This window comes from Diceros bicornis, chromosome 1 (genome assembly GCF_020826845.1).
Source record: "Diceros bicornis minor isolate mBicDic1 chromosome 1, mDicBic1.mat.cur, whole genome shotgun sequence".
In the NCBI taxonomy this organism is placed as follows: Eukaryota; Metazoa; Chordata; class Mammalia; order Perissodactyla; family Rhinocerotidae; genus Diceros; species Diceros bicornis.
In genome coordinates this window covers 73240617-73528974 of record NC_080740.1, presented here as the reverse complement: position 1 = coordinate 73528974, position 288358 = coordinate 73240617, and the positions used below count along the sequence as shown (strand labels likewise).

The 288358-nt window shown below is 44.5% G+C and overlaps 5 protein-coding genes across 7 annotated transcripts in view; 3 read left to right on the top strand and 2 right to left on the bottom strand.

The window, feature by feature from the left end:
* Positions 1 to 4436, top strand: part of SOX30 (SRY-box transcription factor 30) — a 24248-nt gene extending 19812 nt beyond the window's left edge. Inside the window, exon 5 of one of the 2 annotated variants that reach the window (XM_058544856.1) lies at positions 4055 to 4436. In XM_058544856.1, coding sequence (XP_058400839.1) covers positions 4055 to 4436 — 382 coding nt within the window. The remainder of the gene's footprint in view (positions 1 to 4054) is intronic. The other variant, XM_058544864.1, reaches the window with a different exon arrangement.
* Positions 4437 to 38823: 34387 nt separating this feature from the next.
* Positions 38824 to 119350, top strand: ADAM19 (ADAM metallopeptidase domain 19). The gene is made up of 23 exons (XM_058544842.1): positions 38824 to 39191; positions 41893 to 41978; positions 46179 to 46249; positions 69751 to 69829; positions 75681 to 75757; positions 84776 to 84968; positions 85638 to 85703; positions 90180 to 90251; positions 93825 to 93991; positions 95915 to 95999; positions 96985 to 97124; positions 98797 to 98974; positions 101357 to 101446; positions 103950 to 104145; positions 105734 to 105842; positions 107185 to 107389; positions 108136 to 108213; positions 108329 to 108437; positions 109463 to 109607; positions 110452 to 110536; positions 110853 to 111077; positions 114759 to 114911; positions 115720 to 119350. The coding sequence occupies exons 1-23, from the start codon at positions 39125 to 39127 to the stop codon at positions 115771 to 115773; spliced, it is 2730 nt and encodes a 909-aa protein (XP_058400825.1). The 5' UTR covers positions 38824 to 39124; the 3' UTR covers positions 115774 to 119350.
* Positions 119351 to 121177: 1827 nt separating this feature from the next.
* On the bottom strand, positions 121178 to 135910 carry NIPAL4 (NIPA like domain containing 4). Its single transcript, XM_058551307.1, is given in 7 exon segments — positions 121178 to 123557; positions 124446 to 124606; positions 127131 to 127221; positions 128669 to 128725; positions 131973 to 132212; positions 135498 to 135579; positions 135581 to 135910. Coding segments are annotated over 7 exon segments (1590 nt in total). The 3' UTR covers positions 121178 to 122928.
* Positions 135911 to 157749: 21839 nt separating this feature from the next.
* Positions 157750 to 287370, bottom strand: CYFIP2 (cytoplasmic FMR1 interacting protein 2). 2 transcript variants are annotated; one of them, XM_058544828.1, is made up of 31 exons: positions 287290 to 287370; positions 270021 to 270160; positions 268359 to 268448; positions 264471 to 264548; positions 262818 to 262919; positions 259201 to 259382; positions 257323 to 257419; positions 255831 to 255959; positions 253283 to 253387; positions 251056 to 251147; positions 249109 to 249226; positions 246567 to 246686; positions 245908 to 246033; positions 238820 to 238986; positions 237916 to 238063; positions 234515 to 234668; positions 233342 to 233498; positions 232694 to 232790; positions 229165 to 229241; positions 226427 to 226535; positions 224211 to 224330; positions 218271 to 218470; positions 216183 to 216270; positions 201371 to 201514; positions 192931 to 193021; positions 191678 to 191808; positions 168751 to 168823; positions 168197 to 168291; positions 162361 to 162599; positions 160444 to 160591; positions 157750 to 158168 (listed from the first exon to the last, which is right to left on the bottom strand). In XM_058544828.1, exons 2-31 carry the CDS (start codon positions 270135 to 270137, stop codon positions 158001 to 158003), a joined length of 3762 nt encoding a protein of 1253 aa, XP_058400811.1. In that variant the 5' UTR covers positions 270138 to 270160; positions 287290 to 287370; the 3' UTR covers positions 157750 to 158000. The 2 variants fall into 2 exon arrangements, with proteins under 2 accessions (XP_058400811.1, XP_058400801.1); XM_058544818.1 differs by lacking the exon at positions 287290 to 287370 and adding an exon at positions 286870 to 287121.
* Positions 213477 to 214234, top strand: FNDC9 (fibronectin type III domain containing 9). Its single transcript, XM_058544875.1, has one exon. It carries the CDS (start codon positions 213477 to 213479, stop codon positions 214155 to 214157), a length of 681 nt encoding a protein of 226 aa, XP_058400858.1. The 3' UTR covers positions 214158 to 214234.
* Positions 287371 to 288358: the final 988 nt, after the last annotated feature.

Sequence of the window (288358 nt, the reverse complement as noted above, 5' to 3'; positions counted from 1 at the left end):
CAGTGTGCGCCCGGGATCCGAACCCAGGCCGCCAGCAGCGGAGTGCGCGCACTTTACCGCTAAGCCACGGGGCCGGCCCCAATTTTTTTTTCTTTGTTTGTTTGTTTCTTTCTTTTGTTTTTTGGCAATGATACCTGACAGGTGGTGCTGTATACCTCTATTGTATCGCATCAAGAGTACATAAGTCAGTTTTTCTCTATTAGTGATGTTAAGAATGGTCTGTAGCTTCAGGTATTATCAGTTTGATTATAAGCTTCCCCATCAACCTTTCACCTAAACCAGTGCTGCTTCTCAATTTTTGGCTGTATAGTAGCATCACTTGAAGAGCTCAGACCAAATAAATCAGAATCTTTAGGTGTAGGACCTGGGCAGCAGTATTCTTTAAAAGTTTCCCCAGGTGATTCAAAAGGTCAGCTAAGGTTGAGAAATACCAGCAAAATACCAGTAATGATTTTAGTAGCTATGGTGATTGTTGCCTACACCCATGGGATTGCAAAACGGTCATTTTCTGATTTGATATCCTTTTATTCATTAGCTGGAATTCTTTCATGAAGAAAAACTTTCCCTCATCAACTGTTTGGTTACTCTGAAATATAGGAAGGGCAGGGTAAACTCTTGATTCTTTCCCCATATCAATGAGTCTTGTTTTGTTTTGGGAATATCATTATGAAGAAGTGGATTTTTATATATTTGGTACGTTTCAATACATTGTAGTCACTATTTATCATACCACTTGATGCTCAAATTTTCCCTTTTTGTCCAGTTGGCTACACGTTGGCTCCTGTGTGCTTAATCTTTGATACAGCTTTTTTGCTCCCTGTCACAAGATGTCCCAGGCTCATCTTGTGCATTATCTATGCCAAGCCTGGAATCAGCCATTTTACCCAGAAGTGTAAGCTCCTTTTACATAAGGTGGTATTTAGAAATCACAATTTGGGCAAGAGGGGTGCTTATTGCTACCAAGTTAATAGAGTATCTAGGTCTTTTCAGTGGAAAATATGAGAAAATATGTATTTTTTTGAATGAGAAAAATAATTTGTGAGTTTATATTGATGTTTCCAAAATAAATGTAATATTATAGAGTTTCAAATGAAGTTCTTTGATTTTATGTGCTAGTATCTTTTCCTCCTAAAAATCTTGGTTCCTAATGATAATATCATAATTACATATTTGCTTTATCCTACTAAACATGTTTTTTTCTGATATATATATGGAGAGAGAGAGTATAGTTTTAAAACGATGATATCAATAGTTTCAAAACAGCAATATCACAAACAATAATATTACTGAATGCAGTTTAAGGTTTGTTTGTGATTCTTTTTTCTCTTTCAAGTATACCTTATCAGGAAGGTACATAAGTATCAGATTTAAATTATCTTGAAATAATTTTTCTCTGTGTAGTTAAAGCAACTACAACTTGATACAAACTTGGATTCATTTATTTTCATTTGGTTTCAATTTTTAGAGATTTTTTTTTTTTAATTAAATTTATTTTAAAGTTATGTAAAATATTTACATGGTTTCAAAGTCAAAACCATAAGATAAAGTACATTCTGAAAAATCTAAATTCTCTTTCTGTCTCTTCCTCTCTTCTTTCTCTCCTCCTATAGGTAACCATTTTAGATTTTTTTCTATCTTTGCATTCTTTGTTTTTAAAAATAAAAGCAAAATGTACATGTATGTATGTATTTATGAATACATTATTAAATGTAACTTCTTGTAGGACTAATCATACATTGAAAGTGTTTCTAGTTTCCAAAGTACTCGTACACATCCTCTCTGAAGTTCCTCATGACAGACCTTTTAAGTTGGCAGAACAGGCAGTATTATCCCTATTTATATAAGAAGGACCTAAGGCTCAGATAAATTAAGATTTACTTAAGGTTACCAGGTTTGTAAGTAGCACAGTTAGAACTAGTGCCCAGGTAGTGTGGCGTGGTAGTTAGGAGAACAAGTTCTAGAGTCAGATTGCCTGATTCTGTTTCACTACTTACTAATTATATGACTTTGAGCAAGTTACTTAATCTCTTTAAGTCTCTGTTCCCTTATCTGTAAGGTGAAGAAAATATAGTATCTATCTTATAAAGTTGTTCTAAGGAATAATTGAGATAACATATAAACTCCTTAGCCAATTCCTAGAACACATAGTAAATGCTTATTACGTGTTGGCTAATATTATTATTCTAATAGTACTAATTGATGCTTTTCCCACTACACCATGATGCTTCTATAATTGTTCATTTTCATCCATGTGACCTTCTAGGATTACCCTTGTCTTAATTGATCTTTTTGTTCTCTGGATATAACACTAACTTGTTTTTACCACACCCATACAGCCATGTGATGTTTGCATTATAGACTTTGGCATGTGCCTAGGGTATACCTAGATTTTAGATCTTTTTTTTTTTAATTCTTCACCAAGCCTTGCAGAGTATCTTGCCTACACTGAGTCCTGAAAAAGATAGTTATTGAGTGAATTGTTTCTAACTGAAGTGAAGGGGCTAGATTTGAGTGCCCCTGTGCAGGATCTGTGGAATTCAATGGATGGAGAGGCCTGAAGGTGGGAGAGCTGCAGGAGCAAGGTTGTAGCTGGAGGCACAATATATTCAGGACATACGTATGACATTAAAAATGCGTGAATGAGGATGTGACCTTAGGAATGGAAACCTGAAACAGTTTAGAAACTTTGCCTCATATTTGTGATAGTTAACGTCAGCAGGGTCCCTGGCACTTGGAGATTTGGGGGTGGGACACCAAACCACGAAGATATCCCATATTTTCAAAGAGTTTGAGCCGATAGTCTAGTATGTTGATCATACTTATACTTATGTTTTTAAAGAGAAGGAAATAAAGTTGACCTTTATTTTTTTCCCTCCTGTGGGAGCATGAAATGAAACACCCAACTTGTGATGGGTTTTGCTGATGAGTGTGGTCATTATGTTTATGTTTCTGTCACTAGATGGAGTCCATGAGCCCAGGGAACTCTTGGTTGTTGGACTTTTCTATATTCTTGTTCCTATGATTCCTGTTCTGCGCCTTTGAAAGAGAGAATAATACTTAAGAAAAATTAACAAGTGGGTTTGAAAGGCAGAATTTTTAGATTTGCCTTAAAAAAATCATCAGTTTGTAAAACAGCAAAATAATCTTTTCATTTCTTCACATTCCTGCCCTCCAAAATTTTTTTTGGAAAAGATGTTTTCAAACCACAGTTTAGAGGCTGGCCCTGTGGCCGAGTGGTTATAGTTCTGCACACTCCGCTTCGGTGACGCAGGTTCGTGGATTCAGATCCCAGGCGTGGGCCTACACTACTCATTGCCTTGCTATGGCAGCAACTCACATACAGAGGGAGATTGGCACAGATGTTAGGTCAGGGCTAATCTTCCTCAAGCAAAAAAGAAAAAAGAGGAAGATTGACAATGGATGTTAGCTCAGAACAGATCTTCCTTAGCAAAAAAACAAACAAAAAAACCCACCACAGTTTAATATCAGTTCTAAATCTTTCTGGTAGTTAGTGTGTTTTTAATTTACTTTGTTATTGAATGTCAATTAAAAACTTAGGTTATTATCTTCTGTTCCCGTGACCCCCGCCAGGAGATTTTGATTTCAACCCAATTATACGTTTTTCCCCCCAATAAACTTTGTTTCAAATACTAGTAAGAACAATTGTTGTACTGCTTACTAAGTGTCCATTTTTAGCTCAGGACAACACATGCCTGCATTTCCAAAACCTTGCATGGTGTAAGGCATGGTGAAAGAAAGACCCAGATAAGCAATTTTTCTTTATCAAGGCTGTCAAAAGGTAAGAAGCCTGAGGCTGAGGGTAAATAATAGTGCTGGTGAGTATTCCAGTTACAAGCTTACTTTGCCATTTATTTTCTCTTGGGACTAGGCAATAGTAAAAGAGCAGATGAATAAATGAAGTGGTTGTGGAAATTCATCTTGGGGACTTTCCAAGCCCCAAAGAGGATGCAGTTAAACTTGCTCAGTTAGTCTGTATGCAAGGCAACATGTGGGCGTGGTATGATCTAATTCCTTTGTTGTCTTTCTGTTGCAGCACGTGTCCTTACAGTCGGCCTCCTTTTGGCTATGGAAATTTTCCAAGTTCTATGCCAGAATGCCTTGGTTATTATGAAGACAGGTACCAAAAACATGAGGCTATGTTTTCAGCTTTAAACAGAGACTATCCTTTTAGAGACTACCCAGATGAACGCACACACGGCGAAGATTCTCGGAGTTGTGAGAGCGTGGATGGGACCTCTTACTATAACAGTCATAGCCACAGTGGGGAAGAGTACTTAAATCCCATGCCTCAGCTGGACATTGGAGCCTTGGAGAACGTCTTCACAGCCCCGACATCAACTCCCCCTAGCATCCAGCAAGTCAATGTCACTGACAGTGATGAGGAGGAAGAAGAAAAAGTGCTCAGGAATTTATAATTTTAAAACAAATATGCACAGAAAATAAACATTTCCTAAAATATATTCTGGGTCAGTTGGTGTGAGAAAAAAAGCCTAGAATGCTTTGCTGAGAGTTTTCAGCCATGATTTGAGGAGTCAAATCAAATGCAATTTATGCCTTCATAAAGTTTTGATTAGTGAAACTGGAGTCCTGATGTTTCATCATAGGAATGTTTAAGCTATGAAGTAGTTTATTTTTATGGCTGAAATTTGCATCAACATATATTATCATTACTTTACCTTGGAACGTGCAAAATACCAAATCCTCACAATTATATGTGAGGGGAAAGGGAGTATATATATCTGGCATGACAAGTGTGATTTGTATTTTACCTCAAGATACATTTATTTATTTTTCTTACATGATTTTTTGGTGTGGTATTTATATAATACTTACGGATGTTGTCAATTTTTATGTAAAATTTTGAAAATATTTTGATAACTTTTAGAAGTGAATTGGGACTCAGTTACTAAATTTAATTTATGCTAATAACCAATTATAAGTTGCAAATATGTTTTAATGGTACCGGATAATTCCTTCAGCTAAATTAGTCATTTCTGTTCCTAAACATTTTCATCATCTTTTTTGGATATCTTTTTCCATTTGGTATGCTTTGTTCTACTTTTGCTTTAATTAAATAACCGTAGATAAAATTGTTCTTGTTGGATGTTTTCTGTTTGGGGGATAGAAATAAGCAAAATGAATATTGTTCAAATGAGAATGGTTTTCATACCACATGCAGATAATAGTCTCCAGAACTGCACAGATCATATTAGCTTACATGAGACTTAAAATTATCAACAAAGATGTTGTGCACATATTCCGAGGCAATTTCCAAACTCTTTGCACATGTGTACATCTGACTTAAGCGCTCTCCAAAATGGAAAGCTTTTCCAGATTTGCTTCAAGCAGCTGTCATTAAACCATGGAGTTCATATAAGAGCACATGGAATTTGTTTAATTCACAATGAGCAAAAAAATCCTATTTGCAAAGTGACCTCTTGGTAAGTGCCCAGTTATGGCTGGAGAGAAACTTTTAGAACAGGATCAGGATCACCAGAGTTGGGATCATGGTAAAAGAGATCTACAAGGCACAAAGTAAACTGATGATTGTAAATAGCCACAAACCAATACACCTTTCCCTTAATGATCTGTATAATTTATGCAAATTGAGATTTTGTTACTTAAAACTGCTTGGAAATTGTGTATGGAAACCTGTTCTAAGCCTCCAACTTCTTCCTTTACTAAATCTACATTTATTCCTTAAGCAAAGGTTATTAATGTAATTTCATCAATCCTATACTTAATTGTACATAACATTTCCTCTTCCCAATAAAAATTTTATTTTCATATTTTATATTCTTTATTACTCTGTGCAATGTCATTTCAATGTGGTTATAGAGCAACACTTGAATTTCTTGGCAGAGAGCAAACATGTAACTTCACATCAGAGTTAAAGCAGCGTTGTCTTTGCATTTGATATCTACACCACGAAGGAAAAAAGTATGCAACAATTTGACCCATTTTACTCCATCTCATTTTAATAAGACCTTAGCGACTAAATTGGGTTTTGATCACAGACCTTTTCTTACAGACAATTTGGTTGGGGGATCCCTGTGTAAGGCAGTGGAATGATGTAGAGCATAGCTCACTGTTTCCTAACTACCTGTCTTCAGGCTAGCCTCGCACCACTGATTCCTTCCCTGTCTTCTTTTTAATGGCTTTTGAGGCTGGGCAACTCATTTAATCTTCCTCAGTGTTGGGATCAGAAGTCAGGAGGTTAGGTTGTTTACAGATACAGTATAATTTGGGCTGGGAAATACGGGTAGCCTTATGTAGAAAAGTACTTAATTGCAGATAAGCGTGCCTAGCTACAAATGCCCGTATCTGCTCACTTATAGCTCTTTAAACCACTATTGGCTTTGACTAGAGATCCGCAGACTAAACACAGCCCTGCCCATTGGCACTAAGTCATCTGTCTCTCCAAGTCATCAAAACGAGATTCTCTAAGCTCGAAGCCACAATCACTTTCTTATAGGTCTCATTGCCTTGTTTGTTCCTACTGTACCTTGGAAGTAATGATATTTGTAATAAGAATAGCCTCCTTTAAAAGTATGTTGAAATGTCAATATGTTTAGAACGTCAAACTGTTCTGTATTTTGGACAAAGCTGCTTTGGCTATTTGTAAATTAAAACTATTTTCATGCAAATAAACTGAAAATAGATTTAGTCCCAACTTTCAAGTAGCTAATATCAAATTTAGAAAGGCAAGAGCAGTATTTCTCTAAGTAGGTTAGTTGGAACCCAAGCCTTTTAGATATTCTGACAATATTTGGTCAAATAAGTTTGGGAAACACATGCCTTGCCCATTATTATTGTAAAAGTCTTGCAGTGAAGAAACATGTTGAACTCTGTTTATCGCAGTGCTTCCTAAACATATTTAATTTGAGACTCCCATTTTGTTTTAACAAAATGTCTACTAACATCTCACAGAATCCACTCTGGAAAATGCTAATACAATCCTAGCTGGTGGCTTTGGTTTTCAATTGTTGACCTCACATATAGTTTTCAGCATTGATCACCTTAAAGCCTTCACTGAGAAGGCAGTGGCTAAATAAACCGTTTTCTGCATTAAATATCTGATGGTCTTAAAAGAGTGAAGAACTGAAACTTATAGTTGTTGTAAATTGCCACTGTTTATGAAACTGGCCTTTAATGAAAGTTGATATTGCACCCAAGAATTCAAGCGGGCAAATGGACTAAATTCCCTTACAAGTATATTTTCCTCAGTATAAACCAGCTGTCAGTAGGATTATTCCTGAGCCAAAATTGTAAGCTACTTTTGAAAGTTGTAGTTTGGAACTGATATGGAAGTGAAATTCTGGGGATTCTATGAACTACTTTCAATATTTTAAAGAAGTATAATTTTGATGTGGGCAGAGTAATTCTGAAAAATTTCTGTCCTACGTTTTGGAACAGGCTGCCGAGGCACATCCTTTTTTAGCTTTCTGAATCATCTTAACATTTTAGGATTTTAGAGAAATTCCAAAGACTTCGCAATAAAACTACTTTTCTAAAAACAAGTGTAAAAGGAGTTACTTTCTAATTCTGGTTGATGAAAAATTCCATATCCTCTAGACAGATTTACCCTTCATCTCTACATTCTGCATTCTAACTGCCTGAGCAAACCTTATATGTCTCTTTTCTGACGTTAAAACACACACAAATCTTAGTAAACTTTTCACTAAGTGATGAATGCTTATAGGAAAAGGGGGAAATAGGGGAAGGGTTGTTTGCCACACCCTTATATCTCTGGCTCCTTCTCTGAAACCACTTCAGAGAAATGTTTTATTTTTAAAAATAATGAATAGCATCTTACATGTATTCTTTTTCAAAGATCTTCAAAAAGCTAAGTTTTTGCCTGTGTTCCCTGGGACAGTGTCTGTGGAGGCTGACAACACTTTCTGGAGAATGTCTTTTCTTTTAAGCTGTACATAATTACATAGGTCATAGGCAATGGAAAGGTGTAGGTGACCAACCGTCCTGGTTTGCCCAGTATTGAGAGGCAAGGTGTCTCATGGGACTTTCAGTGCTAAAACCGGAAAGCCCCTGGGCAAACCGAGACAAGCTGGTCACCCTAATGAATAAAACGAGTATAGAATCATCCAGAGGGCTGGCTTATGCAGATTGTGCTATCCAGATGTACAGTTTGAAATCCCCATTCTTCACTCACAAAGGCAGATTATAGCTGAACTTGTGTCAGGCCTATTAGAAGGACTTGGGGTAAGTTACAGACATGTGGGGACTGTAAGAGAACTGGAGATACATTAACTGTCAATACCTGGGATGCTTCAAGTTTACTAGGAAAACTAAAAGAAAAATGATCAAAGCTGTACCTTATAGTGATATTTCACTTTATAAACCAAAGAGAGATATCATTTTTGTTAATATAGCATCTTTGTTTTAAACTTTCTTACTGTTTCCCCAACAACGGTAGAGGAATATTGGCCATAGTCTTTAGCTCACAACAAAGCCGGGCTGCTTTGGCACAGATAATGTCCCAACTCTATCCTTTTTTAGGTGTCTCTGAAAACATTAGTGATGGTGGTGTTTTTCAAACATGGTCAGTGCACGACTTCCAACAAAATGACCTCGGGTGCTTGTTACAAATGCAATCATTCCCCAGACCTATAGAATTACAGTCTCTCTGACTACAGTCTGGAAATCTCCATTTTTAATAAGCTGCTTAGGTGATTCTTAAGTACACCTACCTTTGACAGTAAGTAAAGTTTGCAAAACCTATTACAAATTTTATTTGTTGTGAAAACAATATAACTACTGGTTTTCAGAGAAGAAAAACCTTTAATCCATCCAATAATTGTTTTTATTTTATGTTCTTTCCAATATTTGTCCATATACACACTTTTTTTCACATAATTATAATCACAACACTTGCACAATTTTGCACATACACAATTGTGCATATCCTCAATATTTTAATATGAGCTGTTTTTCATCCTCCACAACTTCATAACTGATCACCTTTCATGTTGGCATAATATTGCTTCCGACAGATGTGCCATAATTAATCATATGAAAGTGTTAGGATTCTAGTTTCTTCCAAATTGGTTTCAGTAATTTGTCCTAGTAAATTTCAGTGACGAGATTTCAGAGTGAGCTCTCTTACAGACCAGAAGGAAGGGGGTCTCTAAGCAGCCATGATTCCAGTGACATGATGGGTTTTGATGTCATTTTCGAGGTCATTTTAGATCTGAGTGCTGAATGGCTAGGGCAGGCAGGCTCATTCTAGGTGGACTTTGGGGAACAATATGAAGGATGATGAACAGAGCATTTAGAAAGAAAAGTGCTGCATGGTGTCCTTTCCTTCTGAAGGGGACACACCAGCCCCGCTTTCTGGATAGTCTTTGCTTTGTGACTTCCTCTGCCTAATTGCTACTCATTCTTCATATCTCACTTAGAGATCTGCCAGTTGTCTCCCAATGGCTATTTTCCTTTTCTTTTTTGATAATAGGACTGTATATTTTTAGCTACACTACACCTCTTGAAGCAAGGTGTGGCCAAGTACCTAAGTTCTAGATTATAAAATGTCAAAGGAAGCTTCATGTGCAACTTCCAGAAAGTACGCACACTTAAAAGGAGAGGTTATGCCCTTCCTTGCCCCTTGTCCTTTCTACTAATGGGAATATAGAAGTGATGGCTGGAATCTGAGCAACCGTCTTGGACCACATAGGCCTCATGCTGAGGATGGTAAAAAACAAGAGAGGAGTCTAAAGCACTATACCAGCACAAGATTACTTTCCTCAAGACTTTTATATGAGAGACTTTTATATTTCCATCTAGTTTAATCCATTATAATTTTGTGTTTTCTGTCACATGCAGCTGAACCAAATTCTAACTCATCCAGAATTCTTCCTTTCCAGAAAGTTTTCTCTAACCTTCAAAGTCTAAATTAGTTGTTCCTGTTTTATAATCCCACAGCACTTTCATTTATGTCTCCCACTAGATTCTAAACTTTTTGAGGGCCAACTGGGGCAAATATCTTAGGAACTGGAAAAATAAACATATGGTGGCCAGCAGAATAACAGACACAGCCTTGTATTCTCAGCCTCGGTGACTAATGGAATTTATAGGCTGGCTGACAAGTAGTGCTTCCCATGTCTGATTGCCCATAAGAATTACTAGGGAACTTAAAAAGGGCCTCCAGAATTTGAATATTTGAGGATGGGAACTTGGAGTCTGGATCTTTTAAAGGCTCCCCAGGCGATGCTGAAGCCCATCAGGCAATGATTCACAAAATGGCATTTGGATGTCCTATAGGATAGCGTCAGAATTTTCCTCCCACCAACATCTCATTTTCCTTTCCTCCCTCTTTCTTCTTCATTCCACTTTAAGAGCCATTAGTTCAACGCCTTTCCAAGCTCAAGCTTAATGTTATTGCTGAACACTCTTTGAGAATGGCTCCCAGCACATAGATAACAGGGTGGAGAGAGATTGACGAGGAGAGTATTTATACTAATAATAAGTATAAGCATAGAAATAATTTCATTTTTTCAAAGCACTTATCACTCTCTGTAATTATCTTGTTTGTTTCCTTATTTATTTTCTCCTCACCAACCCCCACTGCTGGAAGCTCCAAGAGAATAGGAATATCATCTTTCTTGCTTGGTGCATGGTCCTGAACACCTAGCACTGTGCCTGCATGTATTACATGCTCAATAAGTATTTGTTGGATTTATTAACAGATAGAAGCTACACTTTGTTTAGCAACTACTATATGCCACTGTATCTGGTATTTTATATGATTATCTCACTCAATCCTCATAACAAGCTTGTAAATAGGTGTTATCATCTTTGCTTAACCAATGAAAAAACTGAATACTTAAAGAAGTGAAGTAACTTATCCAAGGCTACCCAGCAAGTGAGCAGCAGAGTTGACAACTGACTCAAGTTTCTCTGCCTCCAAACTCAGCACTCTTTCTGCTTCACTGCTTTCTGTTGCCCTTGCTGACAGACAGTTCTAGGGTAAAATCCACCTCAATTGGAGCTCTCAGATTGATGGAACTTTCTTCCATCAGATATGGAAGGCTGAGCTAGCTTAGGATGGAAGAAAACATGAAAGGAAGCTGCAAGGTTAAAGGGGCCATCAACTCATCCCTGATTTTGTTGCCACCTTCCAGAGCACAATGGGGGCCCCCTACATTTTCCCTCTATTTGTGACCACCATGTTCCACCTGTTCCTTTGGAGATCCTTTGCAGCCATGTGGTTCTGGTGCGAGCGATCACAGCAGTGGCTCTGGACGCAGTGATGGTTCCAGGGTGGGGTGTGCTATTCAGCAGGCCAATCAGAGCCTTCACAAGGACTAATCTAAGGTGGACACAGTGGGGCAACTTTACTTTCCTTATAGAAAATGATTCTCTAAGAATGTGACTTTAGAGCTGCCCATGGCCATGTTCCCTCTGTTTTGGGCAAAGCCCATCTTTGGTAGGAGCAAATGATGCCAACACAGACGCAGAGACAGGAAGACAGAGAGAGAATCCAGACAACGAGTCTTTGGCTCCCTTCAGCACGGAGCTCAGCTTCACACCTGCACTGGTCCTTCAGCCAGTTAGCTAGTTCAAGTATTTTTTTTTTTGCTGTGGTAGTGGGTTTTTATTTCTTACAGGTTAGTCTGGGCAAACACAGGGACATATGAAAAGGTCCCTTCGTGTGGTGCAAGGAGCCAGCCAACATCTTAAAACCCAGTGAGGGGCCGGCCCCGTGGCTTAGCGGTTACGTGCGCGCGCTCAGCTGCTGGCTGCACTGACGCACCCCTTGTCCCGCCATGCTGGGGCCGCGTCCCACGTGCAGCAACTGGAAGGATGTGCAACTGTGACACGCAACTATCTACTGGGCCTTTGGGGGAAAAAGTAAATAAATAAAATTATAAAAAAAAAAAAACGCAGTGAATACTCTTCACATTGCACATTTTTCACTTCTAGTGATGCTGTACAGAATAGTGTTTAGGAATTTCTATCAGTTTTAGGATCAAGCATAACTGGGAAATAGTCCGGGCTCCATCACTTTGGAGCTGTGTGACATTGGCCAAGTAACTTCATCTCTCTGAACCTCAGTTTTCTTTTCTGAACAATAAGAATAATAATTGTGGGCCAGCCCCTTGGCTTAGCGGTTAAGTGCACGCACTCCACAGCTGGCGGCCCGGGGTTCGGATGCCCGGCACGCATGGACGTTCAGGTTGTCCGGCCATGCTGAGGCCGCGTCCCACATGCCGCAGCTGGAAGGGTGTGCAGCTATGACATACAACTATCTACTGGTGCTTTGGGGGAAAAAAATAAGTAAATAAAATTAAAAAAAAAAGCTTTAAAAAAAAAAGAATAATAATTGTACATACCTTACAGGATTGTTGTGGAGGATTAATGATTACACACAGTGTTGGGTGCACATTATGAGCCGCAGTTGTGTCCTGGTGTTTCCCTCTCGTGTTTTTAGCAACAGCACACAGCATCCCCACCCCACTCTATTTTACCATATCTCTGGGACACCCATTTTAAATTCTCAAGTTGCTAGAACAAGGCCAACCTTGAGAAATGACTAGGGGGAAAATAAGTTTGTACTTAAGTGTCCACCTGCCCCAGTGGTTAACTTCTCTCTCTCTCCTTAAGACGTGATGGTACAATGGTTAGGAGGAGACTAGCCACTGCCATCTCCTCACATTTGTATAAAGGCTTTCAGAACACTTTGCTTTCTCCTTTGAACCTCACAAAAAACATAAGTGAAAGGTGAGGAAACTGAGACCCAGAAAGGAGCAATTGACTTGTCCCAGATCCACAGCTCCTCCTTGTTAGAAGACTTGTCAGGTCTGCCAGGGAAGAGTTCAACTTTATACGGAGATAGAATGCATAAATTGGTGGTTATGAAGTATTCAAACATTTTCTTAAAATGACTTAAAGCCAAGTTTTCTTTGTTCTAAATTTCTTTTTACAAGAAATTGTACTCTTTGCAATGAATTAGGAAAACACAGAAAAGCCTGAAGTACTATCGCCCAGGAGCACTATCTTTCTATAACTTTTTCTGTGCAACTATGGTTATGCATATATTTTTTGTAACTGTAAATGCATTCCTTGTTATTTTCTGCTAAGAGTAATAACGATTATTATAAAAAATTCATAGTAGTGAACACCATAAAAAAAGTATAAATCACTATAATTCAGTTATTCATGGTTAATCATAGTTCACCAATCATCTTGGTTCATACATTTTTGTAGACTTTTTCACATATCTACCCACACAGTTACAAAAATGGGGTCACAATAGTACTTGAGATACAACCCCCTTGTAGACTCTCTCTCTTTCTTTTTATGTAATATGTCATAAACACTTTTCCATGACACTAGATTTTCCTCTACATTATCTTTTAAAACTTTTATTATGAAAAATTTCAAACTATATTCAAGTAGCAAGAATACTATAATAAACTTTCTGTACCTATGACCCACATTCAACAATTACCAATTCTATACTCCCTACTCCCCCACTCAATGGATTTTTTTAAAAGCAAATTGCAAACATTATATTATTTTATCCATAAACATTTCAGTATATATATCTGAAAGATTAGGACTCTTTTAAAAAAAATGACCAAAAATTATAATCATTCATTAACATCATTGAATATCCAGGGTTCAACTTTCCTGATTGTCTCATAAATGACCTTTTTGTTTACAATTGTATGTTTGAATCAGGATTCAAGCAAGGTCTACTCATTGCATTTGGTTCAGATGTATCCTAAGTCTCTTTTTCTTTACATGTTCCTCCTTGGTCTCTTTTTCCTGTATTTTTTTGTTGCTAAAGAAGAAACTAGTTTGTTTTGTGGAGTACTTACATTCTGAATTTTCCTGATTGCATCCTCTTGGTGTCATTTAACATGTTCCTCTGTCCCCTGAATTTCTTATAAATTGGTAGTTAGATCTAGAGGTTTGATCAAAACACTTCCTAGGTGGTGGGTTGTACTTCCACCAGGAATTACTAATCCAGAATTCAACTTTTAATGGTTCACTTGTATAGATATACTATAGTCTCTTTAACCAATCCCTTATTATTGGAATTTGAGTTGTTTCTGACATGTATTGTGATTACCAACATTGAGATGACAACATCCTTATAGCCAAAACAAATTCTTTTCTTTAGAATAGATTCCTGTAAGTAAATTCAGTGCCAGAGCTCAAAAGGTATGACCTTTTAAAAGATCCCAAGGAGTTAAACTTTCTAAGAGGTTCTCTTGGTTACTCTGAGTTAGGCCAGAGCACAAAGGCTGGTTGGGTCTGAAGATAAGTGAGAGGATATCTTGCTCTAGCGAGGTTGCTCTCACTTTGACTTCCTATTGCCTAAGCCCGCAAGCAGTGCAAAGGCTGCACATAGAATTGGGGATCCATGATGGTAGATGCAGCCACCCTCCACCCCCACCCCAGGCCTCCCTTCTTGGGGAGGCTGCCCACAACATCTCAGTCTTAGCTCCACATGGAGTCAAGAGTCTGCCAGGCAAGAGGAGCCCATATGGGCTTGTTCCCTTGGATCCTTTGTTAGGTTTATAATGACTGAATTCTGGGTTCATAGCTTCTTGTGACACCACAAATACTTAGCTTAGCTCCTCCCACATGATAACTTGTTTCCCATTGGGCCTAGTCAAGGCCGGCCTGAGTCTCCTCCACAACAGTGCAGCAGGCCAGCCTGAGTCTCCTCCACAACATTTATTGGGAACTAAGACTTCCAAATCATTCCAGAATCTCTAAAAGCTCAGTTCTTCACTAGAAGGGGAAGCAGCCCCTTCTCCCCTCTGGTTTGAAGGAGAAGGCAGGGGGTGAAACACTCCTTAGCTCTGGCCTGGGAGTGTTGAACTCTCCCATATAATGGTGCAAGCCCTTGACAGGCAGGTGGACAGCAGGTCAACTTCTGACTCATCTTGGCCTGAGAAGACAGTCCAGAGCTGATGAATCCAGAAGCACTTCGCACTTACAAAGTATCTTACTGAGAAGGCAACAAGACCAAGAAGGTGACTTTATGGAGCTGGGTAGAAGTGACTTGAGCACAGACCCTGTGCTCCTGCTACCCTAGTCTTGGGAATGACCACACCTTACAACAAATGGGTAGATGTCAGAGTAGACCCTGAAGTAGGTAAAGATGCTGAAGATAAATGAAGATGGTAATAGAGGCTACCAATTCAGGACACTGAATTCTGCTGCCCCAAGAGGAACTCTGGGGTCAGCCTTTGTAACAGTCTAGCCTTGTTTAGCTTATCAAACCTGGATGGAGCAAAAGCCCCAAGATGCACCCATTCCATCAGAAATAAGTCTGAACAAGCTGGGCACTGTCCATCAGACACTAAGGCATTTTGACAGTTCAGTTCTGACCACCAGCCAAATGTAAATCGAGAACTCTAAGTCATCCATCATGCTTTAGCCTCGTGTGAGGTTAATGCCCCGCCTTTTACAAGCACACAAAGGGCCATTTGAGTAGGAAAGTCCCACCAAATCCCCCTGAAACATGCAGCCCACGTTTGGATCATCTTTCTGAAACGCGTCTTGGTTTGGAAGGCACAGCTGTTGCTGAGATCCCTGAATACAGCCTGCTGTCCTTGGTGGAAGCTAGGATAGAATAACATGGTTAACTTGAGATGCAGTAAAGCCCTCCAGACTGCCCCTTACTCCAAATAGCCAAGCTGTTGGGAGCCAGATGCTGGTGTTTGCCGAGGTATCCGTGTCTGCTTGCCAGTGGTCAAAGCTGGGTGGTAGTTGAACTTATTGCATGACTTTAGGAATGTCAGCACCCCTCTCAGCGTCTTGGTTCCGTTGAATCAAGACATGAGACTGGAAAGTCTCCTCGGGAATGAGCACTCAGCAATTCTGCTTCCTGGGAGGGTGATGATTAGGAGAAGTGGCCTTTTCTAACTCAACCCCCAGAAGTGTGGCTTTTAGAGAATTCCCTGAAACATGAGACATGGACCAAGGACAAAGCTGGAATCAGGTTTATGCCTCTAACAGCTGTGGTTTTCAAATCGTTTCAGATTGAAGAAGTTGAAATAACAGCTGCAGATTTATTCCTTGTTCTTGAGATGGGAGGTGATGGGTGCAAATACAATGGAGGCACAACTGCCATGACTATTTTCTGCTTCGGTAAATCCCAAGTTATGTCTTGGGTTCTGTGAAATAAGGTGGAAAATGAGTGATCTGGTACAACCTAACCAAAATGAATACATAGAGTTAGGTATCCCCAACTCCTATGACTTTACAAATTCAGATTAATAGTTTTGCTTAAAGATGCCCCAGACTCATAGAGTTCTAAGAGACCTTAAAGTTATCTAGTTTACATGCACGAACTGCATGGTTGTCCTAGGTCATTCCTCATTCTTTTGTCCATGACAGACTTTGTTAGTCACAGAGCGCTTGCCTTCGTTCAGACATTCCTTCTCATCACACAGGTGGTCCCTGGCAATGACGTGAAGTTGACACTCAAGATAAAGTCATTTGCCACCCCTGACCTAGCCCAACTCATGCGTTTTACAGAAGGAAAACTGAAAGCAGAGAGGGGAAGAACCTGGCCACAGTGAGTCAGTGTATTTGTGGAAAGCTAAATAAATGGCACAGCATTCTTAGAAATATGAAGTAAAAGATAAGTCACTGCTTACTTACCTATTGTGCTGTGTTTGTTCTCTCCTTCTGTTTTCTAGATTGATGGAACTATTTATTTTTCTAATTTGGGGGGATTTTTTTTCTTTTATAAAAGCAATATATCTCCATAGAAACACAAATAAATGAAACAAAAAAACCAACTCAAATGCGCCACACACACATGAAACCATTATATTAAGCCCAAGTCAGAACTTTTCTCTACATATGTGTACAGATACGTATATATCTGTAGAATTCAACCTTCCTTTTTAGAGTTCCTGGTCATAAGAAATTCGTAATAAAAATGCTACTTCAGGTGATGCCTTCCAAATGGACTCCTGTTTTACTTATTGTTTTGTGACCTGCTTTGTGTAAATGTTCATCAATTGTAATATCTAAATATGCATTGAACCTAGATATTGCTAGATACCTAGATGTTGCTAGATGTTTAGACTGTTATCAAATTTTTGCTGCTCTAAGTAATATCCAGGCTAAATCTTTGCTCACAAGCATAATTATTTTCTTAAGGGCAAACATATTTTAAAGGCTTTTGGCGCACGTTGACAAACTGCTCTCCGATAAAGCTGGAAGCAGGGGGCCAGCAGTGTCTGAAAGACTAAAGTGCATGTTTTTTTGCAACCTCACCAACACAAGATCTCATTATTTCTGTTGATGTTTTATTCTCCTGTCTGTATGCTTTGTGTATCAAGATAGAGTGTAGAATTCCCCAAGGCAAAACCACACTTTGCAGTCCCCAGGCTGAGAGATATGACTGAACACATAATAATAATGAATTAACATTTACCAAAAATTTCCTAAGTGCCAGACATCAGGCATTAGCTCATAGGGTTCACAGCAACCCATTTTGTAGGGGAAGCTCAGAAGGGTTGAGCAACTTGCCAGATGACACACAGGGACCAGCCCCGGGTGAGTCCCTGACAAGAGCCTGCATACCAACCCCTTTGCCATGCTGCCTCCACATAGTCACTACAAATAAATATTTGTACATAGTTTGATTAACTGATTATTTCCCTCTGGTAGGACAGACCTGAGTAACTCAGAAGAGGGCAGCCATAAAAATGGGCTAAATATACAATCTTAGTTGTCCCAGTCAGTCCTGATTTGAATAATCCCTAAGGATTTCAGCAATGTTAAGCTGGGTTTGAGGGTATGATGTGAGGTAGTATTTTTGTAAAGGATTTCTTATGACCGGGAATTCTAAGAAGTAAGCTTGACTTATCCCATATAAAAATACAGACATCTAAGATTGTCAGTGGCATTTCCTTTTTATAGTGTTTGGTGCTAATAATAGCCCCAAACTCCTCAACCTAACTTTCCAGCTTTTTAAAAGAAAAGTACTTATGAGAATGTCTGAATGCTTGTGACTGGCGGGATTTATTCCATCCAGTGTTTCCTACGGCTTCCCTGATGGAGAAGGCGAAGGGCTCAGGAGGTGATGGCTATTACAGTCTCTGTGCTGCCCAGTGACCTGGTGAGGGGCCCCTGGCAGCTGAGTGAAAGCCAGAGAGACAGACTCCTCATGAGGGGAGGCGGGGACGTGAGGCAGGAGGAGAGAGGCCATGAAGGTTTTTATGGAGAACTAAGTCAGATTATCTTTCCTGGGTTCCAGGGAGCTGAGTAGGAAAAAAAGGCCTCTTTCTCCATATTGTTGTCCTGGAGGCAGCCCTGCTCCTTCCAGGCCAGCACTCCATGTCTGACATGGGCCCTGAGGAGGGATTGCAACCTCTAAGTGTGTGAAAGGTCAAAGTGGAGCGTGATTTTATAAACTAAATTGTTCCCTGAAGGTGTCCTGCCCTTGTCTACTTCCATGCCTTCCCCAGTATGTCTACCCGTGGAGGCCCTCTCTCTGCCCCAGTGCCTGTGGAAGAATTCACCACGTCTCAAGGCTCTTTTTTTATTTTAAATCATTTTTGGAGGTATGATTTACATATACTAATATGTACCCCTTTTAAGTACATATACAGCTCGGAAAATTTTGACAAATGTGTGCACCCATACAACCACCACCACAATCAAGACTTAGAACACTTCCATCACTGTAAAAAATTCTTACCTCCCCATTCCAGCCAATCCCCTCTCCCCACCCTGCCTCAAGCCACCACTAATCTACCTTCTGTCACTACAGCTTAGTTTTGCCTTTTCCGGAATTTCATATAAATTGAATCATAGAGTACGTAGTATTTTGTTCCTGACTTCCTTCACTCAGTGTAAAGTTTTTGAGATTCATTACTGTTGTTGCACATATTGTAGTTGTTTTTTACTGTTGAGTAGTGTTATCGTATGGATGTACCACAATATGTATAGACATTTGAGTTTACTAGTTTTTGATTATTATGAATGAAGTTGCTGTGCACATTCATGTAAAAATCTTTTTGTGGACATAGGCATTCATTTCTCTTGGGCAAATACCTAGGAGTGAAACTGCTGGGACACAGGATAAGTGTATGTTTAACTTAATAAGAAATTGCGAAACTGTTTTCTAAAGTGGAATATTTGAAAGTTTCAGTTGCTCCACATCCTCACCAATACTTGGTGTTGTCAGTTGTTTTAAGTTTCGTCATTCTCGGTGGTGTAAAGTGGTATCTCACCGTGGGTTTTAATTTACATTTCTCTGATAACTAACCATATTGAACATCTTTTCAGGTGCTTGTTGGCCATTCATGTATCATCTTTTCTGAAGGGTCTGTTCAAATCTTCTGTCCATTTTTTTAAACTGAGTCTTTTTATTGACTTTTCAGAGTTCTTCATATATTCTGGTTAAAAGTCCTTTATCTGATATTTGCATTGCAAATATTTATTCCAAGTTGTGGTTTGCTGTTTCAGTTTCTTAAAAGTGTCTTTTGAAGTGCAGAAGTTTTTTGGGTGTTTTTTTGGATAAAGTCTAATTTATCAGGTTTTTTTTCTCTTATGGTTTATGCTTTTGTGTCCTGTCCATGAAATCTTTTGCTACCTCAAGTTCATGAAGATTTTCTCCTATGATTTCTTCTAGAAGTTTGTAGCTTTAGTTTTTACTTTTAGCTCTAAGATTTATTTCAAGGTACTTTTTGTGTATGATGTGAAGTAAAGGGCAAAATTCCTTTTTTTATGAAGATATCCAGTTGTTTCATCAGTATTTATTGAAAAGATCATCTTTTTCCCATCAACTTAACTTAGTACTTCCCTCAAAAATCTGCTAAACATAAATGTGGGTTTATTTCTGGTTTTGCTACTAGCTTCATAACCTTGGACAAATACTTAGCCTCTCTGAGGCTCCATTTCTTTATCTGTAAAATGGGGTAATAGTACCTACTTCTAGGGTACTTTTTTTTTCCTTTGAAGAATAAATATGTATAAAAGATTTGCTACTTTGCTTGGTACAGTAGGTTCTCCATTATTGTGGACTATTATTATTTCTGGTCTGAATATTACCGTCAATTATATTTACAAAGCTATTTTCCATTTACAAAGCACTTTTGAATATATTATTTGATATAATCTTGTACTATTCATTCATCTCAGGCTTTAACACCTCTGAGAGAAAGAACTGCAAGATAGATCATCTTGCCCTTAATCTGTACTCAATGGAAGTTGTAGGTGAACTGTAATTTCCTAAAGGGCAGACGTTGTGTTCACTCTTCCTTGCATTCTCTCCCAGCACCTAGATGGTGTCTGGCCACAAAGACCAGTTGCTCAATGGTAGTGTGATTTCATTTAGTGGAACAAGAATTCATCTAAGTTATTCTTGAAATCAGTCATGTTTCCAGTCTTTTCTCTCATTTCTCTTTCCCTCCCTGGAGATCTCATGGTTTCTGAACCAGCTTCAATGATCAGCCGGTGACTCCCACATCCCACCCTCTGCCTGGCTTGCTTCCATCCCGCTTTGTGTTTCCAACACCCTCACACTCAATATGTTTAAAACCACATGCATTGGCGGTATCTGAATCAAAGCTTTTTTTTTTGGTTTGCAAGAAGCAGACGCTCACTCAGATTAGCTCAAGTAGACAGCAGTGTTTATCGAAAGGCTGCAGGGGGCCTTTCGAAGGGTGGGGGGCACAAGGGGTTTGCAGGAGAGCTTGCTTAACTTGAGTGACCAAGGAGAGCCCCATAGAATAACAGCATTTAAAACTAAGTCTGGCTGTATTTGAAAAGGTGAGCATGCTGTGAGAGGTCTTTTCCAGCAGATGGAACAGCTTGGATAAAGGCAAGAAGATAGGAACGTGCTTGTCATTCTCAAACACTGCTTAGCATTGTAGTTATCTGGGAATCCAACTCATCAACTGGATTCTGAATATGAACCTGATCTTATATTTCTTCATACTGCTTTAAAGCAAAATAATAATAAGGCTTATCACCACCACCATCATGATCATTATCCTCACCACCACTGCAACTATTTTTGATGTGCCAGGTACACCGCTAAATTCTTTTCCATATTTTTTTCTAATCCTAGCAATTTTATTTTGAAATTTTATAGCTAAGGAATTTGAGGCTCAGGGAGGTGTGTTCTTTAACATGACCAAAGTGATTACCTAAAAGGCACAGGGGAGAGACTGGAATCCAACCTACGTTTGCGTGTTCCCAAAGTCCCTTAACCTTGAACCCCCAGGACTCTTTAGAACAGGATCTTCATTCTCAGCTTGCTTGCTGAATGAAAAAAATCTCCGTGTGACTGGTATTGGAAATTCCCCCCACAGTCATCTGTAACTGTTAAACTGTTAGTGCAATCTTGAACTAAAGATCTTTAACGATGACTTCATTCATCATGATGGCTTCTGGCTCTTTGAAAAAGACAGAAAATCATTATTCCTTCCAACAAGCCCTTCTTCAAATGGGATCTGAATACGTAAACTTTGCAGGAATGTTGACACTGGGAGGAAGTCGTGGCTCAGCGTCAGTTAGCATTGCTAATCTTTGGGCAAACTGCTCCTTTTAAAGGTTTTTCCTTGGCTTGGCTTTTTACTTAGAGAACGTTGGTTACAGAGAACGCGTGGGAAGGGCTTTGCAACTGATACTGATCAATAAGCTTCAAGAGACAGGGAGGAAATGATGGGCTTAAGTGGTCCCTGGCGACCCTCCCTGAGCCAAATGCACTTTCAAGATACCTAGAGCAGCGCCTTTCTAAAACCTAGGTCTCTTTTCAGAAAAAAAGACTACCTTGTGCATTTGTTGCACTCTCTTTGAGATGGAACTTTGGGCCATCAAAGAAAATCCTCTCACCTCCAGTCTCTGAATCATGATTCCTGTATCCCACTGAAATTACTCATGATCTATAAAAGAGGAAGCGTGGCTGTGGAGAGGGACTCTGGCCCAGGAAGTAGGATGAATCACTCCAATGTGGTGTACCAGGCACCCACCCATCCACCTCTACTCTGCCTTCAGCATACCCTCCCACTGCCAGCTCTGGTGATTTGTTTCCAGTCTCATAAATATAGCTCTGAATTAGTTGCTAACAGCAATTGTTTGCATCTGTATAACTCTTCGTAGTTTGCAAGGCATTTTGAATCATCATCGATGATCCATCCATCTGTTCATTCATTCAGTAAATATGTACTCAGTAATAATAGTAATATTACGGGCCTATCATGGGACAAGCATCTATGCCAGACATAGAGGCTATAGCGATAATCAAGAGTTGTACAGTCTGGTCACTGCCATCATAGAATTGGTCTAGGGCAGTGTTTTGTTTTGTTTTGTTTTTTAACACAATTCAGTGAAATTCAGTTTGAATTGCGATGTAAAGGGTATTTCTTACTGAGGATCATGGTAAAAAACATCGAAACACACTGGTTTAGTGGAGCCTATTATAAAAGATTTCTCAAGCTATCCTCCTCACAGTCACTGGAGAGTTTGTGGAGTCTAGTCCAGGAGACAGAAAATATCATTACTATTCTTGCTTGTAATAGTATTCACCAGGCATTGTACCTTGGGGGGGAAGCAAAGGTGATCAAACACATCTGTCCTCGCCTTCAGTCCTTCTGGGGCTCCCCATTACCCTCAGGATGAAGGCTCAACACCTTAGCCTGATACAGAAGCCACTTCTGGATGATCTGGTCTCGATCTCTCTCTCTGGCTCCCTTCACCACTGTTCATACCACTCGCTCTCCTCTTCACATGCCCTCCTCACACCCTGGAAACACCTCCTCACCTTTGAATATCACTCTCTTCACGCCTTTGCCCTGCTCTTCCAGACAAAACTGACTGCTTCTTGTTTGGTCTTTCACTGTCACCTTTATCACCGCCCTTCTTCTTCCGGTCATGGCACCATCTTTCCTTTGGGGAGATCCTCCCACAACTCTCCATGTGGTGCTGATGACAGGCACGGCTCCTAGGGTGTGCTCACGATCCTGGCCTAGAACCCCATATTCTGGCTATCGCAATTGGTGCAAGGATGGTATACAACCCAAGCAAGGCCAATCACAACCCATGAGCCTTTTGTGTTAAGATGGTTCCAGTTGGGTCTCTAAATGGTCATGAACATACAATCTCTAACTCCATACTGCCCTTATTTGTCTACAGTCTGTCTCCTTCTACCACACTGTAAATTCCTTTGAGGCAGGGACCCTTCTTTGACTGAAAAAGTATGTGTATGAATTTGTGTGTGTATAAAAGTAAGCTGTTCTCTTTGTAGGAAATTTACAGTCAATATCTCTGTAGAAAAATTTAAAAATGCACAGAAAGGTTGTTAAATACCTGTAATCCTCCCTAGGGACTCCTGAAGACATTTCAACAGTCTTTTTGCAATGCAGATACACACAAAACTCACACTTGACACTATTATGATATAATTGAACATATGATTTTTGTAACTAATTTTTTCACTTAGTGATATATTGTGAAAACTTTCCCATGCAATTAGTTACTTTTCCACATGATTTTTATTGGCCATCTATTAATCTGTCAAGAGGATAAAATGTATCATGATCTATTCATCAAAACTCTGTTAGAAATTCAGGTGGTTTCTACTTCTCATTATATAAAAAATGCTGTATCGAATTTATGCCAAAGGTGACACAGCAAAGAATGGCCTTTTCATTAAATGATGCTGGTCAATGAGATATCCATATGGTGAGTGTGTTAGTTATCCATTGCTGTGTAACAACATTACTACAAACTTGCACTTTAACACAATGCACACTTATTATTATCTTAAAGTTTCTGTAGACAAGAGTTTGGGCATGGCTTAACAGGCCCTCTGCTTAAGGGTCTCACAAAGCTGCAATCAAGATGTTGCCTGGGGCTGCAGTCTCATCAGAGGTTCAACTAGAGAGGGATCTGCAATCTAACTCGTGTGATTATTGGCAGGATTCAATTCCTTTCAGGTTGCCAAACTGGGGGACTCAGTTTTGTCCTGACTGTTGGCCTGAGGCCATCTTCAGCTTCTTACTGCATGCCTCTCTCCATGGAGTAGCTCACAGCATGGCTGCTTGCTTCTTCAAAGCCAACAAGTGAGAGAGAGAGAGAGAGAAACTCCTCCCAAGTCGGATGTTACAATTTTAAGTAACATAATCACATACATCCTATCACCTTTGCCATATTCTATTGGTTAGAAGCAAGTCACACTCATAAGCCGGGGGGATCACACAAGAACACAGACACCAGGGTGGAATCTTGGGCACTGCCCTAGATTCTGCCTCAGTTAGGTTCCCAACCTTTCTTGATACATGGCACCTTTAATGTCTCAGTAATTTTTTCATAGCAACTCTAGGCCAAAAGAGACACCTGATACCTAATAATTCTGTTTATTATGTAATTAGATCCAAACAACTTAGTAAATTTTTATATCCTAACAACTTAGTAATCATTTGAAAAAATAATACACATAAATTGAAAGAACAAATTATAATTACATGAAGAAGTTTTCAGCCTCTCTAATCATCAGGGAAATGAAAACTGAAACCACAATTTGATACCAACACACCCACCAGATGGCTAAAGTTTTTAAAAAAAGGAAATTACCAAGTGTTATTAAGTATGTAAAGAAACTAGAATTCTTTTACAAAGCTGATGGGGGTATAAATTGGTGGAATCATTTTGTTAAACTGTTTAGCAATATCTGCTAAAGTGGATCATCTACCGTGACCCAGTGTTCTATGACCCAGCAGTGTCATTCCTAGATACATACCCCAAAGAAATGCAGATATATGTTAATTGAAAGACTGTCCACAACAGCACTGTTTATAATAGTCTCAGTCTGGAAACTACCCAAATGCCTATAAATAGCAGAATAGATAAATAACTTGTGGTACATTCCAATAGTGGAATACTATACAGAATAAGCAGTCTATCACTACATAAACAATATAGTGGAATCTCATAAACATAACATTAAGCAAAAGAAGCCAGGACATCCAGCTTTCCACCACCCTCTGCTGCAAACCACATACTGTGTGATTCCACTTATATAAAGTACAAAAGGAGGCAAAATTAATTATACTGTTAGCAGTCAGGCTAATATTAACCCTTGGTGGGAAGGGGATTTGTGACTAGAAGGGGGCAGAAGGGGACTTCTGGAGTGCAGGTCATATTCTCCTTCTTGATCTGGGTACCAATCATATGGGTGTGTTTAGGTTGTGAAAACAGTTGAGCTGTATACTTATGATATGTGCACTCCATACATGTATGTATGTTGTACTTCAATACAAAGTAGAAAAAATAAATAATGCTGCAGTGAACACCCTTGTAGCTATGTCTTTGCAGACATCCCTGTGTGCTTTTTTTTCTTTTGACTAAATTCCTAGAAGTGGAATTGTTAAATCAAATGGTTTGAACATTTTACGGCTTTCAATGTATCTTGCCCAATTGTCAGGGACTGTTTTTATTTATCTGTCTCCCTGCGCCTAGCACCATGCCACTGCCTAGTAGACGTTTGCTGAACAGACAAACAGATGAGTAAATGAGGGCCTTCTTTCAGTTCCTTGAATGAATCAGGCCCTTTCAAGCCTAAGAGCAGTTCCTGTTTGCTTTGCCCAGAACTCTCTTTGCCTGTTCTTCATACCACTGACTCTCAGCTTAAAAGACACTCAGCTGAGAGCTTTCCCCCACCATGCTGACTAAAGTAGTCCTCCTTTCTTATTCTCTTAGCTCCTTTTGTTTACAAATCCCAATGTGTAATGATTATATTTTATTTATTTGTGTAGTTTCTTGCTTATTGCCATCCTCCCACCGGACTCTAAGTACCACGAAGATAGGAATGACGTGTGTCTTGCCCACTATTGTAATACCAGCATCTCACAAAGTGCGTAGGGCGGAGAAGGCCTTTATGTTAGTGAGACATTTTCAGTCACAAGGGACAAACTCCTAACTTAGACAAGCTTAAGCAAAAAAGAAAATTTTGGGCTCATGTAATTGAGAAGTTTAAGGGGTAGACTCACTTTGGACATAGCTGGATCCATAGGTTTACATAATTTTATTAAGTCTCTGTCTCTTTCTATCTCTTGCCACTATTTGACTTCATTTTCAGACAGATTCTTTCCTGACATGGTGGCAAAAGGACCACCCACAGTCCCAAATTTACATTGCTCACCATCTCAGAAGAAAGGGAAGAAACTTTTTGATAGGGCTGTCAAGAGTCTTGGGGAAGATGCTCATTGCTCCAGCTTAGGGCTACATATCCATCACTGAGCCAAGCACAGTGGGAATGAAGATGGAGTTTTACAACCAGGCTTGTTTCCTTGACTGTGTATGAGGGGGTGGATGGGTGGGAGAGGAGGCTCCACCCCACCCAAACCACAAGCGCAGATGTGAACAGGTGCAAAGCCACGGTGGGGGGTGGGGGGTGGGGAGGCTGACTTATTTGCCTAACTCCTGGTGCAACCTACCACTCAACCAGCTGCAGGGACTGAGCTCTCTCACTGGGTGTACACAGCCATTAACCTAACACCAGGCAGCTGAAACCTATAAGTAATTGAGCTATTTGCCAGCTAAGTGGGGCTAGCTGAAATTAAGTGCTTCCTTGAACCTTGATTGCCATTTTTAATCAGGCAGTATATTGGCATTCCTTGATTGCCTTTGCCCTTTGCAATTTATTGGGGGTTTAGGTGGAGGTCTGACCCTTGTAACAAACATAGAGGTGGAGTTCATATGTAACGTTTGCCTCCTTCCCAATCTTTATCCTAAACTGGGTCTGTTTATACAAGTTTCTTGATCTGTTTAAAGATCACACCCCCGCCCTTCTGTTTTATCCACCTCCTTCTCCTGCTTCTATCAGATCAACCCGGAGTTGACGGGGCTATGTGCCAAAGGGGAATTTTCTCATTGGTATGCAGAGGTACATCAGATACATCAACTCACTGGCAGCCTTAGTATTCACTGCCTTGCAGACTCATCACTTCAGACTCCCAATTTGGCTTCTTTTTCAGAGTTTGACCATGACCTTGTGGAAGTCAATTTTTCTGTCTCTGGACCTTGGTGGCTCTAGCTATAAAATGAAATAATTACTTTGCCTGCTGACCAAGATGGTTTCTGAAGTACCCCCCAGATCTCTGATCCTAGAATTACCTTTCCCCACTCCTTAGCAATCTGGTGATGAGAAGGTTACCATTAAGTGTGGCGTGGCTGCAGGACCAGCCACATGATTTATGGGTCCCCATACAAAATGAAAATGTGGGTCCTCTTGTTCAAAAACTATTACGACTTTCAAGATAGCAACAGCAGAGCATTAGGCCAAGCATGGGGCCCTTCTGAGAGTGTGGTCCTATGCAACTGCCCAGGTCACACTTCTGTGAAGTCAGCCCGGAGTGCCTGAACTAATCAGATAGGATAAATCAGCTATGCTCATTCCCCTTCTCAAAATCCTGCATTATGTCTCCACCATCTTTCCAGTGATAGCAAAATCAAATGCCTTTACAATAAATGAGTGATGTGGGCTGGGGTGGTGGTGACTGTGACAAAATGGAGAACAAATGCTCTACCTAAAAGGAGCAGCTAATACTGGTCTCCAGCCAATTGTCACCATGCAAGAATTTAGGCTTACTATTGCCTGACCTTCTAATTTTTTGAGAGGAGCCAGGATCAGGATTAAAAATAAATAAATAAATCTCCTGATTTTTTTAATGTTGAGAAAAATTATCCAAAATTTGGAAATGAGGAAAAGGATGACTACAGTTCCTTTCAATGGCATCCAAAAGCAGTGGTTCTCAAAATGTGCTCACTAATCAACAGCATCAGCATCACCTGAGAACGAAGCTCAGCATGCACATATATATATATATATATATATATATATATATATATATATATATGCTTACATACGTTTATACGTAAGTGAAATGAATGAAAGCAATGATATAAGGGACAGGAGGGAGTAATTAGGATTATTTTGTTATTATAAGATACTCATACTACCTCTGAAGTGGTATAGTGTTATTTAAAAGTGGACTTGGATTAGCTGTAAATATATATTGCAAACTCTAGGGCAACCGCTAAAAAAAGTAAAAAAGAGAAGTATAACTGATATGCTAAGAAAAGAGAGAAAATGGAATCACATAAGATACTCAAATAAAACCACAAAAGGCAGAAAAAGAATGGAAGACAAAAATAGGAACAAAGAACAAGGGCAACAAATAGAAAATAGTAACAAATATTATAGATATTAATCCAACTATATCAATAATCACTTTGACTGTCAATGGTCTAAATGCACCAATTAAAAAAAAGAGATCAGAGCGGGTCAAAAAACAAGACCCAACTGTGTACAAGAAACCCACTTTAAGTATAAAGATGTATATAGATTAAAAGTAAATGGATGGAGAAAAATACATCATGCTAACACTATTCAAAAGATAGCAGGAGTAGCTATATTAATTTCAGACAGAGCAGACTTCAAAGCAAGGAAAGTTATCAGGGATAAAAAAGGATATTACATGATGATAAAGGGGTCAAAATTCCAAGAAGACATAACAATCCTTAATGTGTTTGTACCCCAACAACAGAGCATCAAACTATGTGAGGCAAAAACTAATAGAACTGCAAAAAGAAATAGATGAATCCACTAACAAAGTTGGAGACTTCAACACCCCTCTATCACAAATGGACAGATACAGCAGGCAGAAAATCAGTAAGGACATAGTTGAACTCAACAAAACTATCAATCAACTGGATGTAACTGACATCTATAGACTACTTCATCAAACAATAGCAGAATACACATCCTCCTCAAGATCGCATGGAACATTCACCACTATAGACCACATTCAGAGCCATAAAACACACCTTAACTAACTTATTTATTTAATTTTTAAATTATTTTTATTGAAGTCGTATTGGCTTACAACATTGTATAAATTTCAGGCATACGTTATTAAATATCAGTTTCCATGTAGACTGCATTGTGTTCACCATCAATACTCTACTTTTTATCTATCACCACACATACGTGCCCTTTTACCCTTTCGCCACCCCCCCACCCCTTTCCCCTCTGGTAACCACTAATCTGTTCTCCTTATCCATGTATTTGTTTATCTTCCACATATGAGTGAAATCATACCATGTTTGCCTTTCTCTGTCTACTTTATTTTGCTTACCATTATATCTTCAAGGTCCATCCATGTTGTTGCAAACAGCATGATTTTGTCTTTTTTATGGCTGAGTAGTATTCCACTGTGTATATATACCACATCTTCTTTGTCCATTCATCAGTTGATGGGCACTTGGGTTGCTTCCAAGTCTTGGCTATTGTGAATAATGCTGTGATGAACATAGAGATGCATAAATCTCTTTGAATTGTTGATTTCATCTTCTTTGGACAAATACTCAGTAGTAGGATAGCTGGATCATATGGTATTTCTATTTTTAATTTCTTGAGAAATCTTCATACTGTTTTCCATAGTGGCTGCACCAGTTTGCATTCCCACCAGTGTATGAGGGTTCCCTTTTCTCCACATCCTCTCCAACATTTGTTATTTCTTGTCTTGTTAATTATAGCCATTCTTACTGGTGTAAGGTGATATCTCATTGTAGTTTTGATATGCATTTCCCTAATAATTAGTGATGTTGAACATCTTTTCATGTGCCTGTTGGCCATCTGTATATCTTCTTTGCAAAAATGTCTGTTCACATCCTCTGCCCATCTTTTGATTGGTTGTTTGTTTCTTTGTTGTTCGGTTGTATGAGTTCTTTACATATTTTGGGAATTAACCCCTTGTCGGATAGATGGTTTGCAAATATTTTCTCCCAGTTGGCAAGTTGTCTTTTCATTTTGTTCATGGTTTCCTTTGCCTTGTAGAAGCTTTTTAATCTGATGTAGTCCCATTTGTTTATTTTTTATTTTGTTTCCCTTGCCTGAGTAGACATGGTATTCAAAAAGATACTTCTAAGATCGATGTCAAAGAGTGTACTGCCTATATTTTCTTCTAGGAGTTTTATGGTTTCGGGTCTTACATTCAAGTCTTTAATCCATTCTGCATTAATTTTTGTGTATGGTGAAAGATAGTGGTCTACTTTCATTCTTTTGCATGTGGCTGTCCAGTTTTCCCAGCACCATTTATTGAAGAGACTATCCTTTCTCCATTGCATGTTCTTGGCTCCCTTGTCAGAAATCAGCTGTCCATAGATGTGTGGGTTTATTTCTGGGCTTTCAATTCTGTTCCATTGATCTTACACCTGAACAAATTTAAAAGAATAGAAATCATACAATGTCAGCTTTCAACCACAGTGGAATTAAACTAGAAAGCAACAACAAAAAGATAACTGGAAAATTTCAAAATATATAGAGATTAAATAACACACTTATAAATAACACATGGGTCAAAGATGAAATCTCAGGAGAAATTAAAAAATATTTTGAACTAAATGAAAATGAAAACAACTTAAATTTCTGAGATACAGTGAAAGCAGTGCTCAGAGGGAAATTTATAGCATTGAATGCACATATTAGAAAAGAAGACAGATCTAAAATCAATAATCTAAGCTTCCACCTTAGGAAACTAGAAAAAGAAGAGCAAGTTAAATTCAAAGTAAGCAGAAGAAAATAAATAACAAAAATTAGAGCAGAAATCAATGAAATTGAAAATAAGAAATCAATAGAAAAAATCAATTAAACCAAAAGCTGCTTCTTTGAAAAGATTAATAAAATCAATAAGCCTCTAGCCAGGCTAACTAAGAAAAGAAGAGAAAAGACACAAATTACTAATATCAGAAATGAAAGAGGGGATATCACTACAGATCCCATGGACATTAAAAGGATAATAAAGGAATACTGTGAACAACTCTATGCCCACAATTTGATAACCTAGAAATGGACCAATTCCTTGAAAGACCCATTTTGCCCAAACTGACACAAGAAGAAATAGACAAGTGGAATAGGCCTATATCCATTAAAGAAATTGAACCAATAATCAATAATCTTCTAAAACAAAAACACCAAGCCCAGATGAGTTCACTAGTGAATTCTACTAAACGTTTAAGGAAGAAATTATACCAATTCTCTACAATCTGTTTCAGAGGATAGAAGCAGAAAGAACACTTCCTAACTCATTATATGATGCCAACAATATTCTAATGCTAAAGCCAGCAAAAGACATTACAAGACAAGAAAACTACAGACCAAAATCTCTCATGAACATAGATGCAAAAATTCTCAACAAAATATTAGCAAATTGAATCTAACTATGTATAAAAAGAATTATACATCATGACCAACTGGGGTTTGTCTCAGTGTGCAAGACTGGTTCAACATTAAAAAATCAAATAATCTAAAAAGAAAAATCAACATGATCATATCAACAGATGCAGAAAAAGCATTTGACAAAATCCAACATCCATTCACGATAAAAATGCTTGATAAACTAGGAACAGAGGGGAACTTCCTCAACTTGATAAAGACTATCTACAAAAACCCTACAGCTAACATTATACTTAATGGTGAGAAGCCCAAAGCTTTCTCACTAAGATCAGGTACAAGGCAAGGATGTCCCCTTGCACCACAACTTTTCAACATCATACTGGAAGTTTCTAGCAAATGCAATAAGACAAGAAAAAGGAATAAAAGATATACAGATTGGGGAAGAAGAAATAAAATTGTCTTTGTTCACAGATGACATGATCACCTATGTAAAAATTAGACAGAATTGACACTGTCTTGATTACTGTAGCTTTATAGTAAGTCTTGAAGTTGAGTAGTGTCAGTCTTCCACTTTTGTTCTCTTTCAATATTGTGTTGGCTATGCTGGGTCTTTTGTTTCCCCATATAAACTTTAGAATCCCTTTGTTGATATCCACAACATGACTTGCTGAGATTTTGATTGGGGTTGCACTGAATGTACAGATCAAGTTGGGAAGAACTGACATCTTGACAATAGTGAGTCTTTCTATCCATGAACATGGAATATTTCTCCATTTATTTAGTTCTTCTTTGATTTCATTCATCAGAGTTTGTAGTTTTCCTCATATAGATCTTGCACATACTTTGCTAGCTTTATATCTAAGTATTTCTTTTATGGGGATGCTAATGTAAATCGAATTGTGTTTTTAATTTCAAATTCCACTTGTTCATTGTTGGTATATAGGAAAGCAATTGACTTTTGTATATTAACCTTGTATCTTGCAACCTTGCTATAACTGCTTGTTAGTTCCAGGTTGAATCATATTACATTGCCAAAGTTTGACCCTTTCTGACCCACAAAATCAATAATTCCATATAGTTTGACCTAGTAACTCTCATGGGACTGTTATGGGCACTGTGTTTGGCAGCATTCAAGGTACTCAATACATGGTAATGATTATTATTATTATTATCCACAATCCTGGAGACAGTAGCTGATGTTGAGAAATCAAAAGATGCAAGTTACACATCAAGAAACTTGATCACCCTCTGTAAGTGGCCATCTAATTTGTCAGTTCCTACCCCCTTTTTTCTTTTCCCCCACCTCCCCCTAGCCTAATTGTTAGAGTGGAGATCATGTCTTACAAATCTCTGTATTTGTAGATTCTAGCAAATGCCAGGCAGATAAGAGGTGCTCAGTAAATGCTGTTGAATGAGTGATTCCAAGAACTTTACGGATCCCCCCCCGCCCAGGGGTTGGGGGATTTGGTTTTTGTGTGGATTTTGGGGGAGGAAAAAAACCAGAACTAAAGACTAAAATCTTGAACATAACCAAGAGACTTGAGTAAAAAACCCTCTGTAGGCTTTAATTCCTTCTATCAAAGTGGATCCAGTAATCCTAACCTGGCTCCCTCATGGAGTATTTGAAGAGCAAGAGAGTTGCTGGGAAACTACACATCTATTAGAATGGCTAAAATCAAAAAAACTGACAGTACCAGGTTCTGGTGAGGACGCAGAGCAACTGAATCCTCACACTGCTGGTGGGAATGCAAAATTGTACAGCCACTTTGGAAAATACTTTTTGCAGTTTCTTATGAAGTTAAACATATGTTTAACCACAAGACCTAGCAAGTCCACTCCTAATTATTTACCCTAGAAAAATGAAAACTTATGTTCCCATAAGACTTGAATATTTATAGTGACTTTATTCATAATCATAAAAAACTGGAAATACCCAAATTTCCTTCAACTGGTGAAAGGATAACTATGGTACATCCACACAATGGAATACTACTGAACCATAGAAAGGAAGGAACTATTGGCACACGTGACAATATAGATGAATCTTAAATGCATTATGCTGAATGAAAGAAGCCAGACTCATAAGGCTACATTCTGTGTGGTTCCATTTATATGACATTATGGAAAAGAAAACACTATAGGGACATAAAGCACGTCAGTGATTGCCAGGGTTGGGAATGACAAGAGACAGAAGGAAAGTTTTTGGGGTGATCTTGATTGTGACAGTGGTTATTCGATTGTATGTGTTTGTCACAACTCATAGCTGTGTATATGAAAAAATGGAGAATGTTAGTGTATATTAATTATACTCAAATAAACCAGACTTTTAAAAAAGAGCTAGTTGCTGGGACAATGGTTTACAGAGCAATGTTATCACAGGGTCAACGTTATTCCCATAGTAAGGGCCAATGAAGACAATTCTCCCACGAGCGACTTGGAAGTTTATGTTGAGCCAGAATGAAATAATTATTGTTAATTATTTAATTTATAATTTATTTAAACATTTATTGTGCCTTCCAAATGCTGGGAGGGTGAGAGAAGTACAAAGTCCAGCTCCTATTCATAAGGGGCTCACAATGTAGTAGGGGTGGGATAAGAAAAAGACAATTACAGTATAACATGATCATTATCTTTGATAATAAAGAATCAGTATTTAATTAAACTCTTTACTCATTACATAACTAAAAGCACAAGCTAAGCATTACGAACATGCTCCCCACTCCCGTGCTTATTAGCAATAGAACGAGGATAATAAAAGCTAGCATTTATTGACTGCTTACTATGTGAGAGGTGCAATTCTAAGCACCCATTTAAGCCTCACGAAACCCAACGAGCTACGAACTGTCATTATCAGCATCCTTTATAGATGAGGCAACAAAGTTACAGAAAAGTTTATTTGCCCATGGTCACACAGCTGGTAAATGACAGCAAAGGGATTTAAACCCTGGCAGGATGGCCACCTCTGAACCATGACAGTATATTGTAGCTAGAGAGGAACAGTGACCTGGGTCCCCTGGACTCCTGAAATTTGAAACTGGTTGCTCTAACTCTACCTCAGTTTCCCTAACATCAGAGGAGAGAGTAAAGCATGAGTAGAGAGGTCAACACTCTCTGCATAAGACACCAGGATAAACCATCATTCCTTTTGTGTTCGTTTCCTGTTTTTACCATATGCCCACCACGCCCCATTACTGAAATGATACATAAGTATTACAGAAAACGGAAGAGGCAAAAAAAGACAAAAACAAAAAACCTCTATCCCATCCATAGTCTGACCAGTCATCCAGGGGTAACCACTGCTAACATTTTGGCACATTTCCTTCTATTCTTTTTTTAAATGTCTTTTATTTACATAGCTGAGATCATATTTAAATGTAATTTTGGACCCTGCTTTTTTTATTTAATATCAGAGCATAAACTCTTTGTAAATGTTATTTTAAATGGCTGCATAATAATCCATCATATGGATATTCTATAATTTATTAACTGTTCCTTCACAGTTGGATATTTAGGTTGTTTCCAGTATTTTCACTATTATAAATAACACCACTATGAACATTCTAGTCCATAAATCTTTGTGTGCATTACAGATTATTGTTTTAGGATAGTTTCCCAGAAATGTAATCACTAGGTTAAATGTCATGAATATTTTAAAGATTGTGTGGAGATGTAGTATTCTTTATAAATAACAAATACATTCTTTCTGAATAAGTGGAAAGGCTTCTAGGGAATCAAAAGTGAGTATACGTTTATTCCTGTGAATACATTTGGAGGGGGTGGATGAGAGAAAGAACTGGGAACTTTCTCACTCCTTGGTTAGTGCAGTAACCACTGGACTTTTTCTCTTATGAGCTTGTGCCCAATTTTTAGGGGTACATGCTGATTAAATATTCATCAGCTGAGGGTTAGCAAATGGCAGCAAATCTCAGGCATGCAGTTTGTATGCCTTTTGTACGTAGATTGTGCATAGAATCAGTTAGACTTGGCACTTCAGCATTTTTCACGTGGCACAGCACACAGCACATTCACCACCATTATCTCAACAGCTTCTCACAGCTCCTGGGTGAGATGGATTGGAATAGCCATTATCATTCCCAGGTCATTGGTCAGAAACTCAGGCCCAGAGAGGAGAAGTGACTTTCCCAAAGTCACAAAGCTGGTTGGAGAGGGCTGGGACTAGAATTCTAGTGTCATGGCTCTAGGGTTAAAACTCCTATTATGGACTGAATAATGTCTCCTCTCAACCCAGCAATTCATATGTTGAAGCCCTAACCCCCAATGTGACTGTATTTGGAGATAAAGTTCATAAGGAGGTAATGAAGGTTAAATGAGGTCATAAGTGTAGGGCTCTGATCCAACAGAATTAGTGTCCTTATAAGAAGAGGAAGACCAGAGCTCTCTCTCTCTCTCTGTATGCTCACACAAAGAAGAGGCCAGGTGAGGACACAGTGAGAAGTCAGCAGTCTACAAGCCAGAAGAGAGGCCTCACCAGAAACCAACCCTGCCAACACCTTAATTTTGGACTTCCAGCCTTCAGAACTGTGACAAAATAAATTTCTGTGTTTAAGCCACCCAGTCTGTGGTATTCTGTTATGACAGCCCTAGCAGACTGTTACAGATTTTGGTACCAAGAAGTGGGGTGCTGCTGTAACAAATGCCTAAAAACGTAGAAGTGGCTTTGGAACTGGGTAAAGGAAGAGGCTGGATAAACTGTGAGGTGCATGCTAGAAAAAACCTAGATTGCCTTGAAGGGACTGTTGGTAAAAATATGATGTTAAAGGCGATTCTGGTGAGGGCTCAGGAAGAAAAGAGAAGAGCTGTAAAGAAAGCTCCTATCATTTTAGAGAAGACACGTATCATCGTGAACAGAATGTTGGTAGAACTATGAATGTTAAAGGTGATTCCAGTGAGGTCTCAGATGGAAATACAGAACATGTTATTGGAAACTGGAAGAAAGGTGATCCTTGTTATAAAGTGGCAGAGAACTTGGCTGAATTGTGTTCTAGTGTTTTGTGGAAAGTAGAAATTGCAAGTGACGAACTTGGATATTCAGCTGAGGAGATTTCTAAGCCAAGTGTTGAAGGTGTGGCCTGGTTTCTCTTTCCTGCTTATGGTAATATAAAAGGAGAGAGGTAAATTGAAGGAATTGCTAAGCAAAAAGGAACCAGAGCTTGAGGATTTGGGAAATTCCCAGCCCATACATATTGCAAAAAAATGCATGTTCTAGAGAGGACATCAAGGATGTGGCTGGACAATCACTCTATACGGAGAAGACCCATGCACTTAATCAGCCATCTCAGCAGAAACCAACAGAGACGCCATTACACCAGCAGAGACAGTGCCAGTTAGGACCAAAGGGAACGGAGACAGGATGAAATAAAGAAGGCTTTTGGAATTCTGGGATCCTGGGACAGGACAATAGAGCCATTTGGTTGTGAATATGCCTTAACCTTCAAGAAAAGGGAAGAATGGCCCTGAAGGTGATTCACAGGTCATCAGGGCTGCCATTCCCACTGTATGTCCAGAGCACACAGACCCAGAAAGCAAGGCTATTTCCTTCTTGGTTTCAGAGGATGGGGCCCCCTCTTGCTTTCAGGGAGCCAGGCTGCCCCTTCACAGTGCCTCAGGTGTAGCACTGCAGCAAAAAGCGACAGGGGTGGGGCTGCTGCCTAGAGCTGAGGGGGCAGGGCCACTGCCTAGGGCCGTGGGGATGACACTACTGCCCCAGTAGGCCACGAAGGCAGAGCATCCAGCCAGAGGATTATTCTAGAGCTTTAAAATTTAATGGAATTTGCCTTGCTAGGTTTTGGGCTTGCTTGGGACCCATCACTCCTTTCCTTTTTCCAATTTCTCCCTTTTGGAATGAGAATGTCTATCCTATACCTGTGTTTTGGAAGCACATACCTTGTCTGGTTTCACAGGTTCGCAGCTGGAGAGGAATTTTGCCTCAGGATAACTTGAGTCTCACCCACGTCTGATTTAGATGCTGTTTAGATGAGACTTTGGACTTGGGATTGATGCTGGAATGGGTTAAGACTTTTAGGGTTGTTGGGATGCAGTGAATGTATTTTGCATGCAAGGAGGACACGCATTTCAGGCGGCCAGAGGATAGAATGTTATGGACTGAACTGTGTCCCCCTCAAATTCATATGTTGAAGCCCTGATGCCCAAGTGGCTGTATTTGGAGATAGAGCCTATAAAGAGGTAATAAAGATTAAATGAGATCATAAGGGTGGGGCTCTGATCTGAGGGGATTAGCGTCCTTTCAAGACGAGGAAGACAGCAGAGCTTGCTCTCTCTACACAAGACAAGAGGCCATGTGAGGACAAAGCAAGAAGGTGGCCATCTACAAGCCAGGAAGAGAGGTCTTACCAGAAATCAACCGAGCCAGCACCTTGACCTCAGACTTCTAGCCTCCAGAACTGTGAAAAAATAAAATTCTGTTGTTTAAACCATCCAGTCTGTGGTGTTTTGTTATGGCAGCTTGAGCAGACTAATACAGCCTCTAAATACATCAATAGCAAGAACCATATCTTTTATTTATCCCATGGGTGCCCGTTGGTTTTGACAGACCTACCTACTAGTCATTTTCAGGAGTGCCTTGTCCTCTCCAGCCCACAGCATCTTGTTTACTTGTGCAAACCTGGGTTTGAAGAAAGGCTCAGTGAAAGGAACAGATGACAAGAGGTCTGAGGCTCAGTTTCTAGAACGAGGCTTTGCCAAAACTTGCTACGGGATCTTATGCAAGCCACTTCTCTCTGATTATCAGTTTATCCATCTATAAAATAAGGTGTGCTGCATCAGGCTCTGGAGTTGTACGGATGTGGGCTTCAATTCAGACTCTGACATTAGCTGTGTGACCTTGGGCAATTTACTTAGCTTCTCAGGTTTGGTTTTCTCATCTCTAAAACAGAATAATATTAGTACCTACCCCAGGGGATTATTGGGCTAATGAAAAGAGATGAGGTATGCAGAGTCCCTGGAACATATTAAAGGACAATAAAAAGTAGTTCTTTTCCTAGATTAATTAAGTTAATGTATGCAAACTGCTAAGGACAGTGTCTGGCCCTTAGTAAGGGTGTTATCAGTCTTAGTTATCATTATTTTCTTACTCTAGCAGATAGTAAGCCCTCAGTAAGTGACAGCAGTGGTCGTCATTTTCAGGTACCATCTCCCTCCATTTCCCTGCAAAGCCCTAAATTCTAACCATCCCAAATGCTGGTTTTCCCCCAGTACAGCCCATGGGCTTTCTCGCCCTAGCACGCTTGTCTAGGCCGTTTTCCCTGCCTAGTGCTCCCTTTCTCTTCCTCCCGAGCTCAGATGTCTTCTCCTCTGGGAATCCTCTCTTCACCACCCCCTTCCTCCCAGTCAGAAGGAATGGCTTGATTTGTGTCCTGCTAAGAAAACAACTCCACATAGCACTTAGTTCTTTGTGCCTGGTGGATCAGTTAACTCTTTCGGAGCCTGCCTCCAAGAGTGGTGGCTTCTGGGGGACGGCGCTGGGTGAGCAGCCTCCGGGTGTCACCCAAGGCGTCTAGCACAGTGCGAGACAGACTAAGCGTAGAGAGGGTCCAGTTTAACTCCTAGAAGCCGGAGCCTCTGACCCTGCCTAGGCCGCACCCGCTATGAATCCCTGCCTCTCATCGGGCTCGGACTCGCTCCTCTGCTCCCCATCACCTGAGCCGGCCTGGCTCTCCAGGGCTCCCCAGGGCTCCTCCCCTCCCGACCCCTCCTGCCGACGCGTCCCCTCCTCCACCCCATGGCTGAGCCCTGCGGGATGAGGGCGGAGCGTCGCAGCTGATGGCTGGGAGCCGGGATGGGAGGCTGGGCGAGCAGTGGGTTCCAGACGCGCCGCCGCCTGGCTGCGGGGCTGGCATGGCCGTGTGTTAGTGAGCGGGGAGCGCGCGAGGGGCCGCTGCCACCATGCCCAGGGGACTGGGCGCCGCCCGGCTATGCCTGCTGGCGCTCGCCCTGCCGGGATGGACCAGAAGTAAGTGGGCGGACGCTGGAGTATTGGGGAGGGATGAAGGCGGGTGGGTTGGGTGGCTGGGGACCTGAGGGTCGTCTCCCGCAACTCCGCGGGACTGCGCCCCCGCCGTCCCCCAGCCCAGGAGCCCCGGCTTTGTTCCCATTTTGTGCGCCCGGAGAGGTGGTGGATGTCCGGGAGACCCAGAACAGGCAGAAAACAGCCGGTCCCCTCCCTCGCTTGCCTCCCCCTCTCTCTTTTTCCTCTGTTTTTCTGCTTTTGGCTTCTCTTTCCGCTGCTTTCCTAGTCTCTTTTTCTTTGTGTGTGTGTTCCTATAAATATATACTGATAAAATTGGAACCATACCATATGTACAGTTTTGTGCCTTGCATTTTCCACTGCACATTATGAGCATTTCCCTCTGCACATTATGAGCATTTCCCACGTCGTTACATACTTCAAAAGCATGATTTTGATGACTGTAAATTCCGTCAAGGAATCGCAGAAGTCTCATTTTCAAAAAGTTAAAAACATGACTCTCGTACAAATACAGGATGAATGGATGGCAAAGATTTATTTAATTCATTAATGAGGCAGTGAATAGAATGGTAAAGCTGATTCAAAGCATTAGAAGACCTGGAGCGGTACAGGCATGGGAGAATATTGAAATCATATGCTGGGACAGATACAAAGTGGTCAGTGCCCCATGGGGCCAAACAACCATAATTCTTAGTTATCTTTCCACTATACTGAAGTCATTTGCATCTCTACCAGACAGAAATCTAGAGTTAACACATGACTTCAGAGTATAGTCTTTTAATTAATAGGAAATGTAAAAAGTCAAACAAAGGTACATTCCTCTGATTAATTCAATGATCTATGGGAGGGCCTGTTCAACAATGCTCCAATGTGATATTGAAAGACATCCTGCTTGCTCTTTGTCTTATTTCCAAGTTTTGAACAATTTTTCTTAAGATGTACTGTGTTCCTCTATGATTGAGCCTTTAGATTGCTTTCAGTATTTTTTGCAATCATAAAGATCATCTCATTCCTTTAAATATTCCATTAAATGTCATATAATTCCTTTTTGTTACAAAGAATCTAGACTTATTAGGGCCACTAGAACAGGGTCTATTCCTCTCTGGTTCCTCCTGAATATCAAGCACCTAGCATAGTACTTGGTACATAGTTAAGTACTTAGAAATCACGTAATAAATAAATGAATGCATCGCTTCTGGTTTTTACCAATGGGATGCAATTAATGCAAGTCTAATGAGGTTATTTTTTAGGATATATTTTGATTGAGAATACATTATATCAGTAATCTGAAAGGAAGGTTCATCACTCATAATCCCATCACTCTAACAGAACAACTATGGCCATCTTTTATATATCACTCATATTTTGTGGCTGGTTTAGAAAGAATAGATTTTGAAATCCTCACCCTCATCTCCAGGAGTCCTATGGATTTGGCCTATTCTTGTGGACACTAATTTACCTAGGTCTTGGGAAATTACCACTTTATTAGGATTGTCTGCAACCGGTGTTTGAGGCCTGAACTGCCTGGAACAAGTCTCTGCTCAAACAAGTTTCAATTCACCTTTCTTGCAAAATAGGAACCTTGCTACCTACCTCTCAGGGGTTGTCTTGAGGATGAAGGAGAATTGGGTGGTGAGAGTGGCTTGGAAAATGGGAAGTGATAGACAGATGCAAACTTGGCATTAGGGAGCTCAAGTTAGTGCAATGATGCTTTGTGGACTGGGAAGCAATTTCACAGTGACTCTCCCCAGTAATGCTGTGAGATGGGCAGGCGGGTATCATTGTCTGCATATTACAGATGAGAAAACTGAAGCTCAATGGGAATAATACCCGTGGGCTTGACTTCCAGAATATACCCGGAATCCAACCACTTCATTCCTCTCCACTGATGTCATTTGAGTCTGAGCCACCATCATCTCTCATCAGGGCTCCTGCAAGTCTTCAGCTTTGCCTTCCTGCTCCTACTCTCACTTCTCCCCTCCCCCACCCCACCCCTTTCTCCAGCCTGCAGGCAGAGTGATCGTTTTAAAACTGAATGCAGATCATATTGCTATGTCTAAACCCTCCAGTGCCTTCCAAGTCTATTTATAATAAAAGCCAGACACTTTCCATGGCCTCTGTGATATCAGACCCATGGCTGCCTTTCTGAGCACATCTCCTACCAACTTCCCCCGTCATTTACTAGACTCCAGCTACCTCTGCCTTCTGCTTGTTCTTTAAACAGACCAAGTCTGCTTCTGCTCAGGCAGGGCCATTGTAATTGTTGGTCCCATTACCTGGGCATTCTTCCCCCGGGTCTTTGCATGGCTGCCTTCTTCTTGTCCCTCAGGTCTCCATTAAATGCCATCTTTGCTGATCATCCTTTCTAAAATAGGCCCCCCCCTTCAGCATCTCTTTATTCCATGACCCTGTTGTACCGTTTGAGGATATCTGTGTACGATATTGTCTATCTCCCAGCTCTAGAAGGTAAACTTTGTGAGGAGTACAGAGACCTTCTTAGCCCTGTTTACCACTATATTGCCAACACCTAGCAGAGTGCTTGACCCATAGCAAGTACCAAGAGCCTGGAATGCAGCAGGTCGTCTAATGACCCAATATGGGGTTCTTCCCCGCTGGCAGTACATGCTTGACTCAGCTAGGCCACAGAGGTCTGGAATTCTAATGGCTGTGTATCCTGTATTGGCAGGAGGAAGTGGGGAAGGCAGCCCCCCGCTGCAGCATGAACTAATAATACCTCAGTGGAAGGCTCTAGAAAGCCCCGTGAGAGAAAAGGTAAGACTCAAGATATCTCATTTTCAGAGGCAGGAATGACAGCTCCATTCTGTCAGGCTTGGGGCAACCTATTCAGCTTTCCTGGAGGCCCAGGCATCACCATTAGTTCTGTTTGTGGCCCACTCTATCCTCTGTGTGTTGGTTTTGGAAATCCTAGATGGGACTTTCCTTCATTGTGTGACAAAGTTTTAGAACACTTCCGAATGCTATTAGTCGAGGAAATGAAAAGCCATGTTAATGCTGACACAAGCTAAGTGCAAATATGTGTTACAGAAGTCACTGACTCTAAATTGGAATTGATTAAATATTGTCATTATTATTTTTGCTCTGCATAATACTTCTTTTATTTTATTGATGAGATAACTTGGAGAGAAAGAATAATCCAAACTCTGTTTTTAATAAGAGGCAGAGTAGGGACCTAGTACTGGGGACTTATATCTAAAAATCCAGGATGGTCCTTGGGCCGTGAAATGCACAGGCTTTATCGAGGGGATTGGGAATAAGACAGAAAATATTATCCTGTTCTTACAGAGAGGACCTGTGCATCTAGGATATTCTTTGTGGTTCTGGTTTTCACAGCTAAAGTCAGACATGAAGCAGCTAGAAAGGATGATATGACTACTGTGTGCCAGTACCGGCTATGGGACCTTCCACTTTCTAAACTTCAGTTTCCTCATTTATAAGATAGGGCTTAGAGTGAATAAGAAGGAGGAGAGCCGGGGAGAGGGGGTAGTTAAAAAGATCCCTTTGGGTTTAAACAGTCAGTGGCTCATTGGGCAACATATAAGAGCAAGATTACAGTAGGAGAGAGGAGAGAGCTGTGTCAGGAAAAATTTCAGACTTTGTAACTCTTGAGTCTGGAAAGGTAAATGGAGAGGAGAAATGTCTGGAATCCTTGAAATTATGGCTAGAATAATACATACCTGTCCAAAAATGCTCCAATTTGGATTTAATAAGGGAACTTATAGCGAAAATATTAGGACAAATGAAAGAAAGTAACATTTTATCCCAAAGACAATAAATGCATGGAATTCATTTCATCAAAAAGTAGGAGAGGCTGAAAATAGCTTCAGGAAAAGTCTAGACAAATTAATGGATGGCCCTTCTGAGCAGGTTATTTTTAAAACTTAAGATCTTGGATAGTCCAACCTATCCGTTATTGCCTGAGGAATGGATCTGATACTTTTTGTAGAGGCCTCTCTCTTCCCTCCAGATGTGGGATGCCGGGCATCCTCAGGAAGGGCCTGAGAAACAAAGTGGAGCTCCAGATCCTGTCTTTGTTTCCAGCCATTGTGTGCCCAGAATCTGGGTCATTATATTTTATAGAAATAGTTAGCACAGTGCCTGGCACCATAACTATTTGTTGAGTGAACAAATAAATGAGTGTCAGAGAGACAGAGAGAGTAGAAGGAAGGTCCCACTCAGGCCTCTTATTCTCATCTATGTAATTCATTCATCACACATTAATTGATCACTCACTGTGCACTAAATATTGTACTAGATCTTAAGGGGGATGCAAATATAGGGGACAGATTTCCAGTACCATGTGGAGCTGAAGATCTCCACAGGAATTTTCACCTTTCCCTGGGGGAAGTATAAACAGGTCAGCTCCTTGCACTTCCTAGGAGCGATGATGTTGCTCCTTCCTGGCACAGAGTGGAGTTGCAAGAGAAAAGCTGAATAAAGCTGGACAAGGAAGCTGCATAGATCTTGCAATGCTGTTTCATTGTTTTGCTTGAAATGTGCCCTGGAAACAAGGAACATCTACTTTAAATATCAGTGTCCGAGCATTTTCCAGACCAGAGAGAAATATTTTTGGATTACCCACTTAAAAATAAATATTTGTATTCATGTTGCACCTTGTGTCTCTTTGGGGGAGAGGTGACAGTGCTTTGATTTGTGTCAACTTTCCTTTTTTGTGTGGGCTGTCACAGGGCCACCTACCTCTTGGATAAGGGAATTGCTACAGCTCTGTTGCCATGTGCTTTTCGTCAAATGCCCACTGGGGACTCTGTCCCTGATGCTTAATGTGATTGGGCAGAATTGCTCCAGAACTTTGCTCCAGAACTCCCCAGAGTAAGGTGGCAAAGAACCAGTACCCAGAATAGACGTTGGCAGAGCTGAATCAGGGCATCAGAAATAGAGAAGTGAACCCCTTAGTGAAAATTATTGGGCAAATATCCCCCTAGCTTCCTTCCCCCCATGGTTTTGAAATGTCCCTTCTTAAGAGAAGTCAACAGGATAAATTAGCAAAAAAATAGCGAAGGACAGGGTTGCCCAAGCGTCCTGGATCGGAACCTTCAGATCTCATCAGAGCCCTTGGTGGCCCCAAAGTCTCAGGGATGGGAAGTAGGGTTTGAGGCAAATAAGAAGAGGAATGTGCTTGGAAGAGGCAGGCCCCCAACCAGAGGTGGCAAAGCAGGTGACCTACTTTCTTAGACACGCCAAAACTAAGCTTTGAGGTCAACCTTCAAAGGGGAAGAAGCTCCACTCTAGCAAGAGCTTCTGTGAATTGAAAGAGACTGCAAGAGTTTACTGGTTCCTTGGTCTCAAAGTAGAGAGCACATATTTAAAACACTCCAAAGAATTAATCCTGTTTTAAATATGTAAAAATCCTGTTTTAAATAAATAATTTCTTCCTTTAAAAGAAAGTTCAACTGCCCTAAGTTGGATTGTTGAAGCATGGAAGTTTATTATGACTTGGATTTTTAATTTCTTTGAAATTTCCACACTAATAAGGTAAAAAGAGATAAAAAGCCCATTTTTAAAGATATAAAAGCAATCATAAAAACAAGGAAAGATGCACGAAATAAAACTAACCCATGATCCCACAGCTGAGAGGTAACTATGATAACCCTTTGGTTTATTTCTCTCTACTTTTTTCCCTTTACAAAGGTATATTTAAATACGATATTCAGTGTTGTGTTTTGAGCCTTTGTGCTTAATGACTATCATGTAGACTTTCCTGATAATTTAAAATTATTATAAAATTATTATTATTATTAAAATTATTTAAAGTCATCATTTTTAATGACTATCTAGTGTTTTGTCATATGAATGGATCATCTTTTATGTAACCATTCTCCTGTTTTTGGACATCTAGGTTATATTTCATTAGTTGTTATTATAAGTAATGAGCATCCTTGTGTATAAACCTTTGCCTGTGCTTCCATTTGTTCCCTTCAAACAGGGTCTTATATGACTGGGTCAGAGGGTCCAAACGTTTTAAAACTTTTGGTCCATGCTGTCAAATTATTTTCCAGTGAGTTGGTATCAATTTAAATTCTCACTGGCAGGGTGTGAGAGTGCCCATTTTACAGTATGCTTCACTGCATTGTAATTTATGGTTTTAAAAAATCTTTGTCACTTTGATTTTTTGAAAGGTATCTTTAAAAAAAAAAAAAAAGGAAGGGGGGCAGTTACCAGTGATGCTGAACATGTTTTTCACACTTATTGGCCATTTGTATGATATCTTAAATGATTTATGCTGGGTACCTAGCAACTTTGGCCATCAGCAAATTTTCTCTTATGTGTAAAATATATCTTCCTTTGCACCTATAAAACCTTAGTGTGAAGGTCTCCTAATTGTCTCCTCTGAGATGACTGGTGTATCCAAACCAAGAGCCAAAATAAAATAAAATAAGAACCCACCGTGAAGAAGCTTCCTTGGTATTTTAGATAACAGCCAACAAGTATGGGGGGCTTCCTGTGTTCCAGGCACTGTGATAAATTCTTTATATTCACTATGTTACTTAATCCTTACAAGATCTCCATAAAGTTGACTATTTTTGTCTCTGTTTTATAAATGAGGAGACTGAGCTGTAGGGAGGTTCGGTAACATGCCCGAGTTCACACAACTGCGCTGTCAGAGCCAGCACTTGAGCCCAGATCTGGCTCCACACAAAATTTGCTGTTGAAGATTGTGTTTTCCAGCATTGGCCTTTCCAGACCTGCGTGCACTTACACCACATTTCAGCTTGGAGTTTATTTCCTTTGTCTTTCAGGAGAAGGCAGATGGGGGAGGGGAACTGGGTCCTTCTGGGATTGAAGTTCTTTCATGTTTGGGCTGGAAATGCAATTGACCCTTTTCATTCACTTCCTGTGAATCAATGTCAGAACTCTGTGCTCCATCCTGGGCCCATTCCTGGGAGCCTTGTTCCCTGCTTTTAGGAACTGACATTCTTTTGTTGTTGCTTTTAGCATCCACTCAAAGCTGAGCTCAGGGTAATGGCTGAGGGGCGAGAACTGATCCTGGACCTGGAGAAGAATGAGTAAGTGGACTTCTCCTTTGTCTAAAATGAAACAACTCACTTCCATGTCAACGCCGGACGCAGGTACCGCTGTTTTGGAAGAAAGTAGTTAATACAGTGATCTAAGCTCTCAATCCTTGGTTCCTCCATGGGGAGTGTCTTGCAAAGACAGCATTTCTACAATTTCTTGAATTGCTGTGAAATTACTGAACTGTGTGACATCTCCTTAGATTGTATTTTCAGGGCTTCTTAGAGTTCACTGCAGGCACACAGGGGTGTGTGTGTGTGTGTGTGTGTGTGTGTGTGTGTGTGTGAGTGAGTTTGAGACGAGGGAGGGATGACTGGAGGACTTTGGCAGCTGTCTTACTAGCTCCAGCACAGCGCATGGCAGGAAGTGAAGGAGATTAGAGGAAAATAGCGGAGAGCAGAGAGGCAAGGTGGAGTGTTGTGGGATTTGGCGCCTCAAACCCTGGCTGCTCCGTCTGTTTTGGGTCAACTAAATCTGAGATTCTGCCAATAAGGGCATGGTCAGCAGTCTCCGGGCTTCATTGGGCAGTTCCTCCATCTTCTTAATCTCATTCATCTTGGGTGGCAGCCTGGCTCAAAAATATTTCCCCATTGATTTGCCATCAAGCGCAGTTGTATCTTGATTCAGGTTATTGAGCAGGTGAATAGACATAATGCATGACTGCGTCTGTTGCCAACTCTTTGGCCATTCTTAATCTGCTTGGCCAGTGGAGAGCTCTCCTTACTCGGCTGGGAGACCCTGAAGGCCTTTGGTGTTTCCTCACCAATAGTCCCTTTTCATTCTGCTGCACGGACCTTGCAGATAAGGCTACACGGCTCAGAGAACTGCCTGTCTCTTCTTGGCAGCCTCCAGAGTCTGCTGAGAGCAGATGAGCAATCAAATGCATCACTGCCAAGAAAGGGATGGATAGGGACCTTCCCATATCCAGAAGGATGGGAATGGCTGCTAAGTTTGAGTGGAAACTGAAAATATAAATTATTCCAAATTTGGACTTTTTGGACACTTGCAAAAGACGATGAGTGGAGTCAGAAGTTTCGTAAAAGTTCGACTTACATAGCATGCGCAGTAATGGGGCTTCATCCACGTCTTCCCTTTGCCTCTAGTATATGGCCTTCGGGAAGCCAGAAAGATGGGCTGCTCAGTCATTTTTTGCTGCTTTCCTCCTGAGACTAAAACCAGCCTAGGAATGTGTTCCTTTTATCCCATTTCCCTGGAACAAACCTGGCTGGCTGAGTCCCCAGAGCGTGCAGGCTCTGCCTACCTGGGATTTCTTCCTGCGTTTTCTTCCTTTTGTCCTGCAGGAAAAGGCCATTTCAGGGTCAGTTCTTGACAGTCTCTTTCGGGGGCCTGCTTTAGCTTCTCATGGCCGCAACCCTCTAGCTCTAGTCTATATGTCCCTATTGCCCCCTCAATCTAATCTGTCCTATTCTGCCCCCTGGTAGAGCGTTTGACCCTTCAGCTTCCTCTGGGTAGTCCAAGGGATGGAGGTGATGTCATGGGCAAATTCTTAGGAGTTGGACTGGCCTAGCAGAGGTCCCATCCTTCCCTCATATTTTGAAACCTTTGCAAGAAGTCATAGGAAGTTAGAGTGGGAAGAAGCCCTAGAAAATGCTGACTACAACAATCTTATGCATAGATGTAGAAACTTCGACACAGAGAGGCACAGGCACTTTTCTAAGGTCACACAGCATATAAATGAGAGAGATGAGACTAGGATCATTTGTGTTCTTGGCTTGGGTCTGGAGTCAGAGAAACCCAGATTCAACTTACTAGCTGTGTAACCTGGGGCAAATTGCTGCATCTTTTGGAACCTCAGTGTCCTCACCTATAAAATGAAGATAGTAATATCAACCTCATAGGGTGGTTGTGAGGACTGAATGAGGTGATGTGCACAGAGTACTTATAGAGCACCCGGTGAGTGGTCAACAGCTGTTGTGATTTTCATTGTCCCGCACTGAGGTTCCAGAGCAGAGCCCGAGGATGTGGTTCTATTGTCTGCTGCTCCCAGCAGCTCTGTGCTTTCCCAGTGAGCAGCGGGGGCCTGGATGTGGTTCCTGGCCTCCTTGAGTTGGCAGGAGGCAGGAGACTTGACAAAAATGGAAGCAACAGAGCCAAGCAGTATGACCTCACCAGGTATCCCTGGGGGACGGCTTCCTGCTATTTTCGTCTAAATTGGGCTTTTTGTTTTTGAACGTGTGTTAGCAAGCGGAACTCCGACTGCACAGGACTTCCTAGTGTGTTTATTTCCCAAAGCCTTCTCATTCATGGTGCGTGCGAGCCCGGATTCAAAACAGCTTTGGGGGAGACGATGCTTTTCTGAGTGTTCAAGTTGCTGTGTTAGTTTTTATAATCCTGTGCTATTTGAGGGGAAACTAGGCCCCGTGCTAAGTGACTCCTCCGGCTCTGGTTCTTACCGTCCTCAATGGATTCATTCATTTTTTTTTAATCTACTCTGTGTCTGTAGCATGCCAGGTACTAGTGTCAGTCCTGGGGATGTAGCTGTGAATACAACAGTTCTGCCCTTTGGAGCTTATAGTCTAGTGGCAGAAACAGTAAACAAATAAACAAGTGAACGTGGTGTATATCCGATGACAAGCGCTGTGGAGGAAGCAAAGGAACATAAGGGCTCGTGAGAGCAGGGGGTGGGGAGGGAAGAGCTATGTTAGAATGGTGATCAGAGAAGGCCTTGGTGGTGAATTGATATCTGAGTCGAGACCTGGAGGAGGTGAGGAAGTGAACCATGTGGACGGCTGGGAGATGACAGTTCTAAGGAGAAGAAACAGCCAAGTTCAAAGGCCCTAATAGATTTACGAAGGTTTCTACTCCCCCCCCCCCCATACTTGGATCCCCAGGCCTTCTAGGAGCTGTGGGCAAGGGCTTCTGGGGCTCTGAGGGGAGGCGGAAGACAGTTCTAATTTCTTTTTCATCATCCTAAGGTGTCTGGCCTTCTCCCATCATCAAATCAGAGCCCGCGTGCTAATGCATGGCCCAAAATAGCAGTGAGCAGGCTTTTAATGGAATTCACTCATGGAGCGATGGCTAAGAATGGTGAGGACGGAGGAGCACAGCGGATGGGCCAGGAGAAAGGGGGCGTAGCAAACAGGCCTTCAGCTCAGGCAGCAGACACCCCAAGATGCATTAGTTCAATAGCACAGCAGCCAGCAGCCTTTTTCTGCTGTGAAGCAACTCAGGATAAACGGATGACATTCCCATGGGAGACACACACCCTCCTCTGTGTTTACTGCAGCTGAAAAAGAGTGACATCTTACAGATAATCTGAATATGGCTTTCATATCGCACAGTTGAGTTCGGATCCTGGCTCTGCCACTTATTAGCTGTATGCCCTCTTTAAGCCTCAGTTTCCCTCTCTGGGGTATAATTATAGTCCCATGCTGTAGAGCCTTGGGGAGGATGAAATGAGATGCATATAAAGGGTCCAGCATAGTGCCTGGCTTGTATTCCACACTCAGTAAAATGGCAACTACTATTTCTTGCTCAGGGTTGTTTTTTTTTGCTGAGGAAGATTGGCCCCAAGCTAACATCTGTGCCCATCTTCCTCTGTTTTGTATGTGGGATGCCGCCACAGCATGGCTTGATAAGCAGTGCGTAGGTCTGCACCAGGGAGGTGAATCTGTGAACCCCGGGCCGCCTAAGCGGAGCTTGCAAACTTAACCACTACGCCACCAGGCCAGCCCCTTGCTCATGGTTTTTTAATTGCAAAAGCACTACATGCTCATTGTAAAACATGTAGCAATACCAAAGATAATAAGTAAAAGAATGAAAGTCTCCCACCCACAAGGAGAATTCACCGTTAACAGTTTGGTGGGCATACTCTGGACCTTTTCTATGGGTGTGAGAACACAATCGTACAGAAGCACACACATGGGCTGCTATTTTTGTTGGGGAGGGAGGAGCAGAAATGAGGTTATATTATGCGTATTGTTCCACACTTGTTTTTTTTGGCTCAACTGTGTGTCATGAAAGTAGTACTCTGCTCTAATAAAGTATATATTACATCGTTTTACATTTACTCACGCATATACACATAATTTGCAAATGTTGGTGTGTAGCTGTTGTTAGGAGAACCTTACTTGTGATTGGGGCAGTGTGGTACAGTGGGGAGAGTGCTGAGCTCAGAGACAGATGATGTGGAATTGGTCATCAAGCCAGTCGGCCCTCCTGGGCCTCAGCTTTCTCATCTGTAAAATGGGGATTTTGTCCCAGTTGGGCTCTGAGAGCTTTTCCTGCACTATCTATTTAAAGGACACTGTGTAAGTGGACGAATGGAAAAGAAGTCCCTGCCTCAGGGAGTTTGCTCTCCAGTTGTGGAGACATCCCTGGAAATAGGGGGCAGTGGGATAAAGGCAAATGGCCCCCAAAGCCATGGATGAACTAGCTCAGGACCCACTCTTTAGACAATATAAACATGAGAAGGGAAATTACAGGGAAGAAATTATAGGCTGCTATTTCCACAACCCACAGTTTTGAGGCATAAATCCATAGTATTTTTTCTCCATGTAATTTCCTCCGTGCTCTGAGGATTGCCTCATCAACCCAGAAACCATATTGGACAAAAACTTGTTTGCTAGAATCAAGTGGAATCTTTCTTAGCTGTGGGCATCTGGGGAGATGAATGCCTCCAGGGAGATGTCGGTCCTGGCTCTCTCCCGTCTCCTTTCTCTACTTTTTTTCAGGAGGAGAGCACGCTGAACTATTGAACCAGCTTGCAGGCGGCTCATTGGGCTGCGTTACCAGAGGGCAGGTCACTACGTTACAAGGTCACCTTCCAAAGCTAATGAGCAGCTCAGCTGTGGGCACTGCGCCCAGAGGACCGTTGGCGGCATACTTCTCTCTGCTAGTCTCTTAGGCACATTCTGGAACTCTCATCTCTTCACTATACTGTCCTTCCTTGAGTCCAAAGGTTGATAAGATTTAAATTTTGGCTTGGGAAAGGGAGAGATGTCCTTAGGTCTCTCCCCATGTATTATGTTCCAGCCCTAGCTAAAGAGATATCCTTTTTGTACAAGTCTAGCCGGTAAGAATGGATATTTGTTTTCTTTTGTGTGTTTATCTACCTCTAGACCTCATGGGGAACAGTGATTGTCAATGCAGAATTTGGGCATTTAGAGGTTTGCTGATTCTAGTCCCCACCATTACTTCTAATCTAATCTCTCTTAACGTCTCTAACTTCTTATCAATCCCTCAGAGATACCACAGGGAAGGAGAGTGCTTTTGTTATCCTGGAAATCAAGCTACAACCTGGAAAATTAACAGTCATTCACTCTGATGGAGTGATCCAACTCCCTAATTTTCTCCTTTTTCCCTCACCCCTACTGAGTTGTATAATACTGGAGGACCCCCAAAGGGGAGAATTAGCAGGCAGGAAAGGAGTTTTTCAGCAATAGACAGGATGGATTAGTTACCACCTCTTACTGCTGCTCTTCTCTTCCAAGGAGGCCTGGGAGAAATATGCAGCTGATCCGGAGCAAAACTCTGCTTACCACCCAGGCCGTGGAGCTCCCCCCACCCCCACCCTCCCAGCTCCCTCTGGGGTCAAGAGTAGACTTTAACATCTTATCTAGGATAAAGGACAGCTTTCTTCGACCCTCTCTTGTCAGGAGCTTCATTTGTTGTTGGCAATATTCAATTTCCTGGATCAAAGAGAAGCTTAAGAAAGGCTTAAGATGATATCCCAATGCTTTTGGTAAACCGTGCTTTACTGAGTTGCATTTAAATGAGTCACAGACATATGGATTACATTTCACTTAAAATACACATGGCTTAAGAAATTAGAGGATGTCACTCTTTAACCAAGTATTTGGCAGATCTAAAGTATTCAAAATGTTTTTCCAAACTCAGCACACAGCTGGGCTCCCTGCTCCCTGCAGCTGAGATTTTATAACCCAAGGAGACTGGTGCCGAGGAAATGGTTGGATGGCTGGGTGGAGACACCAGAATTTGATGAGAGCTGCTTGTGAGTGTCTGAAATTTTCTTCAAACATTTTTTTGAAGTATCAGGAACTGAATTAACCCTGCTGCACTGACTCTGAGGCAGTGAAGGCATAAGTGAATTTGAATTCCAAGCGCTGTGCTCGGTGCCTGGCCCCAGAGAGAGACCTCGTGGTCCTGTCTGAGATGTAGTTTCCAGTTGTAGCTTTGTAGACTGAGACTGATTTCATTTACAATTCTCATGTTTCCAGAACCCCTGGAGTTGCAGACCAGATGGATTGCCAGCCAATCTGATGTGATCTTTGTACAAATTCTCAACCCCACCCCTGCATAAGCAGGGTCTCCGTTACTTCTAAATCATTGGAAACATGACATTGCTTTCTTAGAGTCCATTGCGTAAAGTCAGCCTAGTAATTACGAGTGGTGATCTGAAGGGATGCAGCTAAATGGTTGCCTGAAGAGAGTATCAGGGAGCATCGGGAATTGAAATAACCTAGACATGTTGATTCTGAAGACTGTGAGTACATAGGCCCGAAACACCGTAATCCATACGGTAGGACAGGCTTGGGCTCTGGTGCCAGAGACCCAGGTTCAGTTACAGGTACTGACACTTCCTGGTTAGGTGGCCTTCGGCAAGTCACTTGCCTTCTGGATGTTATCTCTTCATCTATATTTACAATAGTACTCACCCCTTAGTGAGCATTTACTGAGAGCCAGTCACTGTGCAAAGGCACTTCACATACTGTCTTATTTAATCCTCATGGCAACCCTTTGAAGGAGATATTATTGTTATTTACATTTTATAAATGAGGAAACTCAACTGTGAGGAATTCAGGTAATTTACCCAATATCAGGCAGAGCCAGGAGTCAAACTCAGGTTTGCCTCCTACTATATTCTACTGCCTGCATGGAAAATAGACATTAATACCTTCATTGCAGGATAGGGTAGGCTGAAGAATGTGCCCACCCCGCCACCCAAGATATCCACATTCTAATATCTGGAATGTGAGACCATGCTACTTTATATGGCATGGCAAAAAAAGAATCTTTGTAAGTGTGACTAAGTTAAGGATCTTGAGAAGGGGAGATTATCCTGGATTATCTGGGTTGGCTCTAAATGCAATCACAAGTATATTTTCAAGAGGGAGGCAGAGGGAGATTTTCTCCTAGACAGAAGAGGAGAAGGCAATGTAATCACAGAGGGAGAGATTGCAGTGATGCACCCACAAGCCAAGGAATGCAGGCAGCCACTGGAAGCCGGAAGAGGCAAGGAATGGAATCTCGCAGAGGGAGTGCAGCCTTGCTGACACTTTGCTTTTGGCTCAGCAATGTCAATTTCCTTCTTCTGGCCTCCAGAACTGTGGGAAGATAACTTTCTGTTGTTTTAATAAACCAATTTGTGGTAATTTGTTACACAGCAGCCATAGGAGATGAATACACAGGGTTTGTGAGGTTTAGTGATAATGTATTATGATGTGGTTAGTACAATGCCTGGCACATAGCAAGCATGTTTTCAATACATGCTAACTTTCATTAGTGCAAAGTCAGGAACAAATGTTTTCTAAAGTGTCTTGGTGATGCAAAGAATTGCATGTGGCCCCTGTGACTGTCTTCAAGTATGAAAATGACAAGAGAAAAACATATTGAGAAATAGTTTGTGGTTATCAGCATTTCCTAAGTTCTGGGTCATGTTCTCTGATGCTCAGTCTGCCTTCAGGTAACTTCTAGCTGAGGAATGATGGTCAGATATTAACGATGTCAACAATCACGGTAGTAGGTACAATGTAGATGCCTATGTAGCAGGCTCTGTTTTGCAGTCTCTACATGCTTCATCTATTTGAATCATCACAACCACGCTATGAGATATAGGTACCTGTATTAGCTCTGTTTGGCAGATGGGAACCCCGAGGCATGGAGCAGTCTGACTTGCTCAAGGTCACCTAGGTGGGGAGGGCAGAGCCAGGACATGAAGCTAGATCTCTTTGACTCCCAAGCCCAGCCTCTTAGCTGTGGCCTTAAATTGCCTCTCAGATGCCCTGTCCCTGCTCAGGATGCTCTTCCTTGGTTAGCACTGGCATCACTTCTCCATTTTTCTGCACTCCTCCTTCCCTTCTCTTCTGCCTTCCTGGGCCCTGGTTCAAATTTGGATTCCCGTGTACTGTAGTGGTGTAATCCACGCAGGTTGGATTCAGAGCCTGGCTCCTTGCCCCGCTAGTGATGTAAGCTTTGGCAAATTGCTCCACCTTTGCAAGTCTCAGTTTCCTCATCCACATGATGAGCTAATAATAGTGGCCACCTTGTCGGATGTCACGTGAATTCGATCATGTAATGCTCTTAAAGAACTTACATGGTGCCTGGCGCACTGTGAGAGCCCAATAAATAGTTGCTATTATTTGTATTTTGCAGGGTCGGAAAAACATTTAAGAATGAAGTAAGAGGGAATTCCCCTGAGTTGGTTTCCAAATGTAATTAAGAAGACTTGGCCTTAAAACCCATTGCCCCTGGGAGGAAACTCACTTCTGCTCTCCAGCTGTGCCCAGTTTGACCTAACTGTATCTCAAGAACACAGCTTTGCAGGGTTCTCCAGTTGGCCAAACTGTACCTCTTTTCTGGGCCTGCAGAATCAGTGCCCAGCCCCTCCCTTGGCAAGGCCCCGAACTGTCCGATAAGGAGCTTGGAGGTTGTTCACCAGTTCCGGCTCTATCTCCTTCCAGGGACCCACAGCCAGGGCTGCCTGTGTAGCCAGGAAGGATGTCCACAGTTTTCTTTTGTCTCAGGCTTATTTCTCCTGGCGGCCCTTCAACAGGAGCATGGGGTAAAATGAATGGGAGGAAGCTGTCAGCTGCCCTGCTGGCCTCGGATCGACCCTTGTTGGAGTGAAGGGAAGCTGTGCACTTGGAGGAAGTTGGGGTTGATTCTTGAGTTTGAGGATGCCTTTACCAACAGGCTGTTTACCTTAAGATAACCATAGTTTGCATCCAGTGAGTGAGCATTTACCATGAACATACTATTTTACATAGATTTTTTTTTAACCGTACGTGTATACTGTATCCTCAGTTTATGACATTTTTTTTTCACTTGGAAATATAGCAGGCAATCCTCAAATCATTTAAAAAAATTTACACGAGAACTTTTAGGAACGTTTGAAAACTTTGATAATACAATGCTAGAAAAAAATTACACAAGTTATAGAGTTTTAAAGTAAATAAGATCATACTTTATATGCTATTCTACAATTTGCTTTTTCATTATTTATCTTCAGTATCTTTCCACATTAGCACATTTATAGACCTATTTCATTCTTTTTAATGGTGACATAGGATTCCATTGAATGGATGGACCAAAATTTATTAATTTCTCTATTAATGGACAGTTAGGTTTCCAATTTCTTGTTGTTACAAATAATGCTGCAGTAATAGGCTTATACATAATCTTTAAGCACATTTGCAAGTATTTCTGTAGGATTGATACCCAGAAGTAGAGTTGCAAGGTCACATAGCGTATATGTTTAAAATGTTTTAAATTTTGACAAATTATACCTCCCACTCCACAGATTCCTCTCCAAAGGCTGTACCCTTTTACATTCATACAGCAGACTATGAGAGTATGTTATAGATACATTTCCATGTAAATTTATTGGATCATTTTTAATGACTGTTAAAAGTTAAAAATTTTAACTTTTAAAATTTCTTCTAATGAAAAATTATCAAATGCATGCAGAGGTAGAGAGGATCATATCGTGAATCCCCATATACCTATCATCCAGATTCAGTAATAATCAAGATGCCTCGATTAATTTAATCACCCTATGTTGATGGGCATTCAAGCTCTTTCCGCTTTTTTTTTTTTTTTTTCATTTTTACAGACAGTGCTGTCATGAACACCCTTGTGTTCAAACACCTTCTTTGGAAGGTAATTCTAGAGGATCACCTTCTAGTTGTGAATCACTGGGTCAAAGAGGGTTTAGGTGGAACACATGGATAGATAAAGGCATGTTGCCTTTGGCTTCTCTGTAAGTTATATCCTGCCACCCTTGTTGAGAGAACTTGTTTTCACACTCTCTCACCAATGGGTTGATTGTTAAGCTTGGGTAGACGCTTTAAACCCAAACTCTCCTGCCTTCTTTTTTTTAACAGCTATATTGAGATATAATATACTTACATACCGTACAGTTCATCCATTTAAAGTATACACTTCAGTGTTTTTTAGTGTATTTACAAAGTTGTGCAACCCCACCATATTCTAATTTTTGAACATTTTCATCACCCCAGAAAGAAGCCATCAATAGTGTTATGGGTTGAATGTGTCCCCAGAATTCGTATGTTGAATTTCTAATCCCCAGTACCTGAGAGTGACCTTATTTGGACATAGAGTCATTGTGGATATAATTAGTTAAGGTGAGATCATGCTGGAGTAGGGTGGGCCCCTTCTCCAGTATGTCTGGTGTCCTTATAAAAAGGGGAAATTTGGACATAGACATGCACACAAGGAGAATGCCTTGTGAAGATTTGAGTTGTGCTGCCACAAGCCAAGGAAATACCAGAAGCTAGGAGAGAGGCCTGGAACAGAGCCTTCCCTAGTACCTTCAGAGGGAGCGTGGCCCTGCCAACACCTTGATTTTAGACTTCTAGCCTCCAGAACTATGAGATAATAAGTTTGTTTTCTAAACCACTCAGTTTGCGGTAGTTTGTTAAGACAGCCCTAGCAAACTAATATAAGCAGTCACCCCCCATTCTCTCCCACCCCCATCAGCTCTAGGCAATCACTAATCTGCTTTCTGTCTCTATAGTTTTGCCTATTCTGGATATTTCATCTAAAAGGGATTATATAATATGTGGTCTTTCGTGACTGGCTTCTTTCACTTAGCGTAACGTTTGTGAGTTTTTTCCATGTTGAATAGCATGTGTCAGTACTTCATTCCTTTTTATGGCTATATAGTGTTCCATTGTATGGATATACCACATTGTGTTTATCCATTCTTCAGTTGATGGATCTGCTACCTCTTAAGACAGAGCTAACTTGTCTCCATTCTACAAGGTTGATTTCAACAAATATTGATTGAGCACCTATGTGTAAAGTCCTATGCTAAGTGCTGTAGGGAGTAGATGCAAACACACTATCCTTGCCCTCTGGCAATTTACTCTCTATGAGAGAGACAACATGCAAACAGCATCATCCAAGGCAGATTGCAAATTTACATAAGAGAGTTGAACATAGGGGGCTGAGGAGGCAAGAGGGAAGAGAGAATTTCCGACTGGGAGATAGAGAAACTTCCCTAAGGAGGGTTACTTGGAGCTCTGTCTTGCAGGAGCAAGGAGGGGGAGCTTTGGATGAGGGAAAGAGGGGAGATGAGTGGAAGAATGAGAAAGGAATTCAAACTGAGAAATTAATATATAAATATTTGGTCTGGATCAAGGGGAACCAAAACTGTAAGGCTAATAATCTCTTAGGAATTCAGTATTGCAACTAGCCAAATCATTTGAATTCAGAAGAGTGGTATGTGGGGAATGGGAGCCGGCTTTCTTTTCCTTCCATGGCTCGGCTATCTGAGGATTTGAGTGGCTTAAAGCTGAATTTTTCGTTCTTCTATTTTTGACTTTGAGTTGAGCTCTCTCTTGCCTCAGGTAAAACCATGTGGTCTGGGAGGTAGGTGGGGTATTTCTAGGAAAGGTGCTTGAGGTGCACTTTAAAGCTAGGCTGTATTTGCGACACCTTGGATGAGAAGAAATTCTTCCCCCGCCCTTCCCCACTGAAGGGAAATTTGGGCTGAGCTGAGTGGCTGGAGGTGTGCCTGGTGGATGGAGCCATGGGCTGCAAGGGGCTGAGCACAAGGCAGAGATGGCTTCTTTACAACCTGGGAAGAGGGAGGAGTCTCCTGAGAAGCAGGGCATGGTGGGCAGGATGCAGATGGATTCATGAATATACATTTGGATTTGGGAGATGCGCTGGAAGTCCCACTTTCTGGACCTCTATTTTCTCCCTAGCTTCGAGGATGTGCTGAAGCTCTTCATCCAGACTCCCTAGAAGTTGGAGGATGTTTCTACTCTCCAACCTTTTTGCTTGGGCAATGGAGCATGACTATCCCAGGAAAAAAATCTATGGGAGGAGGAGGCCGATACTGGGGCCTCTGGACTGGCTCTGTCCTGGGAATGAAACTGCATTTACGTTTCACCTAGGAAATATTTTGATTTTAAGAAAGTAAGCTTACTCTTTTTCTGCTTAGAACTCAGTGGTATAATACTGACCTTTGGCTGACACCTTGAATACTAAATGAATAGGCTTTTGGGCACCCTGGAGCAAGTTGCAGGTCTTCCTCAAACTCAACTGGGGGTAGGTATTGGGTTAGAGAGTCCCTGGCTTTTCTGATGAGAGTCTCTAGTGTACTGGGCTTGAGCTCTGGACTACTCATTGGGAATTCTTAACTTCTTGTCTTTCTTTCCTTCTCTTCCTTTATTCAACAAATAATGTGAGTGCCAACTACGTGGCAGTTATTGGGCTAGGTCCTAGGTGTTCCCAGGAGAGCAATGGCAAGCTAAACATAGTCTCTGCCGTCATGGGGCTTAAAGCATGGTGGAGGAGACAGAACTAAAGTGTTACCGAACAATGTGGGGCATGCTGTGATAGGGGAAGTAGAGGATACCCTGGGAGCATGGGGAGGGGAACCTACCCTGGATTGGGGGTCAGGGAAGGCTTCTAGGATGAAGTGAAGTAAGGAAGAAGTAGGTCGTGGTAGACCAAATGGTAGAGTTGGTTTATACAAGGGGAGGTGGGTTCAAAGCAGCAGAAACAGCAGGAACAAAGGTCCCAAGGCAAGAGTAAAGTTTGAAGATAAAAAGAAGTTCTTTTTGGGTAGAGCAGAGAGTGAGAGGCAGGAAGTAAGTGGTGAGAGAAGAAGTTGGCCGGGCCGGTCCCGTGGCTTAGTGGTTAAGTGCTCACGCTCCACTGCTGGCGGCCCGGGTTCGGATCCCAGGCTCGCGCTGATGCACCACTTCTCCGGCCATGCTGAGGCCGCGTCCCACATACAGCAACTAGAAGGACGTGCATCTATGACATACAACTATCTACTGGGGCTTTGGGGGAAAAAAAAAAAAGAAATTTGAAAAAAAGAAGTTGGCCAGGTAGGCAGGGGTGAGTGCCTTTTAGGCTCTCTAAGGGGGTTGGGTGTTTATCTTCAGGGCAATGGGAAGCTGATGAAGAATATTTCAAAAGCCAAATAGCAACAGCATCCAAAATGCATTTGGGAAGGACTGCTTCAACTGAAGTGTAGAAGATGAATTGGAAGGGGCAAAGTAGCAATAGTAGTAAGACCCATTCAAAAGCTTTATTATAATCTGAGTAAGAAATTATTGTGATCTAATTTAGGGAAAAGGTAGCTGATATGGAGAGAAGGGGATGGATTACAGAGATATTTGTAGGGTGGAATCATGGAGACTGGGAGATGGGTTGAATATGGGCTGAGGGAGAAGAATGGATTCAAGGTCCGGTCTGAGATTCCTGCTTGAGTACGTAGTGGGGCAGTGGTGCCAGTTCCTGGGTTTGTCCTTAGCTTGTAATGGGACCTCGGACAAGCCACTTCTTTTTTCAGATCTTTAGTTTTCTCACGAGATGGAGATAATAATCCCCAGTCACCAACTTTGCAGGATCATGGTGGGGATCCACTGATAAAATATTTGTGAAAAGTAGTGTCCTGTACTCTTTCCATGACCCTAAAAGGCCTGGCAGAAGCAAAGTCTGTCCTTACCCTGGTTATCTCCGTAATTTGAGCTCTTACGTAGTCTTCCCTCCTTATCTACAATTCTAAGCACTTGATCTCCCAGGAACTGGTGAGACCTTTGCCTGTTCTAGCAGCTGAGGCCTCACTGGGGGCCTCTCTGGGGGTTCTCAAACCACTTTTGTTGTAAACAATGATATCATTGAGTGGGTGGTGCTGGGCCAGGCTTTCCTCAGCCAGTTCAGGAGAAATGGGATCTTTATGACTTCTGTACTTATGGCTCTTTTCCAGTCCCTTCCATAGCTCCCATGTGCCCCACTGCCCCCTTTTCCTCCTTTTTCCCCCGAGGTTACAGATTTGCAGAAAACTGGCAGCCTCCACATTTTCTCCTCTTGCATCAGTCTCCCTGGAGAGAGGTCCAGATGGGCCGAGGGGCTATAATGGCTGCATTATATCAGCATGGTTTCTTTTTCCAAGTCCTCCCCCACGCCCACTCCTTTCTGGGGAAAGGAAGGGCAGCTCAAGGAAAGGGATTCCTTTGGAGGGAGACTGGAGTGCTAGAGAAAGAGGTGATGTAAGCGTTGGGGGAGATGTCAGGCTCCTTGTATTCTAGAAGCTCTTTATCTCTTGACTTCTTGATGGTACATTTGGGACTTGGGGAAGAATGCAAAGGTTAAAATGGCCTTTCGGTTATGTGGTGATAGGAATATGGCTGTGGAAAAGGAGATCAGCAACGTTGAGTGAGGATCCTGAGTTCCTGATCCCTAGGCCGCCCTTGCTTTCTTGCCCTCAACACACACACACTCACACACACACACAAATGTGCGCACACACTTGTACACATGCACCCCTCCTCCATAGCTGTGTAGGCAGCTTGTTAGGGGAAATGGGAAGGTGGTTGCAACACTGGTTTGCAGCAATTCTCGGAAGGAAGGAAGGACGGTGGGCTACAAAACAGTGCCTTGGCTTCCAGGGGCAAGATAGTAAGACCTATCTTCTACGTGGCCTGTTGATGTTTGCAGAGCACTTTCACAAATAACCTTGTAGGGGAGGAAAAAATAATTTCCCCTCTATCTTTCTAAGTTCTCGACTGGGAACCCTGTAACAAAAGGTAGATTAACAAGAGAAAAACAAACAAACAGAATTTTATTAACATGTAGATGGGAGATACATGTATATATGGAAAAACATGTGTAACTCAGAATTCAGACTTCTATAGCATCTTCAACAAAGAACAGTAAATTTGTAGAGGAATGACAGGACAAAGGAAAGAAGTTTTAGGCTTCTAAAGGCGGTAAACTGTGGGCAGGTAAATATATGGGAAACAAATGGTAGATAAAGGCTAGTTAGTAAAGTTTGTTGCGTAGATTTCTCTGGTGCCTTCTCCAGGCTGATAGGGTCTAAAGTTGTCTCTGGTGATTAACTCTGTCCTTCCTGGTAGAGAGGGGAGGAGGGATGCCTTTGAAAACTTATGTCCTGCTTTTAGGCAAATAGGGGGAGGATAGGGAGCTTTTCTTGTGTCTGCTTCTTCTCACTTGCCTTCAGCTCCAGATGATCCTCATGCTGAAGTGACCTATTTGGGGTGGCATAATCTGCCACCCTTCAGCCGCCTCTAATCTTCGTGATGGTAGATGCCGGGTGGAGGGCAGGAAATGTGCTTGCCTTGTTCACATCCCCTAGCACGGTGCTTGGCACACGATTGGCCTCGATAAATATTTGTGGGATGAGTGAGTGGACCTGCAAATACAGAGCCTGAGGTACTGCAGCTTGGCCAAGGATCCAGAGCAAATACATGGTGAATTCAAGCCAGGAGGAACTTGGTCTTCCCGATACCATGTGCCCCGCAGTTTATACTGTATTATGCTGCTTAATAAGCAATTATTGATGAGATTGCACGAATATCCTTCCTCTCTGCTTCTGGGGGGTGTCTGGATGGCCTAACTCTTGGACTGTCTACCTCTGACATTTAGCTTACTCGAGTTTATTTAGACTGATGGGCTTAGAAACAACATATAACTGTGATGTTGGGTAAGTTGCTTTTGCTCTTTTTCAGATTCTTCATCTGTAAAAGTGGAGTGGGGGGAGGCACTGGACAGAGGGTGGTGTATAGAGATTCTTTTGTCGCAGTAGACTCTGCAATTTATACACTAACTCCCCTCCCCTCCAAAAAAACTTTATGGAAAGGATACGGGGCACCACATAGAAGGAGGGAAAAGCTGAAGAACTAGGGTTTGAAAAGGACAGGATCTAAGAATTCACAGAATCCCTTCAGGTGCCACCACTGGGGTGCCTCTGCTCCAGCCGTTTGCACCAGCTGTCACTCATCTTGAAATTCAGAGAAATGAGATCTGATTGTCCTGGCTTGTCGTGACTGACCCCAGGTGCCTCCGGTCAGCGTGCAGCGAGAGGGGAACATTTCTCTAAATGCACATTGGGGAACTGTTCTCCCAAGAAGGTGGTACGGATGCTGGAGCCTGGGACAACAGATGTCCATGACGATCTAGGTGGGCTTGCCGAGTTCCAACCTTCTTGACTTGTGCTTTAGGATGCTAACATTGGGCAAGGTTTATCAAAGTTGCTGGGATACTTATTCAGAGCCTAAAAGGGACCAAGCACCCACATTTTGGGCAGGTTGCTTTGTGGTCTTCATCCACCCGCTTTTTGTTTGCTTGTGTTATTTCATAGGGTGGTCCACCTAGTTCCCTGTTTCTAAGCATATTCTCAAAGATCCCGCGATCTTAAAGGTTCCTTTTCTTCATTTCCCCCCTGTCTTATCCACAAAGTTTATCTCTGCAATACGGTCATTATCTCTTGCATTAGTCCCTCCCTTTAGGTTAATCTGATAAACAAGCGCTGTGGTTATTGTGGTTATTTACCAAGAGCTCGTTGCTAGAGAGGCTGCTGTCAGGCAATGTTTTCACCTTTTTATTTTTCTCAGAAAGAGTAAACATAGTACCCCAGTTCCCTTAACTGTTCTTATCCAATTCCAGTAAATACCCATCATGGGCTATTTAGGACACTGTAAAATACACCCGTAAACTCTTCTTGGGTGAGCCATTTTGAGGGCCCCCCAGGTCCCTGCCAGTTAAGCTCCCTGATCCCAAGAAATTGGCCCTATTTGCACAGAGAGGTTACTTATCTTTGTGAAAGCAGCTAAGAGGGAGGCATGAAGAGGATTAAATAAAGACCTTGCTGGCCAGAGGAGTAAACAGTGCTCATCCAAACATCCTTTGGTATATTACCTAAAAGCAAAACACAGGACCAGGAGCTGGTCGGAAGAGTGCCAGGTCTGGTGGAGACTGGAAGAAGATGTAATGGGAAGCAGTTGTAAGAAGGAGTGTTGATTTAGTGCATTGTTTGGAAGCTTCCTTAATAGAAGGTTAAGGAAAACATGCGGAGTAGCTTTGGCTTTTTGCCAGGCACGTGGGTGGCACCATCTTGCTTCACAGTGTTGCTTCTGTAGCTGGTTCTCTGGCAGCGATGATGCTAGTACAAGTGAGTCCTTGAGGTAGGAGGGGATCCCTGCTCTTTACATTAGGAGCAACATTTAAAGTTCCTTCTTCCTTGGCTTTTCTGTTCCCTCAAAAAGGACGGCCTCTGCCTATGGGTCCCTGGACTTGGCAATCCCTTATTTGGCTTTAGGGCCATGCCTTTGGCATGTTGGTTTGTTTCCATTCCTTTCGAGTCAGAGGTGGAATGAGCACTGGTCTGGAAATCTTGGTTTGCAACAGCTCAAGCTGTCTCTTCTCCCCTTTTCTTTCTCTCTATTTGAAACAAAACAAAACAATACTTACTGAATTGGTTATTTTATCCCAAATATGGGTGAGCATTGGCCATTACATTAGATTTGCACTCTCTGCTTTTCAGAAACCCTACCCAGTGCGTGCCTGTCCTGGGCATCACTATTTCCATGTGATAGAAAGGGAAACTGAGGCTGAGTAGCTTGTGACTTACATAGTATCACCTAGCTAGTTAAAAAATATTAATATCAGAATTTCCAAACATATCCCAAAGGAGAGAGATTAGTATTATGAACCCTCAGAAAACCATTATCTCGGTTTAACAATTATCAAGATTTGCCACATGTGCACGTAGCTAGTCCTAGAGAAAATGATAACAATTGTATCTGTAGACACAAATACTTTATACTTTACAAAGAGTTCTTTCACATTTGTTCATTTTATTTGACAACTATTCATAGTCAGGCACCGTTCTAACATTTTACAGTAACCCTGTGAAGTAGATTCCATCATTCCCCCCATTTTATAGGTGAGAAAACTGAGGCACAGAGAGGTTAACCAGCTTGCCCAAGTTCACAGAACTTCTAAGTGTCAGAGCTGGTATTTGAATGTATTTTCTCATTTGATCGTCACAACGATGCTGTGAGATAGTAATTATTACTCTGTTCATTTGCAGTCTAGGAAATGGGAGGCTCAAGTGAAACAGATCTCGTATAAATTTATAGTGAACGTTGTCAAAGTTTTATTTATCTAATTAATGGGGGAACCAGCAAGATGATAAAACTGGTTTAAAAATTGGATAGGGGAAACATATATATATATATATATATATATATATATAGGTATTTTTTCAATAGTGAAAAAGGAATACTGAGATAAGATTGCTAAATCAGATACAAAACTGATTAATTGATATTCTAGTGGCAATAAAACCATAACCTTGGGCGTTATCTTTTCTTCTGGATGGAAATCATTTGCATCTCTATCGTATCTTACTAGGTTTTTACAAGTTAACATCTAATTTTACAGGGTTGTGCAGGAGCTGCCCTAGTTAATTGTACATAGTCTTTCAAAGCTGCGGGTCCCCCCATAGAGTCCAAAGAACCTTAGACAGGCCTCCTAGAGCCTACGATCTGACAGTGCTCCTGTATGACATTGAAAGGAACTGCTGTCATCTTTTGCCTCATTTCCAGGGTTTGCAAGGACAGTCATCTGGAGAGTAGTGCAGCTGGCACTCAAACCAGTGCTTTCGGAGCCCTGGACTTTCCCTCTGTGCCATGCTGGTATCGTCTTTAGATTTTGGGAGGGTGATTTAGGAGGCTAGAAATGGGAAAAAGAATTTAAAATGTTAAAATTGATCAAATTGACAACGAGAATTCTCAGAGCCTGAAAAAAATATCACCTGGAAAAACTATCAAAAATACAGATTTAGTCCTGCTGCTTCTCTCTCCCCAGAGGGAGTTTTAGAGATCCGAAGCTCAGAGAGGCGTTTGAAATTTGTCTGACAGGAAACGGTCCTTAAAGGGATGGTTCTGGGTTTAAAGGCTCTGAGCCTTAGGAAAGGTGGGTCAGGGCTCTTTCAGACAACATCGTGCTTTTGGGGTCTGGTTGAGTGTACAAACAAGTTCCAGACCGCCACAGGCAATTCTATTGTCCTTCCCTAGAAAGCGACCTTATGTTTTTTGTCCAGTATTTGGGAGGCAGCTTGTTTTCCCAGGTGGGGTTCAGAAGATGCAGGTTTTGCTTGAGGACTTTGGGGTCTGAGCGACCTAGTTTCACCCAAAGTGAGCATTCCAGTGCTGGCTGCTATTAGCAGACGTGAGGATCTTTGAGGATTTCTCCCTGCCTGTGGGCTTGTGAGCCTGGAGGGTGGGAGGCGCTTGACAGAAAGTGCTTTTCCTTCAAAGCCAGAAAAGGAGGGGGCGGGGTGGGAAATCTTGGACAGTCCTTCTCTCTTCCTGGACGTACATCACTCACAACTCGTTTCCTGAAAATCCTAATACACTCCAGTGGTGAGAGACAGCTTCCTGCCGATCTGCTGAGCCAGCCCCTTGTCAGGGAGGAGATGAGAACAAGATGTGGTCAGAGAAGGAGCGGGTAGGCCCAGCTGGGCTGCTCGGTGGCCCTGTGGCCCTCTCTCTGCGGGGATAGCAGTGTCTTTGGTCCCAAGAGCAGTGCCAAGGCAGCACCTGGGCATGTGGGCACAGATGGGCCTCGCATGGGGCACGGGGGAGCTTTTGAAAGCAGTTTTATCCATCGGTAAAATTGCCCAGATGGTGGTGATGAAACATCACCATCCCTTTTGCTTCTAGAAGGAAGGACCTTTCTGGCTAATATCTGCAGTCCCATTTGAGGAAAGGGTTGTTATTTCAAAAAAACTAGCCCTGAAATTCTTACATGTCCATCCTCTCTTTCCTGCCCTCTGCATTGCTTGCCCTTCTTGCTCTTCTCTGCATATATTCACATCTAAGAGCTAATGGTCTCCGTTTTATGACATCGCATATTTCCCCAATAACTCGGAGAGTTATTACTATAGATGGTTGGGCCTCAACTGCGGCCACTATCATCATCAAATTGTGGTTTGGACTACTGGTTCCTGGCAGTGCTTTAGTTTTATGTTTCTACCTTCCAAGAGAGACAGAGCAGAAAATGGCTTAAAAAGTATGGTCAGTACCAACAGACCAGGGTTTGAAACCTGCTCTGATACTGTGCCGTGAGATCTTGGACAAGTTACGTGCTCGAGTTCCCAGTGTCCTCAATTACAAAATGGGGAAAGGATTAGTACCTACCTCACAGGTGTGTTGTGACTTAACACTTAAATACATGTGAACCATTGTGATGGCGACTTTTCTGGGTTCCCAAGCACAGAATGTTCCAGGATGTGCTTTTGGGTAGCAAGACACTTTGATGTTTCTGCAGTTTACCTGCCTTAAAAGTATGTTGAGAACTTGTGGTCTAGGGCGGTGGTTCTGCATCAGAATCACTCGGAGAGTTATTACTATAGATGGTTGGGCCTCAACCCCGGAGTTTCTGTCTGCTTCAGAAGGTTTGGGGTGGGGCCCAACAATCTGCACTTTTAACTAGTTCTTAGGTGATGCTGATGCTGCTGGTCCTGAAAGGGTAGTTAGGTAGAAGAAGAAGTAGATTGTTCTGGGTAGATTCAGAAGACAGAATGAGGCCAATGGGTGCTGGTTACAGAAAGGTAGTTTTTGGTATAATGTAAGAACTTTCTCTAATTACTATATGTGGTCAGAAATGGAATGGGTGGTCTCAGGAGCTCCCTGTCACTGGAGATGTCCACTGCTGAATGGCCATCTGGCAGATTGCTACACAAAATAGAAGGTTCATTCGTTCATTCTTTTACTCATTCATCCACTTCTTTACAGAATAAACGTGTAATGCCTGACTGGTAGGTTCCGGGAGCTGGAGAGAAGCCTTGACTAAGGCAGCCGTGCCCCCTGCTCTTACAGACCCCACAGTCTAAACAGTTTGGCTAAATGATTTCTAAGGTCTCTTTCAACACTGAGGCTCTGAGAGTCCTACGATGATGGGGGCAGATGCTCAGAATAAGAAGCAGCAGAAAGATGCTCGCCCTTCTGAGGACATGTGGCCGAGAACTGGCAAGAATGTGGACACCTCTGAGGCTCAATCTGGATTGCTCTCTTTGCAGCGTCTTAATGTCACTGGATGAATGATTTTTGCCCCTAAGACTCAGAAGAGGCTGAGAGTGTATTTACCAGGAGTGCATTTCCTGAGGGGAAATTCACATCTCCCTGCTGGCACTGGGATGGACCATTAAACTCTGAACCCCTGACTACCCGTCCATTATGCAGTCTGTGAAAGCAGACCCAGGAAATGAACTGCAAGAATGAGCTAATTGCTTTTTCACCTCTCTCAAGTGATATACTGGAAAGTTAATGGCTGGACTGAGTTAGAGGGAAATAGGTAAATTCCATCAGTTTTTCTGGGTTCTTCCGTCATAATCCTTGGTATAAGCAGTAATGGTAGTAGCCAACTTTTGCTGAGCTTCACTGTGTGCCAGGCTCTGTGGCAAGCCGTTTTCATGCATTTTTTACTCTTACGACAGCCCTGTCGAGTAAGTGTATTATCCTTGTTTTTGCAGAAGAGGAAACAAAGGTTCAGAAAAGGCAGTTAGGTAGAAGAGGAAGTAGATTGTTCTGTTTAAGTAACTTGCTCATGGCCGTAGAGACAGTAAATGTCAGAGCTGGAATTGAGAGTTCAATCTCTCTGACTCCAGACCATGCTCTGAGCTTCTAGTATACTGAACAACTCATTTATTCACTCATTCATTCATTCAATAATTAGTTAAGTCATTCTTTTGTTGAATAAATATTCAGCACTGATATATACTGGTGAGCAAAACAGCTTGGACACTGTCCTCGGGCTTACAATGTATCTCCTTCAGACAAATGAGTGATGCCTTCCTTGGATCCTTGGCTGGTTAGATGCTAAGGAGAAAAATGGCTGGGAGACAGAATCTGGCAAGTTAGCAACTGACCCAAAGTTTCCATGTGAATGAGAGTTTCTCTACACAAGCTGGGTTTTGTCCTTTGCTTTATTTTTGCATTTCCCTATTGGGTTTCTTTTCTTCTTGTCCAAGGCTGGATGTTGAAGGGCTTGGCATAGTACAAGAGGCAGTTCTTATGGTATTTCCTTCTTATTGCTCTCTGAGGGTAGAGGGGAATCTGAGAGTCAGGAGTCCCAGAACTTAGAGCTGGAATTGACTCTTCAGTGACCCTAGAGATGCTTTTCAGTGACTCTCTCTTGCTGGGAAATGTCACCTCTTCCAAAACCAGGGTGGTCCCTGCAGATTCCTTTGGCTTTCTGAGCTGGCCTTGGCCTATATTTCTTCTTTTGTAAAGCAGTTTCAAATTAGGTTTTCAGTTTTCAAAATAAATACATGACAATTATTTTTAAAAATTAACCAATTTTCAGAAGTATGCAACTTTCATTGTGAACATCTGCAATCCCCTGAGATAACCCCCATTAACAATGGACATTTGCTTCTCCAGTAGTTTTCAATGCATGCACTACTGTGTACTCTTGTTACTTCTTTCATTAAAAGGGATTTTTAAAATACATACTTTCCTGAAATTTATTGTTTTTTCCATTTTAGGCCTCTTTTCATATGAGTACATATAGATGTATTTAATTCTTTTTTTAGACTCAATTTCTCTTCCATTGGAAACTTTTTGTCCCCTGACCTCGACTTTCTATAGATGCATTCTGCTTTTAATGTGGCTGAACTAGTTGAAGCATCCGTTTGGTTCTTTCATTTTTCTTTTAACTGTTAGAGCAATTCTAGGAACCTTGTTTGGTGTCGCCTTGCCTTTGGTGAGGGATTCTTAATCTGAGCTTCAAGGGGTCTGTGGCAAGTGAGAAACCAATGTCCAATTTTAGAAAAGCAAAAAAGAAAAGAAAAGAAAAGAAAAAAAAACAATTTGTTGGAGGGGTAACGCACAGAACACCCAGGTTTCGGGAAATCTGAACCGCTAGGTCTCAGAAAGGACAGGCAAAGGCAGCTCTGGGAATCCATGTAGGAACAAAGGACAGATGAATAGCTCCCCTCTGTTCAGTTGTTGCAACATTACTCCATTGGCCTCACTTGCATCGTGGGCCACCCTTGGCTAGGGCCAGGTGGGACACCTTGATTGACAATCTCACCAAAACATGCAACAGGGAAGAGATATTCCCTTAAAGAAAAATCGGTGTGCTAATACTAAAAGTTGGTGGATACCAACTGGAAAAAATCAATCAAGGTACACAATAGGGTCCATAGACCCTGGGAAATTTTGTGTGTGTGTTTGCGTGTGTGTTTTCCCAGGACCCGGAAAAAGTTAAGACCACTGCTTTAGTTGTATCTGTCGACTGCATCTGGTTGTGTCTGAACTAAATGATGATCCCTCCTCCTGGTTTTCTTTTTGTTCCTTAGGGCCTTCTGGCTACCCCATTTCTTCTGCATGGAGATGCTTGGGGTGGTTCTGCCTGCTTCATTTAGAATCACTGGCTGCTGTTCCCAGGAGGGTGGAGTCCATTAACTCCAGAGACGAATGTCTGTTTTTATTCTTTGCAGGCACCTTTTTGCTCCAGCCTACACAGAAACCCATTACACGCCAAGTGGGAACCCTCAAACCACCACGCTGAAATCTGAGGTAAGTTCAGGTCAGCAGATATCTATGAAGCAGCTGCCCTGTCCGGGTCCTACCCCCGGGAAGTGAGGAGATGTGTGATGAAGATGGTCCCGCCTCTGAAGGGATTGTTTCCCCTGACTGAAGACCAAGGGAGCGAGCAGGAGAAGCAGAATGGGAATTTGCTGTTTCATAAATGCACCCTCTCTTTGCTGGCTAAAATGGTCAGACAAACAGAATATTTTAGGGTAACTGCATCTGATTAAAACTGGTATAAATCATCGTGAAGCATACATTTTTGTTGCTTTATGTTAATTACTCACATACTAACAAAAGTGTAAGTAAAAGAAATGATTGACTGGTAATCCCGTCATCTCACCAAATCAGTATTTAATTGTTTCGTTTGCATATGGATGTGTAAGGTTTTGTAGTCTGCCTTTTTAATAAGATTTTAGGTTATGAAGATTTTTGTATTTTACTACTTTTTTAATATTGGATATTTTTTCCCCTCAAAGTTGTTTTTGAGTTTGGATGTTTGCACAAAGATATATCATATAAAAAATTATCTTTCAGATAGATACATTTTAGTTTGGTTCACCACACCCCACTGGTAGACATTTAAGGTAATGAATCGTACACTCTTCATGGTTTGCTAGCTTTTCCTACTGGGGGACCTGTTAGAATTTGTAAGATCATAGTAGTGGTTCTCAACCAAGAATGATTTTGTTTTAAATCTTTTTTTTTTTTTTGTGAGGAAGATTGGCCCTGGGCTAACATCCATGCCCACCTTCCTCCACTTTATATGGGACGCCGCCACAGCATGGCTTGCCAAGCGGTGCATCGGTGCGCGCCCGGTATCCGAACTGGTGAACCCCAGGCCGCCGCAGCAGAGCCCGCGCACTTAACCGCTTGCGCCACCGGACCGGCCCCTTTAAATCATTTCTTTTACTTAAACTTTTGTTAGTATGTGGGTAACTAACATAAAGCAAAGTAAATATGCTTCACAATGATTTATACCAATTTCAATCAGATGCAATTACCCTAAAATATTCCATTTGTTTGTTTGACCATTTTAGCCAGCAAAGGAGGGGACACTTGGAAATATCTGGAGACAGTTTTGATCTTAGTGACTGGCAGGTGGATGCTACTGGCATCTAGTGGGTAGAGGCCAGGGATGCTGCTAAATGTCCTACAATGCACAGGACAACCCCTCCACAATAGAGAATTATCTGGGCCCAAATGTCAATAGTGCCCAAGTTGAGAAACTCTGGATGAGAGTGATCCTTCTCAGACTCTGCGCTGGTGAGATGTGGTGAAGGGGAAGGGCAGATGGACTCCAGCAGGAGCAGCGGTGGCTTTCTGCCTTTGGGGCAGGCCATAATGGACTTCTGTGGCGTGCAGATGTGGAGGTGTGGTGTGTAGGACAGCAGGATGGGCCTCTCTGCCTCAGTGCTCTTCCAGCAGCTTCCTGTGGAACTTGAGATGCCCACATGGCCCATTCTTTAAAATATCTCTGCCAGAGTACAAATGTTTAGAAGACAATATCAGCCACTATCAGTCACTGACAGCTCAGATTAATTTATTGGATTCCCCTTGAATGGGGAAAGGCACACAGGACAGTTGAGTTTTGATAGATCTGAGAGGTCTAGAGCATAGTACCTAGGTAGCTGAGAGGCCGTGTTGGACTATTGAACATGAAGATCAATGTTGCCTTCTTCTCCAGGACCTTCCTGGATGGGGAAGGAGTTGGCAGTGTGGCCAGTGCCCACAGCAGGCAAGTTGTCGGTGTCTTCTCATCTCTGGGGAGGTTGTCCCATTGTGACTCCACACCTTCTTCAATGACCCTTGGTCGAAACTTCTCCTTTCTTCCTTGGTACCTCTGTTCTTTGCCTCTGAGAGAGGAGTAGGAGGGACAGGCCTGCCTCAAAGCCCCTAGCCATCATGCCCTCACAAAAGCACCCTCCTCTGAATGTGGATCCTGCACTTCTGTACCCACAGCTCAAGAATGGTTTCAGTGCACAAGTTTGCCATGAGCTCATGCTTCCTGCTATGAGAGCCCCCTCAGGCTGGCCCCATCCGCCGAGAAGCTGAGAAAGAATGCGATGACTTCATGACTCTTCATTTACTTGTTCTTTGTGCTCTTAGAATTAGGCAGAGATGTTGTTAGGGCCTTTCAGAAAGAGAGGAATGGGAGAGAACTTCCCCTCACTTTCAGAATGCCCCTCCTTCCTGAAGGTCTTGTGGACCAAAGCACGTCCTAGCTGAACTACGGGACAACTCGTTGTTTTCTTACATCCCCTGCTCCTAGACTCGTGAAAAGCTCCCACCCAGCCCCCTTAGGGTCCCAGTCAGCTTGCTTATTTGGGAGCTGAGGACTCAAAGAGAAATGGGAATGGAATAAACCATTTAGCTGTGCTTGACCCAAATGTTGAGGGCCATACTCTACTACCAAACTTGGCCTGGGGTAGTGGGAGTTCTGGGAACCTTATCAAACTCATCAGTCAGGCCTGTAGGCTACAGCCCTAATCTAGGTCAGGTCATTGGGGGAATGGGTCTGTGAATGTGTTCCAATAGAAAGAGTTACCGAGTTTGGGGTCTGAAGCCAGGGTGTTAGTCTTGGCTTTAACTAGCTGTGTGACCTTAAACAACCCTTTTGACTAGACTGGTGTTGAGTTTCCTCATCTGAAAATTGGATATGCTAAGATCTGACTCTCAGGGCTGTGGAAGGGTAAAATGAATCACTGATTTCATGGGAATTTATAAACATCTCTTCCATATTTTACAGATGAGGAAATGGAGAGGAGAAGAGAAAAAGTAACATGCTTAAGTTCAGATAACCAGTAAGTGGCAAGGTTTAGACTAGAACTTAAGTCTCTGCCGGTGCTAGAAGATTGTAGAGCTTTGACAAGGTAGGTCTTATGCACTTTGCTGAGACTGCTTTTGCTAGGAGAGGCAGAACATGGGGTCTAGAGTCAGGCTACAGGGGTTTGAATTTCCACTTTGCTGTGTGGCCTTGTGAATGACTTACAACCTCTCCAACCTTTAGTTTCCCTTTTCAAAAAATGGGAATAAAAATATCTACCTTATAAGACTGTGATCATATTAAAGGAAAAAAATCTATGTAAGTTGTTTATCCTTCAGTAAGAGCTGGATCCATGTTAGCTCTAATTGTTAACAACAGTAAATGACAGGTATTATTATCAAATGCGATGATGTGTGTGAGAGCCCTTTGTAAATCGAAAGGATGCTACAAAAGTCAGTCGTTATGCTATTTCAGAGAGCCCCCAGGCAGTGAACGCTGTTAGCATCAATCCAAAGATGGGAAGAGGTACAGGAATTCTTAACGTCCATCCCTGGATTTGAATTCTCTTTGTTTGAAGAAGTACCAGGATTTTTGAAACTATAGCTGACCCGCTTTTCTGAACTTCTTGACTCTCCATCATTCCAACAACTATGAGCCCCATTTACCCCATACAGGCCCAGCACCGCCTTCCACCCATGCATGATCCTGGCTTGTGGAGCTCAGGGTCCTGTTGTTGAGTTCTAAGGATCAGGGTCAGAACTTGAGCTCTTGATGGTGCACCTCCAGATCCCAGAGCCCAGGGGTAGGTGGAGACGCCATGTGACAGGCTGGCACTTGAAAGCAGATGGAATCTTGGCTGGAAGAAGGGTTGTGCCCCCCTCACCTTCTTTCCTAGGTCCTATGGGATGTCCCAGGCATGTTGGCTTTCCTTTGTGCTCTTCTGAAGCTCGGAATCCAACTTGTATAAAGTCCAGGAGAGTTTGATGCAAAGAGAGGGGCTGGTGCCTGTCGCTCCTCCTGACTTCGTGAGCTTGAATGGGTGGACGAGACACACTGCCAACCCTGAGTCGAGTGCCAGCCTGGCCTGTATCCTGTGATCTGGCTGCATGGCTCAGCTGGGTAGGATGTAGAATTGGTGCAGTTAAGGCTGAGGATTCAGCCGCTTGGTGGCCTTCCAGCTCCATCGGGGCCACATCTGCCTTTGACAAAGGAGAATTTAATGCTGATAATATGATCAGTAATGTTTATTGCTGCCTGCTCTGGGCCAGGTACCCTGCACCACTCCTTAATGGACGATATTCTCACAACCACCTCATGAGGTAGAGGCTGAAGACGCTGGAGGTCAGAGAGAGCTTGTAAACTGTTTACATAGCTGGTAGCTTGCATTTAAATCTGGCCTGGCTATGCCAAAATGTTTGGATTTAATTATTAGGCTATACTCTTGCCTAGAGCTGGGTGGGAGGTGGAGCCAGAGAATGTAGACGAGTGGGTTAGCTGTCTCCTGGGTCACATCCTTGCCTGCTGGGGACCAAGGAACCACTACAAGCGCGCATGCTCCCGGTGACAGATCACTTGGACTGTTATGTGAGTGAATGCCAGAGATTTCTGATTGGGGCTGCTCAGGCTCGGGGTACTGGGGGGGAAAAGAGAAAGCTTCTGTGTCAGCAACTACGTAGTTTATATGCTTCTTAAGACCTTTTAAGAGCCTGGCTCTGCCCTGGGGATCTTACCTCCTCTCTCCCCTGATCAGCTTATTTCTCTTGACCTATTTGGAAGAAGCTTGTAGGAGTGTGTCCCTTGTTATCACCCCCTGTGTGCTGGGGACAGTCCTGGTTTGTGCCCGTCTGTCTGGTTTAGCCCTCTCAGCAGTGTCCTGGTTTGCCTCAGAAATGCTCTGGTTACCCTACTTATAAACACTCTGCTGGCACCTCAAACTTTTATTTCAAGCCACTCTTCATGGTTTGTAATTATACCTTTGTGCGGCTTTTTAATTAAGATTGGCTCGCGCAAGACCATAAGTCCCATGAAGGCTGGAGCTGTGTGTGTGCTCACTGTTGTGTCTCAGGGGCCTCGCCTAGGGCCTGGCACACAGCGGTGCTCAACAGCTGTTTGCAGTCACGGAGGAATCCTTCCGTGTTGGAAAGACCAGATGGCTGAGAGACACGCTGACTAGAGACGCACTGCATCAGACCTCTGTGCGTCCACGGATGCAGGTGCCAAGTCAAGTCTGATCCAGACATACAAGGATTCAGGGGAGGTGGGGAAGGGAGGGGGATCGCTTAGTTTCCTAGGCCTGCTGTAACAGAGTACCATGAACTTGGAGGATTAAAACAACAGAAATGGATTCTCTCACAGTTCTGGAGGCTAGAAGTCAGAAAGCAAGGTGTCGGCAGTCCCTCCGCAGTCTCTAGGGAAGAATCCTTCCTCGCCTCTTCCTAGCTTCTGCTGGCTCCTGGCCATCCTTGGTGCTCCTTGGCTTGTAGTTTTATCACTTTAATCTCTGCCTCTGTCTTCAGATGGCCTTCTTCTCTGTGTGTGTCTCTCTGTGTCGTCTTTTCTTCTTATAAGGACGCCAGTCCAGTATGACTTCATCTTAATTTAGTTACATCTGCAAAGACCCTATTCCAAATGAGATCACATTCTGAGGTTCTGGGTAGACGTGAATTTTGGGGGGACACTATTCATCTCTACAGGGGGGGTCACAGAGGTGTCTCTAGTGGAGAGGCGGGCTCTTTAGAAGCCAGTGCCAACATCATGCCGTGGAAAGAGCTCTGAACTAGCTCTGAAAATCCTGGGTTCTCCCACTGTCAGGGAGACCTTCGGCAAGTCTCTTTGTTCCTCTGGGCCTCAGCTTCTTCATCTGTTCAGTGAGGATGGTGACAACTGCCTTGTTCCACCTCCCATGACTATTATGAGGATCAAATAAAATGGTGGCTTGGAAGGCTCTTTGAAGATGGTAAGGTTACAGTAGGTATATAATAAGCCATGGATCATCTGTGACCTTCGCGGGACATAAACTTTGCCATGCCCTTCAGAGTTCTTGGGCCTGACTTCCTCCTTTCTTCTTGCCAGGATCACTGCTTTTACCACGGGACGGTGAGGAAGGCAGAACAGTCCAGTGTCACGCTTAGCACCTGCCGGGGAATAAGGTAAGAGGCCCTGAAAGTGCGGGGGGGGTGGGGGGCGTACCTGGCACTTTCCTCAGGAATGGAATTTTCAGGACAAGCAGGGCTGGCCTTGGGCGGGGACCTTGAGAAGCTGTCCATTGAGAGTGTATGCAAGCCAGCTCTGAGAAGGGCTGAGCGTGGAGCGACCAGGGAAATCCTGGGGTTGAGTTTTCTCTTCCCTGAGGAACTTGAGGCTTTATTATTATTTAGGTATGGTGAAGCCAACAGAGCAGGAGATGACTGCCATCAAAAAGACAATTTGTTATACTCAAGATCCCAAGAGGAGGGGCCACGCCCTGCCAGGGGTGCCACACAGGGAAGCACAGGGGTCTTCAGGAGGCAGAGGGCGAGGGGGGTGGAAATGTGGGCAGAGCCCTTATTGTGGTTTCTGCAGGAAGGAGCAGGTGGGGAAGGGTAAGCAGGCTTAGGTTTGGCTAGTTTGAATAACTTCAGCAGGCTCTGGGGCACAGGGGCTGTCCCTGGTCTGGCACCTGGCCCTGGGGTGAACAGGGCCGGGGGATAGTGCGCAGGGGGGTAGTGGCCCGGGGGTGAGAGCCGCATTTGAAAGGCATGCTCACTGGTGAGTTGTTCACTATCTCTAGGAATTGGCTAACCCTCGAGCGGCAAGGCCCAGATGTCAAAGCATCAAAATATAGAAAATAAAAGACATGATTCATACTCTTGAGATTGATGAGTTTGAGCATTTATTCCCACTTCTCTTTGCTCTTCTCTGGTAGAAGTACTTGTAGGTGGTGAAAAAGCAAATGGGCAGCTGGTAGGAAGAGAAGGGAGAAGAAGCAAGGATAATTTTCAAGACAGAAAATTAACTGAAAAGTTCCAACTGGGTGGCATGTTAGAAAGAGAATGACTCTTCACTCTCTGAGTGAGACCACCTGGGTTTGAGCCAGTAGCAGTTTACCAGCTGGGCAGCCTTGGGCCTCGATGGTCTCATTTGTAAAACATGGATAAGAGGAATATATCCCTAGCACTGTGAGGAGTGAATGCCATAGATACCTAACGTTTAGAACTGGCTGGCACATTGGAGCACTCAGTAATCTCCTAGACCCTTGCTTGCTAGATGTGGCCTGCAGTGGGGCGGCATCAACATCACCTGGGGTCTTATTCAAAATGCAGCGTCTCAGGTCCCACCCAGACCTACTGGATCATAATCTGCATTTTATCAAGATCCCCAGGTGATTTGTATGCACCTTACAGTTTGTACCTGAGAATAATGTGTTCCTTGAGAATATGAATTTTATCTCAAATATGTTTCTCTCCTCCAGCCTGCCCTAGTGCTTTGCATATGGTAGGATCTACACGTGTATGTTGAAATAATAAATATCACTTATTTAGACTCTTCCCACTCTCCTCTCCTTTTGGGAAAGAGAAAATGATCTGAAAAACCTATATTCTAATTGCCTATACTAGTTGCCTGGGTTTCAATTGCCTGTACCTTGTGGTACCTATACCCAGTGTGTTGATAAACTGGTTCTGTGAAAAAGAAAAGGGGGAAAAAGCCCTGATTTGTAGCATCTGCCAATATGCTGGCAAAAATACTCCCACCATGACTAAAAATCTATCGCTGTGATGTTACTGAAGGCCGAACTGAGAAGGTATGTGTACAGTTGGCTCTCATGAGCCAGTAGGAGGTGTTTCCACTGTGTACCCTTCCTCTTTGTCAATTGATTCATTCAATGATTGTTTCTTTCCTTTAATGAATTAATACCGGGTGCCTACTCTGTGCCTATGCCCTACACAGGTGGAGGAAAGACAGCCATTAAAAAGTCATTTTCTGAGTCCTCAGTTTCCTCATTGTAAAATGGGCATCAATGATAGGTGTGGTAGAGAACGTTAAGTGCTATGTTAACCCTACAGCACTCTACAGATGTACAGGATTAATATCACCTTATAACACTGAAACCACGCTAAGACCCATCCAGGCTCACATGCAAATGCAGGGCTCCTCATGCTGCAGATGCCACGTGTTCGTTTGTAAATTGGGCCATGTTTCCTCTGTGAGTCTCTGTGGTGAGTCAGCCAGGGGGAATTAGGCAGGAAACAAGCTTTGGCTGGGAGGCCATAACAGTGGCCCCAAATCTCCCGCTCAAGTGACCTCGTTGAGCCAAGTCAACTGGCCTCCCAGTGGTGTTTACAAGCCCAGCCACCACCACCTGCAGTCTGCAAGTAAACAATGTCTGTCCCAAGAAGGAGGAAGGGGAACATGCAGGTGTGACTTGCTTCTCGCTGCCTCTTCCTCTGGCCCCTCGGTCTGGAGCAGTGGGAACTTGGCTTGGCCTCTTGTAAATCATTCCTGCAGCCGTGCTGACAGGGGGAAACCGGGTGAGCTGTCCATGTGTTTCTGTTTTGCACGCTTCCCTCTGGTGGGGTCCACCCACCTTACTTTCCCAGCCTTCTCATGGCACCTTAAGAAACCAAGGGTGTCTGTGGCCCAGCTGATTTAAGAGCTGGAGATGCATGCCAGATGGCTCAATTTGGACTCTGGAGAAGGAGCAGCTACAGCAGCAGCAGCCTTCAAACCCCTGTAACACTCAGGTCGCCCCCCCAAGACTCATAAAGCAATGCTGCAATGGAAAATCTCCATAGCAATTGCGCTTCTCTCCTGGAAACATGCTCCTTGTGATTGGAGAAAATAGGTAGGATTTATACCAAATGGGATCTTCAGGCTGATGATACAAATGCAGAGGAATTCAGCTGAGTTTTTAGATTGTTGTTAGGCCCCTCTTCTCTCCAAAGCGGTACTTTTAGGCTATTTTAATTGAAGAAGTAATACATGATCACAGTGAAAATAAATTCAAACAGTACAAAAAAGTGTACAGTGAAAGGTAGGTCTCTTTCTCCCTCCGGATTTCCAGATGCCCCCCTCCCCAGATGTGGCCGTTGTTACTGGTTTCCCATGTATCCTTTTAGAAATAGTCCTTGCAAAAAAAGAACAGAGATATGTAATATAGTGCTTTGTAATCTTATTTGGGCCACTGACCCCTTTGAGAATTGAGTGGCAGCCATGGATACCTATAAAATACACCAATAAAAAGATATGGCATTCCATTTCATTAGGGATGTTGAGCGTCCACGCCCTCCAAGCCTGTCTCCGATTAAGAACTCATCCTCTAAATGGCTATACGACTTCTTGCATGCACAGATGCTTTGCAAACTAACAGACAGTATAAATGTAAGGAGCGATGGTTATTTGTGAAGAAATCTAGATAGTACTGGGATGAAGTGTTCATGACTGAACCTGTGGGAGACACTGTGTTTGTGTGTGTGTGTGTGTGTGTGTCCCTAGCTCACTGTCTATCAGCAAGAGAGGTATTGATTGCAGTTAAATCCTTTTTTTTTACCTGATTGGTAAGTTGTTTATTTTTAAAGAAAATGCTTATTAAAATTACCATTACGTAACTAATTAGTGTGTTAAACATTCGAATAATATAGGAGTGTAAAACTAAAAGAAGTGAAGCTCTCCAGTGCTAATATTTCTCCTGTCTCACCCTTCCAACCAATCTTATTCTCCATCTGTAATCCCTATTGGGGTATACATAATTGTGTGTATGTGTATGTATATTTTATCCAAATGAGATTACCCTCTACATAACATTCTATAATTTTTTCCAACTTAACAGTATGTCTTAGGCACACGTAGATCTATCTTGTTCTTTAAATGGCTGCGTAGTATCTTACGTACTAATGTCTGGCAAGTTTAATTACATAAGAAGTCTTTCAAAGATATACAATAAATCATCTGTAGTGATCTATTCAATGTATCACTCTTATATTATAGCAGCTCTGTCCTCAAAACTCTGGGGCTGCACTCACTGTGGTTCCCTGGTCCCTGGACTCAGATTCTGTGAGAGAGAGGATATGAGACTGAGCATGAACGTAAGAGAGTGTGTGCATGATGGCCTGGAAGGGGCTCAACATTTAGAGTCAAGGGACCTGAGTTTGAGGTCTAGCTCCACATCTCCTGGCTGTGTGATCTCTGAGCTTTCCGCTTCTCATTTCAGTTTCTCCTTATCTTTGCCTTGGTGGGTCTGGTGCCTCCCACGGGCTTACTCAGTTCTATAGATGGTGCTCACAGTGCAGGAGGCTGCTGAGTCCTGTGAGTGGGGGATGGGGGATTGGGGCTGGCATCAGGGACCCACCCAGGAGTAATGAGCCCGGATATCAGCAGACTGGGATCTGCCCTTGGCTCTAACAGTAACTCACTGGGTGACGTTGGGTAAGTTCCTTTTCCTCTGGGTTCTGGTTCCTCTCAACTGAAAAATGAGGGTAGATCAGACCACAAAAAGGCCCCTTGAGCATCAGAAGTTCTGGGCTGCAGGGAGAGTGGGCAGAGTCTCAGGGAGGTGGGCACCTGGGGCAGGAGGAGGTAGCTCATATACATGCAGCCACTGCATATCTATCTGACCCTTTGCCAAGGAGTGGCATGGCCCTCTCGCCTTTGATGTGTGGGCTTCCTTCAGCAGAATAGATAATAAATGCTACCTCTGTGTCATGCACTGTGAAGAGTGAGCCCGCACAGGGCAGTACCGCTAAGTCATGACAAATGTAGAGTCTGATGTCAGACAATTCCTGGTTTAAAGCCTGGTAGATTATTACGGTTCTCTAGTGTCACTTTTCTCACCTGTAAAATGGGAAAAACAATAGTGACATCATTGGTGGATTTACATTAGGTGGTGAGTGCCAGCTCCTTGAGAACAGGGCTTTTTTTTTATCATTCTGCATCCCCATACCTAGAACATAGTTCCTGGCACATAGTAGGTTTTCAATACATATGTGTTGAATGGCTACTGAATAAAATGTTTGCGCCCTGCTTATTGTCTAATAACACTCAGTGACCGTTAGCTATTCTTTTAAAATATGGCTTTGATTGTTAGTAAACGTTGTCCATTACTTCAGTCGATTGTCATAGTGACCCTGTGCGATGGGAGTGTTATCGACTTACACAGTGCTAGTAGACACCAGAGCCAGAATTCAAATCCAGGTGTGTCTCACCTCTGAGCCCAAGCTCACCACTTGTGCCTTGCCACCCCATCCCAGAGGGAGCGCATCACCTCTGTGCCTTCTTTCCTCCCTTCTGTACCGCCTTTGAAGTTCTGTGTAACTCCGTCTCACTTGGGTGCAGACTAGGGGGAAGGAAAGGGTAGCAGGGTGGTTACCTCTTAGGGAAGCTCTGGATGTAGGGATGTGGGACATGTCCCCTTAGGTGTAGCTCTGAATGGACAAATTCCCAGGAAGTGGTTCTTGCCTAGTTCCTTAAAGGATGCACTTGGGCGAGTCCTGCAGTCAAACAGGGGTTAAACATGAATTGCCTGCTGCCTGCCTGACCTGCCCTGCCAGGGTTCCTCTGTACAGTTTCATTTGTATCAAGCTCTTAACAATGAGGAATAGGATGGAGAGCAGAGTGGAGAATAGCGTGTGAGGTCCTGGCTACGCATCCTCCTGGGCCCCTCTCCCGTGCCCCTGGCTGAGCTCTGCCGATGCTAATATTTAGCAAGTTAGATCAACGGAGGCTGCTAGAAGGATAAACGACTGGTGGGTGCTCAGGGGAGGGCAGCTAGCAGGACTTGGTGGGGGTGATGGGGGAGGGCCTGGGAACTAGATTCTCAGACTTTTCTCTGAGGTGCACTGTAAAGTGCTGTGGCCTGTGCCAGCTTCTCCTCCATCCTAGACAGTCTGGGAGGATTGCAACTGTGACACAGGGCCAGTTACCAGGGACCACAGTAGGGGGAGGGAGGGGAGCTGCCACAGAATCCTGTTACCAGAAGGATCTTCAGTGTCCTTCTGAGCCTGTGTTTCTCCAGTATAATCTGCCCACTCCCTGAAGCAGAATTGCGTGGGGCTTTGTGAAAAGGCGGGCTCCTGCTCAGAGCCTGGGCTCCAGGCCGAAGTTCCTGAGTGTGGCTGTTCAGGGAATTACTGTGGGACTTGTTAACAATGCAGATGCTCAGGCCTACAGAATCCATGTCTCCTACATCTGTATTTTTAATATTATCAGTAGAATATTCTAATAGCTCTGGGAGCTCTGATCCTAGAGATCTCTGACCCTTAGGTTTGGAACTCACTGATGGAGGCCAATAGCATAGAGGTTAAGGGCATGGGGTCAAGAGTCTGCCAGACGTTAAATCTTTGGCTCCAGATACCCATGGGAGCTTGTTATTTAATCTCTCTGGGGCTGTTTCCTCATCTATACAATGGGACTCATGATGGTGCCTTACAGCATTGATGTGGGAATGAAGTAAGAATGAGAATTCTAAGCACAGTGCCGGGCATATGGTTAACTCTCAAAAAGTGGTATCTAGGGGCCGGCCCCGTGGCTTAGTGGTTAAGTGCACGTGCTCCACTGCTGGCGGCCCGGGATCGGATCCCGAGTGCGCACCGACACACCACCTCTCCGGCCATGCTGAGGCTGCATCCTACATACAGCAACTAGAAGGATGTGCGGCTATGACATACAACTATCTACTGGGGCTTTGGGGAAAAAAATAAATAAATAAATAAAATTATAAAAAAAAAAAGTGGTATCTAAAAATGGAAGGTAGGCTGAATGCCTCCTTTGTCTTCTTATCTCCCAGCTGGTGTCTTACTTCAGAGGGCCTCTTGGGGAACGGCCAATCACACCTCAGAGGAGAGTTCCTGCTGCACATCACCCATAGCCCTCTGTAGATGGGGGGTATCTTTCTGACCCTCACTACAGGGCTATTGTGACCGAGGCAGTATGAAGTCATGGGACCTGGAACCACACTGCTTAGGTTCTTACTGCCTGTGTGACTTTGGGTCAGTTAATTAACCTCACTGAGCCTTAGTTTTCTTGTTTGTACAATGATGATAGTATTTGCAGGGATCATAGAAGTTGATGTGAATAATAAAATACTCAGCATAGTGCCTGGTCCATAGCAAAGGCTTGGTAATTTATAGCCACCATGGTTATTATTCACTGTGCACCAAACTTTTGTATGGTCTCTATTTGGCCCAGAGGCTTATTCAAGTGATGTCCAATCAACTACACTGGAACGTTCACTGATCCATTTGTGGAACTTTCCACTCACTGGGTGTTATCTCCACAACCACAGCCTGATGCAGACAAACCATCGGCTAGTTTGTGGTCAAGCCTTGTGTTTGCAACATTTGTAGCCATTGGGGAAACTAGGTGATGGGAGGGGCCTTGGTCAGCCAAGATGAGAAGATAGCTTGGGAACAGGATGCCCACAGCAGCTCTGCCCTCTACTCTTTCCTGTCTGGACTCGGGGGTGGATGTGACCCTTACTCTTTGACCCACTCCCACCCCCAGCTGTTCAGGGAGTACCTTGGGTGTCCCGCTGAGGGGCTGATCTGGGATTGCTGCGTCAGCCTGGGCGAGGCAGCCAGGAAGTTGTCAGGCTCCCTGGCACCGGAATGAGGTCAGCCAGGGGTGGATTCCAGGAACAGCTGCTGCTGATCAGAGGCTGGCACTGTCTCTCCTGAGAACATCACAGGCCCTTCCCAAAGGGCAAAACCTGGGGGGCGGTATCCCAAGGGGCGAGGGGCAGGAGTGGAAGCCGAGACAGCCAACGAGAGATATCTTGCTAATTTAGAGTGGCAAAGACTAGTTTGGAAATACTTTTGCTTTTGACCTCTCGGGATGGGTGAGGGCCTGAGGTTTTGGAGCACACGAAATGCTACTGGGGCCCCTGAGCTTCTTCCTCCCCCAGAGCCCTGAGGACATTCCCTTGCTATAGTATTCATCCCACTGTATCAAGGATGGCGGATACCTGCTACATGGGCCTCTATGCACCCTTCCATTGATTATTCATGATAGTGATTGATAGTAAGTCATGGCACTGTTTCTCACCGCGTCCAGGTAAAGCTCTCAGAAGCCTCATTGATGCAGCACTCCAGGCAGCTGCGTCCAATCCATCCGTGTTAGGGATGATAAGACCTTTTTGCTGTCTCTGTTATATACTCTAGTGATTTACTCCCATGTTCAGACTCTAAGCTCCCTGAGGGCAGGCACTTTGTCTGTCTTGTTCACTACATCCTTACAGGTATCCTCCACTAGCATGATGCCTGGCACATAGCAGGAGCTCAGGAAGTATTTGTGGAATGAAGGACTGTCTGTCCTCCAGTGGGCTCTGACTTACTCTAGGACAGGGATTATGTCCAGATGACATCTAGTATAGAGTAAGGGATCAGTGAGTGAAAGAATATAATGAATGAACATAACGTCTTTATTCTGAATTCAACGCTAGTATCTATAACCAAAAGAAAAGAGTGGTCACACATGCTTGATTGTGAATGTTCCTTCACTAAAAAGCTGCCTTGCTGACATGGGGTAGTTGGGGCTAGTAGGAAGGCCATCAGTGATGTCTCTAGCTTTGACATCAAAGCTTGTCTTTCCATTTAATTATGGAAAGCACAAAGACACTTGTCTTTCCATTTAATTATGTCCAGAATCCTGTTATTTTAGTAAATTAACATTTGTATTTACACATGGGGAAACTGAGGCTCAGAGTGATTTAAGAGGTTTGTTGAAGAGCATTTGACAATTTAATGTTGGCGCTAAGACCAGAACTTGGGTCTCTTCACCCCCAGGCCAGTGTGCTTTCTCTAATCACCATACCGTCTTTTTCTGAGTCCATAAAGTTTCCACCTGTGATTTGTCATATGCCGTGTTTGGATTTGGGAGGCTTTTTGTAGTCCTGATCCTACCGTCCTTTATAGAGGACATCCCTGGTCCAGCCTTTTTAGAACCTTTTGAGCTTCTCTGTGACAAGCTTTCAGTACCCTGAAATTGTGCACCACATTTCATATACGTGTGTTTTTCTCTGGAAGGGAAGTCTGAGTTTGCATCAGATTCTCACCAAAGGGTGCATGACCCCGTAATAAGGTCAAGAACCAATGATTAAAATCAACTGTATCATTTTGCATATGGGGAAACAGAACTGAGCAAGGGACTTTTCCAGAACCATGATCTTTGACCACAGGTTCTATTTCTCCTATCGACAGAGGACTGATTATGGTGAGCAGTAACCTCAGCTACATCATCGAGCCTCTCCCTGACAGCGAGGGCCACCACCTAATTTACAGATCTGAACATCTCAAGCTGCCCCCGGGGAACTGTGGGTTCGAGCACTCCAAGCCCACCGCCAGGGACTGGGCCCTTCAGTTTACAAACCAGACCAAGAAACGACCTCACAGGGTGAGTTTCTCAGTGCAGGAGTCAACCTGGGGACAGGCTTGTCTCCTCTGAGAACCTTTTGGATCCACGAGTATTTCTAAATCAAAGGGATATGGCCAAGAAAGAGGAAATCACTTTTTTCTTTTACTCTAAGTCACTATTGACTGTGAGATACCCTGTATTCAATAAAATAGCTGCTTTGGGGAAAAACACTACTACATTTAAAATACTCTGAGATGCTGATTTCAGAAACTTTAAAATGTGAGAAAAAAATATATGCCTCCCCTTTTGGAATAGCCACTTAACCATACACACAAAATGCTTGTATTTATTTGTACCAAAAATAGAGGTATGTGGTTTAAATGTTTTTTGGGAACTTGATTGTCAGCATGTTCCCTTCACAGTATGTTGGCCTCTGTTCTGCCTGTACTAGCCAGCCCAGCTCATTATGATTTAAGAATAAAGGATAGGACCTAGTGTCCCAGAGCAGCCTCCAGCGATAACCAAGATGGCGGGCATAGGGTGTATTGGGGGTGATGGCGACCACAGCTGGGCCTGTCTCTAGTGCCAAGTACAAAATTAGTAAGGAGGTCCACTGCTTATTAACTAGCACCATTTCTTAGCAGTTTTTTGAAATGAGGCCAAGTCCACCATTTCTACAGCTCTGATCTGCTTATATCTCTTTCTTAGATGAAAAGGGAAGATTTACACTCCATGAAGTATGTGGAGCTTTACCTCGTGGCTGATTATGCAGAGGTAAGGGGGAGGCAATGGGTTTTAGCAGAAAAACCGCTCTCTTGATAGCTTCCATTCCAGGCTTCGAACTGCTTTGGGGAAATGCTGAAGCAGTCATCTTTTTCCGGTTTGTCGTGTGATTTTGACCTTAAATCTGACCAAGGGCTCTTTTTGCTATTTTAAACATAGTTGGGAAAAAAACAAGGAAAAGTCTCTTCTAGCTTGATACATTAATCAGATAGAAAATCAAGACAATTAATGTTGTTTGGATTAACATTTCTTAGACTGGGTCTGAAGACCTTTAGATTTTGGTGCTTATTTTTAGGGAGTCTGTGAATTCTCTACAGAAATTTAAAAAATACTTTTTCATAGTACTAATAAGTATATTCTCAATCATCTGACTGAATGCAATTTTCTTGCCCGCATATGGGTCTATTTTTATAATCATGTTGGTGCCAAATGGGAACCTAAAGCCATGGTTCCCAAAATGTGGTCCCCAGACCAGCAGCATCTGGGAACCTGTGAAAATGCAGATTCTTGGGCCACACCTCAGACCTACTGAATCCTAAACTGTGCGGCAGGGGTCCACCAATCTACGTCTTAACAAGCCCTCTGGGGGATTCTGATACACAAGCAAGTTTGAGAACTACTGACCTAAGGGAATAGATATTTGGCCTTTAATTCCATATTCCTCAAATTAGACAGGTTCTCACAGGCCTTGGCTTCTAAGATTTGATGAACGCTCATCTCTCTCATTCTTTCATTTCGTTTATTCATCTATGATTTCTTGATTCTCTATTATGTGCCAAGCATAGACCCGCCCCTGGCATCACACAGTTTACCATAGCAGCACAAAAACTTAGTAGTTCCAGGTGTGATAACTGATAAGATGGTTTATTATAGATGATTAGAGTGCAGACAATGAGGGATCCAACATGGTTTTGGGAATGGGGGACAGCTTCTCCAAGGTGGTGATGTTGAAGCTGGCACCTGAAGAATGGGTTCAGGTCCCAGAGCCCATATTTGCCTAAACTAGCCGTATTTTACCTCCAATTCTCACTTCATGTAGTGACTCAACCACATAACTAAGCACATCTTCTGGGCATGGCAAGTCATGATGAGCTGAGCACCTGCCATGTTCTAACACTGCATGCTTGCCTGAGGCTCCCTTAGGACAAAATTTGTCACATTTCTGGGCTGTCTCATTATCCGCCCAGATGGTTTAGTTACCAGCTGCCAGAAAGGCCTCGTTCTGGGGCAGCTCTACCTAGTCCACAGTCCCAAAGTACAGATCCTGGAGGCAGTGCAGGGTAGTAGAAAGAACACTAGACTTCAGGCCAGAAGAGCTGACTTTGAGTCAGCTCTTAGTGGTGGGAGGAGGTGGCCCTTGAGCTGTCTTAGAGACAAGGAGTTGTTAACTGGGCAGAGAAGTGGAGGTGAAGGGCATTCCAGGCCAAAGGATCATCGTGTTCTGCTTTGAGAAGAGTTTTGCTTTTTAATTGGTGTTGATATTGGTTTTTCCAACAGCCTTCTCTTTTTCTTTTTTTTCTTTTGTTTTCTTTTCCAAAGACTGGTGTGTGTGTAGGATGGGGGAGTGGTGTGGGGAGCAAAATCTGAAGCTGATTTAAAAGCCGAGGCTCCATAGTCATGGGAGGTGGTAGCTGACGCTGGCCCTGCCCAACAGGACCGCCTGTAATGGGAGGGTTGCTGGAAGAAAGCTGAGCTCCTCCGACTCTAGGACATTTTTCCATTTAAGCTTTGCATCGAAGATCATCTAATACAGTGGTCTTGAGCCATTTTTTTTCCAGCCACAGAATCCTTTGTTCAGATGAAAGCTCCCGGGCCCCTGATAGTTAAGCGTATAGAAACACAGCTGCTCTAATGTAAAGATGGAGCGACCCTCCCCTTCCACCCTGCACTCTCCCCAGTGGAGTCTTGGTGCAGGGTTTGAAAACTCACTGGGTGTGAGTCTCTGGAAGCTGGAGAAGTGGGGGTGGGGTAGGGGTTGGACATCTTCAGTCTCCTGACCTCCAGGGTCACAGCAAACCCCCAAGAGAGGAGTGTCTGCCCAAGGTGTCTCTAGGACTGTGGTGTTGCCTAGAGCTGTCTTCTTGTTCCAGAGGACAGTGCCTTCAGCAACCCCTCACAGGCTTTCCCAGCAGGGAGTGATTCATGCAGCATGGTGGTTAGGGAATACGCTCATTTCTCAGGGTCCTGGACTTTGAATGATTCATTGGGGGGTGGGGTGGGGGGTATAATAGGCCAGGCTGGGTTCACAGGTTCACAAATCCCTGCCCCCTCAGCACCCTTCCCCCACTCCCTCTTCAAGTAGCCTCTCATCCTCTGCAGGCAGAAATGTATTCCCGACAATTAATTAATCTGAGAGGATGGGAAGACCGGGAAGGGGAAGGCTGCCTTATCTGTGATTTACAACCTGGTGCTGAGATGGGCCAGGCTCCTCCTGTGGGCTGTGAACTCAGCACAGGGAGCAGAGATGCCAATAGTGTTGCTGCCTAGAGAGAAAGTTGTCAGCAGTGAAAATGGCCAAGCAGCTGCTCACTCCCTGGGCCTAAGTAGGGATGCCTCAGGTGAAATGGGCAATCCAGGTGGGGGAAGAGCAAGGTTAGGTGTCGTAGGAGACAGGATAACTGTAAAAACAGGCATGCAAAGGGCTTTCATGATACACACAGAATGTGGGGTAGTTGGGAAAGGCCAGATGATGCGCCATGTTTTACTTCTTGTGTCACCGTAGAAAGTATAAGGTTGAAATGTTCCTTTCTTTAGATCAGGGGTTTGCAAACTACAGCCCATGGCCAAATCCAGCCCACCACATGTTTTTGTAAATAAAATTTTACTGGAGCACATCCATGCCTACTGCTGTATGTATTGTCCTTGGCTGCTTTTGAGCTACAATGGCAGAGTTGAGTAGTTGTGGTAGAGACAACATGGTTGCAAAGTCTAAAATATTTACAGTCTGGCCATTTACGGATAAAGTGTGTTGACTCCTACTTGAGACTCTTCTGGCCAACATGATACATTCCTTAAACTATGGTGGTATTATCAGGTAGTTGTTTGAAGATAGGATTCATGTATTTGAAAGACCGTGAAATCTGACTCTGATGTTCTAATAATATTCACTAAATGCTGCAACACTTTCTGTGCAGTGAGACCAGTTTAGAAATGAGATGACTCTATAATGAGAAGCTTCAGGATTAACACCTTGAAAAGGTCTAAGTCACAGGGCCTTACAGTGAATTTAACTCTGTAGAAAGCAACAGTAAAAGTGAGATAATTGACAGTTCTGATGAGTGGCAGTTCCGAGAAAGCCCAGGATAGTCCAAAAGCAGTGGGAGAATAGGAAACAGTGGGTTTCTCCCCTATGTCAGGGCTGGAACACACGCCCCTCTCAACAAATATCCCAGGGTGTTTTATTTGGCTGTTCTTTTTGTTTCTTGCTTGGATATTCTTGTGGGATGGGGTGGAGGAAGGGCATGAAAGTTTGGCATTGAAGTAACGTATATAGTGTGTACCCATGGTAAATCAGATAGCTAGCCAGATTCTATGTAACAATAGCATCATGCAGGACATGCCCATCGTTTGCAAATTTAGATTGCAATTGTAGCAAATTTTATCTTTACACTGTGAAACTTTCCTTCATCTTTGCAGCTGAAAGAGATCTATCCTTTTGAAGCAGGAATCATAAATGTGAGGCTACATACTGAATGTCCTCCTCTTGGTACCCATGACAGACATTTGTAATCGAGCCCAGCACTCTTTGCTGCTGAGCCTCATGCAATCTCAGAATTCTTCTCACTGTAGGAGGCACTGGCAATCCATCTGAGTTATTAATTGCAGTTATTTCTGTGCACGTTTTCTCAGCTCATTTCAATTGTATACTCCTTAAATACAGAATCTGCCATTGTTGTTATTTCTGGCCCTCTCTCTGTTTTAATTGAAGCTTCTCTGGGCTAGTGCCAGGATTTCACACTTTGTGTCTCACCTAGTGCCAAGCACAATGCCTTGCACTTAAGCAAACACTCAGCAACAATTTGAGCAATATTGATTGATCACGTGCAGGGAGGCCTCATGAGATCCCTGTGACAGTGGCTTCATGTTGGGGTGATGACCAAGGCAAGGATTGGATTGGTCCTTCTTCTAAGATCCAGTGGGAGTTTGCAGGAGGCCTTGTAATTTGGAGGACAGGTGAACAGGTTGACTTCAAGGGCTGGAGGAAGAGAATTCAATTCACTACACAACTATTGCTTGCCTATTCAATGCCCAGCACTGAGCTAGAGGTTGGGGATACCAAGATGGATGTGACCTAGGTTCTGCCCTCCCTGAGCTGACACTGTGTGTGTGGGGGAGACAGTTGTATAAAAATGATTGCTCATAGAAGATGGAAGAAAATAAAAGCCAATTCAAAGGCAAGTAATGGGGCACAGGAGGGGTCCTGCAAGGGATTTTGGAGTCTCACCTAGTTCTGCTTGCCCCATTTAGTTTCAGAAGAATCGACGAGACCAGGATGCCACCAAATACAAGCTCATGGAGATTGCCAATTACGTTGATAAGGTGAGACCAGGTGTGTACTTTGTGGGAAAGGTGCCAGTACCTTCCAGGGGCCACAGGATACAAGATCATGTGGCACCTGAGCTGCCTCTTGATGGATTGGCCGCCCCAGCCAGTTTCTGAGAGGCAGTAGCAATGCCTAGAGGCTCAGGGTGGTTATGACAAAGCCCTCAACCCTTGACCTTTGCCTTGACTTGAGCCAAGTAACTTATCTTCTTTGGGTTGCAGTTTTGTTTTGTATTGTTTTGTTAATTTACAAAATAGAGAGGTTGGCCTAAGTTAATGGCTTTCAATTATTTTTGTTTTTCTGGTGGAATCCTTTTTTTAACTGAAATCTTACTCCAGTGTCTAATATAAAAGTCAGATGAAAACAGATTGCTCTAAGCTGAAGCAGGGGTGAGGACCCAGAGTCCTGTCCTCTGACCCCTTCCTCTCATCCCTGCAGTGGCTCCTGGGGAACCTAGGACATGGAGGAACCCAGTTTAAGAATGCTTTAAGGTTCTTTAAGGTTCCTTCCAAGTATAAAGCCCAGGAATTCTCTGACTTAGGAGAGAATTGAGGTAGGTCAGCATGGGAAAGGTAGAGAGCCTTAAAAGTTGAGTGGGTTGTTTTGGGGAAATCTGAAAAGTCTCTGTCTGTAAAACAGTTCTAAAATTATTTCTTGTCTCTTAGAAAGACTATGCGGATGGTTAACTTTCCTAGGTCAGACCCTTTTAAACATGTTCTTAGGAAATACCCAAATTCTTGAATTTTACTAGAACAGGCTGGTCTGGGACTTGGAAATACTTTGTTTATATATTGTTTATATGAAAGAGGATATTTATAGTACAAAATGCAATAGAATGGGTAACCTAGAATGACAGTAGTAAATAGTTTTAAAAAGTAGATTTTAATATGTTTGGAGTCATAGGTGTCTTTGAGAATCTGGTAACATTTATTATACAATTTCAGGGCATGCACAGAACTTCTGAAGCTTAACTCTGGGCCTGCTAGGGATTCTCAGATTCCAGGTCTGAAGGGAAATCATTTTTTTCTAAATACTAGAAGACAAAGAAGAGAACTCAAATACTTTTTAGGGATTTACAAGCAAATTTGGTAGTGTTCTTAAGTCATCAGGTGGGGGAGTCTATGCCTTATGTTTCTTTTCTGCCCTAGATGGCTCTGGAAACGCCAGTCAGTGACAGGTGAAAGTCAAACACTGGCATTTCCTGGAAGGAAGGACTCCAGGGGCACAGTTCAGTACTCTCTCTGGCTCTCAACTCACTCAACAATAACATCTAAATGATCCCACATCGCAAACACTCAACATCTGGGAAAACAAGAAAAGCTTGTTTCCTTGGGGGGTCTATAGGAGGCAGACCCTCTTGTCACCCACGTGACGTCTATTGTTCTGGAGACCCAGCAGGTGGGAGACTTGGCTGGGTCTCCTCTTTGTGAACTGTCCAGCTGGTCTGAGTGATAGAACCAAGGGTGCTGATGAAAAGTGGAAGGAGAAGAGAGGATCAGTGAACCCCAGTCCTTACTAGAAGCCCCAGGCTTGCAGGCTAGTCTGTTCTGTTTAGCAGTCATGGTTCTCTCCTCAGTGGCTGATGTTAGTCCCTCCCGGCTGGGGTAGGGAAGGCAAACCCACTTCTCTGAGGAATGCTGACCCAGCTACTTGAACTGAATTGTTGTTGAACTAAAACTGGAATGAACTGCACTAATTTGCTGAATCCTGAATCCATTCCAAAATGTTTTTTCCTAACTGTGAAAAAGCCAAGTTTAAGTCCTTAAAAAGCTCCCTAGTGAAGCAAGTTCAAATTGGAATCCAAACCCTTTATTTTCTGTAATGATTGACCTGGCACAAAAGAGGAAAGTCAAAATTCCCATTGAAATCACCTGATATTTCGCTGCATCTGGAGCCCCTCTTACACCACAATTTCTTGGGGGCAAGTTGATTCTCTGGATGTATAAATATTGCCAGCACTTAACCAGTGTAGGATTGTGAGTAGGCCCTGAGATCTGATAATCTGAGCCTTAATCCTGGCTCCACCTTCTTCCTGCTGAGACTTTGGGCAAGTTAATGAACTTCTCTGAGCCTCAGTGCTTAATATATAGCATGTGCTTGGTAAACATTGGTGTTACCATTGTTATTTTTAGTTGGGGCAGTACCTCTCACTTATGGATTAGAATGGTATCTCCTGCTCACATGCCCTGGGTTTACATGCGACTTTTATTTTTTTTCAAGGTCACTGCCTCAGTAATCTCTAGGGTAGGCCACTCAAAGAATCTCTTGAACCTATACCTTCCAGTACTTAGCTTTTTAAAAAATCCTCTTCCTGCTTATTTGTGTATGAGATGAAAGATACCATGTCAGCAAAGTTAGGTGTAGTTCTAGCCTTGAGGAGCCCGAACGTCAGGTCTCATTTATAGAATTTCAGGATCTCTGGGTTGGACAGAATCCTGAAGGTTATTTGGACCTTGCAGTCTAATGCTTGCAACCTGTTTTTGGTATCCTTGACGAAGCCTGAATGCCTCCAGTGATGGAGAAGCAAACTTCTGAGAGTAGGCATATCTATCTACTTGTATATCATTTATACTCATCTACCTCCAAAATGAGCAGGAGACATCTTACAGTAATGTATCCATATACAATTTGGTCTATCCATACAATGGAATACTATTCAGCAATATAAAAAGGAATGACAAACTCATATAGGCTACAAGATGGATGAATCTCAAAAACATGCTAAGTGGAAGAAGCCAGACACAAAAGAACACATACTGTATAATTCTGTTTATAGAAAATGTCCAGAAAAGGTAAATCTATAGAGACAGAAAGTAGATTAGTGATTGCCAGGATCTGGGGATGAAAATGGGAAATGAGTATAAAGGGACATAAGGGATCTTACTGGTGTGATGAAAATATTCTAAAATTCGATTATGGTGATCTCTTTACAGCTTGGTAAGTTTACTAAAAAATATTGAGCTGTACACCTAAAATGGGTGAATTTTACAGTGTGTAAATTATACCTCAATAAAATTGTTTTTAAAAATTCATATGCAAGAGAACATTTTAGACGTGTATAAAGAAGATAAGGACCTCGTAAGGAACTGGGAGGGGTAATTGTGCCAGACAGCCAGGCCAAGGGTACTTATTACAGACGACAGCAAGGCTTAGCTCTGAGCTTCCTTACAACCGGCTTTATTTGAAAGCTTTTTCCTATTTTAAAATGAAATGTGTCTTTTGTCTGTTTTACTTATTGACTGAGCCTTACTTCAGGACCATGTGGAGCAATGCTGAGCCTTTTTCCCCGTAAGAGCCCTATACGTATTTGAAAGCAACTCTATGTCCTATCTCAGTCTTCTTTTCTCTAAGCTAAGTCACCCCAGCTCTGCCACCAGAATGCTGTGCATCTTTCTCAGGATCTCATTTCCCCTTTCTGAAAAAGGTGAATAATACCTGTTGTCTTTCCCCTTGGAGGCACATGCGACAGAGAAATCTGGTATTTGCTCTGAGCGCTTAGGCTAGGAAGGGGCTTGTAAATCTTAGGTGGTGTTGACAGATGACGCTGTGGCTCTTTTGTGTGCTTTCAGTTTTACCGATCCTTGAACATCCGGATTGCCCTTGTGGGCTTGGAAGTGTGGACTCATGGGAATATGTGTGAAGTTTCGGAGAACCCGTACTCTACGCTCTGGTCATTTCTTAGTTGGAGGCGCAAGCTACTCTCCCAGAAGAACCATGACAATGCACAGTTAATCACGTAAATAGCCTTTTCCATATGTGTTGCCTTGGCCTTGGCGGCAAAGCCCCTGCCCCCAGTGCCTGTGCTGTCTGCCCCTTCCTTTCCCCTCAGTGCCGAGTGTTGGTTGTACTAGGCCATCCTGACTCTCTGGTCCAGGTAATCAAGGAATTCTCAGACATGTGCTCTCTACCCAGCACACCCTGGAAAATATTAAAAAGCCTAAGAGCCTTAACAATCCCAAGAAGTGTTTACAATCTAGATGAGAAAATTAGACTTAGATGTATTCAGTTGAGCATCTGAAGCATTTGGGTGTGTGTTTGGGAAGTGACTGACTGTTGGTCATGGGTCTCTTTGAAACAGACTTTCTAAGGGGCTCATCGTGATCTTCTTGGCACTTTGTTCTAGTACATGAGCTAATCTCTCAAAGCAGGTGCAGGAGAGAGCTTCCTTGGATTGTCCTTCACTTCATTTCCAGGGCCTCAGGGATGAGAGCCTGAGACAGTCAAAGTGGCAGATAGTGCTGGAACCGTGTGTTTGGTGGAGGGAGACATTGGAGGCGGGAGGGGGTTGTGCTGAAGTTTCTTCAATCCCAGAGAGAAAAGAATAGACGCTGTTGGGGGTCATGGTGGCACGTGAAAGTCGCCTGGGGTGATTATCTGATATTTATTAGTGTTGACATCGAAAGATATTCTGAGGCAGTTACAGCAAAAGGCACGTACATAATAAGATCATTTTCCTTCTGTTCCCTAAATATCTCTCAAATCAACAATCATTTAAACCTTTGTTTACTCTTTCAAAGAAAGTGGGGAGGTAGCTATACCCAAAACCCGGGCTATCAGTGGTTACTTCTTAGTGGTACATTCACCTAGGATGAGTTTTTGGTTACTCAAACTTTGGGCCTGAACTTTGGAAGCCTGGTGTCCTGCTTTGGGTAGGACTTCCTCAGAGCCATGTCTAAGTTTATGAAATAACCTGTAGGGCTTCGTATAGATTTGCATATATTTTGCATATTCCTTTGCAGATTGTTTGCCTGAAGGAGTCTGCCTTGAATTCAGCAAACATTTATTAAGCACCTACTGTGTATCAGATTCTATGCTAAGTTCTGGTGACCCCAAATAAATAAGAGTGTCTCAGCTCTCAAAGATATTGTGGTCTAGATAAGAAGACAAACATGGGGTGATACGAAAGTACCATGTAATGAATTTCCACGTAGATCCTTTAAATAAATTACATGTTTGTGGTATGCATGAAAACACCGGTATTTTATTCTTTCCTTCTCCCCTGCCCTAGGTGTATACAGCTCAGAGAGGGATGTATTAAACTAGGGGAATATAGGTCTGGCTGTTGGCAGATTAAGCTCACAACTGCAAAACAGCTTGCCCTTGTATCCAGCTGCACTTTGTGAGGCTCCTGATGGGACACATCTGTTTCCTTGGCCCCCGAGTGATGTGGGAATGAAGCATCAGCCCCCACAGCTGCTGCCCAATCTCCCCATCCCACCCCAATACACATACCAGAGAGCCAGAGATATGGCATGGGAACCCAGCAGCTGGCGGAAGTGGGCATGATTCATTTCAGCATCAGAACCTGTGCCACCCTTCCCTCAACCCCTCCCTCTGACGTTTTCCTCTACAGCAGGAATGGGATGCAGCTTTGCAAGTCCTGCCCATTTCCTTCCAGGGAATGGGGCCATGGGTGTATTGTGGGAAAAAGTGACCTTTTGCTCTCTTTCTGTGTCTCTGGAGCAGTGAGAGAATAGGTGAGAGGAAGTGAGAGGTGTGGTGACTTAGAAGTTGTCCAGTTAGCCTAGAATACCAGGGCCTCTCTCCTTGGGAATGTCAGTGGGGCCAGGGAACACCATAATGGCCACCAGCTCCTGGGCACATTGGAACAGCCCTCTCAGCCCCCATCTGAATCACCCTCTCTCCTTCTCTCCTGCAGGGGCATGTCCTTCCATGGCACCACCATCGGTCTGGCCCCCCTCATGGCCATGTGCTCGGTGTACCAGTCTGGAGGAGTCAACATGGTGAGTCTTAGCCAGGATATTGATGCTACAGAAAGCAGAAAACTGCCTCACAAGACAGAAGATCATCTTGAAAAAATAATTTTATATTTATTATTGCAGGAAAAAAAAAAACCCTTGACATCAAGAAGGGCAATTGTTTAAAATGAAGTCATTAATTTCTAAAAGATGGAGGTACCCAGGGGCGAATTTTCATTTATTGTAATTTATCCCCAACTTTCAAGCTCAGGAGAACCCTGAAGCCATTACATTGATACATCACTAGATCTCTCATATATTCCAAACCAGGGCCTGGGGAGTAGTAAAATAATAGAGATAAATTTTTGGGGGAGGGCCGGCCTGGTGGCATAGTGCTTAAGTTCGTGTGTTCCGCTTCGGCAGCCTGGGGTTCACCAGTTTGGATCCTGGGCGCGGACCTAGTCACCGCTCATCAAAGCCATGCTGAGGCGGTGCCCCACATAGAAGAGCTACAGCTGTACAACTATGATACACAGCTATGTACTGGGGCTTTGGGGAGAAAAAAGAAAAAGAGGAAGATTGGCAACAGATGTTAGCTCAGGGCCAATCTTCCCCCCCCCCAAAAAAAAAGATAATCAATCTTTCTTAAAAAGAAAAATTTTTTTTATTCTAGGTCTTGTGTTGTTAGGTATATCATTATGAAACAAGAGCCTGTCTCAAAGTCACAGTTAGGAAATTACTGCCTTCTTTTGAAATTCTCTCTGACTTTGTGACAGTATTTTGACTATTCATTTCTAACCTATGAAGCAGATATCCAGGAGACCTGCTATGATCTATTTGTCCACCCCTCTATATCCATCCCATATATCAGCAGATGCAGCATGGTAGTTAAAAGCACAGGCTTTTATCACTGAGTCTATATGCACAGTCGTCGTGGAATCAGTGGAGAGCTGCAAGGCTCAGCGAAAGAAAGGGCAGGATTAGGGGTGGGGGGAGCTGTCTTCTTGACCTGAAGTTTCTCCCTGAGCAGGACCACTCTGAGAATGCCATTGGCGTGGCTGCCACCATGGCCCACGAGATGGGCCACAACTTCGGTATGAGCCATGATTCTGCGGATTGTTGCTCAGCCAGTGCAGCTGATGGTGGGTGCATCATGGCAGCCGCCACCGGGTGAGTCAGACAGGAAGGTGAGGACAGGGTGGAGGGCAGAGCATGTGAGGCTGGTGCAACCCAAGTGCTCCTCCCAGCCAGCCCCAAGGAGCCCCTGTTACATCTCTGGTGGGGGCCTTGGAGAGAAATGTGGTTTTGACAAGAAAGACGTTGGAAGGGGACCAAGAAAGCAAACGTGGAAGGAGCACTAGGTTTTTAGCAGGAGGTTAGTGCTGGTGGAACCCTAGATATACTTAGTTTCTGTCGTAGGGTCTTCAGCTGTAAAATTGGCCTGACCATGTATGTCTTTTTCTCTTCATGAATTTTTGATGAAGACCATTTTGATAACAGCCACAACCCTTAGTCCCTGCATTCTAAGAGAGCTTGATGAGTGCTGTTATGTCCCAGGCTTGATTGAAAGCACTGATGTAGCCTCCAGAACTAGGAAGAGAAAGGGGAACATCCACACACCCCAGAGTCACTCCTCAGGGAATTCACAGGCCGTGTTTACGAAGGCAGCTGCATCTCCCTGTAGTTTTGAGGGGTTTTTAAACCAGAGCCTTTGAAGAGAATTCTCGAGTTTATTCAGAGGACTAATATTTAGTGTCTGAACTCAGACAGCAGAGAGCATTGAGTTCTTCCAGCACCTGAGTCACTCTTTGGAAGGCATCATGATGGGAGCTTGTGTCTCCCACCCCAAACCATGAGGGCCTGCTTATGCTTCTTAGAGAATGGTGTCTCAGTGTCTCCAAGAGAAAATGCAGCTTTCTTGGAGCTCCAGTGTCCAGTGTTTTTCCATCACTTCTCGGCTGTAATACATAAAGGATGGTTCATGGGTCATGCTCAGATCCCCATGAGCTCACCGTTAAGTCCACCCCTTTCTCTCCCAATCTAGAAAGCATATTTGTAGACAAATAGTTGAGAGTTAATTACTACTCCAATTTGATTTTAAACTATTCACACATTTTAGTAGTTTAACAATTATTAGTAACAAATTCCTTGTGACATACCTCACAACTGAAGGAAACCCTCCGTTGCATAACCTTTAGTTGGTTTAGAGAATTGGGGTCAGGATAACTCTCCCTTTATGGACTCAAATGGTGATACTGACTTGCCACCAGGGAATGTATGACTTTTGTCCCAGTAGCAGGACCCAGGACCGTTCATACCCTTGTGATAAAGACCATGCATTTGTGAGTTGGCTGGTTGAATTTGGAGTGCTGTCTGCATCTTTAGAACAGAGATCAGATCACTGGCCCAATGAAGAAATTAAACCCATGATCTTGGCCTTTTTTGTCCTGGTCCTCTGTCCCAAGAAAATCGCCATCTAATATCAGCTTCAAGAAAAGTTTGGGTTGGCTGGTATTTTATTCAGCTATGAGGCTCAAGAGACCTATTGTAACACACTCATAACCCTTTATTTATTGCAACTTCTTCGTGCAAAGGGTGGAAACTGTTGCTTTTGATTTTCAAGTACTTCCTCTATGCAGAAGGAGGGAAAAAGAACATTATGGGGTGGTTAATAATTCTTAGAAAGAATTGTTAAGTTAGTGTTCTAAGGGAGCAGAATGTATGTGCATGGGACTATGGGGGTCTGATCCAGGTGGAATCAGCCATGGGCAACAGAATTGATGGCTGTTCTGGCTGCTTGATGCTCAGACTTTCCACTAACTCCAACCTTATTCTCTTCCAGGCATCCCTTCCCCAGAGTGTTCAATGGATGCAACAGGAAGGAGCTGGACAGGTATCTGCAGTCAGGCGGTGGGATGTGTCTCTCCAATATGCCAGACACCAGGACACTGTATGGAGGCCGGAGATGTGGGAACGGGTACCTGGAGGAAGGGGAAGAGTGTGACTGTGGGGAGGAAGAGGTAAGATGTCATAGTGATGCTGTTGGGAGAGGAAGAATGTGCACTGGTTTCAAATCTCAAGGTCGAAGAGAATGCAATTGAAAATTCCTTAGTCATAGGCATTTCCTACATACACAAAGATCCCATCATAAATAAGATGTGGAGAGTAAGCCTTAAATGTGGCCCATTTCTGCAGACTTTCCTAGTTTGAGGTTGGCACCGTTTGTGTCCAAGTCAGGGTGGAGTTCTCCTTATGAGTATCTGGTCTAACCAGAAACCACAATCTCTTCCCCAGTGGGGCTACAGTTGGCCCCCTTGGCCCTCCAGCTGCACCAAATTTATTCTGGAGGCCGCACAGCCGGATATATGAACTTGAACCTGCGCCTTAGGAGGATGCTTAAAATAACAAGTTCATGCTGTTTAGCCTGGAGAAGGGATGATTGAAAGGGGATGTAGGAAGTATTGTCAAGTCTGAAAAGGGCTGCGAGGAGGAAGAAGGAGCAGAACTGTTTGTGTACAAGCTCTTCCCTTCCTTCTGGTCTTCAGAATGAGTGTGGCCGGCACGCAACGGCGCGCCGTCATTTCTAACAGATGCGTGTTCTTCTGCAAAAAGCAGAACTGGATAGTTTCATCTCTGTTTTTTGAAGGATGAAAATATGTGGGTTAATATGCAAAACAATTTGGGGGAGAGTACATGAGTAACTGTAAACTATGTGGGGGAAATTGAGGGTCTGTATAAACGGGAAAAGACTATTTGATTTTATAACCTTCTCCATGGTTTGATTTTTTTTTAATGCCAGCATGGAACTTTCATAATAAAACAAGAACTGGTTAAAGACTCCACCATCTCCACCACCATGAGTTCAGAGAGATCAGCCCAGACCCTTCAGAAAGGAGGGAGTTGTATTATCATGGAAGGCCCAGTGGGGTTGAGGATCAGCCTATGAGTGGGCTCAGCCAGTTGGCTTATATTTGGAGCAGCTGCTTATTCAACACGTATTTATGGAGTAGGGGGTACTATGTTGCGTGCTAGGGATAGGATGGATAGCAAAAATAGATGTGGTCCCTGTCCTCGTGGAGCATATAGTCTAGTGGAGGAAACACGCGTTGACCAGATAATGGCAAAGTATATAAATACAACCTGTGACGTAGGGCTATAAGTATGTGTGATGTGAGTGGAGCCGCCCTACTTGGGTGAGAGTGTGATCTCTGACCCCATATCCAAAGGCAAAGTTAGGAGTTAGTGAGGAGCACAAGGAGAGAAGGCACATTTCAGGTGGAGGAGGAACTGTGCCTTGAGGTGGGAAGAAACATGGTATGTCAGAAGGGAAGGAACGTGGGTCTGCTTGGGGCCCAGGATGGTGGGAGATGAATGGAAGGAAAGTGTCCTTGTTCCTTCTGTTAGGGGAGATAGGTGGATGGATATCTGTAGTCGGGTGGTGGCATGTGTCTCTCCAACATGCTAGACCCATGGACACGATTATGGATATGATATGGTTAATAAGCATGGGGTGGGCTCCAGGCAAACATGGCGTGAATTCAGCTCCAACACTTGTCAGGTGTGTGCCTCGACCAGACACTGGACTTGTCTGAGCCTCGGTTTCCCCACCTGTGAATTGGAGATAATCCTGCCTCACCAGGATTGATATAAATCTCATATATGTCATCAAATCAGGACCTGTAGGGCAGGAAGGAAGAGAGGAGAGCATGGAACCCCTAGAGACCTTCTGTTCCAGAAAGGTCCAGGCCAGTGAGGGTTGAGGAAGAACAGCAAATGGCCAAAGCAGTCTGAGGAAGCAAGCCCCAGGAACTGACATAAACTGTGTTCAGAGGTGGTTCCAGCATACCCTTGCCCCTGATGGCCTCTTTTTATGGGGCAGTAAGGCCTGGGAATGTGGGGTCAGGGAGGAGAGTCGTAGAAGACAGGGTCTCTGGATGTTCTGTTGGGGATGAGAAAGACAACTCACGGAATTTCCATATAGTGTAATACAGTGCTCGAAATCATGTTTTAGAAGAATATACGCTTACAAGGAGAAATGTGCATATCATATTAAGTTAAAAAGCAGTGTGGATATTATGATTTTGTAAAATAAGTGTATGTCTATGTATGTGGAAAGGGAAATGCCTGGAAAAATATCTGCATTCAAATCGTAATTATGTCGAAGTTGTGGTCTTACTGATGCTTGTGCATTTGTCCATTTTCTGTGATAAATACACATTACCTTAGCGATGATGCTATGCAGTGATTTTTTTGGGAAAGGCTTCCAGGGCACTTGGGCTCCAGGGGCATGTGGGGCAGGAGTGGGGAAATACGAGAGACAGGGAAGGTCCTTGCTCCGCTCAGACCCCTGTCGCCCCGCCCTGCTCTCCCAGAGGCTCACGCCCCTCCCACTGCCTCTCCAGGATTGTAGTAACCCCTGCTGCAACGCTTCCAACTGCACCCTGAGAGAAGGGGCGGAGTGTGCCCATGGTTCCTGCTGTCACGGCTGTAAGGTAAGAGGCCCTCTTCGCCCTGCCCCGGGTCTGACCCGACAGCCCAGAGCTCTGCTGGGGGTGATGAGCGGGATGCAGGCTCCATCCTGGGGAAGTGACAGCATCAAAGTTGGAAAGGCCCTATGAACAAAGTTTACTGTTTCCTCTGCTGGGCCTCACTGAGTTCAAATCACCCCGGAGGGCTGCGCCTCCAAGAACGTGGGAGATTTTTTTTTTTAAAAAAACAAGTGTCCAGAGAGAGTAGGTTTGATTTATTTGGAGCTCATAATAATCATCATCATAAATTTGATCAACATTAGTGGACCTCTTATTAGGTGCTAAGCACTGTGCAGAGAATTTTATATATGTCATATCATTCAATCTTCACAAAAGTCCATGAGATATATATTATTATCCTCAATTTAAGATGAGGAAACTGGGGCTCAGAGGGGATAAGTGACTTTTCCAGGATCACACAGCCAGGAAGAGGCTAAACCAATTTTCCTTGACTCTGCAGCCCATACTCTTAATATTGATGTGGAAGATATTACTACTAATTTTACTATTAGCCTATAGTCTCTTATCCACAATTCTGAAACTTAGAAAGTTCTAAAAGCTGAAAAAAATTTTTTTCAACTGATTTGTTTACAAAATTTGACCTGAATTGACATGAAACTAATTATAGTCTTTTTTTTAAAATCACACTTAAAGTGAATATTTATATTTCTTTGCAGAAATATTCATGTGTTTGATTATAAAGTATAACCCTGGGCCTTGCTGGGGGGTTATGTAATATACATATACGTGTATGCAATCTGTATATATATATACATACATATGTATGTACGTATGCTGTCTGCTTTCTGAAATCTGTAAAGTCCGAAGCCCATCTGGCCCCAAAATTTTGGATAGAAATTGTGGATCTATGCTCCACCTACCACTTGCTGAGTGCTCATTACGTGCCAGATACTGTTCAAACTCATTCCTTCTAGCAACCCCATGAGAGAGTCATTATCCCATTTATGGGTGTGTGAACACAGAGAAGTTAAGTAGCTGCCCCAGGCCCCACTGCTGGTTAAGGAGCTGGGATTTGAACCCAAGCAGACTGACTCCAGGGTGGGTCCTCTTCCCCTCCATCCTGCTCCTGGGTGGAGAGAAGCATCCTTCGGCTTCCTCCTCCACGCACGGCCCATACCCACCCTTGCAACTGAGCCTCCACGCTTTCAGCAAGCTGTCAGCTGGCCCGTTCTCAGCCTCTCTCCTGGGAGGGTCTTGTGGGTGGTGTGGAGTCACTCAGAAGCAAGGGAGGGCGCTATTCTCAGACGTGGCTCTCTTTGCTTGGCTCAGGGCAACTCACACGCCATCTGGTTTGACTCTAGAGCAGACCCGGCGTCCTACCAGGGAGGCTGTGCTGGGTCGGGTCCTTTGAGTCTAGGACCAAGGCCTGAGAATAAGCATGGAGAGCAGAGAACCCGTCTCGTTCCATACCAGGATTTCAGTTTGAGTCTCAGAAAGGATTCCCTGGAGAGTAGTGTGTGGGGAAAGACGAGGCTTGGCATCTGAGGCCTTCAGTTCAAGCCCCTGCTTTGTGATTTGGGGCAGCCTAGGTTCTTTAACTGTAAAATGAGAAGAGTACTAATAACGCTGACCACCAGGGCGGCTGTAAGACTTGAGTGGAAACTCAAGTCTACCATTTGCCCAAGGTGTGCTGTTGACCAGGTTATTTCATCTGCAGAATGAGGCAAATAGCAATGTCTGTCTCATGGATATTGTGAGGATGGCACAAGACAAGTATGTGTAACATATTTAGCCTGGTGCTTGGCTCAATAATGGAGATGTATTATTGCTAAAGTGCTTTGTAAGTTTAAAGATGTTGTGTGAATGCTAGTTTAGTGTGTGTGTGTGTATACACACATGGGTAAATATGTAGATGTTTAGGGGCAAATATTTGTATTGTATTTGTAGATGTATATGTGTGAATGGGTCAATATATTTGCATATGTGAGTTTATATTTGCCTCTGTGTGTGTGTGTGTCTGTATCTGTGCGTATATATTAGCGGGCCTGGCTCTTCTGCTACTTACTAACCATGAGACTTTGGATACATTGCTTAACATCTTTGAGCCTCAGGTTTCATCATCTATAAAACAGGGATAATTACAATATGTAGGACTATCATGAAACTAAATGAAGTAATATTTGTACTGGGCACTTGAGTGGGAGCTCTGTAAAAGTAGCTGTTATTATTAAAGCACTTAGTAAACTGTAAATTGTTGCATAAATATTATTTCTTACCTACTTAAGAGGAAGTGAGTTAGCATTTGTGAAAACACCTTGAAAACTCTCACTCTATTCATATTAGAAGGTTGATGATGGTTTGAGCTGATGAGGTCATGTAAAAAGTGCTCTGAAATAAAGGTAATGGGAAATTCTGTTCCACAAGAGTGATGCTCATGAGCCCTTTGCTGATAGGATTGAGGGCAGGCAGGAGATTGACTATTTTTTCCTCTCGTTCCTCGGCTCAGCTGCTGGCCCCCGGCACCCTGTGCCGTGAGCAGGCGCGGCAGTGCGACCTCCCGGAGTTCTGCACGGGCGAGTCCCCCCATTGCCCCACCAACTTCTACCAGATGGACGGCACCCCCTGTGAGAATGGCCAGGCCTACTGCTACAACGGCATGTGCCTCACCTATCAGGAGCAATGCCAGCAGCTGTGGGGGCCTGGTAAGGGCTCTCCTCCCGCCCCACCACTGCCAAGCCAGCCTCCTCTTTCAGGCACTCGGGGTAGCTTAGAATCTTGGCTTCAAAACAGCATCTCTGGATACTACCCTCGACTCAGGGTAGACTTTCAGGGAGAGGCAGTGGACAGTGTTCTTCCCAGTTCCTTGATGCTTTAAGTTCTCAGAGTGGGTAAATGGATAAGAGTAATCCAAAAGAAGAATGGGCAGAGGAAGGAGTCAGAAAAGGAAATGCAAATGGCCCTTGAACTATGAAAAGATGTTTACCCTCGCTCATGTTAAGTGAAAGCAAATTATAACTACCATGAGATGGGATTTTTCGTATATCAGATTGGCAAAGACCGAAGAGTTAATATAATAATAATACTATAATTGCAACAACAAGAACAATAATGTAGTGGTTTGGAAAGTATGGGGAAAGCAATTTGGAGATATCAAAATTTTAAATGCTCTTAAATTGGACCCATCCATTCTACAACTTAGGAATATATCTTACACTATACTTGCACGTGGAGATTGATTTACAAGGATATTCATTGCAGTGTCGTTAGTTGTAGCAGTAACAACCTGTATATCCTTCAGTAGAGTCTGCTTAAATTAGTTCTGGTACATTCATACATGGAACACAATGCAGCTGAATAAAAGAAGGAGGCAGCTCCGTATGTACTGAATAAAATCATCTCCCACAATAAATTAAGTGAAAACTGCAAGATCCAGAACATTGAATAGGATATGCTGCCATTCTTTATTAGATTATCTCTACAAGATACATAAGAATTGTATCTAGAAAATATCTAGTCTCTCTAGAAGACACATTGTTAATTATGATTGCTTCTCCAGGGCGAAGAGAAGTAGGAACTGGAATGGCTAGTTGGAAAAATTCCCAAGACATATTTTATTTCTTTAAAATTATGTACATACATTACCTGTTTTTAAAAATCCTGAAATGGTACAGGACTTCTTCATTAGAGAGAAGGCTTGGCACACAAGCCTCTCACAGATATAAAACCTCAATAAGGTATAAAGAACTGATATAGGGGCCGGCCCCATGGCTTAGTGGTTAAGTGCACGCACTCCACTGCTGGTGGCCGGGGTGCAGATCTCCGGCGCACACCGATGCACCGCTTGTCCAGCCATGCTGAGGCGGCATCCCACATACAGCAACTAGAAGGTTGTGCAGCTATGACGTACAACTATTTACTGGGGCTTTGGGGAGTAAAGGGGAAAAAAAAGGAAGAGGATTGGCAATAGATGTTAGCTCAGGGCCGGTCTTCCTCAGCAAAAATTGGCATGGATGTTAGCTCAGGGCTGATCTTCCTCACAAAAACAAAAAACAAGCAAACAAACAAAAAGCCAAAAAAAAAGAACTGATATAAAACCTTTTTCTATGAGTAGGTCTTGAGAAGGTGGGGTGGAATAACCTGATAGGGGTACAGGAAGAAAAGGCTGAATATTCCCTCCCAAAAATCTTTCTTAACCTCATCATTTTACCTAGGGCTAGCTTTGCCCTTTGGGGGCTTCTGATTTCTACTAAAGTTGGCTAGTGTACTGATAAATGTTTCTTGCTCACCCAGGAGCCCGGCCTGCTCCTGATCTCTGCTTCGAGAAGGTGAATGTGGCAGGGGACACCTTTGGAAACTGTGGGAAGGACATGAATGGGGAACACAAGAAGTGCAACATGAGGTGATGACCATGGAACAGACCCCATGAGATGAGGGGTGACAGAGGAATTCTTGCTCTGTCCTCACTCCTGCCCAGTCCAGCAGCTTGGTTGTCCCCAGAGCTGGGCCTTTCAATAAATCGGTTGGAGTCAGTCATCTATTCCAGGCCCGTTGTTGGACAATGCACCATTCAGCCTTAAGGAAATCAGAGGGAGGGTGTGTATGGCAATGCTTCCTAGAAAGCTGGTCAGACTTCCTTTTGGGGCTTTCTTACAGTAAGACAGAGAATCAGCCCTCTTGGGTCATTTCTGCAGGGTGCTAATTATATCTTCATCTGATAGCCCATGATTGATTCACTCATCCACTCATTCATTCATTCATTTCAACCAGCCATCCACCCATCCATCCATCCATTCATCCAGCTGTCCACCCACCCACCCATCCACTATCTGTTGAGTGTTTACCACATGCCAGATACCATGCTGAGCACATGGAAGTTTTAATTAACAATGCAGTGTGATAATGGAGATGTGGAGAGAGCCACCCAACTCGATCTTAGTGAGTCGAGGTGGTTTCCCAAAGGATGTCATGCCTAAGCTGAGATCTGGAGAAATTATCTAGTTGAACAGGGTGGGGAATGGTGCTGGTACATAGGAGAGTGTCCCAGGCAGAAAGATCAGTAGAGAAAAACTGGTGGTCAGAAGAACTGATAACTATTTGATATAAAGTATAGTGTTAGGGAGCGATGCAGAGGGAGCTGCTGAAAAATGAGCCTGGATAGTTAAGCAGGGACCAGACCATGAAAAGTCTTGAATGCCTGGCTAGGGGAGTTTGGACTTTGGCTTGAGAGCATTTTGGAAATTAGATTCCAATGGGGCAAGACTGGAGGCAGGGAGATCAGTTTCCTGGCATCCAGGTGAGAGAGGATGGTAGGGTGAATTAGGGTACATATGTAGGAGGGAGGATTGACAGGGCTTGAAAATTACTTGAACTCAGGAGTGAGGGAGAATGGGGTGTTGAGGGTGACACCAGGCTTCTGGCTGGAGCACCTGGGTGCATGAGGGTGTAAGGATTATAAGGGGACAGGTTGCTCAGTTCGGGTCATTGTCCTTACAGTAAAGAGGACTTCTCAAGGCCAGCTCTCTGGCCTAGATCTGCTTGGGGACAAAGATCCTGTTTCCCTCCCTTGATCTAAGTCCACGTGAGGTCCCTCCTGGTGGGTCCCTAGAGGACACTCATTGCCCCTTTGCCCCTCCCCCGTCCAAGCCTGCTATCCTGGTCAAGAGAGGCTGAAGCTCTTCTGTGCCCCAGCTCTTCCCCTGCCTCTGATTCCACCTCCTCCCCTCCCTCTCTCGTGGGCCCAGAGATGCCAAGTGTGGGAAGATCCAGTGTCAGAGTAACGAGGCCAGACCCGTGGAGTCCAACGCGGTGCCCATTGAAACCACCATCACCATGAACGGGAGGCAGATCCGGTGCCGGGGCACCCACGTCTACCGAGGTCCTGAGGAGGAGGGTGACATGCTGGATCCAGGCCTGGTGATGACTGGGACCAAGTGTGGCTACAACCATGTGAGTCTTCCTCCAGCCTCACTCAGGGGCAGTGATTGGGAAGTGTGAGCTCTGGAGGGAGAATGTCTGGGCTTGAATCCCAGCTTCCCCAACCTCCCTGCGCCTCAGTGACTTCCTTTATAAAGTGTGTTAGTAATAGCAAGCACCCACCCCATAGAATTGTTATAGGATTAAATGAGATAATCCCGGTAAACTCTCTAGACGGGCTAGCTATTATCACTTTCGTCCTCATCATTAATTATCATATGAAGTAAGAAATGGACTCTTCTAGGAATCAGGAAAGCCTAGGGAAAATAATGGTACCTATCTCAGTGTTAACTGAGAATGAAATTATAAAAAACATATGAAGCACTTGGTGTAGTACCTGGCGCAGAGTAGACTGCTGTCATCATCATCATTATTTTTAAGTATAATATTAAAATTAGTGCATATTAATATACAATTAAACAATTAACATATAACCCACAGTAGTAATATAGAATGTAATAACACATATTTATTATATTATTAAATATAATGTTTGAACAATGTAATATTTGTTGTTTTCTCCCTAATCACAAAAATAATAGCAGAATTTAGTTAACTATTGTCCTGTCCTTGGCTTTTTAGGTTGTCACTATAATAAATATCCTGAAGTGGGCTGCCTTTTTGAGTCCCATATGTTCTAAGTGCAAAACCCCAGTCTCCTGATTGCCAACCAGTGTTCCTTCCATCATAATGACGGTTCGGTTTCCTTCCCACTACAGATTTGCTTCGAGGGGCAGTGCAGGAACACCTCCTTCTTTGAAACGGAAGGCTGCAGCAAGAAATGCAATGGCCACGGGGTACGCGTGCCCGGGGTTCTGGGGCTCCTCCTTGCTGGTGTCCATGGGGGCAGGCCCTGTGGGAGGCCAGAGCTCTCCAGGGTGCTGATGCCTCCGCCCTTGCCCTCCACTCCAGGTCTGCAACAACAACCAGAACTGCCACTGCCTCCGGGGCTGGGCCCCGCCCTTCTGCAACACACCGGGCCTGGGGGGCAGCGTCGACAGCGGGCCCATGCCCCCTGAGAGTGAGTGCTCTGCCTGCTCGGGGCCTCTGCTCACCTTTGTGAGGACGGTTGGGCGCTGTGGGGGCAGGTGGCATGTTGGAGAGAGAAAGTGAGTCGGCTCCATGATCCTGATTTTGTAGATGACAGAACAAGAAAAAGAGGGGCCAAGTGGAAGTAGCGGCTGAGGCTAGCAGCCTGGCATGGGGGCGCAGCTCAATTGCTCTTCCTCTGTCCTTTCTACTGAGAAGGATGAACCTGCTTAGAGAGAGAAAGATTAAGAGAGACTGTAGGTTACTGAATAATCCCATCCTTTTTTGGGGAGTGAGGTGGCGACTAGTCCTTCTCGGCCGCTTAAAAATGATCATGAACCTGGGGCAAATCAGATTCTCTTGGATGAACAAAGCTTAAAATGGGGAACAAGACACTCAAAAACTTCTACAGTTTTTAGTGGAAATCTCAGGGATTCTAGCCCTTTGGTTTCCAAGCTTTTTAAAAAAAATAGTAGCAAAGTATTTTTTTTTGAGCAAAAGCTCTCAAGGAAGAAACCCCGCTATATAAAAGTGTGTCACTGGAATATATACATTTTGTACATTAGATTTAAAATTTGTGACAATGTTGAGGCAGCTTTGATGAAACCAAATGTGAAATTCTGGATTATGCATGAGAGTTCTAGTCTTAGTCCAAGTCCCTCAGTGTTTTGTGTTGGTTTCTTTGTGTCTAGGAAAACCATGATTTAGGCTGAAAAGTAGTGGTAAACAATAATAGAGCTGGAACTCCTTGCCTTGAAAGGGACTCTCTTCAATTAAACAGAAGTGGCTGGAGAAGCTTTATTATGAGGCCTGTGCAAAGCAAATTGACCTGGCTATTTAAGCTAATGTTAGTGGTTTCCCAGTGGTAATATATGTTTTTATTATAATTTTTAAGTTAAAATACGTAATACAAATTAAATGCAAATCAAATATCTGCAGAAGAATTAAGAATACGTTGTTTGAAATCTACAGCCCAAACAGCTTCTAAATCTATTACTTGGGTTCTATTTCTGGAAGGTGTTGGTGCTGTGGTAGCTGGAGTGTTCACAGCCATCTTTGTGCTGCTGTTCCTTGTGCTGATGTACTACTGCTGTAGACAGAACAACAAACTGGGCCAACTCAAGCCTTTAGCCCTCCCTTCCAAGTTGAGGCAACCGTTCAGGTATGACGGGGTACCATGAAGAACTTGGGGTCCACTTACAGATTATAAAACTTTCTGTAAGCAATACGTGGTAAAAAAAAGTTGTTGTTGGTGGTGGGTCTAATTCAGGGAAGGCAAATGCAAGGCACATGCTGCCCTCCCCCCTTCTGCTATGCTCCACGACCATGGCAGACATTACTAGATGATTTTATTATAAATATGCTCTACTGAGCCTAGTCATCACTTTAGAATCCTTCTCACCCGAATGCTCCCAACCATTTAAGTTGGAATATGAAATGAAATTGATGTGCCATCCTTTATCTAATTGGTTTGTTCCCCATTTTAAAGGATAGGAAACTGAGGCAACAGAGAAGGACTGAGTAGCCCAAGTCAGTCACAGGGGTGGCTGGACATCAACTCAAGACCAAGACTAACTTTTTTTTATGCAATTCATTTCTTTGGATATTGAAGATGTGTCATCTCTGAGTCATCTATTAAATTACACATGTTCTGGAGGGGATTTGAAATCCCGAGTCTTTCTGGATCTATACCTGAGGGTGATTGGTTGATGGCTGGTGACATCCTTGTGTCTCCTTGGGGAGAAATTTCTTAAAAGGGCAAAGTGAAGGGACTGAGGAAGACTCTGCTTTGTAAAGGCCAACTGTTTCCTTGAGAGTTCTCCATTGGCCACACAATGTCTCCATATCTAGGGATCTGGGGTTCAGGAGCACCAATCCTGCTTCCTCCAGAGCAGAGCTGGGAAAGATTTAGCTGCTTGCTGGCCGTGCTTGGGTGAGAGGGAACTCAGACACTGACCCTCCATGAACAACCCCCTTCCTTCTCTTCCCCCATTCCTTGTTCCTAGTTGTCCCTTCATGGTGTCTCAGAACAGTGGAACTGGCCATGCCAACCCAACATTCAAGTTACAGACGCCTCAGGGCAAGCGAAAGGTAAGAGTTTGCACCATTGAACTTTGCTGCTTTTCCTTTATCCCTCGGGAGCCTTCTGGGTTTTCTTAAGAGCCTCTGTGGCCCTTGGGATTGGTAATAAAAGCCACTTTCTTGGCTTGAGAGACGTTCAGTTGGTTCTGACATTCCCTAATGACTTTAAAGGTTGCATCTGACCTCTGGGATCCTAGGGATTTAGCAGGCCAGCTTGTTCTCCTCTGCCTTCGGTCATCTCGGTGAGACACACAAGGGCCCCCCTGAGTTTTTAAGTGCATTGAGGGTTCCTATGTCTCAGTCATTCCTTGTCTTATGCATACAGGTGACCAACACCCCTGAAACCCTCCGGAAGCCCTCCCAACCTCCTCCCCGGCCCCCTCCGGACTATCTGCATGGGAGGTCCCTACCTACACCATTGCCAGCGCACCTCAGCGGGGCTGCTAGGAACGCTCCAGGGGCCGGGTCCCAAGTAGAGAGAAAGGAGTCATGCAGGAGGCCTCCTCCAAGCCGGCCAGTGCCCCCCGCACCAAATTGCATCCTCACCCAGGTAAGTGGACTCTGAGAAACCCTAGGTCAATGGCATTGCTTTTAAGGCCACTGACAATAGAGAATGACAGAAGCTAGGAAGATGGAACTTGCTGAGTCATGAGCTGACGGCCTTTCCTGCATTCTGGTAAATATGGGGGGCAGGCAGAGGGTGAGGGCGATGAACACGGGGAGATACACTCCCCAGGCAGCCCCTAAACCACAGAGGACTGCCTCCCTGGTTGACCTATTTTAGGACAAGCCACCACTCACCTTCTACCCCAAATTAACTGCTTTCAGTTCTTCATGCTCTTTTTCTTTTCTGAGTCTTTGCAAATGCTGTTTCTTCTGTCTGATACACTCTTCCCTTTGCATCCTTACATCTCCTCTTAGATGCCACTTCCCCCAAGAAGCCTTCTCTGACCGCTAAGCCTGAGTTTGGTGCCCGTGTACTTCCCTCATCATAGTACTTATCCCAGCAAATTGTGCCTATCAATGTCTTCAACTAGTCGGGAAGTCTTACTGAGGGTTGTACTGTGATGCCTTGGTCATTGGATGGGTAGGGGCCTCTGGGAGATGTGAGTGGGGTCTGGCTGTACACGCCCACCACTGGTGTTCGTTGGAAGCAGAGCTGCACTGCTCAACAGCCTGTTCACCTGGCGTGTCTGTACTCTGACAGCTCCAACTGTACCTTCTGGCGGAAGTTCCCACATCACAGACACAGACATTTCCAGAGTGGTGGCTGGGTGTGGTACCTTCCAGAGCTAGCCTGTGTATTTTGGGTGTGACCCTTCAAATGGGACAGGGGACTTGCTCATTTTCCTGCTGTGACTGCTTTTCTTGGGCATGGTCCAGAGGGCTCCACTGGGGCCCAGGCTGACCCTAAGACTGTGGGGTTGGCACCAGGTCTGGAAGGTCCCTGGGCGTGGAGCAGTGTCACAGTTTGGCAGAGCTGAAAGCATCAGGTTTGGTTTTCTGATGATGTGAAGCTGCCGCTCTCCCATTTTTCTCAACTAGGGCAGGAGTGAGATAGAAAAATCCATGCAGAAAGGGAAGGGAAAGACTGACAGGGAGGGAGAAAGGGAAAAGAGCAAGAGGAGTGGAGAGAAGAGAAGAGGAAATGGAGAGTGCATTAGGCTGCTCAGACGGCCATAGCAAAGTACAGATCTTGACTTATGTTGGAGTTATGTCCTGATAAACCCATCATGAATTGAAAATATCATAAATCGAAAATACATTTAAAACACCTAACCTACCGAACATCATAGCTTAGCCTAGCCTATCTTAAATGTGCTCAGAACACTTACATTAGCCCACAGTTGGGCAAAATCATCTCACACAAAGCCTATTTTATAATAAAGTGTTGACTATCTCATGTAATTTATTGAATACAGTACTGAAAGTGAAAAACAGAATGGTTGTATGGGTACAGAGTGGCTGTAAGTGTATTGGTTGTTTACCCTCGTGATCGCATGGCTGACTGGGAGCTGCAGCTCACTGCTGCTGCCCAGCATCACGAGAGAGATTCCTATTGCATGTCACCAGCCCAGGAAAAGATCAAAATTCAAAATTTGAAGTATGATTTCTAGTGAATGCGTATTGCATTACTGATTGGAGGGGGATGAGACTGGGTGCACGAGCATGCTAGTTAGAAGGTTTAAACGGTGTCCAGAGGAGAGCTGATGGTAGCTTGGAGCAGGGGGTGGCAGGGCTGATGGGGCGAAGCTGATGAAAGCTGTGCAGAAGAGAAAATAGACAGGACTTGGGGAACGGTCGTGGATGGGGATTGGCAGGGGATGACCCCCCACCCCCACCCCCTGGTGTCTGGTTTGTGCAGCCTGATTGATGAAGGTGCTGTCCCCTGAGGAAGGAGCAGTGGACCAGAGGGGTTCAGGGACTGTTTCTGCCTCCGGAAAACAGTGCTGGGTGAGGCCCCTGGTAGAGCGGAGCTGGGTCATAGCAGGCGTGGCCTGTGGCAGGACACTGCTCTGGGAGGCCCCGTGTTACCGTGCTGATAAGGCTCCTGTCCGGATGCACTGCCCCCTCCAGTAGCTCATTTTGCACAGCAAGCAGCCGAGGGAGTACATCTCCCAGCCGCAACCTGACATCTGCACCCAGCTGTTGCTTCCCCCAGAAGTCTCTGTCTGGCCTCCAGCAGCCACCACGATTTGGCCATTTGGCAGTTGGCTGGGCTGGAAGGGTGGGAGATCTCCATCCTTTGGGGAGGGGATGGAGCTGGAGAACGTGGCTTTTGGTCACAGGAATCTGCTGCTCTTCTGTTCTCTGAGCTTTAGTTTCTGCTGTCAGTTTTCTGAAGGCTGAGAAGCTTCTTGCGGAAAATCCCAGTTCTTTGATTTGCTCCCGCCGTCTCCGCATGCTTGCCTTTTGGTCGTTTTTGTGCTTGTTAGTGACCCCCTCAAGACGGGGAACAATCAAGGACAGCAGGCAGAGCGCCCACCTGTGGACCTGGCCGCTCTCACACCCCGCCAGCTTGGGCATCTGTGAGTGGTGGTGCAGTCCATTCTCTGCCCCTTAAATATTTTTTTCAATCACAGAAGAAATACATAGTTATTTAATAATTTTTGACTAACACAGAAATTTATTTATTCAACTAATTTGTGTTGAGTGCTTACTGTATACCAGGCACTGTTCTGGAAGCTTGAGCTGTATCAGTGAATCAAACAGACAAGGACGCCAGCCCCTGCGTCTGGTCTAGTGCGGGATGGAGAGGCAGAAAATAAAATAAGTATATTGTATAACGTGTGGGAAGGGGATAAGTGAGTTATTAAAAAAAGAAGTAGATTGGGATACAGGGATCTGGGAATGCTGAGTGCCAGGGTGGCGGGGTGTTGTAATTTTAAATACGGAGGTCAGGGAAGGTCTTATTGAGAAGATGACAAGACATAAAGGGAATATAAAAGCCCAAAGGAAAGAATCCCTATTGATTGTGCCGCCCATAGACGACCAATGTGAAAAAATGTGTTTTCTTCTTTTTTTAATGTGTTTTTATTTTTTTTAATGTTTTTTAATTTTATTTGCACAGATAATACACATATATACTCTTGTTAAAAAATTTGAATGTTCACCTGGGTGACCCCGCCTCCCATGCCCCATCTAACGTCTGTTATCAATTTGGTCTGTATCCTTCCCGACTTTCTTCTGTACCTTTATATTTACGTTGGAGGGGGTGGGGGGGCGTGGTGATTTAATTTACGTAAACAATCCTCTACAATTTGTACTTCAGCTCTCACTGAGGCTTGCTCATCTTTCCACATCAGCACATATCGACCTACTTCATTCTTTTTAAATGCTGCATCCTATTTCACTGCATGATTTTAGTAATTTTTCTATTGATGGAAATTTTGGTTATTTATAGTTTCTTTTGCTGTCACAAAGAGTGCTACAAGGAACATCCTCGCAATTTCATTTTTGTGCCCCTGTGCGAATAGTTCTCTAACATGGGTAATGGGAAGTGGAATTGTTAGATCAGAGAATGATTGTTTCTAGTTTTGATAGATACTGCCAATGCGCTCTCCAAAAAAGCTTTCTGTTGAGCATGTAAACACACACACAATTTCTTTTTAAATGGCACCCTATAGTCAATCTCTTTTCTCATCTGATTTTGACCTGTAATATATTGGGAATATTTTCTTTTGAACAGGCCCCTCTGGCCTTTGAGTGAGGCTTGTGGCTTTCTCCCCAGGATTTCTCCAGGCCTCGGCCACCCCAGAAGGCGCTCCCAGCTAACCCAGTGCCAGGTCGCAAGAGCCTCCCCAGGCCAGGCGGCACCTCCATACTGCGGCCCACTGCCACTGACCCTCAGCAGTCCCGGCCTCTGGTAGCACCTGTTCCAAAGGTGAGTCTGTGGAAGCCCTCGAGGTAAAAGTTGGGGCCAGAGAGCTCCAGGGGGTCAAGAATGTGGTTGAGAAAACAAACCAATTCAGGCTTCTCCTTCCAGCTAGGGCCAGACTTCCAGAACAAAAGCCAAGGACAAAAGCTTAGTGTTTCTTGGTTCCTGTCTGACTGTCTTAAATTGGTAATAGTGTTTTTGGTTTCATGTGAAAGGTGATGCTTAGGAGCCTGAGCTATGGTGGCTTTAAACCTGCATCTCCAACTGACCACAGCTGAGTGGCTCTGAGCAAGTCACTTTCTTGAGTCTCAGTTTCCTTATCTGTAAAGAAGCAATAAGAAGCAGCAATAGCCAGCCCCATCAGGTTGCTGTGAAGGTCAAGGCAATTTTATATAAACTGCTGGCCTGTGGTGGGCTACACCCAAATGGCCCCTCTTATTACCTCTTCGGTGGGGCTGACATATTCTCAGGCTGCCAGTCCTGGGAGTCGGGCCAGAGGGGAGGAGGTGAGGAAGCTTGGCTACTGCCCTGTGTTCCCACAAGGCCCTGGGAAGTCTGTAGACTAAGCTGCGGCTTTAGAGGGGTGAATGGGGGTGGCTCATCATCTCGGAGTAGGGGCACCGTCATGCCTCTCACTGTGGGGTTGATGATCTGGACAAGCAGACACGTTGACAGACTTCCATGGGAAACCGTTCTCAGCTGATGGTCTATCCTTCCAACCTGTCAAAAGCAAGAGGACAGCTCCCCATTGATCCTACTGATCAACATTTAGCTGATGTCTCTCTCTCTCTCTCCCTTCTCTTTCTTTCTATAGTTTCCTGAATACAGATCACAGAGGTCTGAGAGGATGACTAGCTCGAAAATCTAGACCTGTCTGAAGGGGCTTCTCCCTTTCCTTGAGGACGCTGAGTACCGCAGAAGACCCATGGCCACAGAATCTAGAAGCAGCATGTCTGGCCACCTCCGAGCTCCTCCTTCCCTCCTCCTGGAACCACTGCATCTCCAAAAATCTCCTTCTTGACTCAGTGCCCCCTCAGCCTCCTCAGAGGCCCAGGGGGACTGCTGTCCGATGGCATCTGAGTGTTGTTTTGTGCAATAGACAGCCCCAGGTAGGGAGGGGAGAGCATGGAGGAGGATGAATGGCTGCTTCTCCTCCAACCTCCCTTCAGCTGGCCCCTCCCTTCAGAGGTGCCAATGGAGATGGTCCAGGCTGTCTGAGCTGGCGAGACCAGCTAGGAAAAGTCCCTTTTAGCCTTTCAGGCCAGGACTTAGCTTGGAGAAGCCATCTATCCACATCCTATGGCAGAGGGTACGCATGAGAGCTTTCCATTGCTACTGTCATTCTCGAAGGTCCCAGGCTAGACAGAGGCTGGGCACTTACCCATCCCTTTTAGCTCTGAGATTGAGAGGGGTCAAACCAGCCACTGTTATGGCCCTGCCTGGGGCTTGGGTGAGGTGACAGCTCCTGGCTCTGTGGCTACACGTGAACAAATCAGGTCCCCTCCCCACCTCGCCAAACCCCTGCATCCCCTTATTCACACGGGTCACTCTGACTCAGACAGGTACTATTTGTAGGCAGTGTAGACAGCAGGGGGAGCACCAGGCTTGGGCCTCCTCTGAGCCGAAAGGCCAAAGGTGCCACTCTCCACTCCCATCATTCTCGGTTGCCTTCTGTCTTCTCTTCTGCACTTTCCAAGTGCCCTGCGCTTTTGAGTTCTCCTTCACCGCTCGGATCCACCTAATGTGTGATGCTCTGAGAGCGGACCTTCCCCTGATTTCCTGGGGACCTGGTGCTTGTGACCCACAAGTCAGAGTCCTGCCTCGAGGGTTGGCCACTGCATTTCCTGCTGTGGTTCTCAAGAGTGTTGACCGGAGTAGACTCGGGCTGTGGTTGTGTGGGGCGTAGCTTTATTTTCCATTGTGTTTGTGACATCAGCAGGGTGAGAGTTTTCTCCCCTCCTCCCTGACCTAAGTCTGAGTAAGGTCCCCAGGGACGGCCGCAGGTGCAGTGAAGGGAGCAGACGCCCCAGCCCGTCTCTAGGTCTGGTCAGTGACTTGAGGCAGGACCATTGCCCTCTGAGCAGAGAGCAGACCTGTCTCTAGAGATCTCTGGAGAGGCAGCAAGCCACAGCCCTGAAGAAATAGTCTGAGCTGGGGCCAACCAGGCTTTTTATCATCCGCTTCCTGAAGTCCTCTCCTCTGGCCACGGCCCTCCACTGACCCTCACTGAAAGAGAACTTGGAGCAGCCGGGGAACACCATCCCATGGGTCCTGTCCTCCCAGAGCAGGGAAGGAGCCTGTGTGGTGCTCTGCTAGATAGAACGATTTTCACCAAGTCACCGGAGATGTTCTCTGGGACTGTCTCCTGCTCCCAGAAGGGTGCTGGGCGGCTGGGCCCCCCTCCTGCATGAGCAGTGGTTTGCTCTTGAAACCTCAGCGCAAGGAAGAGGCTTGAGCTTTTCACTCCCCAGCCACCCCCCAGGACACCCTTACAGTTCTCTGCACGTAATAGGTGCTCAATAGATGTTCTGGGGTTTGTAGACAAGTGGGAGATTTGGGCTGTGCACCTGAGTACATACATGGGTGCATTTAGAAAGATCTCAGGAAAATGAGGTTCTCTTCCCTCAGGTAGTCGTGATATCCGTGCCCCTGTCTCCCTGACGCGGCCCCGGTTGCTCCCCATAGCCAATCTCCACCTTTGCCGCCTGATTAAGTCAGGGGCAGCATCCCATTTAAGCGTGCTACTCCAGATGCCCGAGGCCTCAAGGCCGGGTCCCAGAAAAGTAGAGGTGAAAATAACCCCATAAAAAAAAATCACCCTTAAACCCCACCCCTGCCTCACAGCGTTCCTGTGGCTTCTTCAGCTTTTCTCCCTCATGTCAGGAGGTGGAAGGCTCTGAAGTGAAAACGCCACAGCCGTTGTGGCTGCATGAGCCTCTTGAACCTGAAATTCCCCCTCCACGGAACCACAGAGAGACCTGGGTTGTTACTTGCTTGTTCTTCTGTCTTTGTTTTCGTTTTCCATTATTTTAATACCACCTCCATCCCATAAAATTGTACTGTGAACTGGAAGATGGTCGAATTTTAAAAATTTGATAGAGACTTTTCGCAGCCGGTTCTATTTGCTGTTTCACTCCTGCTTCTGTTCGGGAAGCCAGAAGTTGCCATTTTGGCAGGCCCAGGAGCAAGACCGGCCACGACAGGCCCTCTTCCCCTCCCGTGCCCATGTGCTGCTTTGAGGTGACAGATAAAAACAGAGACAGACTTAAGGAAGGAGGGACTTTATTTGAAAGGATTATTGCAAGACCAGGAAAGGGAATATTACAATAGGAGCAGGCGGGGGGGGGGGGCATTGCAATAGACAGAATGCTTAGGCGAGCTGCTGCAAGGTCTGTGAGCATCTCAAAGCTCAGAAAAAAGAGGCCTCTTCTTTTACAGGAAGGAGTGAAACGGCTAGAAGGAACCGCATTCAGGGAAGGGAATGTCTTTGTGCTCAGCCTTTCTGGGGAGGGGCTGTATGCTGGCTCAGGCCCCGATGGGTCCAAGTTCAGAGTCTGGTGGGGAGGAGAGAAGCTTATTAACTACAGCTTGGTGAGTTAACCAGCCCGTTGTTCAGCTAGAGATGTATGTCAATCTTTTTAAAACCTAACTTAGCCTCCTGCCAGTTTTACAACCCTGGAAATGTTTTTCTTAAGAGCCTCTGAGCCATCTCTGAAATGTAAACCTCAAAAGACCTCAAGGGAGATGGCGCCCCTGTCTCCCTGTCTCAGTGGGAGTTTTAGCCCAGGCACCTTCCCCAAGCGTGACTGCCTGCTTGCCGTAGGTTCTTTTTAGTCCTGTTTACTTCTCCCTATAAAGGAAAAGCCCTTCTGCCCCAGCTTTGAGATGCTTGCAGATCTTACCGTCTCTCATTACAGATCTTATGGTATTGCAATAGCCCTTTCCTTCATCTTTTGCAAGAATCCTTTTGAACAAAGTCTCCCCTTAGCTATGTCCAAATTTGTTTTTATTTGGCAGAGGGTATGGAAGACTTGCATATTTTAAATTGGGGACCAGTTCTGAAGTCAGTGATTGCGTTAAATGTGTGTATAACAGCTCTGCTAGACACCAAGAAAGCCACGAGAATGCCAACTGGAAAGGCGCCCCGTCCCTAGGGAAGCTCGCTAAGGAGAGGTTCCGCAGAATCCAAGCCAAGTGCCCCCAAAGTCACCCTTCCGCGCATCCTCTCATACCATCCACTGTATGTACGTATGTGTCTGGGATCCAGGGCAATGTGAATTTTCTTTTTATTTGGGAGATTGTTCATGGAAAACAGATCCTCTTCTCTCTCGTCCACCTATTAATTGTTTACAATATTTGTACATCTATGCAAGATACTTGAATGGGCCATGGTGCCTTTTTTCCTTGTTTGTATTTAATTAAAATAAATTGTCATTTGAAACGTTGCCTGGTTTGGCAATTCTTTTTTGTTTGTTTATTTTAATATCCCACTGCTCAGACTGGATAAGATCCATCACATGAAGATTCCTCAGAAGAGTTCCCACAGAGACCATCAGTCTAGCCTGTCAGGCCGTAATGGAAGACCCTGAACTATTAGAAAAGCCCTGGGTTTTCCCATGACCAGTGGAGAGAGCTCTTTGTCTGCACCTGGACACAGGCTGGTCTAGTTTAATTAGGTCTCCGGTCACTAAAGGCGTGAATGATCAGGGATTCTCTGATACGTTTCTTCTCATCCTACACTACCCGCGTTTAGGAGACAGCTGAGACCCTCTGGGGGCCTCTTCATCTTGTTGCTGGGGATCTTGTACTTCAAAGAGTGGAGAGACTTGCCCAAGGTCTGTTGGGCTGGATGGGCAGGTGCAGAGCCAAGGCTGGGGTTGGGTGTGCTTTTGGACTCCAGAGCGCCGTGTGACAACACAGCTCCCATCCTTTAGTGCTTCCCAGTCCGCAAAGGGATCCCACCCTCATTGTCTCATTTGATTCCCACCTCAATTTTGAGGTTCTGCAAGACAGATGGAATCATAATCGTGATAGGAGGTAACGTTTACTGAGTACTTAACACATGCCAGGCATTGCATGCTTCTTTATCTCATCTAATCTTCACAAAGCCCTGGGCGGGGGCCTTTGAGAGCTGCTGATACTTTCCTAACTTCTCGCTGTTCTAAGATTGCCTAAGGACATCAAAGGCATCGAAACACAAAGGCTTTGACTACTAAAATGCCTGCTCATGAAATTAGCCCCCACCCAAACACTCCTGCCTGCCTAACATCACCATCTAAACCAGCCACTGTACCCACTCTGTCGGCCAGTCTCTGGGTTGATAGTCATAGACTGGTCAGCAGCATAAGACACAGCCTGGCTGGACAGACCTGGGTTCAAATCCCGGCTCTGCTACTTACTAGATGTGTGAGAGTGGATAAATTCCAGAACTCTAAGTCTCTTCTTGGTATACAGTGGGAATAATACCTACCTCAAAAGTATCATGATCACCAGTGAAGTGCCCCATGTGAAAGCAGCCAACCATACCCGACACAGGCTGCGTGCTCAGAAACTGCTGACCACATCTGTTTTGGAGTTGCTCTGCTTTACATGCTGGGGTTCTGTTAAGAGTGCTCTGGGTTGGGAGCTGGCCCCCAAGAGTCTGGGCAAAGAAGGACTATTCGGAACGGTATTGTTCCTTCTTTCAATACATGTTTTTATGAGTGCCAACTATGTGCTAGGCACTGAGGATAAGCAGTAAATAAAGACCCTCTCTCATGGGGCTTACGTCCAGACAGGGGAGACAGCACAGATCACAAGAAGAAACAAACAGAGGAAGATCGGACTATGCAATGGGGGATGAATTTAGTCTTTTGGAGAGACACACTGCTCTTAAGACTATGGGCTCAGAGCCAGATATCAACTTCGACTCTTCCTGGTTGTGTGACCTTGAGCGATTACTTAACCTCTCTGAGACTTTTTTCATAGATACAATGGGGATAAAGATATATCTACCTTGGGGATTTGTGAGGACTCAAAAGACTTCACGTGAAGCTCTTGGCACTGTGCATGGCTCCTAGTCAGGGCTCAGGCGTTAATAAGGGAAGAGTGTCTTCAACTGACTTGATTCCCAAAACTGCCTTTCCCACTCTAGTGAGGGCGTGGCTGTGGAAGGCACTGCAGGGACTTCCTTGGCAGCCACAACCCTCCAGAGATCAGGGACTGGTCCCCCAGCGCTAGAGGAACCAGTTAATTGCTCCGTGTCCCAGGAAGGCCAAGACGCAAGTACCAAGTAAACACACTCAGAGGTCTTTATTCCTGACCCTGCAGACCACACTCTCAGGGACCTCAGATTACGGCCATTCTCAAGATCCACCGTGTTGCATTGATTTTAGTTACAGACAGAAATCCACATTCATTAAAAACTGGAGATTTGAGGCTGGAGGTGCAGAAAGCCAGTCTGTTGGTCAGCCGAGCCTTTGGAGCTCCAAGGCCAGCAAGAGTTTGGCCTGGGCTTGGCTGTTCTTAGGGCCTGGGACGTAAATTCAGGGCAGGGGTATGGAGTTAGACAGGGGAGGCTCTGTACCAGTTTGGAGACTGAGGATCGAGTCTTCCCTCTTCACAAATATACTGGCTCCCTTACTTCCATTTCAATGGTCCTTGTACCATCTCCCACACTCTTGCAGTTAGAAAAAAGACAGGAAGGGAAGGAATAGCAATTACGCCTCTCCAGCTGCTCTTGTTTTTTGAATGCCTCTGGCCAAATGTGAGGAGACCAAAGGCAGTCCCCAAAGCAAGTGGTGTTGGAGCAGTCATGACACGCTGCTTCCCAGTGTGGGCAGCTCATCAGTGGAGTGGGGGACTTGGTGGCAATCTGGTCCACAGCCAGAATGCACTCCACGGCAAGCCTCTATCCCTACTTGGTCACTGAAGTTCAAAGCTGATGCCACTGGCCAAGCCTCTAAGGCTGCAGCCAGAAACTACCCAGAGCCCTTTCCACCTGGGTTCTTGGTAGGGCACCAGAGTAAACACAAAAGTTAGCCCCTGGTTTCCAGAGAGCTTGTGGCTGCTTTCTGCCAAGTCCTGACTTTGCTCCTCACTCTTCTCCCCATGTCCCCAAATCATATTTTGGTTTACTCCTTGAGGAAAAGGAAAGTGCATTCTGCCAAATTCTAGCTCAACAGCCAAGCTACTTTTAAGAGCAGTGCAACTGCTGTTCTCTTTCCAGAAGGAGGCAAAATGAAACACTGAGGTTGGCCAACAGGGCTTGGCTGTAAAGCATCTTGTTTCGTCGTTTTGTTTTGAGTTCTAAGACAACTGCCTGAATGTCTCAGTGACTGCTCCTTAGGATGTATATAGAGAGGTAAGGGATGGGGAGGGAGTGGAGCTGATGGAAACAAAGATGCTGACCTCCAGGGTGCAGTGCTCAGGGAATGGGGCCAGTGGAAATGCTTCTCAGACAGCAGGTGGCTTTCACAGTAAGAAGGTCAGCTGAGGTCTTGCTTTTGTCTCCAAAGAGGAAGTGGTAAAAGCAGGAAGACATTTTGCAGTAGTTGTGTCTCTGTCAGCTCTGGATGAGGAGGCATGGCGAATTGCTCTCTGGGCCTCTGGGAGCCAGCTGCACTTCATCCCTGGGCTAAGGAATGGCGATTCAGTCTCAGGAGAACTAGTGCTAAGGATTTCCTGATGACCAGCATCTCAGGAAAGTTCTTGGCCTGGCTACATTCAACGGGTCAAATGCTATCTTCTTTCCAACAACGTAGAGACAGCACCGAGGAAACAAGTGAGAAGGGAGGTCCAGGGGACCTGCTGGCACCAAATAAAGTAGGGTATTTGGTTACTGAGGCTGTGTTTCCAGGAAGTTCTGCCACCACCCCTCACTGGGTAGAGATTTTTCTCCTGGAAACCGTGATGAGGTATAAATGAACATCTCAGAAAAGAGAGCCCATTGGTAACAGTTGTGCTGAAAATAACCAGGTGGCTCTGAAATTGAGAAGTCAGGCTGTACCATAGGGCTCATCCTCTCACTCATGTATTCCAAGCTTTAGGAATGGATTATAAATACTTTGGGCTTCTCTGCTGGTGATGGGGTACTGGCGAGCTCTATATTGTCCACAAGGACATTCTTGTCTTCTAGTCTAATGACAGTGGGCTCTGGGGCGGGAGGTGGGGTTGGGTTTTTGTGCATATGGGGCAAGCTGGTCTCGCTGATGTCCAGGTCTTTGAAAGCATGAAGCATGAACACACCCAGGATGATGGTGATAAAGCCAGAGAGGGTACCCACAATGTCCACGGCAGACATGCTGTACCACTCCTTAAAGAGGATGATGGAGGAGGTAACCACGGTCGTGGTGAAGAACACGTAGTAGATGGGGAACACCAGAGAGGTATTAAAAATGTCCAGCGCCCTGTTGAGGAAGTTGACCTGAGTGCTGAGTGAAAGTGCCAGGATGAGGGACAGGATGTAGGGGAGGGGGTGCCGCACAACTGGCAACCCCTGGAAGAAGTTCTTAATGGTGATGCCCAGACCCTTGACGGCAGACACAGAGAAGGCCCCGATCACAGAGCAGATGATGATGTAAACCAGGATATTCCTTTGTCCATAACGTGGGGCGATGACGAAGATGAGGATGAGGCAGAACACCAGCAGAAGCACAGCAAACACGATGTACCCTTCAGGAGGGGAGGGAGAGAGAGAACCTGAGCTGTAGAGGATGCAATTAGCATCTAGAGCACCGCCCCCCCCCCCCATGGCAATGGGATGTAGCGTGAAGGACTTGGGCTCTGGAGTCAGACAAACAGGAGTTCCAGTCTCAGCTGCACAACTTTTTAATAACTTGGGCAAGTTATTAATTAAACCCCCAAGACCTCGGTTTCCTCATTTGTAAAATAGGGCTAAGAACAGGACCTTCCTCATAGGGCTTTTGTTTGTGTGTGTGTGTGTGAGATTAAATGAGATAATGCATGCTATAGACTGAACGTGTCCTCCTCAAATTCATATGTTGAAATCTAATCCCTAATGTGATGGTATTAGGAGGTGGGGCCTTTGGGAAGTGATTAAGTCATGAGGGTAGAGCCCTCATGAAGGGATTAGTGCCCTTATAAAAGGGACCCCAGAGAGCTCCCTTGCCCCTTCCACCATGTAAGGACACAGTGAGAAGATAGCCATCTATGAACCAGCAAGCAGGCTCTTGCCAGACACTGAATCTGGCGGCACCTTGGTCATGGACTTTCCAGCCTCCAGAACTGTGAGAAATAAATTTCTGTTATTTATAAGCCACCCAGTCTATGGTATTCTGTTATAGCAGCCCCAACTGACAAAGACAATGCAGATAAAGCATTTAGAACAGTGCCTGGTACATAATAAACACTTAATAAATGGCATCAATATATATCAGGCCTAGAAGCCTGTAAGCTAACCTTATGATCAGCCCACCAACCTTCTTTCTTTAGCTTGCCTCCTCCTCCAGGCGGCAGCACCTGAGATGCTCAGAACACAGTCAGACCTTCCACAATTTCATCCCCCAGTGCCTTCCTGTTCACTGAGGGCTTGGAGCCTACCTGTGTCTTTCATCTTGGCAGCCATCTCAATGACAGTGGTGACCTTCTCTTCCTCAGGGGCATGTATCACCATCACTGTGCTGCCAGCCACGCAGATCACACAGCCCAGCTTTCCCAGCAGATTCAGACTCTCTCCCAGGAAATATGAGGAAAGGATGGCACTGCACATGGAAACAGGAGAAAGGGATTAGGCAGCCATGCCTGTCTCAGCATCCTGAAGAAAAATGGGGGCTCACGGAGAACAACAGATCAGGACACACTACTCTCTTAGGAAAGCTTTTCTAGACCCCCAAAAAGGTCTAAAATAGAAAGGAGGCTGAGAGTGTCCCAAAACAGAAGTGTTGGAAGAGCCCTTCAAAGCACTCTTGTCTAACTTCCTACCCACTGAGCACGTCTTTTTTTTGAGGAAGATTGGCCCTGAGCTAACATCTGTTGCCAATCTTCCTCTTTTTTTTTTTCCTTTTTCTCACCAAATCCCCCAGTACATAGTTGTATATCCTAGTTGTAGGTCCTTCTAGTTCTTCTATGTGGGGCCATCTCAGCATGGCTTGATGAGCAGTGAGTAGGTCTGTGCCCAGAATCCTAACCAGCAAACCCTGGGCCGCCAAAGCGGAACACGCAAACTTAACTGCTGCACCATGGGGCTGGCCCCAAGCACGTCTTCTTTTAACACTGCAAACAGGTGGCTTTCAGTCTTGGCTTGTATACATCTGGTGACAAGCGGCTCTCTCCTTCACAAGGCAAATGAATCCATTATAGGTTCATTCTAATTGTTGACCAAAAATATGGCAATTTCTACTCATTGTCTCATTTCTATTCCTTGAGCCATACAGAACAAATCTATTCCTTCTTCCATTTGTACAAGCCAATATAAACAACCACAATGACAATTATGGGCACTGTGTATTGGGCACGTCTTACGTACTAGGTATTATGTTAGAAACTTTCCATTTATTATCTCACCTACATCTCACAACTCTTTGAGAAGTAAAATACACTATCTCCATTTTTTAGTAGAACTCAGGAAAACTGAGTCTTACAGAAGTTAAAATGACTTGGCAAGGTCATGCGACTGCTAAGTAGCAAAGCCAGGATTTGAGCTCAAGTTCTGTCTAATTATAAAGCCTATGGTTTTTCCTCTACACTTCAGTGAAGAGAATTCTTGTGACTTTCCTGAGTCTTCTCTTTTCTTGGCAAAACACCTCTGATTCCTCGCTATTCCTTGGTGATGGGATTTTCATTCCCTTCATATCCTTTTGGTGAGCCAGAAGAGGTGAGGGGAGAGGGAGGGAAATTGGGCATGACAGGAATGATTGCAGGGGCATGCTTCTGTTTCTTTACAAAGGTGGCATGAGTTTAGGGGAAAAATCTGTTGGCTGACCTAGGACCCAATTAGCCTCAAAAGTCCTGGCTAAAGTATCAGGAGAGAGGGGGATTGATGTCCAAGCTCCTTTGAATGTCTCCCATCTCTCCTCTAAAACTACCAAAAACATTTCACCCAACATGCCCACTCAAGAGAGTCTGGTGGCATCACCACAGGCAGAGCTCACATTGGAGGATTCCCTGCCTCTCCCAGCTTCCTGGGGGTGGGAATTTGTAAACTAATCAGACACGCAATAGTGGTATTGCAGCTGCATCAGCCAATTGTGCAATGTGAGTCATGGTTCTATCTGTTTCTTGACTGCGTAAATGTTGCAAACGTGATCAAGACGGTAAAACAAAACAGAGGAAATTATGAGTACTGGGTGTGGTTGGCTGGGATATACCAGGGCTCCAAGGTTAAACCAACAATCAGAGCCAGCTGCAAATGGGGGTTCAGGCCCCTCAGAGAGGAACCGTGTTTGTAGTGCGGGAGGCATGGGGCAATGGGAAGCACACACATTTAGTATCAGTTATTTGTAAAACTATGAAACGTGTGCGAGGCAACATGACATCATGGTTAACACCTGGACTCTGAAATTAGACTGTCTGGGTGGGAGTCCTGGCCTAGACTCTTGGGACTGGGTGACCTTGGCCAAATTGCTTAACCTCTCTTGGCCTCAGGTCTCCTACTTTCTAATTAGTAGGGAAGCTATGAGGATTAAATGAGTTAATACATGGAAGACATTTAGAACAGTTAGCACACAGTAAGCCCTCAATGTATGTTAGCCGTGGTTATTCTTCAGTGCCAGTTCCGTACTATGCACTTTCTGTGCGTTATCCCATTTAGTCCTTGAAGCAATGCCTTCAGGTAGGTATTATTAGCATCCCCATTTAGCAGATGGGGAAATTGAGGCTCAGAGTGGTTAAGTGACTTGCCCATGGTAATGTAACTACTAAGTGGTAGAGCTAAAGTTAGAACTCAGGGAATGTTAATCTAGGGAGCTTGCCTTTAACTCGGGTGCTTCTCCTAGTAGGGCACCAAAACACTGACCTGAGACATTCAGCCTGGCAGCAGTGGAAGCCCTTCCAGCTGGTTTGGGCTTGGCCTGCCCCTCCATCGCCAAGTCTGTCGAGGGCGCTAGAGCAACTGACAACAAACAATCCAAGGGTCCAGGGTGCTAACCTGCACACTGCCTCTTTCTAGGAGCTGAGACCAACCCAGGCTCCTGACTGCAAGTGGCAGTTGACTTCACTTGGGAGTTCCAGACCTCAACAAATTCAAAATAGGAAGGAGCCAGAGACAGCAAGAGAGGTGACAATCACCTTATGAGGACACTCAGCGCTCCCAGAGGAGTGACGACTGTAGCAGGAGCAAATGCGTAGGCCCCGAAGTTGGCAACTTCTCCAGCAGCCACTAGGAAATTAAGGGAGAAAAGAGGATAGGGCGGCTTCGATGCACCGTCTCCAACCCAAATGAACTGGGTAGGAATGGCGCATTCAATATTCAACCATTCATAGAATCCCAGACAGCGTTCCTTAAAATCCTGATCCTCATGCTCTCTCCCTGGAGAATCTGGTCACAAGGTCAGGCCCAGACTATCCTGATCAAATCTTTCCATTTTAAAGATGAGGAAGCAGGCCCAGAGCCCAAGGTCACATGACACATTTGTAGGTGGATGCCTTCTTGTTCTTGAGGTCTCTCAGCTTCTATTCCAGGCACCATTAAGTGTATCTCAGGGACTGTCAATGTTTGGTCTGCATCTTTAAGGTAACTTCTAGAAAGTGTTAATTATAAAATAAAGAAACAATTACAGGGGTCGGCCCCGTGGCGTAGCGGTTAAGTGCACGCACTCCGCTGCTGGTGGCCCGGGTTCGGATCCCGGGCGAACACCGATGCACTGCTTGTCAGGCCATGCTGTGGCGGCGTCCCATATAAAGTGGAGGAAGATGGGCACAGATAGCCCAGTGCCAGTCTTCCTCAGCAAAAAGAGGAGGATTGGCATGGATGTGAGCTCAGGGCTAATCTTCCTCACAAAAAAAAAAAAGAAGAAGAAGAAGAAAAAAAAAAGAAATAATTACAGTTATTGATTCTTCAAGTACCAATTGGCCCATGGAGCCATTTTTCCCAGAGGACCTGTGGATAGTCTAGACTGACAGGCAGGTGGTTAGAAAGTCCGACTTTCCCAAATGGCCTAATTCTCCCCATTTGAGTTTTCAGTTTGCAGACTCCTGCAAGTGCCTTGTCTGTCTTTCTGCTGGTAGAGAATGACCTGGGTCTGCCCTTTGAAAGCAGATGATGAAGATGATAGCTGTAGCTAAGACTGGCATTAAAACCTGACTTAGGGGATTATAAATGGAAAGCTGGCTAATTTTCCATCCAAAAGAATCAGAGTTTGAAAGCCAGAGAGAGTGGGTGGAAAGCTGGGGAAATGTGTGAATGTGCAAATTTGGGCAAACCTTAAGTGGCAGACCAGCCATGTTCTAAGTGAGCTAACAAACTGCCTGTAGAATGGGGAAATCGGCTTAGAAGTCTCAGCCAAGAAGTCCAAGAGACTCCAACAGGCAGTGATATCTCCCTATGCTTCAAGGGAAGTTGAGAAAAATGCCTTTACCATTTACCAGCTCTGTACAAATCTCTCTGGGGATAGACGCCTCATGGATGCACGACTGACTTTGGGTTGAGAAAGTGATCTGAGAAATAGGTAAGATGTTCTACCCGCAAAGATTGTCAAGGTTTTCCTCTAGGAATCTGGGCCTTGGATTCATACTTTGCACGATAGAGACAGAAATGCCCCATCCACCCCTCCTTTCATCTCTGCCGTCAATAGGTCACTGTTACTAGGAGCAAAGAACCCACTTACTGGTGAGAAATCCAGCCCACCACATTGCATCCTTCAGGTAGCCATAGCCTCCGTCCACTGTAGAAAGGAAGGGACACAAAGTTAGAGCTTGGCCACACTTTCTCAGGAACCTTCACTCCCCAACCTCTAAGGGTTCAATATGTGTTAGCCATGGTTAGTCCTGGGAGCCTGCTTCTGGGCCCTCTCCTGGGTGAGTTCATCCATTCCCAAAGTTTTAAAGACCATCTATGTGCTGGTGTCTCTATTTCATATGTGTACTCGGATCATTTATTCCGAGCGTGTATGTATATCTATTTTGCTTACTTGATAACTCTTGGATCTCTCACAGGCATCTCAAACTCTGCCTTAAAAGGAATTCTTGATTTTTATAGGGTTCCCCACCAACCCACCAAATGAAACTCAGAGAATGGCACCTCCCTGCATCTAGTTGCTGAAGCCAGAAACCAGGAATCACACTTGACACCTCCCACTCCTCCACTTTCTGCATCCAGTCCTTCCTGCTGATTCTGTCTCCAAAAAGCATCTCACATGTGTCCACTCCACTGCCACCACCCTACTCCAAGGCATATCACCTCTGGCCTGGGTTAAGGGAACAGCCTCCTATGGTTCCCCCAGTTCTACTCTCATCCCTTTATAATCCATTCCTTTCTGAGCAGCCAGTGGTCTTTTAAGAATGTAAATCAGATTATGTCACTCTTCAGTTTACAGCTGGCCAATGGCTTCCAAACACTCTTAGGATAAAGACCAGAATCCTTAACAAGCCCATTCATAGTTTTGACCCTGCTCACCTCTCCAAAGGCATCTCCTGCCACTCTTCTTACTACAGTCCAGCTGCTCAGACTTCCATTTAGTTTTTCAAAAATGATGAACTCTTTGCAGCCTAAGGCCTTTGCACGTACTTCTCCGTGTCCGGAATAGAATAGCCTTCTTAATGAAATTTGCCTAAATCTACACCCACTCTATAGGTCTCTGCCTGAATGTTGCTTCTCCTAAGAAGCCCTCCCTGCCCCTCTGATCTCTATTATTTCCCTTTGGGATTCTCTTTCATCACACCCAGCTCTTCTCCTTCATGACACTTATCATTTATAATTTGAATTGATTTATTTATTTTCTGGCTTCTCCCTCTCTAAAATGGAAGCTCCATGAAGCAGGAACGTGTCTGCTTTGTTCATATGGTGGACTCAGAGCCTGGCACATAGTCAATACTCAATAATATTAGCTATGAGGATGAGGATGAGGATGATGATAATGGACGGGTTTTAGACAGTCCCGTGAAAATCCAAAAATTGTATGTCACTTTTTGTGAACCCCCTTTTTCTAAGAAGGCCTTCAGCTTTCATCAGGTTCCTAAAGGGGTCAGAATCTCCCATAGAAGTTAAGAGCTCTGAGAGCATTTTTGCTAGGGGTTGAAATCTCAGAAGATACTGAAACAGCAGATTGGAGGAAAACAATTGATTCCAGGGAAGTTGTCTTTCTGAATGGTCAATGATACTTCCCTTGCTCTCCCCTGAGGGCAAACAGCTATTTTTCTGGCACTTTGGGAGCCCTCTGGTCTTTCAAACACTTGTCCAGAAGTGAAGGATAGAGCAGCAATGACCACTGCTCCTGACTTCATCCCCGCACCTCACAGCTCTCCATGGCAGAGCACACCTAGCTGTAGACCTGGGTTTCCAACTGTCCACCAGGCCTCCCACTTAGATAACTGCAATACTAATACCAGTGCTTACTCAGTGCCAAGCATCTTTCTAAACACACTACAGAGCTTCACGACAGTCCTTGAGGCTGGAACTATTCTTATCCCCATTTTATAGATAAGGAAACTGAGGCACAGAAAAGATACTTTTCTTGCCGAGGATCACATGACCAGGAATTGAAGCTGGAATTGGAACCCCAATAGCTGGTTTCCAAAGCTCAATGTCCCACAGAAGATTAAACTGAACGTGTCCAATCTTGAACACAGCATCTTCCCATAAACCCGTTCCTCCTGCATTCTTTATCTCAGACAATAGCACCCTCAGCTCCCCAGTTGCTCAAGTCACAAAGCTGAGTCACCCTCGACTCTCTTTTTCTCCCTCCCCTTGGAGCCAGTCAACACCAAACCCAGTAAGTTCTACCTTCAAAAACTATCTCTGGACTCCACGACTTGTCTCCATTCCCACTGCTATTTGCAGGCCCAAGTTCTGTTGTCTCTCTCCCCTAATTGGTCTCCCAGCCTCCAGTCTTGTTCCCTAATCCATTCTCCACCCAGCAACCAGGGATCTTCTCACATCATAAGTCAGACTGTGTCACTCCCCTGCCTAAAGCCTTCCAGTCACTGACAATTGCACTCAAACTCAGGAGCCCAGTTTACAGGACCCTTCATGATCTGGCCCACACCCCATCTCTTACCCGCCCATGTGCAAGCCATCCCCAACTACTTTCAGTTTCTAGTGCCGCTCACACTATCTCCCCTCTGAGCCTTTGCACATGCTGTTCTTTCTGCCTGGACCACCTCTTCCTCTCTTGCCCTTCACCTTGCTATCTCCCCATTATTTAGTTCTTGGTGTCTAGATCACCTCTTACAGAAAACCTCCCCTACCCCCTAAGCCTGGGCTTTACATGCCCCTCCAAAACACTGCCATAGCATTCTGTATTTTCCCCATGATACCACTTAACACACTATAGAACAATTGTCTATTGACTTGCCTATCTCTCCCACTCGACTCAATGCCTTACAAGGGCACTGTGTCCCCATGTCTGGCATGACTCCTGGCACACAGCAGGTACTCAACGAATGATTAAATGAATGAATTCTTCTATACATGATTCCTCTTCTTAAGAATTGTTTCATGGATACACATCTTATTTTCCAAACAAGCAAATCTCTGTGGACAGAGACTCAGCAATTCTTTTGTAGCCTATAAGGGAGCTCAATTTGATGGTACATGAGGGCACACTAGTGTCTGACTTTGTTCTGGGCAGAGGTATTTATATTCCCATTTTGCAGGGAAGTTGTGACTTGCCTACGGCACAGCTGGTAAGAAATAAAACCAGGACCAGACTTGAGGTTTCTGATTCTTGGCCCTGAGACTTTCCCCTTTCTTCACCTCAATTAACTTATCCCGAAGTTTTCAGGAAACATTGGATTATAAGGAAGGTCTCCTGTTCGTAGATTGGATTCCCAACAGGGTTGACAATGAGCCTTTTGTGCCCATTTAGACCAGGCTCTCAAACTGCTACAGTGGCCCCTGTAGGGAGGTTCACAGGGCTGGCTGAGGTCTCAGCTGCCCACCACCCCATTCCCACCTGCCCCCCAGCAGCTTACCAGCCCGTGTGGCCCCCGAGGCCACGAGTCGCAGGAGGCCCTTCTTCTTGAGGATGACGCTGCTGCCAATGAGAAAGCTGGACAGGAAGGCCAGACCCAGGCCGACATAGAAGCTGTAGTTCTGCCTGAGCCTCTCCCGCCAGCTGCTAGAGGTGACATTCCTGGGCATCTCAGGGCTGAAGTCACCGACAATCCGGCATAGGACTTGTTGAGAAGAGCAGTATAGGCTGATCAGGGAACCTAGATGGGAAGACCATGGTGAGAGAGTCATGCTGGGGACATTTGCATGCTTTAAAAATTGGAATTGGCCACTGTTTCAGACCCCATTCCTCAGCTATTGCAGGTCTCCGTCCACATGCTGGGCCCCAACCTAAAAATAACAGTTAACATTCGCTGAGTGCTTACTCCAGGCTAGGGGTTTTATTTGCATGAACTCATCAAATTCTTACAACCACCTGTCAGATAAGTGCTGTCTTTAATTCCCATTTCATAGATATGGAAACGGAGGCCATGAGAGGTCAGGTGTCTTGCCTAAGAACACAGGCTGTCTGACTCCAGAATTCCAGCATGTAACCACTAAGCTATGCTGATGCCCTGCACACCAAGCAGGGTCCTCCAAGCCCTCAGGCATCATTGAATCCAACTTCCTGCCCTCCACAGGAATTCCTTCCTAACCTCTGGCATGCGGGCCTCCAACAGCTCAGTATCACACAAGGCTTCCCTCCTCCCAGAGGCCTCTTCACTTATGTATCCCTAACTCCAGCCACAGTGGAGACTCCTGACAGGTAACATGAGGGAGTGAAGGTAGAAAGTCCACAGACCATTCTAGGCCTGAAGATGAGTAAACAAGAGCGTCCTTTTTGTTAGAACTGACCATTCCCAGGTCTTACTTCTAAGACCTCTGGTGCTTGTGGTCTGCGGCTGGAGCCTCCTTGAGGTCTCAGAGGGATGGGTGTCCCTACCACCCCATGCAGAATCTGTCTTTAGTTTGCTTTCCAAGTCCAAGAGTCCCCAAGAGTCTGCATCAGGCCTCATGTCCCAGAGCCAGTCCACCCTTGCTTGCCATTCTGGCTCAAACACCAAGGACAACAGGACAAACCTGGGCATGAGGGGCAGACCCTCAGTCAGAACAACTAAGCTTCCCAAGTTCAATGAAACAATACAAAGCACAGCCAATAATCCTCCAGTGCCGGTATTCACGTGGCCTTCTGCTCTGGGGCTTCCCACAAGCACCCCTATCATGGGAAGGGCACAACAATCAGGTCCAGGGTTTTAGCTGAAGAAACTGGGGCCATGATAAGTTTGGTAACCTGCCTAAGGTTACATTGGCGGTAAGTGGTGAAGCCAGGATTGTTCCCCAAGCCTATCTGACGCCAAAGCCCACGCTCTTAACCATCACACACACCCCACAAAGTAGGCAGCAAGTGGGGTGGGGTTTCATTTGGCTTCTTGAGGGTAATTTTAAAATATGAGTTCATTACTAACATGTAGAAATCAGGATATTTCCCAGGAAAATTCAGCTTTTGAGCTGCCTTTGTTTATCTTGCTGGGCACACCTTTCCAGAGGCAACAATTGGCTGCAGCCGAGCAGCACTTGACCCCCTAGACAGGACACGATCTTTTCAGTTCCTTAGAGTCCGTACCAGCTCCCTTCAGTCATATTTGTTACGTGCTCAGCCCCTGTAGGCATTTGAGTTTGTGGCCTCTGGTGGTTGGAGGTGTTTTTCAAACTGTGTGTCACAAAGGCCCAGGCTTCTGTAGCAAGGATGTAAGCCTGGGCCGGGCACTTCTCCTTGGACCAGTTAGAACTCCAGGCCAGTGCTAGAAAGCCCCAATGTCCAAGGTCAGGCAGCTCTGGCGTTGGCATATCTGGAGCACAGAGTGGCATCTTGGTGGAACAAAGTAAGGGCAATGTTGACCTTTCTTCTTTGGCACAGAAGCACAGAACAACAGAGCTGGAAGAGCCCTTAGAAGGCAGGCTGTCTAACTCTCTTACTTTCATCTGGGGAAACTGAGGCCCTGAGAAGGGGAAGGACTTGCTTGAGTCTCACAAAAACTGGTAAAGCTAGGTCTGGAACCTACCGGGGGACATCCATATGTCTTTTGCAGTGGGAGAGCTCTCTTTTCGATACCTGGGTCACAATCAAGGGAAGATGAGACAAGAAGCCATCTCGGTCCCTAACCAAACTTGTTCTGATGGCTCACTCCTGTTCCTCAGCTCGCCCAAGAGTCAAGTCCAGGGAGTTCCCTGAGCTCAGGAAATGAGCCAGAGCCTGGGAGGATGTGGGCCAAGGAAGGCAACTCCCAAGAGGAAAGCCAAGCCCATTCCCACGCCCTTCACCTGCCCTCCTGAAGGTGCATCTCCAGCAGGTGGAGCCAAAGGGTGGACTTGGCTGTTGTGGGGCCGCCTGAAGCACCCAAGGGGCACAGCTCTCTCCACGGAGTTACATTCTCTCATGGGATAAAAAGAAAAAGAGAGGGCTGATGGCCAAGAGAAGTCCATTTCTGAGAAGGATGCTCATCTGACAAATGGGTGATGGGCCAGATGATTCCTGCCTCTCTTCCAGAATATGCTAGGACTGGAAAACATATTCTTCCCCAGGAGAAGGTGAGGCTGAAAATGGACTGCCTTGGTCAGGAAACCAAAGCCAGCCGACACCCAACAGGCCGGCTCTGAAAGCTTCCCTGAAGAGAAGTCAGAGAAACTGGGATGTGCTAGGTTGCAAATCCGAGAGGAGGTAGGAAAATGGAGCTATACCAAGAAAGGAGTTGAGCGTCCTAATATGAGCACAGGTTTTAAAATCCAAGAGCCCTAGTTTCATATTCCATTTCCCCACTATACTACCTTGAGCAATTATCAGACTTCTCAGAGCCTCAGTTTCTCCATCTCCAGAATGGAGACAGTAAGGAAATAATATCTACCTGCCTTCTAGAGTTGTGTTAAGGATTAATGAGATAATGCAGGTAAAGGGCCCACCTAGTCAACTATCTGGTTTATGGTAAGAACTCAACATAAAGCCAAGGGTCTTTCCATATCCTTTCTTGAGGTTCTTCTTTCTCTCCATTTTCTAAAAGGTGTGTGTGGGTTTGAAGGTGGTGAATCTCTGCACCCTTCTCCCCTGTCTTTGGTGTGCCCCAGGGAGACAGCCAGACCCGGGCAGGTACTAAAATCTGAAGCATCTACTTTGTATACGCTAAAAAAAACCTGGAAACCGCCCCCCCTCACCTCTCTGTCAACCTGGCCCCATCAATAATGCCCGCCTCCACCTCCTCCCTCCCCGATACGTCCCCTTTTCTCCCATTCTCCCTCTCAGCTACCCAGCTCCGAAGATGGGTGAAGTCTGCCAGAATCCTGCTCCTTCCCTAGACGGGCCTGAGAACTGGGTGGGGGACAACTCGTGCTGACCCCCGTCTCCCCAGTTTTGGGGCCCCTGGCAGGAGAGGACGCGAAAGAAAAGAGCGGCGGGGAAGGGAAGGCGCGAGGCGCGGAGCACCCCCGGTCCCCGCCGGCCCGCACGCACGCACCGTTCTCGCAGCTGGCGTTGCTGGCCGGCAGCTCCATGGGGCCCTGGGCGCAGGGACCGACGCGCGGGAGGACGGCGCCCCCAGCTCCCCGGCTCCGGAACAGGTGGCCGAGACTTGTCCCCGGCGTGGCCGGCGTGCGAGAAGCCGCCGGGGTCGGGACCCAGGGGTGGGGAGAATGACGCGCCCCAGAGAGGGAGGGTCCCCGGGGAGGAGTCACTCGGCGTCTTGGGCAACTCCATGGGCCAGGGGCCCCGCGACCGAGCTGCCTGCAGAGGGACGAACGCCCTCCCGGAGTGCGGAGGCTGCCCTGCTCCCGGCAAAGGAGTCACCGCCCCGCACCCCCGGCAGGATGCGACGGAGCGGGTCCCCAGGCGCCGCCCCTCCGCGACGCCGGGAGCGGCACCCAGTTCCATCCCCAGTGACAGTGGGGGTGGACTGATGGCCACCTTGATGGCCCCGGGATGGTGGGGGAGGGGGCAATTTTCTGGCCCAGATGGAAGTGGGAACGTGGGGGTTGGAAGGGGGCACTGCTTCCAGTTGGGGCCCTTTCTGGCCACGGTCTCCAGGACCCTGGGTTTTTTTCCTTCCTGCCTGCGGTCCTGTCTTCCTACCTCCCTGCCTTATTCATTCATTCGACATAGGTCCAATCTGTGCTGGGCACTAGTACACTACACAGCAGGCACATAGTCAGTGCCAATAAATGGTCGATACATGTATGTGGAATGAATAGGTGATAGAAGCTTGGTAAATTGAATGCGAGAAGGAAAAGAAGTGATTGGAGACCAAAATGAGGCAGACAAATTCCCTGTCCCCCAAGAACCTTATATAGTAATGGGAGAAACAAAATGGGGTCAACTATCTAGAGACGGGTGTTTTCCAAATCACCATTAAAAAAAATAGTGATGATGGAAAGAATAGTTGTTACTGTGGGTAATAGCAAAAAGAAGTTAGAGAAACACTGACCTGGACCATAAAAACACTGTGCAGTGCTTGCAATAGGCCAGGCACAATTGTTAGCGCTGAAAAATCCCGTTCATTTAATCCTCATGGCAACCGCAAGCAGTACATGCTTTTATGATCTACAGACAGAAAACTGAGGCACAGAGTGATCACATACCTTGCCCAGATCCCAGCTAGCAAGTGGAAGAACCACGATCAAATGCATGCTCCCAGCGGTCACACGAAGCTTCCTGGGATTTTAGACTGAAATAACGCCTGCTCTGGAGTAGAGACCGCGTGGGACTGCCAGGAAAGCAGTGGGCTGTTCTGACAGTGTTGGTCACTGGCCTCCTGCAGAAGGCAGTTTTTAAAAACAGTTATGTGGGGCCGGCCTCGTGGCCTAGTGGTTAAGTTCAATGTGCTCCGCTTGGGAAGCCCAGGGTTCGCAGGTTCGGATCCTAGGTGCAGATCTATACGCTGCTCATCAAGCCATGCTGTGGCCGTGTCCCACATATAAAGTAGAGGAAGATGGGCACGGGTGTTAGCTCAGGGTCAATCTTCCTCACCAAAAAGAAAAAGTTATGTATGGAGTCTTCACTATGGGACAGACACTGTACTAAAGCTTTTACAGGCATTATCTCATTTAAGCCTCCTATGAGGCAGGTACCATTATTATCTCCATGGTACAGATGAGGGAAAACTGTATTTAAAAAGTTTTGATTATAGGGGCCGGTCTGGTGGCATAGCAGTTAAGTTCGTGTGTTCCACTTTGGCGGCCGGGGGTTCACAGGTTCAGAGCCCAGGCACAGATCTAAGTACTGCTTATCAAGCCGTGCTGTGGCAGGCGTCCCACATATAAAGTAGAGGAAGATGGGCACAGGTGTTAGCTCAGGGCCAATCTTCCTCAGCAAAAAGAGGAGGATTGGCAACAGATGTTAGCTCAGGGCTACTCTTCCTCACACACATGAAAGTTTTGATTGTGAAATAACTTCAGATTTCCAGAAGAGTTGCAAAAATAGTACAGAGACTTCCCATATATCTGTCACCAGCTTCTCTTAATGTTAACATTTTGCATAGGAATAGAAAAAAACATACTGTAAATACTCTGAGAAACCTGCCCCCGGGGTCCCACAGCTCATAAGTGAGGGAACTGGAATAAACAGAGCTGCTCTGCCCTCAAGCCTGTCCTCCCAGCCACCACCCTCCACCCTCTACTCGTGGCCTTCTAGCTGGGTTCTCTCAGCTTGTGGCTTCCCCTAACTTGCTGGGTGACTTTAAACAAGTCACTTACTCTCCACAAGGATCAGTTTTCTCAGCTGTCAAATAAGACAGCCCTTCCTGCTCCTTTCTGTGTGTGTGTGTATGTGAGAGAGAGAGAGAGAGAGAGAACCACCACAGGGTTGGGGGCAGGTGGGTAGGACAGAGATTAGAAGGGAAAAGGAAGTCACAGGTGTTGCCAACTGGACACATCCAAGTTCACGGGTCTTTAAGTGCACCCAGGCCTGCCCCTGACTTTGGAGGGATGTGGTACCACAGTTCAGATGGAGGTGAGTACCTCCAAGACCAGCATGAATTAGAACACAGAGAAGCCAGAAACGGGATGATTAGCCCCACTAGGAAATGATACTTCATTATAGAAAAATTACCTGCATCCATGCTACTTGAGAGGGAGGATTAGGCAAGAGAATTTAATTTGTCTTTTCTCTTACCTAAGCATTTCTGCTGCTCAGATCCAACTTGTGCTACAAAATAGCATCTATCTCTGAGGCTGGCCAAGGTACAACCCTCAATCTCTCACTGCATTCAAACTCAATCGCTTTTGTTCCAAGGACGTAGGACAAGAGATGTGGAGTGTTTCCTTCTGGCCTGTGCTTTTTAAATCACAAGAGAGGATGTTTCGGTTATGGTTGCATTGGACCAGAACTGAGCACAGATCTAGAGAGACAGATGTGCACATGTGTTCTTTAATACATTTATTTTTGTATGTATTTATGATTTGCGGAGGCTGCTAAATTGCAGAGTATGGGACAGGGGCCTCTTGCCCTGAGTTAAAGGCAATACTGAGTTCACCCTGTGCTTCGAGACTGGGCTTTTCAGAGGGAGGTGAGTTTCACGTTTTAGGGCAGTGGGCTGAGGTGGAGGGAGCTGGGATCTACTGGAGGGCCTTCCACACCCTCTCTGGGCCTCAGGCTCCCCATTTGTTCTAGGAGGGGCAGGGCCTCACCAGGGCTGGCATGAGCATCACCAAGCAGCATCCCGGGAGCGCAGACATAAAGGGCCCCATTGAACTTCAGGCTCCTTGGCTGCTCTCCTGACAAAGCCCTTTTCTCCCTGAGCCACAATAGCCCTGTCAGGCAGGTAGCAGAGCCTGCAGCATTGTCTCCCCAGAAAAGAACAACGGGGTTCACTGTCTGTCCCAGGCTCAGTCTCCCAGGGAGGGCGGGTGGCTTTGGAAGAGTCTGACCAGCCAGGGACAGATGGGCTCTGTCCTTAGCCAGCCAGGCGCTGGTGAACCAGCCACATTTCGTTCGGCCAGTTATTCAGGGATGAGCAGGAAACAAATTTATCAAAACCCAAATTCCTAAAAACATGGCTTTTCTAAGTGCATGTCTAAATGTTTTATGTTATAGAGGTGTAATGTCCAATATGGTAGCCACCAGCCCCATGTGGTTATTGAGAACTTGGAAAATGGCTAGTCTGAACTGTGCTATACGTGTTAACAGGCACTGTTAACCTTTTGGACCAGATAATCCTTTCTTGTGGCTGGCTGTCCTGTGCACTGTAGGGTGTTTAGTGGCATCCCTGGTCTCTGCCCTCTATATGCCAGTAGCACACAGACATGTGTGCTATCCCACCCCCCTCCTCCCTGGTTGTGACCACCAAAAACATGCCAGAATCACTCCAGATTGAATATAAAAAGAAAAGTGTAAAATATCTCACTGATAATTGTTTTAATATTGATTACATGTTGAAATTACAATATCTTAATATATTGAGTTAAATAAAATATATTGTTAAAATTAATCTGTATTTCTTTTTACTTTTTATAAAGTGGCTACTAAACAATTTAAAATTACATGTGTGGCTCTCATATGTTATATTTCTATTGGGCAGTGTTGTTATAGAAGAAGAAACTGAGGGCCAGGGAGGGAAAATGACCAGCGGAAGGTCCCAGAGCAACAGAGAGGCAGTCAGGGCTCCAATCAGGTTTCCAGACAGGCACTCCAGACCAACTCTACTACTCTGCACAGCTTCACAGCTGAAAGAAATCCAAAAATCAATGTACTGGGTGTTACCAGTGTGGTTCAGCCAAAAAGCAATGGGGGAGGAATAGAGGGTAGAGACTGAGTAATATTAATGCTATTTATAGAGGCCTTGCTATGTATTACATGCATGCTCATTTAAACTTTGCAACGATCCTGGGAAGTAGGTTTTATTATTATCCCCATTTTCCAGATGACAAAACTGAAGTTCAGTGAGGACACTCAACCTGTAAGTTGAGAAACCAAGAATCAAACAGATACTCCTTTCAATGCTACACAGACTACTTGTAGTCCCAGGTCTAGTACCATGTCACGAGACTCCGTTGGGTCATTTCTCCTCCTGGCATCCTACCCCGGGCAAAAGGGCTGGGCAAGATGTAGCTTGCAGTTCTTTCCAGCCCTGCAGAGCTGGTCTTCTGTGCAGGGTGGGGAAGGACAGATGGTTGTCACCTCCATCAGGCTGACCTGGAATCATGGGAATCTGGACAGTCAACGTGCAGAGGCCAGCCCATCCTTCTTTTCCAGGTGGGTCCCCAGATGGCCACTGTCCTCATAAAGAGCTTTATCGTCATCAAATAATGCTTGGAATGGACACAGGTGCACTCAGACTGACTCTAAGAAGAGCACCATGCCCAGCAATGGGGTCCACATGCAACTGGCATCAATAATGGTTATTTAAACAACACACTATTACTGAGTTCTTTCTCTGTGTGCTAAGCACTTTGCAGGCATCGGTTCACATGGTCATTACAATCCTCGACTCTGGGTACCATTTTAAGTCCCATTTTACTAATGAAGAAACTGAGGCTCAGAGAGGTGAAGTGACTTTCTCAAGGTGACACACAGTGGTAGAGGCAGAATTTCAAGCTGGCCTGTGCATCCCCAGAGCAGCTCTCTTAATCAAGGTACTGGTTTGAAGAGGCCAGAGCCTTCTTCCTGGACCTCTTCCTGGTCCTCCTTTGTATGGGGCAGCTGAGAAGACTGGGGCTATCCAGAAACCACACAGGGTGGCCATACAGACTTCTCATCAGCCTTCCTTCAGAGTTAGAGCCGGAAGGGCTCAACTAATCCAACCCTCTTAGTTTGCAGATGGGGAAACTGAGGCACAGAGAGGGGCAAAGTCATGCCCAACATCACTCTACTAATTTGTGTCAGAATCAGTACTTCACTCAAAATCACTTGAATCCCAATTCAGCACTTTTATCTCCCTAGATGCTTTCTTTCTGGGCAGAAAGGGCTGACCTTAGGGCATGTAACGAGTTATTATTTTTTGGCCACTTTTTAAGGATGAGCCAGTGCACTAAGGATTTCCCACACATTATCCCCTTTCCTCCTCACAGTAAGCCTATGAGCTAGGTACTGTTATGATTCTTATTTTAGAGACAAGAAAACTGAGGCTCAGGATGGTTAAGTAATTTGTCTGCAATTAAGGAGTAGAGCTGAGATGAAACCCAGCAGATGGAGTCTAGAGCCAGTTTCTCCACCACTCTTCTCAGGCTGATGACACTGTGTTTATGGGATCTCCCATCAGAATATCTGCCTACAGGTGGAGGAAGTTTCCCGTTACTATGGAGGGCAGAGCTCACTGGAGGAATACATGCGGAAGGGCAGCATTGCCTGGCCTCGGTGTGGGTGTCCAGAGAGCCCAATGCACTTAATGTATGGAAAAGAACTTCAGATCTTACTGAAACCCAGCTATAGTTAAAATAATAATACTGAGATGAACAATTGTTGCATAACTTCTGTGTAGCAGGTTCTTTGCATGAATACTTACAGCCATCCCACGAGGCACAGGAAGTTATCCTAGTTCTACAGCTGATGACACTGAGACTCTGCAAGGCCTGGTGACTTGCTCAAGGTCGAACAGATAATAAGTGGCCAAGCCAGGTCGAGCGGGTCCTCAAAGCTCCTACTGCAGTCTTCTCCGTGTTCCCTGCCTTTCGCCTGTCTGAGTCCTTCTCAGGACAGCAACCTCAGAGTGGGAGATCCGGGGGGGACTGTGGTGACACTCATCCCCTGGGCCTGTTTGGACCTTCAACATCTGGACTGTGGGAAAAGGGAGGGTCGGGGCACAGTGAGCTTCGTGACCAGAGGGAAGACTCAGACCCTGAAGTGGGAAGAGTCAGCTTGAAAATGAAGGACGAACTTCAGCTGTTTACCCTTCTGGATTTCAAAAACAAACCCACCTTAGACTCTGAAGTATGAGAGGTTGGTGTAAAAAGAGTCGGGCGATGTGAGTTCTAGTCCCCCTTCTGCCCCAATCATGCTGGGACCTGTGGCAGTTCCCTCCCATCTGGGTCTCAGTTTCTGGAATATATGCAATGAAAATGAAGGTCTGGGTCAGTGGTCTTTAAAGCTTTTTTCCCCTTTTTTCTGGGGATGGGAGTAGGCAGTAAAACCTTTTTTCCGAAGAGAAAGTTACATGGAAGAACCACATACAAACCTCTTTCAAGAGGAGCTTCTTTTGTTGATTCAGGGTAGGAGCCTGGAACCTCGTCCCCTCAGCCTCCATGTTGTCTCCCTGCTTCCCCCTCCCCTGCAGCAGCAGCTAAGACATCCCCCACCTGGGCTAGGGACGATCCCAGGTTGATAGTGGGGCCTCCCAGGCATACAACGCTTGCATCGGCCATTCCTCCCATGGGATGCTCCCGTGGAGCTGCCTTAGGGTTCAGAAGAACGGCCAGAGACTTTACCGCCCGGGGAGGATCTTGAGGGGATGTTTATGTGCTCAAGAGCTTCTCAGTTCTCCAGGCCCATTTGTCAGGGCCCTCGGACACAGGTACGTTGTTGCCAAGTGGGTCTGAACACTCCTGCGTGGGTGGCACAGTCTGAGTGCCAGGGGGACATTGCCACCCACTCCTGAGTGGTACGCAGTGTGAACCATGTGCTGAGAGAGGTGTTCTGTTTGTAAGCCTGTCACTAGCTCAGCCTCCTTTGGGACTCCTGGGGAAGAAGGGAAGGTTTGGGGTTGTGTATGGGTCTCACTTTGGCCACACACAATAGCCGTGTGGCCTTAGGCAAATTACTTACCTTTCCAGGCCTCAGACCTCTTATCTATAAAACGGGGATAAGCAGGATAATAAGACAGTAATAAAGATACCTCTCATTGAATTTTGCTATGTGCAGATTCTATGTAAATACTTCTCGTGTATTATATTGGCAAACCCTCACAATAACCTCAAGAGGTAGGTGTCATATTATCCATTTTACAGATACAGAAACTGAGGCACAGAGAAGTTAGGTGGCTTGTACAAGTTCACACAGCCACAGAAACCAAATGGCAGAGCTAAGATGCAAACCCATGCTTATCTGACTCCAGAGCCAACATTTCCCCCTGCAGCATTATACCACCTTCTGAAACGAAACCTGCCTCCAAAGGGGGGCTGTTTTGAGAATCACAAAAGACAACCTAAGTCATAATCACAGACCTGGCACGTGATAGGTGCTCAGTAAATGGGTTCCTTTTCCTTGTCTCCATGCTTGGAGGAGGTCCCTAGGGGAGGACCTCCCACAGGTCGCCTACAGGACTGAAGGAGTTGACGAATGTCTACTGAAAGTACAGAAAGGGAAGAGAATTCCATCTGATCTTAAGAAAATTACCTGTTTCCTGCAAACAAGCTTCCTTAATGAAGTGTTTCTCAAACTGTGTTCCATGAAACACCACTCCACGTTGTTGTGTTCGATAAAGTTTGGGAAATGCTACGTCATCATCTCCTCTTAGAGATGATCATTGCATATTAGCATACTAAAGGCACTGAGTAGTCCTGCTGTAAAGAACCCTGCTTAATTTAGTTAAACCCAGATTGTTCCAAACCCCACTGATCATGGAATCTCTCCCCTCATCCTCCCCAACACACACACAATACTATTAACATCCTGTTCTAAAGAACACACTTGGGAGAGAAGCTGATTCTTGTGCATTTATGCAGATAATGCAACTAAGGGCCAGAGAGCTTACGTGGGTTGTCTAAGCTCATACAGCTACTCAGCAGTAGATTCTTTTGTAAATGGAGCCTTATTCTCAAACTCACTACTGAGCTGCAGGGTAGAGTAGTGGTTAAAGGCAGGAACCTGGAATTAGATGGCTGCGCTTATATCCTGCCTCTGCCATTCTCTAGCCATAAGCCCTTGAGCAGGTTACTTAACCTCCCTGGGCCTCGATTTTCTCAACAGTTGTATGGGGACAATATGGCGTATACCTCATCAGGCTAATTAGGGGGTTCTGTGAGTTAATACATGAAAAGTGTTTGGAACAGCACCTGGCATGAAGTAAGAAGTTAGTTAATTGTCACTGTCCCTGCTGGAGTTTGCGTGAATGAAGTTCACTGAGTGATGGCAGCACTGCAGTGAGGTCCACTTTAGAGTCCGAGGCTGGCCGGGCCTTGCTGGAGGGAGGCCAGGGATTGGCTGGTGGCCCTGGGGGGCCCCTTCTCCAGCCAAAGGTCCCAGGAGTAGGGTGCTCCTGCCCACCTCGCCCTGGGGCCAGGCCTCTAAGTGCTGCCAGACCAGACAGTCTCCACACGTCTGCCTCCTCGCCCTGTCTCTTCTCCGAGCTCAGAGAGTCCTTGCTGCAATGGTCAGTCTGTGAGGCTAGACAGGCCCGGGAGCTGGGGTAAGCAGTAAGTTTTGTAGAAGAGGCATTGGCTTTTGAGCCAGACGGTCCTGACATCAAATCCAGGCTCTGGTACTTCCTACTTGGGTGATTTCAGCCAAGTCAACTTCTCTGAGTCTCAGTTTCTGCATTTCTAACATGGGGATAATAATCGTACCTACTTTCTAAGTTTCCTGTCAGGTACCAAGTAATAATAACTAATGTTTAATAGGTGCTTACTACATGTCAAGCAGTGTTCTAGCAACCAGGCGTAGCTAATGTCATAATGGACAAGACCCTGCTCTCATGGAGCTTACATTCTAGAAGGGGTAGATATGCTACCAATAAGAAAATAAATAAAAAATAAGTCAGAGTATAATAATTGATATAAAGAAAATAAAATAGGGTAAGGGGCAGAGAATGACTGATAAAATGGTCTGGGAAGGTCTCACTAAGGTGGTGATATTTAAAATGAGATCTGATTGATAAGGAGTGAACCATGAGAAAATCCAGGGGAAGAGCCTTTCAGACAGAGGGAACAGCTAGTGCAAAGGCCCTGAGGTGTGAGCAAGCTTAGTTTGTTTGAGAGACAGAAGGAAGGCCCTTTTGATGAGGAGGGGAGATGGTACAAGATAAAATCATCCACTCCTAATATACATCCAAGAGAAGTAAAAACATACACCCACACAAAAACTTGTACACGAATGTTCATGGCAGCATTATTCACAATAGCCCAAAAGTGGAAATACTCTAAATGTCCAACAACTGGTCAATGGATAAATGAAGTGTGGTACATCCATTCAATGGAATATTATTTGGCCGTGAAGAGGAATGAGGTCCTGACACATGCATGAACCTTGAAAACATTACACTGAGTGAAAGAGGTCAGACGTAAAAGGCCACACATTATGTGGTTCCATTTATATGAAAGGTCCACGCTAGGTAAATTCATACAGACAGAAAGTAGATTAATGGCTTCCAGGGGCTGGGGGGAGGGGGGAATGGGGAGTGATTGCTAATGGGTATGGAGTTTCTTTTCTGGGTGATGAAAATGTTCTGGAATTAGTGGCGATTGTTGCACAACTTTGTGAATATACAAAAAAACCACTGAACTGTACATTTGAAAAGAATAAACTTTATGGTAAGTGGATTGTATCTCAATTTTTAAAAAATCAGGAAGCTAGGCAGGAGCAACTTAGAAGCTATGCTGAAGAGTTTAGAGTAGGTATTACCGTTATGCCCATTATTACAGAGGAGGGTCCTAGCACACAGAGAGAGTAAGCAACTGGCCCGAGGCCACACAGCTACAAAGTGGCTGAGCTGGGATTCACACCTAGGCTGTCCGGTTCAGAGCCCATTCTTTTATGTAAAGAATGCTATTTTCTATAGCACAGGGCCTGATATACATCCAACAAGCACTCAATATACACAAGTGATGAACATACTTTGGGGTTGAGGTTTCAGTTTCCGGATTCCTGCCCCATGGGGTTTTCAATCCCATTGCTGGCCTCCACTCTCTGAGCTGCCTCCCTCCCATGTGCCTCCTTCCAAGGAGAGACGGAAGGCCGGGTGCCTAGCCCCGCCCCCTTGGGCAAAGCCACTGCAGCTGGCGCCTTGGCCGCCTCAGCTGCTCATTAACTTTCTGCCAACACAGTCACACTGGAAATTCTGGTTTGCCAGCAGGGCCTGGATGAGGAGCCCCAAAGGAATCCAGAGCGTGGGTTAAGGTTTCTTCCCGGCTTGTCAGGTGGGGCAGGGGGCTAAGGAGGACCTCCGCCCCGATAGGGATGGGGACGCAGGGGAGGGGGCGCGGGCAGAGCTGCCTGCCTCGGGATTGGCTGCAGACCGAGGCCCTGGGCCAATAGAAAGACACACCTTTTTCAGTTGAGCTAAAGATCAACTGGTGATAATTATCTGCATTTTGCTCCCCAAAGAAAAATGTAGTTGTTTGTTTTGCAACCAGTCCGATAAATGTTTGTGCCTCTCCCTCTCGTGTGCTGTGTTTGCACAAAGCCTGGTCTGCACACAGCGCTCTGACCTTTAGTCAAACCCCAGGAGAACCACGAGTGAGTGGTCCTCATTTTAGGAAAGGGCCTCACTGATAATTTTTAACTTTTTAGAAGCCCCAAATCCTGTTAAGAATCTGACAAAAGTTGTGAACATTTGCCCCAGAAAGATGCACACACCTACCTACACACACCACTTTGCATTGAATTTCAGGAGGATTTGGGTTAGTAACCCTAGGTTTTTGGCCAAAGGGAAAAAAATCCTAAATTTTTGCATGTACGTTTCGTAAAGAATAGTGCACAAATCTTGAAATGTTAAGCGTGAAGATCAATGGATTTTTACATATGTATACAGCCTTGTAACTGCCATCCAGGTAAGAGAGAGAACATTTCCAGCCCTCACAATGACCCAAGGAAATTTTGCCAAGACTTTTTTGAAGCCTTCACAACATCTCTTCCTAACCAGGACAGAGATAATTGCTCTCCATATTAACACCACCCATACACACAAGACTGTTGTACTTATGACTTTGTGTGGGAGCTATTTATTTAGGTGACTACCTCTCCCACCACAGTGGGGAGGCTTGGAAGCCCAGTCTTGCTGTTTTAATCCTGGTGCCCCCAATGCTGATGACACGAGGCACCAAGACACTCAAGATGTGCACCTTGATCTAAAGTCCCTTCTCTGGAAGTCCCTTATTGCCTTCTCTGATTCAGTCGACCTTACTGATAATAACAACAACAAGTCATTGAGTGCTAAGCCCTGTGCTGGAGTACTACATCTAACTTGAACTCTCACATCTACCCTAGGAGGTAAGTGGTATTATCACCATTTCACATGGAGGTTTACTGAGGTTAAGGGTTTTGCCAGAGACCACAACGCTGGTCAGTGGTGGCGCTGAGATGTAAACTGAGGCTTGTGACACCAAAGCCACACAGTTGTATAGTCATTGTCTTCTTTTCTTAGCTGCTCTTGCAGTAGCGGGATGGGGGCGGGGGGTAATGGGGGCAGGAGGGGGCTGAGGCTGAAGTGACAGGGAGAGGAGATTGGTCCTCTCCCTCATGAATCCTGATCCTAGCTTTCTATAGATGACCTCAGACCTGTGACTACACTCCCACCCTTTTTTTGGTCCAACTGCTGAATTTCAGCTGGAAAAGATGTTCTTTAAATGGTAAAAGTCACACACACTTTCAGTTTAAAAAAATAAATTGCAGTTCAGAAGGGTATAAAATGACGGATAAGGGTCCCCCGGCTACCCTACAATCGAGAGACAGTCATCACCACTCACAAATTCTTTGGTCTCCATCCAAATATTGCAGGCGTTTACCCACAAAAGTGTATATTCTTTTAAAAAACGAGATCACATTATACAGATCGTATTTCAATCTGCTCTTTTCACTTTACAATGTATCTTGCAGACTTTTTCATATTAGTACATATAAATATACTTCATTATTTTTCAAATACTGCATCTTTTTAGAATATTCTAATGTATGAATATTCTATTACTTATTTAATTACATTTCCACTGATTATCAATAGAACAAGTTGTTTTCAGGTTTCAGTATTATAAACTCTGCTGTAATGGACATTCCTGAACATACATCTTTATACATGTGTACAGTTATACCTGTAGGAGAAATTCTGAAAGTGGATTTGCTGAGTTAAAGGGTATGATTATTTAAATGATTCCTCCCAAAGGGCTTGTGGTAGGCTGAATATTACCCCCCTGCCACATACACACACACAAATATCCACATACTGGAATCTGTGAATTTGTTACCTTATATCATAAAAGGGACTTTGTAGAGGTGATTAAGTTAAGAATCTTGAGGTGGGGGGATTATCCTGGATTACCCGAGTGGGTCCGATGTAATCACAAGTGTCCTTATAAGAGGGCACAGGAGGCCAGAGTCAGAGAAGAAGGCCTTCTGAGGATGGAAGCAGAGATTAAAGTGAAGGGGCCACAAGCTGTAGCCTCTAGAAGCTGCAAGAGGCCAGGAAGAGATTGTTCCCTGGAGCCTTGAGAAGGAACGAGCTCTGCTGACATCTCAATTCTTGATTTTGGCCTGTTGACTAAGTCTTCAGTGTTCTGATGTCCATAACTGTAAGATAATAAATTTATGTTGCTTTAAGCCATTAAATTGGTGGTAATTTGTTAAAGCAGCAACAGGAGACTAATATAGGGCTGCATCCTCTCTCGTTTGCATCAAGAGGAGGAGGGTGCTTGATTCCCCAAATCTTTTCAAATACTGGAAATATAGTCTAAACTTCGCAAGTTTAGAGCAGAACTTGTTTGGATCGCTTTGAGAATCTGAGGCAATCTATGAACCACTATCTCTAAAGAAGAAAAAAAATGCACTTATGTATGTCTCTACTGCTTCAGAGAGACCACGGACCCCTGAAGCTTGTCCCTGGACCTCTTAGGTTCAAGCTGTACTTGTAGGACCTCAGATTCCCCTTCCCTTGCCAGCTCCTCCAAGGCAGGCTGAGATTCTCATCCATGGTCTCAGTTTGGGAAATCTCAGACTGTCAGGGCAGGAAGAGTCCTTAGAGGTCACCTGGGATACCATGCTCATTCTAAAGATGGAGAAATTGAGGCCTGAGGTAGAAAAACTAGGACTACACCCAGGTCTCAGGACTCCCAGTCCTGTGTGTTCTTTGTCTGCACACCCTTTGCCTGCAGAGGAGGAGGGAGTATGGAGAAGCATTCCTGGGCCTAGCCGGGATGTTGGAAACACCTTAAGTTACAGCTAAGACTGGTTTTCTTAACCAATCAACCCCAGGCAGTAAAGGCCTCCCATAGTCTGGCCTTCTCCTCTGCTGGGGTGGGGAATGCACACAAAGACCCACCAGGGACCCCTGGCCTCAGGCCCCAGGTCCTGTGAATTATTTCTGGGATCCTCTTGGGAGCTAAAGAGCCTACCAAGGAGGGGCTGGGATGGGGAAATAGGCCTTACCTTCTCCCCTCTGGTATTTTCTCCCCTCTGGTTTTTAGGAACAACCCAATCTGACCTCCTCGCTCCCTGGGTTCTGTGACAGTCTCCTCCAACCGGTTTCTCCTTCCTCATCTAGACTTTTTGGTTCTTGAATCTGTTGGAAAATAGCTTTGAACGAATGGAAAGTGGGGGCGATGAGATCTTCCAATATATACTTTGACCTTCCCTGGGGAGTCCTGAGTGGAAACCCAGGTTAGAGAGAAGAAAATGGGGCACCTGGTTGTAGAGGGAAAAAATGAGGGACTCTGGCCGGCTGAACCCTCTTCTCTGAATCCGTCCCAGTTACTGAGCACTAACAACATGCCAGGCGCTGTGCTCAGGTGATTTTGTGCACACTCTCATTTGATCCTTGCAACAGCTGCACAAGTAGGTATTATCATTGTTACTATTCTTATCCATAAGAAACCTGATGTTCAGAGAAATTAAGAACTTGCTAGTTCCTGGCAGAGGAATGCTATCCCCCAAATCTCACGCCCATCCCTTACTCTGTTCTTTTATTGTGTTCGTCTCTGTCCCTCCTGCCTCTATCTCACCTCCACAGCCCTCCCTACCACCCTATATAGTACAACCGTAATGCTTGACGCCAGACAATTAGTCCTTTATTCTCTTCCCTTTTATGACAGCTGCTGCTGTAAGGCAGGCTAACTTGTTGACACTAATTACATGGCAAGCTTTTCTGAGGGGGCAGGGGATTGATTCATTCAGCAGTCATAAATGGAACACTTCTGACGTGTCACCTGCTGTGAATGGCACAGGTACCATGATGGTGAGCAAGACAGATGAATCCCTATACTCATGGACTGTCTTCATTCAATGGCCACACAAGGAACATTGAATTATAACTTTGATAAATGGCAAGAAGGTCAAGCACAGAATGCACGGAGAGTATTTAACAGAGCAACTGGGACCTAGGCTTCCGGGAGGAAGGGGCGTTTTAAGTGAGACTTGAAGGATGATGGAAGGCCTTAGTCTGTGATTACAGGGAGTTGAGGTGGGGGGGGGGGGCGAGTGTTTCTGGCAGGCAGGGGCAGGTGTGAGCACCTGGAGGGACACAGGGGAGCCCAGGGACCCAGGATGAACTGAAAAAGGCCAGTGGTGTGGTTATTTAACTTCTATTGTTTCTGAGTCTGGCTCCTCAAGTATAAAACGGGGATGCTGACAGCGGCCCGAGGAGTAAATTAAACGAGAATATGTGGTAGGCGTGCCTGGGCTGACCCCAGGCTGTCCTTCTGAGGGCCAGCCACTTGCCCACTGCAGCCCCAGATGAATCCAGTTAGCTTTCTGCAGCTCAGGGCCGGGCTCCTTGCCAAGAAATGTTTAAGAAAAGCCCCAATCAGGGGCTCTATGATTTCCCCTGTTCTTGTTGGTCTGAAACTCCAGAAAGCAGAAATCCCTGGGTTTTATTCTGACTAATGAAGGTGGAGCTTAGGGGCTGCATATTTTTAGCTCTGATAGCATCTCACAGCATATTTTCCCAGGGAAACCCTCCACTTTCCCCACTCTGCCGGAAGCTCCAGGCTAGCGAGACAGTGCAGCATCTGGGAACGGCGGGAATAGGCTGAGAAGGAGCAGACTGAGGAAATCAGAGTAAATCAAACCAGATGGGGAAGTGGGGGCTGGCTTTGGGGGCCGGTACTCTCCTCCTCGCCTAGAGGGAAGCAAATGTGTCTTTGTTCCTTTCCCACCTCCGAATGTATGCTCATTAGGGAAACTGAAGACAGGATCAGAGCCAGCCCTTCCCACCATCTGCAGGGTCTGGGGCAAAAGTACCACAACACCATATGTCTCTAAATAATTAAAAGTTCTAAATCATACTGTTAAACTGTTATAAAATGTGCTCTGTCTTCCTGACAACAAAATATGCCTTTATAACACAAAATAAGGTATATATAAAGTCATGGGTTTTATATGACTGAAAGTGGGCAAAAATATCAAAGATGACTCAGTTTAATTATCATTGCCTATTTCTGGGTGTTCTGTTGTCGGGCCAGCGATGTTCAGACTGGACAAAATAAAGACATGTAGTTCATAAGTTAGTATGTATTTATACTACAAATTTTATTTTCTGGCCTTCATTTTAGCAACATTATGCTTTATAATCAAGACCTCCCCTGGCTTTATTGAGATAAAATTGACAAATAAAAATTGTACATATTTAAGGTGTACAAAATGATGTTTTGATATACATATATACTGTGAAATGGTTGCCACAATCAAGTTAATTAGCACATCCATCAACTTACAGTTACCTTTTTTTTTTTGGTGTTGTGAGAACACTTAAGATTGGCTCTCTATGACCAAGACTTTTATATAATTTGTGTTCTATTTTCAGTAATGCCAAATTAGACAACCTTTCTTGAGTCATTGTAACTCGTAGCTTTTTTTATTAATTTCAATTTGAAGAAATTCTGCTCTGATAAGGGGTAGCATCTGAAATTATCAATAAGTTTTTTTTGGTGAGGAAGATTGGCCCTGAGCTAACATCTGTGCCCATCTTCCTCTGTTTTGCATGTGGGACGCCGCCACAGCATGGCTTGATGAGCAGTGTGCAAGTCCACGTCCGGAATCCAAACCTGCGAAACCCCAGGCTGCAGAAGCCAAGCGTGCGAACCCAACCGCTACGCCACCGGGACGGCTGACAATAAGATTTTTAAAGCAACACTTAGATTCAGAAATGAACCATGCATTTCACATATTATATTCAACTACTGTAATGGGGTCACATACAATTATTGTTATTACAGAAAATATTACAAATATTCATTTTATTATATAAATTGTTTATATAAATGTTCCATATATTATAATTTTCACTGTCTCTTAAAACAATATCTAGAGCATATGGTATTTCTTGAATTGTTCTTTCAAATTTTTCAATTCTAGGATTTATAAGGAAATTTGCTCCCTAAAAGCAATATGTGGCTTAATTTGTTCCAAACTCCTTCAATCAAGATTATACTTTGACCTCTAACGGCCAAAAAATAGTTTGTAAACATGTTAGTTTGGGATTATTTATATGTGAATCTTCTTCTTAGTCATGTAAAATATTTTTGTTTTTCTGTTTCAGTTTCTTTATATTTTATTGGAATGTCATTTTGTTGTATATTTCACATGCATTTTCATTTAGGAAAACCAGTTTCTCTAAAATTTGTAAAAATATGTAAAAATTTATAAAAATATATTTACTTTAATTATTCTTAAAATAAATTAGACAAACTCAAATGCCTTTAATTTTTTGGTAATGTTAATAATATTAAACACTAGTTCATACCAAATAACTATAGTTAATGTAAATTCAAAATTAATTTTATTTTTCCTCAAGATCACAACTCACTCTGTGAGGATCTTCTGTGATTTTATTTAACTCTTTTAGTGCATCTTTTACCTTGTCTAAATTGAATCTAATGACTTTAACAGCATTTTCTCAGCAATTCCACTGAGTGTCTGAAAGTGGTTATAATGTGAAATCTGATATGTGTTCCATCAAATGCTCTATGAACAGCTCCATAAAATATTGTACATAATCTTTTTTGTTCCAAAAAAGTGACAGCATTAGAGACACTGTTTAACTATGTCTCCTAGTAACAAATCCAAACTATGTGCTGTACACGCCACAAAAAATGCTCCTGGATTTTTGGCGAAAAGTGCCATTATCATAGGCTTGCCCTTTTTTCTCTTACCTACATGTTCCCAGCAGGGTTCATCCCAGGTATGAGTGGTAGCATCCACAACCCTTCATTGCCCTTGGATGCTCCATCTGTGAGACCTGTGCCTCAGTATCTTCATCTGTAAAATGGGGGTAAGCCTCACAAGTTGTTGTGAGGCTTAAGTGAATAAAGCATTTAAAATGCTTTTTCTGATGCCTGGCCTGGAGAAAGCTCATTAAATCCTAGTGATTATTAGACTCACCATCGTTTCCTTCACACTCTACTTCACTGTATGTGTTTTTTTATCCCTCCTATAACTCCATGAGTTCCTTTAGGTCTGTGGCCATGATAGATTTCTAATCTTATGCAGAATCTTGCAAATATGCAAATCTTGAGTATTCAAGAAGTATTTCTCAAAGCAATGGCACCCCAGGGTCCCCAGAGACAGCATCTTTCTCAAACCTATCTTTCCTCTTCCCCAGTGTTATGGGCTGAATTGTGTTCCCCCCATTCCCAAATTCATAAGTTAAAGTCCTGACCCCCAGTACCTCAGAATGAGACTGTATTTGGAGATAGAGCCTTTAACAAGGTAACTTAGGTTAAATGAGGTCATATGAATGGGTCCTAATCCAATATGACTGGTGTCTTTATAAGAAGAGGAGATTAGGACACAGACATACCAAGAGGAAAGACCACGTGAGACACAGGGAGAAGACAGCCATCTTTCAGACAAGGAGAGGGGCCTTAGAAGAAACCAACCCTGCTGACACCTTGATCTTGGACTTCTAGCCTCCAGAAGTGTGAGGAAATAAATTTCTGTTGTTTAAGCCTCCTAGTCTGTGGTACTTTATAATGGCAGCCCGAGCAAACGAATACACTCCCCTATTCTCTCCCATCATGCAAATGCTTCTCCTTTCCATCTGAAATCCTTCAATACTTTGCCAGGTCCCTGCTTCCCTATTTGTGCCCAGGTGTCATGACTGCCTGCACGTCAGTGGTCCTTTTGTGGGGGTTTTTAATATCTTAACATGGAACTTCCACGTCCTTGGCCCAGTGTTTTCCAAAGCATGTTCTATGAGAAGATCATTAGTGTCGCGGAGAAAGGGGTTTCTGAGGTCATGGCCACTAGGAGATGTGGTGTGAATCCAGGGGCTCCTCAGAGCACTGTGGATCTCCAAGAAGGGAAAGAGCATCATGTGTGCCCCAAATTTATTTGGCCATGAAATCCTCATTCCCTGAGCATCTCTCAGGACTAATAGTCCTCCAACTACACTAGGTCAAATATATGACCCCTAATGATGAGACTCTGGAGGTAGTGACACACAGCTGAGGAAGATTTTGAGTTTATCACGTAGTCAGGCTCCTCCAAGTACACCAGTGAGAAATTATCAGGATATAAGAGCTGGAAGGGAGCTTGGATTATTTTGTCCAACTTGAAGATGAGGAAGCCTAGGGCCTGACAGATGAGAGGGCTGCCCAGGCCACAGTGGTGGGGGAGTCACTAATGGCCCAGGACTCATCTCTGTGGACAGTCTCCAGGGAAGCTGATGCTGTGTGAGATATGAGGCTCCAAGCACTGGAGTTGGTTTTAAACACATCCTTCTGTGTTCTTCTAGCGTCATCCTTTCTGATGAGTGTGAGAGGTTCCTGGGTACCTTCAGCCCAGGAACTCCTCAGCCACCATGCTGGGCCCTCTCAGACACCAGGCTCCACTCAATCTTACTGACCCAAAGACGGGAAAAGTCTGGGGCCAAATCCCTAAGTCTAGTTTTGGAATCTGGCCTGGGTGATCAGTTCACTGTAGTTCGAAAGCAAAAGCCCAAGCTTTGGAACTGGGTTCAAATCCCAACTGTCACCTACTAACTGTGTGAAAACAAACACATGGTACAGCCTCTCTGTCAAAGGTGGGATATAACACATACAGTGAGGGCGGTTGATTCAAAGGAATGGATGAAGAGAATTTAGCATGATGTCTGCACACATCAGGCCTCATTACATATTAGTTCCCATTCTTCCTCTTAAACCTGGGGACCTAGGGTGTAGAGTGACATTCAGTGAGACAATGAAATCCCTAAGCGCAGGAACTATCTCCTGTGTCTTGCCCAGTGCACGTCAATTTGTAAAGAAGTAATTCTCTGAGTGAGAAAGTAAAACAAACCGTTCGTCTAGAGTGCACTGACCTGCTGTATCTTTATCTTCTCCCATTCTCTTTCAGATTCTTTCCTTAGTCATTACTTTAATGTGGTCCACAGATCAGCTAGGACTGGAATAGGACCCAGAATCAAGACCAAGATGCTGGTTTCACTAGTTTGGAAGCAGTTTTAATGGAGATGGAAACGTTTATCAACTCAACACAGGTACCCCAAAATACAAAGCAAAATATCATCTTCAGCTGCATAGCAAATATGATTTAAGAATTTAACATCATTATTTGATCACAAGCGTAAATATAAGTCACCATAAATAAATGTAAAGTCATTGTACAAAAATCCTCAACAACTCTTAATACAAATATGGTACATTTGACAGTTTCAGAAACAGATTTTTTTTTTAACTTTTTAAATCTAAGATTTTTTTTTCCTGGTTCTCAGACACACAAAAAAAAATCAAAAGAGGGGCAGTAATACCAGGAAGGAATATTAAACCTACTTCATGTTCATAAATAAATGCTGCTGGCGAGTTGGGGAAATGAAATGTCTCTCCTGAAGGTGAAGACCTCAATTTATTGGGATCAAGTCTCTTGAGGACAATGGGATTCTCCCCAGAGGGTCAAATTCGGGGTTATGAATGCAGGGCGGGAGGGGTGGGTTGCTGAAATAGCAATCTCATCAAATGGATGATCGAAATCTCCACAAAAGCAATGGTCAAGGATTTGGAACGAACTCTAAGACCCAATAGCTGGTCATCTATCTGAAAGAGCTATTGTTCACAGACAGGACTGAAGATTTGGCAGGCTCTGGAGCTTAGAGATTTTATGTGGGTTCTGAAGGCATGTTCCACTGTGTAGTTCTATCATGTGGTGTAACCTCTCCCTTTTGCCTTTGGCACACATCTATGGTCATCAAGAGAGAAAAAATAAGAAATCAGAATAGGAAGTGCCAGCTCCAGACAGGAGGATCTGCCAGCTTCCACCTTGAACCACGTTCCTTCCCCACAAATATTTTCTTTCATGGCTCAGAGGGAGCTCAAAGCCCAAGGTTAGCAGTGGAGAGAAATCTATGGCAGTGGTCCTCAGACTTCCTGCAACAGAACAACTCAGCTCGCAGAAAGCGCAGATTTCTTGACCCTAATCTCAGAGATGCACAATTAGTGGGTTTGAGGTGGGGCACAGGAATCTGCCTCAAATGTGCTAATCTCAGGAAGCCCTGATGTAGGAGGCCTTTGGACCACACTTGGTGATCCTACCCTGTCTCCTTCCTGGTGTACATGAGTATATCACACAAATCTCTTACTACGGACACTTCTTTGCTCTTTCCACGGGGCTAAAATGGGCGATCTGGTTAATAGTAACCATTTCCATTCATCTTCCCTGAGGGAGGGTTTCATTATTACTCTATTTTCTTTTCCTCCCTGGGTTGGGGAGAAATATCGAATGTCTCACTTTATATGTTCTTACAAGCTCAGGGTCACAGACTGCCTTTGAAGATGAGATGCTTTGTAATGAGACATTCACTTCCCAAAGCCTTCCATCCTTCTAAACAGTCCCCTATGCTTGGTGGGAGATTCTGCAAGGAATTTTGGTTCAGTCTGGGTAATGGAAGTAGATTGTCCCTGTGAGATATGCCCCATACTTCAAAATCTAAGTTAAGGAACATTAAGGAAATTGAGAGAAAAAGGTAAAATGTCCCAGAATCTTTCAGCTTCTAGGACAATGAAAGTCCTGATTCACTAAAACAAGACTCCTCTTTGGGGGTGTATCTTGGTATTAAGAGTTCATGGACAAGTATTATTTATACTCCTCGCCTCCCTGACCCCAACATGTTTCTGGCTTCTATTAAAATAACTCCTTAATATTTTCTTTCTCGTGGGAGTTTTCCTTGATGAGAGAGGCTGTGCAAAGAGGTGGTCCCTGATTTGGTCACCAGCTAATGCTGTGGGCAACGCATGCCTGACTTGTTCAATGCTGCATCCCCAGTGTCCATCGCCCCACGTGGGCGAGGGGTGTAAAGCACCAAGTGGTGCTCACTAAGTGTTTGCTTAATGAATAAAGGGCCACCACACCATCAAGCTGATGAGATGGTCTAACAGCTTTCTGTTTTGGGCCATGGAATTCCTGGCTGTGTTCAAAAATACTGCTTTAATAGCAGGCCTGACCGTCTTCATACAGTTGTGAATGCATTTCTGAGTTCTCTTTAGGAGTGCCCTGAGAGGATAGTTAGCATGTGGTTTTTGGGAATCTATGGAAGGCCAGAGCCAACACCATCTGCCATGGCACCAATACCAGGAACTTCACCCTCTGTACACTATGGCTCAGTACCTGGTCCAGGAGTACTCTTGGCAGTAGAATCCCTGGCACCCAGAGCAGGAGGAGATGCCACCTGGGGAACTGGAGGGAGGGAGCCAGAGGCGGCAAAGAAGCCAGTAAGTGGACACATGCCCATCAGGCCAGGGTGACATCTCAGGGCATGGCCACACTCTTTTCACCATCTCTGAGACTTCAGTCCTGGGGTCACATGTGGGCACTGGGCAGGAGGTTGCATCTTGGGAGGAGGTCTTGGGAAATAACCACAGATGTGGGGTGGGGCCATGAGATGAAGCAGGGGTGAAACTAGGGCTCTTAACACAGCTGAGGGAAAAAAAGAAGGAAAAAAGCACATACTGCCATTTCTTTTCTTTTTTTTTTTCATTTACACTATGGAAAAACCACCACGGAGATGTCATGGGAGAGCATGCAGAGGCCCAGCCCTTGGGAGGTGTAGATGTGTTTGGGGAGGTTCTTGTTTGCTTCCAGGTCCATCCCACACGCCGTCCAGTCGCATCCTGTTGCAGGCTCGCCGTAGCTTTCTCTCTCCGGCTTCTTCTCCTCCTCCAGGTTGAGGGTCTGCAGGACTTTCCGCCTAGCAGGTGGTGGCCAGGGACTGGTGGATGGGGGGCTGGAAGCAGCGCACATGCTCCACGGTGGAACTATCCGTCTCCACGGACTTCATGTACTTGTTCAGGATGGCAAAAACCTCATTGTTCAAGATCTGGTACTTCCTAATCCTGTCTGCCATCTTCTTCAGGGGCTGTAGCAGGACGGGGAGGTGCAGGTCAGGGGTGGGAGGAGGGGACAGAGAAATAAAGCAAGAGCAAGAGAAGAATTCAGTGAGGTTGGGGTCCAGGGTCCTGGGGCTTCAACGATCATGTCACTCTCCTGCTTAAAGGCCTTCTATGGGTTCCCAGAGCTTGGACAATCAAATGTTAACTTGGCCATAAAACCCTTTGAGTTTCCAAACTCACTACAAAGCTACAGTAATCAAAACTGTGTGCTAGTGGCATGAACACAGAGATACAGACCAATGGACTAGAGAGCCCAGAAATAAACCTTTCCATATATGGTTAAACGGTTTTTGACAAGGCTGCCAAGAACGTTCAATGGAGAAACCATGGTCTTTTCAACAAATGGTGCTGGGAAAACTGGATATCCACGTGCAAAAGAATGAAGTTAGATCCTTGCCTTACACCATATACAAAAAATTAGCTAAAAATAGTTTGGAGACCTAAATATAAAGCTAAAACTATAAAATTCTTAGAAGAAAACATAGAGGAAAAGGTTTATGATATTGAATTTGGCAATGACTTCTTGGATATGACACCAAAAGTACAAGTAATAAAAGAAAAAATAAATTGGACTACACCAAAATTAACAACTTGTCTGTGTCAAAGGACATCATCAATAGAGTGAAAGGACAAACTATGGCACAGGAGAAAATATTTGCAAGTCATACATCTGGTAAGAGATTAATATCCAGAATATACGAAGAACTCCTATAAGTCAACAACAAAAAACAAACAACCCAATTAAAAAGTGAGCAAAAGACTTGAATAGACATTTCTCCAAAGAAGATAAACAAACAATAAGCACACGAGAAGATGCTAACATCACTAATCATTAGGGAAATGCAAATCAAAACCACAATGAGATACCACTTCACACCCAGTAGGATGGCTATTACCAAAACACCCCACATTCTGGGGAGGATATGGAGAAACTGGAACTCTTGTGCATTGCTGGTGGGACTGTAAAATGGTGCAGCCACTATGGAAAATAGTATGGTGGTTCCTCAAAAATTAAAAATAAGAGTTACCATATGATCCAGCAATTCCACTTCTAGGTATATACCCAAAAGAAATGAAAGCAGGGACTTGAACAGATATTTGTACACCTGTGATTATAGTAGCATTATTCACAAGAGCCAAAAGGTGGAAGCAACTCAAGTGTTCACTGATGGATGAATGGATAAACAAAATGTAACATACATTTACAATGGAATATTATTCAGCCTTTAAAAGGAAGGAAATTCTGACACATGCTACAACATGGTGAACCTTGAACACATTATCCTAAGTGAAATAAGCTAGTCACAAAAGGACAAATATTATAAGATTCCACTTGTATGAGGCACCTAGAGTAGTCAAATTCATAGATACAGAAAGTAGAATGGTGGTTACTGAAGGCTGGGAGGAGGGAAGAATTGGGAGTGAGTGTTTAACAGGTACAGAGTTTCAGAAGGGGAAGATGGAAAAGTGCTGGAGATGGATGGTCGTGATGGTTGCACAACAATGTGAGTGTACCTAGTGCCACTGAACTGTACACTTATAAGTGGTTAAAATGGCAAATTTTATGTTATATATATTCTACCATAACGGAAAAAAAATCCTTTATGAAGTGGCTTCTGCCTCTTTCTCCTCTCAGCTGGTCCTGCAGACTCACCTTTTGTTCCAGCCATATATCTTCACGCCTCTGTGCCTTTGCTCTAGCTGTTCCTTTTGTCTGGAACATCCTCCCCACTCTGCACCTCATATTCTGCCCGGCTATTTCCTGCTGGTCATCCTGGACTTAGCCCAAGCATTGCCTCCATGAGAAGCCTTCTCTGGCCACGCTTCCCTGCCCCCTTGGCCAGGTTTAGATAGCCTTTCTTGACGCTCCCATAGAAGCCCTGCTTACCCCACGACAGCGCTTGTCCCATCCCGGTGGCTGCACAACTTTCGGATTCAGCGAAAGTCTGTGCAGATGAGGACCCAGCATCAGCAGAGGCTGACTGGCACCGGGAGGGTGTATTTCAGGTCTGGAGCCCAACCCTGCCCTGTGGGGTGACCTGATTCATCCCAGTGGGTTATGAGCAAGTGACTCACGGCTTCCTATAAGAAAGTCCCCCTATGAGAAGGCTGCTGAGTATCTTTGCACCTACTCTCGGTGTGGGGAGTTGGCCTCCAGAAGCAGCTCACCCTCCTTTTCAGATGAAAGCCTGCTTGTCAGGCCTGGCCCTATCTCCCAGGCCCCAGCCATGAGCTACTTACCACATTCTTAATGATTTCATCCTTCCCGTCCTGCCTCTGTACTTTCAGCAGGTGGTAACAGAAGTCGAACAAGTCAAAGCGACGCTGCTGGCCCAGCAGGACAATGATAGAGCAGCCGGCCCAGTTCAAGCCGTCGCCGAAACACTGCCTAGGAGGGGGGAGAAGAAGCAGCTGGAGTGAGAGGCAGGGGAGGGAGGAGGGAGGAGCCTGCATCTTAGACCAGGAGGACAGCTAGTTAGCTGGCCTCTCTCTGGGCCAATTCTCTTAATCTGTAAAATGGGTACAAGTGAAGCTATGAGTGTGGATTCATTTGTTCCAGGGACTGTGGTTATTTATAAGCCCTTCTAGGGCCAGACCCGTGGCTTAGCGGTTAAGTGCGTGCGCTCCGCTGCTGGCGGCCCGGGTTCGGATCCCGGGCACGCACCAACACGCCGCTTCTCCGGCCATGCTGAGGCTGCGTCCCACATACAGCAACTAGAAGGATGTGCAACTGTGACATACAACTATCTACTGGGGCTTTGGGGAAATAAATAAATAAAATTATATAAGCCCTTCTAATCACAAACAAGTGTCAGCTCATCACCCCAGTGACATAAGAAAAACTACCCTTGAAGAAGACAAACTTGCAACAAAAGAATCCAACCAGCCCTTCAGATTTATGTGGCTGATTATTTCAGGCAAGTCAAAGGAGAATCTGTCTTGGCTCCATAAAGGAGCCAGAGGAACACCTGTGAGGGGAAGGGCCATTTCAAACCAGGAGACTAACTGGCCAGTGTAGGCTGAGGGCATGGGGCTCGGTGGGTGCAGGAGCAGATGCTGCTGGTGTGAGGGGTCTGCGAGTCCTCTTGGGTCTGCTAAAGCTCCGCCTGCATGCCCCCAACTCTCCACAGCAATTTGGGCAATTTGGGAGGTTGTGGGGTCATCTCTCTGCTGTTTTTTTTCTCCTTAAGCAGCAGCCGCAGCCCAGACTGGGCAGGTTTCCCTGGTTCCCCATTACTGTCGCTGGAAGTGCAGCCCCAGCAGCTGCTCTGGAAATAGCCTCCCCCTCCCACTCCCAGCACCACAGCCTCCAAGAAGCCTTCTCTGGCCCTCACGCACTTTTTCTCTAGAGCTCTTGGCTCCTAGAGGGCAGGCCTTGTCTGCCGTCTTCACCTCTGTTCTTGATGAGGAGCTGGGTGAGTGAGGGAAGAACTGGGCTCTGCTTCCGTCCTCTCTCGGGACAGGACTGGGTTCCTCTTAAAGATCCCCTGTTTATCAGGAGTAGAGGCCTCACTCATGAGCCAGGCCACCACGAGCAAGTTAGGGCCCGATCTCTGCCAGGGAAGCCTTTCTTGTTCTGTGAACCCTGGAGTTTTGTGGTGAGTGGAATGGACAGTGAGGTTCTTAACGCCCAACCCTCACCAGGGCTCCTCCTGCCCATTCAATCTGCCCAGCTTCCAGCCTCAGACAGACAGGCCCCGATGCGCACACTCACAGGCACACGCTCCATCTCTGCCTCCAAGGCTTGTTGCTTTTCCCGGAATGTCCCCTTCTCCCCTCTAAGATTTGAATCCCAGGCAACGTTCAAGATCAGTTCTAGTCTGTGAATTAAATTCCTATAACTCACTAGTCTCTCTTCTTGGGCATCTGTAACCCTTCCTGCCATCCCTGCAAAGCAGCCTCATTTGATGCACCTTAGGTGTGTGTTTCTTGTCTCCTCTGGCCCCGTAAACTCCATGAAGCCAGGAAGCAACTCTTTTGCTCAGCATTGGTGCGTGTCCAGCACCCAGCGCAGTGACCAACACACAGCATATGCTCGATAAACAGTTGTTGGACAGCCACCCCTCTCCACCTCTCTGACTGAGCTCTGGTGGCCCGATGCCTCTTGGGGGGACAAGCAGGTTGGGGGGTGACCCTGCCTTCCCCGGGGGTACTCACTCAGCTGTGAACTCGTTGGTCCCCACGGGGATGCAGTAGACGAACTGCATGGCACTCCAGAGCCGGTGGAACTCCACACACTCATCGACATGCATGACGCCGTTGGTGGGCGGCGGGCCCCGCCAGATGGGGTCCTGCAGGTAGCTCCGGATGCGGGTCAGGATGACCTCGAACATGGACAGGCCGCAGCACAGCCGCTCCTTGGTCAGCAGGTCACCCTCCCGAGCGATGGCAATTTGCTGGGAACGGAAGAGCATGTAAACCTTCTATCCACATCTCAGACCCCGTCTCCCACTTCTCACCAGAGATTCCTGAGCCCTGGAGCTGGCTGCACCTGGAATCCGTTCACCAGGACTGATGTCTGCCCAGAGCAGGGCACTGACTCTATAAACCTGAGTGTAGTAGCAGGGAAGTCTTGTGGTAAGTAAAACCTAGGAGCCATTGATAGAGGAATAGTTTAAAAAAATTTCAATCTACCCATGTCATGAAATGCTAGGTAGCCACTGAAAAGACTGAGATGATACTACTGCCGGTATTATTGCTACTACTGTACTATTATTACTAGACTAGCTCATAGTCACTGAGTGTGTGTAATACACCAGGCCTGGTTCTAAGCACTTGATAAGTATTGACTCCATTTATTCCTCACATCAACCCCATGAAGTAGGTGCCATTATTATCCCCATTTTGCAGATGAAGACACTGAGGTTCAGAGAGGCAGCCAGTGAGTGGTAAAGCTGGGATTTGAATCCTGGTAGTCTAGATCTGTGGGTTAAATTCATAAGAGAATACAGTAAGTCGCAGAAAAGGATGTATACTACAACCCTATTAAAAGACATCAACAACAGAGGATCCCACAGACAGACACATAAAGCTATACGTGGGGTGTGTGTGTGTAAAACATTTTAGAAAGATTAAAACAGTTGTGCGAGCAACTGGAGCTTGGAGAAGCTGGTGGGATTTTCACCTTTTACTTAAGATATCTCTGTACAGTTGAATGTGCTACAATGAGCATATGTTACTCTTAAAATCTGCCGCTGATTTTACAGAATTATTTCCTCCAATCAGAAGTCTTCTGACCATTGTAAACTATCTCTATTAATAATTTAAACTGAAGGGCCAGCCCGGTGGCCTAGCGGTTAAGTTTGCACGTTCTGCTTTGGCGGCCCAGGGTTCACCGGTTCGGATCCCGGGCGTGGACATACTCAGCGCTCATCAAGCCATGCTGACGCAGCGTCCTACATAGAAGAACTAGAAGGACCTACAACTAGGATATACAACTATCTACTGGGGCTTTGGGGAGAAAAAAGAAAAAAGAGGAAGATTGGCAACAGATGTTAGCTCAGGGCCAATCTTCCTCAAAAAAAAAAAAATTAAACTGGCTTCTCAGCTGGCTTCTGGTTACTGCATCTCTAATAATCAGCTGGCCAGACAAGCACATCAGAAGATATTACTGTCTGCACTGTGAGGAAAAATGTCTAGGGGTAGAGGTCTCAAAAGCCATTTGCAAAGTAAGATAGAAAGATATTAACATCTAAGGTCAAAGTAAGGTCTCCAAATCTAGGGACAGAGCTAAAGAGGGCTGGCTTCCGAGATTGAGAGGTCTACAGGGCACTCGTGGAGTCAGCTCCCAGAGGGAGGTCTCCCCAGGGAGCTCATTTTACAGGGTGACTTCTCCCTGTCAGCTCCCTCCCTGGAGCCCCCCAGAAAGAGGGCAACCTTTCAATTAACCTATGGAGGGAAATGAACCAATGGAGAAAATGCCAACACCACATTCCAACCTGTTAGGAATGTGGGCCATGAGTGTAGTTGTCATGACAACTATAACTGAAAGAAACCTAGGACAAAAACATGAATTGGGGAAGAAGAGTTTGATGTGTCTCAAACCTGAAGGAGAGGGAACCCTGATTCTCGATGACTCATCTTGATTCTGGTGGCAGAGGAAGATAGCTCTTGAGCAGAAAAGGGACCACTCAAGTTGCCACAGTTAACCAGAAATATCTCTTTTAAAAAATCCTGAACCCAGTGCTTGATTCTGCTCTCACCAGGCAACCCGCTGCACTGGTATTTGGACCCTGAAAGAGCTCTCCACTTCACAAAGAGAGTGCCTGGTACAGGGAAGATGCTCAGTAAATAAATAAAGGACCCATATTTGTTCTCGAGTCATGAATATTCTCCTTCATAAATCAATACAGAGAATTCTGGTTTACTCATTAATCTCCCGCGCATTTAGTTAGTCTGAATCAATCCTTAGGGCCTGACAAAACGGGGGGATCTAAAAATTAGCAATGAGGTTTATCTGCAGACAGACTTGGAACTCTGGTGACCCCCCCACTACAGCCAACCAAAGGGTCTTGACTGAAATGGTTAGGGGCTTTGTCCCTTTCCTTGAAAAAGTGTTTACCCTTACAGTTTTTCCTGTAAACTATACAGGTAATACAAAGTCACTGGGTAAAATCTGGAAAAAAATTTTTTTGTGAGGAAGATTAGCCCTGAGCTAACATCTGTCGCCAATCCTCCTCTTTTTGCTGAGGAAGACCGGCCCTGGGCTCACATCAGTGCCCATCTTCCTCTACTTTATATGAGACCCTGCCACAGCATGGCTTAACAAGCGGTACGTCAGTGCACTCCCGGGATCCAAACCCTAGGCTGCCGCAGCAGAGAGCACGCACTTAACCGCTATGCCACTGGGCAGGCCCCCCGGAAAAAAATTTTTTTAATGTTACAAATAAGAAAATAAAAAGTCCCCATAAACTGATGTATGATTTGTTTGACGGTGTTTATGTATATGAGTGTGTATATGCATCTATATTTAACAAAATTTGGATCATACTATCCATACTGCTTCTTCCTCTTAGATACCAGTAATTTAAAAAACCATTTCCTTCAATATTTTCAGTAAATATTGATTTTTTAATGGCCACATAAAATGGCCATTGATATACACTCATTTATTTAGTCCTCTGCTCTTGTTGGTCATTTTAAATTGTTTATAAATTTTCACTCTTACAGACAATTCTTAAACAACCATCCTTATACATAACACTTTTTGAGCTTATTGTTGGTTATTTTCTTAGGATAAAGTCCTAGAAGCAGAACTACTCAGTCCAAGAGTATAAACATTGTAAAGGCTTTTGCTATGTAGCGGCAAACTAGCCTCAAGAAAAGCTGACCTACTGCATACCCATCTGTGTGAAGCCTGTGCCTTGTATCTTCACCGATACTCGGTGATCACTAAGAACAGTTCTTTGCCAACGTGAGAGATTAAAAGTTGTACCCTGTCTTTTTAATTTACATTTCACTGACTACTGGCCAATGAAATGTTCAGTTCAAAAAGGCTGAACACTTTTTCTTATGTTTGTTGGCATTTATATTTTTCATGTTGTGAGTTTTCTTTCATGCCCTTTTTTCTTTTGGTATGTCTGTCATTTTCTTTTCGCTCTGAAAAAGTGCTTTATAGATTATTTGCTGCAAATATCCCCAATTTGTAGCTTGGTATAATATATATACTATATCTGTGTGTGTTTAACATAACCTTTATTCATTTCTTTTCTATTCCACTCACTGGGGGATTTTTCTCCCTTTTTCTGTCATTCTTTTCTGAGTTAACAAGGGAATAGAAAAAGCATCTGTGAAAATAAACTTCTGCCTGGAGTACTTTGGTACATCAAGTACCCTTTGGAGAAAACTGATATCTCAATACTCTTTCTTTATGTAATTCTTTGTGCTTTTGAAAGTCTTTCACTTATTTGTTCATCTTAATGATCATGTAAGGCAGCTCAACTGCCTTAGCCCATTTTATAGATGGGAAAACCGAGATTGAGATATGAAATGTCTAACACTAGATTATGTGACAATTTGGGGGTGAAGCTGGAACAAGGACCCTTGTCTTTTGACCCCCTGCCAGAATGTTCTTTCCATGACAGCGCTGGGCAACAAAACAGGTCACCTCAATTTGTCTCAGAAACAAATGCAAACAACGCAATACTGTGAAAGCCTCGTGCCTTTCAATATGTAGCAGAATCACCCTGTCACTGACCGAGATGTTATGTGAGTTCCCTGAACCCCAGCTAGCTAAAAGTTAGTGTTTTGTTAGCTTTTCTTTGGTCTCCGGGACGTCTACATTTTGGACTATTCCTTGAAGGCCAGGAGATTTATAAAAGTGGCATTTCTTCTCCCGCAGAATGTCTGGGCTTTTGTTTGTTAAATACTTAGCACTTGATAAACTGAAATTTTTATCAGTTCCAAGGAAAAATGGTGTTCGCCAGAACAGGGAAAGAATTCAGTCTTCTAAGTGGAAACACATGCCAACCCCTGGGTGCGAGAGGCCAGATTCTTGCAGGATGACACCAACAGTGGAGCAGACACATTTATATGTTGCTGGCTTGGGGGATTTCTCCCTAAAAGGAGATCTTTTGAGGATTTCCTCTGCTCAGCCCCTGAAGGCCAAAAAAGAAAATGTGTGCACTCCACAGCATCTGAATTCTCTTTGCAGTGACTCAAAGAACCCGAACGCCACTGAACGTCTAGTCACCGTTTTCAGTAAGGGGTGGGTGGCACACGGTGGGTCTGCTAGCGTTGGTCATCCACGTGACACCTGGGCAGATTGGGCTCTGCAATGTGCTCCAAATACCTGCCACGTTTTTCGAGAGAAGAGGCTGCCTTCTGCCCTCTGCTGAGGACGTGAGTCTTCAGACTCATAAGCTTTTGTGGTAACAGGAGAGAGGATGGACGGAATGCAAGTCCACGAGTGGATTTGAATCTTAAACAGTCAGCTTTGGGGAACAAAACAAACCAGCCTGGCTTGTCTCACCACGGTGCCCTGTTTCTCTTCTCCCTGAATCTTTCCACCGGTGCCCCCAAAATGTCAGACTGCTTAAACCAACTTGAAGGAGATACCCATGCTCTTTGTTGTCTCTCTTTCTCCCCATTTCTCTTCGTTCCTGACTCCCTGCATACTCTGTGAGTTCTCTGAGGACAGGGGTCCTGTCTTACTCATCTCCATGTTCACGGCGACTGGTATAGGTTTGTAAAAACTAGTTTTAAATACAGAATTAACACATGAGTTCATTCACCTTTGAAAATATTAGAACATTACAGATAAAGCTGAAGTCTTCTTCGAGTCCCCACCATCTCTGTCTCTTCCATCTCTCCTCAGAGGCTGCCACAGTATGAACTAGGTGCGTATGGTTTTCTAGGAAAAGCTTTACTTATATGGTTTTGTTGTGTGTGTTTTAAAAAAATGCAAATGGCATCATCCTCTATGAATTGGAATGCACTTGCTTTATTCACCTCCCATGTGTTTATGATCTATCCAATTGATGCATCGAGATCTAATTTTTCCTTTTCATTTTTATATGGCAAGTATTCAGCATTTAGACGCCTTCATCACATTTTATTTAGTCAATCCTTTATGATTGACATTTAGGTTGTTTCCAGTTTTTACTTTAACAAACAATGCTACAGTAAACATCTTGTGTTCCTGTAAGTGTTTTTCTAGCAAAGATATCCAGAAGTGAACTGCTGGCTCATAGAAGGTGGAGTTTTAATCCTGAGAGATAACTTAGCAGAATTCTTGATACCTAACAGGGGCGTAATAGATACTTGTCTGACTTCTTTCATGGCAGGACACAGGGTATAGAAGAACGAACTCAGGCCTGAGAGTCAGCAAATCTCATTCCAGACCTGCCCCTGCCATGACAGGCTTTGTAGTGTTAGACATTCTCTATCTCTCCCTGGGCCTCAGTTTCCCCACCTGTAAAATGAGGGGGTTGGACCAAATGCTCTCCTTCTGAAGTTCTTTTGGTTCTCAGAGTCTGTGGTAGAAGGATCATACCTGAGGGGTCCCCAGCCGTTCTATTAGAGGGACCAGGTGAAGTGGGGCATACTTGGCTTCCAGGCGTTTCATCCGGACCTCCAGACGCTCTCCCTCTGCAAAAGGAGCAGTAGGCAGAAAATGAGATTCAGGGCACAAGGGGGACCTGGGGGAGGAAGAACTCTCAGAGGACCTGGTGACTTATTTGTATTCTAAAACTTGGACGGAGCGTGTAGAACTTTCTCCTCGGTTCTGGAAAGTGTGATGAGGACTCACTAAAAGGAAAAATGTTCTATTATCTCTGTCCAACAATGGAATCATCTACCTTGTAGGGTGGTAAGTTTCCCATTACTGGAAGGATTTAAACCAAGGCTAGATAGCAACATACTAAGGATGTTCTAGAAAGACCAAGGAACAAGGCCTGGAGTGTCATTTCCAATACTACCATTCTGTGACTATTCAATAGCTTCCCAAAACTTTAACCTTCTCCCTTTCTGACTGCAGTTTACTGGGATTAAGTGAGCATGACGTTCAAATTCAAGTTGGCTATTTAGCTGCTGTTAGCGATTTCTTACCTTTGATGTAGACTCTAGGCAAGATGTTTTGGAAGGGTGCAGCATGGAGCAAATCACAGACTTCTTCCTGAGACTGCAAGCAGAGATGGAGGGAAAGAAAGAGAAAACCATTTTCACTTTTAAACCAGGAAGAATTTTCATTCCTAAAAACTTGAGCACTGGAGTCAGCTAGACGTGGGTTCAAATCCTGACTCTTCTACTTACTAGCTGTGGGATCTTAGGCAATCTGCTTAACCTCTCTGAGCCTATTTATTCATCTGCAAAATGAGGATGAGGTATTTTAATGGGTTGTTGTGAGGATTAAGTGAGAGAATGCATAACCTCATAGCGTAGTCCCTGGCACATAATGAGTGTAATATATTTTCATTATCATCTTATAAGGAATTTGTTGAAGAATTTGGTTGAGTGACAGTGGGATCAGAGATGTGTTTATCTCGTTGACTGTGAGGTCTGTGGGTTCAAAGCCGGTGGCTGGGCCAATCCTCCAACCCACTAATCTGGGATGATTTCGTGAAAAGGCCTGTGTCTGGTTGGTTTTCTCCACACCAGACTCCAACTAGTAAAACCCAGGACAGACAGGTTTTGATGGTGATTTGTTATGCATAAAAGCAAGCTTAAAAGCAAACATATACTACAAAGGTTGGAGGGAAAAGTTTGGGGGAGGATAGGCCTGGAAGATATGGTCTAATGGGCTTACTGTTTCAGGACCAGCTCATGATCACTGCATTTCAGAATACAGGGTTAGGGAGAGGGTCCCAGAAAAGCCACCCTCCACTGGGTCTTGGTTTCTCTTCTTTAAATTGTGGGGATTTGTATTAGGTAAGATCCAGGCTTTATTCAGTTCTGACACTCTCGGATCCTAAACATCTGAGAAAATCAGGATTGTGAGTGTCCTTGGCTTTCTTTACCCAGGTATGGGGGGAACATCATCATCCTAGAAATGCAATAGGCCAGCTGCTCAAGAAGGGAACCTCCAAACTCCTTTTTTACTAGAGATCAGTCCTTGAAATGAGGATAGCAGAGGGAGGACAAGTAAACTCTTCAGAGAGACCTGCTTGATCTAACTGATTGTAACTCTCAGTTTCTTAGCCAGAGGAGAAATTTCCCCTTTCTTAATTAGGCTGTTTCTTTCATAACCAGTGAACCAAATAACCTGGTGTTCATTGCTTTGTCTAAGCTTAGATCCTAAGATTCATCATATAATCTGAAAATTTGACTTATTATTCATTCAGGCTACTCATTAATTTATTAATATGGTGAATTATATTGATTGATTTTTGAATGTTGAACCAGCCTTGCACTCTTGGGATAAACCTCACTTGGTTGTGATGCATTATCCTTTTTATGTACCACTGGATTTTGTTTGCTAATATTTTGTTGAGGATTTTTACTCTATGTTTATTAGCGACATTGATTTGCAGTTTTCTTTTCAAATGTCTTTGGTTTTGGTATTAGGGTAACGCTGACCTCATAAAATAAGCTGCAAAATGTTCCCGTCTTTTTTATTTTCTGGAAGAGACTGTGCAGAATTGGCATTATTTATTCCTTGAATGTTTGGTAGAATTCACAAGTGAAACCACCTGCACCTGGAGTTTTCTTTGTTGGAAGTTTTTTTTTTTTTTTTAACTAGGTATAAAATTTCTTTAGTAGATATAGGACCATTCAGGTTATTGATATTTTTCCTGAGTGAGTTTTGGGGGTTTGTGTGTCTCACGGACTTGGGCCCTTTCATCCAATTTATGGGCACAGAGTTGTCTGTAGCACACCTTTATTATTCTTTTGATGTCTGTGGGATCTATAGCGATGTCCCTATTTCATTCCTGATCCTGGTAATTTGTGTTTTCTCTTGTTTTTCTTGGTCAGTCTGGCTAGAGGTTTATCAACTTCATTGATTTTTTTCAAAGAACTAGCTTTTAGTTTCATTCATATTTCTCTATAGTTTTTCTGTTTTTAATGTTACTGATTTCTGTTCTTATCTTTATTATGTCCTTCCTTCTGCTTGCTTTGGGTTTAATTTGCTTTTCTTTCTCTAGTTTCTCATGGTAGAAGCCGAGATTACTGATTTAACACCTTATTCTTTTTTTAATATAACATTCAGGCTATTCTTTGATACCTTCAGTAATCAAGAGCCCAGTACTTCTGGAGGCAGCTCAATCCATTTTCGAACAACGCTAATGGTTAGAAAGTTTGATTTTTATTACGCCAAGGCTGCCTCCCAGTAGTTTCCATTCAAGATCTTTGTACTGCTCTAGAGTGTCACTGAATGTTTTTCTAGCCAGTATCTTCAGGCACTCTCCTCTCTCCTCCTTTCAGGGCCGAGCTCCTCACAAGGTTTTCTACATCTCTCTCCATTTCCCAGTCTTTACTTCCCTCCTCAGCAAACAGAAATATCATGCCAGCTATATCGCATCACGGCAATGGCTCTGGCCAAGATTACCAAGGACTGCTCTGTCACCAAGTTCAATGGACACCTTCCAGTCCTCATCTTAGGACATCTCTAATCTATTAGGCATGTCCTTCCTCAGCTACAATGACAATGAGTTCTGCTGGTTTCCACCATTTTGGTTTCTTCTTTCTAGATTCTTTAGGAGGTCTGACTTCTAACCATCCATTACATGTTGGTTTTCACCAAGGTCTCACTTTTCTTTTTTCTCCTGACTTTATTCTACCTGGTTTGTTTCACCTGCTCCCATGACTACAAGCATCACCTTTGATTCATCAACTTTGTATTTCAGCCAGACTTCTCTCTCAAGCTCCAGACTTGGATATCCAACTCCCTGCTGGATATCTCCACTTGGATATTCCACAGCTCAAGACTTCCTTTATTTTTTTTTTTGTGAGGAAGATCAGCCCTGAGCTAACATCTATGCTAATCCTCCTCTTTTTGCTGAGGAAGACTGGCTCTGAGCTAACATCTATTGCCAATCCTCCTCCTTTTTCTCCCCAAAGCCCCAGTAGATAGTTGTACGTCATAGTTGCACATCCTTCTAGTTGCTGTATGTGGGATGAGGCCTCAGCATGGCCGGAGAAGCGGTGCGTCGGTGCGTGCCCGGGATCCAAACCTGGGCCGCCAGCAGCGGAGCGCGCGCACTTAACTGCTAAGCCACGGGGCCAGCCCTCAACACTTCCAAAGCTGACCTTCTTCCTCCCTTCTCACCTGGGGTTCCTCTGCTCAAAGAATGGCACAATCACCTCTTCATCTGCCCAAGCCTAAAACTGGGGGCTCATCTTCTCTCTCTTCTTTACTTCCTACGATCAACTAGTCCTCATGTCTCGATTCTCTCCACATTGACCGCAATGCTATGATCTCTTTAAGGGTAGGGGTGCTGTCTCTATTCTTACCTCTCATTGGCAGGGCCTAAGACATAATAGTTTCTCAATAATTATTTATTAAATGAATATTTGTTATCCCACATGTTCCTTAGATGAATAAATGAATTTATTTATCCACATGACTATCCTCCAAGTACAAGAATGCTATTACATCCATTCGTCCAACAAATATTTATCGAGCACCAGTTACTGTTCTAGGCTTTGCAGAAATGATGTTGAACAAGTCAGACTAGATCTTTGCGCTCATGGAATTTACATTCTAATTGATAGAGACAAATAAAAACAAACAAATCAGAAAATTTCAGATCGTGATAAAACACAATAGACAAGCTAGAGAGTGACTGAGTGGGGAAGGTTCTACTTGAGAGGGGGTGGTTGGGGAAAATCTTTTTGAGGGGGAGATACTTGCATAGAGAATGGAATGAAGTGAGGGAGCCAGCCATGTAGACACGAGGTAAGAGCATCCCAGTGCACGAACCCGGGGCAGAGAGTAAACTGGAGTATAGTGATGCAGGGAGTCACAGCAAAGTCTGAAGCCCTAACGGCAGGGAGGGACCAGATCACGTGAGGCCTCACAGGCATGGCATGAAGTCTGGATTTTATTTTGAGTGCAGTGAGGAACTAGTGAAGTATTCCTAGCACATGATTGGTACACATAGCCCCACTGCCAAGTTTTCTTATCTTTCTTGTTTTCTTTTCTTCCAAAAATTTCAGTTGCTCCTAGAAATGTCTTATTACTAGAAAAGTTGTCCATTGTGTGAACTATCAATTTTCTATTTTGTTAATGTGGGTAAAATTGATCTTGGGAGCCACTTAGGGGATGGAGGAAGGGGAAGAAGGCTCTGGTCCTCTACAACAAGAGCAATGCTGCTGCTTTATTCATTTTACATGATGAGCTTCCCCTTCAGATTTCTCTGGGGGAGAAAAGAGTGGTCCATTTATCCCCCTCTGCACCACTCCCCCAACCCCCTTCCTGGAGTTTGCAAACTGCTGGACCAGAGGCTCTTCAGACGGAGGGGGTGCACTTCCTGCCTGCATGCTTCCTGTGTGTTCTCTACTTGGTAATGCCATTTTGTTAATGAAGGTGAGGATAGAGAGAAGAATGTGGTTTCCTAATAGAGGTGGGAAAGCATTTGCCTGGAAGGTCTCAGAGGATGACCTATCTGGCTATTTGTATAATGAGGTGGCTGCATACTCTGCAACACCTTTTGTGGAAGGTATTTGTTAGCTGAGACCATTGTGGCTGATAAAAATGTCCCGTTTGGAGCACACAAAAGCCTGTGTCGGGGATCCAAACAATCTTCCACCGTGGGTGCCTCTGCCAACGGCTGACCTACCTCTTATCTAATCTCTACCTTAAAGGAGCCACACTCAGCCTTCCACTCTGCCCAGGAACCCATCCAGCCTGTGAAGTGCACTGAGAGTGGGTTTCTCCCCCATTGCCCCCCTGGCTCTTTCTGCTTCAGCCAGGGCAGCTTTTTGTTACTTGAATGAACCATCTGGGCACCCATCACAGAATTTCTTCCTTCTCCTTGGAATGCTCCCGAACCTCTCTCTTTGCCCCACCCCATCTGCTTAGCAAATTCCCTCTTCTTTCAGATCTCAATTCAAGCATTATTCCTTCCAGGAAGACTTCCTCGTCCCCTCAATACCTCCCTGCCCGTGCAGGTTCCTTTGTTACGTGTCCCCAAAGACCCAAGTTCTTTTCCTTTTCAGCATTTGAACTCAATCTGTATTATACATGCCTACGTGTCACTATTTGATCAATTTCTACCTCCCCCCTACTGGAATATAACCTTCACAAAGGTAGGGACAGTGTCCATTTTTGACCACATTTTATTCCCAATAGTGAGCACAGTGCCTGACAGAGTGAATGCTCAATAAGTATGTGGAATAAAAGTCGAATGTCTGTGGTAAGTAAGGGAATTGAGACTTAGAACAGTCTCTTTCCTATTTTGGGTTTTCTTATATAAGCCTAGATGTTTCCCCATATCACTAAGGGAAGTATTTTCTCTTCAATGTTACTGATGACTCTGTATGAACTATGTGAAGCACTTTTAAGAAATGCTCCATGTAGTAAGATTTTCAGGTGTTTTTAATTTTCTATCCCTCTCTCTCTTCCTCTGTTTTTTCCCACTTGTATGTATTTACTCAATTTTCTACATTGAACACATATTCAAAAAATTAATTTGAAGAAACCTCTGAAAGTAACCAGTTCTTAACTCTAAAATAAGGAGCTTTTGGGGCCTTGATGCTGGAATCAGAGGGAAGGAAATGAAATCCCAGCATGCCACTTGGTCCAGCAAGGAAAAATATTTGCATAGGTTTAATAATGTAAATAATATTTGTTTCTTGTTTTGTTTTATTTTTTTAGGCTACACGTAAGGAGAAATCACAGATATAGAACAAAATATAAATGTTACAAAAAATACAGCTGTGATGATATAAAAGTAAAAGTGGGGCTGACAGGAGGCAGGAGGTGTAAGTGTTAGGAGCAGAAGTTAGGAGTGTTAATTTCCTCATCTTCCAGAGAAAGGAGTCAAGATACTAAATAATGTTACCAACAAAAGCAATAGAAGTCTAAGTGTATTATCTATGATTACAAAAGAAAACAACAAAAGTAAAAAGTAACATAATCAAATATTGAGAGGAAGAGAGGGGAGAGATGTAAATAAGCTAAAATCTCATCTTTCCAACTAGGGAGTCAATAAGTATTGTCTCAAGTTGCTAATTAAGAAATAGAGTTTAGCCTCCTATTATTAAGCATTATGGAGATAACAGCTGGGAGAACTAGAAACAGAAACGATTACAACAGGTTGCCTTGGGGATTGGGATACAGGTGGGGAGAGGTGCAGCGGAGCCAAGAATGACGTTTTTCATCATAAACTCATCTGATTATTTCATTTGTTATCATGTGCAATTAAGAACAATTTAAATGGAACAAAATGAAGAGGTTGGAATAAATGGTCTCTGAAGGTCCTTCCCTAGAACTGAGAGTCTTACAACACAATCACTCTGCTCTGCAGGGAAGGAGAGGCAATGAGTGTTTACTGAGCACTAACTATGTGTCAAGTGCTTTGTACCCATCGTCTGCTTTGTGCTTCAGAACACCCTGGGAGGTAGCTCTTACCATCCTGACCCTACTGGCGAGGTTGCTGAGACCCTCAGGGAGGTGAAGTTTCCTCACCAGGTCCACCCGGCAACAAGGAAGCAGTGGGCTGACATTGAGACCTACGGCCACTTCACTTCAACATCCCTGCATTTCCACGGCAGCCCATGCAGCCAGAGCCTCGGGAAGCTTGAAATATTTTCCCTCCTCATTATACATACACATTTACGAAAAAACCATAAAATTACCAAAAACAGAAACTTACTTAAAATCTCACCACCTGAGAAACTTTTTAGCCTCACTCATATCTGATAGAATCACACCATTTGTTGCTTTATTTACTGGGTTTTTGGTCATAGCTACTAACATTCTTTAAACGAAAAAATTGTGACATATATATGCAGTTTGAAGAAAAATGAAGAGTCTTGAGCCATCTTCTAGCTGAAGAAATCTGAAATCACTGAACCTGTTCCCCAACCACCAGGGGTAACCTCTATCCTGAATTTGTGTAAATAATTTCTTCGTAGGCAACAAATTTTTGAAGATCTGCTGGTGTGATTCCAAGGTAAATAACTGGACATCATGTGGTCACGTTATACCTATAAATTCCTTCTTTCCTGACCCTCCCAAACCAAAGTTCTCCATTCATCCTTATCCATCTCTTAAAGCCCCATTCAAGTTTCACCTTCTAGGATTCTTCCAAGCCCCTCCAGTCTACAGAGGTTTTCTTTTTAAAAATGGATCAGAGCCCTTATTCATTCAGGGCCCCCACCAAGCTACCTGCAGGTTGAGCTATCTAATCTAGCCCCAGCTCAGGGTCCTGAAATCTGTGCTGTTGATGGAGAATCAGAGCAGTGTTTCATATCCCATGCAAACACTGATTGAGAGAGAGTCTTCTTGGAGGGACCAGCCATACTCAGAACCTGCATTTAGTGATACGAGATGCTAACAAGAAGAATATAGAGAACCCAGGTATAATATTATCTAGAGATCAAACAAGGACATGACAAATTCTGAATACTTTCTTTTTGACTAGGATATAGCCTGAGCAGAAATTAAGTCATTCATTCATTCAACAAATAGTAAGCATCTATTACACACAAGTCTCCTGAAAGGTGCTGAGATACAACAGTAAGTGAGGCAGACCTAATGCATCATTGTTACCAAGATGATGAGGAAAACAAGTAAATGGGCAATTTTAGTCAGTACTGCAATTGGGGTACGCATGGAAGCTTTGGGAACACACAGGAGGGGCAACCAACCCAGACATCCAGGGAGGATGACGTGGAAGGCTTTCTGGAGAAGGAAATGATCAGCTGAGACCTGAACCAAGGGTGAGTGTTGGACAGGTGAGGGGAACAGCACCTGCAAAGGCCCCAAAGCAAGAGGGGCCATGGTGAGTGAGGGGCTGATAGCAGCTTTCAGTGCTGGGGGAAGGTAATATGAGATGAGGAAGGAGGGGTAAGCAGGAGACAGATCAGCAAGGATCCTGTAAGCCTAACTTAGGTGTTTGGATGCTATCTTGATGGTTTTCATCAGGGAAATGGCATGATCACACCTGCAGTTTCACCTTCTGGCAGCAAGTGAGAGAGAAAGGAAGGGGGGGGGGTGAGGTAGGGCATGAAAAAGGTGTTGGAATGGCCCCAGCAAGAGAAAGGAGGGCCTGGAGCAGTGGCAAAGGAGATGGAGAGGGGGGAGCAGAGGTCAAGACCCAATGACGGACTGGATGTGACGGCAGAGAGAGGGGAATGACATCCATGCCGAGCTGTTCACAGGCTCAGAGGACACAGCAGGTTTGCAGGCAGGAGGAAGCTGAGATCAGATCCGGGCAAGGTGAATTTCTGATGTCTGTGGACATCCAAGAGATGTTTAAAAGGTAACTAAATATAAGGTCTGGGGCCCCACAGAGTCTGAGGAGTGGACCTGAACTTGGGAATCATCAGCAGGAGGATGGAAACTGACTCCAGGGGAAGGAAATACACAAGTGTGAGGGCAGGTGTGGGTGGGTGTTCTCAAGGCCCTTACAGATATTTCAATTCCTCTGACTCTATGAGACCAAAGAAAGATAAGGTGCCAAGTTGCACTTGAGATCAAGGGGAGACTGATAAATTCTGGGCACTTCCATGTCTACCAACACACAACCTGAGGAGGGGTGCCGGGCCACCTTTCAAGCCAGATGTGGGGAGGAATGCTACTCCTGTGCATTTGGTGCTACCTCTTCCTTCCTTCCTCTAGTTCACCAAACATCCATTGAGTGCTTGCTCTGTGATCTGACAGACAATCCAAAGTCTCAGAGAGAAGGATGGTGTGCTCCACCTGCTGGAGGGGGGCCTGGATGCTGCAGGAAGCATGATGACAGGTAAGACAGGAAAAACTAGATTGTAATGAAGTTTATAACCTAGTGGGGGAAGAAAGCCAAGGACACCTGTGACTGGGAAATAAAAGAGAATCGCTAGGTGCAATAGAAGGGCTCTGGAGATTCGGAGTTGGGAGAAGCAACACCAAGTTCCTTGCAGAGAACAGGCATTTGATCAAGTGTGTGCTGAAAACCAGAACTGGGAGGAATGAGGTAAGGACGGCTTTGAGATAGCCTGAGAGGATGGGCAGGGTTTTGAACCGGCAGGAAAGGTGCAGTAGCAGACAGAGGGGAGATAAGATCAAAGACAAGGTCACTGTTGTGAAGAGAGCAGGAAATCATTTGCTCAGGCTTGTGAGGGAGGGGTGGCTGACAGGGCTGCAGGCAGGCAGGAGCCAGGCTCTCGGGTCTTAGGGGACTTGTAGGAAAGGCCGAGGCAAAGCCCCCTTGCTGTGGAAGAGGAGGGACGGGGACTCCTGGTAACTGAGGGCCTGCTTATTAAGCTCTGGGGACTTTATATTCATCACCTCATTTATGACAAAGACTCTAGTAAGTAGGTACTTAGCCCCAGCATTTTTTGGGTGTGCAAACTAAGGCTCAGAGGTTTCATCACTTTCCCAGAGTCTCATAGCTACTGAGTACAGAGGCAAGACTGGAATCTGGGATTTCTGAATCCAAAGATACGCCCTTTCCAGTAGAGTGCCTGGGAATCAACCTGAAATCAGGCCAAGAGAGCCCAGTGTAATCCACCCTTGCCTTCTCCTTTGCCTCTTGATGCCATTTTGGTCTTATTCTGTATAATGGTCTCTAGACTTAGTGACACAATTTCTTTAATTGTAAGGCACTGTGTATTCTTTGGATATAGGCAGAGTGTAAGTAAATATAGCAATACTTCTTATTAAATGAAGAAACGGGTGAAAAGCTGGAGCTGAGACCTCTCAGGATTCTCTTGCTGACCTAGGCATGGCCTGATCTGTAAGCGGCCACTGGGCCAACAGGACAATCATCTTTCCTAAAACCAACCTCACCCTGCTCTTTCATTCTGCTTCACTTTCTAAGTTTTATAGCACTGGATGGGACATAGATCTTTCTGAGAGGGACGAAGGCATGAGGATTCCCCTGTGCCTGCAGCAAGTCTCAAGTCGGGAATGCTGATTTTAAAACTGTAAGTGGCCAATTAGAACCTGCTGGGTGGTAAATATCCTTACCATCTGAGTTTCCCATACTCATTAGGCCCACTTCTGCCCTCCAGAATACATCTCCTTCAAAACCATTAGACTGTACACTCAAAATGCTGGGTGTTGGGAAGGAGAGGTTGGGCCTGCAATGGGGCCAATGCAATAGCAGAGGCCCCAGGGAATTACGTTCATTGCAAATCACTGGAATGTGAAATCAGCAAACTCATGGACAGGAAAAAAAAATGGAGTTAAGTCTGAGTTTTAATTAGAACAAAGACCCATGGTCTTCCCTCCATCACGCTGCCTTGAAATGGAAACAGTTGACTGGTTAATAACATCCAGTTAGTGTCCTATGCCTTGCTATATTGCCTTGTTAGGCTGGACTGTGCATCTGACCAAGAGAAAGTGGGTATTTCAGTTGCCTCCCAGATACCAAAGCAGGACAAACTCCAGTGCTAGAATGTCAGGACAACCGGGCAGTTTCCAGGGGTCTCAGACCACTTTGCTTTCACTGGGAGAGAAGGATACCATCTTGTCAGGGTTTGAGTTTATTTTGGGGGAGGGGGATTGATTTCCAGCAGAGATGACAAAAAAGTATCAACCAGGGCTGCAGTGAATAGTCTATGCAGATAGTGTACTGCCCAAAGGCATCCCATCGTAGGGGGTGCCAAACATATCTTAGATGTCAGAGATTGATTGTTTATACCATAATGATCTTCTAGCAGATGTATTTTGTTCTTTAAAAATCAATATATGACGATAATACTTCAAAAGAAGGAGGTGAAACATCTTGAGGAAGGATATCTTTTCATGATTTGTCAGAAGGCAACATATGTGCTAGGGGTGGCCCTGGGGTCATCGCATGTACCACCCATGACTGAGAGGCAGTGGTTGCTTTTGGAGAGGATTCTGACACTACATTTGGGCTCAGCAGGATCGATTATTAATGTCTGCCTCCACCTAGAAGGGGCAGTGGCACTCAAGCTACAAATTTGTTATCCTTGATTTCCAAGAACCATGAACAACAACAACATTTTAGTTACTTTATGTGTGTTACTTGACTTGACATGTGCCATTTTCTTCTGGAAATGCACCCAATGCTTCATTCAGCCTCTAGGCAAAGGCTGTCCTTTGATAAAACTATTAATTTAGTAGATGTGGGTTTTTTCCCCAGGTTTGATATATAATTGACATATAACATTGTGTAAGTTAAAAGTGTACAATGTAATGATTTGATACACATATATATCGTAAAATGATTACCACAATAAGGCAGGTTAATACATCCTTGCCCTCACACGATTACCATTTTTTTTGTTGTTGATGTCATTGTGATAAGAACATTTAACATCTACTCTCTTAGCAGCTTTTAGTATACAATACAGTCTTGTTAACTAGAGTTACCGTGCTGTACATTAGATTCCAGCAGATGTTTTTAAAATTGCCACTCTAGCCCCTTTCTTCTTGTTGGCTAACTATTTATGTTCATTTTTGAAAACACAGAAAATGCAGATACACTTTTTTAAAAAAAGAAAACATGTATAATCCCATCACCCAAGGGTCATCACTGATAACCTTTTGGGGTTTATCGTGCTGGCTTCTTCCATGCATGAAACATTTAAGCATATATTTTAAAATAAGGATGGGATATAATTTACCTACTCCTCTGTAATCTATTTTTATCACTTAGTGTATACTATCAACATTTCACCTTGTTTCTACTTTAATGTTTCTCTTTGGTTTGTTTTTGGTTGTTTTTGGCCTGGAGGAGTCTTTTACCTCCCTACACCCTTTCCTGAGTGACCATCCTATTCTACAAAATGATTTGATAAATCAGTACCCACTAAAGTACTGGCTCTCACAGCATTCTCTTTCTCCCAACCCGTCTCAGCAGCCTTTGCATTTAGTGGGGCTTTTAAAGATCAGATAACATTTCAAATCAATGAATTGAGTCTCTAATAGGATAACTTCAGACGCTGCGAGAGAAAGTGGCAAGGACGCATTTGTTTGCGGGGGTCTTCTTGGTGCCCTTTGAATTATAATACCAAGGAGGTAAATCTCAGCAAGCTTAGGGTAGAAGCCAAATACATCTTGGCCCTGCTGCAGATCTTCAGTGGTCCTCAGTTTCCTCACCTGTAATCTGACCTTCAGTCTGCTGTGTGGTTGGACTGCGCAGCCAGGGAGAGAGCAGTAAATAAGAGATGAGGCTGGAGGAGGAGGCATGACCGAATTCTCCAGGCCTCGTGGGTCAAAGCTGGGAGTTAGAATGTTAAGCACAATGAGAAGCCACCTGTCAGTTTTAAGCAGAGAGTAACATGATCTGACGTACAATTGTATGGAGATCCTTTTGCTGCTACGTGGAAAAATCAGCTCTGCCATTTTATCCCTAATGCTTTACCTACTAGAAAATTCCACCCTTAGCAAGAACGGAAAGGTGGTGACCCTCAAAGAAGCTGAGTTTGAGACATTTCTCTTAAATTGAGCACAGGGAGAAGGCATTCTTGCTTTCTTTTCTCTAGAAGACCCTGAAGCAGAGGTAAGTCTCCCCAGCCTGGCCCACGGGGAGAGGGCAGCTGACCATGGCGTGTGGGTGTTCTCTCAGGGCCTCTCACAAGCCCTTTGTGGCCTATTTCTGATTTGGACTGGCTAGCCTCCCTGGCTTCATCTGCCATCCCACAATCCTGAACTGCTCTTTCCCGCTGGTAAATCAAAGAGATGGGCAGCATGAGAGTCGAGGCTGAGTCTGGTGCTAGCAGATGCCTCTATAAATTTAAAAAATGAGGTCAAAACTAGCTCCTGGGCATATGTTACCAAGAATAAATTTCACCAACTAGCGGAAGTAGCTGGAAAAAACAAAAACCCTGATAACTTTTCTTCCTCCTTACGCATCGTGACCTTGTCTGCTTAGTGACCTCTTTTCTTCTTAACTTTCCAGATTCCATGATGAAGCTTCCTTTTCCCCCTTCAAATTTGTGTTACGAAAAATATTAAACATACAAAATATTCGAAAGAACAGTGAACGTCCTCACGCTCTCGATGCAGAGTCACAATGAACATTTGCCATATCTGCTTTATTGAATCATTTGCAAGTAAGATGAAGCCATTGTGTTACTTCAGCCTTAAATACCTCTGCCTGCAACTCCTAAGAACCAGGACATCCTCCTATGTAACCTCAGTATTGTGATTACCTATGTTAAAAATTTCTAATGTCACATAATATGCAGTCATTTTGAGAATGTTTGTTTTAGAACCTTTTTTTTTTTGGAACCAGGGTCCAACCATGATGAGTTTTCTAAAGTATGAATAAGAAGCAATTGCTGTACAAAAAAGTACTTCAGTGATTGCCTTGTTTGGAGAATGTTCACTGTTTCCCTTGTTTGATTCCCTTCTGTGGAGGGTCCTCCCTGGGAGGAACTAATGAGTGACAACTGTTATTTGGTAGCTTGTGCACTTACCAGATGCCACGCTAATGCTTATCATTCCTATTGCTTAGGAGAACCACCAATGTATTATGGTTCTGAGAGAAGTAATCATGGAGATGATTAATAAGAACCAAAAGCTACTGTAAAATTGCTCTTTGTCAACAGAGCAAGTAAAAATGAAGAGGTTTTTGGAGTCAGGATGCAAAAAAATTTCACTCTAGGGAACCCACATCAAAATTCTACCAGGGATGAGTTTTTTATTTTGGCATTGCCTTCAGTCTTAAAATGTCCCTTTTGTATTACACTTAATTTAAAACTGATGGACCATGAGGGATTTCCATCAAATACCACAAAACCTCAAGTGTTCCCAACTCACTTAGTCTATGAGGCTAACTGGGGACTTGATTTGTCTTGGCTAAAGGATGCCATCAAGACTCATAATACATGTTTAAAAAAAAATAGGGTCAATGTGATCCTACTCATGTCAGAGTCATGTAGAATAGCAGTAGACCACCTTTAGGTTCTGCTCTTGGATGAAAAACTATGCACCACTTTTAGCAGATTTCCTAAAATGAATCATCAAACCAATCTCAAAACAACATTTTCTTAAATAACATTTTGCACTGAGTTTTGAAACAATAAAATACAAATAACATTAATACTAATGCAATATCTCTGTCAAGTGAATACAGAGAAACGAGCTGGAAAACTGGAGGCTGAGCACCTACAGGAATCCCCACTCTGGTTTTCCGGCAGGAGGGGCATGGGGGGACAGCGCCTAACCAGAGAGCCCAGTGGTCCAAACATTCCCTTATATGGATGCACATAGACTGTTAGTCTAAGTGTTTCCTGCATACTGATGTCAAGCCCCAAGGATACAGGGCCTGTGAAGCAGGCATGAAATTAGGCTTCCCACATCCACTACGACCCTCCTGCGTACAGAAAGTATGAGCTGCAGCTTCCAGCCCCTCATCCGGGACTCTAGGTATAGTAGAAAGCTCCACTGAGATTTGCTCCATCTGCTCCAGCTCTGTGGGCCCCTCACTTCCAGGAGCTCTCCGTAGCCCTGGCTAAATAAATCAGTAATTTAATCTTATCTGATTCTATGTGTGTGGGGTCTTTCCCACCAATCTGTGCCTCACTTGAATAACGCTATCTATACATGACTATGTCTCACTTCCACCCCTTCTCCCACCTCCTGAATTGTTAAGCAGAAAAAGAATTATTAATCTGGATCAGAAGCATGTCTGGGCAACTGGGAAAGATCTACAGCCAAGAAACTGGCCTAGAAAGTAGCTTTCTCCTTCCCTCCAAATGCACGTCACTGTCTTCCAAGGTTGGCATTTCCCAAAGGGTGGGAACTGGGGGTACGGGGAAATGGTATTTAATAATAGTGAGTCACACTGTGAGAAAGTAGTTCCTTTTCAGTTGCCTATCAATCTTTCTGACAACTTTAATGAGAAAATCTCCATTTGGAACCAGCACATCTTAACACCTCTCTAACATTTGCTAATCTCCATTTTTAACAGAGTGAGGAAGCAGGCCTCAGGTGCAGAGGCCTGGGCAGGCAACAGCTGGAATTATACTACTTTGCTTTATTTTGATTGAATTTATTATTCTAGTTGCTTTCTAGTGGTAGTAGGAGATAATTTTTTAATGGAAGTGATATAAAGTTTCCCTTTAAAATAAGTTAAAAAAGTAAGCTAATTTAAATAAAAATATTTTGTAAATAATAGGACCAATGGTCTGCAGATATGGCAAGAATTGTGACAATGACACACCAATGACTAACCTTTGGAAATATTGGTTCAAGAAGACTCCTCGATCAGGGGTTCTCCACCCTGGCTGCACATCAGAATCAAGTGTGGAAGTCTTTAAATGCCTGGGCCCCACGCATAAAGATTTTGTTTTCCTTGGAGTGGGATGGCGCTCAGAAATCAGGGTATTTTAGGAGCTTTCTGTGTGATTTTAAAGAGCAGCTGCAGCGGAGACCACGACACTCCCTCCCAGGTGTTTGGAGATGTCCACCAGATAATAACGCTCAGTCGAGCAAACAAGGCATTCTACCCATTGGGGTTCCTCACACAAATGCCATCAATACAGAATCGAATAACCAAGGCTCTGATTTCTTGGCAGTTATTGGCAAGGCTAATGAAACAAGATTGGTACATTCCAAGGACTGAGGTGGCTCTGGACGAAGGTGATCGATCGCCTCTGTCTCAAACTTAATGGTGGTATCTTGAAGATTTTAGAGGATAAACAGGCATGCTTCTATTCGTTATCTATGACTGAGCTGAAACGCCCCTCCCCACATTCATTTAGGCCATAGTTAACCCTGTGTTAGGTGCAGAGGACACAAAAATGACCCTCACCCAGGAAATCTTTCCTATCATCCTCTCCTCTTTGTTTCCACAGATCAGTTCTTGTTTTAAGCCACTTTTCATTCTGTGGTTGTGGATCTAGGCTGGTGGTCTCTAAACTTTTTTGACCACATACTTTCATCAGTAAAATTCTGAGCAAACATCTCAGCCGACACGTATTTATTTTATCAGCTCTGAATAGCTGTCATTGTCAAAGAGTGTGTTAATATAAACAGGAAGGCTTAATTTCTTTCCTATCTTTTTTAGTAAGCAAATAGTTAAAAGCTCTGAGATCATCCTGCCCACCCCCTGGAGGGTAACCCTCCATGCTGAAGACTGTGGGTGCAGACGGTAAACAGTGCCATCAGGGAAGGGATCATGATCAATGACCTCTGAGCCCTGGAGGCTCACATACTGCCTGGCTCGTGGGGGCTCTCGGTCATGTCTGCAGAGGCAATGACTCCTACCTGTCAGACCATTTTTCCAGGTACCTGATATGCTGATGAGCCTAGCAAGCTTGTTTTCCAGATTAGGAGATGTCTGAAAGGATGTAAAAATACTTATAAACTGTAAAGCCACAGAAAGGAAAGGTATTATTGGGAGTCAAGATGCCTCCTTTCCATGAAGCCTGGCTTATTTCCTATCAAGACCACCACCGGCCTCTGGGTCTAGGCTGGAGGAAACACTCATACAGAAGAGTGGAGGGGCGCTGCTCGACGGTGCCTGGGCCTAGGGACAGAACGTACATCCTGGGTAGCTGGAGGAGTCTTTTCTCAGGGTGATGGGCAAAATAACCCTGGATCAAGGATAGGTGGGAACATGGAGGGAGGGTCTGAGATGGCGGTGGAGGCTGGGCTTTTGCTATTTACTGCCCGTGCATCAGGACTGTTTACATTTGTTAAGTGTGCGAGTACTTCCTCTTAAGGGAAAAAAAGCACTACACGTTTACTGCAATAAATTCAAACAACAATTTAGAATGTAGAGTAAAAAGTGGAAGATGCCTCTCCCCTATCCCTGCTCCTATCACACCCCATGGAGGTAACAGCTCTTCTCAGCTCGGGGAATATTACTTTTATAACTAAACAAAACAAAGTAAAAACATATATACATACAAGAAAAATTAATATTAATATTCTGGAACATAAAAACATCTGGAAGGATATCCTGTGGAATGTGAACACTGGTTATCTTAGCGTGGCAATGTGGTTTTTGTTTTCTTCTTTCTGCTTTTCTGGGTTTCTAGCAATGAATATATTTAAGTTATGCAATAAGAAAAGCAAAAATAAAGAACAGGGACATAAAAGAGGAAGCAGGACATAGAGGTGTCACATGTGGAGCTGGAACTAAAATAAAACCAAAACCCAACACGGCAATCTGCAAAGCTCAGCAGAGCAGCTTTCTGTCGCTGAGGACTGCTGACTGCAAGGGCCCTGGGTTCTCACCCCAACTCCCGCACTAGCTGTAACCCTGCGAAGGTCAGCTCTCTCCTGGGGCCTCAGTTTTCCATCTGTAAAGGATGGGATTGCACTAGATCAGCAGTTCTCAACAGGGGGCGGTTTTGTGCTCCAAAGGAATATTAGGCAGTATCTGGAGACATTTTTGGTTGTCACAACGTGGGAGGGTGCTACTAGCATCTAGTGGGTAGAGCCCAGAGATACTGCTCAGCATCCTACGATGCACAGGACAGGCCCCTACAACAAAGGGTTATCTGACCCCAAATGTCAGCACCCTGGATGGCCTCTGACAGCTTTCCCAGATCTGACTAACATTCGATTCTGTGAGTCAGGGCCCAGATTCTCCTCGCCTCCTGTAAGAAAAGTAATGCTCTCATAACTGACCAGAGTGTGACTGTGGCCCATTCAACTATAAGGAGGAGAGAAGAAATACACAACAGGGCCAAAGGCAGGGAACACTCTCAAGTCCTGGGCAGGAGGCCCTACAGTAAAAGGCAGACAGAAGGGCAGTGTCCTTCCCAGGGACTCAGGCCCTCGCTGCTCATGTGAATGAATAGGGCCCTCTTCTGGTGTGTGTTGGCATAACCAACAATGCGATGATGGCCTGAAAACCACACAAAATTTGAACAAAAACTTGGTGACTGTGGAATATTTCCCTAATGACCACCTTATGATTTCTCAGGGTAGGAGAGAGGGGAGGAAATACTAGTTGTTAATAACAGAATTCCTTTAAAAACATACCAGACTTATAAATAAATACTTAACAAATGCTGTTTCATTTCAGATTAGAGTCAACAAATATTTAAGAGCCTGCCATGACCAGACCCTTTGTGGATGCTTGATAAACGACAGCCCACTGCAGAGCGGGAGAAAGAGGTCTTTTCAATCAGTGGTGCTGGGACAACTCGGAAAAAAATGAAATTGAATTTCTACCTCCCACTAAACGCAAACAACAATTTCAGGAGAATAATAGACTGGAAGGTCTGTTAAGCTTGAAAGGCTAAACTCTAAAACTTTTAGAAGATAAAAATGTCTTCATGACTTTAGAGTAGGGAAGATTTTTTAAACAACTCACAAAAGCACCAACCATATAGAAAAAAAAAAGATAAATACACTAAGCCTTAGGAACTTCCGTTCATCAAAAGACAAGCCACAGAAATACATTTGCAATGCATGCATCCACAATATATCAATAACGCCTACAAAAACACAAGAAAAAGATAACTTGACTTAAAAATAGGCAAAACATTGAACAGTATTTCACAAAAGAGGCTGTCCAAATGACAACGCCATATGGAAAGAGGTCCAGCATCATCAGTCATCAGGGAAATCAAGCCATAAGGAGATATCACGACACATCCCCCAGAATGGCTATGACTGAAAAGACGGACAAATCCAAGTTTTCATGAGGATGTGAAGGGATTAACTCTCATATGTTGCTGAAGAGGAGAATAAATTGGTACAACCACTTTGCAAAACTGTTTGGTAGTATCTACTGAAGCTAAACACATGTCTACCCATTCCACGACGAGGTAAATTTACCTAATAAAAACGAGCGCATAGGGGCCGGCCCGATGGCATAGAGGTTAAGTGTGTGCGCTCTGCTTCAGCAGCCCGGGGTTCGGATCCCGGGCGCGCACCAACACACCGCTTGTCAAGCCATGCTGTGGCGGCGTCCCATATAAAGTGGAGGAAGATGGTAATGGATGTTAGCCCAGAGCCAGTCTTCCTCAGCAAAGAGGAGGACTGGCAACAGATGTTAGCTCAGGGCTAATCTTCCTCACACACAAAAAAATGAGCACATACATCCAACAAAAGAAATGTACAAGAATATTCATGACATCTTTATTCATAATAGTGTTACTCTGTAAACAACCCAAACGTCCATCCACGGTAAAATGGACAATTCAATTAGTCTATGCAGTGAGAATACCACATATTCCATATATTACTGTATGTATGCCAGACCTTCATTAAAAACACCAAGCAAACAAATAACCCACTGCTAGGTATGTGGGTTTCTGCACTAATACTGCACCCTGAATTTTGAAACATTTATAAGCACCTAACTTAAAGAAAAAAAATATACCCTTGTCCAAGTAATCAATCTTTTCAATTTATATTCCTTCTATCTGCAAATTAATGATACATTAATAATTTCTGTTAAAAACAAAAAGGCACGTCAGAGAATGAGAGAAGGTATTTGTAGCTATACCAATATGGAACACACAACCAGAAAGAACTCTGCAAACCTATTAGAAAAAGACAAGAAAAGGGAAAATGGGTAAAAGATTTCTCACTTTGTACCTTTTGGTATCCTTCCAGTTTTTCAAAAATTATTATATACTACTTCTATTTTCTAAATTGATTTTTAGTTCAACAGAACTATAATCATGCACTGCATAACGATATTTCGGTCAATGATGGACCGCATATGTGACGGTGGTCCCATAGGATTAGTATCATCTAGCCTAGGTACGTAGTAAGCCACACTCTCTGCGTTTGTAAAAGTACACAGCATGATGCTTGCACAACGATGAAATTGCCTAACAACACAGTTCTCCGAACGTAACCCCGTCGTTAAGCGACACATGACTGTATGTGAATATACTTTCCTTGTAAAATATCAGTCATTCCAGACAAAGTGAAAGTCCCTGTTGACCTCTAACCCTAGTTCCCTCCCTGATACCCAGACAAAACGACTGGACTATTTGGTATGCTTTTTTCTAGATTTTTTTCCAATGCAGTGTTATTTTGTGAGTTTTATTTTTTACTTGTTTATTTTACACGTATGGCAGCATAATGTGTGTCTTGTCCTGGGACTTGCTTTTTTTCACTTAACATTATGTCTTTCACCGTTTTCTATGTTGGTATGTACAAAGCACTTTAGTACCTTATTCTTTTTAACTGCTTCAGAGTTGTCCATAAGAATGGACGTTCCACAGTTTAAATAGTCCTTCCTCTGTGGATGGCCTTTAATGCTTCCTTCCTTCCTCCCTCCCTCCCTCTGCTCTCTTCCCTCCTTCCTTTCTCTTTTGGGCTACTAGTACTCCTCTTTAATGAGAACAATTGATATGTCATTTAAAGATTTATTTAATTTCAGCTTCGTAAACTAAAAGGCTCCAGAACGCTCATGCCTCATTCTAATCTCAGAAAGCGTCGTCTTAGCTTGGGGATTTCCCCACTTGCCTAAGTAGAAAGCAAAGTACAAAGCTTTGGGGAGCTCTGATCCTTGCTATGTGCCTCACTCCCTTCACCCTCTGCCCAGGGCTGGGATCAGTACTGGAAACCTACGCTTTCATTCTTCCACCTCTACTGCTGATGTGCTGTGTGACCTCAGGAGAATTGTTCCCCTCTCTGGTTCTCCATTTCCGCACTTATGAATAGAGGAAGTTGGAACCTATATACTGTTGGGGTCTCTCTCAGCTCTGAAGGTCTTTGATCCTGAGTATCCTGTTGTCCTCAGCGATATATGCAAGTGACCACCCAGGCAGGAATGCTGGAGAAAAATTTTTCCTTTCCTTGTAGCCCCATCAATAGTCTGCCTCTTGGGGTCTGTACTGGGGAAGCTGTCCCAGCTCCTCTGGAGAGGAGGTGCTAACAGGAGACACGTCAGCACTGAAGGCCTCAGGGACCGCCCGCCCCCATCTCCACTCTCCTGGTGCCCCTGAAGCAGAGCACTGTTTCCTCCTTATCCCTGTGACTTCCGAAGGCTCAGTTGCCATAGCAACCAAGGCCCACTGAACCGTGTTAAAAACCTGTTACCATAAAGCGGAACACTTAGCTGTCTTGAGAGACCATTTAAAGGGGAACAGAAAGGCAATTACTCCTTACAGAGGAAGAGCAAAACAGTGCGCATTTCAGAGACTCTCGGTGAGAAGGGTCTGAGAGAGCAGCTGGTACATGTCCCTCATTGCAGAGATGGGGACCCTGAGGTGTGGCGTGAACCGGCTCACTCCAGGTCACGGACAATGAGAGGCAAGAATCCTCTCAGGCTCTTATGCTGAGCTCTTGCTATTACCGCTTCCTTCTCATCACTCTCTACCTTTGTTCTGTCTCCTTCCTAATTCCTTCCTTTTCCCTCCCCTCTCCATGTGCCTCCTGCCTCCAAGATGATCCCTGGACTGGACAAGTGCACACAGCCTCGTCCTTCACTCACTTTCCAGCTGGTTCTCCTCCCAGTGATCAAAAGGGCCTGTAAAAAAAGTAAATCAGACAGACCTTCCCACGGTGGCTCACGAGGCCCCGGGACTGCGGCCGCCTGCCTTCTCTCTCCTCCTCAGTCCTACTTTGTCTCCTTTGCCTCTTCACTCCAGCTCACTCTGGGGATCTTTCCATTTCTAAGACGTCAAGCTCCATCCTCTCCAAAAACAGCACATCCCTCCCAACACCCATCACTCTCCATCCTATTTCCCCGTTTATTCCTTCACAGCACACACCACCATCTGAATTCACACTCTTTGGTTGTTTACTTCTTCAATCGTCTCCCTCTCCAGAATAAAAATGCTAATAATGTGTCTCTCTTATTCACAGCCATTTACCCACCTAGAACATCACCTGGCAATGAGCTGGCTCTCAATACGCTTCTGCTAAACGAGTGTGTGGAGAGATGAATGCAGGAACGGATGCCAAAAGATATTCCCCCTGCATCCTGAGGGTTATGCATCCCCAGAGCAACATCCCTCTCCATTTCCTGCCACTGCTCAGGCTGTACCAGCCACCCCACACCTGTAGGACTGGGCCCACCTGTGGACACCACACATGGAGAAGAGCAGAGACAAACTGAGACAAACGGTGTCAGGAATAATGCGCAGGATGCCGCCTCTGTGCATAGCATAAGCCATGAGGGCTGGAGATTACAGATGAACGGTCAGGTGGGAAAAAGAGTGCGCTGGTTCTGTGTGGGCCTGGGGAGTGGAAGTACAGGCAGGCATGCTTTTGCTCATTACAATAACTACGACCAACTATTTAGTTCTTACTGCATGCACTTTACATGTGTGATCTCCTTTTAGCCTTTAAAGTACCCTGAAGGGTAGAATCGCTGTCTCCCATCACAACAAATGAGGATAACACTACATACTCTTCCCTCAGCCTGGAACAGTTGTCCCGGTTCCTCATCAGGCGAGGTCATTCTCCTTTCCTCTCCTCACCTGGTCATTCTCCAGGCCGCCTCCTCAGGGAAATACTCCCTCACCCCCAAGACCATACCAGGTTCTCGGTTTTATGCTCCCACTGGACCCTGCATTCATCCCTCATAGCACTTGCTGTAATTGCAGACACATCATTTTTGTGTAAATACCTGTTCAGCGCAGGTCTCCCCCCTACTGCACAGGACATGAGGCAGGGACTGGCTACTGCTACATCCCCCAGCGCAGCGCCTGGCCTATGGCAGCCAAGGAGTTATTATTTGTTTAATGAGTGGATGGAAAACTAAGAATCTGACAGGTTACCAGGACCCTACAGCCAGTGAGGGTGGAGCTGGAATGGGAGCCCAGGTCTGTCTAACTCCAGGCTCTGCATTCCTCCCAGTGTTAAATGGTCGGAGCTGTCTGAAAATGGAACAGAGAAGTAGCGCGTGCCCCACACTGGAAGAGCATGAACCTACGCTGCAGGGCCTCAGGGGCAGGGTATGGTAGAGGGGCCTCAAGTATCTGGTCGGGGTGGGGGTCTCTTCCAGCCTGGAGACACTCCAATACCTCTGGGCTCAGGACTCACCAGAGCTTGCTCTATAAGCAGGCAGAACAGGATGGCATTGCCCACTTCCCTCAGGCTCTGGAACACGTCTGTTTTGAGCTCTGCGTACTCAATGATGTCCTTCAGCTGGTGGTGGAAAAACTCCAGGATCCCTGGGAGATGAAGGGGCACAGTCAGCGGGGAGTTGACACAGCTCCGCCAGGTTTATGGGACGTGCCGACTGAGCGGTAGCCCCAGACCTGACTCTGGGATTGCAAAAGCCAGCCGTGCATCCCTCATATGTGGACCCCCAGGTGGGACTTCTTTCAGGGCTCAGTGCTAGAGAAAGCTCAGGAGGCTGGCTCACATGTTTTTGGAACAAAACAAAACACACTCCATAAGAACAGCAGCCCTGGATCTTTCCCAATCCCTCTAAAAAGTTGCCTGAATTCCTAATAATAATAGGAATTAATATTTATTTATAGGTGTTAGATATTGTGTTAAGCACTTTAACTGCACTATCTCATTTAATACTCATAACAAGACCATGAACCAGCCACTATTACCCCTGTCTTCAGATGAGGCTGAGAGAGGGTAAGTGGCATACCCATAGTCACACAGCTAGTAAGTGGGGCAGCCAGGATCGAAAACTAGAGCTTTCAGCCCCAGCCCTTTCCTATTCTGAATCACACTGACCCAGCATCTGAAATCTTGGGTTTTAGAAAAAAACACCAGGTGCCAAACTCATAGTCTCCATCTTTCCCCATTCCCCAGGCTCCAAATTCAGTCCCTGCTCCATTCACTATTAGAGAAGGAAAGAATTCTTTCTCTGCCCACAGGCTGAGTGGCAAAAGCTCGTGTTTCCTGACTCATCTTAGAAATGTCACTTTGTACCACCACCTGGGCACCTGCCTCCTCCAAATGGGCAAATAAATGGAGGAAGAAATCCTAGAGATGCTGAGCTAATGAAGACTTTTACAAGTAAACCTTGCTATTCATTATTTAAATGCTGTCACATTTGCTGTCCTCCTCCAGCCTCCCAGCAGTCCTGTAAGGCAGGCCCAGCAGGTATCCTTTACCTTCACTGATGGAAGACTTGCCCAAAGGGATTAGAAATGGCTCAAGACTACGCAGCTGGTGGCAGAGGTAGGATGCAAACCCAGGGCTCTACCAGCTCACTGGCAAGTTAGAGAAGCAGACATTCCAAGGCAGATGGCCAGAGCCCCCTTCCCACCATGAGATGAGTTTGGATGATTTTCCTCTCACCACCCTGCCCCTGGTTCCCCATCACCAACCTGGGGAGCCATACTCGTGCCGGGGCAAGCGGCATATCTTGGGCATCACCTCGATCAGTGTTTTCACGTACTGGAGAATGGTGCCTTGGAGCTGACAAAACAGGAGTACAGGATGAGTGAAATAATCTACCACTGCTGCATTTGTGCACCTCTGGACTAAATGCTGGGCTACTACTGGGGTGTAGGGAGTTCTGTTGAGACCCACAGGTAAGTGCTATGGACTGAATGTTTGTGTCCCCCCAGATTCATATGTTGAAACCCTAATCCTCAATGTGATGGTATTAGGAGGTAGGGCCTTTGGGAGGTAATTAGGTCAGGAGGGTGGAGCCCTCTGATGGGATTAGTGCCTTTATAAAGGGGGGGAGGGGGGGAGGGGGGAGAGGGAGGGATCATCTTTCTCTTTCTTGTGAGGACACAGTGAGAAGGCAGCTATCTAAACTAGGAGGAGGAGGGGAGAAGTCAAGATGCTGGCGTAGGCAGACTCTGAACTCACCTCCTCCCACGGACACAGCCAATTTACAACTACTCGTGGAAAAATCACCCCTGAGACAGAACTAAAAACTGGATAAGAGGAACTCCTGCAACAAAGGACAATCCTAATTGAGGTGGAAGAGGCAGAAACTCCCTTCTGGAGAGAAAAAACGCCGCCTTCACAAGCCGCCAGCTTCACGGCCGCCAGGGAGCAGCCCAAAGGTACGCAGCCCTCCCTGGAGGAGCAGGGCCCTGAGCTGGGAGCGCCCCCGCTGTGGGCATTTTGTGGACCCAGCACAATCGAGATGAGTGGCATAATATCTGACTTTGCCTGCTACTAAAACATTGGGGAGAACCCCCAGAAAAGCTGGTTCACAAAGAAATTAAAACCGGCTCTTAAAGGGCCCATGCGCAAACTCAACCGTTTCAGACAGCATCCTAAAATCGCCAGAAAGAAAGGTGCAGAGTGCTTTGGTGAAAAGAGACTCACCTGATAGGCCCTGAGTGCATCTCGGTGAGAGGTGAGACCTCTCCAGGGACTGGGACATTGGCAGCCACCATTCTTGTGGCCTGGTGTGGGCATGCTGACACAGACGCCATTGGAGTTCTCCCTGGGGCCTGCTAGCTCAGGTCTGCCCCACCCACTAGAGTACCGATTTAATCCAGCTCAGCCAGGGCAGGCAGCCCACCCTAGAGACTGGCCCCACCCAACAACAAGCCCTCAGGCAACTTGTGGGCCTGCATAGATTGGTGACTGGATTCTCTGCAGCCTGGCAACTGAGCTGACTTCAGTGGAGCAGGGCATGCACAAGGAGCAGGTGGAGAGTGTGGGGCAGTGGTGGAGCGTGTGGGGCAGTGGTGGAGCGTGTGGGGCTCCCGCTGTGGAGAGACTGGGTCCACTTTGGGAGCTCGGGGCGCGCACACGGGGCAGGACTGTGTTGATTGTGTGTGTGGACCTGTGGGCGGCAGGGCTTGTCAGCTGCAGAAGACTTGTGCTTCTCAAAGACCCACATAGGGGGTTTGCCCCACCTTCCAAAGTCTGAAACAATTGGGTGCTCCTGTGCCTGAGGCCAGCCCCACCCAGCTGCAATCCTCAGAGAGCTGACAAGAGACCTAAAGGCTGGAGGCTTATAGCAATTGTAAGCCCCTGAGCCTAACAACCTGCCATGCTGGGGGCCTACTCACTTAAAAGAAATACTGTAACACAAATGTGGTATTAGAACTTGCAGCCAACTGTGCTGGGGCTCCCGGCACCTGATAAAGAGACTGAAGGGCCCACAACAACTACAAACAGCTGAGCATTACAACAGCTGACCAGGAGCATAACTCGGCCTCCCTGGGCGCCTACAGGGAGAGCAAACAGGCCACAACAGAAGGACACATGTAGCCAACATAGGGGTCACCCCTGGAACACTGAGAACTGAGGAAAGCACACTGCAGGCCTCCTAAGGCATTACTTGTATAAGCTCACCTATCCAAGCACAGGAGACGTAGCTGACCTACCTAATACGTAGACACAAGCACAGGGAAAGAGGCAAAATGAGGAGGGAAAGGACTACATTCCAAGTAAGGGAATAGGACAAAACCCCAGAAAAGGAACTAAGTGAAACAGAAATGAGCAACCTACCTGACAGAGAGTTCAAACAAAGAGTGTTAAGGATGCTGACTGATCCGGGGAGAAGAATAGATGAACTCAGTGAGAATGTAGACAAAGAAATGGAAGATATAAAGAAGAACCAATCAGAAATGAAGAATACAATACTGGAAATGAAAAATTCACTAGAGGGACTCAAAAGCAGAGTAGAGGATACAGAAGAACGGATCTGCGAGCTGGACGAAAGACTAGAAGAAATTACCCAAGCTGAACAGGTAAAAGAGAAAAGAATTAAAAAGAGTGAGGATAGTCTAAGGGACCTCTGGGACAACATCAAGCGCACTAACATCCGTGCTATAGGTGTCCCGGAAGGAGAAGAACGAGACAAAGGGGCAGAGAATCTATTTCAAGAAATAATAGATGAAAACTTCCCTAACCTAAGGAAGGAAGCCGACATCCAGGTACAGGAAGCACAGAGAGCAACAAATAAGATAAACCCAAAGAGGCCCACACCACGACACATCATAATCAAAATGTCTAGAATTAAAGATAAAGAGAGAATCCTAAAAACCGCCAGAGAAAGAGAAGTTACATACAAAGGAAACCCCATAAGGCTATCAGCTGACTTCTCAGCAGAAACCTTACAGGCTAGAAGAGAGTGGCACGATATATTTAAAGTGCTAAAAGGAAAAAGCTTACAGCCAAGAATACTCTACCCAGCAAGACTATCATTCAAAATGGAAGGAGAGATCAAAAATTTCCCAGACAAGCAAAAATTAAAGGAGTTTGTCACCAAGAAACCAGTGCTACAAGAAATGCTAAAGGGACTGATTTAAGGGGGAAAGAGAAGACAACAAATAGGAAAAATTATCTATTTCCATGATAAGAGGGAAATGGATACAAATGAACAAAAAAGAGGTTAGATATGATATCAAAAACATAAAATGAGGGAGGAGGGGAGTTAAAGAGTAGAGCTTTCAGACAGAGGTCATACTAAAGAGACCATCAATTCTGTATAGAAGGAGAAAGGAACAGAGAAGCACTACTAAAACACTGAGAAAAAAAGTTAAAAAATGGCAGTAAGTATATACTTATCAATAGCTACTTTAAACGTCAATGGACTAAATGCCACAATTAAAAGGCAGAGGGTGGCTGACTGGATAAAACAACAAGACCCATATATATGCTGCATACAAGAGACACACTTCAGACCTAAAGACACTCACAAACTGAAAGTGAAGGGATGGAAAAAGATACTCCACGCAAATGGCAATGAAAAGAAAGCTGGGGTAGCAGTACTCATATCAGACAAAATAGACTTTAAAACAAAAACTGTAAAAAGAGACAAAGAAGGGCATTACTTAATGATCAAGGGAACAATCCAACAAGCGGCTATAACACTTGTAATTATCTACACACCCAATGTAGGTGACCTAAATATATAAAGCAATTATTAACAGACATAAAAAGAGAAATAGACAGTAACACAATAATAGTAGGGGACTTTAACACTCCACTTACACCAACGGATAGATCATCCAAACAGAAGATCAATAAGGAAACATTGGCCTTAAACGACACACTAGAACAGATGGACCTAGTAGATATATAGAGCATTCCATCCAAAAACCAAAGAATACATGTTCTTTTCAAATGCACATGGAACATTCTCCAGGATTGATCACATATTAGGCCACAAAACAAGTCTTCATAAATTTAAGAAGACTGAAATAATACCAAGCATCTTTTCTGACCACAATGGTATGAAACTGGAAATCAACTACAGGAAGAAAATCAGAAAAGCCACAAATACGTGGAGATTAAACAAAATGCTACTGAACAACGACTGGGTCAATGAAGAAATCAAAGAAGAAATAAAAAAATACCTGGAGACAAATGAAAATGAAAATACGACATGCCAGAATTTATGGGATACAGCAAAAGCAGTTCTAAGAGGGAAGTTTATAGCAATACAGGCCTATCTCAACAAACAAGAAAAATCTCAAATAAACAATCTAACAATGCACCTAAAGGAACTGGAAAAAGAAGAACAAACAAAGCCCAAAATCAGTAGAAGAAGGGAAATAATAAAAATCAGAGCAGAAATAAATGAAATAGAGGCTAAAAAAACAATAGAAAAAAATTAATAAAACCAAGAGCTGGTTCTTTGAAAAGATCAACAAACTTGACAAACCTTTAGCTTGACTCACCAAGAAAAAGAGAAGGCACAAATAAGGAAAATCAGAAACGAAAGAGGAGAAATTACAACAGACACCTCAGAAATACAAAAGATTATAAGAGAATACTATGAAAAGCTATATGCCAACCAATTCGACAATTTGAAAGAAATGGATAAATTCTTAGAATCATACAACCTTCCAAAACTGGATCAAGAAGAAGTAGAGAATTGAATAGACCAATCACCAGTAAGGAGACTGAAACAGTAATCACAAGCCTCCCCAAAAATAAAAGTCTAGGACCAGATGGCTTCCCTGGTGAATTCTACCAAACACTCAAAGAAGACTTAATACCTATCCTTCTCAAACTCTTCCAAAAAATTGAGGAGTGGGGGAAGCTCCCTAACTCATTCTACGAAGCCGACATTACCCTGATACCAAAACCAGACAAGGACAACACAAAAAAGAAAATTATAGGCCAAAATCACTGATGAACATCGATGCAAAAATCCTCAACAAAATACCAGCAAATCGCATACAACAATACGTTAAAAAGATTATACACCATGATCAAGTGGGATTTATTCCAGGTACGCAGGGATGGTTCAACATTCGCAAATCAATCAACGTAATACACCACATTAATAAAATGAAGAATAAAAATCACATGATTATCTCAATAGATGCAGAGAAAGCATTTGACAAGATACAGCATCCATTTATGCTAAAAACTCTGAATAAAATGGGGATAGAAGGAAAGTACCTGAACATAATAAAGGCCATATATGAGAAACTCACAGCTAATATCATCCTCAATGGTGAAAAACTGAAAGCTATCCCTCTAAGAACAGGAACCAGACAAGGATGCCCACTGTCACCACTCCTATTTAACATAGTACTGGAAGTCCTAGCCAGAGAAATCAGGCAAGAAGAAGAAATAAAAGGATCCAAATTGGAAAAGAAGAAGTGAAACTGTCACTATTTGCAGATGACATGATTTTATATATAGAAAACCCTAAAGAATCCACCAGAAAACTTTTAGAAGTAATAAATGAATACGGTAAAGTTGCAGGATACAAAATCAACATACAAAAATCAGTTGCATTTCTGTACACTAACAACGAAGTAGCAGAAAGAGAAATTAAGAATACAATCCCATTTACAATTGCAACAAAAAGAATAAAATATCTAGGAATAAACTTAACCAAAGAGGTGAAAGATCTGTACACCAAAAACTATAAAACACTGCTGAAAGAAATTGCAGAAGACACAAAGAAATGGAAAGATATTCCATATTCTTGGATTGGAAGAATTAACATAGTTAAGATGTCCATACTTCCTAAAGCAATCTATAGATTCAATGCAATCCCTATCAAAGTTCCAACAACATTTTTCACAGAAATAGAACAAAGAATCCTAAAATTTATATGGAACAACAAAAGACCCCGAATAGCTAAAAGAATCCTGAGGAAAAAGAACAAAGCTGGAGGTATCACACTCCCTGATTTCAAAATATACTACAAAGCTATAGTAACCAAAACAGCATGGTACTGGCACAAAAACAGACACATAGATCAATGGAATAGAATCGAAAGCCCAGAAATAAACCCATACATCTATGGACAGCTAATCTTTGACAAAGGAGCCAAGAACACACAATGGAGAAAAGAAAGTCTCTTCAACAAATGGTGTTGGGAAAACTAGACGGCCATATGCAAAAAAATGAAAGTAGACCCTTACCTTACACCATACACAAAAATTAACTCAAAATGGATTAAAGACTTGAATGTAAGACATGAAACTATGAAACTTCTAGAAGAAAACATAGGCAGTACGCTCTTTGACATCGGTCATAGCAACGTATTTTCAAGCACTATGTCTGACTGGGCAAGAGAAACAATAGAAAAAATAAACAAATGGGACTACATCAAACTAAAAAGCTTCCGCACAGCAAAGGAAACCATCAACAAAACGAAAAGACAACCTAACAATTGGGAGAAGATATCTGCAAACCATACATCTGATAAGGGCTTAATCTCCAAAATATATAAAGAACTCATGCATCTCAACAACAAAAAAACTAACAACCCAATTAAAAAATGGGCAAAAGACCTGAACAGACATATCTCCAAAGAAGATATACAGATGGCCAACAGACACATGAAAAGATGTTCAAAATCATTAACTATCAAGGAAACGCAAATCAAAACTACAATGAGATATCACCTCACGCTCGTCAGAATGGCTATAATTAACAAGATAGGAAACAACATGTGTTGGAGAGGATGTGGAGAGAAGGCAACTCCCATACACTGCTGGTGGGAGTGCAAACTGGTGCAGCCACTATGGAAAACAGCATGGAGATTCCTCAAAAAATCAAGAATAGAACTACCATATGATCCAGCTATTCCACTGCTGGGTATTTATCCAAAGAACTTGAAAACACCAATGCGTAAAGATACATGCACCCCTGTGTTCATTGAAGCATTATCCACAATACCCAAGACTTGGAAGCAACCTAAGTGCCCATCAAGGGACGAATGGATAAAGAAGCTGTGGTATATATACACAATGGAATACTACTCAGCCATAAGAAACGATGAAATCCAGCCATTTGTGACAACATGGATGGACACTGAGGGTATTATGCAAAGTGAAATGAGTCAGAGGGAGAAGGTCAAATACCATATGATTTCCTTCATTAAGTAGTAGATAATAACAACAATAAACAAACACATAGAGACAGAGATTGGATTGGTGGTTACCAGAGGGGAAGGGGGGAGGGAGGAGGGCGAAAGGGATAATTCGGCACATGTGTGTGGTGATGGGTTGTAATTAGTATTTGGGTGGTGAACATGATGTAATCTACGCAGAAATAGAAGTATAATGATGTACACCTGAAATTTATACAATGTTATAAACCAATGTTACTGCAATAAACAAAAAATAAAAAAAAAAAAACAACTAGGAGGAGGGTCCCCACCAGAACCCACCCATGCTTGCACCCTGATCTTGGACTTCCAGCCTCCAGAACTGTGAGAAATAAACATCTGTTGTTTAAGCCACTCAGTCTGTGGTACATTTGTTACAGCACCCCAAGCTGCCTCAGACAGTAGGCATTGCTCCCACAGAGCAAGGAGCAGGTTCTCTCCTAAAGGTGGGGGACAGCCCATTGCCCTTTATAAGGGAAAATGGGCCTTTATAAGACAGAAAAAGGGGCTCTCTCATTACTCCCTTAAGCTTACAGTCTTCAAGGAGGGCAATTTCTAGACATGGGGTCCTTCCTGCGGTTGCGGTACTTACATGAGATCCAGACTAAGAGCTAAAGTGAAATGGGGTCAGGGAGCTGTGGAGACTGAGACACATTAACTAATTTAAGCATGGAAAATACACGGCATATTCATGCCTCCTGTGTCCAAAGCAGACATCTTTAATCAATTACCACATTTTTCTGTTTAACTCTGGATGTAGCTTCACAATCTGTAACCCCTTGTTCTACACAGTTGCTATCAGATGACTGGAGTTAGCAGGTGAATCCTGTTTGCTATTCCTGACATGGTTATACATTACTTTATTTCTCTCTTGTTATCTCAAATTTTCAGGGAAATTGTGTTTAAATGTTTCATCCTTGCTTTAGAAGTGTCCTGGAGAATTAAATGAAGATACAGATGACCATGTTTGGGGTGGATACAGAATGGTGGCAAAGGGATACAGAATTCTCTCAAGGCCAGTGCAGTATTGGTAGCAGAGGTTAGCAAGAAATCCCAAGGGGAAGAAGTGTGATGATTGATTAGAGATGTCTGTCATGGGTATGGGAGGGAAAAATGGCAGCCCATGTGTCATGGATTTGGCATGCTCAAATTAGATAATGAAGCACAGAAGGGGAATATGAGCAGTCATTAGTAGGCCTTAAAGGTCAAAATCAAGATTGCTGAGTTCAGTTATCAAGTGCAAGGAGTGAGCTCAGGGTCAGAAAATGAGAGGCAAAGCCGCAGGTCAGAAGGTACACAGAAATGCCACACAGCAATAGGTAAGAGGATCAGAGGGATAAGGGCAAAGGATTCCCTGGGTGAGTCCTATAGACAGAGCTGAGGTGCCTGTGACTGGATTTTAGAGGCCAGGCAAAAAGTGAAAGCAGATCTGGTTCCTATCAACCCCACCTGGGCACGTCCTAGGACCCACTGAGGCTGTTTCTTACCAAGCTCTTGACGATCTTCAGAAGTTCCTCCATGACCACGGCGATGCCCTGGTAACCCAGGAGCCTGCAGATGGTCTTGAAATGCGGGGGCCCCACGAAGTTCCTGTAGGAGCTGTAGATGTGGCTGTAGGCAATGTTGAGAGGCTAGAAAACAGAGGTTGTGGCAAAGTAAGTGACCAAGTACTGAATGGATGCTGGGGTGAGTCCTGGCGGGAGATACTTCTCTGATAACTTCTCTGATGGAAACCTCACGTCATCCATGCTTTCTTACTGGGGTCCCCCACGTTTGCAAGATGCTGGCCACGGAGAGAGGTGTGGTCAGTAACCACAGGATGGAGCAAAGGTTGCTAGATGGGGCAGTGGTTCTATAGCAGAAGACGACAAAGGGCTTCCAGGCGAATATCTTTTTTATAGGGACTCCTGTCATCCACTACTGTCCACCCACATACCTGGACTTTTACAAACTGAGCCATGAGGTGGGGGTAAAACAGATGATTTTTCTTCTCTAGAGGCATTTTTGGTACCAGGAACTGGCTGGAAGAACCATGTGAAAACTCAGTAGCTGATTCAACATTGTCTTCTTTCTACTTGCAGTTGTCTCCATCTATAATAGGGTGGGGTCTTGGGAATGAACAGGCCTGGGAGTCAGGAGACCTCCGCTGAGTGCATGAGAAATCACTTAGGCTTTTTGAGCCTCAGTTTCCTCATCAATGAAATGAGGGCGTTGAATTAAATCTGGTTTCGTAACTTTTCAAGTAGCGGTCCAAAGGAAAGATGTCATGGAAACTAATATGTGAAACAGACAAAAGCAGAGTTGTTCTATTTGGGTGCTGGTTGGGGGCCCAGAGCCCTGGCCATTGACTGGCCACCTCCATCATCCTCTGGACCCCATGAGACACCTTCGCTGAATTAGCAGAATCTCTTTAAGATCGCTTTCTGTCTGAGAATACATGACCAAAATATAGAGCCCTAAATTGGTATCACTTGTTGGTGAGACTATAAAGTTATCATTGACTTTGTTTTTGAAACGCTTCCACTTATGGAGCATCTCATGCCAGGCTTTGTGAAGCCCTCCATGGGCATTCTCATTTAATTCACACAGCAAACACACGGAGACAGAAAATTCTTAGCCCTGTTTCACAGATGAGGAAACTGAGTGTCACGGTGGTATGTAGCTTGCTCAAGGTCACACAGTTCGTAGGTAACTGAGCCCTGATCTGAACCCAGGTAGATCTGATTCCAAAGCCCATATTTTTAACCTCTACCTAAAATGGTATATTTTGGAAGCTGAATTCTTAGCTAAAGAACTGGGTATAGTCTATATAAGGTTTCATTTCCAAACTTAGTTCTGAGTGTAGTTTTCCTACCTGGCATTGTAAAAATCTTGTAAACAGAACATGCAAATATGGGAAGACCACATCTGATATTGTATTAGCTGAAATTCTCTATTAGTTGGCTAATTAGAAATTCTACATGAATTAAATAGGAACTGTAATGATGATTTTGAAGGACTACAAGATTCTCAAGTCCCTTTGGAGCCATCGAGGGAAGATTTAATTATGTTCAGACTAAGTTTTGTATTAAGTATGTTTTATCAAATACAAATTATTCTAAACTTTACAAAACAAGCATCACCATTATAGTCCTAATAATAACGATACATGAAGAACACAGTTAGAGTACTCACTAATAACCAAGATTCGTGAGGAATCAGAACACCCACTCATCCAGCAGGTTGAATAACAGTTCGTTTGGTAAGCTAATGCCTACATACAGAGAGGCTTGGAATTCGAGAAAGAACAGCGTTCTGCACACAACACTGATGTGCTGTCACAGTAAACTCTGCCTGAACCGGGGGGAGGGATATCTTTTATGTAGTTACTAGAGACTTCTAAATGTTGATGTTCAGCAAATCCTGGAAGTATATGAATGGTTGAGTTTGAGTTAGCCAACAACAAGGCCAGGCCATATAATTTACTGTGTGTGGAGCCAACCATTTTAGTGTCTTTGTAACAGGCCACCCTATCAAACAGGCTGGGACTAAGGTGACATGAGTAAGGTGCCTAGAGCACAAAATGTTAGATGTCACTCTCCTAAGGGAATGCATTGAGTTCTGGCCCTGTAATCAAAGCCCCAGTCTAGCAAACACCAAACACACATGGCTTACCTCTGGTGGGGGAAAGAGACTGACTAGAACGGGGCACGAGAGGACTTTCTAGGTGATGGAAATGCCCTATGTGCTGATTAGGTTGACTACACAAATGCATACATTGTCAAAACTCATGAAACTATATGCATACTTGTGATTTTGTGTATGTTATAGACTGAATGGTTGTACCCCCCAAAATTCATATGTTGAAATTCTAACCCCCATTGTGATGGTATTAGGAGGTGGGACCTTTGGGAGGTGATTAAGTCATGAGGGTGGAGTCCTCATGAATGGGATTAGTGCCCTTGTAAGAAGACATATGAGAGCTTGCTCACTCTCTCTCTCTCTGCTCTCCATCATGTAAGATTCAATGAGAAGGCCATCTGCAAACCAGGAAGTGGGCCCTCACCAGACACTTGATCTGATGGCACCATGATCTTGGAATTCCCAGCTTCTAGGTAATAAATAAATGTTGTTTAAGCCACCTAGTCCATGGTATTCTTGTTACAGCAGCCTGAACTGATCAAGACAGTGCATTTTACTATTTATGATTATAGCTCAACATACAAGTAAACTAAAAAACCCACTGGGCTATATAATAGCCTAAATTACTTCTCAACATTTGTTTTCAAAGATTAAAAATAAAACGATGATCAGAATTTTCTATGAGGGGCATCTGACAGAGCCAAATATCCTATGACAGGAATTTCTCAGCAGCATGGAGCTTTCAAATGGATATCCCTAAAGGGGACAAAAGGCAATCAGCTACTTTTTTTTTTTCTGTCTGATTCTCTGACTTCTTGGTTGCTCTGTCTGAGTCTAAAGGATGGGCTCTGGGGTAGGTGCACCTGAATTCAAATCCCAGGTCCATAAATTTACTAGCTAGATGATCCTGAGCAAATTACTTAAACTCTCTAAGCCTTGGTTTTCCCTAAGGAAAGATAATACCAACTCCAAGCTGGTTGTTGGAGGTTTAAACGAGATAACTTATATAAGGCATTGGGCATGGTGCCTGGTACCCTGGAAGCACTCACTGCAATGTACGCCATTAATATTACTTTCTTTGACAGTTTGGTAAGGAAACACTAAGAAAATACAGCTTCCTGGCCATATTTCCCCCAGCAGCTTTGGCTACAGTCCTGAGTCTCTGAAAGTGGAGAGGGGTGTGCATACGTGGGGTACAGTTTTATCTAACACAGTCTATACCCCACATGGGGACGTGACCAAGGTCACAGCTGGACCAGCTGATGGAAGGCACCAAAAATGCAGATTTTGCTCACTACTGACAACATTATAACTGTCCAGCAACAGACTATGCTGGGTAGAGGCCCTCACCGCTGCAAGCGTCTGAGTGGAGGCTGAGAAACACTGTACAGGGTTGTTAGAAGGGAACCCTGCCTGGGTTGGAAGAGGTGTGCTTAATCTCCCTTCAGATGCTCAAGCTGCAACGCCGTCTCCCTGGATGCTCACCCTTCTTAGCAGTCTTCTTAACCCTCACTCCTATTCAAGGAGCTTCTAGTACCAAGTTTCCCTTAGCACTTCCTGGCAAGCACAAATAAAAATATATTCCGGTAGATGGAAACAGCTCAGCAGCCTTCCCCAGCTGTAGGCAGAGGAGGAGAATAATTCTGGAATTGTTTTATCACACACAAGGGTTTAAAAAATCCCCCTTAGAGACCCACTCAATGCACATAGTAGGCCTCTTGTTGACGTTCCTACATTGGTCTAGGATTCTGGTCTAGACCAGAAGTTTAGGCCTCAGTTGACGGCCCAAGCTCAGGAGGGATCAGCATGAAATGAGCAGAATTCAAATTCTCCTTCTAAGTGAACAAGCTCCCCTCACTCCCTCCACCCCCAAAATACACCACACCCATGCAAGAGGAAATGCACACGCATGCTGGAAACAACACGCACACACACCCCCGGAGGGCACCCATCTGACCTGCTGGCTCAATAGGATGCTGGGCCCTATTGAGAAAATATGGGAGTATGGGAGCCTGGCCATTTTCTGAGGTTTGGCAAAGAAAAACAGGAAGGCAACGTGACTTGAGACACTGGAAACTTGCTACAAATCTCTTACACTGAACTATTCCTGCTAACTGACTCAGGTTACAACCCATGGGCCTGCCTTTAGAAACTAACTATGTATCTTGTTTATGATGGCTCACTTAAAATCAAGCCTGCTCAAATCTATACTGCACAAAAAGAACTTTATGAGATCTCAAGAAATGGGTGATTCAGGAATTAGAGCCATATTATTAATGTGTGACATAGACGTGCATTTTTTTTTTTAAAGGCAAAACAGTATTTTAAGGAGAGAACAAATATGGTGAGTTTGATCTGGCAGATCCTAGGCACTGTAATATTATCTGTATATGGAATTTTTAAAAAATTGTGGTAAAATATCCATAACATAAAAGCTACCATTTTAACCACTTTTAAGTGTTGTACATGGACTTTTGGTCATAAGGCCTCTATCTCTCGCCAGATGGTAAACAAGCCCAGACACTCCAAACAATGAGGCCTATTTATTTGACAAACTGAATTTGCAAGCAATTTGCATCTCCGCTTTCTGGAATCACAATTGCTGTTTTCACAGATCCCAAGAGGAATTAAAACTGTGTCTAATTTCCTGTTTTAGTTACAATTTCTCTAATGTTCTTTGAGCAATTTGAATACCATCAGCCCACAAACACAGCTCTCTAATTCAGGTCGGAGAGCTGCAGGCCAATTCTCTGAAACCACTGCAGGTAAATGAAGATTCGGGGAAATGAATAAAACAGCAACACCGTCCTTGTTGGGAAAGATCACAGGGTAAGATGGGTTAAAGGACAGATAACCACTGAGTTACAGGTTCAAATCCATTGCTAGAGCGTGAGTAGAACTGCTCATGTGTCTGTCTGTCCCTTCCTGATGTTTGCTGAGCTATAGGGCTGGGTCTCCAACTCCATCTGGGTTTCCTTCTTGGCCTTCTCAGCTCAGAGGCTGAAAGATCCACGAGAGTTGCTGTAGAGACCTCAAGAAATGATGCTCCTCCCTTTCTTGTCTCATGAATAAAGTCCTTTGGAGAAGGCAAGAGGGAGAACAGGAACCCGAGCCTTCCTTGTTCAGAGATACTGCATCAACCCTATAATACTCAGAGAAGCCCAAATTTTTGGAAGAAACCAATGCCATCACTTTGTAAATAATCTCTACTATATGGTGATACACAAGTGTATAATGTTTCTCTGTTTATGAATGTTTTCACATAATAATTCCTTCGTAACTGCCCAGGTGTATTCGTTTTCTGTGGCTGCTGTTACAAATTACCACAAACCTGGTGGCTTAAAACAACAGAAATTTATACTCTCCTAGTTCTGGAAGCCATAATCCAAAATCAGTATCCCTGGGCCAAAATCAAGGTGTCCGCAGCGCCACACTCCCTTCAGAGGCTCTAGGGGAGAGTCCATCCCTTGCCTCTTCCAGCTTCCGGTGGCTGCAGCATTCCTGGGGTTGTGGCTGCATCGCTCCGATCTTCAGATCTCTCTGCGGAGATCTGGCCTTCTCCATATGCATGTAACCTCCCTCTGCCTGCCTCTCATAAGGACACTTGGGATGGCATTTAGGACCCATCCTGATATTCTGCCCATCTCAAGATCCTTCACTTAATCACATTTGCAAAGCCCTTTTTCCAAATAAGGTAACATTTCCAGGTTCCAGGATTAGGGCCCGCTATCTTTGGGGGCCATTATCAGCCTACTACACCAAGTAAGGCAGGTACAACAATCCCCATTTAGCCGAGGAGGAATCTAAAGTCCAAGCGAAGTGAGGGACTTGCCTGAGGTGAAATACAAGATGATATTCTGCCATATGCACCCATTGCCACAAGAACAAAAGTCTTCTGGACCGGTGGATAACTAACATTGTGTAACCTGGGAGTGGGACCACACAGACACAAGAGTGGGAGTGGCAGCAGCAAAGCGAGTGGCACTGCTGGTGATGTTATCAGTGGGGCCGAGGCAGACTCCCTTGGTCAGGCCACGTGGGAAGTGCTGGCACCCAGGAGTGGCCCCAGCTGTGACCTACCCAGCTCGCTGCAGCCAAGTACTGGGTCCTGGGTCGTAAGGATTATGACTTAATGGGGAAGGCGCTGCAAGAGTAGGATAAATTTCTGAGGTCAAATCGTGACACTCAGGGGCATCATCTAGTGAGTGACAACCAGACCAAACACAAGATCACACCAACCATTTCCAAAGACTGAAAAATTATTGGGAAATTATTGGTATAATTTAAGGGATGATTTGTGCCACAACCTATACCACTTGGAAGGCAGTTTTATGACAGACTCTATACAATTTACTTTACTTAGAGAATAATATTTTTAAAGTTTTGACTCATATACAAATTTCGATTACTGAAGCAGTTGCTAAAGGTTTTTTAGACTAATGTCACCCCTCACGGTAAGTGATAGAGCTCTAGGCAGGGGTACCTGGACTCCAGGCTCCAGAAGGGGAAACACCTGCTGACGGTATTTCTCCAAACGTATTCGACGTTTTCTCTGCTTCTGTCGGCTACATTCAGGTGGCTGGATGTTCCCTCTGAGGTCTTTTAGTTCCTTGCCTGTTCCCATCATTTTGGAATCCACTATACTGCAAAGTCCTGTCCTCACCTCTCAGGAGAAGGTAACCACAAGGCAAAGACCACTGTTGACTGCAGAACGGCACAAGCAGGGTAGCAGTGCCTCAGGGAGGCTGGCTGGGAGCTCGGGCCCTGGACCAACAGACCCGGCTTAGAGCACTGCTCTGCCACAACCTCGCTCCGTGATGATGGCAGTGAATTAACTTGTCTGAGCCTCAGTTTCTCCCTTTGTACAACGGTGATAAGAGGGCCTACCTCAAAGAGTTCCCCATAGGTAAAATGAGAAAACACATGTAAAATGCACCAAAATGCTCTCAGTGGTTATTTCTGAGTTGTACGAGTTTTACTGTCATCTTTGAACTTTTCTATATTCCTTAATTTATGTACAATGAGCACAAATGTTTTAAAAAAAAGTAAAGCTGTTTTAAGAAAAAAATAAAGAGAAGTAAGTGCCATGCAGGGTGCAAACCTTGCCCATTACAGACTCGATGAAGCTACAAGCAACTCAGGAAATGGCTTGACCCACTGACTTTTTCTTCTTAGTAATAATAGCTGCTTTTCCTAAGCCCAGCACGTTACAGAGATGGGTTCATCTTTCTGCTACAACACTGTAAGGCAGGTATCATTGATACTCCCATTTTACAGAAGAGTTAATCAAGGCACAGAAAAGTGAGGGAATTTGTCCAAGGCCACACAGGCAGGATTTGAACCCAGTCTGGAGGTATCCGGACCTGCACTCTGAACCACTACCTTCCCCTGGGTGCCCTCACATCATCCCTTCACTGCCACCTGCAGGAAGGGCTCAGGGAGCCCGCTCTTGGCTGCTATCTTCTGGCAATAATTTACTACTGGTGTAAACCAACCAGGCACCTACTGGCCCGACAGCTAAAGAGGCTACAACTTAGATACACTGCAGAAGGTTCCCCTCTGAAGATGGAGAAAGAGTGAGCTTGGCTGAGGTGCAATCTCCTGAGGCAAGAGTCCCCAGGTGATCTGTCCCATTCACCAAGGGCTGCGCTGGCTCCTCTGGGTGCTGCTGGTGAATGGTGACGGCCCAAAGGAGCAGGACGAGCCCCGGACTCAGAGTCAGGCACCCAGTTTCCACCTCCGACTCTGCCACTAATCAGTCACATGGCCTGAGGAATGCCATCCCTTCTCGGGATCTGTGAAACAAGAGAAGTTCTAGGCCTCACATTCTCTGAGCGTCTCAACTTCTCAAATAAAAAGCTCACTGTTAAAATGGCATCCAGGAGCATTAAAAATAAATTCCCATCTTCTGTGGCAAAGGCTTGAGTTCTATCTCATTACTCCACAGGCCCCCTACCTCTGGTATTTTTATTCCCCTCAAAATAACCTTTTCAAAAGGCACCTGCAAACGACCGCACTGGCCTTTCTGTGGAGAGGATGCTTTAACGTTCTGCAGGGAGTCCCCACCAGCGTGCATTACAGCAGATTTTAGACAGGCCCTGGGAAGACCAAATGCCACAGGAAAGCCATAGAGCAGGTGTCTAATCAAGGACACCAGACGTCCGAGGACTCCAAGCTGCACAGAGACCCTTGGCCAGGGGAGGCTCTGTGACTCACCAGGCCACTCTCCGTAACTGTTTGATTATCACAAGGAGACTTTCATGGGTTCACTTGGAAACTCTGGCCAAGAACCAAGAAGAAAAAAGCTGACTTTTTATAACACATAGTTTGTGTAAAATAACTCAGGTCTAAATCTATCTGAGCGAGGGGTGCTGTAATAAATTACCACAAACTTGGTGGCTTAAGATGACAGAACTTTATTCTCTATTTCAGACATGCTCTGGAATCTCCCCAATAGAATAGTGGAAACATATTCTTTTCAGGTTGAGGGGAACAGGAAGGGGTGGAATTTCAGAAGCAGATATACCTCTATGGGAAATGGAAACAGATAAGGAAGCAAAGTAAGGATTCTTGAAAGGAAAGGAACTTTGGGGATCATCTAAGCCAGGAATAGTAAACAGTTTCCATTTCTGGCATCAACTCCAATTGACTGATAGGTAAGCAGTTTCTTGGGATGCTTGTGTTGAGAAGGACTCTGAGACTGTGTTTCTGAGCCCAACTGGAAGGACTGCTGTATTAGTTTCCTAGGTTTGTGGTCACAAATGTGGTGGCTTAAAACAATAGAAATTTAATCTCTCACAGTTCTGCAGCCCAGAAGCCTGAAATCAAGGTGCTAGCAGGGCCTGCTCCCTCCGAAGGCTCTAGGGGAGAATCCCTCTTTGCATCTTTCAGCTCCTTGTGGCTCCTGGCATTCTTTGGCTTACGGCAGCATCACCCCAATCTCCGCCTTTGTCTTCACATGGCTTCTTCCCTTTGTGTCCCTGTGTGTAAATCTCCCTCTCCTTTCTCTTATAAAGACACCAGTCATTGGATTTAGGACTCCTCCTAAATCCAGGATGATATCGTTTCGAGACCCTTAACTAATTAAATCCACAAAGACCCTATTTCCAAATAAGGTCACATTCTGAGGTTCTGGGTGGACCTGAATTTTGGGAGCACACTCAAACCAACCCAGTACAAGTGCCATGACGGTTTAGCAAGCCTGACACGGGTTCAGGACTAGGCAGGGGTAGTATTCACATTTCCTATCTGCCATCCTGATCTAGCCCAAGCCCATGGCTTTACAGATGATGGAACTGAGGTCCAGAGAATAAAAGAGTCTTGACCAGTGTCATATAGCTAGGTAATACAACAGGAGACAAGAATAAAGAAAGAAGAGGATATAGAGGTGGGGTAGGAGGCAGGCAGAAGTGGGGGTGGGGCAGGGTGGAAGGGGATGAGGAGGAAATTACTGTTTTAGTTGTGGGATAACTGAGAAGGGCATCTTTGCATATGAAACCACTGTCCAACGAGGGTCTAGATGAGGCAAAAAAATGATAACTAGCCATTAGAGAGAAAATTTAGGAGCCTTGGAACAATTAGTACCATTCTGAGGATGAGTTTGCAGGGGATTGTTTGCCTTTTTTCAGCCAAACGAATGAGAGCTCCTCTCACTGGGCAAAAGCCTTTCCAGACTGGTCCCTGAAAGCATCGTGCGTACAGATGCCTGCTGGTTGCCATGGTGAATGATGCTGATCTGAAGAAATGAATAATGTGAGCGTTGGGGGCGACAGTGGGATTACTCAGACAGTGGCGAGAGAGACATCAAGGAGAGACCAGAGCAGAGGAGGGGAGAAGGCACCATTCTTACAGCTGTGGTCCACTCTGCCTCTGAGAGCTGAGCTCTAACCGGATCCACCACTAATCGGATCCACCACAAGCATCAGGTAAGGGACATAAATGGCTCTTCTCGGAAATGGAAATGGCTTTTCCTTTCACACTCTGCTTGGAGGAAGGCCAGGCAATGGTAATATGAATAGCTAAAGACAGGGGAAATTTAGAAACAGAAGCAGAGGAAGAAAAATAAATAAGGGAGACTGAGTTGGTTCTAAAAGCTGAGGATGCTGCTAGCGTCTTAACAGAAAGCTCTGAAAAATGTCTGCTATAGGGAACTCAGTGTGCAAAGACAGCCAGTGGCAGATGTGAGGCAAATAGGAGAAACGATTCATGACAAGAAATGGGATTCCTGATCACTCCTGATGGAAGAGTTTTACAAAGGCCATTGCTTCTGTATCATAAGTAAATGAATGAAGATCTTTTTTCATTGTGGTCAGAAGTGTATTTATAGGGACGTGCAGGGTGTTGGGTGGAGTGGATGGAGAGTAGGAGAAGGAGCACGAACACTCAGTCTCCTTTGCAATGACCTTCCCTGGAGGGATCTGAGCACATCTGTCTCATCCCTTTCATTACCCATTTTTCTGGGCAGAAATTTCCAGCCAAATAGAAAGGAGCCTTCCCCTTCCTGAGCATTTAAGTTCACTATCATCCTTAGAGAAGAAAAACAAGGATTGGAAAATCACTCAAGGCTGTGCCTCTTTCTGCAGCTCCGCTACTCTAGGAATATGGGCACAAAAACAGGAGGTTGGAGGGAGGCGGGAAGGAGAGAGAGCAGCTTGTAACAGAAATCAGTTTGGCGTAATATCCAATTCAGGTTCAAGTCGGATCGACTGTTTCTTTCTTTCTTTTTTTTTTTTACTATGTCATTGCAATCTAAAATGAAACCTTCTGTATTTCATGTGAGAGAGGAGGGGCAGAGGACAGAGCTGGATGAGACCTGTACGTGAAGAGACACAGGTTGAATATGGCTGTCCCCAATTTTAGATCAGGGGAAAATCAGTGGAGGGGAACTGTATCTCTCAAATAGAATTAAAGAGAAACTACAAAGCTTGAAGATGGCGTTCTCTTACCAAAGCAAGAGGGTTGGCAATCTGAAAAGGGCTCATTTGGTTTGTCTGGAAAAGCAGCAGCTGGGTCTTAGTACTACCATCTCAATTTGCAGTAACGTTCTATTACTAAACCCAGCAGCCTTGCATTCAGAAATCCAGCAGTTAAGTGGTTTTGAGTCTTATGCTCAGTAGTTGAATGACCTCAGATTGCTCATCTGTAAAATGGAGATCTAGCTCAGAGGGTATACCGAAGAATAAAGGGCATTTATTATTGTACGTCCAGCATCTAGCATGACCTGTGACATAGCAACCGCCCGCTAACTGTTGGAGGTTATCACTATTATTAACTCTCACAGTACCAGTAGTATTAAATAGCAGCACTTATGTGGTATTAGGAGCCGATTATCTTGACCTATGAAAATAATCTCCTGGGTTCCTTTGGCTTTGAACAAACAAACAAAATATGAGCAGAGGCTTTGGGGAGAAATCAGTTACCGATGAGTGACGAAGCAAATTTCCTCTTGCCATGGGCCACAGAACTGGGAGGCTAAAAAAGCAGTGGGCAGAATGTTCTAGATGACTGAGCTCACAGCACTTGGAGCAGAAGCCAGAGGTCCAGAAAAGAAATTTTAGGTGAAACAATTGCCTGGCTTGGAGGTCACAGACCTGTGGTAACTGACATGGGGACTCCGAGGTTGCAGTGATTTCTCCTTTCACTGCCATTTTTCTTCTTCTTTTTTAAGGGTTGGGAACAATGTTGTATTTAAAGGATTTGAGCCAGGGCAGGATGAGGCTGGGGGATGTGGGTGCATCTTTTTCAGCCCAAAGGCCCCCAGCTTTGGTATGAGACAGCCCTGTTCTGTTCTGCCATTTCTTAGCTGTGCCTAGCTGAGTAATATCACCTCTTGATCTCCATTTCTTTGTAAAATGGGGGCCATATTAATCCTCAGCTTGAATGCTCAATAAATGGTGGTTATGATTATCATAAATAAATACTTAAATAAGGGCGTAAGTCACTCTTCACTTTGATTCTGGTTCCAGAATCAGGATGAACATCGAGGTTGGGAACGTTTCTTATACGGGAGCCATCATTTCCTGGTCGTCCTCGGAGCCCTGCCTGGAGGACTATTACCATATTATGTATAGGCCCAATTGGAACAGCATCTTCTCTGGCTATCTTCGCTACAGCTTCCACCACGAGGAGAAGGTGCCTCGAACAATCAGCTCCGTGGCACTGGAACATCTCGCCCCTTCCACTCTCTACTTCCTGTGCATCAGCTGTAAGAAGGCTGCATTCCCCTACAGGCACTACTGCACCATGTTCCACACCCTGGATAAGAGTCCACTGGCTGCTGGGAGCTCCCTGGTGGATCCCCAAATCTCCCTTTGGGTGTTGATGGCCATTCTGCTGGCCTGCTTCACAGCCGTCTTAGCCTTCATCTGCCTCCAGTTCTGGTGCATCCGTTGCCATGAGCCTCGATGGTCTTACAGAGCTGGTCACATGGAGGAAGCCAATGGGCTGGTAAGATGGCCAGAGGAGGCCCCGGCTCTTGGTCAGAGGGAGGAAGACCTGCAGGGGGTCCCCCTGGTGGAAATGCCACGCAAGAACTCCGGAGCTGGAGCGGAACCAGAAGCTGACGTTGAAGCAGACCAGGATGCCCCGGACGTGGGTGCCTTACAGAGGGAGGGTGGTGATCAACCTGCCCTACTGCCTCATTTTGGGGAGTAAGAGATGGATAGGAGGCAGCCCGCATCATACAGCCTAAAGCCCTCCATGCAGTAGGTCTTCTGTAAAAATTTGTCTATAGACTGCTCATCTGTCTCCCCTCAAATGTCAGTGTTCTTGTGGATCACCTGGGCTGGATGAATGCCCCATGACAAAGCTTCTCAAGCTGGAAAACATATACACCACGTGCTGAGGGAGAAACATGGCATCTCTCAGGAGTGTCCATTTTGGGGGGGCCCAGTTAGGAATTAAAAACATAATTTTAATATTCAAGCAAACATGAATATATCATGGTGTAGAAAGTAAAATGTGCATGGCTTAAATAAAACAATACTTCAGGGAAATTTCTGAGTTGAAGATGGGTTCTTTGAGTTATGCTCTCAGTCATGTTGGGGGAATTATTTTGGAAAGGTGTGAGAAGCCTTGTTCTAGAGTGTTTTCCAATTTGCAGGCAATCACATACCATCTTGTACCCCATCTTCCTATTTTTTTAAACCATAGACTAACTTCACTATTACTAACAACAGTTTTCTTTAAATTGACTCATTTTTAAAACAAACTTATTTCAAAAGATAGCCTTGTATTTCTCCAAAAATGAAAAACTAGCACCCCCCTGCTAGAAATAGAAGGGAAGAGACGTAAGAAAATAACGAAAACAAAATAATATTAAATTTGACTTCGATACTCTTGCCTACTAAAGACTCTGAGTTTAAGGCCTGCTCTTTTATCTCTGACAAAAAGGGAGATTAGCAAGCGCTGGAGAGATAAAGACACATCAGCACCAGCTTAAGTCTTTCTCCTTGATATAATCACAACATTTGAAAGAGAATTGAAAAGAGGTGTTTTTATTTCGTGAGTCACTCTTATTTAATGCCATGTCTGTGAACTATCTAAAATGCTATCTGTAAGGGTCCCTTGATTTGAGAAAGTTGCCTGAACCAGACTGGCTGTTCTGGAGAAGATACCTGCACTCTCCCAGCATCATCCCAAGACCCTCCACTTAGACCCACCTTAGGCCCAAGTGGTGGGAACTCGTTTTGGTTCATCAGACTTCCAAATCTACGGCTCCTTGACCTAGAGGAGTACTTTGTCTAACAATGTTATATTTATCCTGTCAGTTCCTCTTCTAAGTCCACCCGTGCTTACTTTTTGCAAATGGGGTCAAAGGTGGCCACTTTTATTCCATCACAAAGAAAAATGTTGGCTTGTTGTTGTTGTTGTTGACACATTTCACCCTTCAGAGGCATTCTTTAGCCGGCCCATACAAACCCCCAGGGTGAGAAATGAATCTCCTACATATGTCATCGTGTTGGTGAGACTTTGTGAACATTGCTCCCCTGTCCCCATGGTGGTTCCATGGGTGTGGAAATGGAACTTGAGGAGGGCAGAGATGATGTCTGCTTTAATCTCTGATATAAACCCAGCATGTAGAATCTAGCCCAGTGTTTGCCTAGAACACGTGCTTAATAAATGTCTGTTCAGTGAATGGCAAAGGACTGAAGGTCTAGAACAGGGCACCATTTGGGAGGTTTAGTTAGTGTCAGGATGTGTACATATGAGCAAAGCAGCAAAGAGATGGGAGAAGACCTGTCTCTCTGCTCTAGCTCCAGCCATCTGGGATTTCCTTCAAAGCTCCACCTTCCCAACTGCTTCCTGTCTGCAAATCCCTTATATTTGTGGAGGACAACATCCCAGAATCACAGGACAATACTGCAATGAATCAACCAAGAAACAGAAGGAGATGGGACGCCAAGACGAGAAGCGCCACACGCCCATTTCCCCGCTCGGCTCAGTGAAGTCCTCCCAGACAGTCCCCACCCAGGATCCAGCCCTGCCAGGTCTGCATTCACTCCCACCCTTGCTAGTTGTGAAAAATAAAGATGAATATCCTCACAGTCGTTTCCGCCTGGGTCTCACTGCTGCCTCTTTCTCTCCACATCTTCTCGCTTTTCTGACTCAGGAAACACTTTGCTATTTGCTTTTGCTCACTAGCTCTCTTAGAAGTAGGACCCGGGCAAGACTACTCACCTTGGAACCATAGAGGTAATAAGGCTGGACGTTGGCGGGTTTATCTCTTTGCGGTTCTTGGGTAAAAGGAATGGCAGTTCGAACAAAACTAGGAAAAGAAAAGAGATGGGGCAGGAGTTAACCGGGTCCTAATGTTATTCTTCACAGGACACAGTATCACAGAAGCCCTTCTTGACCAGGTGCAACCACACTCTTTCTTAGGTGGTTCCCTATAAGGTACTAAACTCTTCTGACATCCTCCCATTCAACTACTGTCTCCTTTCCATAGATGGGAAAACTGTAGTCCGGATTCACAGGCTCGATGCTGGGCTTGTGGCTGCTCAGAAGGACAGTAGGCAAGAAACTGAGGATGGGCTGGGCCTTAAAACGGCCTTCTCCAGGGCTCTGTCCCTCCACCTCATTTGGTTTCTCAAAAGCAGGATTCTTTCTGTAAAGGCCCAGATAGCAAATATTTTCAGCTTTGCAAGCCAGATGGTCTCTGTCACAATTACTCAACTCTGCTGGTAGCGTGCAAGCACCCATAAACGATAGTAAATGAATGAGCATGGCTGAGTTCCAACAGAACTATGAATTTCAAATAATTTCCGCTTGTCACCAAATTATAATTCTTTGGATTTTCCCCCAACTATTTAAAACATTAATACCATTCTCAGTGCATGGGCTGTACAAAAACAGTTGGCAACTAGATGTGGCTTGTGGGCTGCAGTTTGTAGAACTCTGCTCAAGAGGATTAAAAGACTCAAATCTTAAGAGAACTCGAAGTCTGTCTTGCAGAGTGTGTGGATTCATGCACATTTGTAGATTCCTCCTAGACTCTTCCATTCATTCAACACATACTTACTGAACACTGGCCATGAGTCAGGCCCTGAGGATCCTGAGACGACGTGTAAACACATACATTTTTGCATATGCTTATGTACTTGTTTTGTACGTGACTACGTCTCACCTCTTCCACCAGGTTTTAAATTTTTTTGTGTGTGTGTGAGGAAGATCAGCCCTGAGCTAACATCCATGCTAATCCTCCTCTTTTTGCTAAGGATGACAGGCTCTGAGCTAACATCTATTGCCAATCCTCCTCGTTTTTTTTCCCCAAAGCCCCAGTAGATAGTTGTATGTCATAGTTGCACAACCTTCTAGTTGCTGTATGGGGGATGCCACCTCAGCATGGCCGGAGAAGCAGTGCGTCGGTGCGCGCCCGGGATCCAAACCTGGGCCACCAGTAGCGGAGCGCACGCACTCAACAGCTAAGCCACGGGGCCGGCCCCTCCACCAGGTTTTGAACCTCTGTGAGCATAAGGGATTAAGTGTGGTCTCTACCTTGGTGCCCGGCCCTGGGCTATGTGCACCTTACAGGAGACATGTTCCATTTTGTCATGCATGTGTGTGCTCTGCAAATGTATGCCTATTTGGCACACATGCGTTCACATATGTGGAAGTCCTCGCAAAAGTACCATCTGATCACGTTGCCCCTCTTCCTCAAACTCTTCTAAGGTTCATAAACACTTGATCCTAATATTGACTATGAAGCAGTGCATGATCTAGTTCCTGCTTCCTCCTGTGTCTGGCCTTATCTTTCATGGCATCATTTCCCACCCCAGATCCACCCTCACCAACCTCTCCGTTCCTTAGAAACTTTGCTTGGAATACTCTTCTCCTGCCTTTTGCCTTATTTATTCCTACTCTTCCTTCACATCCCAACTCAAACGTTACATCCTCAGAGGAGGAAGCCTCTCTTGAGGGTTGCATCACTGCCCAGACTGGATCAGGCGGTGCTGTTTTCTCTCTCATGGCTGTGGGCTCTCCTCCATCTCCACGTTCACTGTTTATAACAGTACCTTTATTGTGCGATTATTTGATCACCTGCATTCTCCTCTAGCCTGAGGGCTCTAAGAGGCAGGAAGGTGTCTGCTTGTTCACCGTGGCATTCCTGCCTCCAGCACAGAGCATGCACCCAGGAGGGCTCCATGAGACGCCTGTTGCAGGAGTAAACTGACAACCTGTGCTGGGCCTAGTTTGAAGGCGGCAGCTAGCTGCTCCCCCGCCACACCCCACCCTGCTCCAGCCCCCTTTGCACAGGGACTTCCTTACCGGTTGGTGGACCCATTGTAGCAGTAGTTGGGGAGGAAGTCGAAGTTCAGCTCCCAGAAGACATGCAGGGTAATGCGGCCGTAGGGGGCAGACACGTTGTGATTGGCCTCCCGGAACATGGCGTCAAAGCTGTCCAGGGTCATGTGCTTACACAGCAGCCGGTGTGTGAGCCGGTTGATCTCCAGCAACCACTCCAGCTCCTGCCCGGAGAAAGAACCCGTGGCTGCTGAGGCCGTACACATACACCTTACACGTGTGCACCACTTTGTCTTACAGATTCTTCTCATGTAGGCGAGAGCCCCTCGGACAACCTCCTGACTGCCAACATGGGGACTAGGACCCCCGCAGTGGCATGTGACAACATTCTCTTCTTTTGAGGAGTGGAAGGAACTGCCAGACTATGCTGAGGGAGGCTGCATGCCTGTCCCGGGAAGGGGACCACAGACCATGTGCAAATCCCCTATCTACACCCCCTGGGTGCTTTCCAGTTTGCATGCTGCTGAGGAAAAAGCTTGTCCCTCAATGTCTCCAGTAAAGTAAAAGCGAGTTGTGACTGGCTATCACCAGAGGCCCTATCTCTGCCCTGCAGATGCAATCATAAGAGCCACCACCTACTAAGTGCTTGCTATTAGGTCAGACCACATGAAACGGCTGTTTTTTCAGGTCAAACACCATTGAATATTAGTAATTTCAAATGGTTCAATCTACTATGTACAAAGTAGTATTCTAAACACTTTATACGTATTAACTCATTTAATGCTCAAAAAAAAAACCCCTACAAAGTCAGTATTACGACTGTCTTTATGCATATAGAAACTAACGTTATGACAAGTTAAGTAACTTGGCTTCAAATCCAGGAAGTTGGGCTCCAAAGCCCACATTTTTAACCACTATATACCACAGAAATTCAAAAAACAGCTGGGGGCAGAACGCCGCCTCCTTTGGACTCCTCCTGTGTCCCTCAGTCACACAGGGGTTGGTCATACGTGCTGGCAAAGGTGCGGCTGCGAGCCATGGACCAAGGGCCTGTGTGAGCTGTGGCCCTCATCGTTTGGAATCCCATCTTCAGGCCAAGAATGGGAGCAGAGAGGGTAATATCTGGACATAGCAGGTCACTGCATTTGTTGGGAAGGAAACGGGCAGTGAAACCCTTTGGGCTCGCTTTACAACCTTGTTGCATTGCTATCAAAAAGAATCAAAGCCCAGCCTTGTGCAGAGAAGACCTCCCTCTATGTGATGCTCTAGGACAGTCTTACGTCGTTTTGGTTAAGCTGTCTCTTGAGATGTCCCTGTTTCAAAGAAGGAAAACCTGAGGCCTGACGGGTTAAGTAACTTGCCCAAGGTCACACAGGGAATATGAATCCAGGTCTTCCGATTCCAATCATGGGTTTGGTCCCATGACACAGCAAGAGCAGTTCCCCAGAGTGCGGCCAGGAACTGGAATGTCCAGGGCCAGCCTTACCAGCTGGGACACGGAGCTCCCGCTCCTTGGTCACAGGAGGCAGCCCCACACCAGGGATTCAATTTCATTCTCATCAGCCACAAGGCCCCCCTAACCCTGGTTGGGGTCCAGAGTGTAGTCAGGTGGAGGCCCCAGACCACGCCTCTAATCTTAGAGCTCTGCCTCCCTGAAACTCAGATTCTGTGCCCTAAATTGGGGGTAGAGAACTGGATCAAAGCTTGCAAACTGGGTTGTCTGTGGCAAATTGGAGAGCTCCTGCCCAGATAAAGGCCAAGCTGCTACTTAACTTCATCCGATGGCTGCCACGTTGGAACAGGGCTTCGTGATGGTAGATCCTGCAATCTTTCAAAAGAAGGTCAAAATCTGGATTTCAATTCTGGAATGGCAGCTGGAGGAATAAGTTTCTAGTCATTGTGCACCAAGAAGTAAAAGAAGGGCAGAAATACAGAATCAGCTCTCTGCTTTTGTCTCTTGGGGCCTAGCTAGCTGGACTGTATCTTTGTTCTCATTCACGTAGGATGGGTAAAAAGATAAAAAAATAAATAAATGGAGTAAATGCTAATGAGTTTATTTCTAAGATCACTGAGGCCCTTGGCACACTGAGGTGCCCTGTTACCGGGAAGATAACTGCAGATGAGAAACCGCGGAACAATTTCCGTTCTAACATTCAGTGATTTTAACAGTCTCACAAATGTGCGTCAGTGTTTACAAGGAAGACAAAGGAGAGAGTTCTCAACTCTGCTCACGTTGGGGCTGCTGGAAAGGAAGGTCCACTTCTTGCACCATGCAACAGTACAGGGGTTTTTGTTATGTTAACCCAAACTGTGTTTTTGCATCAGCATGTTCTTCTGGCCTTTAAATCAGGAGACGGCCCTTGCCCACGGGATGCATCAGTGCATCAGGGCACAGAAGGTTTAAAAGGCCAGATGAGGGGGCCGGCCCCAGGGCCTAGTGGTTAAGCTTTAGCAGCGCGAGTTCAGTTCCCAGGCGTGGACCTACATCACTCGTCGGCAGCCATGCTGTGGCGGTGACCCACATACAAAATAGAGGAAGATTTGGCACAGATGTTAGCTCAGGGCGAATCTTCCTCAGGCAAAAAAAAAAAAAAAAAAAAAAGAGGCCACATGAGTGGTCCTGGTGCCTTCTGAGATGATATCAGCTTTCTATAGCGAAGTCAGTTTACTGAGGGGCAAAAGAGAAGCAGAATTGGGGAAACAAAACACCCACATGGGCAAACTTCAGTGAAGTAGTGGAAAGAGCTCTCCAGTGGGAACCAGAAAACCAGAGTGTCAGTCATGTTTGACTGTTAACCAGCTCTGCGGTCCCAAAGAGGCTCTCAAACTCAGGCGCAGCGAGGCCTTGTAGGTCATACAAATGAACGAAGTGTGCCAGTGGGGCTTGGGGCAAACCGAAGAGAGCACAGCCAAGCTGACAGGAACGGCTAGTCGTTTCTAGGCAATTGTTGCCATCTGGGAAGGCCAGTCTGGTGCTGCCAGAGCTTCGGCAGTTTTATTTGAATTCTTCCAAATGTTAAATGTTGATCAAAATTTCAAATACGCTCTGCAGCCTGAACAAAACATAGCCTGCAGGCTGCCAGCTCTCAACTTCAGCAACAGATCTCTCGGAGAATCTATTTGCTTGGCTGTATAAGATGAGGGCGAGTCACTCAAGAAATGTCTGCAACCCTCCAGCTTGGCATCAAGCCACCTCCCCATTTCAGATGGAGTTTCTGAGGTGGATGGAAGGGCTGAGGGGATCACATTCTTTGGTTTGTTTCTCAGAAGAGGCAGAAGATTCTCAGCCAAGGCGAGTGGGGGCCTCCTGACCCCACAGGAGGGAACGTCCCTGGGGTCGCAGCTTCACAGGAAGTGGCTACTCTCCTGGAGGCTGTTGCCCTCACCTGATAAACACGGGCTTGCACTGCTTGTTTTGATTTTGTTCCCAGCTAAAAGAACATTCAGTGCCTTTCAAGGGGTGGGAAGACGCCATGGATACCCACACACACCCCAAACCAGTTTTTCCACAAGATATGCTTATTTATGACTGGAAAAGTAGAAGATACAGATGAAAAAAAATCCTACCACTTGGAGATAATCACTGCTAACATTTTAGCATAAACAAAGAAAAATCTATTTCTTAAAATAGATCTCCCAGAACGTGTGCTATGTTACAGTCTCTTAAAGTAAGTGACCCAGGACCTAGGTGGGCAGTTGGGTCAAGTCCTCTTATGAAATGCTGCTGAAAACTCCCCCTGAGAACGTTTCAGTGCAGCCCAAGGTTTCTATGTCCCTTTCATCTTTTTCTTTCATAAGCTATTAAGTGCAAGGAACTATGCAAAACTTTATCCAGGCAGTATCTCATTTCATCCTTATAACAACTCTATGAGGTGGATTCTAATATTTCCTCCGTTGTGTAGATAGGGACATAGGCTTGTAGAAGATAAGTAACTTGCCTGAGATCACCCAGCTAGTAAGTGGCAGGGCCAGGACTGGGAGCCCAGGTCTTTCTGACTCTATAGCCCTAGTTCTCAGTCTTTTTTTTTTTGTTAACACCACTTTGTCCATTAAAAAAAAAAAAACTTTTGGGGCCGGCCCCAGGTGGCGTAAGCGGTTAAGTGCGCGCACTCCATTGCGGCAGCCCAGAGTTCGCCAGTTCGGATCCCAGGCGCGCACCGACGCACCGCTATCAAGCCATGTTGTGGCAGCGTCCCATATAAAGTAGAGGAAGATGGGCATGGATGTTAGCCCAGGGCCGGTCTTCCTCAACAAAAAGAGGAGGATTGGCAGATGTTAGCATAGGGCTGATCTTTCTCACAAAAAAAAAAAAAAAAACTTTTTATTTTGAAATAACTTTAGACTTACAGAAAAGTTGTGAAAACATAGCTGAGTTCCTGCATATCCTTGACCTGGCTTCCCCAATGTTAAAACCTTACACAACCAGAGTATAATTATCAAAAGTGGCAAATTAATATTGGTACAATTCTATTAACTAAACCATAGACCTTATTCGGATTTCGCCAGTCTTTCCATGATGGTCCTTTTTTTCCGGTCTAGGATTCAATCCAGAATCCCATGTTGCATTTAGTTGTCGTGTCTCCTTAGTCTTTTTCAATTTCTAACAGTTTTCAGTCTATCTTTGTCTTTTATGATCTGGATGCTTTTGAAAAGTATTGTGCACTTTGTTTTGAATGCCATTCGAGTTGGGGTTATCCAGCATTTTCTCCTGATTAGATTGAGATGATACACTTTGGCAAGAATACTATAGAAAAATACATATCAGCAGATACGTGAATAAATCTTATTACTGGTGATATTAACCTTCGACGCTTGGTTAAGATGGTGTCTGCCAGGTTTCCCCACTATAAAGTTACTTTTCTTCCCTTTGGAGTTAGTAAATATCTTGAAGGAGACAGTTTGAGACTATGCAAGTATCCTGTTTCTTTTCAAAGTTTTTTTTATTTTTGAGTAGTATTTTTATTGTGGTAAAATATAAATAACATAAAATTTACCATTTTAACCATTTTCAAACATACAGTTTGTGGCATTAAGTACATTCACATTGTTGTGCAACCATCAGCACCATCCATCTCCAGAACTTCTTAATCTTCCACAACTGAAACTCTGTATCCATTAAACACTAATGCCCTATCCCCTACAAACACCATTCCATTTTCTGTCTCTATGAATTTCACTACTCTAGGAACCTCATAATAAGAGGAATCATAAAATATTCTTCTCAAAGTTCTGCCCACTAATTTTAACATCCATTGCTGGATCCTGCCTGCAATAGTTATTACTGTGGTATATAATGGTGATTTTCTATTTCCCATTCCTTCTACTCATCTGCTTTTGAAAGCATTCAAGTCTCCCTTTGATTCACTTAAACACTGATCAGTCAAGTTATTCTAATTCTTGGAGAATGAGAATTAGCAGACAGCAGTTCAAATTGCTGTTTAATAGGACAAAGAAACAGGCCTGTTCCATGCTTGTGCATCAGGACCAACTACGTAATTTGCAGGTCCCAGTGCAAAATGAAAACATGGGGACTGCTGTTTAAAAATTATTAAGAAATTTCAAGATGGTGAGAGCAGAGCATTAAACCAAGCAGAGCGCTCCTGGGCCCTATACTGCTGCACATCCATGAAGCCAAACTTGTTGTGCAACCTTCCCTAGCTTCTTAGGACCACCCACCTACTTGCTCAGATCTATAGAATCCTAAAGGACAAGCAGCTGTGCCCTCAGGTTGGCCATCTCTAGAGATTTCAAGATCCCCCTTCCCCACTCCCACTCTCCGGGCAATCAGGAGGGTAAGATTACCCTCATTCTTTTTACGTCTTTTTTTTCTGCTCCATTCAGATGTTGGAAAGAGACTCACTGCTTCTCTTTAATTAGCCCAGTACTAGGCTAACAACAGCCTTCAAGTTGGCTTCTAGTCTGAGGAATCCCAGAGCAGAACTCCCATGGCCCCCAGTCTCTTACCACGATGGAGGTCAGGTCCTCACTCTCAAAGCGGCTGATGGCCTGGTCCAAGGATTTATACATGGCAGCAGAGATGCGCTGGGTAATGAGTCTGTTCAAGTCAATCGATCTACCCAACAGCTGGATGGAAGAGAGAGAGAGAGAAAAGCTACTTAAGATTTGCACGGGCACATGACAACTAAATGCACTGCACTGATAGGAAACTGGATTAAAAGTATAAAGGACATTACTGGGACAAATGGGGACTCTATGCAGAAAACAGTGTTGTTAAATTTCTTGAGTATGATAATTCTATTTTGATTACGAGAGAATATCCTTGTTCTTAGGAGATAGGTGCTGAGGTATTAGGGGTGAAGTTTCATGATGTCTGCAACTCACTCTTAAATGGCTAAGGAAAAAAGTATATATATTAAAAAATACATGTATTTTATTATTTATATATAAATACATATTTTTATAACATATATACTAGCAATATATATATTTACAGTACATTTACTATATTTGTGAGAGAGAAAAAACATGTATAAGAAAGAGAAAGTGAGGCAAATGTGGTAGAACAGTAATAATCATGAATCTCGCTATAAATATGTGTTCACTATGTTATTCTTTCAACTTTCCTGGAGGTTTGAAATATAGAAAGTTGAGGAAAAGTACGACTCATTCAGACTATAGGAAGAGGCTCAGGACAGGCTCTGGCGTCCCCTGCAATGCCGACATCCTAAATTTAGCCTGAGGTTCTTCCTGCATCTGTCCTGTGCCCCAACTCACCATCACCAGGGAACAGCAGCCCCTCAGCAAGGACCTACTGTGCGCCTTTATGGAGAGGAGTTTAAAAGCATGAGGATGAAGGGCTGGTTACAGGATGGAAAATACAGCTTACGATAATTTCCAGCGGGGTACACGTGGGCACTGTTGCCCAGATGCTATGTAGATAGCAATAAACATTTTTTTTTTAATTTTTAATTTTATTTTTTCCCCTAAAGCCCCAGTAGATATTTGTATGTCACAGATGCACATCCTTCTAGTTGCTGTACGTGGGACGTGGCCTCAGCATGGCCGGAGAAGCAGTGCGTCGGTGCTCGCCCGGGATCCGAACCCGGGCTGCCAGCAGCGGAGCACGCCCACTTAACCGCTAAGCCACGGGGCCAGCCCAGCAATAAACATTTATTGAGCACCTGCTGTGTGCACTGCACTTTGCTAGGTGCCCAAGGATTATTCTTAACTATTTTCTTTTTTTCTATTTCCCTTTTGGGAGAGATTTTCTACCAACTGACTAGGCCCCCTTATAGCATCTCATGCACACATAAAGCCCTCAGTATTTAATGACCTGTGGCTAGTTCTGGCTGCATTCGTAACTGATAGTAATCTTCTGAGAGGCTGGAGGAGAAGCATTGAGCCTCTGCTGTTGGCAGAGGTGAAAATGTTCTTTTTCCTCTTATGAGTCTCCATTTCCCTGGGATTTCTCATAGCAATAGGAATGTCCAGGGTTTCCAGGGTGAACCCTTTCCTCTCCACCCATGGTATCTTCTGAGCCTCAGCCCTGCCCCCTTTCACCTGCGTCTTCTCCACAAACACTGTGGACCACATAATAAGCACACAGAGGTCACAGTGTAATGGCCATTTTACCACCGCCTGGCTGACAGCAGGGCCTAGGAGTAGGGCGCAAAGTCTTCAGGAGCATCTCTCGTTTTGTCTGTCTGGCTCACATTCATATTTTTAAGCAAGGGTGTGTTTCTGAACTCCTGGCAGCATTTCCTCTACTCTGGGGTCAAATGTGAACAGAAACCAACTCCACGAAAACAAAACATAACTTCTACCCTGGGTTTAGCCAGACCTGCTTCATTTCAAAGGCCCCGCAGCCTTCTTCACTCAGGCCAGCATTTGGGCTCTGTTCAGAGATAGAGTTACCCAATTCTGAGCCAGATTCCCAAATGAAGGAAGGGGGCTGCAGCTTATGATAGGAAGGCAAAGGCTTTGAGGACCACCACTACTCCCCAGAGGTGAGCAGCAGATGGGCTGAGAAGCCTAGAACTTGAACCAAAGGAAGTCCAATGCCTTTTTATTGTTTGTAAGATTCTGAGGCTGCTACACCTGTGCTCAGAAGCCCACATGGGGCAGTATGCAGGGCAGACAGTAAGCAGTCCTGACCGCAGAGCTCTATGCTAACACACAGCTACTCCACTATATCTCCACTGTGGCTTCTTTCACCATACCTGGACATGTCTCTGTTTCAGCAGTGTTTCATAGCGGTTGGATGGCGGGTACGGAATGATGACCCCATAATTCTTACATTCAGCCCTAAAGCGTTTATCCAACAGGACACTGGAAGGAATAAAGGTTAAATAAGGCCAGTAAACATGACAGTGAATGGTTTCCAATCGCCCAGTCACATCTATCTCAGACCGTAGGATCTACAAATGAAGCACCATCTATTTTAAATATCATTTTTTTTGCTCTAGAGCAAAGTTCTTCAAATTTTTTTTTCACTCAAAGAAGCTCAATATGTGAAACAGAATTTCTAAGGTAAAGACAAGCAACACAGAAGTTGAGCCACTTTCCCCTTTTATTCATTTACCAAAAAAGCAACTGAGCGCATGCTTGGTCTATCCTAGGAAACACTCTATGTACTGGGGATACAAAGTTTCTGTCCTCATGGAGCTTACCTACTAATGAAGAGAGACTGATACTAAATAAACAAGCAGAGGAATAAAATAACTTCAGACAACAGTAAACATCTGCATAGTATTTACTATCATCAGGCATGCACCCACGTGTGCGCACACAGTCATTTTTAATCTCATAACAACCCTATGAGTTAGATGTACTATTATTATCTTTCACACTGAGGCATGGATTGCAGAGTAACAAGTGCTCTGAAAATAATAAAACAGGATCATTTGGGGTTAGGAGGTCAAGGAAAGCCTCTCTAAAGATGTGTTGGACAGAGACCCAAATGCTAAAAATGGAAAGATCTGGGGGAAGAATCTTTCAGGCACAATAAGCTGGTTAGATGTTAGATGTTCAAGAGGTTAGATGTTTTCTAGATGTAATTGGAGCCACCGAAAGATTTTAAGTAGGAGAGTGACATAATCTAAATCTACACTGTCCAATAGAGACAGCAGCCACCAGCCATGTGAGCTGACTGAGCACCCGAAATGTGGCAGGTCCAATTTGAGATGTGTTATAAGTATAAAATACACACTAGATTTTGAAAACTTAGGGAAAAAACAATGAAAACTAGCTCTTCAATAATTTTTATATTGATTACATGTTGAAATTACAATATTTTAGATATACTGGATTATATTAAATATATTAAAATTAATTTCACTGGTTTATTTTTCCTTTTTTAAATACGGCTACTAAAAAATTTAAAATTACATTTGTGGCTCACATTTGTGGTTGCATTATATTTCTAATGGACAGCACTGATCTAGACCATTCTTTTCCTCCTGTGCATTCTCTGACTCTCCCAACTTGTCTCAATCTCCCCCAACTTCCCACATTTTTGAAAACCACAGATTTTATAGGGTGGGATATCGATTAAGGGTCATATTTCAGAAAAGGATATTTTATAAACTAAATATACAGAGGACCTAGGGTTTGAGAAGTCTGAGTTTGTTTATACAGACAATGGATTGGCATATTTGAAAGGAGAATTGTCTTAGAGAAGCTGAAACCCCAGCACACTGTTATAACCACATCCTATTCAATCCACAGACACTTATTAAGCGACTACGTTGTGAAAGGCTGTGTTCTCTGGGCTTTCCCTGAAATGTTCAGTACATGCTTTCTATACTTTCCATCACTAGGAGCCATTCACTTCACTTAATGCACATCCTGTGATAACAGAAACTTGTGCATTCTGCACATCAACTCCTATCTGAAATATATCAGAGCAACTCCAGCTGCTGAAAGCAAAATGAAGCAAATCCTTTCTGTAGAAAGAAAAATAATTTATTGAGGTAAGTAACTATCCTTGAAATTACTGGTTTGTACATTTGGATTTCCAATAAGAAGGGAAATACCTATATATACATTTTGAGATTTTTCTTGACCAGTACCATTCTTGAAACCCAGAAATTCAAGGGAGTCTAAATCAACACATACCAGCAATATCAATGAGCTCTAAAACTTGACATGTCTCTTACCCAGACTTCTTCACTGGCCTCCTATCTGGCCTACACACACCCATTCTTGCTCATCTCCAATTCATTCTCTACATTTTTATGTTTTTAAAAGTACAAACTTTTAAAAATAAAAATCAAATTATGTCACCATTGTACTTTTGAAACCATTCCATGGTGTTCCATTCCTCCTAGGATAATGCCTACAAGGCCCGTATGATCTGGGCCCTGCCTACCTCTCTAGCTTTGTTATGCAGCCTGCCCCCTCCTGTGGTCTGTGAATAAGACATTCACGTGTACTAACTCACATGAATGCTCTCAACAGCCCTATGAGGTAGGCATGCTACTATTATACTTCTGCCACAGCGACTTTGCACAAGTAGTTCCTTTTGCCTGCCATTTCCTGTCCCATCCTTCACCTAGTTTCACGTAACTCTTATCAACTTCAGATATGAACTCAAATGTTACTTTCTCAGGATACTTGTCCGTTCCCCACCCCAAAGACTAGTTCAGATTTAACTGTCCTATATCCCCATATTCTCATGAACTTTTCCTTCACAAGGAGCACATCACCTCACCGGCCACTGGGCATTCAGTAGTTTTTACTGATGTCTGTCTTCCCTGCTAGGCTGTAAGCTCCATGAGGTCCAGCACCATATATGCTTATTTTCCTTTCTCTAACATTCTAGCATCCAGTCCAGGCCCATGGAATCACTCAGATTTCCTTAGCTGCTAAAGGAGAAGGCAGGTTCTGCAACAGAAAACCATGTCTTCCAGGTGGCGATCTTAGGAAAGTTTGCCGCTCCTAGCCCTGGGGCTCATACCTGCCGGCCATGGCTTTGTAGTAAGCAAAGATCTGGTCCGCCAGCTTGTAGACAAACTGATCAAAGCACAGGTTCACCTGGTGAAGAGGAAGCAGGAAATGTCAACAGTGTCTGTCTGGCTTTATCACAAATGTAGGCGACTGAAAGAAGGCAGGAGTGCCCAAAGCGTGTTGTGGGGTAAGACACTTGCAAGGAAAAGAGAAGACTCTGTGGCCAACTAAGTTTGGGAAGTCTGATCCCTGCCCTCAAGGTCCTCAGTTAGGCACAGAGAAGGTCAAGTTCAAAAAGCAATTGGGGAACCTCCCCACCGGTCCCCTCCTCACTGTTACAAGGTGCCTGCCCAAGGCGGACGCAACAGATAATCTTCGTATCCTGTAATTACTCACATCAGCCGCCCCCCACATCTCTCCTCACAGACTTTGTCTTTTCCCTTCATTTTACTTTGCTTTGCAAATGAAGAAATTGATGGTCATTAGAAATTTAATCTTTGGTTTTTAAAGAACAAGGGACTGTCTTGCCATTGTGGTGTTTCATTGCTTTGGTGGCAGATTGTGATGCTCAGGTGAGAAGAAAGTTCACATCAGACACAGAGAATCAGGACCAAACCCTCCAATGACAGCAAGAGGAGGAAATGGCTGAGAGTGGGACTTATTCGAATGAGATGGGGCTGTGGCCCTGGCAGGGCATCAGTGTAACTTCAAAGGAAACACTCACATTTAGGTGATTAATTTTCGACTCTTCTCTCACCGCATTCTCAGCTCCATAAGCTTAAGTCTTTACTGAGAGAGTTTTCATTTCTTTTATGTTACACCCCAGACTGTTATTCTGAACACAAAACCACAGTGCTGTGTGCAGTACTGTCCTCATGTGCAGGTAACCAAGGCCTCTGCCCTGGACTTTGAGCTTCAAGGGTCCCCATTGGGCCCTCCTCCAGGTAAGAACCTGCAGGGTCCAGGTGGGGGTACGCACTCATACCCTGTGCTCCCCTTCTAGAATTAGCTTTGAGAATGCTTGCTCAAATGGCCCAAGCCCCTTCCATGGCCTGGGTGTTCTTTTCCCTGGGTTCATCCCTGAGGGTGAACTGCACTGAAAGTGTGTGTGCCCCTAGGCCCTAGGTTGGCCCCAGGGCCGCTGTTTGTGGGGAGGGGTGGGAGACAAAGCTTGGGTCTCCACACACACGCACACGAGGCTCTTCATGGTGCAGAGGAGAGTTGGGGGATGGGAAGAGAAAGGGGCAGGCCACCAGTGGGGGCTCTCAATTTGCACTTTTACTCCATGCCCTCCAGTGTTAGCTAGGGCCTGGCTGTGTGCTTTCTTTTCATTTATTTTAAAAATCTCACTTGGACACAAGACACACTAGATTTTTTGTTTTTTTTTTTTGTTTTCAACCTATTGGAGAACATGACTGATAAATAAATGACAAGCAATAGGATATATTGAAGTATATGAGGAAGCCATTTGGTTTAAAACAGATTCCGCCTGACTTTGTTTTTCCAAAAGGGCCTGACGTGGCCTGTTGAGCATGCATTGTATATCTGCTTTAAACATTTATTATGTCCCAAAGACAAGAACGATGCCCTTAAAGATACGGATGTAGCTTCCCCACATATCAGCATTTCTTTAAGGATAAGCATCTCTCCCTGAACTAAGGATTAATTACCGACCTGCTGTGCTCACCTTGTGACCACCGACCTGCTGTGTTCACGACTCTGCTGTGCCAGCAATCTCATGACAATTGTAAAAGAGACATTTCTGTCATATGTGATGTATGCTCTTTGTTCCAAGACGACACAGAACCACTCTGTACACCCTACTTCTTTGGTGCCCTTTCTTCCTTGGGGAAGGAAGGCCCCAGGCTAGTCCTCAGATCTGGCTTATAATAAACCCACCCCAATTCTGATTTATAGATTGATTATGGATTATTTGTGTCGACATGACTATCTAAAATCTTGTCAGAAAATGGACTTGTCAAAGCTAAGATGCAACCAATTAGCTTGTCTCCTGGAATCTCTCTTCCAAGTTTGTGTATTGCTCTGGAGACACAGGGGATAGATTTACATTAGGATCCATCAAAGTTTTCAACTCCCATAGAAATCAGAGGGCTTAGAAAGAAAGCAGCATCTATACTAGCTTTCCTTTGAAATATATAAACTCCCAAACTAATTTGGTGGTAATACTTATCCTAAAACACTCATGTCTTTCCTTTATAAACAAGAATGCCTTACATTTGTATGACAATTTTACCTAATTGGTCTCACTCTGTGTTTATATAACCCCGTGCAGTTAAGTAGAGCAGAGACTATCCTTCCAGTTTCCAGAAGGCAAAACGGAGATATCTGGGTAGTGACTAGCGCAGCTGGTCCTCGCAAGTGGTAGGACTGCATTTTCTCAGTCCTCTTTGAGGGAGGCAGAGCCGTGTGACTTGCTTTGACCAACAACATGTTTGACTTCCAGGTGGAAGCTTTAAGTACCAGAGTGTGATTCATCCTAACCCTTCCCCCTGCCATGGCAACTAGTGAATGTTCCAGATGGGTCTAAGATTGAAAACCACATGGAACAGAGCCTCCAGCCAACCCATAATGGAGAAATGAACCTTTTGTTTCAAGCTATTAAGAATTTGGGGTTGTTTGTTACTGTACCATAACCTAACTTATCCTGACCATTACAGAAAAAAAGCTGTTGAGTGACTACTAAATAGCTTAATAGGTGAGAGAATGCTACTTCAGCCCTACCAGAATGAGACTCTGTAAGCTGTGTGACCTTGGGGTAATGACACGACCACTTTAAGTCACAAATTTATTATCTGTGTAATAGATAGTAGCATACACCTCTTTACATTCTTATAAAGATTATTTAAAAGGTCTCTTTATATAGTGCTTAGCATTGTGCCTGGCAAATGATAAATATATAATAATTGATAGGTGGTATTACTGTTGTTATTAGACAAGTAATTCAACCATAAAAGATCCATTAGAAAATTAATTTTACCCATGCAGTTCTATCCTTTGCCATCCCTTAATATATTTGAAAAAGAAAGACCATCATCACACTCTAGGTCCTTTTTGATGATCACAATGTTTATAAAGATGACTCTCCAGAACAAGTCAGTGATCCCCCATGCTATGGTCTGAATGTTTGTGTCCCCCTAAAGGTGATGGTCTTAGGAGGTGGGGCCTCTGAGAGCTGCTTAGGTCTTGGGGGTGGAGCCCTCATGAGCGGGATTAGTGCTCTTATAAAGGAGACCCCACAGAGCTCCCTTGCCCCTTCCACCAGGTGAGGACACAATGAGAAGCCTGCAATCCAGAAGAGGGCCCTCACTCGACCATGCTGGCACCCTGATCCCAGATTCCAGCCACCAGAACTGTGAGAAATAAAATTCTGTTGTTTATAAGCCACTCAGCCTGCGATAGTTTGTTAGAGCAGCCCAAACAGACTAAGCAACCCCACTTTGTGCCAAGAGCTAAAGATGTGAGAAGTCCAGACTCTCGGAACAAGATCACAGGAACAAAAGGACAAGCATGCCACTCGCCTCGGCTTCGATCTCATCATACAGGAACTGCTTTTTAAACTTGGTCAGAGCGTAGTAGGCACTGTCGTTGTACAGATCCAAAGGGTAGAGGACGTACCTGCAGAGGGAAGAACAGCAGCCAGCAGCTTACCAATGATCCCTCTTACGGAAGGCAGATTTATACTCGCTTGGGAAATATAAAGGGTTGGGTGAAAAGATGAACAAGTTCAGATTTAGGAAAGAGAACCTTTCAGCTCCCTATGATGTTTCCAGCCTCCACTTAGGAACCACTTACTTTACAGTCTGCCCAAGGAAATCAAAAGTCCATGATGCTAATAAACCCAAGGCCTGAAAAAATTAGTCTGGGACTAAAAGACACTGGGTTGCAGTTAAGGATACTAGTTTCCTGATCCCCAGAGATGATTATTTTCCGAGCATGGCTGTTATGAGACTGACAAAGTATAGGAAGGGGCAGTTGGGCTGGTAGTCTTCTGAACCTATCTGCAAGGCTGAGTCAAATCTGGTGTGACCTGATCCTTGGCCTGAGCTCTCTCCCTGGTGGGGCACACTGCCTCATCTGGAAAGTTCTGGAAACAAGAGAGCTTCCTGGCAAACTACTCTCCACCTGCACCCTGGGAACCTCGTTGCTGGCCCAATCCTGCCTCTTACTCCATCATGGAAGGTTCTTTGGTTTCCAGGATATGGTCTGTTAGAATCCAGGGCATGGACATCTCAATAGGGAACTGGATTCGCCGGCCCATGGTTAACTCCAGGAAGAATTCTCGGAACCAGAGCTGGGAGAGGTCGCAACACTGCTGCAGGGCCTCTGGAAGCATGAGGGAAAGAGCCTTGGGTTACACACAGGAAGCACCATAAGATCTTAGTTCGTACTGTTTTTATTAACTTTCATTGTTATTCTCTTCACTGTGCCAGGTACACAGCAGTTACTCATAAACACAACTTGATCAGTGGATCCTGCTCTCTTGTACTTGAAGGCCAGCCTAACGTCTGCTTAGAAGATAGCGTTTGTTAAGCTTCAGAGACAGCGGCACTGCATGGGGGAGGGGGGCAGTGATGCTTTAGAGCTTTAGATGTCCCTACAATTTCCATCATCCCCTACAAAGCCATCCTAAAAACACACAATCTAAGAGTAAGAGTGTGCTTGCTATACAAACATAGTGTCAAGACAGGTCCCCAGGTGCCAGCTTTTAACTGGACTGCAGCTCCTTGACCCCCTGTATGTGGAATTCTGGATCCCTTACTGCTCAAAGGCCTCGAAGGCCCTTCCAAGGCTGCCCTCTATGGAGAATTTTGGACTGTCTGAGATCCTCTTTCCAATACCAGCAGATGCATTACCACTGCCACGTGCCTGGATGCTGCTCTCCCTCCACCCTGCCCCGCCCCACCTGGACGCATCCTCCTAGAAGGAGAGGAGGAGTGGGGGACACACGATCAGGGTACAGCCTGGGAGCCTCCTTTGCAAGAAGCAACAAGCACTGATCAGCTCAGAGCTGCTGCTTAGAAGCAAGAGGCTGACCTAGTGCCTGGCTGTGTCGGCGTGTGTATTCCTGGTTTTGATCCCCCTCTACTAAGGACTTCAGGACAAACTAGCCACAAATATCTACCAGAAAGATATTTCCAGCTAAGTCAGAAAAGCTGGACTGAGCCTGGCCTATCCTAGCTCCCAGAGTCCACTGGAAAGTGTGCATCTTTTCCTTTTGGCAAAATGTGCTTCTTTGGGTACATGATCACATCTCTTTGCAACTTCTGGCCTGACAGCCTTAGTTGCTCTGGGCCCTGGGACCCCCAGCCTCTTCCCGCTGCCCAGACACTGCGGCTCACCGCTGATGTTGAGCAGGTGCGTGAAGAAGAAGGACTGTTTGTGGAAGTCCTCTATGGCGAGGACGATGGGTCCATCCAGGCTGCTCCTCAAGGTCTTCTTGGAGCCGCTTTTGTCGGCGATGAGCGATTCAAGCATCGTCCGTACCATGTACAGCTTGAAAAAGAAAGTAAGATGGGAAGGTCAGGGGCTGGACCTCCATCCTGGGGAAAGGTTGCTTTGTGCTGTATTTATATTTTTCTTTTTTTCTGCAAATGCCTGCTCTTAAAAAGCACTGTCTCAAGGAAGCACTGGTTTAGGGTTGGAGAAGTGAATTTGGAACATGTAAATCTTCAAGAGGGAGACTGGCCAACCTGGGAAGGAAATTCTTGGGGCCAGCAGCGTCCTTGGGTGGCTGGACCTGGTAATACCAGGTAGTTCAAGGCCCGGGTTCCTGCCTGCTCTGCTCGGTTAAGGGTGTGGGCATCAGAGGAGAACCTCATTCCACGTCACTCTGGAGTCACTCTCTGTTTTTACTGGACAGCCACAGTGGCTCCATGGGTGGAGCACTGGACTGAGAGTCAAAAGATTGGGGTTTCAAGGCCAGGCACTGCTGCTGACTTGCTGTGTGACCTTGGGCAACAAATCCCCACTCTGGGCCTCAGTTTTCTTATCTGCTAACATGAGGCAGTTGTACCAGATGCTTTCTCAAACCAGTCCCTTTCAGCTCTAACATTCTGAGGAACTGTGAAATGGGATATAATCAGAACAAGCCCCCCACCACCTCAAGTTTCTGACCCTCAGCGTGTTGAATCCATTACCAAAGGATGGCGCCCTCTGGTGGCGCCAGCTGCACGGCACAGCCTGCCGAAATCCTAGGTGGAAAGCGGGTGAGATTGGTACTTACACAAGAGGCCTACTAGACAATTAACTCCCGCTTACAGAGGGCCTTAAGTGCAAAGGGCGCAAGTGCTAATCTAGATCTTTCCACATCATTTGTCTTTGAATCTTAGGGCTGGAAGGGGCCTTGAGGAGCCAGGCTAGTCCATTCCTGCTGCCTCCTGGAGAAGTGCACCCAAACCAACCCAGCCAGGCGGTGTTATACCAGGGATCGGCAGCCTCTTCGGCCCTGTGTGCCACCAGTGGGGTGAAACAAAGCCCGCGGGGACCACTGGCAGGCCTAAGACATAGATAGGAGAGAGGAGGAGGGAATGGGAGGGCAGGAGAGACAGGGAAGAGGGAGAGAGAGGAGAGAGAGAGAGAGAGAGAGAAAAGCAAGAGGTATTGTATACAGTGGGAAAGCCGCGGTGATTGCTAGGGGCCACTTGCCGACCACCTCTGAAACGCTCCAACCTCCCTCTGCCACCATGTCCGTCCTTGCTGCCTCTGGATCTTCTCTAGGACCTCACCCACCACGCGCCTGGCACTGGGCTGGGCAGTGCGGCCACAGAAAGCAGTGGCACATCACCCCTCCCACAGCATTCCCTTTACGGTAAAGGAACTACCGTGGTTGCCGGTTTATTCCACAGCCTACCCTCTGCAACCCCATCGAAGGGCACGGTTGATCGTCGCTAAGAATCGAGAAGCACTGTTCTAAAGATGGCCTTTGGAGTCCTCAAAGTAAGGATTCTTCAAGTCCAAGCTGCATAGGTATTGACTGATCTGTATCAAATTCTAACTATTTGAAAATCCGTTTCTTCCATAAGCGGGGGAACTCTTTTTCTCACCTACTCCTATGGAACAGAGCACTTAATTCACCAGGACAGTCAACAGCCTAGCTATGCTAGATGCCCGTGTCTTCTGTGCGCTGAAGGCTCCAACAGAGCCCTGGGTGGGAGTCAGGAGACCTGGTTCTTGTCTCACCTCCACCTGTGACTCACCTTGTGGCTTGGCCAAGTCACTTCCCCTCTCTGGACCTCAGTTTCCCCATCTGTAAAATAGGGGGAGGGGACTGGGACGAGTCTGTCTCTAAGGGCTCTTCCAGCTCTGACTGTCTAGGAGTCTATTAAATGCGTCTGTTACCTAACGGGACTCGGTGGTGCTGGAGGCGGGGATTAACTGTGGGTCAGGCTCCCCTCTCACTTATTTATGTAAATGCTCTTTCCTCTCTCTCTTTCTCTCTCTCTAGTTCTCTCTGCCTCTTGGCCCCCCTCTCCATCCTCCTTCTTTCCAGTCTCTCTTTGCCTCGTCTGTCTCTTCCTCGCTCACGTCTCAGGACTTACAGAAACACCTGAAAGCCCTGCTCAGCCCCCGAGAGCAGTCCGGCCTGGAAACGTCTCCAGAACTGTTTGTAGAAGCTTCCTTGGGATGTTCCACAACCAGCAGGCAAGATTAGTGCAACTGGCCCTTTGGCTGTGAAGCCAAGCGAAGTTACGATGATGCTGCTTGGACGCCATCTCGCCCCTGCCCCTGCTCCTCGCCCCCTGTCCAGACACAGACACACACACAGTGAGGAGGGTCCAGGGGTGGGCCTCAGATGGCTCATCTCAGAGGATTCATGGACTCGGGATTTCAGAGCTGAGAGAGGCTTAGAGGTCACGTGAAGCAGGAGCTCCCAGCCTGGAGCTTCTGGGGCCTATCAGACATTTAAAAGCTGCAATGGATCCATTTGCTTTTTTCTACCTTAAACAGCCTCCCCAAAACCATTTATCCTTACGTAGGTGTTAAGGATTTAACTAAGATGCCCAGATTCTGTGTTTTTGTTTTTGTTTTTTTTTTGTAATTTTACAACTGCTTTGGACAAGCCACAGGCAACTTCTTGTTGTTCAGAAGCTCTGGTTGGCAACTGTGAATATCTCTGATTCTAGACTTTCTCTAAGGGATCAAGGGCTTTCAAAACTTGGGCGTTTTGGAGGATTTGGGGAATAATAAAAGGGGTCAGTGACATGATTTCATCCAAAGTTTTCATTTTATGGAGAAGCTAATCAGAGCTCAAAGAGGTCAAGGCACTTGCCCAAGATCACACAGCAAGTCAGAGGCAGAACTTGTGAGTTCCAAAGCTAGGATGTCACTGCAGGGGAAGGGGCCAGGGTTCATTAAAGACGGACAAGATAGACACATATAGATTGCACTTTAAACTCCTTCTACACTTTGGAACCTGTACTTCGCAGGGCTAGGAGACAGCCAGTCCTGGTATTACCCCCATTTGCCAGATTAGACAACTGAGGCACAAAGAGATTGTGTAATGTGCCCGAGGTCACACAGGTATCTAGGACTAGAATCCAGGTCTCCTGAATCTTAAGTCAGCTGTCGTCCCTTCTATATCAGAACAAGATGGCAGAATAAGACTAGAGCAGCTGCTTGATCCTGCCCCTCCTGCCTGAGGACCCCCAGCCCCACTGCCCCATGGTCCGGCCAGGATGACCTCCCATGGCCTGGCTGGCCTCTGAACCAACAGAGCTGGCCTATGCCTGGGGCCGCTTACCTGTGTGCTGGAGGGCCCCACGGCCCGCCGGGGCACCTTGATGTCAAAGCCACCTTTGGGATCCTTCTCCCCTCTCAAGCACGGGTCATTGGGGGGCTCTCGGCCCCCCTCCCAGTCACAGATGGTTTTCCGAATTGCCTGCAGGACACTGGAGAAGGAAGACTCGAGACTCAGACCAGGTTTTACTATTGGAAGGAGGAAGTGCAAGCCTGTTTCTAGAGTCCATGGTGTCCCAGGACCACTTGCCTTAGAATTCCTGGGGTGCCTGTGAAACACACTCCTTCCTGGGCCCCACCCCCAGGGATGCTGGTTTAACAGATTTGAGGTGCAGTCCAGATGCGTGCATTTTACAAGTGCCCTGGGTAATTCTGATGTCCACTGGCTGTCTGAGAACTCAGCTCTGAGTCTGGGCAGTGGGAGAACACTTGAGCGAGGCAGGACGGCTATTTTTCTTTTTGGTTATAAAAGAGCCTCATTAGTCCAATTAAATCTCTGTATATTTAAAGTTTAAATAATAGCTTATATTTGTTGCCTACTTACTCCTCACTGTTGTGTGCTTAGGTCTACACATCGATTATCTTACTTCATCATCCCAACAGCCTATGAAGTAGGTACCATTATCATCCACATTTTACAAAAGAGGGAAACTGAGGTTCAGAGAAGGTAAGTAACTTGACTAAGCTCACACAGCTAACAGTGGTGCATATGGGCTTCAAACCCAGAGACTGAGGCTTAAATTCAGCCCAAATGTCCAATCTCCTAAGAAGGCCTCCTAGAACTTGCTGGAACTTGCTAGAAGGGTCTGTGTGTGTTCGGAAGTTTCCCTGAAAGCCAGCTGTGCCAGGGTGCACCTAGCACCCCCGATTTTTGATGTACCCCTGAAAAAGGCCATCTGAAGACCCACCTGATGAGGACGTTCTTCTTCTTCCGCACTGCCTGCCTCAGGGGCTCGCGCAGTGTCACCTGGGCAAAGTCCTGCAGGGCTGCGTAGATGGTGTTCCTGATGGCCTGGTTGAAGACGCTCTCCATCCTGCCCATGAGAACCTGCAGGCCTTTAATCATGGCGATCACCTGGCCAGACAGAGATCAAGGTCAAACTCACTCTGCCTCAGCACACCTGTCTGTCCAGTACCCTGCCCCACACTGCAGGGAGGGCACTGTGCGAGACATCCAGAAGCACAGGGCCAGCCAGCCCTACTCAAAGTGCCAGTTCACGGCTAATTTCAGGGAAGAAACATGTGCCAGATGCAAATCAGCACTCTGCTTCCTTCATTAAGAAAGTCCTGCTACAAAGCAAAGACGTCAGCTAAATTGAAAAGTTTGCTTCCCGAGGCAGCCGATTTTCATTCTGGCACCAGCTCCGTATCTTGTTGCTGACTGGTGACAAATGGCAACCAGTCCACAGAGCACATTTTGAGTGCCACTCTGACTTCTGGAGGCCTCTCCATCTACCATGCACCCACAGACCATATCAAATAGAACATTTTCACCATAAAATTTTTAAAAGACTTTTTACAATCTCTGCTTTTGAAGTAATCTGGCCAGTTGCTACTTGAGTCCATAAAGTAGAATTCCTGTAGAATTCTTGAGGGGAAGCCTCTGTCCTTCTATTTGCCTCCTCCCTAGCCTCTTAACTCACTCATCTGTCTGCAGAGGTGGGGAGAGGGGGGTCTGTGATGAGTGTAGCCTGACCTTGGCGCTCTCTCTTGGGATCTGCCTGCCTGTGGGGTGTGTGCCCTCTCCTTGGGGTCTAGTCTTCTCTTGCAGTAATCATCCCCTCCCCATCCTGAGGAAGGGAGGCAGGTATTTATGTAGCTGCTTTGCCTGTTTCCCAGTGGGAAGGTTTAATGGGATAAGGGAGGAATAGAACGTCTAGTGTGGCCTTGGGTGGAAGCCACATTCTCTGGTGCAGCTTTACTAGCAACAAACTTCATCCTTTGACCCCTCATCAGCCTCAAGTGCTAATTTCTAGGTTGGTTCAGAATTCAGAGAGGAAAACATGTGCCAAATCAGCCTCCTGACAACTGCCTCACTTATCACACCCATCAGGACATGTTCCACTTCCTCCCTCTGCACCAGACTGTCAGCACTGCAGGGGCAAGGCCCGGCCACACTGTGCACACCCTCGCCACACTGTGCACGCCCTGGACGCGGTGTGCACGCCCCATCCCCGGGGCCTGGGCCCATGGTGGGCAGTCAAGAAATTTTTGTTGAAAAGGAATGAGTGAATGAGGTTAGATCCTAAGCCTTTTTATTCCTCTAAGCCTTTTTCTTCCTCTAAACCTTAAAGGAAGAAAAAGAATATTCAAGGTAGAGGAAATGGTGAGAATGGAGTTCAGGAGCTGAGGATTTTCACTGGAACCGACAGTATGACAGTTTTGCTGAAGAAAAGCTTTAGTGCAGAGAAGTAACAGGAGAGAAGCTTTAAAGGAACATTAGGTCATAAAAGAATCTGGGCTCCTGGCTAGTGATGTAACTAGGAAATACTGGGACAAAGGAAGGACTAGATAATGAAGATGTTTCAGAATAAATCCAAACATAGAAGAGTGTACAGATCTGTTAGACCTAAGGGAAAATCTTTGCTACTTTGGACTAAGCAGAGATTTCTTAGCTAGAACACAAAAATCACAAACCATAAAATAACTGATAAGTTGAACTTTATCAAAATTAAAAACAGTTGCTCTTTAAAAGGAATCCCTAAGAAAATGAAAAGGCAAGGTCAACAATTAGAAAAAATATCTGCAACATACATATGACTAAGGACTTGTATCTAGAGTATATAAAGAATTTTCACAATTCAATAAGAAGACAGAAACCCAATTTAAAGAACGGACAAAAGATTTCAACAGACAATACTTCACAAAGGAAGACATATGAATGGTCAATAAGCACATGAAAAGATACTCAATATCATTAGTCATCAAGGAATTGCAAATTGAAACCTCAATGAGATTTCACTAAACACCCATTAGAATGGTTAAAACTAATAGGATTGACAATACCAAGGACTGCGAGGGTGTGGAGCAGGAGAACCCTCATATATAACTAGTGGGAACATAAAATGGTACACCCACTTTGGAAAACTGTTCAGCAGTTTCTCAATAAATGAAACATACACCTACAATATCACCATTCCAAGAGAAATAAAAACCTACGTCCACACAAAGACTTATACTCAAATTTTTCAAGTAACTTTATTCATATTGGCCAAAAGCTGGAAATGGCCCCATGTTCATCAACAATTGAATGGACACACAAATTGTAGTACATCCATACAATGCAATAATACTCAGCAACAAAAAGGAAAAAACTATTGATACTCAAAACAATGTGGATGAAACTCAAAATTATTATGCTGAATAAAAGAAGCCACACACAAAAAATATATACTGTATGATTCCACTCATATAAAATTCTAGAAAATGCAAACAAATCCATGATGACAAAAAAAAGTGATTGTTTGGGGCCAAGGATGGAGGGAAGGATAGACTGCAAATAGCGTAAGTCTTTAAAGGAAAATGGAAATGTTCTGCATCTGGTGTTTGTGGTTTCACAGGTGTGCATACAACTGTCAAAACTCTTTGAATCATATACTTTAAATATATGCAGTTTATTGAATATAAACTGTACCTCAATAAAGAGGATTATAAAAAAACTATAATATCCTCATGGAGATATCACATTCGTGATACAAGAGCAGGGTGCTATAAAAAAAGGAACATTCAGAGAACAAGATGGAGCTTTTAGACATTAAAAATACGATAAGCAAAATAAAAAATGCCAATAGAGTTAAAATTGAATTTAAGGAAATATTTCATAAAGCAGAACAAAAATAAGTGAGGTACCATAAGAGAGAAAACATAAAAAAATTAGACACTAAATCCTGGATGCCCAACATCTGACAAATAGAAGACTCAGAAAGAGAGAAAATTGAGAGGAGGAAATTATCAAAATTAAAATACAAGGAAATTTCCCAGACCTAAAGAATATGTATTTCCACACTGAAATGGCCTATTTAGTTTCCAAAACAATGAATGCAAAAGGCTCTCAACACGATGCCTCACAGTGAAACTTCAGAAACACAGGGATAAAGAGATGAGACTGTAAAATTCTACAGAGGAAAAAGAAGAATAAAGTTGGAGGACTCACATTTCCTGATTTCAAAACTTACTACAAAGCTACCGTAATCAAAATGGTATAGTACTGGCGTACAGTACTATATACAAATAGCCCAAGTAAAAAAATGGGCAAAGAATGCAAATAGACATTTCTCCAAAAAAGATACACAGACGGCCAATAAGCACATGAAAACATGCTCAATATCATTAGTTGTTAGGGATACACAAATCAAAACCACAACTAGAAACCACTTCACATCCACTAGGATGGCTAAAATGAAAAACACAATAACAAGTGATGGTGAAGATGTGAAGAAATTGCAACCCTCATACTTTGCTGGTGGAACTGCAAAATGATGCAGCTGCTTTGGAAAAAATGTGGCAGGTCCTCAAATTTTTAAACATAGAGTTACTACACGACCCAGCAATTCTACTCCTAGGTATACACCCAAGAGAAATGAAAACATATTTCTACACAAAAACTTGTACATGAATGTACATATTAGCATTCTTCATAACAACCAAAAAGTTGAAACAACCCAAATGTTCATCAATGTACGTATAAACAAATGTGATATATCCATACAATGGAATATTATTCAACCATAAAGGAATGGAGTACTGATACCTATGCTACAACATGGATTAAACTCTGAAAACATCATGCCAAGTGAAAGAAGCCAGTCACAAAGGATTACATATTATATGACTCCATTTATATAAAATCTCCAGAATATGCAAATCTCTGGAGACAGAAAGTAGCATAGTGGTGGCCAGAGGGATGGGGAAAGGGAGGAATGGGAAGTGACTACTCATGGGTATGGGTTTCTTTTTGGGTGACAAAAATGTTATAAGATTCGACAGTGGTAATGGTTTCACAACTCTGAATATACTAAAAATGACTGAATTGTACACTTAGAGTAGATTTTATGGTATGTGAATTATCTCTCAATAAAGCTATTATTAAAAAAATTCTACAGAGGAAAAAATAACAATAAATCAGGGATTAGAACAGAATCCAACTTTTCAACAACAGTACTAAAAACTAGAAGACAATGGAATAATACCTTCAAAATTCTGGAAAAAAATTATTTATAATTTAGAATTCTATAACTGGCCAAATTATAAGTGACGTTAGAAGTGAAACATTTTCAGACATTCAAGATCTTGAGAATTTGTTCTCCCATAATCATAGGCAGCTGTTGGAGGATATACTCCACCAACATAAAGACAGAGGCAGCCCTGGGTTCCAACACAGGAGAGAGAAAGGGAATTCCCAGGATAATGATGAGGCGACATCTCAGATCAGTCTCCAGGCAGCAAGTCTAGAGACAAACCAGTTCAGATCGGAAAGAAGAAAAAAGGGCTTCAGTAGGAATGGCTTCAAGAAAAAAAGAACAATAAAATTCATAAAGTAATGATTGTGATGGACAGTTTTGTAAGAAGTTTTACATTTTGCTGGTATGTTTGAAGTTTCCTTTTTGATAGGTTCACAGAAAACTAAAACAAAAAATAAGGCATTGTTAACTCTAAGAAAAACAAAAGTTGTACAAGAAAAGAAATGTATTCACATTAGACCATGTGACTCAGCAGTGAACAATAGCTACTCGGTTATAATAATACAGAGTAACTATTAATTTAATCAAAAATTAATTAAACCAATTAATGGGAAGATGGGAGCAGGGGACTGGGTGTGTTGGGGGGCAGGGGGTAGGAAATGGAGACGAGAGAGCTAAATCATTATCTCCAAAGTAGGAAACTAACAGAAAATGCCATAAATTGAAAAACCAAGAAATAGCCCCATAAGCCTGTTACTTAGAAATACAGAGATAAATACCAGAAGAAATAGGTGAAAGATGTTTCCTGTTTGGGGATTCAGGGAGAGTGTGGTGGCACAGGTTACTATTGCCTTGTTTTATTGTTGTTAAATGCCACATAGAACTATTTTTCTTAAAAAATTTTTTTGCATGTTTTATTAAAGATTTTTTTTATTTATTTATTTTTCCCCCAAAGCCCCAGTAGATAGTTGTATGTCATAGTTGCACATCCTTCTAGTTGCTGTATGTGGGACGCGGCCCCAGCGTGGCCAGAGAAGCGGTGCGTCGGTGCACGCCCGGGATCCGAACCCGGGCCACCAGCATCGGAGCGCGCGCACTTAACCGCTAAGCCACCGGGCCGGCCCTGCATGTTTTATTAATAAAATAAAAATTATAAAACCTCTCGATGTATAGTAAAGTAAGGATTAGCAGAAAATGTAGCAAAATGTTAGTTGTGGCTGTCTTGGGATGATTTTATGAGGCTGTGGGAAGGTGAGGGTAGGAGTGGGGTTGGGGGGGCATTTTCTAAATTACTTCCAGTGCATATGTATCCCTTTTATTAAGGAAAGAAAAGTGTAAACACTTTTACGAAGTTGCATGTCCCCTCTGACTGTAAGTCTCATTTGAAAGAGGCTTGAGGGGGGTCTTCTCGAGTCATGGAAGCACCAGGAGGTCAGAGGACCACTCAGAGCAATGCCAAGTGTGACTATAAATTGTCTCCTGCCTGAAATTACACCACGGACCCTCAGTCCTTTAGAGTGCAGCCTGGAGACCTGCTAAAGAACAACTCTAACCTCCCACACGTGTGTGACTCTTTACTGCTTTCATGGCTCATCTGCATCATTATCTCTGACAATTATTGCTTGATTTTCAACAAAAACTCTGGGATGAAAGCAGGTAGAGGTTATCAGCTCCATTTTACAGATAAGGAAGCTGAGGCTCAGAGAGATGAAGTGACCTCAGGGCCCAGGGCTAGGATCTAAGTCTCTGACTTCTAGGGTTCAGATGGTCATGAAAGAGGGAGCTGTCACCTACAACCTCGTGTGAATGAGTTTCTTCCCCCAAACAGATATATCTTTTTGTAATCAAACAAACAAAAAAAACAACTCAAAGGTTATTAAACAGGAAGCAAGAGTCTTCCCTCCAGAAATTACTACTGTTAATGGTCTAGTATATATATAAATAACAAATACTGATGTCCTTCAGTTTTGAGAAAACATGCAAAAGCATATTAATTTTAGTATAAATGGGATCACTTTACATGCTGTTCTTGAACCTGTTTTTTTTTTAACTTAACAATGTACAGTGCATATCTTTCCATGTAGGTACATCCATATTCGAGGCTGCAGAGAATCAACGATATAGCTGTATTTGCATTTACTTTACCTGGTCCCATACTGAAGGGCATGTCAGCTGTTTTACATATTTTGGTATTATAAACAACACTGTGATAAACATCCCTGTACATATGTCTCTGCAAAGTTGGTTTATTTCCTTGGGATATACTCCCAGGAGATGAACTTCTGAGCCAAAGGGTATGCACAATAAAAACTGAATACATACGATCAGATTGCCCTCCCAGAAAGCCCATAAAATGTAGACTGGCCACCAAAAGTATCCAAGAAGGTCTATTTCCCACACTTTAACGGGCGACAGGCACAGCAATCTTCTAATCTTTACCATCCTGACTAGTAAACACTACCTTTCATCTTAGTTTCCATCTGTAGTTCTTTGACCACGCATCACTTCAGGGGTATTTCTTATCTCTTTTAGCCTTTTGTTTTTCTCTGTTTCTTATGTTGCTTTCCTTTTGCCCATTTTTCTAATGGAGTGAGCCCTTTCCTTTGGATTTTTAAGAACGGAATGAGTTTCTAATCATTTCTGAAGAATAACTTTTGACAGAGATGAATTCAGGTGGGAGGATGGGGACAGGGAAGAACATGCATGTGAGGAGGACCAAGGCTGCCGTCCTGCTCAGAACCACTCCTGGAAGCACCACGACAGACACCGAGCGGCAGCCTCCAGGGACGGGGAAGACGCAGGGAGTCAGCACCCACCTCGACAAAGGCAAACTTCTCCTCACTGGTGTAGTTGTAGCGTGTGGCTCTCTCATACTCCTCCGCTGTGCCAGGGCAGTCCTTGTTACAGAACTTGTCTGTGGGGTGAACCAGCTTCCAGGAGTACTGTGGAGAGAGGAAACAATCCAAATGCCCATCAACAGGTGAATGGATACACAAAATGCGGGGCGTCCATGCATTTTGGCTGGAATATTATCCAGCCAGAAAAGAGAAGGAAGTACTGATTGGTGCTAAAACGTGGACGGACCTTGAAAACATACAAAGTGAAAGAGGCCAGACACAACAGATCACAGACTATACGATTCTACCTATAGGAAACATCCAAACAGGGAACTCTGTAGAGACAGAAAGTATACCACTTAGGGCTGAGGGGATAGGGAGTGGGGGATGATCACACAGGGTTTCTTTTTGAGGTGATGAAAATGTTCTAAATTTGACTATGGTTGCACAACTCTGTGGATATACCAAAAATCAACAAATCTATATTTTAAATGGATGAATCGTATGGTATGTGAATTATATCTTCATAAAGCTATTAATAAATGAGCGCTGGGGAGAGCCAGAGGCAGACAGATTCCAAGTGAACAGACTTGGAGGGAGCGGGGGGTGGGGGGGGCCCTTGGCCCTGGGACACCTACCACCTCCATGACGTGGGCGCTCCACTTGGATAAGAGCTGCAGGCCCCGCAGAGCGAGGTCGAAGAGCTCACGGTACTCCTCGTCTGACTTCTGGCTGTCCAGCCCGGAGCCCGTCACCACCTGGGGAACATCGCCTGTCACCCTCACCGTCGATGCTCTTGGCACTTTCACACATTATTTCACTGATTCTCCCAAGAGCACTACAAGGGAGGTGCTATTAGTAGAACCCCTTGACAGGTAAACTGAGGCTCAGACAAGTGCCTTCCTGAAGGTCACGTGGCTTGTAAACCTTGAGGTTGAGGGTTCAAACTCAGGTGGCATGATGCCAGAGCCCTACTCACAACTACCCTGGTATATCGCAGAGCAGCGACTTTCAAACTTTTCTGACTGCAATTTACAGCAAAAAGTGTATTCTATATAGTGACTCAGGAACATATACCTACCTAGAGATACTAAATATATCCATGAAACAACATTTTTCAAGAAGTAACTTTATTTTTAATATATGGGATTTCTGATTTTCTATTTTATTTCATACAACAACGCTAATCACAAACCACTAAACTGATTTCACAAATTATTAATTAGACATGACTCACTGATGGGAAAGCACCGTGGAAGACAAACATCTATTTGTATGTATAATATTCCACAATGAAATAGAATATGTATGCATGTGCATATGCACGAATACATGTGTATACATGTATGCATGTACATACACATACATACATAGAGAGCCAGTCATTATTTGTGGATTCTGTATTTGTGAATTTGCCTACTCAACAAAAATTTATTTGTAACCTCAAAATCAATACTTGTAGCACTTTCACAGTCATTCGCAGACATGTGCAGAGCAGTGAAAAATCTGGGTCATGTTCCCAGCTGAGGGTGAACAAAGCAATGCTCTGTCTTATTCTTTCGTCTCTCAACTGTAAACAAGTATCCTTTTCGAGGTCTATTTAGTGCGGCATTTTAAAATTTTTGTACTTTTTACTGGTAAGTTCACTATTTAAAATGGCCCCAGTGTAGTGCTGAAGTTCAGCCTGGTGTTCCTAACTGCAAGAAGGCTATGAAGTGCCTTATGGAGAAAACCTGTATCTTAGATCAGCTTTGTCAGGCATGAGTTAGAGTACTGTTGGCTGTGAGTTAATGAATCAACAATATATATTACACAAGGTGCCTTTAAATAGAAAAGCACATAAAACAAAGTTATGTACTGATCGTTTGAAGAAAATGTTGAGACCAGAGACTCACAGGAACCTAACCCTGCATCTCCTCTAGGAACTATGGTTCAGTATTTGCTAATTCAGAGTTTGTGGCCACTTTATAGAGCATAACTGCTGCAAATAACAAGAATCGTCTGTATATACATATGTATGAAGCATATAATTTAAAAAAAAACTTTGAGCCAGATTCATTCTTAGACCACACCAAAACTTGACAAGGAATGAAGGAGGCCCTTGCACTTAAGTTATTCCCATAGCTTTAGGTCACTGACTGGCACATATGGTTAAGAAAGCCAAAGGTTTAGGCTTGACCCTGGTCCATGTCCGCCAGGAGCCCTCCTAAGAATGCGGGCCACTGGACTAATGACCACACCACCTACATTTGTCTGACTATCCTCATTTCAAATATGTTGCCCTTTGACCAAAGACATTTTCCAAGTTAGGATATGGAAAACATGAGCACTATGGCTGCCATCCACATGGTAGAACCAGTGAGCACAAACAGGATACTGCAGTTATCCAGGAGCGCCAGGGGATAAAGGAATTCAAATCAGGGGACCCGTGTTTGTTAAACCAACAAATACAGTTCTTGGAAGGGTTTATATGGGAAGAGATCCAGAAGGACAGATAAAGCCAAATATTAACCATAGTTGGCTCCGGGTGGTAGGATTTTACATGATGGATTTTCCCTTCTTTGGCATATCTGTATTTTTTCTGAGGTTTGTGCATTGATCGTGTTTCCGTATTTAGACAAAAAAATTTTTCAATGCCAGTAAAAATGTAATTATAGTGGCATTGCAGGAGATTTTTATGGCCTTCTTCTGTCGGCTTATTACAATGATCATTTATTATTGTGTAGTTTTAAGATATTTAGATGGTGCTATGAGCATGAGTGTTGAGAACTCTGTTTCTCTTGCCAGCCAGGGTAGAGATGGCTGGATCATATACAGACAGAACAATGACTGGGCTATTACTATCTGCTGGGCATAATGCATGCTCCATGTATCCTAGGGTTTAATCCTCTCAATGAACCTTTCAGGATACTATTATTACTCCCATTTTACAGATGAGAAAACTGAGGCACAGAGATGTTGAATAACTTGTGAAGGTCAGCAGCAGAATTAGAATCAAACCTAGTTCTGTCTGGCTTTAAAATCCATGCTCTTGGCCATTCTGCCCTCCTGCCTCCTATGTGTGTCCCCTCACTCCTGCTCTCCATTATCCCCTGTGAACATTTCCTTCCTTGTTGGTCCTTACCCCTTCTCACACTGGGCCCACACGGGGCTCCATCCCAGCAGCCTGAGCGAGCTCACCTCACTGTTGCTGTAGCGAGCCAGTTCGGAGATGAAGCGGATGTGGTCATCCCGGATCTGAACCATCTGCTCACATATGTTGTACTGGGGGCTGATGCTGCTCTGGGTGCACGTCCACCTGGGCAGAAAATCGTGAGGTCGGATGGGTCCTGGCCTTAGGCGCCTGGGCGGGACAGGCTCTTTCTACTCACTAGTTGCTCCTGGTGCCCAGCCAATGTGGCCAGCTTCCCTGGGTGGAACCAAGAGGTATCCCAGCCACCAGCAAGAAAGCCTGCTAAATCCCAGGCCATGGGGACTGCAGGCTGAGTGGAATAGCTCTTCCCCCTTCTCTAAGACCCAATCACAGGCTTTTCTAGCTACCCGGTGTCTACAGTACTTACCAGTTATATAAGCGAGGAGGAATACAAAAAGCTGGAATCCAAGCAAAGAAAAAGCAAGGTGGGCGGCCTCCCAAAACCTGTCTACTGACTCTGACAGCACTGATATCCTGTGGTTGAAGCTGGCTTTGGAGAGGGCCTTGGGGAAGGCACCAAACCTAAAGGGGAAACCTAAAGGGACTGTGCCTCTTTTTCCACGGTGACCTGGCAACACGGAAGCACCATGGTGAGGGACGCCATGATCATTGGGAGAGGCATTTCTGGTATGCGCACTCGTGCGCACTCTCCCTCTCTTTCCACCCCTCTTCTTCTTCCCCACTCCTCTCTTCTTTCTCTTCAACTCTTTTTTGAAAGATATCATTGGGAAAACCATCTTAAATTGGAGGGGAAACGAATGAATGAAAATCTTCTCTCTTCTTCCCCAAGAGAAAAAAGACAGCGCTCTTCATCCTCTTCTGCCACCCCGTGCCAGGTAACCCCGTAGACAGACTCAAAGCATGGTCACCAAACAAGGCAGATAAACGTTTTGGAAAGAACTTAGTATTTCAAAAGGAGCCCTGAAATGGCCCTCATAAGACTACAAAGAAGGTGACAGACTTCCTCATCCTTACACTGGCATTACTTTTACTGCTAGCTACTCACGTAGGGATGGGGACATGATCACTCGAACCTCTGACACCCCACCCTGGCCCCTCACTGTTTCCAACCAACTTCAGGTGGTGGAGAATTCACGCAGGAAACCTGAGGAAATGAGTTCAGCATTCCCGACTCCATGCTTTTTCCGGAAAACCTCCCCACGCACTGGCAGCCAGTGGGTTATGAAGAGACTAGACCAGCTTTCCTTGGTGAGGTTCATTCACAGGGGCTCAAGGCTGGTGAACTTCAAGGACACTCCATTTATATATTTTTAAGACAGTAACACTCTCACCTCTCACTAAAGGGTCAGGCCCCTCCTGTACAGAAAAGTCAGAGTCACTCAGCTTTGGGGGAGATGCAGGCAGAAGAAACCTCCTTAAGACCTCAAAGGTCAAAGGGGTGGCCAAGGCTGTAGCAAGATGTCCCCCAACTTCCATGAGGCACTGACACCCCACACCTTGGCATAGATTACCTAGGATGGTGGTTGATAAAACGAGCTAAGGGGAGGCCGTCAACCCCCTTCACAGTTGGAACCGCAGGAACCATACACTTAAGGACATACTTAACTGCCTGGACACAAAACCTGAGGGGAGAATCGGGGTGATGGAGAGCGAGGCCGCCTGGCTCCACCTGACCTCCGAGGACCGCCGTTCCTGCCCCCCGTGGAGGGAAGGACTCCAGCCGTCCACTGTGGGGCGGGGCTCCCCGCTGGGCCGGAAGGGGCGTGGCCGCGCTCTGAGCACTTTTGAACCCTGGCAGCAAAGGGGGGATACAAAAGGGCTCGGAGCACCCCGCGCTGCTCCCCTCCAGTGTTCTGACGGAATCCACCTGCCCAGGACTCTGGGGAGGGAGGAGGGGCTGAAGTGGCCCCTCGGCCCCCTGCCCGGGCTGGGCGTCCTCGCGGGAGCCGAGAGACATTACGGCAGGCACTCACTTGGACTTGTTCTCTTCATAGTGAGCACTGGTCTTAATGTATCTGGCCAGCTCTATCTGCATGTCGCCGAAAAGGGGCACCACCTGCAGCTGCTGCAAAGGAAGCAAACATAGCGCGTGAGATGCCGCGGGAGGGAGGGGCGGGGGGCTGCCTTCCACCAGGGGAGGCAGGCTTTCATGTGCCTCTGGGCCGACGCCTAGCTTCTGCTTCCCATGATGCTACCGTGCGACCCTGGAACCCCAAAGAGCCCCAGCCAGTGTACAGGTCCTCCCCTGCCTCCAACCAACCCTATGTTCCCGCAGCGGAGCCCAGAGAGGCAGAGTGACTTGTCCAAGGTCACCCAGCAAGCAGAACAGATGAAGGATGAGGGCCAGATGGCCTGCCTCCCAGGCAGGGTCCTCTCTGTTCTAATTTTCCTTGGGTTAGAGGGCTCTTGCTGCTTCAAACTCTGGACTAGGAGTGGGTACCTGGATGCTGCTGGCTGGGTATGGCCTTCCTGAGAAACTCCACAATGGGAAGCAATTGAAACCTTAACACCTAACACCAGAGGGCAGACAACTCCCATCCGAAGACCAGGACAAGCCGAGGGGAGGCTGGTATTTACTGTCTGCTTCTGACGCACTAGGCACTGTGCAAATTCAGGATTTTGGGGGCAGTGAAACTATTCTGCATGGTACCACGATGGTGGGTACGTGTCATTCTGCATTTGTCAAAACACAAAGAATGTACACCAAGAGTGATCCCTAATGTAAACTATAGACTTTGGGTGATTATGATGTATCAATGTAGGTTCATCGATTGTAACAAATGCACCAATCTGGTGGGAGATTTTAACAACGGGAGAGGCTGTGCGTGAGGGGGGGCAGGGGGTATATGGGAAATCTCTGTACGTTCTGCTCAATTTTGCTGTGAACCTAAAACTGCTCTAAAAAATTGTCTATTAAACAAAACAAAGACCAGTATCTCACTCCATTCAATAACCCTGTGAGGTCAGTACTATTATCATTCCCATTTCACAGATGAAGAAACTGAAGCTTTGGCAGCTTAAGTGATTTTTTCACCAAGTCAGACCAGTCAAAGATCCAGGATTATAACCCAGGGCTCTGACTCACCTATGTAATCCCACTGAATCCTTTAGGGAACCCTCTAAAATAGACACTCTGAGCATTTGTATTTTTCAGGCTGGGGAACTCAGTTTCTGGGAGGTTTCATGACTTCCCCAAAGTTACCCAGCTATGAAGTGGCAGAGCCAGACTAAAACCCAGGCCTGTCTGGGTAAGGGGGAGTTCCTCCATTCCACCCCCATCTCATTCATGCTGACTCAAGGCAGAGGCAGGTTTTGCAAGGGTCTCCCAAGATGAGCCCTGTTTTCATCTGGGCCAGCTCCAGAGAAAAGTGAAAGTTTCAGCCTCGAAAAGAAGCCAAGCCAAGCCAAGGGATGCCTTTTGGTGACTTATTTTCCCCTTAATCTCGAAGAGTTGGTGGGACCCTGGCCCAGCCTAGTATTCCCTCCACGCCAAACCTTCAGGGGGTTCTACTTTTCATGTTACGCCTGGTTTTTCCATGTCTGACCTCTGAGGCTCCACTCGATGCCTGAAGTGTCCAATGCTGGAATAAACTGACAACATGGAATTCAATTCCAAAGTAGGAAATCCCTTTGTGAAAACCTCAAAGGCTTAATTTAGCCATGAGTTTTTCTTTTTCAAGGTTTGGGGCCAGAAGATCACATCTCCGAGGCACTGGATGATGAGGGACACTGATGGGGCATTCTGCCCAGAGGCAGGGGCAAGCTGAGGTGGCCTCAGCTTTTTGCAAATGTGAATCAATTTAAAATCGAGTCTTTAAATCCTGCTTCTGTGATCTCTGATTGATATTAAAAATTAAAGCAGGTGCTGTCTTCTGGGATACACCTCTTTCTTTAGATGGCAAGGGATTTCAGGAAAGGGAAAAAAGCAGTATGCAGGAAGAGTCGTAAGCCCTCCTGGCTGAATCCCAGCTAAATCCTGAGACTCAGGAGCATGTCTGACTTTCATGGGGCAGCCTTCTATAGTGTGGATTCCCCTACCGAGGGCAGCTGGAGGCCCTGTCATTCCTTCTCCTCCTCCTCTCGGAGTCTTTAGAGCTACAGCTCAATCAACAAGCCCCACTGTTTGCCAGCTAGTTTCATTCCTTTCCCCACAGAGACCACCCCTGGGTGCCCCACCCAGCCCCGGCCCCAGGTGCTGACCTTAAAGAACTTGTCAATTTTGCTGAGGTTGATTCTCTTCTTGGCATCCAGTTTGTAAATGTTACTGACATTTCCATCCATCAGGTAGAGACCAAAACCCATTACCTGGAGTGAGAAGGGGCAGAGCACAGAAGCAAGTCATATCTACCAGAAAAGCTTCAAAAACCAAAAATGGTAGGTCTGTGCATGTGTGTGTACACACCTTGTAGAGACATATTCTGTTATAAAAACCCGTGTTTCTTCAAATAAAGAAAGGACACATAGGTCTAATTTCAACCAGAAATTGGATTTCTGTGAAGAAATGCAGACGGCCCTTTAGTACATCATTACAGCGGCCACTTCTTGAGCCTTTACTATGGACCAGACTCCATGCTTAGGGCTGTTAATTTAACAGGCATCATCCTTAACTCTCACAACAATCTTAGGAGTCAAGTTCTACACAATAACCTTATTATATAGATGAGGAATTGGAGACACAGAGAGGTTAGACAGCTTGTCAAGGTCACACAGCTAGTAATTTCCAGAAACAGGATCTGAACCTGGACCTGTCTGACAACAACGTTTATGAACTAAAGAGCCTTCCTGAGAGAAAGGACCGAGTCTTGCTCATTGTTGCATCCCTGGGGTCCAGCACAGCACAGTCACTTGATAAATACTTGATAAATGTTGAATGAACGTGAAACTATTCATCTCTTTCCTCAAGGAAACTATAACAATGTAAAGATTCCCGAGGAGCCGCTGGTGACTTCATTAAAAAAAAAGGAACACATTTTTGCCTGACAATGCCCTGTACATAGGCTGACAGGCTGACTCTTGATATTCCAGCCCATTAACAGTTTTCTGAACGCTGGCTTGTTTTGCTCCTTTTGTCAAATGTACAGCGAGCCTGAAGGGGGCCCGAACAACCAAACTAAAAGCAGCTTCCCTTGACTCACAGGTGCTATGTGTCCGTGGGTAAGTCACAGCCAACATATAAGGGAGTGGACTAGAGGACTCTTAAGGTCACTTCCTCCCTTAGTTGCATTTTGTGGTTCTGCCAAAATTTTCCGTTAAGGGTGAATGGCTCCCCCTCGTGGCATCAGAGTTCACTAACACAAACTGCAGAGAGACGTGAAAAGCAAAACTGTTGGAGACCAGATTGAAGAGGGGGAGAACTCAGAGAGAAGAAGGTTGGGAAGCCAAAGCGTGGAAGGATTAAAGGCAGGTGAGAGAAAAGCAGGGTCCGAGAATTTGATGGCAGCATCTACGAGTGCTGGGTGGCCTGGAATCAGTCACCTAGTTTGTGGAAGCAGCAAGACTGAGGAGAGCTACGGTAATTTGCCAGCAGAGCACTTGGCAAGAGAGGCCACTAGACTTTGGGTGGGCGACGTTTCTGGATTTCTGATTGTGCAGAGGAAGCCAGAGTGAACAAGTCACAAAGCTACACTGTCCTGCAAACTTCACCGAGGTGCTATGGAAATGTAAAGAAAGGAACACCAACAGGGCTGGATTCTTAGGGGGCCCGAACAACCTTAGAATAGAAAGAGTGACATGGAGGAGAGGAGGAAAAAGTAAACTACCAGGGGAACTTGAAAAGGTGAGGTTCTGGGGAAGAAAGAATCAAAAGGGGCTATGTAGTGTGGATAAAGAACATGGAGAGGTTGTTTCTTTCCGTGCTATTGCTGTCAGAGAAATCAGAAACAACCTAAGCAGCTAACAGTAGAATAACGGCTAAAAAATGAAAGCTCATCCATATGACATTATTTAGTGGCTGTATAGTACTCCAAATACACTTATTAAATGGGACAAAAATTATACATAATCTATGTATATTGCATATGCTGAAAATATATAAGCTTAGAAAAAATTAGAAGGAAATACATAAAAATGCTAAAAGTGTTATCTCTGGATAGAAAGATTGTGATAAACTAAAATTTTTGTGCTCTCCTGTAATTCCAGATTTTCTACAATAATATCAATAATAATTTATATTAATAATTAGAAATTATTAATAATATAAGAAAATTAAAATAATATATTGCATTAACATAATATATAAAATAATAATAAAATATATTAATAATAAATAAATACTACTCGATAATTTAAAAATGAACCTTGTAAAACTAAGGAAACAAATGTAACCATTTTGGCAAAACAGAGCAAAAGCTTGAAGATTTTGCCTTCCTTTTGAGTCGGCAATTTCTCCTCTAGGAAGTTTGACTCGACAAGTGTGTGTACACAAAGGCTGTGCTACAAATGTGTTCAATGCAGCTTAGCAAAAAAATATCCAACAATAGGGGATTTGTTCAATAACAATGTTCCCATACAATGGAATACTCAGCAGCCATTAAAAATTACATAGCAGAAATGTCCTTAATGACATTTGGAAAGGTGCATATGACATATTAAAGTAAAAAAGTCAGGTTATGAAACATTATGTGCAGTAAGATCTGTATCAATGTTTAAGTAAGAAAAAATAAATATTATTTTTTAAAAAGGATTTTAAATAAGAAGGAAGTTGAGAGGGCAAGCCCAGGCCCGGGGTGCGTGACGGCGGGAGTTGTACCTTGAGGAGCATGTGCTTCTCGCTGGGGGTCAGGTACATCTTGTTCTCATAGTAATCCACACAGATGTTGACGATGTCAGCCAGCAGCTCCTCATAGCCTGGGATCACTTCCAGTTGCTGATGGAGACACTAAACAGCAGCGCCACCCTCTGGTTAGCCCCCTCCTGCATCCTCCTCACCCACACCAACGCAATGCAGAAGGTCCACCGCTGGGCCGGCGGTGACAGTGCATGGCCCGCTGACTGCCCTAGGGCGAGGGGAGCCTGCATCCTCTCCTCCGCTCCCCACAGTGGTTGGTCACAGGTCCTGCACATCAGCTATGGCAGGGAACTCTCCCCCCTTGGTGCCCTCCATTTTATCTCCTGGCAGATAAAATGGTTCCAATGGTTAGAAAGTACTTGCTCAGGATGAGCTGAAAAGCAGTTCAACTTTACAGAAACAGGCCTGCAGTAATCTCAGCTTAGTTTTGAGGGTGTGAACTTAGCCATGATGTCTCCTCAGAAGACGGCGGGAAGAGCCAGCCCAGTGGAGGAGAGCTGGGCCAGTAAGCGTCCCCCTCCTGGCAGGACACAGCAGTACAGAAACATTGCCCAGAAGAGAAGGGTCTGAGGTCTCCACCTCAGGCCCTTTCTCTCCAAAGGGACAAAGTGGGCCCCTGCGGGGTATCCAGTGGAGGGCACTGCTGCTGCTCTCCATAGGCAACATGGGGCTGAGGTGTGGGGCTGAGACTCCAGGGAAAAAGCTGGAGCCTCAATGCTGAGCAGCCTTCTGCACGTAACCAAGAGCAGGAAGGGCCCCATGAAGCCAGCGGCATCCCTGAGAGAGATCTGAGCCTAAAAACCTTTCCAAGATGGAGGCCCTCTCAGTTTTGGCCTGGGTCCTGCTGAAATTCTTGCTGGCGCCTGTTTAGGTTGAACTGACAGATGAGCAAGACAGGTCACATGAAGTCAGGTCACATGGGAGCCACAGCTGAATGGGGGTGCCCTGGCAAAGCAGTGGCAGTCATAATAGCTACATCTTCTTATGTCCTAACTGTCAGGCTCTGCAGGCTAAGGGCTTTTTATACAGTATCTCATTTGCTTCTCACAACAGTCCTGTGAGATCGATTCTCATTAATATTCTCAAAATAACGGCCCCATGTTACCCATGAGGAAACTGAGACTTATACCTTGGCCAAGGTCTCACAATGGATCACTGAGGGGCATAGGATTAGAAATCAAGGCCATCTAACTCCAGAACCCATGCTCTCTCCATCTACACTGATGCAGGGGCAGAACACGGGCTGGGAAGGCTTTCGGAAAACAAATCTGGAGAGGACGAAAGGGAAGTCTGTGGTTGGGAGGTGAGACTTATGTCTGCAGCTTAAGTCTCACATAGGGCAGTGGGGACGGAGATCTGGACCGAGCTCCTCTGCTTATGGTCCACGCAGCCTCTAGGCCCCTGCCTGTGTCCCCGGATGCTAGGCCAGGACTCACAAGGAGTTTGCCATCACCTGGGTGATCCTGTTGTGGTTGGCCAGGAACATGGAAAGGTTCTGTGACTCCTGGATAGACTGGGGGTCCGCCATCTTCCTCAGGAACTGTGCCGCCCTGAAACACAGGTGTTGCAGAGGGGATGCTCTAGCACAACCAGCTTGAACCAGGCCTCACGGGCTCCCGCTCCCACCTACCCCCAGAGTTACAGTGTCCCCTGAGGTTAACGAGCGCTGACCGTCACAGATGACTCTAATGTCAAAGGAGAGCGTGTTGTGGAGTCATTTCATTTGGAGCTGTTTACACCCTTGTGATAAAGGTACTTGAAATTAGGAGGCAAGAACACACTGAAGCTCCAACTCAGAAAGTATGAGGGCAGCTAGCATCCCACCAGCCATCCTTGTGCCTCGCAGCGACCTCCAGTGAAACTGCACAAGGGTCATGGAGAAGACTCACAGGCAGGATGCGCTGTTTTGTTGAGTATTCTGTTATTTATAGGAAAACCTCAAAGTTTCTAAAGCAAAGTTCTGTAAGGAAAACAGAAGTCTATCTAACTTAATAGATTACAGGTGAAGGGATGACGGGTGTGGGGAACACGCAGGACTTAAAGGGAGAAAAACACAGTGCCCTGGACTTTTCCAGCCTAACTTTGTGGTGGTGCAGCTGGTGTCATGATGGACTGTGAAACACAGACAAGACACCTGCCTTGCTCATGACCCTAGCTGGCCCACAGAGTATGTCGGCTGTGACCACGATGGAAGGAGCTGGCCAAAACTGGGGAGAGACTGGGGGAAGATACGCTATGAGCTGTCTGTATAACCTTGGTGGAAGCTGCCATTCACGAGTTGGCCTTGACATGGCGCTCTGGCTGCTGGACACGCCCAGCTTTCAGTTCACTCAGGAGGATAAAATTTTGCGAATCAGTCTGTTGTCTACTTTCTCCAGTCACCTTGGAGCCGCAGGAGGATGTGGTCCAAGGAGGAGGAGCCCTTTTCATCAGTGACACTGAAAATCTTTCCCAAAAGATATGTCCAGATGCTTCAGAGCTCATCTGAGCTCAACAACATGGAGGATATCTGTTGCTTTTGACTGCCCTCTCCCCGTTTTGGGTGGCTGTGTCCTAATGTCTGGAAAGGAATGACCCCTCCCCAACTCTCAGTCCTTCTTTCTTGTGAGCTGACACTGACCCCACGGGTGAGCGCCTGTCCGATCAGAGCACCCCCACCCCACCACAGTGACTGAGGGAGGGGTTAGCACATGACCTGAACTGGAGCAGTGACAATCCTACTTGGGACTTTTGCAAATATATTTGCAAGGAGGAGCATCCTTTCCTTCCTTTGAAGCTGGGGTTGCTACGCTGGCTGGAGGGAAGCTCGGAGCTGCTGGAGGCCACCCTGGGGCACAAGCGTGCCTGAGAATGAAGCTGATATCAAGGAAAGTGGAGCTGAGAGGTGCAGGGAACCAGATCAACCTTGTCTGAGGACCTGGATCCAGGTACACCAGGACTTTTCAGTTCTGGGAGCCAATCCAGTATCTTCTTTTACATAAGCAGTTTGAATTGGCTTTCTGATTCTTGCAGGAAATGATTAATGGAACCATTTTATGATTATCTTACTGGTCCTATACTGCATGGGACAACAGAGAATGCTGCTGCTCCACAGGTGGGGGAAATGAGGACGTGATTCCATCTTGAGACAGAAAACCCTGCAAAGACCCCGTTCTCTAAAGACTCAGCTCTGTATCTTATTCCTCAAACCACGAAAACAGATCCAGGCCCAATACCGCTGTTTGGGGAATGGCTAGCTGGTGCCGGAGAAGGAGCCTGTTGGAAGGGCTCCATCCTCTTCCTCCCCTGGGCCACCTACCCAGGAGCAGGGGAGCGGGGAGGGTGCCCTGACCTCTTGTAGGCAGAGTGGTCGTTCTTGACGCTGCACTTCATATTCTTCAGCTCGTCCAAGACAGCGAACATGTTGATGAACTTGCCCAGGGTCAAGAGGTAGGCCTCGGAGACAAAGTCCTTCCTCCGCTCGGCGTGGCACAGCCGCTTCACCTCACTGCAGAACCGCTCGATGGCCTTGCGCTGCAGGCAGAGGGGCAGTGAGTAAGGAAAGGGCAGGCTGGGGGGCGGCTCACTGCACACTCTGGTGGGGAGCAGGGTCAGGGCTCCCCAGGGCCCAAGGCAGAGCCTGGGCACTTAGAGAGAGGCAAATCGGCCAGGACATCTTTCTCAGAGGAGTCCCTAAATCCAAAGCTGATTTCTAGAAGGAAGCCTGGGACCTGCCTGCAAGTGGATCAAACAACTCATTCATTCACCATGCCTCTGCTGAGCAGCACCATGTCTTATTCACTTTTGTATCCCAGTGCCTAGAAGAGAGTGGGGCATCAGACAATAAGGGGGTCGAGATGGAGAGTGAGAGGGACATTCAGAGAAAGAGGCTCATTTACCCAAAAAATAGATTTATTGAGCATTTACGATGTGCCAGGCATGTTCTAGGCACTGGGGCAAAGCAGGGAACAAAACGGAAAAAAAGAGTCTCGACTCTAAGGAGCTTACATTCTAGTGAGGGAAAACAGAAAACAAAATAAACAAATTCTCTATGTTAGAATGTGATATGTGCTATGTAGAACAATAAAGTAGGGGAGGGGGAGAGAGAGGGAAGGAGGAGCTGTACATTTCAGTAGGAAGATCAGAGAAGAAATCATCAAGAAGTGACTTTTAGGAAAAGAGTTTGAAAGAGGAGAAGGAGAGGGAGGGATAACTGAGGGACGTGCATTCCAGGCAGTGTGAAAGGCCAGTGCAAAGACTCTGAGGCAGGAAAGCGGCTCAAATGGAGTGAGCACAGGGAAGAGCTAGAGACGGGGTCAGAGGGAGGCTGGGGCCACCGGCTCTTGCAGGCCACTGTGAGGGCTTGGGCTTGAACACTAAGTGAGTGGAAGAGATGTGGGAGGGTTCTGAAGCAGGATAACATGGTCTGAATTATATTTTAAAAGGGTCACAGTGGCTGCTGTGGTGAGAACAGCCCACAGGGGGCGAAGACAGAAGCAGGGTGCATAGTTGAGAGGTTACTGCATTTAAAGGTAGAATTGCCATATGACCCAGCAATTCCCCTCCTGGGTATCTACACAAAAGAAATGTAAACCTATGTCCACACAAAAACTTGTACATGGATGTTCACAGCAGCATTGTTCACAGTAGCCCCAAAGTGGAAACAACCCAATGTCCATCAATTGATGAATGAATACATAAAATGTGGTGTATCCATACAATGGAATATTAGTCACCAATAAAAAGAAATGAAGTATTGACACATGCTACAGCATGGATGAACCTTGAAAACATTATACTCAGTGAAAGAAGCCAGACACAAAAGGCCACATATTGTATGATTCCATTTATATGAAACGTCCAGAACAGGCAAATCCACAGAGACAGAAAGTAGATTAGTGGTTGTGTAGGGCTTAGGGGGAGAGGAGAGATGGAGATATAATGGGGTGATAGATAAAGGGTATAGGACTTCTTGGGGTGATGAAGATGTTCTAAAATTGGTTGTAGTGATGGATGCACAATTCTGTGAACTTACTAAAAACCATTGAATTGTCCACTTTAAATAGATGGATTGCATGGTACATGAATTGTATCTCAATAAATTTGTTACCAAAAAAAGAGCAGTTGAACAACAACAAAGAGAGGCTACTGCAATAATCCAGAGAGAGGAGGAGGAAGAGGAGGAAGAGGAAGGGGAGTGGGGGTAGAGAGAGAGAAATGACTCCTTATATATAAGCTTCACTCCATGGGTCTGGGATGCCCTACCAGCCAGACATTTGTCTCCTTCAAAGACCAGATCAAGCCACACGTTCTCCTTCCAGAGTCTAAGTCCAATAAAACCTTCTGAGATAACAGAAATATTCCACATCTGCACTGTCCCATACAATAGTTCCTCAGCTACTGGCTTCTGAGCACTCAAAATGGCTGGTGCAACCGAGAAACTGAATTTTAAATTTTAATTAATGTAAATAGCCACATGTGGTTAATGGCTACTGTATTGGACAGTGTAGTTCCATATTATTCCAGATCCTCCCTTCTGTAAACCTCTTGTCAGGAGGCCCTCAGTTTAGCATTTAGTCAGTTTCTGGATAGTTTTTCTCTCTTGGACCCACCTTCCCAAAGAGATTTTAGGCTCCTTGAAGGCAGGTCCATGATGCTAATAACAGCAGCTGTGATTTGTTAAACCGACTCTGTAACTAGGGCCATACTTGGCCCTTCACCTCATTTATCCTCACCACGAACTGGTGAACTAGGCATTATTTCCAAGGTGACAAAACTGAAGGCATCAGAGATGTTAACTCACAGGCACACAGTCAGAATGTGGCAGAACCCTGGGTTCCTCTGCCTCCAAAGCCAGTGTTCCTGCCCTGGGCTGCAGGCATTTGCACCTTCCTCAGACATTCCCATCTCCTGCCCCAGGAGGCCAGCGCTGAGCTGGGCACAGGGCAGGCATTTGGCCAGTGCTTGAATTCAAGTCTACTTATGGAGCACGTGGAGGGCAGAGTACATAGTATGACTCCCATCCCAGGGTACAGATTGGTTTTAGAGTGTTCAACCTGCACTCCTGAATTGCTTCCAACATAACCACAATAATCAACCTGTTTGGGTTATTTTTCCTCTGTCATTTCTGTTTAACCAGCTGCCCTCTTGCCTTTCATTCATGGAAGCCCTTGGCTCTCTTTTCCACTCTTCCTGGCTTCCCAGCTGGTCTCCCCGCTGTCACGCTTCTCCCCTCCCTCCTACCATACCTGTACTGCCCCCACCTCCCATGCTTTTGCCACACAGCAGCCAGAACATGGTTGTAAAACCTCAAATCAGATCATGTCACTAGAAACCTCCAATGGCTTCTATGGTGCTTGAATAAAATCCATGTATTCTTTTCATGACCTACTTCATGGCCTACAGCGCCCTGTATAATCCGGTTCCTGTCCACCTTCCCAGCCTCACCTTGTATCATCCCCTCCTTCTCACTCTGCAGCCTCCTTGGCTTTGTTCTATTTCTTAAACATGTCAAGTCCCTCAGGCCTCAGGGCCTTTGCCTTTGCAGTTCCTTCTGCCTGAAACCCTCTTCCTCTGGGTCATCACAGCCAGCCTCTTTCTCATCACACGGATCTCAGTTCAAATGCCACCTCCCGAGAGGCCGTCCCTAAAGTTGTACCATTGTTGCAGACAATTTCCATCCCAGAGTTTTTTAAAATTTTATTCACAGCACTTACTATGCTCTGAAAATTACTGTGTATTGTGTATCGTCAGCCTTTCCTCCTACCCAAAACACACTCATATGCTCACTAGGCTGAAATTACATGGAGGGAGGGGGGCTTGTCTGTCTTGCTCACCCAGGGATGTGTGAAAAAAAAAAAGTATTTGCCAAATGAATAAATAACACGGCACAAAAATCCAGACCGCCGTGTCTAGAAGAGTGGGGGCCTTGTCAAGTCTCCTGATCCAGATCCACCCCTGACCCCTCACCTGAAAGTACATGAACTTCATGAGCTTGGTGACCTCTGGCTCCAGCACTTCCACAGTCTTCTCATAGATCTCCACTCGGTTGGGCTGCTCGTTGCATTTCACCTGTGGGGCAAGGGGGGTTTCATAGATCCTGGTTTGCCCAGGCAGCCCCAGTTCACACCTGTTGTCTTATTAATAAGGCCCTTTTCACTCTCGAATGCACCTCTTCTAGGATGATAAACGATATGGTCCCCCTGGTGAGAGGAGGCTGGGGTAGCCCTGTCTGACAGGTCTGACCGGGGCAGAACTGTTTCCCAGACATTGGCTGCAGGAAAGAAACCAGTTGGTCCTGAGAACTGACCCCCCTCCCCTTCAGTCCGTTCTGTGCCCTGACCATGAGCTGTATACACATCTAGCTTGATCTGCAAGGTCTCCCTCCTTCAGCCCTTTCCCCACTCCTACCCCAGTGGGGCCCCACTGGATTCTAAACAGAGAAAAATGTTCCATCCACTGCTCCAGATGCACCTGGGGCAAAGCCCCTGGCCATGCTCGGGCCCATCAAGAAACCCATCTTCTCTGCCCAGTGGTTTTCAGCACATCAGAATCACATGGCAGATGTGTTCACAGCATGCACACCCAAGACTCCCAACAGGTCAGCCCAAACTGAAGAGTGAGCCAAGGCTGAGCACTACGTCAGTCTTCACACTGTTGTTTGGATAACTCTTAAAATGACAGTAACAAGCTAAATATCCACCTGTCAATGATTAAATGGATAAAATATGATGCATTTGATACAATATCATTATGTAACTCTTAGAAGGAATGAGACAGATCTATGTCAACTGACATGGACAGTAGCTACCATTAACTGACAGGCGAAAACAGTTGCAGGACAGTAAGTATAATTTAATCCCATTTTTGTTAAAACACAAAACAGTGTGTGTTTGTGTGTCCACATATAATACAGGCATAGAAAATCTGAAAGGGTGCAAACCAAACAGTTAATAAGTGGTTACCTCTGGGGGCTAGGATTGGAGGAGGGGAGAGGAATAGCTGCTGTTTACTTTACACACCTGTGGCTTGTTGATTTTGTTACAATGGGACCCACGAATTATAGGATGACGATGATGCTAAACATAATATCTGTGTACGTCAACATGAAAAAAGTCAGTAATAAAGAATTAAGTGGAGAAAAGCAAGCAGCACAACAATATATATAAGAAACAACACACTTATGTAAATAATAATAGTTTACAAAATAATATTCATGATATTCCATGAATAATAGGAATATTCATAATATTCAAGGAAAAAGATCTAAATGAATATGCAGTGAAGTGTCCACAGTGATTATGCTTTGGTGGGAGGTGCGTTTGGGTGGTGGGTTGAAGAGGTAGGGATGTCTTGCTTTTTAGTTTATACCTTTCTGCCACGGTTTGGGTATCACACGGTTAGCATATACTGCTTTTGCAATAAAATATATTGAACAAATATTTTTTTAAGTTGTCAGTTTTATGGGAAGCTCTCCAAATGTCTTCAGCGTGCCCCTTGGATAAAAGGCCCTGCCTCACTCCCTGCCACCTGGAGAAGCTCAGCAATCTGGGTGGGGGTGCTGTGGAGGCTGGCAGCACCCTCTGGAGGGGCAAGAGAGCCACCCAGCAAGGACAGTCTCACCTGGGGGATGGCCCGGGAACAGCTGCGCCAGGTGTACAGCATGACCGCATACTCGTGCCCTTCCTCCAGCATTTCATTCTGAAAAGCAAAACACGCTCAGCAGGGAGAAACTATGCTGGTGCCACGAGGCTTCTCAGCAGCCCCCCAAATCCTCCTTACTCACAGGGTGGTCTGTGGACCACCAGCACTGACATCACCTGGGGGCTTATTAGAAATGCAGAATCTCAGGCCCCTCCCTGGGCGTTTTGACTCAGATTCTGCATTTCAATAAAATTCCCAGATGACTCACACAATAAGTTTGAGAAGCACTGGCCTAAACTATTCTCAGACATCCAAGGGCTCTACAAGCAGGCCACATTTTTCAAAGATAGATGGCCATCTTAGAAAGAAGGAGGCAGATCTACTTGTTCCAGTAGCAAAAGTTGTGCCAGATAATACTGTTAGCGAGAAAATAAGCAAGGAGCAAAATAGTATGCACAGATGATAGGTTTAAAAACCAAACAAAGTAATAACAATGAAAGTATATTATTGTGTATTGAAAAATATTTTGGTGGAATATACACGAAGCTGTGAATAGTAAGCTCTCCATGGGGATGCATAAGCAGGGGCTTTCATTTTTCATATCATATAATACTATAATGTTTGCACTTTTATAAGAGCCCATGTTACTATTTCATAAGCAGGAAAATGATTAAGATCAATTTTTAAAAATAACATAGAGCAGATGGCAAAACCAACAGCAGCATGAAAAATGAATCTGTAAAATAGAGTAAAGACTCACCTCACCTACTAAGTGCGACTGTGGGAAGAGCCCTAAACTCAGGTCCAAATATCTGGGCTCAAATCCCAGCTTCATCACTACTTAGCCCTTTGGCCTTCAGGAAATCACTTAACCTAAAATTCTCCATTTGCCCATCTGTGTAATGACGATGACAGTAACAACCCTCAGAGAATTTTATGAGAATTAAACGGAATATACACATACACGCACATGCATGCTAGGTAATCTGTAAAGGGAGTTAGGAGGAGTATTACTAGGAAAGATAGTCTGGCAGTTTCTCAAAAAGTTAAACACAGAGTTACCATAGGAGCCAGCAATTCCACTCTTAGGTATATACTCAAGACAAATGAAAACATATGTCCACACAGAAACTTGCACACTTGTTCATAGCAGCATTATTCTAGTAGTCAAAAAGAGGAAACAACTCAAATGTCCATCAACTGATGAATGGTAAATAAAATGTGGTGTATCCAGACAATGGACTAGTATCCATCTATAAAAAGGAATGAAGTACTGACACATGCTACAACAAGGATGAACTCTGAAAACGTATGCTAAGTGAAAGAAGGCAGACACAAACGGTCACATATTGTATGATCCATTTAGATGAAATGTTCAGAACAGACAAATCCATAGAAACAGAAAGTAGATGAGGGTTTGCCAGGGGATGGGTGAAGAGAGGAACTGGGAGTGACTGCTAATGGGTTTGGGGTTCTTTTTGTGGTGATGGAAATTAGATAGTAGTGATGGTTGTGTAACATCGTGAATATATTAAAAAACACTGACTTGTATGTTTTAAGTGGTGAATTGTATGTTATGTGAAGTATATCTCATCAAACACAAGAAAAAAGATGGTCTCTTTTATAAACGTTTTTATCAATACAAAAATGAACCTTTACTGATTTATTTTTTATTCCACATATATCTATTTCATAATATCGTCCTCGTACAAGATCAGATTTAATTTGGAGTTTATTACTTTTTGTAGTTTTGTTTTCAACAGCAAATGTCACTGATGAGTCACACTTTCAGTTCTTAATTTAGACAATTTTTTAAATCACTAACATGTTGTCCTTGAGACCAGAGAGAACCAATATCAAGTTCGTGGGTCTCCTGCTGCCATTGTTTCAGAACAAGTCAAAAAACAGAAGTGACAGTAATATAGAGAAAAGGTGTCTACTTATTAGCACCAAACTGCCCACCAATAGATGTGAGTATTCCAACTCATTCATTCAATGAGAGTTTTACTGAGCACTCATGGGTCCCAGGCTCTGTGCTCTGTCCTAGGAATAGAGCAGTGAACAAGAATAATGTGGCCTCTGCCCTATGGACAGTTCAGCTGACCATCAACCAGATTTGTTGTATGAATATGCCTGGAACACAGAGGTCAGGATGGTGTGGTGGAAAGAGCCCTGGGCAGGGCCTCAGGAGACTTGAGTGCTGGTCCTGGCTCTGCTTGGGCCCAACTGTTACCTTGAAAATGTCATGGTTTTCTCATTTGCAGGTAAAGAGGTTCTTTTTATCACTGGTTCTCAATCCTGAGCACATTAGTCACCTGGGGAACTTTGAAAACTCTGATGCCCATGCTGTGCCCCACCAGAACTAAATCATTATCCCTGGGGGAGGGGTCCAGGCATTTTTTTTTTAATTTTTTAAGCTGATTCTAACGTGGAGCCTAGGTTGACAGCTGCAGGACTAAGGATCTCTAAGGTCCTTTACATTTGTAAGATTCTTTAAGTCCATGACCTAAACCCAATGTGAGTTCAGCTCAAATTTCAGGGCTGGTAGTGGCAGACTGTACCTCTCAGCACTTACTGTGGACACTCAGCCCCCATCTCACCCCCAGAAAAGAACCCTTGACTATTCCACATAGCTGGTTCATTACGCGGTTTACATACTTTCTCTTCCTCCTCCTCTTTTCTCTGGCTACCCTGCACTTTGAGAGATTCACCATGCCCAAGTGTGGGCAGGAGAAACACAAGAAGATGGGCATCTAACAAAGCCACTTTGCTGCTGATCAGCTACTCTAGAGAAAAACTGAGCAAGGTACAAGGTGGAAATTGTTGAGTGAAGTGAGGTTTTGGTATTATCTACGAATGTCAACAGCACACCCTGTTCTTGAGCCTGTCTAAAACCATATCAACACTACCCCCGTGTCAGCAGAATAAAGGGACTTTGCAGATGTAATTAAGTTAGAACCCTTGAGATGGGGAGGTTATCCTGGATTATCTGGTGGACCCATGTAATGACAAGGGCCCTATAAGTGAACGAGGTAGGCAAGAGGGTCAGAAACAGAGATGTGGAGATGGAAGCAGAGATTGGAGTGCTGTGATTGCTGGCTGGAAGGGGGCTGAGCCAAGGAATGTGGGCAGCCTCTAGAAGCTGGAAAAAACAAGGAAACAGATTCTCCTCTGGAGCCTCCAGAAGGAATGCAGCCCTGCTGACACCTTGAGTTTAACCCTGTGAGTCCCACATCGGACCTCTGACCAAAAGAACTCTAAGCAAATAAATTTGTGTTGTTTTAGGCACTAAGTTTGTGATAATCTGTTATAGCAGCAATAGAAAACTAATACAATCCCCATCCAAACTGGGCCCCCCTTCTGACTTCCCTCTGGGTGCCCCTGACCTGGTAATTCTAGGAAACCGCAGTCAGCGTAGGTCCCATTCCCTCAGTTCCAGCACCCAGCTGATTGTTAAGCCAGGTGGAGTTAACCTCCGGAGTCTCTCATATCCATACCCTCTTAGCCATCCCCCATGCCGCTGTCCTCATCCAGCCTCTTAATACCATCAGTGTAGATAACTTTAATGATCTCAACCAATTTATTCGCCCACTCATTCCTCCTTACAACTCATTCCACACATAACTAACAAATGAAACTTACTTCCCAAGCAGAGTTCTCTTCACATTTCTCCCATGCGGGGGACAGTATGCCCCAGGGCACTGAGGGGATAGGGCAGGGCACCAGAATGGGCTTAAAGAGATGGGTCTGACTGAGGCAGGGGGCTATTGGAATAGCTGAGCACGTGCCCCCGGTGTGAGAAACTGCCCACAGCCCCTCCCACCCTGGCAGGGAGCATGTCTGTCCATGAGGGTCACAGAGACTTACCATGCTGGAGTGGACCGTAGCCTGCTCAATGTACCTTGCAATGCCTGTGACAAATGCATTCCTGTCCTCGAAGTTCGTGTCAAAGTTAGCCTGTGGGAATGAGAGGACAGAAACTTTCGGTTGTTGGAAAACAGGTCCAAAGTGGCTGGGTGTACAGGCAACAAATAGATGCCAACAAATGCCACAAGTTCTCTGTGGAAACCTATCTCCACATCACCCTCTCATCTTCCCCTCAAGAAATCCTACTCTGAATGACACTGGGCAGGAGCTGGCTACACACAGGGCTCGCATCTGCTTCTCACCCGTAGTTAATCAGTTAAGTTAACCCGTAGTTAATTTATGTCCAGCAAGACTTGGACATAAATGCTGAAACCATACAAGCCCAAATAGCTGTGAAAAGTTAAGATGTGCATTGCTTTCATCCAGCAGTTGCAAAAATACTCACCTGAGGGTGCAGACACATATGTACAAGGATAATAACTGCAGCATTTTTATGATAGAAAAAATTGGAAACCATCCAAATGTCCATTAACAGCAAAAGGCTAAATAAACAATAGTATATCCATACAATGGATTTGTAAGTACTAAGTGGTGGTTAAAAATAATGTGACAGCATTGTAGTGTTGTCATGGAAAAATACCCATAATAAATTTTCAGTTAAAAAAATTTTAGAGTAATAATAAAGGTTTTTAGAGTAAAAAAATCATAGAGTAATATATATATGATTCCCTTTTGGTAAATATATATATATATTTATATACCATATATACCATATATATATGGTAAAAAGGTGGTTGTATGTTTATACATAGGCATAATTACAGGGAAATTTTTATTTGTTATACTTTTCTGTATTGCTTATAATAAAAAAGATATTTACATAATTTAAAAACTTAATCTGGGTTAGAAAATGTGAATAAACCAAGCTTATGAGTTGACCCTTCAGTGATGTGCTATTAATCTAACCATTGAATAAAATTAAAAATACATTATGTATTTATATTTAGTCTCGTTTAGCAGTCCAAGAACTTTTAAAAGGTCAAATACAGCAAAAATGTCAAATTAATTTATTCTTTCTTAACATGGCACAGTCACCCAGCACACCCAGACAAGGGGCTGTTTGCAAGGTGGACTCCAGCTGCACTGATGCCCCTCCTACCAGGCCCTGGTGGGATCACACTTTGAGCAATCCAATCGTGGTTTATCACAAGCTCTCCTCTCTTAGGCAAAAGCAAACAACTGTGACCAGCGTCCCCGAGCCATTAGCTGCTGTGAGGAGTTATAGAGCTCTTCTCACATACATGAAGGAAAAGTAATTACCCAGGCAGGCTCTAGGGGTTTCTAAATTGCAATATTTAATTCATGAGGTCAGAGCTGCCAAAACCTTGGTTGGTGCCACAGCAAGAATAGCCAGGAAGGTATTTGGGGTCAGAGCAGATCAACAAGCCTTCCCTGGGGAAGAGAAACAGCCCTGGTGTACATTTACTAGCTAATCTACTCCTTACACTCGGCTCCACCAGCGCACAAGGGACTCCATGAGCTCACGACCTTTCACCTTCTAGATGCACGCCTCCCTCTTCTCTCTGCCTTCAGGGCAAACCCTCTTAGGGGATCCCCAGAGTTCCTGAACCCCCTCCTTTCCATTGCTCTGGGAGAATTTACCTGGTACATGATGGAGGAAGGTGGAGGCTCGATGCACGGCTGCTGGTCAGGCAGGGGCAGCTCTTCCAGCAGGTCCACGTTGGACAGGGCATCTTCCAGGGTCACGTGGGTGGTCATGGCTGCGGTTTCCGTATTCTGCACTGAGGGAAAAGAAGAGAAGAATAAAGAGAGTTTTAGGGGCCTCTAAACAGTTCTCTCACTCTCACCCTGTCCAGTCCCCTTCTGAAAAATAAAGGGAGTTAAAAGCATTGAGACCACCTCCACCTGCTGCTTCTTCACGTGGTGCCCTCATCCTGCACCTGATATTTGAGGGTCTCTTTACAGTTTACAAAGTACTTTTCTATGTCTACTGTCTCGACTGAGCCTCACCACAACCCTCTGATCAACATGGCAGACGGTATTATATCCATATAACTGATGAAGAAACAAGGCTCAGAGAAGTTATTACGATCTCCAAGCAGCCACAGTGACCAAGAGCAAAGGACCTCAAATAATGTCCAATGCTTGGACACGGGCCACGGTCAGCCCCCAACTTCCATTCTTCATGAGGATATTTATCAGTTCCACTCTTGAATTACTGCACAGCACAAATTCCCATGATGGAGACAGCCCAGACTATCAACTTGAAACCAGAGCCTAGGTTTTACAAGCTAATGAAGCGGGGACCAAAGGAATTCCGACTCCAGCAAATATAACCTTATTTGCAAAAATGGAAGAGCCACTGTCTTCCTTGGCCTGGTTAGGTTTTGCGAGCCGCACCAAACAAATCAGCCCTAAATGGACATTTTTGTGTCTCAGATGCTGGCAGAGTGCAACAGCTTTCATGAGAACTTTGCCAGGTAGTGACGCTGAAGAAGATTTGATCAGCACGGTCAGCCAACTCGAGCTAACTGCTATTTTAAGAACTTAGCACCCAGCAAACGGAATACTCATTTTTTCTTTTTTTTGCTGAGGAAGATTTGCCCTGAGCTAACATCCGTGACAATCATCCTCTATTTCTTTAGTATGTGGGCCGCCAGCACAGCATCGCCACTAACAGAGCAGTGTAGGTCCACGCCCAGGACCCGAACCCAGGCTGCCAAACTTAACCACTAGGCCAACAGGGCGGGCCCCAGAATACTCATTTTTTTAAGCATACATGAAACGTTGATAAAAACTGGTTATAATTTAGGCCATAAAATAGGTTCTCACAAGTTTCCCAAAATATGACCTCCTAGAAGTCACGTTCACTGATTAAGTGCAATAAAATTAGAAATCAATAATGCAAACTACAGCAAAAAAAACCCATACCTATGAAAATTTATAAAAACACACTTCAAGGTTATTCATAGCTAAAGAGGAATTCAAATAGAAATTATAAAATATTTAGAACTGAAAGACAGAGCATGAATAAATGTATTAAACACGTAGCACAAAATAAGGAAGCAGAACTAAGTGAACTGAATTTTCCACTCACAAATCTAAAGAAAGAATAAAAATCAACCCGAAGAAATGAGAATGCAGGGATTGATATCTACAAAAACAGCAAGAAACAAAGCAAAACAAAACAAACAGTAGACTAGGTGAACAAAAATCTAAAAACTGAGTTTCATAGGAAGATTAACAACAATAATAAGCTAACCCTTTAGCATTTTTGAATAAGGAGGAAACACAGAGAAGGCCCACTGTGCTCCTCAGAGAACCTGCCCTCCTCAGAGCCACCCCCAGGGAGGTGTGAGACCTGCTTATGGGCTAGAGTTTAGGAACGTCCAAGAATCTCCCTCATGTGTTAGGGAATGTGGTCTCAGAGACCAGGGCAGAAAAGGACCACTAACGTGAGAACCAGGTCCAGGGGCTGCGAAGGGCTGAAACAGCCACCGAGTGTACCCAACGGCCGCCGCCCCTCAACTACGTCTCCTTTAGGCCCACGGCTGGGGGGTCAGGGGGGGCTTAGCTTCACACTACGCTTCACACTTCACCGAGTTCTCAGCACACCTCCCTGTCATGCACCATGGCAACAGTGTCAGCCACGTCCAATGAGGGTGCAGGGAGCTCAGAACTGACTTCCCCCTCTGCCCTCTGCAGGCACCTGGCTTCACGGGTGGTTTCAGGCCCTCTCCACACCTATGCTTCTTCCTCTTCTCTCTCCTCTTGCCTGAATTCTAAGCGTGGCATTCAGTTCCACAGCAAAACCACTTGCCAATCCACAGAAAAGATTTGTCTTCTTTCTTATTCAGTCCATTTGGAGGAGGTATTAATGATTTTATAGGGTATAATGATCTACAATCTCCAAAGCCCTAATAATTCTCTTCATTAATTCAAATATAATAATAATAAAACTAACATTTTCTAGCCTTTACTGTGTCACACACTCTGCCAAGCACTCGACTATTTTAATCTCGCATCGACCCAATAAAAGTAGGTACTATGATTACAGTCCTCCTTCAATATTTGCAGGGGATGCAGATACAAAAACCCATGGATGCTCTAGTCCCTTATATAAAATGGTGTAGTATACACATCCTCTCGTATACTTTAAATCATCTCTAGATTACTTACAATACCTGTTACAATGTAAATGCTATGTAAATTGTTGTTATACCATATTGCTTAGGGAATAATGACAAGAAAAAAAGTCTGTACGTGTTCCATACAGATGCAACTATTGGAGGCCTTTCAATCTGCGCTGGTTGAATCCGTGCATGTGGCACCTGCGGGCATGGAGGGCTGACTGTATTCTCATTTCACAGATGAGCAAACAGAAGCTCAGAATTTAAGTAATTTCACAAGGTCATGTGCTGGCAGCTGGTGGAGTTGGGTTTGGAACTAGGTTTGTCCTGTAAGAAAGGCCTAGAAGCAGTTCTCTATCTATGACTACCGGGGATGTGTCAAAGGGATCCAGGAAACCAACATGAGGCAGCTTCCACTGGCCAAAGATGGGGCAACTGAGCATCAACTATAACAACTCAATGGACTTGAAACAATATCAATCAAATACGTGTAAACCCATGAGATCATAAAGACATTTAATAAAACCTTGGTCTTTATTACTTTGTTACTATTGCAGGATGCCTGTGAACCAACTTTTACGTTGAAAATTGGTAAATTAAAGGAAAGTAAACATTTAACTTTTCCTGTACAAACTGTACGGCTGGATAACCAAGTTGCAGAAGAGAGGGATGTGTCTTTGTATAAAAATATTTTTTTCCTCCCCAGAAATATTGACAGAATTAAAACATTCCTATTTTCCAACCCCTAATGAACAAACAGATGTAGGCACTGGTCATCAATGGCTGCTAACGTCACTAAATGAAAGACAATGGGACATTATGTGCCACCCAATGGGAAAACACACCATCACCTTATGAAGAATGCTGGACCCCAAACAAAACACTTGAATCTAATCAAGCCTTTGATATCAGTTGACAGGAAATACAGAGGACAGAAGAACATGTTAAAATATACCACAGTGATGAAATCAGTAAAATACAATCTATGGGAAAACTGCTGGATAAATGACTCAGTGCCTTCAACAAATAAACTGCAAGGGAAAAAAAGAGACAGACGGGAAAACTATAGATTATAAGAGACAAACTGCTGCAATGTGTCTACCTTATCTGGATTCTATTTCAACAAACCACCACAAAAATAAGATTATAAACTTTACAAGAAAATTGGAAAATTTAATACTAACTGGATATTTGATAATATTAAGGCAACAGTGTTATTATTTTTTAGATGTGATAGTGATATCAAGGCTATGTTTTAAAAAGAGTCCTTATCTTCTAGAAATACCTACTAAAATATGGATAAGATGATACAGGGATTTCTTTCCAAATAATACTGGATGGGAGAATAGAGAGAAACAGATGGAACAAAATTAGCTATGAGTTAATAATTGTTAGTGCTGTGTGATGCTTACGTAAGGATTTATCACATTTTCTTCTATCTAATTTTATACATGTTTGAAATTTTCCATAAAACCCCCCCGCTCAGTGTATACACTCCCAGTTGTATTCTAGCTTCCTCTTCGTTCATCTTTCTTCACTCCTACTTGCCATAGTCTTTCCCTTCTCCTTTCTCCTATAACCTGGGTTTCTTTTGGGCTTCGCAGACTTCAACATACACATTTATCAGGATAACCCTTAAGGTTTCCCCCTTTTACACAATAATACTCCTGCACTTCCTTTAGAGAATCAATAAGTAAACAGCCTAAAAGCCAGTAAATTAGGAATCTTTATTTCCATTAATGCAACCTTTCTGTTCTCCTTGTAAATACAGCTTCTCTAATGGATTTCTCTGTGTGTTTGTAGATCATTCACTGCCTAAGGGATAAGGAAATCAGACATTTTTAACTCAAGTGCTGGAAGTCACTGCCAACTCCATATCAGTCAGAAAGAAAAAACGTTCTGGAAATTTTAAGAGAGGTATATACGAAAATAAGTCCTTTTCTGGCCCGAATGTCCTACCTGTTACGCAATCTTCCAAATGAGAAGAATTCTTTATATTCAGTCTGTCAACACATGGCCATTCTGTCACGTTGGAAGAGAAATCAATAAAATATTTAAAAATTAACAGTGTTCTGGGAGCGTCATTTACCAGACACAGCTGTAACCTCTCAGTGTGGGGCATTCATGGCATATTTAAATTCAGTGTCTTCATAACAAACTCAAACTCAGTGGCCTGGTTTCACCGAGAGAAATAATAACATTGGGCTCACAGGAAATTTGCTTCTGAGAAGGGCTTTAGGGTTCCTCCCTGGCTGAGATGATGGATAGATCCCAAGCAAGAGGGGTGGGGGGCACAAATGGATGTGGGCTAAGAGCACCTGGGGATTTCGGAATGCAGGTTCTGACTACCCACACTCTAAACCCTGCTACTCTGTAAGCAAAAGATTCGCATTGTCACTTCCTATTTGACTTTCTAGAAGGAAAATAAATAAAAGTAAGATATTTTTACTGAAGTGGAATACTAGGCTAAGTCTTGTGGTTAAGCGTGAGCTATGAGTTGAGATCCATCATCTGCCACTTACTAGCTATGTAACCAACAGCATATTACTTAACCTCTCGAAACCTCAGTTTCCTTATATAATTAATAATAGTCCCTGCCCTCAGTGATCTAGTCTGAGGATTATATAACATTACTGCACGTGGAATGCTTAGCCTAGCAGCAGGCACAGAGCAAGCACTTGGGAAATGTTAGCTAGTCAGGTGGCCTCTTTTTAATACAGTGAATGATGAATTAAACATTGCAACGATTCTACACAAAAGAAAGACATTATTATTATTACACTAAAATCTCAACTCTATTGATATTTCATATTGATTTCCTCAATCACAACTACCCTGCAAGTTCGAGAAGACAGGTGTCATTTTTGCTGTTTTTCTAAGGAGGGCACAGTGTCACCGAGAAGTGAACCTTTCATTCAAGGTCACACGGTCAGCTGGTGGCTGAGCTGCGGCAGAAAGGGGATACCTTGACTCCCAGTTCTATGCCCTTTCTTCTAGACCACACCGACTTTTGTACCTTTTTCAAAGGTACCAAGCTCTTTATTACTTTTTTTTCCTCCAGTTTGGCTGCCTTTTCCTTTCTCAAGAAGAACAAGACTCTGCCACGCTAGAAAGATTAGGTAACTGTCATCTTTGGGTTTCATGAACATCAAGAGGCCAGGAAGTATCTTCCCTGTCTGTAAATTTCTCCAGCTAGAAAGCAACTAAAATAAACAAATTAAAACAAATTTAAAAATTAATAAATATATTATTTATATATGCAAATAAAATATTATATAAGTAAATATGTAAATAAATATAAAAATATAAAAATAAATAAAGGGAGGCTTAGACTGTCCCCCTTAAAAATGGTTTTTTTTGAGCAGCATTTGACTGAGCAAGAAAAAATCCAAAGAAGGAATCTGGAGCGTAGCCTGCTTTTCCATCACAGTGTAAGCTGAGTGTGTCTGGAGATTGTGTGGGGACCAAAGTTTGCAGTGACAGGATGTGGCTCCACAGTGTTCCCCCTGCTGCTGAGACCCTTTCACACATCAGAGCCAGCTGCTTCACAGGTGTGGGGGCCAAGCAGGGACACAGTCACTTGCGCACATCTTACACGACTTCCACCGAGTGCACCAAATTGGACCATGTAGCTTATTCTGCGCAGGCTGGGGGTGGAGAGTTTTACAGGAACACTCCACTTATCCACAGGTCAGACCTTGTGGCTCCAAACCCCACAGCAGCCACTTGGAGCCACCTTTAGAGTGCTACCTATACCAGTGTGTAAAATAAGGCCACAGGTTAGAAGCAGACTGGATGCTGAGAGCAGCAAGCCTCACAGTGGTGGGTAGAAAGGAGAGACAGAGTTGTACAAGATGGGGAGAGGAGCCATACAGAGTCTGGGCCATGGAATGTAGGAGCAAGAACTCTACGCATTTCAATAGCTTTTAAAAGGTTCACCAATATCACAGTACACAATAGAACTCAACAAATACTTCATATATTACCGGAATGATCCTAGAGCTAGGACAGACCTAGGAAATGGTTACTTAAGAACCCTTTCTGACTCCCCCGCTCCCTGCCTGAATCCACTTTCTCCTTTGGTCCTCAATGAACCCAGTATGCTCCTTCTTTTGTGGCATCTATAAAGCTTTATTACACAATTTACCATGTTTTCTCTCCTGCCCTAAACAATAAACTCCTTGAAGGCAGGAACTGTGTCTAATTCACACCCAGATCCTAGCATAGTGCTGAGCACACATTCCTAGCTAAATAAAGATTTGTTCAATGAGTTGACGACCAATGAGCCCAAGACATGAAGAAAGGCATTGCTATGTCCAAGATACCAGGTTTTTAAAAGTCGGGGAAGAGGAGAAGGACTATAAATAGCAAGAAAGCTATTGATAGTTTCAAAAGAACTCCATCAAAGTGATTCAAATACTTAACATTCGAGCATTTACGTGAAAAGCTTTAATATTTTGTAAACAGTTATCTATGAAATAAGATCTCTTTCTCTATCACTACACATCCTGATTTCACTCATCCTTCAAGGTCTCTCCCCTCTATGACGTCAATGCTCCTTCCTTGGAACTCCCAGGGCTTATTAGCAGTGTTGGTGAGGATGTGTATCATCCTCATACACCGCTGGTAGGAAGGTAAAATAGTGCGGCAACTTTAGAAAACAGTTTGACAGTTTCTCAAATTTTAAAATGTAGAGTTACCATATGATTCTGCAATTTCACTCCTAGGTATATTAGTAGCACCTCTCTTCTGACACTTTCTACCTCAGAAGGGTCCTGAGTACTGCTACTTCCTCTTCCCATGCCAGGGCAAACGTCGATAGTTGATAATGTCTCTATTTCTCAATGAGTCCACAGGCAGCCTCAGAATCCTTCTCATGAAATACAGAATTCCAGATGGCCACCAGCAATCAGTCCGAGTTTGCCCATCAAACAAAACATATGCCCTCCCTAGAGTAGAATGATGCATGCATGCGTAAGCTCCTTGAGGTCAGAGACCATTTCTTACCCATCGCTGAAAACCTTGGAGACCTTAGCAGAGTGCCGAGGACAGATTAGGCACTGAGGAAGTATCAGATGAAAGAACGTATGAACATACCTGAGTCACCTAACAGTATAGGAGAAGTGAGATGACCTGAAGTTGGCCATATCTTCGTTTCTAATTTTCCAATTCCTTCTCTTTCACTATTAATAACACAGATAATTTAAATCAATATGGAATATGCAGTCATATCCATAAGCTGCCTGTACAATTATTTACTTAATATTTTTTCTAAATAGACTTTTTGTTTTTACTTTATAAATATAGTTTAGAAGAAGCTTTATATTACAATTACTAATAGAAAACCAGTACTGCTTGTCATAAACAAGGGAAACTATAGAAAATAAAAACAATGAAAACACACACAGGTCTGAGTGCCATCTGAAAATCATCTCACATCTACCACTGATATGTTCATGAGAGGCAGTTTAGTGTGGTGGTGAATAGAGTTAGAATCTTGACTCTGCCACTACCTCGCTGTGTGACCTTGGGAAGATGACATAACGTTTCTGAATCTCATTTTCCTGATCTTTGATATGAGGAATAATAACAGTTCCTATCTCATAGGCTTTGAAAACTAAATGAGTTAATCCATATAAATAGCTTGGTAGATAAATGTACTCAATAAAATTTAGTTTCGCAACAAAACGAAATCCAGCAACATATAAAAAGCATTATACACCATGACGAAATGAGATTTATCCCAGGAATATAATATTGCTTTAATGTTAACATCTGAAAATCAATTATTGTGATAAGTCATATCAATGAAATAAAGGATAAAACCCACAGAATCATCTCAACACAGGCAGAAAAAGCATTTGACAAAATCTCACACTCCTCCATGATAAAAACACTCAACAAACTAGGAATAGAAAGGAACTTGCTCAACCCATAAAGGGCAGCTACAAAAAAACCCACAGCTGACATCAGACTAAATGGTGAAAGACTGAATGTTTCCCCTTAGATTAGGAAGAAGACAAAGAAGTGTGCTCTCTCCTTTTCCATTCAACATTGTACTGGAGGTACTAGCCAGGGTAATTTAGGCAAGAAAATGAAATAAATGGCATCTATATCAGAAACGAAGAAGTAAAACTCGCTCTATTTGCAGATGACATGATCTTGTATGTAGAAAAATCCTAAAAAAAAAAAAAAAGGTCCACCAAAAAACTATTAGAATAAATAAACATGTTCAGCAAGGTTACAGGATATAAGAGCAACATACAAAAATCAACTGTATCTCTATACATTAGCAATGCACAATCTAAAAATGAAATTAGGAAAACAACTCTATTTACAAGAGCATCAAAAATATATAAAACTTAGGGGCCGGCCCGGTGGCGCAAGCGGTTAAGTGCACGCGCTCCGCTGCGGCGGCCCGGGGTTCGCTGGTTCGGATCCCGGGCGTGCACCGATGCACTGCTTGGTAAGCCATGCTGTGGCGGCATCCCATATAAAGTGGACGAAGATAGGCACCGATGTTAGCCCAGGGCCGTCTTCCTCAGCAAAAAAGGAGGAGGATTGGTGGATGTTAGCTCAGGGCTGATCTCCTCACAAAAAAAAAAAAAAAAAAAAAATATATATATATATATATAAAACTTAGGAATAAATTTAGCAAAAGAAGTACAAAATGTACACTCTGAACACTATAAAACATTGTTGAAAAAATTAAAGAAAACCGAAATAAATAAAAAGATATCCCATTTTCATAGACTGGAAGACTTAATATTGTTAAGATGGCAACAGTCCCCAAATTGATACAGATCCAGGGCAATCCCTATCAAAATCCCAGCTGGTTTCCACGCAGAAATTGACAAGCTGATCCTAAAATTTATATGGAAATTCAAAGAACCCACCCAGAATAGCCAAAACAATACTGATAAAGAACAAAATTGGAGGATGCACATTTCCTAATTTCAAACCTTACTACAAAGCTACAGTAATCAAAACTGTGTGGTGCGGGCGGCCCCGTGGCTTAGCGGTTAAGTGCACGCGCTCCGCTGCTGGTGACCCGGGTTCAGATCCCGGGCGCGCACCCGACGCACCCGCTTCTCCGGCCATGCTGAGGCCGCGTCCCACATACAGCAACTAGAAGGATGTGCACCTATGACATACAACTATCTACTGGGACTTTGGTGGAAAAATAAATAAATAAATAAAATTATAATAAATAAATAAAACCAAAATACATTAAAAAAAAAAAAAATGATTCCAGCCTTTGTGGTTGGAGTAACTGGAAGGATGGCGTTGCCATCAGCTGGGATAGGGAAGGCTCAGGGTGGAGGAGGTTTTGGGGGGAAGATCAGATGCAGCCCCCTAGAATGCAGGGTGAACTGGACCACCACAGGGCAGGGCCCAAAGTAGGCACCACCACACCCTGTGTTTGTTACACTGCCATCTGTCAGGTTCTGGGGCTGCCCCACCCAGAAGGAGAGACTCCTCAGATAAAAACCTCTGAGGCGGGGCCATGGGCTTTGAGGTTTCAAATGAGAACAAGATGGGTCTCTAGTTCTCCTCCTCCTACCTGAGCTCTCTTTCTACTGTGAGGACACTGAGGCTGAGAGACAAGGACTTGTGCAAGGTCACTTGGCTAGTTAGGGGCAGAGCTGGCGCTAAAACTGCAACTTCCTGGGAAGACAAGGGGACCCAGTAGATAATAGACATGACAGAGCTGTAAAAGAAAAAGAGGAATATAAAATAGAAAGAAAGAAAGATAAAGGATGAAAGAATTAGTTCTAATTCTGCGATAGAACAAAAATCTGTGTAAGAAAGGCATTATAATCCAAGGACGTTACTTGACTGTCTCTTGATCATCATTTACACATCTTAATAATGTAGACGCTTTAAATATGATTTAGGTTAAAACGGAGCTCTTACTGTATTGGGAGATGGGGGCAGGGCAGGGAGGGGAATGGTGTCAGAAAGCGAAATCTTCATCCATCACAGCAGGAAGTAAACGGACAATGTGTAGAATAGATAAATGAAGAAACAGCAGCGCAAGCATATCATTTAGAGATCCGGAGGCAGCGAGTGGAAGAAAGGGCGCGTGAGAGCGGCAGCCTCTGAGGAGAGGTGGGCACTGGGCGGCTGTTTCTCATTATGAGTCTTTCAGTACTGTTTGATTTTTTAAAGCATGTGCATGTATCACTTTGATCAAAAATTTTAAATTTCCTTTAAAAGACAACAACCCAAGGCCTCCTTGCTAGCAGTTCAGCCATCTGGCCAGTCCACAGTACTGTCTCCAGGCAGTCTTTGCTATGTAAGTGCCTCGCTGTGGCTCTTCTGGGACCAGAGGCCCTCTCACCTGCAGCTTCTCTCCACACGGGGGACCTGAGGTCACAGCAGGGAGATCCAAGCCAGCCTCGACTTGGGCTGCTGGAGAAGGCCTACCCTCCTCTTTGTTTACAGCAAAGAAAAGCATCCTGGTGGGGCTGGAGGCTTTGCCACTGCCTTTGCCGTTGTACCCAGCTGTTTCCTGTGTTGTCAGGGGTGAGGGGGCCTTTCCGTTGATAACCCAACCAGGCAGATACCATCCTCTCGGAAGGGGTCATGCCGCCCGAGGTGACTCGCTGATTTGCTACCACTGGGGCCCGTGACAAGCTGCCACATGAAGGGCACCAACGTGACTTGGATCTGGGGAGAGGAGCTGCCTCTCAAGGGCACCTGGTAAAACTCAGAAAGGGAAGCCACTGCACCTGCTGTGCAAACAAAGAGCGAGACTTCTGGTTCGGCCACTGGATCCGAGCACACAGACCTCAGCTTCATCAGTGTGACACTGCAACTCGAATGTGGCTCAGTCTGAAGACTGAATTAGGCGCCCTTTTGACTCACTCAAAAAGGCAACTTCCCTGTCTGTAAAATATGGAGCTTGGCCTGGTGCTGGTTCTCAACTGTGATGTCAAAGCCTCCATTGTGCAGGTTGTTGTGACAACTTGTACTAACAACGGTTTAAGTGGTGAAGTTTGCAAATGAGGTGTTTTTTATTATGTGTAAGGGAGGGTTCGTAGTCCTCCCACATTATCACTGCTTGCACTTTCATCTCTTTTAAGTGGGAGAAAATGGGGTAGAACTGGGGAGGGGATTGCCTGCCAGGTGTGATGTGTTGAGCATGTCCTTGTCCATCATATATACTAAAAAGAAAAGCAAAAACAACCAGTTAGGCATCAGTGGACTTGAGCCTCTCTCAGGGCCCTTCCCAACTCAAAAGCAAACGACTGTAACTATAGATGGGACACTGCGTCCAAAGGGCTTCCTTAAAGACCACACTTGCCAACATGGACTATCCACTGTGGTCAGGGTGTTTAGGGTGCCATAAACCTGCCCGTGGACATTCTTGCCTTGTGCCTTTGCTCAAACTCTCTCCACTCCCTAGTAGACCGTCCTCTCTCCTTCTTAAATCATACCCTTGACCATTGTCAAAGCCCAATCCAAGATAGGCCTCCTCCATGAAGGTCTGACCAGCTGGACTCCACAACAACCTTCATTTCTCTGAACTCTTAGAGCACTCACACCCTACAGTCCATAATTTCCTACTGCATTATAAACTGCTTCATATTTCATTAATTCTTTGCATCATGCAAAATTACAGTGATAGTCAGCTTTTTTTCTTGGTTTGACCCATAGTGACTAGTGCATAGTAGGCATCACGTGCTTAATTAACACCTCATGAACAATTTGTTGAACGCATGAGCCATTGGCCAAAATTCATGACTTCTGGTTAAAAAATAATAACACAAAAATTAAAACATCATGGTCCTCTAAGGCACCATATCTAAGCTACCTCATTACCATAAGAATAGAATCTAAGGAGCCTTTTGGAGAAAATTCTTCTGTCATACAGTTTCCACCTCAAACCATAAAGAGCAGAACCTCATTTCTCTTTCCCATATGAAGGTATTAGCATACTTGGAGGTTGATGGCTGACCCCTAGTTTTGAATTCCTGTCTCACCATTTATATCTTGCCAAAATCGGTCTTAAGGGATCACATTTTAAAAGTATAAATCGAAAATAGTTCTCAGGTGTTCCTTCACTTAATACTGAGTTATTAAGTGTTCTATAAGGGTCAGTCTTACAGATTCTCTCTGATCTCAGCTAGGCCTTCAATGAAGTCAGACAATTCTCTCATTCATCCCCAACTGATTTCTTATTCCACCCACAGAGGCAGCTGTTCCAAACTTCCGGAAGTTTCCTGAACTTTCCTAACCAGTCCATCACCTCTACTTTCTACAGAGGACCTCATCTCCTGCCTCATTTACAAGACAGAGACCACATAATATGGATACACTAAGAATCCCTCCATTCCACGAAGAGATTAAAGTCTGAGAACCACTGCTCCAAGATGATCTAATAATGATGTAAACACAAAATCAAAAGGCCTACTGATGAAGTCATCATTGAGTCTTTCTTGGGCATCTTTCCAGAAGGTCATGTTTACTTTCCTTTCTCCTTGCACCGTTTCTGCGTTGCCGTAAGTCTATCAAAATGCCACTCAGCCAGAATGATTCCTGCAAGAAATTCTGCCTGAACCCGAGCTCTGCCTTCTCAAAACAATTTCTTTCACGAATTGGTGCCCAATTTGTTTTCTCCTAGGTTGCCAGGGTCCAAGACGGTATGGCCTAAATGGTGGTCCTTTGAGGCACATCATACACGGCCCTCAGCATAATGGACATGGTTAGGAAGCCAATATCCAAACTCTTTGCATCCTGGGAGGCATCCCACACCCACTGACTGAATTCTGAAGTGTCTTTGTACAGACAAGGCCATTCAGGGGCCTTGATAGAATCTGTGAATCACAAAGTGCCTTTCAGTTTCCTGTTGGCTCTGTGGTACAGAGAGGCCACAGATTTGTCTTCTTAAATTGACACACAATATATAATTAATAAATTGTTCCTTTAGGAATGGAAGGCAGCCATCCAAAAGAGCCACACACTCAGGAACCGTCTTGTCTTCTGTTTCCATGGCCTTTTCTTCTCAGACTGGGATTTAGACAGTATCTCATCAGCAGGCTCCTGTGGCAACAGGTAGGTAACACGAGGGGCAGGCTGCTTTCCACACCCGTTTTTAAAGTCAGAGAGGTAGTGTCTGATTTAAAGGCGCAGAGCAAGTCAGGGATACAACCTGTGTCCTAAGTCCACTGTACTGCTCTGTCCGCCTGGGAAGCAAAGAGTGCCCTCGACATTTTTGGTCAGTTGCAAAATGCTGAATGCACACAGAGGAAGAGGTCCTTCCTGACCTCCGTGTGTTGAAATGTGAGAACCACCTCTGAGCTTCTGCTCTGCATATTCCCTCCCCCTTCTCTCTGCCTGCTCAAGTCACACCCACCTTCAGCGTGCTACTGAAGAGTACTTCCCACCTGAAGCCCTTACAGACAGCATGTCTTACCACTCTTTCTTTTGGCTGCCTTTTTGCAAGTAAACCTGGGGCTGAGTTTCTTGGTGACAGAGAGCAACTCCCCTGGGAAAAGTAAAATCCAGGGAGGCTTTGGAGGTAGAGAGGTTGGTAAGAGCTGTAGGCTGACTACACACATGAGCCACATTCTTAATGATTATGTAATTAATACATTATAACAATAAATATATAAATATAGTACTTACTACATGCTAGACACTCTACTTAGCACTTCCATGCATCCCTCACTTAATAAGAGCATCCCATGAAGTACTAGCTGCTTCCCCACCACTGCTGGCCTGCCACTCACTGCCCAGAAGGCAGCAGCATGCTCCATCCCCTTGCCCCACCTCCACTACCAATGCAGGGTCCATCCTCTGCACCCTAAACACGGCTTTGTTCCTCAAAACAACAAGACCAAAGGTCTTTCAGAAAGACTCCAATGAGGTGACTGATGTCTGGTTTCAACTACAAGTGAATAATTAATACTTGCCAGTAAAGAAATAGACTCATTGTGATGGTGGCCACATGGAGGCTACAAAAGGCCATTTTGTGACACTCTTGGTGGAACCCTGGGGCCAACAGCGGCCAAAAGAAACCTCTCTGAGTGTGTGGGCCAATCCTCAAACATGGAGACTGGAGCTCGCACTGTTTTCCAGGAGCGCTGTTCCCAATGTTAATTAGCTTGTGGCTTATTCATCACCTAATTCGGCTTGCTGCTCAATGACAGCAGTGGAGGCACACCAAAACCCACAAGAAGGCACAATTTATCAGAGCGGACATATAGTGTTCTCCTGGGGCCCTTCCCCAGTTTTTAAATTCACGTCTATTTCCTTCTCTGGGTCAGCCTCTGATCCCATGAGTAAAGCTCTCCAATCACACTGGGTTTTAGACCCTACTCTTGGCCCAATGCCTAAAGCAAGTTTTTCCTTTTCCATTTCCAGCAGGGACTCAACAAGGCAGGCTTGGGTGCCTATAAAACCGGTCAGAACTGGCCAGGAAATATAATAAAGAAGCTTAGTGAGCAGAGAGCAAATGCCCCCAGTCAGAGGCTCAGCGTGCAGAACTAGCCAGAGGCAACAGCTTTGTAAGCAACAACACACTCTCCTTGTGGCCTAGTTGGCAGATGGCAGCCAGCACAGAGCAGCTCTCTATAGGTAAGTTTCACCTCCCCCAAGTGGACACTGGGTGCTGGACAAATGCCTGGGAGTGACAGTAACCCCTGACCAGTTACACAAATACACACTCCCACATATTTTTGTCCTCAGGGCCAAAGCTGCCCTTACAGCAAAGAGAGCTGACAATCGCTAGATATTTTCATTTCAGGGAGCTATTCTCCAAATTGCTACCCAGCTCCCCACTTCCACCTCCAGCCCATTGACTGAAATTCCACCACTAGAGATAGCAAAAAAAATTTTTTTGTGTGTGTGAGGAAGATCAGCCCTGAGCTAACATCCATGCTAATCCTCCTCTTTTTGCTAAGGAAGACCGGCTCTGAGCTAACATCTATTGCCAATCCTCCTCCCTTCCCCCCCCCCGCCCCCAAAGCCCCGGTAGATAGTTGTACGTCATAGTTGCATGTCCTTCTAGTTGCTGTATGTGGGACACGGCCTCAGCATGGCTGGAGAAGCGGTGCCTCGGTGCACGCACGGGATCCGAACCCGAGCCGCCAGTAGCCGAGCTCGCGCACTTAACCGCGAAGCCACGGGGCCAGCCCAGAGATAGCAAAAATTTTGACTGGAAGCTTTGTTTCCCATTACCACGCCTCCCAGCCTCTGTTTCCCTTCCGGTCAAATGACTTCTAGAGCACCTGCTCTGTACCGAATAGGAAATTCTTTTGTATTTAGCTTTTGAAGACAGACACTTTCACTGGCTCCTTTCTTGAAAACAACTTTTGACACAGGAGAATGGGGGGAGCACAGGGCACTGTATGCAAGTGGAGGTGGGAGGCCTCAGAGACCGTCACAGAGAAAGTCTGACCTGATGGTGGAGAAAACAACCTTCAAGGCCTTCCCAATGCTGCCAAGGGACACGGACCTAGATTTTTGTCCCCAACATCTGTGATCTCCGGGGTTGCCAGCATGGCTTCCAACAGGGCCTGTGCCCAAGTGTAAGGCAAGACTCCTTGCCATAAAGGGGACACAGGCTGGAGGTGGAAAGGGGGGGTGTGGGAACCAGCACTCTCCTGATTTGCCCCCCAGGCCCACAGGACTGTCCTAGTCTCCCTGCCCATGCCATGAGGGCACAGGCGCCTGTGAGCTGGCAGGAAAAGATCCTTGCCCTCTTCTTGGCCTGGCTAGAAAGGAAGCTGATAGCCCATCAGCCCTTGGTGTTTCTACTGTGCTGGGGAAACCAGGCAAGCAGAGGTCAAAGTCAGATTCCCTAGTCTGGGGAGGGACCTGGGCCCAGTGTCCTCCCCTGCCAGGTTCTCCCTACAGAGAACCATGCTCCTGACGGCCCATGCTTCCCGCCCTCACCTGCACCCCCAAACAGAGAGCACCCCCTTCTCTTCCTTTTCACATGGGCAGTGTGTACCCATTGAAAGGGAGAGCTGTCCTGAAAGGCAAAAGCCACAACATAGAGGTAGGCATCTTCCCGATTCTTCAGAGCTCAAGAAAACCCAACCTTTTCCCCAGGAGTCAGCCCACTCGTCCCCTTCCCCCCACCTCCTTCCCCACCCCCAGCCAGCCGGGAGGGAGAGCGATGGTAGTGTAGGCCAGAAGGCTTCAAAGCGGGTCAGACGTGCCTCCTCTCATTAAAGCCCCCACCCCCAAACATCTCCGCTTCGCCCCGCGCCCCACCCATCGCACGGTCACTGCAGGGCGCTGTGTGCCCGAGGCGGCTGCCAGGCGGGCCCAGGCGGCTCTTGCTGGCCCCGGGGATGGTGATGGTGGCCCTGGCGGCAGAGGCGGTGGCCGGGGCTCTGCAGTACCTGGGCGCGGGGATGTCGCCGCCGCCAGGCTCGCGGCCGTTGCAAGTGTCTCCGGTGCTCGGGATTAGCGCCGCTTCCTCTCGGGCCCGCGGCTCCGGCCCAGGCCGCGCACCTGCTGATGCCGCCGCCGCCGCCGCGCCCGCGCCCGCGCCCCGCCGTGTGTCCGCGCCTTCCTGCAGGGGGTCCGCGCCGCGGGGCCCAGGGTAGGCCGGCGGGGGAAGGGGGCCGCGCGGGGTCTGCGGCCCAGCCTCCGGGGGCTTCCGGGGCCCCCCGGCCGCGCTAGCCTGGGCGCCGCGCCGAGCGCCCCCCACGGACTGGGAAAAGCTGCGCCGGCCCCTCGCGCATCCTCACGGCTGCATCGCCGTCCCTAGCAGCGTCTCGGTCCCTGCGCCGGCCCCTAGGCCTGCCAGCGCCGCTTACCTGGGTCTGCGGCAGGTCCAGGGGAGGGGCCCGAGGCTACGGCAGGGCCCCGCGCCGGGGCGCAGGATGCTCTGCCCGGCTCCGCTCGGCCGGCTGCCGTGCTCGGCCCGCCCCCGGCCCCGCCCCTCCGCCCGCCGTGGCTCCTCCTCCGCCCCCGGTGCCCGGCCCCTTCGCCGCCGGGGCTGTCACACAAAGAGCAGGAAATGGCTGCTGCGAGGGGCTCCCGGTGCGCCCCTCTACGCGGCCCGCGCATCCTCGACCTGCATCCCGGGCTCCCGCCTCGGGACAGCCAACTGCCCTGCTCCGGGGTTGGAGAAGGGAGGGAGGACTTGCCCCCAGACCCCCCATGCCTGGGAGCCACACCTACAGCAGTGCGAGGACGGAAGCTTTGGGCTCCATTCGGATCTCATTGATCTCACTTTATTTCCAAGTGCTCATTTATCTACCGAATATTTATTGAGCAGCTATTTTGTTCCAAATACGGTGCAGGAGCTGGGTATACACTGGTGTGCAGAGGACAGGTCCCTGCCCTTTTGGAGCTTATTTACCAGAGACAGGACATACATTAACCTAGCAAATGTCCACTTACAGCTGGGAAAAGTTCTGTGAAGGAAAGGAACACGGTGAAGTGACAGAAAATAGATCTGGGGGTTGGGGAGAGGGGCCTTCAGCCAGTCGAGTTTGGTCCCTAATGCTGCTTCTCTGCTCGAGAATAGCTTCTCACACTCCCTTTCAGTTCCTGGGAGCCGAATCTCTGAAGCCGCCATCTCTTAAGCAGGGACCTGCCTCAGCTTCATTCAGGCATTGCCGAATGGACGAAAAGGAAAACATATAGTGACGGGAAGTATTTCCTGGCAAAGCCCGGGAAGGAACTGAGAGGACAGGAATCTTTCTCTTCAAGGCTTATCTACCATTTAGGGCTCTCCAAAGACACGGTTCTCCCTGAAATGCAGCCGCTGAAGGCAGACCACACCAAATCCCAACCTTGGGACCCTTAAGCAAGTCACTTCACCACTCTATTCCTGAGAGGCCACCATATCTATAAGGTGGGGAATAACAGGTGCCCTTC

What these genes read in the sequence shown, in the direction of transcription:
- ADAM19 (XM_058544842.1), top strand. Translation starts at nt 39,125, where the DNA reads ATGCCCAGGGGACTGGGCGCCGCCCGGCTATGCCTGCTGGCGCTCGCC. An exon ending in TTGCCAATTACGTTGATAAG is followed by an intron (nt 90,252 to 93,824) that starts GTGAGACCAGGT and finishes GTGTGCTTTCAG; the next exon opens with TTTTACCGATCCTTGAACAT. An exon ending in CGGGCCCATGCCCCCTGAGA is followed by an intron (nt 108,438 to 109,462) that starts GTGAGTGCTCTG and finishes TATTTCTGGAAG; the next exon opens with GTGTTGGTGCTGTGGTAGCT.
- FNDC9 (XM_058544875.1), top strand. Translation starts at nt 213,477, where the DNA reads ATGAACATCGAGGTTGGGAACGTTTCTTATACGGGAGCCATCATTTCC.
- CYFIP2 (XM_058544828.1), bottom strand. Translation starts at nt 270,137, where the DNA reads ATGACCACCCACGTGACCCTGGAAGATGCCCTGTCCAACGTGGACCTG. An exon ending in TATGAAGAGAACAAGTCCAA is followed by an intron (nt 249,227 to 251,055) that starts GTGAGTGCCTGC and finishes TTTTCTGCCCAG; the next exon opens with GTGGACGTGCACCCAGAGCA. An exon ending in GCACCTGCTCAACATCAGCG is followed by an intron (nt 233,499 to 234,514) that starts GTGAGCCGCAGT and finishes TCATGCTTCCAG; the next exon opens with AGGCCCTGCAGCAGTGTTGC.